The following is a 261,431-nucleotide window of genomic DNA, read 5'->3' on the forward strand; positions in this document are numbered from 1 at the left end:
TCTCGGAGGGGTAACAATGTAATTTCCGGAAAACGTAACTACCCTCCATCAAATGGTATCGAAAATTTCTCACATTGTTCTCGGCACAATGAATCATCTTTTGGAAATATTGGTGTCGCGTGCATTTCGACTTGTTCCGCCACTCGGTTTTCCCTGGGATGTAAAACTCATAAACGGATCGCTGGCAGAGCTTGCTGAAAAATTCGGCTTTATCGTATCCATTGACGTAGATCACCTCCACACTTTCGGTCAGCATTTTCAGGATTGTAGGAAGATGCTCGTAGGAAAGACGACCCTCGGTCCATTGCAGGCCGTGTCGGTTATTTGTAGTCTGGTTGACCACAGCTTGATTGCGGGACGATAAGTCATCGTAATGGACAGGAGGGAGAAAAATCATGGATCCGCATAAGGTTAAATCGCAAGTGATGTAGCCCAGTTCTTTCAAGATGAAACATATATCTCCCGTCTTTGGATCATAACAGTGAAAGTATTCCATGTCCAGAACAATGTAGGAATCTTTGAGAGGTTTGGCACTCAAAATGTCCATCTTCTTCAATTGAGGAAAAAAAGAAAACAAAATTCTCTCTCTCTCGCTGTGTGTCCTGAAGGAAAAAATGGATAACGTTCTCTCGCCTTCTCCTCTTTTATATATATAGAGAGAGAAGGTTGCACGTGACAGGTCGTATGAATTCTGGGAAAGGTCACATTCGTATATATATTTGTTTTTTGAATAATATCGTGCGTATCTCAATACACATCCATCATAATAATAATAAAGGTCACCTTGGAAAGAAAAAGAAATAAAAACATGGAACTCGTGCTCGACTTTGAAGGTTTCTACGATTCTCAAGGAGCCTTTATTGTGAAAGAATTGGCTTACGTCACATTGGACGGTACTTCTCGAGGGGTATTTGTTTTTAAACCCCCGTTTCCATGGCAAATGCTCACCGAGAAAGAAAAACGAACCGCTGTGTGGGCGAGTGATTATTATCACGGCTTGTCGTGGTACGAAGGAGAAATTCCGTACAGTTATTTTCCATGGATGTTAACGATGTTGACGGAACCTTTTTCCATGATTTGGGTGCGAGGAGAAATGAAACGGCGGTTTTTAGAGAAATGGTTGCAAAGATCCATTTATTGCATTTCGGGATCGACGCAAGAGATTCTCAAATACAATGGGATCGAACACATGAATTGTCCTAACCATACAAAAGGTTTTTCCATTGCGCTCTACAAAAAGCAGTTCGGTATCATTATTATTTAAAGACACAAAGAAGAAATTCGCAAGGTCGATCCTGCACAATTCAATCTTGACAGAACTCATTAAAAAAAAATACATATATCACGTTACTTCTTCAACAGCATAGATGGTTCTGAAGCGAAACTTGGAATTTTGCAATAATAGATCAGAGAGAAATCATTCTTAAAAAAAATGGTAAAGTCTCGAATCGGCTGGGAGAAAAAAAATTTCTCAGAGCTGAAAAAAAAAAAAAAATCTGAAAGGATTCAGATTTTAGATTACGTCCAAAGGGGCATTGTCCCCGAAGGACTTTGATTGTGATTAATGATATGATAATTGTTTTTCAATACAAATGATTTTTACAATAGTTTTTTTTTACTAAGGTCTATTACAATAGTTTCCTCTTACTGCGGTTGCTTGACTACCGTTTTATTGAGAATGATTACTATTCTATTGTTTCATACAACGGGAAATGGTAACTATATGGAAATGGAGGACAAGAGAGAGGAGAATGAGAGAGTGTGGATGAGTAGAGAGAGGAGGAGGATTAGAGATTGGAGGAGGATGGGAAAGCGAGGAGGATGGGAGAGCGAGGAGAATGAGAGAGTGGAGGAGGATGGGAGAGCGAGGAGGATAAGAGAGAGGAGGAGGATAAGAGAGCGAGGAGGAGGAGAGAGTGGATCAGGGTAAGTGCGTTATTTTGAAAGTGATACAGCCTTCTTACGGTTTCCGACGCAAAACGGCCAAACGAAACTAATAGTCCTTCGGGGACAATGCCCCCTTTGGCCTAAAAAAAAAAAAACTTTTGGTTAATTTTTATCATGTCTTTAGACATGATAAAAATTAATGACCCTCCCTTTTTGTCTGGGAAGGATGTCTCACCCTTTCTAAAAATAGATCATGACTCATCCTTTCTCTAATGGCAATCATTCCATGAATGAATCACGATTTGTTTTTCAAAAGAGTGAGACAACATTCCCAGACGAAAAGGGAAGGGGGGTCGTTAATTTTTATCATGTCTAAGACATGATTAAAATTAACAAAAATTTTTTTTTTGAGTTGTAGAATTTTTTTCAGCTCTGAAAATCTTTTTCCAGCCGACTCAAGACTTTACCATTTATATTTACGAATAGTCTTTGGATTATTTATTTATTTTCTTTTAAAAAGAAAAATTCTGAGCTAGACCTATCTATTGGCTTAACATTCTGGTCATAGGAACAGTCTAGAATCTCATTTTATTTTTCGAGGCTAATGCACGGGTTCTCCAATCAAAAGGGTTACTATAAAGGGATTGGTTTGAATGCATTTATCTGCAAATGTTGTAGGATTCTGTTGTTGAGAAGGGGGTATATTATTATTATTATTATTATTATGATTGTGGCAGATTCGTTTTCTACATGGAAGTCTAATCTCCTCCGAAGACCTTTTCTGGGGATCGTCGATAGATGGTTTTTCAATAGGAATCGTTTCCCTCGGATCCTCAAGAGATAGAGGGGGGTCCTGTCTTGAGACATGGAGCGGTCTCTCCTCCTCCTCCTCCTCGAGAAGTCTTGAGAAAGGGAGAGGATTTTCGGTTCCCTTATTCTTGAGGGGTCTTGACAAATTGAGAGGTCCCTCCTCTTCGAAAGAGAGAGAAGTTTTGGTTCCCTTATCCTTGAGGGGTTTTGACAAATCGAGAGGTCCCTCATTTTCGAGGGGTCTTGAGAAAGGGAGAGGTTTTTCATCTTCGAGGAGGTTTGACAATGGGAGAGATTTCTCCTTCTCGAGGGGTCTCTCTTCCTCAAGGGGTTTTGAGGAAGGGAGAGGTTTTTCATCCTCGACGGGTTTTGACAAACTGAGAGGAATCTGAACAGGCTTCTCCTCATCCCCATCATTACCGAGGAGTATGAGGATAGGCTTTTGGAAAGGTTTTTTCTTTTTCTTCTGAACAGGCTCCTCTTGATGCTCGGGGAGAGGGATGGGGTAGTTGTTCCACCATTCTATTTTTTCTTGCTCGAGGATTTTTTCAAAAGTCGTGGCCTCTCTATGATGAGACGAAGGAGGAGAGTCCTCGAGAAGAATATAATAGGTATTCTTCCCAGTCTTCTCGATCGAGAGAGGTTCGTGCAAACATTTATGCAACCATTCACTAAAATGAACGAGAATCCCTTTTGTCTTCTCAAGACGATCCATAATCCTATTCATTTGCGAGACGGTTAGAAAGTGGGACGTGTAAAAATATTTGGCTCGTTTCATTAACAAAATTTGTGCATCCAAAGGTGGAATGTCACGAGCCATCAACACGTTTTCGTCGGACAAAAATTCGTCCCGCATCTTTTGATAACTCCCCACGGTATAATAACCCGCACATTTTGAAAAATCGGAGGCTTTCAGGTAAACGACTCCTTGGATGATATAAAAGGAAAGATCAACATATTTATATTTGAAAGGAATACACGTAGTGAGCTGGAGATGCCTCCTCATGATCCACTTGGACAAAAATACGACTTTGGGGCTCTCCCCTTTTATTTATAGAGAGAAAGAGAGTGTGACCTTCCCTTCCCTCCTCCTCCTCTCTCCCTGCTTCCTCTATCTCTGGACGTCCTTGGATTGGAAAGGTTGACTTTGAAAAAAAAAGAAGGTCATGGTTGGATAATTTTTTGTTTATTAAATTATTACTTTCACTTTCTCATTCCCATACACATTCATCTTTTTAAGAAAAGAAAAAGAGGTCATGGAGATAAGATTTCTTAGAAAGAAGAGAGAGAGAAACAAAAAAAACAAATAAAACGGACGTCATAGAGCCTCTATGTGTGTCTGTGTGTGTCTATATAGATATATAAAAAGACGAGAGTACTGTGCGAGATCACTTCTTTTCCATTGGGAGCCATGTCGCTATTAGACGTTTTTCCGACTCAACGGATTTCGAACGGAGAGGATTTGAAGACGCTAAAGCAAATCTCCAACTTGAAAATTTTTTTGGCTTGTCATTGTGCGACATTTATTCCGCATTTACCACCTCATCAAGCGATCGTTTCTTTCAACCAAGATGTCGAATCCTCCAACCTGCTCGTTCAGAATATATACAGAAATTTATTCGAATCGCAACAAACGAAAGAGGAATCTCCCTTCTCTTGGAATCGGATGGATCGAGCTTTGAGACGGCCCATTCAAACAGAACGGCGATATACAGATCCGCGTACGAGTTTTCGGTGGAAGAATATTTTTCTCACGAAACGATATTTTACGTTTGGAGTGAGAACGACGGCTGAGGACGAAGTTCATATTGTTCAGACCACAGCCGCTCCTCTCGCCTATTACGAATCATCGTCCCCCAATCTGAAGGAAAGAAGTTTTAAAGTCAGCGACAGGATGAAATATAAGAAATATATTCTAAGACCTTTTCAAAACTATGTCGTTCCCCCGAAAACGCAATATCTCATAGCCACAACCCAGAAGAGTCTCTTTCTCGTCGATCGGTGCTCGTACTCGCTTTGGAAACAATTGAAAGAGGAGATTTCTTTCCAATCGCCGATGATGTTTCAAGAAAAAGAAGAAGAAAACCCTCCGCCACCTTTACCCATCCCTTCCTTAGATGATAAGAGGAGCTGGACCAAACCGTTATTTCCCGAAACAAAATCGACCCGGCAACGGAATGAAATTGAAGTCATCACAATTGAAGATGAGGAGGATGGAAAAAAATTACCTCTTAAAAAACGGTCGACTTACCGGAACCTACCTGGCGTGCAAGATCCGCTTCAGAATCCAGAAGCTTCTTCTTCTTCTTCCCCGACTTGTTCAAACAGGCAACCTCTTTCGGACTCCTCACAGACAGAACCTCTTCCAGTATCCTCTTCTTCTTCTTCTTCTCCTCCAACCTGTCCCGACATCGTAGAGGTAGAATGTCAGACGGGTCCACAAGCTTCAAAAAGTCCCGACATCGTAGAGGTAGAATGTCAGCCGGGTCCACAAGTTCCAACAGGTCCAGAAATCATGGAGGCAGAATCACAGCCGGGTTCACAAGTTCCAACGGGTCCAGAAATCATGGAGGTAGAATTTCAGCCGGGTAAACAAGTTCCAACGGGTCCAGAAATCATGGAGGTAGAATCGCAGCCGGGTCCAGACATCCTAGATCCCTCCACTCATCCCAAAGAGACTCCAAGTGTTTCAAGACAGCCTTGTGAGGATCCAGCCCTTCCCGTATGGAATGATTATATGGACTTACAAAATTTGGTGCAACAGGAAGAAGAAAATAATCATACGGATGGGTGGGTCAAAGACTGTTTAGATCATTTAACCTCGAATGAAATTGAACTGTTATGGAATTGCATTTCTGAAATCACATCGGAAATGGGATAAAAACCAAAACAAAAAAAAAACAATTTTTTTAATAACAAATGGGAGGAGGGTCATGATGTCAATTAAAAAAAAATATTATATAGAGTCCAATCTTGGTGGTTCACTTCAGTTTTCCAGCATGAGGTGATCCACGTTTCCCGAAATATGGATCCCATTCCAAGAGAGATTGTGTAGAGCCTTTACTTCAGTTCTTTTTTTTTCTACCAAGAGGAGAGGGTCCCCAAAGGGTTACCCATGTCCAAAGAGAGAAAGTGTAGAGCATTCATTTCAGTTTTTTTTCAAGTTTAGGGGAGGGAGGTCTCAAAATGAAACCCCCCCCACATTTTCAAAGAGAGATGGTGTAGAGCGTTCATTTCTGTTTTTTTCCAAAGTTAGGGAGTTTTCAAATGGCTACCCATTTCAGAGAGAGAGAGAGAGAAGGTGTAGAGCGTTCATTTCAGTTTTCCAACATTAGAAGGTCCGAAAATACCTTCTGAATTCAAAGAGAGATCGTGTAGAGCGTTCATTTCCAGTTCTCCAAGATCAGAAGAAGAGGGTCCGCTTTTCCCAAAAGGGCTTTCCGCATTCAGAGACAGCGAAATGCAGACTTCAGTTTTCTCCCTCCCCAAGAATAGAGGGTCCCAAAATGGCTTCCCATTTCAAAGAGAGAGGGAGAGGCGTTCATTTCCATTCCCCAAGATAGGGTCGTCTGCTTTTTCCCAAAATGGCTTCCCAATTCAAAAAGAGAGAGAGAGAGTGAAAAGGTGTGTAGAGCGGTCATGTTCATTCTCCAAGATAGGGTCGTCAGCGTTTTCTCAAAATGGCATCTCCCCATTCAAAAAGAGATCGTAACCAATTTTTTCCAGTTTTTTCCAAGATGGGGGGGGAGAAGAAAACCTAGGATGGAATAACACGACACACAGAGAGAAAGAGAAAAAAAACGCAATCTTGTCATTTTCTGATAGGGTACCGGTGTTCGAATACTTTTGTGACCGACTGTACATAAAACCGCGTTTATAACAAAATCGGGCACTTATGCATTTTTACGCATGCCCTTTGGGTTGTGAGGGTCCCCATCAACATTCCAGAGAGCTATGGACATTGTTCTAAAGCCTGTCCTAGGAAAATCGACTTTAATATATCTAGATGATATAATTATAACGAGTAGTACGTTGGAACAACATATTAAAGTCCTAGAAGAAGTTTTTAAATTATTAAAAGAGGCCGGTCTTACAATTAACGCCTCAAAATGCAAGTTCTCAAGTAAAGAACTTAAATATCTGGGTTATAAAATTTCGCAAAAGGGTATAGAAACTCAAGATTCAAAAATAAAAGCAATCAAGAATTTCCCACCTCCCAACACCGCCAAGAAACTTTCTTCTTTCCTTGGGTTATGTTCTTATTATCGGTCATTCATAAAAGATTTCGCTAATATTGTTGAACCACTTTTAGTAATTAAAAGAAAGAAAAGTAAATTCACGTGGACAGCGGAAGCAAATACCGCATTTGAAAGATTAAAAGAAGCGCTCATCAATGCCCCTGTTTTGAAATTCCGGGAGGGGGACGAAAACCTGGAAATCGCAGCAGATGCGTCGGACTATGCTGTGGGTGCGGTTCTTATGCAAAATAGCCATCCTTTGGCATTTTTTAGTAAAACGTTGAATCATACACAAAGGAATTATACAGCTACAGAGAGAGAAACATTAGCCGTATTAATGGCTGTACACAAATTTCGAGTTTATTTCGGCAAAGCGCCAGTAACAGTCTTTTCGGATCATGCGGCTGTTGGTAGACTTTACTCGGGGAAAAACCTAACGCCCAGGTTAATAAGATGGGCATTAAAACTCCAAGCATATAATTTAATAATAAAATATAAAGCGGGTAAGGAAAACAATGTAGCTGACACACTTTCTCGTATAAAACCGGACGATGAAGGTAATGAACTTAAATGCGCTGTGTTGACTTAAAAATTTTAGATTCTAGAGATACAATTTTTGCTGAACTGAAAGCTGATCCTGAACTTGGAAGTATCTATGCATATTTGAAATACCCCGAAAGCTTTGAACATACAGATATCGATGCGATAAGAAGTAGAGCAGAAAACTATGAAATAATAGATAATTTATTATTTTATTCGAAAACAACAAACGAAAATCTCGAATACAAACCAGTCATCCCAGCCTCGCTTCGATTAAGCATTTTGAAAGAATTACACGACGCGAAAACAGCGGGTCATTTAGGGGTCAGAAAGACTTTAAAAAGGGTACGCGAGGCGGTATATTTCCCGCAATTATACAAAATAGTAACTGCATATGTCAGGTCCTGCAATCAATGTCAGTTAATAAATGATATTAATTACAGCCCGCCCGGGTACTTAAATAGTATTCGCGCTACGTTTCCGAATGAAATTTTAGGCATAGATCTTCTTGGTTCTTTCCCCCATAGTGAGTTAGATAAAAATCGTTTTCTTTTAGTAATTGTAGATCATTTTTCAAAATGGACAGAAATTGTTCCACTTAAACGTGCGTCAGCCAAAACAGTCGCAGATGCATTCTTACACGATACATTTTAAAATACGGTGCACCGATAAAAGTCATTAGCGATAACGGTAAACAATTCATTAGTCAAATATTTGAAAACATATGCACTGGACTTGGCATACGCCATATCAAAATGATTCCGTATAGACCACAGGCAAACATAGCAGAAAGAGTTAATAAAAACATTGTAAAAATAATTAGAAGTTATGTTAGCACACATCACAAGCGTTGGGATGGCTACATAAATGAGTTAGCTTATGCTTTAAGAACGGCAAATCACGATACTACGGGAAAAACCCCAGCAGAATTATTTTTAGCCAGAAAGTTAATTACGCCTTTAGATAAATTATTCTTTGTGCAACAAAGAGAGCAAGAATTTAAACAGAAAGACGTGCAAACGCTTATTGACCAGCGATTAAAAGCTCGGATCTTACAAGGTATTTCTCCCAATTTCCTAGCATGCCTTCGTGGTGTAGTGGGTCAGCACACTGAGCCGGTATTTCAGCGGTTCGTTGTTCGATTCCCGTCAAAGACGATTACTAATTTTTCATCTTTCCTGCTTCCAAATAACCTAATGTCTCTACAGTGGCGCCCAAACTAAAAGGGTGTAGGATGATAATTCTCCTCACCCAGTATTTGGCGACTGCGTCCTCTAAAAACTCCAGTGGCCCTTTAAAAGGGGGAGTATATAAGGTATTTCTCCCACCTTCCAGCGTGCCTTAGAGGTGTGGTGTTCAGCACTCTGGGCCGGTATTCTAGAGGTCCTTGATTTGATTCCCGGCGAAGGCGGTTGCTAATTTTTCATCTTGCCTGCTTCCAAAAATACCTAATGTCTCTACACACTGACCATTAAAATTTGAAGGTAATGTGTAACATTTCGGTTTTCATCAACAGCGGTAATTTTATTTTAATTTTTCTGATATTCAACTAATTCTGGATATATAAGAGCCCAATGCTTTTAGAACAGATTACACATTAGACGCTTGCTTTGCAATGTCCCCCCCCCCGTGTTCTACTTTAAAATAAATATAACAAACACTTTTGTTCTTTGTAATTTCTTGTTTTTTGGAGCTACAAACAATCTTTACTTTAATGTCATTTCCCACAAAAGTTAAAAATTTTATGTTTGCCAAAGTTTAGAGTTTTTTTCGCCCGAAAATACATCATTTGCCATACGAATCAAATCTTCATTTTGATTTCTTCTGTCTCTTCGGTAAGCAGCTTAAAAAATTTTTAAATTTGATTTTGCAATTGAAAGTCGTTATCCTCCTTCATTTTTTTAAAAGTAACAATAAATGTTTTAACTTTTCACATAGGAGCCTTCTGGGTTACTAACCGAAGCGTGATTCTCTAGCCAAAACTTTAAGATCTCTTCGGAAATATACGATTCGACCAGAGGGAACAACATTGCGGCGTATTTATCGCTCGTCATTCCAAATGATTTTTATCCTCTTAAATAAAATTCCAATATAATATATAACGTTGTAATATTAATTTTTCTCTCATTCTCATTAGCATTTTTGATAACTAGGATTAACAACTCGCGAACATTGAATTCACTTAATAGTTCTTCCTTTCCAAACTAGGTTTGACCCATTCTATGATATTTTCATAATTTGCCAAGGTGGTGGAAAAACTCTCTATCTTCTTTTTCCATTGCTTTGACTCCAAATTTGAGCCAATCCTTTAACTCTCCTCAAAACTGTCTCAGTTCGATCTACGGCAGTCTATTTTTCCTTTTGTAAAGATTTGGCGACGGATAGCTCAAAACAGAAGCATTAATTTACGTAACTTGATTGTTAAAAACCATTTGTGCATCAAAACCGTTTTTCTTTCATACTTTCAATACCCACATATTCTTCATCTCCTTTAATTTCACGTAAAATCTCGTTATCTGTTTCTTTAAGCTTTGGAAACTGACCTTCAAATGTTGTCCATTTCGATTCTATGAATTGAACATTGGAGAGGGGGGCTCTTTGTTTATTCTTCAATTAATTCATTCATTGTTTTACAATTACTTAATTACTTTCATTTCAAATTACAAGAAAGACTATTCTACTTGTTTGACTCCAAACGATCACATCCAGTTCAACACAATCTTACAGCCATTACCAGAAACTGACTACCAGACAATTTCTGACAAAGTGTATTTGCAATCCACAATATAATAACTTGTGCAACATAACATCTTTATTCCAAATCAAATTTTATTTATCTAGGACTTACCTAACGCCATTTTTGAAATTTGGAATTTGTTTTATTATCTATTTCATATTTTGTAAAATTTTAACGAATTTTTTGTTAACAAACTCAACGACTTCAAAGCGACCATTGGCAAGGCTGTACACACACACACACACACACACAAAAAAAAATAAAATAAAAAAAATTTATCTCCAGTACATGAGACTACCAATGCCAATGAAGAAGATTTACGGAATCCCTGTGGTAACACCACGCACCTCCACATCACAAGAGTAAAATTTGTACAGAGTTGGGAAAAAATAGATAAATAATAGGAGATAAGAATAGGAGGAATTTGTGTGAGTAAAAGAAAAGCCTGCATTGCTGAAAAGCAGAGAGAAGAGAGGGGTGAGGAAATAAAAAGAATCATTGTTAGGAAAATTCAGAGTTAGTAAGAAAGGGGTAAAGAATCATTGGCAATGGCACATAAAAAAATTTTTATCTGTGAAGGGCTCGATGAGTGGGCGAGTTCTTGATTCGGACATCCAATCAAAATCTTCACGTTCAGAGAAGGATAACATAATTTTCATGGCTTGCAGTTTTAAGATTAATTTTTCAACCTGAGAATTAGAAGTTCGCATCTTTTGCACAATTGAAAGGATATTTTGTAAAAGACCGAAAATTATTTTGGTTCTTGAAAGCATCAAGAATAGGGTCAATTTTTTCTTCTTTTGTAATATTTTTCTTGAGAGTTTCACTGAATGAAGATTTTTTGGTGGTAAAGCTTAATGGTGGAATGTCCGCAGAAAATGCACTTGGGTTCTCGACTTTCTGTAAGTTTACAAGTAGATCCTCTGTGAGATCGTCCGCCTTTGCAACATCGTTCATCATTAAAACGTGCATGTTGAGTATATCCAAATGGCTGGCATTTATAGCACTGGGTTGGGCGGTTAGGTATAGGTTTGTAGAATTCAGTTTGTAGCGTTTTTATTCATATTGAAAATAGCATTTTCTTCTTTAGGCTTACCAAGTTCGATAAAATAGAGAGGCAGTCTTATCAGTCCCGTTTTCAGTTTTCCTAGTTAATTTTTTCACTTTGCGTACTAGAAATTTTCTCAGGGTCAAGATTTGAAAAACATGACTTTCTGCTATTGACGCTGGTAAGTTTCTGATGATTGCTTTAACAATTCGCTCATTTTCCATTTGGTGTGAATGAAATTTTAGGTTATTCGATTCCAGAAATTTAGCCAATTTACGACAATTTTCAACGGATTTTAGAAATATAAAGATTAATCCTCTGTGTAATTGAGCTTCAAACTCGTTTACACATAATTTTTGGAAAGAAGCTTCCAGAAAATTCCAGTTTATATGACTATCAGAAAGAACAATCGAGGAAATTTTCCTTGGCTGTGCAGTAGGATTAACATTACTTTTTTGAGACACTATTATCAGTTAGAGCAGCAAACTTGTTATTTTGCCAGATTTCATTGACTTCAGTTCATGTTTGGGCTTCTTAACCGGGTTTTTAGGTAATTTCCATTCTTTATCGTCGTCACTTCGTCTGCCAGAAATAGTTCTTGTGGATTTATTTTCTGTCCATCAATGAGATTTGGGAAAACCCTTTTGTAAATGTTCTGCCGTAATGTCTGAGAAATCGATTTCCTGACGTAGTTTCTGCATTTTCCTTTCAACTTTTTGGAATCAAGTCCTCAAAGGAGTCAAGTCCATGACTAAAAGAAGCCCTCAAAGGCGTCATGTCTTTTGTAATCAAGCAATTCAAGTCCGCTTGAGAGAAACTTGATCGATAAGATTGGTTGTCAGCTTCAGAGTTGGGCATAATCCAAGGGATGGAAGTCTTTTCTGATGCGTTACTAGCCATAAATAGCACATGAGACTGTGTATCAGAAAGGCTTATGCTCTTTTTAAATTATTATGAGAAATTTCTGTAAATTGAGTTTTATAGTTTAAGTGCAAAGACCGTAATATATAATAAATACAGGTAACACACAAAACGTTAAAAAAAAAAAAAAAATGCCACTTTTGGCGTAATTTAAAATCTGAAAACCTTCAGATTTTTTTAAAATTATTTTGTAGTAAAGTTAACGAAATTTTGAAAAATATACACTTCCTTAAGAATAAAATGAACTAGAATATGTAATTTGAAAATGTTGTTGATTATCTTAAGATGAAGAATAAAACTATCCTCAGTCTAGATTCTTAAGAAACATAACTACAACTTTTTACTACAAGACACCGGGCAGATGGTTACCAAGGTAGTTTGTACGCATAAGCAGCGCGTTGTGTAGCGTAAGAAAGAAAATAGGTGAAAAGATCGTGCTAACTTTGTATTATTAACAGGCACGATGAGTTGTTGTGCACATGTTGATAGATATAAGGAGGAGAAAGGAACTTACACGTTTCGACTTATACATGCTTTTTTTGTAGCTTGTATAGCGGAAGGTTCTTTAAAAAGAAAGGTATTTGTTATATGTGTTAATCTGCTGAAAAGTTATAAACCCATTTGGTGGTCATTACTACTTTAAAAAAAACTCATGACATTAAAAAAAAAAAAAATCTGCCTAGTTTTTTTTTTTTTTTTTTTAACATTTGAAGAATAATCTTTTTTAAATCATTATTATTATTATTATTATTATTAATTGTCAGTTTCACCCAAGTAAAAAAAAAAAAAAAAAAAAAAACAGACGAAACCACACATGTTGTATTCATAAGATTTAAATAAAAATGGGTTAAAAGCATTTAAATATGTAATCACATTTTCGAAAATCCCAAATCAAGTTATAGTATGATACACCATACGTTGTGATTGTTCATTTTGCGTGTACACAATCATGTTTAGAACCTTCGATTACAATCGTTCGTAAAAAATCTTTTCATCGTAAAGAGGAAAATACTTTGCATGTCATAAATAATAAGAATTTAATATAGCAATATATACAAAATTTTTTTAGCTTGCTGCATTTTATTTTCATGCATTTGTATTAACGTCCTCAGACGTGAAAAGAGACTTTATTGATTATTTTGTCATAATCTAATATTTAGATTTTATTTTTGAAATAAATTTACTCTTAGATTTAATTTCTTGAATATACATTCTTTATTTAACATGTGATATATAATTAAGTGAAGATTGAAAAACTCCATTAAATACAATTATCATGAAAGTGTTATCAAATTTAATTTATTTACATATATCAGTAACTTATGATAATGCAATTTTCAGGACTATGTGTATAACACTAAAATCTCATTTAAACTATATTTAGACAATATATAATTTTCACATTTAACTTTGTTGTTTTGACAGGTATTTATAAATTAGTCATTTTCTCATATATTAAATGGATTTTTATGTAGCTGAATCTTGACGTTTTTCTTAATTGTAATAATGTTGCTTAATTGTAATAATGTAAAAAAATAGTCACTAATATATTAAAAGATATGAGACCTGAGTATTCAAATTTTCTAATAATAAAATGTTTAACTGAAAGCTTTTTTTTTTTTTTTTTAATCTTAAATTGGTCTAAACATATAAATTATTTTTTTTAAATTATAGAATACATTACATTTAAAGTAAAATTAAGTTTGAAATTTTATAAGTTATATTTTACTAACTATAAATCAGCATTCTGAAGTAGAGTTAAAATTTCAACATGTAATGATTTATTATTAGTCCCTTGAGGCTATGGTAGGTCTTGAAAAATGTACATTTCAATTATGCTGCTAAATCTATTACTACTTATTAGTAGTTATTTTTTTTCATTTGAATGAAGAATGAGAGTTGTTTTCTGAGCAGCTTTGTTCTTATCAAACATATCTCAGTGTGTGAAAGTGTCATGAGAGTTGTTTTCTGAGCAGCTCTGTTCTTAAAATGTATGATTAAAACATATCTCAGTATGTGAAAGTGTCAGAAATTACACTTTTACTTCCAGTTAAAAGAATTAGAGAGGGAAGAATCTGTTAGATTCATAATCCACTCAGAATGTGGACATCTGCTGTGCAATACTCCATTGGAATTGAATTAAAAAAGTGTATTTGTATTGTATCCAGTAATCTAACTAATGAATTCCCATAAATTAAACAATCAAATGAAAATTTATTAATATAATGTTTTGTCTCTAATGTTTACCCTCCCAGGATATATTCAGAAAATGATCCTGCAGCTAACCCAACTGCAATATTTCCTAGAATTAGAAACAGTTTTAAGGATTGATTTCTAAATGCAGCATTTTATTCATAGGTCCAGAATGTTAGTAATGCAAAGGGTAAAGGATTCCTGGTTGAGATTCAAGTCAAGCTACTAGCTGAAGATGTTAAGCTAGTTATATAAGTAGAATTCTTAAAATATTGTGACTGTCCTTGAATTATTGAAATTTAAGGCTGAATATAATAGGTCTATTGCATTTCTTTTAATGTTTAATGTGACAGTGAGCCTTAAAAAGTCTTTAATCAAAGATATATCCTTAAGATCTTTTATAGGATAGTATCAACTTGTATCAAGAAACAAGAAAAAGCAAATAACCTTTTTGTATTTTTTATTTATTTATTTTTATCAAACAAATCCTAATAAACAATTTAGCTTTTCATGTAAAAATTTATATTTGGAAATAATTAGTTAAAGTCCAGCTTCATGAAATACTTTTATTGCATGATTATTTTATTGTGATCTTGATCTTTCACAAGTGTTGTGAAAAACTTTTACATACCTGATATGGCCAGATCCTAGACCCATAAATAAATTTACAATTTTTACTAACTTTTTTTTTAAATTGTATTTTAAAAGATATTTCAAGCATGTAATGAGTAATTCATAAGATTACTACTGCTTTTCTTTTAACATAAAATATGCTGCACATTATCTGCAATTAAAATATGATAGACAGCTGTTTAGGACCTATACCATGCCAATTAAAGTTTAAATGTCAGTATATTCTAATTATCTTTTCATTTTTAATATACTTGGGAACATTAAATCATTCTTTGAAAAATTCATTTTGTTAATCACAAAATTATTTTATTTTTTCTCTGAATCCACAAATAATCCCAAAGTTGAGTTTCTGTAAAATACATGCAATTTTATATCTAATTAGTGGAAAGAAAAGAATGATAACAGAATTCTTATAATCTCATAAAATAAGAGAGTGCTTTGGATGAGTTGAGATCAGAATTTTTTAACTACTTGTTTAATACTGTTAGGTGAAAAGTGTCTATCAATCACAGTTCCTTTTAAGTAGTTTAGCTCTTGACTGAGAGCCAATATGGAGGAGCAACTTGAAGTGCTCAGAAAAGATGAAGGAATAAAATGAAACTAACTTCTGTTTAGTCAAATGACATGCTCTAAATTGTGGTAGATGGCAAATAGATGAATGGTAAACAATAGTACTGAATTTGCATATGTTGCATGTGACCAAAATATTGAAGAGTGGGAGAGAATTGGATGCACCAAGTTCAAATGTGAACTAAATAACAGGATCAATAGAAATCATTATTCAATGAACTTATTTAAAACATCTTTATTACCTTTATTATTTAAAACATCTTTATTATCTTTATTACCATCTTATTTAAAACATCTTTATTACCATCAAACAAAATAATGGTGTTGTCAACGGAGTGAATCCATACAGGAAAGTTCAAAATTTCAAATAGTTATTATTCATTATGATGCATGTAGATATCAGCAAGGATAGGACTAAACCCATGACTAATCCCTCAGTCTAGTTATAATACTTCTTTTGAAAAATGGAAATATGTTTACTGCAGACAATATTAAGTAAGGAAAATAAACTCATCAATTTTGATTCATGAGGAATGAATTCTCGAAGTCTGATTTCTGGATATTTAAGCATGCCTTCCACTGGAACATTGCTGAACAATGACTACCTACCAAAAGAAATCATGTTGAAATTTCGAAGAGGAATATTTTTAAATTTATTTATAAATTTTCTATTGAATTTTTTATAGTGTTATCAGCTAACAAAGCTGAAAATCTAGAAACTAAATATTTAGCTACTAGATTTCAGATGGTGCTTAAATTTGATAAGGTTGGGTAGAATGGAATACCACTTTTATGAATTTTGAATAGAGCATATAATCTGGTACAATCATTATTTACTCATGTTCCAGTGGAAAGTGTGCTTATATGTCCAGAAACAAGATTTCAAGAATCTCATTTCTCGTGCATGGAAACTAATAAGTTAATTTTCTTTATTGAACTTTGACTGCAGCAAACACATTTCATTTTTCGGAAGAAGTATTACAACCAGACTGAGGGAAGACATGGGAAGCTTTCTTAGTCCTGTCCTTGTTGATATCTATAAGTATCATTATAAATCCAAATAATTTGAAATTTTAAACTTGTTGTTCCACTAAGTTTATTGTGATCTTGATCTTTCACAAGTGTTGTGAAAAACTTTAACTTACCTGATATAGCCAGATCCTACAGACCCATAAATAAATTTACAATTTTTACTAACTTTTTTTTTTTTTTAAATTGTAAATGCTCTTTTTTTTTTTTTTTTTTTTTTTTTTTTTTTTTTTTTTGTATAATGGTTATAAACATGATTTAAATTTAGAAGAAAGTTCTTTTCATAATGATTTCTGTTGTTCCAATTATTTAGTTCAATTTCGAATTTGAGAAATCCAATTCCCTTCCATTCTATGACATTTTGGTTGCATTCAACGTATTCAACTTGAGTATTACGTTTACCATAAACATTCATCTATTTGCCTTCCAGCACAGTTCAGATTATGTCCTTCATCTAAACAGAAGTTAGCTTCATTTTATTCTTTTGTTTTCTGAGGATTTCAAGTTTGCTTCTCCAAATCAGCTCTTGATCAACAACTTCGCTACTTAATTAATAGCAGTTGCTACTGACAGAGGCTTTTCACCGAACATTGTCATCCGAGCAATCGAAAATTTCTCATCTCAATCCATCAAAAAGCACTCTGTTGTTTTAGAAGATTGTAAGAATTCTGTTATCATACCCTTCCCTTCCCAACACTGATTAGCTATAAAATTGCACATATTTTACAGAAATTCAGCTGGTAGGTCTTGTTTACTTCTATCAATAAAATCTGCAGTTCCATTCTTAAAGACCCCATTCTCGATATAAACTGCTGGAGTATATATAGGATTTCTTGTCACTGTGGCCTGATTTATGCTGGTCAAACTAAGAGAGCCCTAAAATTTTTCGCTAAGGAACATGAGGCATATGTTGGGGAAAATGACACATAAATCCTCTGTTGCAAAACATTGTTGGTCAGAAAATCAGATTTTCAATCTTTCTGCAGCCAAAATTATTCAAAAAGCATCTTCTGTTGGCAAATTATCTTTTCTGGGAGTGTTTCACATTCATAAAAAATTTTCAGTTCCTGGTTAATGATCCCAATTCCAAGCTTCCTTTGCCCTGAGCTTTCAATAAAATTGTCTCTTAATTGTTTTCATTTTTCTTCAATAGATGCCATCAATAGCTTGCCTTCATACCTTTCACTGTTTTTGCCTGAGTATAGGTTTCTCTTTCATCAATTGACTTCTACGGTTGAAGAAGAAGGTTTTATATTTAAACCTTTGAAACTAGTTGTACAACTTTATGCATATTACACTGATTCTTGTTGCCTTAACTCCTCCAATAATAACTGTATTATACTGTACTATTGAGAAGGTATGTAAATAGCTCTCAAAAAGTTTGAAATATATAAGAGAAGAAATTTCAAGTGTCGCTTTAAATATAATAAATATTTGAAAAATATTTCTGAAATTAGGTAAAATGAAACTCTTCTTCAAATTTAATATCTGCCTATGAGTTTTGCCTAGCTTCAAGTTTAAAATTGGCTTGCTTCTCTTATATACAAGAATGAAGCTCACCTTTAGTACAACCTTTTATTTCCCTACAGGTATCACATTTATTTTGTGCCCACTTAATAAGATATTCATAACAACAAAACTTCAGAAACTTTAAAATTTAGGCAAAATATCTTAGATTAGCATTGTCTTTTGAGAAATATTTTCATAGATTTCTCAAACTTTTTATTTCACAATATGTAACTCTTTTATTGCAAACTAGAAATTTTCTTCAAATCTAATAGTTAAATTTCTGCAAAATAACCCTGACTTTGAATTTTACATATTCTGCAAAATATTTTATCATTTATAAGATTTTATTTCTTTATTTTTTTTCCTTTAAGTATGAACTAGCTCAACTAGAAGTGTTCTATGTGCCATATTTATTGAAAATAATTTGATACATTCCATAAATCTACGTTTATGGGATAATTCTTAGTCACTAAAGGTTAATTTCAAGCATTTTTGTTGACATTTTATCTGTTATAATCTTGTGTATTCATAAAATGTTTTTAAAGTATAACAATAAAATAACTTACTTAATTGCAATGGGCACTCCATGGTTGATCTTAAAATTCTGTATTCTATAGAGCAAAGACCATCTGGTAATTTAATTAATTAGAGCATATAATTTTCTAATTGTTGCATTGTCTCGTTGTTCAGTTTAATGCTTAATGTCTAAATATTGTGTTGTAATATTTAATAATAAACACAATTTTTCTATATCTATATCCTCATTGTTAAGTTCTTAATTTTTAACTTGGATTTATTTATTTTTTTCAGTTTGCTTTAGCACCTGGTATATGAATTTAAGATAAGAAATTAAGAAAACACTTTTGTTCACGCCAGTAAAATTTGGAAATGTCATGACGATGCAAAACTTTTATAACTTCAGTTCCCTTCCCCAGCCAAAATCCTGAATTTGCCATTGTCTAGTCCATTTTAACATATAGTTCAGTGAAGAATAAAATTATTGAAAAGTGAGTGCTTCATGATCTGACACCCTGATCAATTGCTAAATGTATGAATTTATGTAGAATCAATTTAAATGAATATTCTAAACATTAAAACTCGGGTATAAATTTTCACTCGTTGGAATATGGGTCTTACTATACATGAAGTCTTAACAACAGTTAGTCAAGAGTTGTTATATATCTTAATGAGCAACTGCTGTACGTTGAGCCTAAAATATTCAAGCTTCAAAAAAATGCTGAATATAAATATTGATTTTCATAAAATTGCTTTTTTTTTTAAGTTATTGCCATCAAGGATTATCATAAGATATCCTCTGTACCATTTTTCTACTGAAAGATAATTTTCAAACTTTTTCATTGTTAGGCAAATTAAACAACTTGGAATCTTGCCAGAACCTGATAATCATCAAAAAGTTAACGAATGTTTGACTGAATAAAAGATTTAATTAAAGTGACCACCTGATACTATATGTATATGTGTATATTTATAAATGCATATATCTGTATATGTTTTATTGTATAATTTTCATGACTTATGCTATTTGCAGGCACACTGTATTTGCTACGAATGCAAAATACTTACACGCAGAATTCATGCATGTTTATTTTGTGTCTATTTTGGATGCTACTACAGAAGTCATATTCATAAGCATGCAGAAGAAAAGCAACATCATCTCGGTATGTGTGCTCTTGAGTTTTTATTTTATATGCATTTTTGATTAACCATATCCAACCTACATTAAACTGGGGGGGGAATATTAGTGCATCCACTTATTGCTTGTAAATAAACTTATGTGTGCAATACTTGGTACAGCTTCATACTGTAAATTTCTTGCTATTTCTTGTTCTGTGGAAATGGATGTATGACAACAGTTCTGAAGCTTGGTAGTCCTGCTTTAGTGGTGTATATCTTTTTAATGTTTTGGCAGTATTGCTGCAGCAGTTTTATGAACATGGGTTAATTAAAATTTCTTTATCCACATTTTTTAACAAAAGAATAAAGGAAACTCTTCTGAAAGATGTTAAGAGAAGGAAGAAAGCTTGTATGATTGTATGCAAAGGCCTCTTGTCTTCAAGAGGAAGGTTTTAGACACCTTTTAGCCTGTCATAGTATAACATTTAAGAACCCTATGTCTAGGGCTCAAACAAACTCAGTTAAACTCAATTGTGAAGATCCATTAAAAGATCTCTGCATGAAACTGACCACCCATGATTTCATTTCTTTTGAGAACAAACAGTATCTCAAGAAAATGGGTTATGAATAGAGTGAAGTTTTGCAGGCTATGTAAGAATATGTGTTTACAAAAGAAGTACAATTGGATATTCTTGTTTTATCACTGAAATTGACTAAAGTTAAGAAATCAAATATATAATCATTGTAAAACTATGAATGTAAACTAGCTATATGGAGGCTTTGGTGTGTCTAGTCACCTCCTTCCCCCCAAGGCTGAGGAAAAAATGAAGAAAACTCATATCGATATTATTGAGAGATATACGAAGCAGGGTTTTATAATTCCCTCAGATTGCTATAAACCATGTAATTGTCTTCAAGATGAAGGTTTTTATGCACCACTCACTCAATCATATTATGAGATTTAATAACTTGGTTTCTTTACAGAGAGGCATGTGTAGGAATGTGTGTGTGCACAAAATTAATATGATTGGATGTTCTTGTGTGATTTATGAAAATGCAGCTTGGCTAGATGGATGTTATAAAAGGAGCTTGACTAGGTTTTTTTTTTTTTTTTTTTTTTTTTTTTTTTTTTTTTTTTTCTCCCAGCTTTTTTGCAAAAAGAATGAAGAAAGCTCTTCTCAAAACTCTGAAGAGAAATATATAATAGAGTTCAGTAATTGTCTTAATTGACAGGAGGGCATCTTCAAGATTAAGGATTTATGAACTTCTCAGTGAGTGCTAGTATGTCGTTTAAGTATATATGGCTCTTAATTTGCTTGGAAATCTACATGGAAAAATATCTACATGGAACTAATCACTTGTGATTTCATTTCTTTTGGGATGGAAGACTCGGAGGAATGCGTTATGAATGCAGTGAGGTTTTGCTGAGGGCTATATGTCAGAATTAGTGTACAATATTAGTATGATTTGATATGCTAGCATGATTGTTTAATTTCACGAAAGCAAAAGGAACCTTAATAAAAGAATGAATTGAACTTGGTTATTTATTGGCCCTAGAAGGAGTTTGACTGGTTTTTTTTTTTTTTTTTTTTTTTGTTTCCAAGCTTGTTGAGAAAATGAAGAAAATTCTTCTTGAAGTTATTAAGAGAAACATAAAGCAGGTTTCAGTGATTATCTCAGATGGCTGGAAAACATGTAATTGCCTTCAAGATGAAGGTCTTATGCACCTTTCATGTAGTCTTAGTGTGAAATTCAAGTATACTTGGTCCCTAGGTTTCATGGAGATTCCTTTAAAGATATCTGCTTGCAAGTAACCACCCATGATTTAATTTCTTTTGAGATTGATGTTTAAAAAAAAAAAAAAAATGTGCCATGGATGGGATGAAGTTTTGCAGAGAGGTCCATGTAGCAATGTGTGGGTTCGAAAGTAATAAGTCTATACGTTCTGATGTGATCATTGAAATTCATGAATGCAAGTTCAAAAAGAAAAATAATCCCATGGTTAAGAGAATGAATGAAACTTGGCTATATGGAGGCACTGAAAGGGACCTGATGTTTTCCTTGAAGCTTGTTGAATATGGTTAGAATGCATATAATTATCTTCAAGATGTAGAATTTGTAGGTTTTGTCAGTCAATAATACTATGACATTTAAGGATTTAGAGTCACCAAACTCAATCGAAGGCTTGTGTAGTTCCAGTAAAAGATTTGTTCAAGGATCTGACAATTTTTAGGTTAGTTTCTGAGATCGATTTTGGAGAAATACATCATGGATGGCATGAAGTTTTGTGGAGAGGAATGTAGGAATGTGTATGTACTAAATGCAATATAATTGGAAGTTCTGCTGTGATTATTTAAATTTATAAAAGTAAATTCGGAGAGTAAAAATATAAGTGTTGTAAAAGAGTTAAATGTAACCTTGCAAATACAAAGATTTAAAGGGGTGTGATTTTTTTTTTTTTTTTTTCTTTTGTTCCTACAAATTTGTTGAGGGAAAAAAACCTCTCCTCAAAATTATTTTGAGAAACACAAAGCATCATTCTATGTTTGTCTGAGATTGTTGGAAAGCATATTATAGTCTTCAAGATGAAGATGTTGTCCACTTTTGTTCACTCATAGTATAGCATTTAAGGTCTTTTTGTAGAAATAATCTTTCCTATGTGGAGGCATTGAAGGGATATAACATTTTTTTTTTTTTTTTTTTGCTGTACATCCTTAAGAAAAGAATAAAGGAAACACTTCTCAAACTTATTAAGAAAAACATAAAATGTGTTTCTATAACTGTCTCAGATGGTTGGAAGGCATGTAACTATCTTGAAGATGGAGGATTTAGATGCCTTTGTGTAAGTCATAAGTATGACATATAAGGACTTGGTTTCTACAGCTTTCAGAAACTTGATTAAAGGTTTCTGGAGCTCTATTAAAAGATCTCTGCAAGGAACTGACTACCCATGATTTCATTTCTATTGAATTCGATGTGTCTTGGATGGAGTATGTCATGAATGGGATGAGATTTTTTCAGAGAGGTATGTGTAGGAATGAGGGTGTTCTAAAGTAGTATGATTGGATGTCCTGGTATGATTGTTGTAACTGATGGAAGCTAGCTATATGGAGGCAATGAAATTTGTTTTGTTTTTCTTATCCAGCTTGCTGGGAAAAAATATAGAAAACTCTTTTCTGGGTTATTAAGAGAAGCAAAGATCTGTATTTGTTTTATATTGCTGGAAGGCATATAGTTATCTTCAAGGTGAAGGTTTTGCAGAGTTGCCAACTCTCCCGATTTAGGTGGGAGACTCCTGATTTTCGACCACTCTCCCGCCAACCCGATTTACAATATATTTCTCCCGACTTTTTCTTATTCTTAAAATTTCTCACAATTTTTATGGAACTTGGCTTAATACTTTGTTATATATATATATATATATATATATATATATATAAAGTGATTTTGGCAGTCTGAAAGCAATTGAATTTTCTCTTAGGTTATATCTAAAACAAAACCTTGCGAATTAGATAACTTCTGCTTTGTAAGTGAGAGCAGAGCATATACGTATCCAGAAACGTCGTTCTCCAGTTCTCCAATGGAGGCATTGTGCTCCACTACGTGTCATCTGGCATATATTAATTAGCCAATGAGGACAAAGCAAGCTGTTATTTGGATGTTCTTTAGTTATTTCGGTCATTTTGTCCTGAGTTGTTTGAGTATACGTGCCTTAGGGAAATAGTTTTAGAAATTATCATCTTTTGTTACGTCTGCCAGAAAGGTGAAATACTCGTGTACGTTTCAAAAATCGTACACAGTTGACTTTCTTTCCATTATTTCCTCAAGGAAATGTAATAAATTTGTGATGTGTACTGCCTGTCGTTGCGATTTTTCGATTTCGCATGGTGGAAGGGCGGATGTTCTCAAACATGTGCGTACACAAAAACACAAGGACAACATGAGTTGTGTTGAAAAAAACGAAAAATGAAATTTTTCTTCAGAAACAGAGGACCAAAAAGTTGCTAATGCAGAATGTCTGCTGATGGAATTTTAAAATATAGGGAGCTGTCTGGAATTATGTTGGCCATCTTGACAGTTCCCCATAATAATGCAGAGTGTGAGAAAATTTTCAGTATTGTTGCAAAAACGAGGACTAAATTTAGATCTAATATTAGTGATGACACATTAGAAAAGCTTTTATTAGCGAAAGCAGGCCTACGTGGCAATTACTACGAACAAAATTATGAAGTTTCTTTCTTAAAGAAAGCAAAATCTGCCACTGTTTATAACATTTGTACGAAAACTAATTAAAGTGGTTTTCTTTTTTCTTAATCGATGCAAGTAATAAAAATGTTTTTGGTTGAACTTTACAATATGGTAACTGGTAGTTTGGCGTCATTTTGGAGGCGATAAAGGTTATTACCTGGGACTTTGGTAATAATGTGAGTAGTACTCAGTTCCGATTACGCATTATTTTGCGTGAGTGAAATGAGAGATCATGGGATATGTCATGTGATATTAATGGAGGAATTATGGTTCTTTAATCGGAAAAGGGGGGAAATCGGGAAAAAATGTGGAAATTTTGTATTTAGCTTTATTCTGTATTGTGTGAAACAGTGTTGTTTAATTTTTGGATCCCATGGCCCTAACTAAAGTGAATTCAAAATGGGTATTTAGGCATTGTGATAAAGAGAAGTTTGCTTTTTATTTAGCGGAGGAAGTATGGAGGAAAAATTCACAGAAAAAATCTTTCAATAATTAAGACACAATAACACGCCGAATAAATACTAATTCAGAAGTCAAACAACAAAAATCAGCGTTATATTTACAAAATTTTCACAGGACTAGTTTCGATGGTTTTACCAAACCATCATCTTCAGCTGCAAAACCGCAAATGAACAAGATAGGAAATAATGATTAGATAAGATAAGAAAGCCTGGACAAGAATAAGCAAGTGGCGCCATCTGTTGGCGAAACCAGAACTAAAACATAATTTCTCTAAAAGCCGAAGGCAAATTTGGATTGGAATTAGGATCATTAACTAGAACAGAAAGATTTTTATGAATGTGAAATGCCTCTAGAAAATCCAGTTCTCCAATGGAAGATGTTTTTTGAATAATTTTGGCAGCAGAAAAATTGAAAGTGTGATTTTCGGACCAACAATGTTGAGCAACAGAAGACTTCTGTGTTTCCTTTTTTCTAACATATGCCTCATGTTCTTTGACGCGAAATTTTAAGGCTTTCTTAGTTTGGCCAATGTAAATTAAACCACACTGGCAAGGAATCCTATAAATACCCCAGGAATTCATATCCGGAATGGGGTCCTTGAGTATAGAAGTTGGAATTTTTTTGATGGGAGAATAAACAACCCGAAAGTTAAATTTCTGCAAAATATGTGCAACTTTATAGCTAATTGATGGAAAGAAGGGAATGACAACAGAATTTTTATAATCTCCTAAAATAAGAGTGTGGCTTTTAGTGTGTTGAGATGAAAATTTTTTAACTGCTTGATTAATAATGTTGGGTGAAAAGCCCCTGTCAATAGCTATTGCTTTTAAATAATTTAGTTCTTCATCAAGGGATAGTTTGGAGGAGCAAACTTGAAGAGCACGGAAAACATAGGAATAAAATGAAGCTAACTTTTGTTTAGTCGGATGACGTGATTTAAAGTGTGGTGGAAGGCAAACCGTGAAGGTTTACGGTAAACTGTAGTACTGAAGTTGGATGTGTTACGTGTGACCAGAATGTCGAGAAACGGAAGAGAATTGCAAGTCTCAAGTTCAAAAGTGAATTGAATAGCAGGATCAATAGAATTCATTGTTGAAAGAACTTTATTTAAATCATCTTTATTACCTTCAAACAGGGTAAAAGTATCGTCTACGTAGCGGAACCATGCCGGGAAGTTTAAAGTTTCAAACAATTTTGATTCATAATAATGCATGTAGATATCAGCCAGGATGGGACTGAGGGGGCTTCCCATGGCTAATCCCTCAGTTTGCTTGTAATATTTATTTTGGAAAACAAAATGTGTTTGTTTCAAACAGAGTTGAGTGAGAGAAATTAGCTCATCAATTTCGATGCAAGAGAAATGAAATTCGCAAAGTCTGGTTTCTAGACATCTTAATGCACCCTCCACTGGGACATTGGTGAATAATGATTTTACATCAAAAGAAACCATGAGTAAATTACTAGGAGAAATGTTTTTAACCTTTTTTACAAACTCTATTGAATTTTTTATGGTGTAAATGTTATTGTCTAATAGAGTGGAAAATCTAGAAACTAAATATTTAGCTAATGGATACGAGGCAGTACCTAAATTTGATACAATAGGGCGGAAAGGAATACCACTTTTATGAATTTTGGGAAGAGCATATAATCTGGCACAATTCGCAACAGATGGGATAAGCGAATGTTTTAAGTTGCTTGAAATGATTTGCGAAGATTTGATCGCAGTTTTTATTTTGGATAAGTCTGAAGGTGAAGGATCTTTAGGGATCGGATTATATGGCCCTTCGTTTAAGAGTTTAGTGACACCATCGATGTAAGTGTTCTTATCCATGACGACTATCTGGCCACCTTTGTCGGCCTTTGAAATGATAATATCCGGGTTAGAATGAATTTCACGCATTGTAGCTCTTTCTCTCGCAGTTAGATTTGGTTTCAAAGGTTTATTATTGAATTTCACATTATGAGCGATAAGATGCCTAATCATTTCTTTCTGTGAATCTGAAACTTTACTGAACTTGAAAGCTTTTTCGATAGGAGCCAAAATCTTTAGAATCGAGGGTTTACAGGTTTGTGAGAAGTTAAAATTATATTTTAGAATTCTCTCTTGTTCTTCTGAAAGACTAACATTAGAAATATTAACTATTGGCTTGATAGACTAGAAGAGAAACACGCTAATGTGACAATCAAAATCGTAAAAAACAACTTTATATTTAGCGTAGGTATAATGAAACACTCAATCGATTTCGAGAGCAGCTAAAGGTCCCTCCTCATCAGGAGAAAGAAGAAAATAGGAATCACAGAAACACGTGGTGCTTATCAGCACTGCACGTGGTTATAACTAGATTTTTAATCAGAGTTGCACTGGCCGCCTACTTTTACTGAGCCAGGCTGTCTGATCAAGCATAAAGAAATATTAGCGAAGTTAAAATAGGGAGCGAGGGGCAAATGCACATTACGCTCAAAATCTGAACTTCAAATAACGGAAAGCAACCACTGAACGGATTTTTATACCCTCTGGTAGTACCAAGTGCGAGGAGGTAACGCCATCTATCGGCAAAAATAATTGAATTAAGACAGTAGAATTTTAAAGGCATTAGGAAGGACTGGATTGGACTTCAAATCATTAACTAAACTTTCTAAATCTTTGTGAATGTGAAAAGCCTCAAGAAAATCCAATTCGCCTATGGAAGAAGCCTTTTGGATGATTTTTGCAGACCCAAAATCAAAATTATGGTTAAAAGTCCAGCTATGATACGCTATTGAAGACTTGTTAATTTCCCCTTTTTTGACATAAGATTCATGTTCCTTGATACGAAACTTCAACGCTCTTTTTGTTTGGCCAATATATCTTAAACCACACTGACATGATATACTATAAATTCCCCAAGAATTCAAGACAGAAACGCAATCTTTTAGAATCGAAGGGATGCTTGATCAGACAGCCTGGCTCAGTAAAAGTAGGCGGCCAGTGCAACTCTGATTAAAAATCTAGTTATAACCACGTGCAGTGCTGATAAGCACCACGTGTTTCTGTGATTCCTATTTTCTTCTTTCTATGTATTTCTTTCTCCTGATGAGGAGGGACCTTTAGCTGCCCTCGAAATCGATTGAGTGTTTCATTATACCTACGCTAAATATAAGGTTGTTTTTTACGATTTTGATTATTGGCTTGATGTTTACAATGGGAAGATTTTTTGAACTACTTGAACTGGAAGACTGTAAAAGAAGTTTTTCGAATTTAACTGCAAGGGTGTTTTTATGACGGTTAACTGCATTCTCCGTTCTAGACCAAGACTTTTGTTCAAGGGCAGTGAATTTTGGATATGATTTAGCGAGTTCCAGATGAAGCTTATAGAGTTCATGTTCAATTTTGGACAATTGTTGACGTGTATCCCTTATCACGGACCGAAGTAAGGCAAGCTTGCAATTTAACAGAATTCTTAAAACGCGACTCGAAGGTTTTTGATTAGGTTTGATTTGAATAAAATTGGGGATCAATTTTTTACATTTACATTTAAGTAAAAAGTCAAGATTATTCAGGAATTTTTGCCGTTTCAGGCGTAATTTAGTGAAACGATTAACGGATGAAGGCATGATAAACAATGCAGAAAATCAAATTAAATTAACTGAGCAATAATAAAGTACACACAAAACAACAGAAAAATCCCTCACTGAAATGAATAGAAAACAAAACGTTTGTAAGCAAAATGCATGAAATCAGACAAGCAAAGCACAATATCCAAATGTACAAAACATAAACATAACTTGAAAATTGCAAAAATGTACTCACTGAACTCCTACAATCACAAAATGGCGGCCACACCACATGCAAAAAAGAAAGCAAAATGTAAGTCTGTTTGGGGCTTCTATAATTAAGACACAATAACACGCCGAATAAATACTAATTCAGAAGTCAAACAACAAAAACTTATGAATTTCTGGGGTATTTATAGGATTCCTTGCCAGTGTGGTTTAATTTGCATTGGCCAAACTGACAGCCTTAAAATTTCGCGTCAAAGAACATGAGGCATATGTTAGAAAAAAGGAAACACAGAAGTCTTCTGTTGCTCAACATTGTTGGTCCGAAAATCACACTTTCAATTTTTCTGCTGCCAAAATTATTCAAAAAACATCTTCCATTGGAGAACTGGATTTTCTAGAGGCATTTCACATTCATAAAAATCTTTCTGTTCTAGTTAATGATCCTAATTCCAATCCAAATTTGCCTTCGGCTTTTAGAGAAATTATGTTTTAGTTCTGGTTTTGCCAACAGATGGCGCCACTTGCTTATTCTTGTCCAGGCTTTCTTATCTTATCTAATCATTATTTCCTATCTTGTTCATTTGTGGTTTTGCAGCTGAAGATGATGGTTCGGTAAAACCATCGAAACTAGTCCTGTGAAAATTTTGTAAATATAACGCTGATTTTTGTTGTTTGACTTCTGAATTAGAATCTTTCAATAATTTTATTGAATGAATTAGAAAAGTGTATCCGCCACGTAATCAAGATTCTGAAGAAGATTAGGTAAGTTAGTATTTTTAATTATTTGAGGATATTATTTTTATGCATTGTTCTAAATGTAAGGTGGAAAGGAATTTGGTATTATTGGGAAAATTGTTATTAGCAATGATTTAGTTTAAAGTAATTAGGATTGTAAGGTAATTTTTATTAATTTAATGTATGTGCTCATTTATATTTTAAGTAGTATTTTTGAATTTAATTATATTTTAATGAAATGATAGTTATTTTGTGAATTTTATGTTTGTAGGAATTTGGTATACGTTTTAGTTGAAGTAAACGTGTATGGAAATAATTTAAATATCTGACACTAAGTATTTGTAATGGTTGCGGTATGAATTCGTTGGTGATGTTTATAATATAATAGATGATTTAGAGGTAAAAGTTTTTGGATATTTTATTTATTTTATATGTGAAAATGTTCATATTTGTAAAGGGTAAATACTTTTTCGCGATCAGGTAATTTCATATATGTTCTTTTTACCAGGTTTAAAGATTGAGAAAATTGTCATGTATTTTCGTGAAATTTTTCTAATTTATGAGAAAAAAGCAGTGTACATGGATATAGTGAAGAGTGTGCACAATGCCATTTTTGTGCAATTCTGGGATTTTTTTTTAAGTAAAAATAAGTCGGCGTGTACATGGTTTATGTGTATGTGTTATTTTGAAAAACGCGTAAGGAGTATGGTATTGTGCACTTTTCCCCAATTTTGCAGTTAATATTTGTCATGATTAAGCAGTTTTGTTTAATAAAATTTCTAGCATAAGTGTAATTCGGCTAGTAGATTGTTGGAAGAAGTGTTCAGTAGATAAAAAGAAAAGAAACATGTCTTTACTTCGTGAAGACAAAATGGCAGTGGGGAAAAAAAAATAGAGGGTTGCTGTAGGAGAGTTGGTTGCCAAATTTTCGCCAAAAAATCGCCAAGTTACCATAATGTAAAGATCAACCATGTTTTTTTTTTTTTTATGTGTAAGGTATTTTTGTGTTGCTTGCATTTAAGAATTAGTTACTATTTAAAGTTAATTCATTATTAAAAAAGTCTTTTTAACATTGTGAAAAATCTCCCTATTTCTTAAAAAAAAATCTCCTGATTTTTGAGTGTCATAGGTTGGCAAGTATGGTTTTGGATATCCTTTCAGTCAATCATAGTATGAACTTTAAGGACTTCGTTTCTAGGTTCCATACTAACTCAGTTAAAGGTTTATGGAGCTTCAGTAAAAGATGTCTCCATGAAACTGACCTCCCATGATTTAATTCCTTTTGAATTTGATGTATCTTGGATGGAATGTGTCATGAACAGGATAAGGTTTTTCAGAGAGGTTTGTATGGTATGATTGGATGTTCTGTTGTGATTCTTGAAGTTGATGAAAGCACATTCAGTAAGCAAGAATGTGATCTGGCACTGTGGAGGCATTAATAGTAGTCTGACTCTTTTGTTTTTCCTAATGTTGTTTGAGGAAAAAGTGAAGAAAAGTCTTCTAAAAGTTTTATTTAGAGAAACATAATGCAGGGTTCAATAACTGCCTCAAATGGCTGGATGGCATGCAATTCTCATAAAGATGAAGATTTCATGTACCTGTCAGATGAAGATTACTTGACATTTAAGTACTTGTTTTCTAGGCTGCACTCAGATTCGAGTAAGAGTTTGTGGTGGTCCATTTAAAGATATCTGCATGGAACTGACCACCCACAGGTTTATTTCCTTTGAGATAAACTTTCTTTTAAGATGTGTTAGAGAAATTGGTCATGTATGGATTATGTTTTTGAGAAAAGTATGTGTGGGAATGTGTATAAGTACTATAACTGGATTTCTGGTGTGACCATTGAAACTGATAAATGTCAGTTCAGAAATAATACCATAGTAAGAAATGAATGGAATCTTGCTATAATGAGGAATTTTATGGTGTCTAATTTTCCCCTCCCCGAGCTTCTTGAGTAAAGTATAGAGAAAACTCTTCCCAAAGTTACTAAGGAAGACATAAAGCATTGTTCTGTAATATTATCAGATGGCTGGATTGTATGCAATTTTCATCAAAATGTAGGTTCTGTAGGTCCTCCCATTAGTTATACTATGGCATTTAAGGAATTACTCTCTAGGACTCACCAAACTCAAGGTTTATGGAGCTCCATTCAAAGATCTCTTGACGGAACTGAGAACCTGTAGTTTCATTTTTTTATAGACCAATGTCCCAAAGAAATATGTCATGGGTCAGATGAGCTTTTCCTGAGAGAAATGTGTGCAAGTAATATGATTGGAGGTTCTGATGTGATTATTGAATTTGATGAAAGCAAATTCAGAAAACAAGAGTGGATTCTGGCTATATAGAAGCATTAAAAGGGGTCTAACTTTGTTTTCAAAGCTTATTGGTCTCTTCTCAAAATTATTAAGGTAAATATGAAGTTTGCTTCTATAATTGTCTCACATTGTTGGATGGCACATAAGTGTTTGTAAGTGAAATTCTGATGCCACTCTTGGTCAGTCACAGTAGGACATTAAAGGATTTGCTTTCTAAGGCTCACACAAACCCGATTAAAAGATTCTGATGTTTCATTAAAAAATGGCTACAGGGAACTGTCAACCTATAATTTCATTCCGTTTCAGATGGCATATTGGAGAAATATGTCATGAAGGGGATGATCTTTTACGGAGAAGTATGTGTAGAAATGTTCATTAATGAAAGTAGTATGATTTGAGGTTCTGGGCTGACTGTTTAAATTGATAATATATTTGAAAGTCAAAATATATTCATAGTATAAGAGGGGATGGAAACTTACTATATGAATTCATTGAAAGATCTCTGACTCTTTTTCTTCCCCTAAGCTTGTTGAGTAAAATCGAAAGAAAGCACTTTTCAGAATTATCAAATAAAATGTAATGCAGAGTTCTATAATTAATTCAAATGGCTGCAAGCATGTAAATGTGTTCAAAGTGAAAAGTTCTGTGGTACTATGACAGTCTTTCAGTCTGTGGTACTATGACAATTAAGAACTGTGTTTCTAGAGTTGACATAAACTCTATTAAATGCTTTTATAGTTTTTTTAATGATCTTTGCATGGAACTCACCAGCCATGATTTTGTTTATTTTTAAATTGATATCTTAGAGAAATGTATCGGGAATAGGATGTTTTGTACAGAGATATATGCAGGAACATCAGGTATGAAAGTAGTATGACTGAAAGTTCTGCTGCCACTGTTCAAACTGATGAAAGCAAATTCAAAAGCCAGATTGGAATCTGTCTGTAGGAAGACTCTGAAAGAGTCTGATGCATTTCTTTTTCCAAATTTTTGAGGAAAGAATGAAGAAAACACTTCACAAAGTTATTAACCCTCTGACCGACAAGGCTGTATATATACAGCCTAAAATATTTTTAGTGATCTCTGTAAGAGCATATACATATGTGCATCTTCAAATATGTCCAAGAAATTAATGCAATATATTAAAAGCACATAAATCCAGGCGTTATGAACCAGGGTCATTTTGACCTTAAATCAAGAAAATAAGTCTTTATCATGGTGTTTTATGAAACTTTGTGCTTTCTCAAAACCCCAGCTGGTCAGAGAGTTAAGAGAATCATAAAGTTGTTTCTATAATTGTCTTAGATGGCTGGAAGTCATGTAATTGTCATAAAGATGAAGTGTGTAGATGCTTTTGAATTTGTCATTTTATGACATTAAAAGACTTAATTTCTATGGCTCACAGAAAGTCAGTTAAAGTTCAAGAGCTGTAATAAAAGGTCTTTGCATGAAGCTAACTACCTATGATTTCATTTCTTTTGAAACTGGTGGCTGAGGTAAATGTGGCATGGATGCGATGAAATTTTACTGAGAAGTATTTTATAGGAATGTATGTGTATGAAAGTAGTAAGGTTTGATGTTATGATGTGATTGTTGAAATTGATAAAAGTTAGCTCACGGGTAAAAAAATACATCTATAGTAAAAGAGTGAATGGAAGCATTAAAGGGGATCTGAGGGGGTCTTTTCTCCAAGTTTTTTAGGAAAGTCTTAAGGAAACTCCTGAAAATTATTAAGAGGAATATAAAATATTATTTTATAATTGTCTCAAATCCCTCAAAACCATGTAATTGTCTTCAAGATGAAAGTTTTATAGTCGTAATACAACTTTTATGAACCCTGTTTCTAAGGCTTGTACAAACTCAATGTTTGTGGAACTCCAGTAAAAGATATTTGCATGAAATTGAACCCACGTGATTTCATTTCTTTTGAGATTAATGTTTCAGAGAAATAACATCTTGGATAGGATTAAGACTTCCCCCCCCCCAAGCTTGTTGAAAAAAGCTCTTCTCGAAATTATTAAGTGAAACATAAAATAAGACTCTATAGTCATTTGGCTGGAATGCATGTAATTGTCTTTGATATGCAGGTGTTTTGTACTTTTCAGTCAATGACATTTATGAACCATATAGTATTTAGGGGTCACACAAACTCTATTGAAAGTTTCTGAAATTCTCATAAAGGTGTCTGCATAGAACTCAACCCACATGATTTCATTTCTTTTGGGATTTATGTCTTAGAGGAATATATTATAGATTGTATGAAGTTTTGCAGAGAAACATGTGTAGGACTGTGTGTGTATGAGAAAAAAGTTATTGAATGTTCAGGTGATTGTTGAAATTCATGAATGTAAATTTGAAAGAAAAGCACTATATATAAGTATAGTAAAGAATGAATGGAACTTGTCTGAATGAAGGCACTGAAATGTGTCTGAGTATTTTTTTTTTTTTTTCTTCCTAAAGTTGTTGAGGAAAAAGAGAATAAATCTTTTCTCATGGTTATTAAAAGAAATATAAGGAAGAGTTCAGTATTTATCTCAGACAGCTTGATAGCATGTAATTCTAAGATGAACATATTATGACCTTCTTGGTCAGTCAAACATTGGCATTTAAAGATACGACATTTAAGGACTTGCTTTCCAATGTTCACACAAACTCAATTAATAGTTTATGAAGCTCCATTAAAAAACATATATGCCCCTGGGACTGACCACCAATGATTTCATTTCTTTCTCAGAAAAACCTGACATGGATAGGATAAAATTTTGCTGAGAAATATGTGTAGGATTGTGTGTGCAGAATAGTGGTATTTAGAAGTTTAATAGAACAGATTTAAAAAATAATTTTTATGGTTATTCCTGTAATTTTCCCCATTTGTGTATTATAAATGTAAAATGTAATTGTTTTAAAACATTATACTTGTAATTTAATGACACACTTGCACACTTCTAGTAAGGTGGTTCCACAAGTGTGCTTGCTATCAAACGTTTTTATGCCAAATGTTGGATTGTATTTAATAATGATTAATAGATAATTGCTTTAATTTATTCAGTTTTGTTTACTGGTAGGTTTTTTTAATTTTTTCATTGATCGTTCTTAAAGGCCTTTTAATATTCTTAATATTTGTTTGGCATGTGTTTGATCCTTGTGTAACTAATCCGTTAAAAAGAAATTTGATATTTAGGCATGCTATCTCTGCTAACCATTCTCAACACTGTATATAAGAATTTAACTTAATGTATTATTTAAACAAGCAGAAATTTTGTGATTGGTATAAAAGAAGTTTCTAAAAAGGGTTTTTAACTTTAAAAAAAATGTTTATTAAGCTTTTTTTATAAACACATGAATAATAATCTTAATTTTAATGTTGTGAGCACTAGTGCAAACTTTATCTTTGTATTTCTAGCCATGGATACCAATATTGGTACTGTTTATTGCTTTGTATGTAAAGATTACATGTATGATTCAGATTTTGAAGCAATCTCAAAGAAACATATGCAGCAGGCTGCACGATGCATGAGTATGTATTGAATTTTTTATGTTCATTTTATCTATATAGGCTAATACTAAATAACCCTGTGATTTAAACGTCTGCGCAATATAAGTTAAATTATAAGTAATTGTAGTATCCACATTCTTTCTTACCATAAAGCTGTGAAAAAGTATGCAAGAGGCAACATACCATGTCATTAAAATGCATTTATATAGCAAACCAGGTATGTACACAGCGCAAAAAAAATGGGGGGGCTCAGGGCCGATTGATGAAATTCAACTTGAGTTTTTCATATTTCGAAAGCTCTACTTAGGATATGTATTAGATGGTAACCAGACGAAAGCGCACAAAAAAGACCCCACTGGGATAATTGCCTACGCGACTAATACCCACACCGATGAAAGCGCACCTTGATAAAAGCCCACATTGAAACAATCCCACACTGACAAAAACCCACACCTATATAATATATGCTACGTTAAAATGAATATTTTTCCCTTTTTTCTTCAGCTGCACAAAGTAGATTCATGAATAAAGATAAAACAAAAAATAAATTAAATTAATAACGAATAATTGAACAATAAATTTAAGTAGAGGTACACATTTCATTTTTGGCTCCGGCTGAATTAAGAGAGTCAATCAAAATAATGTAATTATAAACATATACATGTATGTGTAACTTTGTTATTATACTATTTACGCGACAAATAGAAGTGCCCTGCATATAAGTTCCACAAAGGGAGTTGAAAGGGAAGTATAAAATGTATGTAAATTTTCATCATATTCAGAGAATAATTTATGACTAATTTAACTCTGAGGAAAATTTTGCATATAATGAGGAGAATTAAAGTCGAACTTTTATTTCAACAAGAAAGATAAAAGTACCATATTTTGTTATGATTAAGAAAACATTTGTGTCAATAGATAATTTGTCGTCAATAGATATAATTCACTATTATTATTTTCTAATGGATAATGGAATTAATTTAGTCTATTATTTTGTCAATTAGAAAACGGCTATTTACAATAGAAAGATTTAAAAGCACTATAAGTGTAATAAAGAGCACTGTAATTTTTCTTTCACAGTCAGCTGGTTATGTAAGATTAGCTGCTTTCTGTGTATTTTTCATGTTTTTTAACTGATACATATCCATACGTCTTGAACAAACCTACAGTAAATGCAATACAAATTATTTAAAAAATTGCAATTTCAAACATTAATACTAGTTTTCTATTACTATACATAATACTATGAATGAAGGATGAATTTATATAATATGTGTACTTAGCATCTAAAAACAATGAACTTTGAATCTGATGACTGTATATATTTATGTAGTTACAGAATTTTATTGGATGTAATTATATACATAGTTCTTTGTATTCTTCACAAACTCTAATAAAATGCTACATATATATTACTATAGATTGAGATGATTGTACTACTTAAATTTGTAGATATGTTGACTTCTAAGAGTTTTCCACCCCCCCTAAAAATAAATAAATAAATAAATAAAATGAAAATTAAAAGCACTATTCCAAATTGCTGTAGTTGAAAGATTAAGAGGTTACATATGGAATTCATCTTCTGACAAGGTGTCAGTTGACAGTTTTAATTTATTCAGAAATCTGAAAGAAAATATTTCTAGAAAATCGCTGAATTATAATTGTTACATTCAAAAAAGCTTTCAATGAGAAATATGTTTAAACTTTGATAATAAACTCAGTCTAAAGAATAAAATATCTCTTAGCAAAGTTTTCATTGTGCTTAACTGTTTTAATATCACCAAACTAAAAAGAAATTAAAGGAAAAACTAAGAAGGAAGAAAATAAAATTCAGGTGTTTTTTAATTAAAAAGTTAATAATGAAACATAATTATATTTAATCTCAGCCATATTACCTTAAAAATAGCATGTGAGAAACTTCACAATGATATTTTTCGTTTTTACATATACATACCAAAGTTAAATAAGTAAATAAATAATAAAATGCAATTTCAGATTTATCATCGAAATGTTGTAGCTAATCAATCAGAGAGCAGAGAGTTTGATTTCAACCTAAAAAATTAAACAAATAAAGGAGTGATAAAATATACAAACAGACATATATTTGAGACATTAACATTCAAATCTGAATACTCCATTTATTATAATTAAAATTATAAATACATTTTATAGTAATAAAAACAATAAGTCCCTTTCAATTATGTGCACATTTATCAGTGTGTGCTTTTATCAGCGTGGACTTATATCTATGTGGGCTTTTATCAGTGTGGGCTTTTATCAGTGTGGGCTTTTATCAACGTGCGCTTTCATCGCTGTGGGCATTTGTCGCGTGGACAATTATCATAGTGGGCTTTTTTTTTTTTTTTTTTTTTTTTTTGTGGGCTTTTGTCGCGTGCGCTTTCATCCAGTGGGTTTTTGTCTGGGAACCATATTAGATTTATATATAGCATCGTTCTAATATAGGTATTTTGGCACAAAATCGGACTTTATCTGAAATAACATACCAAATTTTTCCATACTTCAATTCTATGACTCAAATTACGCCAAACTACCAAGTTTTCTAATAATCGTGCGAGTAGATTTTAAAAAATTAGCTCTCAAAATTTTAGCTCCTCAATGTTAATTGAGTTTGGTATATATTTATTAATCTTTTTTTTATTAAATGTATTTGATTCTTCCTTTCACATTTCGAGATTTAGGTTCATTCCAAAGAAAATTCACCCATTTTTTATGATTTATTTTTAAACTTTGTATTTTTAAATATTTTTTATAAATTTTTCAAAAAATTTTTGAATTATAATCTGTAAAAATTTTATCATCATCTTTATGTAGACATATTTTTGTGCATACGTGCAAAAAATTATGGTTTTTTATTCAAAATTTCCGAAGATATACGTGAATTTATATGTTGGCCCGCTCTGAAATTTGGCATATTTGTTGAAAGTGATAAAACACCAAATGTAGTGTAGACACTTTGCTAATATTATTTGGAAGCAGAAATAATGTGACTTTTTTTCCGTTCATGTACAATGTAAAAATATAGGAACGAGATGCCTTTTTTTCTGCTCCAGCATAATGGAAGGGAAAGGAAAATTGGTTGCCACATATTAAGAAGTTCGGCAAGTGAATTATTCTTGGCGCAAACTGTAAAAAATTTGCCAAGATAAATTTTTTAATTTCTCTCTAAATTTCGCATCAGATTTTACAAAATTTAATATCTAGGCATAATTTGAGTCATAGAATTGAAATATGGAAAAAAAATTGGTATGTTATTTGAGAAAAAATCCTATTTTGTGTCAAAATACCTATGTTAGAACAGTGCTATATAATGAATATTCTAAATAGCGCTTTGAGACATAAAAAACGCAATTTGAATTTTGTCAATTGGCCCAGTAGAATGGAAGATATAGAACTGTTCCCCCCCTTTTTTTTTGCGCAGTGTGCATACCATACCAGATGATAGCTTTCCTCTTCATTGAATAATTTCACCTATGTGACTGTGTATTATAATCCCTCTTATGGTGTATCTCCTATCCTCCTTCAACATTTCAGAATGGTGGACCGCATGTTGCAGTTTTCATCATCTTGAGTGAAATTTTAGTCTTTCTGCATGCATAGAGATTAAATGTGGCTGGTTTAAAGTCACTACGTTGCTCTTTTTTTCTTTTACATTTTGGGATTTTAATGCAAAATTTATGCATGCTGCCAAGTTTTTGCAATCCCCCTCTTTTTTTTAAACCCAAACCAGATTGTTTTGTACATAGGGAGAACAACTATGCAAAAAAATGAGAAGTGTGCATGTCTTGTATGGAGAAAGAAGAATGTAAAAAATAGGTGTTTACCATTAAAGAATGATGCAATCACCATAGCGTATTGCATAGTACTTCTTTAGTCAGTTGTACAACAGAGTTCAAGCAAGATGCTTTGTAAATTTGTCGCTAACAGGGAAAATTTTTGTTATATTTGTGGTGAGGTGTGTGTAGTAGAAACAAAACCTGCCTCCCATGGTCAAAAAAGCTTCCAATTTCTGTTTTGGCTTCAAAGAGGGAGATCAAGACAATTTCTGGGACCCATGCATCTGCTGCTATTTGTGAGCTTTTCTTCTGCGAAAATGGTTAAATCACAAAAAATATCGATTCCCTTTGCAGTTCCAATAGTGTGGAGATAACCTTCAGATTATGTGAGTGATTTCTATTTATGCATTGTGCTTCCTGTAGGACAGGAGCTGGGTATGTCAAAGAAAAAGAAGTCTGTTATAATGTATCCAAATATGCTATCTGATACAGTCAAAAGTCGTTAATTCGGACACCCATAATCCGGACCTAAAAGCTACAAACTTTCTGCGCATGCGTCGCGTTGATGCATGCGCGTAAGACCTTTACCGCTGCACAACAAATTTACCGCTTCACTCACAAATGGCAATCACATGCAGACAGACATTGCTTAATGATTCTGTTGTTTTTTACACTACTCAGTTGGTGATATGATTCCTGAAATGGCATACCTCACAATGCTCATATTCTATCATTTGCAATGAATTTCTGAAGCAAAGCTGAATTCTATTTACATTACAATATATTCATGCACACACACACAAAGAAAAAAAAAAAATCTAAATGAAATTTGGAAAACCCATAAATATTGAATGTTTACTTTTTCAGATATTTATTCTTAAATTTTATCATCTGAAACTAAAGGGAATGATTCGAAAATTAATCTGATAATTTCTAATCTTTTTCTAACATGTTCCTCACCAAACACTTCTAGTAAATGATGCATTGAAATGTTGAGAATCTTTGATTTTTGTAGGTTACTATTGATATTTATTGTATACTTAATAAATTCACATTCCCCCTTCTTCTTTGGATGGATATTTAAAATTAATTGAACAACATGTCTTGGGATCGAATTAAAATTCAGACTTTTAAGTAAGATGTCATTAAATCTATTTCAATGACTTTTTTTTAAGATTCTTTGTACCAATATGTATAGTTTTGATTGACAACATTAAATAGCATACACTGAACAGCTATTCATCATGATCACCTACTCAATAATGCATTGGGTGACCTTTGGCCACCAAAACAGCTGCAACTTGTCTTGGCATGGATTCCACAAGTTCTTGGCAGATGACTGGAGACAAGTTATACCAAATATCTAAGCAGCGGTCACGCAAAGTCAAGATATTCTTACATGGTGGTGTTTGAGCTCTCAGCTGCCACTCCATGACATCCAAAATGTATTCTATTGGGTTAAGATCTGGTGAGTTAGGTGTCCAGGATATTAACTGGAATTCATTCTTATGCTCCTCAAACCATTTGAGCACAATTTGAGCCTTGTGACATGGGGCACTGTCCTGCTGGAAGACTTCATTTCCAGCTGGGAAGGCAGATGCCATGTAAGAGTTCATCTGAACTGCAATTATGCTCAGATAGTCTCCAGCCTTCATAGTCTGTTCTACCACAACTAAGGGTCCCAGAGCCACCCATGAGAATATCTCCCAAAGCATAATACTACTACCACCAGCATGTGCATGACTTGTACGGGGGCAGGGGGACTATTCGCCTGGAAGACGTCATACCCTGATATGACCATTGATGTAATGAATGAGAAATCATGATTCATCTGACCAGGCAAGTGTCTTTCACTCATCCATGGTCCAATCTTGATGCTTCCTGGAATATTGTAAGCACAGTTGACAATGATACCTGATCAACAGAGACACATGAGTGGGACATCTGCTGCGCAGTTCATATCCAACAATGTTTGCTGAACTGTGTGTTCCAAAACACTTGGACCTACGTTGTATTGGGCTGTCAGCTGAGCCACTGTCTGGTGCTGATTTTGCTGTACCAAACGGAACAGTCTCCGTCATTTTTCTTTAATGATGCATGGACGTCCAACACCTTGGTATCTACTGCTGGTTTCACCATCATTTAATCACTTTGCATAAATATTAACAATGGTAGATAATGAACAACATACCAGTCATGCAGTTTTGGAGATAACACTGTTCGAGTCTTTGAGCCATTACAATCTGCTCTCTATCAAATTTGCTTATACAGTCAAAAGTCGTTAATTCGGACACCCATAATCCGGAATGATCTATAATCCGGACCTAAAAGCTACAAACTTTCTGCGCATGCGTCGCGTTGACGCATGAGCAGAAGACCTTTACCGCTGCGAATTTGCGTGTGCGCGTGCGCAAAATACGTTTACGAATGCGCGTTTAATGTATAACGGACGGGATAAGCTAACCTAAAATTATCTAATTATCGATTTCAGTTAATGTTGCAGATTGCGTTGTTCCTTAATCTTCGAATTGGATCCGGATTATTATTTTTTGCAGACTGTTAGAGCAATTTTATAAAAGTAAGCTTGAACTTTCGATTATGTCAAATAGAATTTCCGATATATATTTACTAATATGTAAAGGATATACAAAGCGAAAGTATCTTTCGGAGTCCATTAAACAAAAAGTGGAATTGCTGCAAAAAATGGATAAAGGCATATTCTTTGTTTATCTTTAACGCCGCAGCAGCATGCAATGAATTGGAAGTTGATCTGTCAGCACTATCCTTATCTTAAGGGCAGATGTTTTTATTTTATTTGGCTTATAATTGCTTACTCAATGTAGTATTTCATCTCGATGTACTCTGTCTTTGATATGATTTAAATCAAATGCCTCGTCATTATAATTTTCTTCCGATAGCGAAGAAAGTGACAGAGGTTACTGAAAACGAAAAAATTTCGATTGACAAATTAGTCGGTATTCTCGACACAGCAATTATAGGACAGCGGAACTTTGTAACTGAACAAGAAATTATGTCTATTTATAGAATTAAAGAGAATGTATTATCATATAAAAAACGAAGCAACTGAAACAACTTACATTGAAAGAAATGTTTAATAAAGTAAACAAATAAATATTAAGCTTTTTTTTTGTAAATTTTGATACCCTTTAGATCATAATTGTTCTTTATTTCGTAAATTACGGTTTCATATTTCTAATTTTATAATTTCTTCATGCCATTTTACCAGATTTAAACTGATGATCTATAATCCGGAATCGCCGAAGTCCCGACGAGTCCGGATTAACGACTTTGACTGTATACAATCAATACCATAGAAATCATTTGCCAATTTCTAAACCTATATCTCTGATTCAGAATCAGAAAAAAGTATACAAATTTGCCATGTTATAAACATGCCATCAGCATCTTTGGATCATGATTATGTACCCAGTGTTTAATCTAGACAGCCTTAACTGATAAGTGAAGCTGAATTAAATGATCTAGTGAGATACTTAGATTTGCCAAAGAACAAGGCAGAACTGTTAGGGTCAAGATTAAAGCAGTGAGATCTCTTAGAAAGGAAAGTGGTGTGGTAATAACTCATTTTCATACTCATCAGAAAGATTTGACACTGCTGAAGACTTAAATTTTTGCAAGGATGTAAATGGTGTATTCACCAAATGCTTGGCAATATTTATTATGGTCACTTAATAATTTTCCTGTTACAAGAAAAGCTCCAAGTAGGCCACATGCTATCATTGTTTTTCTATCATATTTTCCATTTTTTTCTAAAAGAAAGTTAGCAATTTTGGATATACCAAAATAAAGAAACTGCTAAGAACATTTGTTACATGTTTTGGTAATTTATTAATAATTTGGTACCATTGTAAATAATTGGGTCCATAATAATAAGAAAATATTTTTATTATATTTTTATATTTAATGTAAAGTTAATTCTGATATTAAAGATAGCTTATGCCATTTTAAAAAGACTCCATTTATATGTATTTTGTTATTATACGATATCTTATTTTGAGCCTGTAGTGTTTTTAACTGTAAAGAAAAATTTTCATGCTGTGTTTTATGCGTCAAATAAATACACTGGAGAGTATTTTACGCCGAATACACTGAAACACTGAAAATAACTAAAGAATTTAAATACACTGAAGAGTAAAATTTCTATCAAAATTGTTATTTTATATTTATTGACCATGGTCAAACAGTATGGTTGTGAAATTTCATATTAAAATTTCTTTACCCATAATATTTCTAACTTTGTATATGTATGTTATTACATGTATATACAAAGTTAAAAATAAAAAAATAAGGTCCTTATGATAAAAATGAAAAAAAAAAAAAAAAAATTTTTTCTTAGTCATCCATTTTCTGAATTTATATACAATTCTGTATTTTTCTACATCATTTCCTTGTCAGTTTAAACATTTATTGGAATGAACAATGATTTTTTGGATACTCGTTCTTAGGATTCTGCCACCAATGATGATATCCAGGTATTCAAGATTGTTTTCACTTCTCCACTAGCATTTTTCATTTCTTCATACTGTTTACTCAGATTTCCTGTTTGGATGAATTTGGGTCTCAATTGCCTGCACCAAATCATTGATGTTTATAGACAGCTGACCAGAGGGAGATTCTTCATTGACATTTTCATGATTTTTCGTGAGCCATCTCATCCATTTTTACACTTTTTTACTTTACTTACATCCATTTACACACTTTGTTATGGACTGTAGATATGAAATAACAAAACTAATTTTCCTTTAAATTCATCTTTTATTTTATTTGAAAATTAACCGTTCAATTAGTAGCCATTCAAAGATCCAAGCAACAAAATTTTCATCGAACAAGCTAATAAAAAGAATTACAAAAAACAAACGATATTGATGTATGCACATTACAAGATTCATTGCTAGGCAACGAGGGTAGAGGAGAATGTTTTCGTATAGCAGATTATCAGGCACTAACATCTCGCCCGGTGTTGAAATACTAATTTCAAAGTTAATAGAAATTATTTAAGAAATTCAAAGTTTGATACATATATCAATTAGAAACCATTAAATGCAATAATATGTCTATTAAACAAATGACTACATTTTACAATAAAATAGATATGCAATATTAATACAAGTAATTATAATATAAATTCACTACGTCAGTCATTCATAGATAGAATACATAGGTTCTATATTGAACGTTTTATCAGTCCTTGAGGCGTTTTGATAACAACAACACGGACTTTACCATCACTTACAGGAATGGTGTCATAGATACGGCCTACTATCCACATACATAGAGGTAGTTTATCCTCTTTAACTAATACAAGAGTACCTATTTTTATATTGTCCTTTTAGAAGAACCATTTATTTCTCGGTTGAAGATTGTTTAAATAATCTCTGGACTATTTCTTCCATATTATTTGGTTAAAATTTTCTGCCAGCGGGAAGTCTATTGTCGGGAATTTCTGTCATCCAGTGTTCAGGTAGAGCATTAAGAGGTGCTCCTATTAAAAAATGACCAGGGATCAAAGTTTCGAAGTCATTTGGATCTGAAGATAAAGGTACTAAAGGTCTACTAGTTAATATGCCTTCAATTTGATTTATAACAGTTAAAAATTCTTTGAGAGTCAATTTTGCATTTCCAGTAGTTCGTTTTAGATGATGTTTAAAAAATTTCACCCCGGCCTCATATATACCACCAAAGTTGGGAGAACGTGGTGGATTGAATTTCCAAACGATTGATTCAGAAGCTAAATAGGACGACAGACTAGGGGAACTTTTGACGAGGTTTAACAGCCTTTTCAAATCAGCGTTGGCTCCAACAAAGTTGGTAGCGTTATCCGAATAAATAGTTGAGATAAGGCCATGTCATGTGGAAAATCTTTTTAGTGTTGCAATTACAGCCTGTGATGTTAGATCTGTAACAAAATTAAGATGTATCACTTGAGTAATTAAACATACAAAAATAACAACATATATCTTACTTAAGGTACCTCTTCGTTGATTTTTATATTTTATATAAAAGGTTTCACATAAATCAATTCCAGTTACGGAAAAAGAGGGACTCACAGAAACTCTTTACTTCAGCAATGGTGCCATAAGTTGTTGTGCTATTTTAGGTTTATTTTTAAAACAGATAATGCAGTTATGTACTATTTTACAAGCAGTGTTTCTGCCGTTTAGTGGCCAAAATTCCTGTCGAACACCAATGCAGCAAGCAAAGTCTGAGCACCAACATGTAAAATTTTTAAATGGATGTGTTGCATAATTATAGTACTTAAGTTATGATCTCTAGGCAGCAGAATAGGATGCTTTTGGTCTTAGGATAAAGATGATTTATTTAATCTGCCACCTTCCCTAAGTATTCCATTTTCGTCGATGAAAGGATTTAAATTACTTAAGTGTCTATCTTTTATAATTTTACCATATCTAAGGCCTCGATTTTTTTTCTTTGAATACTATTCACTGTACTAGCCTTACCATGGCTAGCTTGGCATACTTAAATTCATCTCTAGTTATAGAACCTGATGATCTCTTACCTTGTCGACAGTTGGAAATAAACCTATAAATAAAACTAAGAATACGAATTAGTTTAACAAAACTATTACTTAAAGAAAGTTTTTAGTTAATGAAATCAGCATTAGAAATAATACTAAGAAAAATTTCTGGAGATTTTTTTCAATTCGCATTCGTAAAGTTCATAGTCCTTAACCTCCAGACTAGCCTTTTCTATAACATTCATATCAAGAAGGTCCATTGAACCATAATTCTGAAGATAAAAGTTCGCTAGTTTTGATTCCACAAGAAACCAAATCAACAGGATTCTCCTTAGAACGGATGTGTTTCCACTCGAAGTTTTCTGATAACGACTGGATTTTTACAGTACGATTTCTAACAAAGGTTTTGAGTTGATGTGGTGAAGCATTTATCCACGCTAATGCTATTGTCGAATCTGAATATAATGTTACCTTTTCGATGTCTATATTTAGCGAAGTCAGAACTTTTTTAACAAGCTTAGCAAGTAGAAGACAAGCTGAAAGTTCTAAGCATGGTAAAGATCGAGTCCTTAAAGGGGCTACTTGAGATCTGCTTGCCAGTAACTTTAAACAAGGGTTATCTTGAGGGGCATTTAGGTAGACCACTGCTCCATACATAGATGTTGAAGCATCGGAAAAACCTACGATCCCTTTTATCGGTTGTAGAATGCAGAGCTTATCTTCCTAACTTAAGATTTTCCAATTCCTTTAAAATGAAACGATTCCATTCACTGGCCAAAGGGTTCAGGTAATTCATCATCCCAGTTCAATTTTAAAAGACCATAGTTTTTGAAGGAATATTTTTGCTTTACAAGTGACTGGCCTGATAAAACCAATAGGATCATACAAATGACTGAAAGAACATCTCTTTTCGTAAAAGATTACTTGCATTGGAAAGTGACTTTAGAAGTAAAGATGTTGAATTCCAATTGCCAAATTATGCCAAGAGTTTTCGTAAATTCAGTTGAATTAAAGTGAAACTCTTCCTTAGATACTAAAATGTCTAATACACTCTTAGAGTTAGAGTGCCATTTGTGTAAAGACATTCTGCAGCTTTCGAATATCTTTATTAGTTGATTCTTTAATTAAGTAGCAGACTCAAAATCAGAGGCTCCTGTAACTTTGTCGTCCATATAGACATCAGGAAGAATCACATAAGAAGCTAAAGGGTATTTTTCCTGTTCATCCAAAGCTAACTGTTTTAGATTTCTTAGAAAAGGACCACATTTAGTCCCATATGTTACAGTGTTCAATAAAAAAATAATATGTAAATTGTCTTCATGCTCTTTCCATAAGATACGTGAAGATTATTGTGCGATGAATCAATTAAAATCTGGGTAAACATTTGTTTAATGTCTACGACCAGTGCTATTTTATGTTGACAAAATCGAACAATTAAATCAAAAATATCTTCTTTAACCTCTCCTGAGAGTAAAATGTTGTTCAGACTCAATACTGATGTAGAAGAAGCTGATGCATTAAACACAATACGCAATTTCGTAGATGATTTTTCAGATTTGTAAATTTCACGATGAGGAAGGTAGAAAGTAATGGGTGGAGGATTTTCTTCTTCAACCCTTTCTATGTGATTTAAGCTTTCATAATCATTGATAAAATCGGTATAAAGCCTTTTTATGTCTCGGTTTTTATTTAACCTTTTAATCATCTGATTAAGACGTTTATTAGCAGTGTTTCTTGAATCACCTAATTAATGAAGTGCTTCTCCTCGAATACGCATCTGTACTATGAAACGCCCACTCTCATTTCTCCTATGTGTCTTTCTGATGATGCAATTCGCAATACTCTTCTTCGCTTCTAAGGGGTTCGTTGGTTATTTCTTCGATTTGGCAAAATTTATGTATACATTCTTCTAAACTTTCCGACTGGGAGATTAGCCCACAATATTGATGTAAATTTTCAGTTTCAACAAATCCACTAACAATAAATCCGAAGATTGATTCTTGGAAAAGTAAAGTACTAAATAATCGAATCTTTTGCTCCTTCACTAATTCGAAAAAATGTTTGGCACCCAATATGAGGTCAATCCTTCCTGGTTTGTCAAAATTTGGATCTGCTAAGTATATATGCTCAGGTATTTTCAGATTTTCTACATTTATTCAGGTGCAAAGTCTGTTATTTTAGGTACAACAAGAAAGTCTATTACTGAATTGAAAGAAGAGTCATTATTACTAATGAGAATGTCATTTAATTTCCATTTAATATTCTTTATATTTCCACTAAAACCATTAACAGGAATATTTACCTTATGTTTGTGAAGACCAAGCAAAGAAGCAAACTGCAAGGTCATAAAATGCGATTAAGATGCACTGTCAAGTATCGCTCTGCTGCTAATATAACATAATCTCTCCGAATTGGTGACCGAACCTTAATCATGGCTGTAGAAGGCAAAACTGTTTTTGTTTGACATTTTATTTAAAGATGCAAAAGTCTTTACCACTTCAGTTAAGTTTGGATTTTTTATTACATCGGGTGAAGTAGGGAGCATCTGCAGTATCTGAAATGGGAAGATTTTCCGATTGCAAACTTGGTGAAATATCGTGTGAAAAAACTTCGGAGAAGTTTTTTCACACGAGGAAATTTAGTTTCAGACCAACATAATAGATAATTGTGCTTTCCTTGGCATAAACGAAAAGAATATTTGGATTTGCATGATGTAAGCTTATATTTATCACTTAAACAGTTTATACAAAGTGCATGTTTTTTAACAATATTAAATCTTTGCAATGGAGTCATTTTTAAAAATAAAGAAGAACTATATACCAAATGTGACATTTTACACAATATGCAGGAATTGCTGTTGGACTTTAACAGAAAATTTTCTGGTTTTATTTGTATAAGAAGTTTTAGTTTTTAGTGACGGTAATTGAACTCTATGTAAATTTTCTAACATTTGGGATCGTTTTTCTAAATATTCCATGAACCTTCTAAATTTGGGTAATTCAGCTGATGTTAAGCTCAGTTTATATTGTTTTCTTGTTTCTTTATCTAACTTTTGAATGACAATATTTATTAGGAATTGACGTGTTAGTTCATTAGCTTCTAATTTCATTAAGTTTAAAACCTCTTAGTTTTTTTGTTCAAAATATTAACTAGATTTCTAAGACTTATAAGATTCAACATGTATTTTCTCAAAATTTAAAATATTCATAATATGAGAATTAACAATCAACCGTTTATTTTCATATCTATCAATTAAAACCTCAAATAAAGATTGAAAACTGTCTTCTGGAGTTTCTACAGCTTTCGCATCTCCTTTTAACCTTTTGAGGCCTGGGCTTTGGTAGCAGTAAATGCTACCAAAGGACGGGGAATCTTGAACCAAATGCTTTCCCCCTTTAAGAAATCACCTCCTATTTGCAACCAAGATTCTTGTGTGTAGTTTAATGGATTCCCAGAGGGGTGCATCTATGTCACAAAAGGAAGACCTTTGAAAGAGATAAGTGGTTAAAACCCCAGGGACGTCTAATTTGACATTTCACCCCGTTTTTCAGCCTGGAAAATGGGGGGAAAAAGGCATGGCTACTAAGTGGACAACCCCGTTTTTCAAAGAGAGGACTCTATGGCCACTATAATGGCCATCCCGTCTTCAAAAGGTTAATGCAGAACGTAATTAGAACAATTTTTGAATATCATTTAAAGAAGAGTTATTTGTAATCAAATTATCAAATTGTTTTTAAAAATTACTCTTCTCAATACAACCGTCAAATTCTGGTAAGCTTAAATCAGGTAACTTAATAGAGATAGTATTAGGATCCTTAATAATTTTCGTTAAAGATTTATCAACTAAATCTGAATTTAATAATAATGTTTGTAAGCTTACCTTTATTTCTTCTAAACGGTCATTTCTTCAAATTCTAAATCCACATTCAATAAATTTTCATCATCAATGACATCATAATATTGCAGTTGCAACGATTCGATCTGAGATAATATGTCCAAAACCATATCCAATTTGATTTGAAGGCATGTCTTGTCAGCATTCAAATTTGAATCTTTCAAAAAAGTTTCTAATTTTGTAATCCTAGTTTTAAAGTTTCCACGACGTCGATTCAGCACTTTTAATTTTTCATCTAATAACAATACTGCAGAATTATCTCTACTGTTCAGTTCATCATCTGCGTTAGCCATTTTCTTTTTTAATACACTGTCAAACTAAAGTTTTTATTGCTTTTAACGTTCGAAACAACAATTTATTTAGCCAATTCCTCTCCGGCTCATCAGACCACCACTGTTATGAACTGTAGCTACGAAATAACGAAACTAATTTTCTTTTAAATCCATCTTTTATTTTAGTGAAAAATTAACCGCTTAATTAGCAGCCATTCAAAAATCCAAGCACCAAAATTTTCATCGAACAAGCTAATAAAAAGAATTACAAAAAACAGACGATATTGACACATGCGCATTACAAGATTCGTTGCTAGGCAAAGACGGTAGAGGAGAAAGTTTTTGTATAGCAGACGATCAGGCTCCAACACACTTCTCATCCATTTTTACACTTAGTCAATTATTGCATTCTAATCAAGCACTTCACATATCTGGCAATAAATGTCTGTAGTTTTCAATTAACATTTTAGCCTCACACTGTGAAGTATGTGGACTGATGCCATGAGTGCAAATAGCATTTAATTCTGTGCAAAGAAAGCCAAAAGCTTGTTCATGCATTCATTTTCAAGCAGGAATGAAATTTCAAATGGTATTTACAAAGACACCTTATGTAAAAAGTAATGCATGTGTACATAGATATATGCATGTGTGTGTATATTTACATTATCATGGATAAAAATATAGCACAAGCTATTTAACACTTTCGCTGCCAGTCATTAGAGATTATGTTGATGATTATTGTCCTGATATAGAAGTAGGTTATATCCATATGCTGACTGACTTATTATGAGAAATATGATTTAAAAAATATAATAGAAGATGATTATGACACTCATTGCTAAGCATTTAATCAAAGAATTATATGACTACACACAAGCATGTGACTGGCACTAGAGGTAAAATTATTTCCCCAATGCCATTTTACATGCTGGTATGTGGCTTTTAAAAATAAATCAAAATAAGAAAAATAAATAACAGTATGTACGTATTATTTTTGTATGAAACTGTATTACAAATATATATATTGCAAATGAATTTATTAGAAGGTAGTACAATGATATTATAACAAAATATATATTTAATAATGTTATTTGTGTGTAATCTTTGCATTTAACGAAACTCTGCTTTAATTTAACTTAGTATATTTACAACTAGTTTCTAACCTTTTTTCCATGGCAATACAAGTTTACATACTCAATGTAATGCTGATTGAACTGGAGAATAAACAATGAGGCACTGTACTTCCTGCACCAGTGCATGATTGACTCTTCAGTGATAACATCACATCACACATCATGGTGTGATCAGCAGCAAACATGTTAAAAAATTTTCCAAGGCACAGTTATTCACAGATACTGTAATCGTAACAATAATAATAAACTTGTAACTTATTGTTTTGATATTAAAATCCATTTATTTTTATTTTAAAATTGAATTTAAATAATTCACATAAAATTTTCTTTTTAATTAAATTAGTGTTTTAAAACCTAATTCTTTTATTAAAATTTAAACTAAGCTATTTTAGAAATGCTTTAATTTTTATTTAAATATGCAAAAACAGAACAAAATTATTAGCATTTTCTTCGAATTTTTTTTATATATTTTTCTGCAAATTTTTCATTAATTAATTTTATGAAAAAATACCTAATATTGACTGTTCCTGCCCTTTTTAATCAGCTGTAAATGACAACTGAAGTTGTCATAAATTCTTGCCTGGATTTAGATCCCACCGAATAGACTGGCTAATGGGACTTTTTATGGTTTTCTCCATGTGTAACATGAATACAAGTCCATTTCCTTAAAACATTTCTGTAGGAGGGTATCCACACCCCTTAGATAGATAATCTTCATGTGTGAGGGAAAATTTTCTTGACTTTCTACATAATGATAGAACATTTTCAATCTAATATGTACTGTTTTTTCTTAAATGGGAACAATTAGTTCATGGTTCTTTTATCAAATTTCCATTTTTTTTAATTTTTTAATTTTTTTTTTATTTTTTAGCTAAAATTTCTCACAGTATAATGTCATTATCCACATTTACAAGCTCATTGAAAGTTTAGTTGAAATCCATTTTATTGTGTTGTGTGCCCCTATCATTTTTGTTAATGCCAAGGTTTTATTCCTCAGTTATACTCCAAGAGAAAATCCTGCTTTATTTAAGCAGTTTGTCATAATTGATTCCCATATTATTTAGTCTCATCGTAAAATGCATAAACTTTAAAGCATTGAGCTTTCATACTTTTCCACGGATTCTTATTTTTGCAGGAGCCAATGTATCATCATGCATGAAAACACTGCATAAATATGTCAATAATTCTTTGGTCACTGGCAAGAAAACTCTTTTTTATATTTTCATAAAGGTTAACACTTTTAATGTGCTGTGCATTTATCCATAAAGAGTAAAATTTTCCGTATTTTTTTTTAAGAGTTAAATAGTCTTCACAAAATTTTCTAGTTATTCATGAGTTCTTGTAGCTATTATAATTTTATGCAATGTTTTAATGCGTTGAAACACTGAAGTTTCCTCAGAATTGGTTATTCTATTTTAAAATGGATTGAAAAGTTGACTGGCATTCTTCTTTTTCCCATTCTAAGTCTATGTTGCATATTATAAAAGTATCAAGAAAGAAAGCAGACAGAAAATGTAAGCAACTTTTTGCACCACCTTATATAGCTAAATTTTCCTAGGATCTTGCTAATCATTATGGTAACCACAATCAACATATAGTCAGTTGGTCAGTAAAGAGACACTGATAAGGAAAAAGGTTATCACTGCTAAAAACTAAACTGTTGATTTCCATTCTATTTCAGACTGGGGAAATAAGTGAAATCAGAATTATTTCTTTGAGAAAATAAAGAAAAATTCCTGTTTACAGACTGAAGGAAAAGTTTCTTAAAAGATTATAATCAACTTCTTAAGTAGGAAAATTTTTCAAGACAAAACATTTTATGTAAAAAAGGTAGTGTTATTGAAGTAAGAAAATTCAGGATTTGATGAAGGAAAATTCTTGAATGAGTTTTAGTGTATCTTTTTGTCCCCCCTCATTTAGGATTAGACTTATATTCTCCTTGGGAGCCAAGTTCTACAGAAATACAGATTTTAAAAGAATGTCAAGTTAGAAAATTTATTGGTAATTCATATTTAGGTAAGTCTTAGTTCTTTTCATTTTATGCATGTTACACAACCTTATAATGACATCCTTAACATTATTCTAGCAATTTGTTTCATAATAACTGAATAGTTAATTAAGACAGTCAGACTTTGGAAAGCCAAAAATGAAGAATATTCTGGAAAATCTCATCACAAATTAATCAATATTTTTGCCAAATACTGTCTAAGAATAGCCATGCGATGATATGTAAATATGCATATATAACTTACCAAGATATAAATTACTGCACATAATTTTTATATAATGTACCAATTTGATTGCCTGCATACACTGAGAATTTTGAGCCATACTTTTTTGAGTTATGGTTATATCTTTTCTAGTCTTTGCATTAAGTTTGGATTATACTTAGGACTGCTTAATGTATCACATTTGTCCATAGTATTAAATGATGAGGAAAAAATATCCTTCAAAGCAGCAATGGAATTTAACTAATTTAATATGAAACATTTAAATGGATAGTATTCTCACATCATTTTAATTAGGAAAATGTGAAAGTTTGTTTATGAAGTGTTCATAACGTTTCTAGAAATTATTACCCTTAATCTTAATGCCTGAAAGGCATCCCTCATTAAAAAAAAAAAAAAAAAAAAAAAAAAAAAAAAAACATGCCTGCGTCAAATTTTAAGTGAACTATTAAAAAAAAATTCCTTGGTTTGTCATAGTTGTGTTCAGTAACTTTTCATTTAAGGGGGGAGAAAAAACAGTCTGCAAAAACATTTATTCTGTTATAGTTTGATTATATTAACTGAACTGTTGATTATAATAAGCTATGTAATTTCCATGTTTTCATATAGGAATGAGTAGGATTTAAAAAAATCAATAACATTAACTGCTATCATGTTAAGCAGTGTCTACTGTATTAATACATAAGTAAATATTTAAAATGTATTCATACATTGCAGATTATTAAATAAAAAAGTACTTAAACTTTTTTTAAAAATATAATTAAATGCACTGTGAGTGTGAATGCTTTTTTCCACTGAATTACCTCAATCCCATCTTGAGATCATTTATTAACATTTCATTCAAGAAACTGATAAATAAAATAATTGTGATTATAAAAGCTCTTACAGAGGGATTCTCAAACTTTTTTTTATTCTTGGCCTTTCCTCAACTTTTTATGAGCCCCTTGCACCATTCCCTCCCCCAAAAAAAAGTCCTTATGTGATTTTTATATTTAGATCTAATATATTTATCTAAAAGATATATTAGATTTAGATCTAATATATCTTTTAGATGCATTGCACTAAAACTTTTATTGAGTTAGTAGAATTAATGGGCACTTTCATTGTGATAGGTGTGATCAATGGCTGTAGGCAAAATTGACAATGTTTGGTTTAATATTTGTGAAGTTCATGGAATTCTACATCTAACATTTTTCTGTGTTTTGTTAAGGGAAAATTAACATCACTAAAACCAGATTCAGTTATATATGATCTTGGAAATGCAAGTACAAATAGAAATACCACATTGTGAAAAGTTTCAGATATTTTTGTACATTTATGTTAGTTCAAAAGTAATTGAAAATGTTATTTTTAAAAAGTGGCTTAGCTTCAGTATCAACTAACAATTCAATAAATTTTGAATCATCAGTTATATTCAATGTTTATAATTTCTTTTGAAAACAGCACTATGATCTAAATGTCCAAAGTATAATTTAAAATTGCCACACAATTTCTGAAAATGTTTTATGTACATTTCCAGATTTTTATTTAGTTAACCAAAACTAAAAAGATTCATATGTACTTCTGTGTTAAAAATATTCATGGAAAAATTTTATAATAATTATAAAACTTGTGATACTTAAATTTAGATGTTAGTGAGGTTTGCATGGTCTTTGAAGGAAGTGAATATATAGAAAATATATAGGAATGGCATCATTTAGGATGTATTGAGTCATGAGCTAAGAGAGTTAAAGAACCTTTTGAAAATTCGTTGATATTTTTTATTTTTAGCAAAGAAGTTTGGATTCTGTCTGCTTTTTTGTCAGAATTATTAAATTAGTTCTACATGCAGAGTGTTTTCACATAATTCAAACTGTTCAAAACGGCATGACAACTATTCTAGGACAGGTAACAAAAGAGGCCATCTCCCAGTGCTGCTGGTTGTAGCGCAGTGCAGGAGCTTCTGTTTTATAGTACTGTTTTTCTTTTTTTAATTTGCACTGCTTTTTCTTTATTCCACTGTTTCCACAACTATGCATATTAGCTTTCAAAAATGGTTTCTAGCCAGTTTTTACTACAGTAGCACACTAAATTTCAAAAGTGTACTAAATTTCACTTTGGATTTCCTAGGAGATAATTTCTTTTATTTTCCCTATATTGAATTATATATATATGTGTGTGTGTGTGTGTGTGTATGATTCACTTTTTCGGTTTTATATGAATTTTAATGTAATGAAGTTTTTTTTTTTTTTTTTTTTTTTTCTGTCTCAAATAAACAAGGAGAGTAAAACATGTTTTTGAAGCATATTAATCGACTTTTATGAAGCTTTAATTTATTTTCCCTTGATGAGTTCTGAATTAGGTTTTCAGTAAAAGGAGATTAATTTTTATATTTTTATTATCTTGCATATTTTTTTTTCCCCTTTTCCATTTTTAGTTTTCAAGTTTGCACTACTATGATACTTTTTTTAATTCTGAATTGTTTAGATATTATGTTAAACCACTTTTACAAGGATGTAATTATTAATATTGTTGTGGAATTGCCTTGCTTTGGCTTCAGTTTCTTTTAATTTTAGAAGCTTTAGTTTATATGAGTGTGAAATTTACTTTTATTATAATATTTCAGGATTACGAGGTCTTGTAAATATGGGAAATACATGTTTTGTAAATTGCATTGTACAAGCTCTAATGCATACACCTGTTCTGCGAGATTATTTTCTTGCTGAAAAACACATTTGTCCTACTAATGATCCTTCTTCATGCCTGGGTTGTGAAATGGCTAGATTATTCCAAGAGGTAGTAAATTATTGAAAATATTTTAGCTTTCCTTTATCTTAATTTATAAAGTTTTCATCTACATTTTAAGTTTTAATTTATATTGAGTTTTAAATGTAGTTTTATGTGGTAATTTTTTTTCCTTTTAACAAATATACTTTTATTTTTAATAAATATATTTTGCTTTTAACAAATCTATGCTTTAAACAGAATATTGTAATTTACATTTTTAAAAGCATGATTGCATTCATTATAACCTTAATTTTAAAATTATGCTAAGTATTCTGTATCATAAATCATCACATAAAACTGTTGAATAGAAACTTTAAGTTCAGTTCATTAAAATTGACTGACATTTTAAATGTGCAAGAACATTTGCTTTTCTTCTTCAAAAGAAGGCACTTAATATTTGTTGCATTATCTTATTGAAATAAGTTAATGTGCCTGCACAAAATAATTTTTACTGTTGATGAAGTGTGATGCTTTCTTTAAAATATCTTCTTCCATATTTTCTTATTTGAAAAAAATGTCAAAAATAATATCAAATAAAAGTAAAATTTTGCCACTTTGAAAAGTTTTAGATTTCATTTTAGATTTTAAGTAATTTTTTTCCTCACAATTTGTAAGAAAAGACAGCAGGGAAGCCTGTCATAAGAAATCTATTTAATTCTAAGTTTATTTTTCAAAAAAATAATAAATAAATAAACTAAAAATAAAAATAATAAATAATAAAATTCTCAGTAACATAAGATTCACAATGATTTGGTCAAAGATTGCAGTACAGCTTCATTATGCTTTTTATTATTATTATGTACTTTATTAGGTTACGTCGTGGTCAGAGCGGACATGTGAAGGTAGCTGGGTGGGCAGAGCGGACATTCTTGCACCTATTGTGTTGTTTCCCTAATCCGTCACATGTCATCTGTTGTGTGGTTTCAAGTTTTGCACTTGCTGTAGAGATAAGCTGATACTTTTAAGAGAAAAGTTTTTTCTCAATTTTTATTTTTACCCAGTAGATGTTTGATCCTTATGAAGTGTGTATGTCGTTTTATAGCATTGAAAAACGTCTGTGGTGGAACCCATAGCCATTTCAACAAAATTACTCTCTACAAAAAAAAGGAAAAGAATGTTGAGTTGGGTATGTGTAAAAGAAAAGACACATCATTGTAAAGGAAATGTAAAGACAAATTTTCATTATGAATTACTGAAGAAAACTGAACATTCCTGCATGCCAACAAGACTGTTTTATGTAAGAAGAGGAGAAAAACTTTGGGAGCCACCCAAAATGCCAACGACAGTCAGTTTGCAAACGAAGCACTTATGCTTTTTAATGGAGAAAAAAACTTTCTTCATTTAGACTTTAAAAAGGACCAAGATAACAGAATTTTAATATTTGGAGGAGAAGAATCTTGGTACCTTTTGGAAAATGGAGACTTTTCTCTTAGGTGGAACATTTAAAAGTTGTCCGAAACAATTTGTTCAAATATATACAACACACGTCAACTTAAGGAGTTTAGCAACTACGACCAACATTTATCCAGCGCTTTTTGCATTTTTGTCTGATAAGAGACAAGCAACTTACATTGCAGTGTTTCAGGAAGTGAAACGTTGGTGTCCTAAGTGCAGGGTTCGTACAGTCCTTAAACGTCCTTAGATTCTTTTGGAATCGATTTTTGGTCCTTAAAAGTCCTTAATTTTGGCCAAAATCATCAGAAGGCCCTTAATTTTAATCATCTGAAATTTCTGTCTGTTTTTACGACTGTCATTTTGAGTGTGAATTAGCATTTTGAGGAGTATTTTTGGCGATTCACTACCGTATATATTGTTATCTTTTGAATGGGTTCATGAGTTATAATTTGTTTTTATTTTTAATATAAATGATGGGATATCCGAGTTTCTAAGCAAGAAGTGAAACATAAGCCTTTCGAAATTAATTTTTTCTAGTAAAGAGCTCTTAAACAACTTTTTGCTTTTGCCGATGTGAATTCTTTTATTAAACGGTTCTAAATTTGGCGACTTTCAATATTTTGGCGATTTTAAAATTAGTTTCTATGTAAACTTTTTAATTCGAGAATTTTTTGACGATTTTTTTTAAACATCATAACATTAATAAATTTCATCAAAATAATAGTAATGTATTGAAATTATATTTAAAAAATAACATTAAAATAAGACATTTTTATTTTTCACTGTAATATTATAAAGTTTCATTTTGGCAACTACTTATACAATATTTTAAATCTGAAAAATAAACAAGATATAATGCTATAAAGCACAATTTATGAAACAGCTCTTAGCAAAAGCAAAATTAGTGATGTAATTAATTTTAAAATGTCTTGTTTTTAATTTTTTCATAGTAAGAGTTTTTCCCATGTAATTGTCTCAGAATATTCAAAATTCTCAGAATGTGCATCAGTTTTCTCTATAAAATTAATTTTATATTTTTTTCCTCCTATTTTTTCCCAAAATATTTCTGGCTTTTTGCTGTTACAGAACTGGTGGGGATTTTTTCTTTAGGATTTTAAACATTGCAGCTTGGAAAGTTTCAAAGGATTTGAAGGCAAAATTTATAGACCCACGATTCTAGAAGATTCGAGAAATATATGACAAAATGAAAAATGTCTCCATGGTAGCAACACATAATGGATGTATTTTACAGAAAGTTTGCAATGAATTTCTTAAATTTTGGAGAACATCTGGAAGAACAATGAAAACATAATATTTAAATGTTTTACTTCTGATACTAGAATCTTAACATATTTATTTTCTCTACTTTTCACTAGACAGAAGCATGGAAAATATCAAAAATGCTTCTGATTTTATCACATGGGCAGGCATTATAGAAAGGAATTTTTTTATTAATAAAGAAATTGAAAACTTACAATTTAAAAGATTCATCTAATATTTCTTAATGCATCATACACAGAGCTGGCACTAGGCATTTTCCCTTCTGATGCAATCTCTGTGGATCCTGAATTCTGTTGCCTAGTGCCTTTCTAAATTCTGCTTCCAATGCCTGCTCTAAATTCTGAAAGTTTTGCCATTTCTAGACTTTTTTGTTCGGTGTGTCACTAAATTCTAGAAATTCTGCCACATCAGCTCTAAGCGGCCTTTACTATATATATTTCATATTACTTCTGAATGTTCATATTACTAAAGAAATAAAATTAGCCGCTTTTTTTCTGTACATTCTAAATGCATTTAGTGTTTTTTATAATAACATAAATCCTTAATTAAATCCAAAAATTATAAAATGAAAAGGAAACGTTGTTGAAGAAAGAAACTGAATACATAAAGAAATTTATTCTTCATAGGTATGTGCAGTTATTATTATGTAAATTACCCAATTGTTTATGATTTCAACCTTTACTATAATTCCCCATTTCTATTTCCTCATATGATAGAGTTATTGAGCCAGATTAAATTAAAATTAAATTGTATAATCTTTGAGCCTTTATGTTCTAAGCTCTTTTTAAATAAGACGCTTATTTAAACCTTTGTCTGATATTTTAGTTAATTTCAGACATAGTGATAATATGCTTCATGCCTGTCGGGAGTTTTGGACTATTTAACTTTTACCAGATCAATTAAACCCTCATAGGTACATTGTGGAGAGGTTGACAAGTTAGGAGATGCAGAAACTAGTGAGAGCATTGATTTGCATATTGAGACAAATCTCTAATTGTTAGAAAAGATGCTTAAAGAGAAGGAAATCGATATAAACTTGCCAAAATGTCTGGGAAGGCTTCAAATAAAATGACGGATAAATATTTTGTTGACTGTTGTTGTTACAAAACATAAATGTTCTGTAGCTTTTAATGCATAATTATCTTAATATCGTTTAAGAATCTGTGTCATAAATTACATATACTTTAAACTGTGAAATTTTATTAGATTTTGATTTTTAATAGGGCTTTTTTTAACAAATATTATTAAAATGTAAAATTTAATAGTGGTCATGTAAATCCATAATGACTAAGGTTATCAAACTACCTAATTTAATTATTTATAACTAACTGCTTACCCTTAAAAATTATCTCTACATATTAAAGCGAGTTATTGCCTTTCATTAATACTCACAGTGGTCACAAGATAAAATATAAAAATGTAAAAATTCAAGAAAAATATAATCTATGTATCTACTTAAAATAATGCAAAACAACTCATCACCTCTGGTGCTTTAATGACTTATTGGAACCTTAAAGTATATTAACTGGGTTACAACCCCTGGAACTGTACACGAAGCTACGACACTAACTGCATCAAACAGAACCTGACTAACTTTCAACATTTGCCTACATCAGGCCTTTCAGGTTTGTTCTAATCAGCAGGTCTCTCTCTAGACAAGCAGCAGTGGTGACAACATTCGGTCTTTTGGTTATGAATTATGCTGATTATGATCTTACTTCTCATTTTAACCTATGCAGTTTGATATAAAATCTGCCTGATTATTTACTAATCCTCTAGACTGACCAAGTATGTGACAAAATGAGACATAACAAAAATCAACCAAAAGCTGACTTTTAGTAAAACGTAAATGTCACTTATCTTCTTTCAAATATGACCAACAATTATAAGTGTAAAATATTTAATGCTACTTGATAAATTGCATAAAGTTTATTTTATTCTCAAACTTATTAACAATTATGTTAATTAATTAATGTTTAGCAATAATGCGTACTACTTAAGGATCTATTTTATTTTTAGGATGGTATTGCAAAAGGGAAATTCAGGCATAGATAATATCTTCAATTGAATTTATTCAGTTCCCATTTGCTCATAGGTCCTTAATTTTTTTCATTAATGGTCCTTAAAAGTCCTTAAAAGTACTTAATTTCCTTGTGCAGAAATGTGTACGAACCCTGTAAGTGGAAGCCGGACATTATAAAATTGGATTTTGAAGCCGCAGCCATCAATAGCTGTAAGTTAGAATTTCCCAGTATTTCCGGTTGTAACTTTCATTTGAATCAATGTTTGTGGCGTAAGATACAAGAAATGGGTCTAGTAAAGGAACATAAAGAGAACGAAGATATAAGAAATGTCTGCAGAATGATTTCTGCATTAGCTTACTTGCCAATAGAACAGATAGATGATGCTTAGAGTATTTTATGGAGAACATCTTTTAGCATTGACAAACGTACCATATCCATTGATAAATTTGTCAAGCAGGATGGACAATCCAAATATGCCCATTAAAGTATGGAATGCGTATGGACAGTATCATAGGACAAATAATTGTGCTGAAGGGTGGAATTCCAAATTAAAAGCAATTGCTGGCAAAAACCAGCCTAATGTGTACTTATTAGTTAAAATACTGAAAGAAGAAACACAAAAATTGTCTTTTAATTTGAAAGTCAAAAAATTAGGCAACCTGGAATAAAAGGAAAAAAGCATATGTAAAATTGGAGGAAAGAATTGCAATCATCCTAAAAGAATTCAAAACATCAAACAATTTAGAAAAATATGTAAAATCTTTAAGTTTTGTAACTAGGCTGGACTAAATCCAATTGTAAATGATATTTATGCCTTTATAATAACGGTTAGGTAATATTTATTTACTTGTATTTATTTTTCTTTTATTTACTTGTATCTGTTTTGTATATTTTACTTCTAATATTTATTTTTGTTTACATTAATGAAACTAATTAATTTTATGACAACTGCACCTGTTCTAATAGTATTTATTGGCTCTAAAATACAGTTTTCCACAAAATCCCTAAAATTTGTTCGTATCCTTCATTATACTGACTAAACTTTTTAATATTTCTCTAAAAGTTTTTATTTTTATTACATTTTGCTATGTTTAAAATGCATTTGCACTATAATATCATAACAATTTAAATATAAATAAATAAATTTGATTGGCAAAAATGAATTTATCCTTGTAATTCGATAATCGAGTGCAAAAACAGAAAACTTCAGTAAAAATAAAGTTGTTCCACTCGAAAGAAATTTGCCACTTAAAATACTGTTTTAAATTATACTTGTGATTTTTAAAAGTATTTATTTACTTATTTATCTGCACCTTTTATCTGTTCTAAAATGGGGAAAAGATGTGTCCAATCTAACCACGTGCGCTGTAGCCACATCACCACTTTATTATGATCATCATTTCCATTTTTAAAATCTTTTTTTTTTTTTCTTTTATAATGATTATTAGTTTTCTCAGCAGTCCTCTTCATATTGTAAATTATAGATTCTTATTACTAGCAAATGACTTTTAAATTTTTTAAATATTGATTTTATTTATTATTTTTATAATTTATATTGGCAGCTTATAGTTAAGATTATCATTTGTTAATTTACTGTCTGATAGCTAGTTAACATGGTAATAAATTTACTTTAGATCACATTATTAATGACTAGATGACATGAAGTATTATACAATTGTTGGGAAGTGAAACAGAATTGTTCACTCAACTGAGAAACATAAGATCAATAGTTTTGTACACGTTTAAGCTATGATTTTTATGAAACAAAAGGATTGATTTGTAAATATCCTATCTAATTTTGATTTTTAACTTAAGCTTTTATTTTCATTCAGACCATGTATTCTGTATTTCAGTCTTATTCAGATTAAGTATTCTGTATTTCAGTTTTATTCAGACTATGAATTCTGTATTTCAGTTTTATTCAGGGGGAAATACTCCTCTAATTCTGAATAAGTTAATAGACATGCTCTGGGATCATGCTACGTCTTTCGCTAGCTTTGAACAACAGGATGCACATGAATGTTTTATTGCTATTCTTGATCTTTTGCATCAGCATTGCAAAGGTATTTATTTACTTTATGCATTTTGCCCTAAATCCATATTCTGAATGTAAAAGCTTTTGTGAATCCAAATGTTCATTTATTAGCATTTATTAAGTATCATTTTATTTTAGGACCAAGTGAACTTCATATTAAAAATGATCAACATTGTAACTGCATTATTGATCAGATGTTTTCTGGTTTTTTGCAATCAGATATTACCTGTCTAAATTGCAAGTAAGTGTTTAAAGCAAATGTACAGTCTGTTCATTTGCTTATGTTATTGATTATTTTGTAGTCTTGATTTTTATCTGATTTTTCTAAGCTTTATATGTATATTTGTTTATATTGAGCTCAACTTATTTTTATAAATAACAGTTCACTGGAATTTATGCTAATATTATGTAGGGATTCTGGCTTCAGGTTTGTTTCTAAGTATTGTTGATTCCTTGACAGAAAATATCGAGAAAATAGATATTGAGCTGTGGGTGCCAGTAAAATCTAAACGATTAGATTGTGAATAAAGGATCTTTATGCTTTTGTATATGTCGCAGAGAGAGGTTGTATGTTTTCCCTTCCCTTAACCCTTTGACGCACGCAATACTATTTTTATAATTTTTGTAACTAAAAACTCTAGAAATTAAATATTATGATCCTAGAGACAAATAATATATGAATTAAAAAAATCTACTCTTGCCCATTTTTCTGTGGGCGGTGGTCACACTGTGAAACCACCGTGCATCTAGGACTTTGAAACTTACTGAGGTTGTAGGGGGAAAAACTTACCTTTCTCCGTGAGCGTTTCCAATAAATTAACGAAATTTACGAGTTAAAAAAATATATGTAAGAATTGCATTATATATAATTTTTCTACATTATTTTACGAAGTAAATCGTCAGAAAAATTAAAAAATAAACATTTATGCAATTTTTCTATGGCAGTGAAAATATAATTACCTACATAATAAGGACATTTGGCTAAATGGATTGAAAAAAACTGAGTAAAATGAGGAAAAGAAAAAGACTAAGTGTTTTTTCTTTTCATTTCAAAGAACACATTTTTTTGTGACGCTGTTCAAAGCATGCTTTGTCTTTTTGGTGCATGTGTCACACATGTATCTTCTAGGAGGTTTCTTCCTTGTGCTACAAAATGTATACTGCCTGGATCTAAATTTCACTGGTATATGTCCAGCGTTATTTAGTTTCTTTTGATTTGGCACATGAAATTTGTGGTTTTTTATGTTAATGGGAGGGGGCTTGGTTTGCTTTGGCTTTGGTATGGATCATTCGTTTCCCATTCATACTTATTTTATTCGTATTTCATTCCAAAATATTCAGAAAATATTTTTAATTAAAAAAAATTTTTATGCGATTTTTATTTTTAATTATAGCAAAGTATATTTACATTAAATTTAAACTGCAGGAAATAATTTATAAAATCACAATACTAGCTTGAGGAGCAAGTGTGTTGAGGTCAGATAAATGTCTCTGGAAAAGAAAGACCTTTTTACTGGGCAAGTGTATGTATTGTTTAGTAGTAAAATAACACTGTGGTTTCAAAACCTCTTATCTATGTCTGGGTAAAAATAAACATTCCTATTTGAGAAGCAAGCAAATGCCATTGTGAAGAGCAGTGGTTTCAAGGCACGACCACCAAGCCTCTAGAACATTGTAAGCATTGTGACACAATGCTCTAGTGGCGCAATGGTCGTGCCCTGAAACCACAAAGCAAATGCCATACATATAATTTTTTTTATATATATGCAGTGTTATTATTGCTATTTTTTATTGTTTATGATAGAAATCATGATGTGCGATGAATAACTTTTGAAAATTAAAGTTGTTTATATTAATAAAAGAAAGTTATTCTGTCTCATTGAAAATGAATTTTAAAAACGTCCAATTTGAAGCACTAAGACCTAAAACATGTATGAATCCGCAATCATTTTGTGTTACTTAGAGGTAAAAGCTCAGTAATCAAATTGATTTTCACTCAAAAATTTCGAAAAGAAGAGGAGAAAAAAATTCGAAAATTTTGGGTTTCAGGGCGTGACCATTGCATGTCAAAGGGTTAATGAGAAGCAAACTATGGATTACCCATCTAAGGATCGAATGTGAGCTTAAAATAAGACCTCTTTGTCTGAAAGCTTGGAAGAGAAGGTTTAAATTTATTTTATTGTAAGATACGGCAGCTTTGGAAAAAAGGCTTCACTTGGAGCAGGTCACCAATATTGCTTACTTGGTCCTAGGACTATAAAGGAAACAAGATTAGACAAATGTAATATTTTCTTGAGAGATATTTTGTGAGCATGAAATAATCTCGGAGAATTCTTATGGCGAATAAAATGAGAAAAATACCCTACTAGTCTTTTCTTCGGGTGATTTAGAAAATGTATGCCGCACCTAATTTTAATTGCTTAGTGGTTATAATTGGTTTGGAAAAGTTTGAGATTGACTGTGAATGACCAATTAATAGGGTTTGTACGGTTCTTAAGGCTGCGTTCAGACGGCGGCATAAAGGACATAGAGGCGTAGTCATAAGGTCATAAAATACAGGAGGTCTATTCACACCTACAAGACGGGTCTAAGCTGTGGCCAATGAAAGAAGGTAAAAAAAAGGAAAAGAACGAAATGGTGTAGAGATATTTTTTTGGAAAGACCAATACTTGGTTGGCACATATTTCTGTGCAAAGTAGTATGGAATATTTTTGCATTGCACTGTAGTACTTTCTATACTATAAACATGTGCATGCATATTTATATATAATCTCAAATTTTTATATGTAATTTCTCTTAGGAGAAATACGATATTCTAAATATGCCTAATTAAAAGAAAATCTGGAGGATAAGTGACAGATAGCTTGTATATATTTTTCCATTTTGAAGGTGTGAAAGCAGTTAAGCAGAAAACAGTACTTACCATGCATTTTTTTTTTTTTTTTTTTTTAATCAAAAGAAACATGTTTCTGTGCTTAGCACTCCTTATTCACTGTTACTGTCGATCACTACAGTAGTTGGCTGCACTACCGGTATCAGTTATCACTAGTACTAGTATCCCATAACTGGTCACCATAGTCAGCAACCACAACTGAACTTATGTAATGCTATGAAATGTTCACCCAACAATGTATTTTATGCTCAATCATTAAATACATTTTGCTGTGTTGCCAGCTGTTTATATGCATATATTTCTAATCATTTGCATGTATAAGCCACGCCCCTGAATTTCATATGCTTTTTCTGAAAAAAAGGGGGGGTTACACTCGAGAGAATACAGTACAAAATAATAATAACTTTCAGGAATTTTTGTGGATCATTCTGCAAACTTATATGTTTATGTCACACGAGTAATTCAAATTAAACTCTGCTCTGCTTTGAGATGACATAGATATAAGTTTCATCCACGTCTGTTGCTTTGAGATGACATAGATATAAGTTTCATCCACGTCTGTTGCTTTGAGATGACATAGATATAAGTTTCATCCACGTCTGTTGTCAGAAGTAATTACTTTTAATGATTTTTCATTTGCTGACAGATTATGACAATTTTTCACTCATTGGCAGGTTAGGTTAGGTTATTTAATTATGGCAAAGCCTTGAGGGCTATCTGCCTAAGGGGAGAAATGCCTTCGTGGAGGACTTTCTATCACTCATTGGCAGACATGCATATTAAAGCACCAAAAAGAATTTAATTTCAACATATGCTGTCATTTCTGTTTACGAACAATGTCTCAAAAGTAATTTCACATCGACAAATTTTAGGTACCCAAGTTTTCAAATACAACAAAATTATAAACATTCATCTTTATCTAGGAATTTCTACCAGAGAAATAGCATGAATTTAATGATCGTAATTCCATTAAAATGATATTAATAAAGAGTAGATAATAATAACAAATACTATTCATTAAATTATAATCCATGTTATGAATTATGTGTGCTATTCAGTTTCATTAAAAATAAATTCCTTTCATGGAGAACATAATTAAAAAACAGAAGAGAACATCGTCAGGATACAAAATTGTCTAGACTGTTGATTGTTGTTTTAAGGATATTTCACTACATTTTTTCCTTCTTCGACTTCATAAGAGCATTTTCTCAAAAGATTAATTTTTTATTACTCATACAAAGCTTTACACTATTGAATTGACTATTGTGGCTATTCTTAAATAAGTGAAAATAATGTTTTCTTTTTATTTAAGTAATATTTTTACTGTCCCCCCCCCCTAAAAACAGATTCTTGATCTTGATTTGATTTTTTACTAAAATTAATTTATGAAGTTTGTTTGGAAAGAAAATCAGCATTTGAAGCAAATAGCAATACAATATTTCCAGCTTTTCCAATAAATTTATTCTTAAATACAAAAATAATTAAACAGGAAGAAAATGATAATAATAATTTATACAAAATTAATAAACAGAAAGAGAGTAATAATAATTATTTGTACAGAAAAAAATAAAATTTTTGCAAGCATACATTTTTTAAGGAATTTTCATAATACAATTAAAAATAATCGATGGCATCAGTCATCTACAGGATCATACACAGCGTACATGATCCTGAGCTTAAATTTCGCTTTATGAGTTTCATCCATATTTTTCAATTTATTTTGCAAACTCATTAAAAAATGCATGTCATCATCATAGATTTCTTGTGAGATCAACTCATTATTTCATTCAGATACGATTACAACTCATTCGGATGTGCTCTTTGGATTTGGATGCAATCTTACACAAGGCTGGTGTTAGGCATTTTCCCACCTGATGCAATCTCTGTGGATCCTAAATTCTGCTTCCAATGCCTGTTCTAAATTATAAAAGTTTTGCCATTTCTAGATTTTGTTGCTTGGTGTGTCACTAAATTCAACAAAATTATGTCACACCAGCTCTGTAACCGGACCTTATGATATGTATTTCATATTTCTTCTGAATGTTCATATTACTAAAGAAATAAAATTAGTAGCTTTTCCTATACATTCTAAATACATTCAGCTTTTTTAAAATAATAGAAATCTTTAATTAAATGCAAAAATTTAAAATGAAAAGGAAACGGAGAAAGAAACAGAATGCATAAAGAGAAAGAAAATTTTTCTTCAAAGATATGTAAAATTATTGTTCATGCGATGCGTGCGTTGTTATACAACAATTTCAAATTAACTAGAAGTGGACTGTACTAAATATTTTATTCAACAACTTTAATCAAATGCGTGCCATCTTTCAAGCGATGACTTACTACTAATAACAACAGCAATAAAAAAAAACTGAGTAAGCGTTTACAGGGTTGCTGTAATGAACATCTGCGCCATGCAAGTCGCCAAGAAGAGAAAAAATGACGTAATCTTACAGTTAAATAGTCTTAATGACTTAACATACCCCCCGGCATTGAAGGGTTACTTCAATAATTTCGTTCGATAATACTCATAATAACCTACAAAATTGTACAATTACTACCTTATACAATAATGCAATACGAATAACATCTCTTAATTCAATATAATAATATTCAATTTTCAATACAAATTTTTGTGCACAATACAATTTACAATACAAGTTTTATAATAATAAGCTAACACTTAACTAACTTAGGAAGCTTCTTCTTGGGGTAAAATTGCAATTTTTGTAATTCCACGCTTAATGATGCCCTTTGCTGTCTGTATTTCTACTACTCTAACCTTACCGTCATCTCCAGGAAAAATTCTTGTAATGCGCCCTAACACCCATCTACAGACAGGAAGCTCATCCTCCTTAACTAGTACTAGCATACCTATTTTAATATTCGTTTGTTCTACCTTCCATTTTGAACGCTGTTGTAGTGTGTTTAAATAGTCCCTATGCCAACGATTCCATATCAACTGGACAAATCTGGTAGTTCGTTTCCATCTTGAGAGTCTGTTTTCAGGTATATCAATTAATTCGGGTTCTACTATAGCATTCAAGGGTCTTCCAATGAGAAAATGGCCTGGTGTTAATGCCTCTAAATCATTTACATCGGAAGATAAGGGAGTAATAGGGCGAGAATTTAAAACAGACTCTATCTGAGTTACTACAGTTAATAACTCCTCGAAAGTCAACCTTGCATTACCTACAATCCGCTTTAAGTGATATTTCACGGATTTTATTCCAGATTCCCATAGTCCACCAAAATTAGGTGTCCGTGGGGGAATAAACTTCCATACTATTCCTTCTTCACCTAAATAATCTGCTAATTTTTTGTCAGGATTTCTAATTAAATTGTTAATTCTTTGTAATTCAGCATTTGCGCCAACGAAGTTTTTTGCGTTGTCTGAGAAAATGATTGAGCATTTTCCGTGCCTAGCAATAAATCTCTTTAAGGTGGCAATAAATGCGTCAGTGGTGAGATCACTCACTAGTTCGAGATGCACTGCCTTTGTTATAAGGCAAATGAAAAGAGCTAAATATACCTTATGAAGAGTTCCTTTCCTCTGTCCCTTGTACCTAATAAAAAATGGACCACAAAAATCGGTGCCGACATGATTAAAGGGTGAGCTTGGATTTACGCGTTCTGCAGGTAATGACCCCATAATTTGTTCGATAGTGACTGGTTTATTTTTACTACAAATTATACATTCATGGGTAATCTTTCTAGTTAAATTCCTACCTTGTAATGGCCAAAATTTCTGTCTCATAAAACACAATAATGCTTGCGAACCTACGTGTAAATATTTCTGATGATAATGCTCAGCAATCAGCTTAGTTAGTTTGCCTTTAACAGGCAAAATTATTTGATGTTTTTGTGAAAACATTACATTGGCCCCTTGTAATCAGCCTCCTACTCTCATTACATTATTTTCATCTAAAAAAGGGTTCAAAGAAAGTAAATTACTTTTATTATTAATGGGTTTACCTTGTGCGAGGGAGTTATAATCTGGATAAAAATTACATTTTTGAACCTCTCTTACTGAAAAGGATTCTGCCTCATTTAACTCCTTTGAACTTACTCCTCCTGTTCTTCTCTGTGCTCCTTTCTGTTTTGCACACCTAGAGTTCCAAATGAACCTGAAAATATAACTAACAATACGTAATAATTTTAAATAATTGTTAGTGATATCTAGGACATTATCAATAAATTTTGAACGCAAAGTGCATAAACAAGCAATGTCAGTTCTTTTTCTCAGTTCATTAGAAAATGTCTCTGTTTTTTCTAATTGTTCAAAGTCAATGTTCTTGTTAGGTATGACACCTTCACTCAAGAATGGAGGACCTTTCCACCACAGATCAGCATCATGCAGCTTGTCAAAATTCAGTCCTCGGGAAATAAGGTCTGCCGGGTTCTCCTCTGAACGCACATAATTCCATTGGCATGTATGTGTTAGCTCTTGGATCTGCAACACTCGATTAACAACAAAAGTTTTTAGTACATGCGGAGGATTCTGAAGCCACGCTAACACTATGGTTGAGTCACACCACAGACATATTTTACTGATGTCCAATTTCAATAAAGGCACCACCTTTGCAACAAGCTGTGCTAGCAGTACAGCTGCGCAGAGTTCCAGTCGAGGTACTGTCAGCGGTTTTAGTGGAGCTACTCTGGACTTGCTGCAAAGCAAATGTGAAGATAAATTATTGTCACTTCTACAGCGTAAATAGATGGCTACTCCGTATGCGTGTTCTGATGCATCTGAAAATCCATGAATTTGTATATCAGAAAAACTATCCTGTAAAACATATCTACTGACTTTCAAATTGTTGATAGATTGCATTGAATCAATAAAAAGTTGCCAATCCTTAATTATCCTTTCGGGTAGCGGATCGTTCCAATCAAGCTTCAATAACCAAAGTCATTGGATGAAGATTTTTGCTTTTGTTATCCCTGGACCAAGCAGTCCTAATGGATCATAAATGCGAGCAATATCAGACAACACTGTTCTCTTTGTGTAAGTAGTTGGTTTCTTGATGGTTGATTTGTACGAAAAACAATCTATCTTTGGATTCCATAATAATCCTAAAGTTTTGATGCTCTGATCGTCATCGAAATTACTGAAAGAATATTCCTCTTGTCCATCCAGAAACTGCAAAAGATCAGGATGATTAGCACACCATCTGTGCAGACGCATTCCTCCACGTGATAATAGGTTAATCAATTGCGACTGTAATTCTTTAGCCTCTATTAGAGTATGGGCTCCTGTGAGTACGTCATCGACATAAAAATCCCTTTGTACTATTGGCGCTGCTAACGAAAAATTGTTTTTCTCGTCTTCTGCTAATTGATTAAGTGTGCGTGTTGCTAGATATGGTGCGTTGGAAGTACCGTAAGTTATAGTCTTCAGTCTATAGACCTTAACTGGTTCTTCTTCACTACTCTTCCATAAGATGCGTAATAAATCTCTTTGATGTTCTTTAATCAAAATCTGACGATATATTTTTACAATGTCTGCTGTGAAGGCAATTTTATGCGTTCGAAATCTGCAAATAATATCAAATAGTTCGTCTTGAGCTAACCCTCCATTCAGCAGAATATCGTTTAACAAAATTCCAGTAGTCGTAGGAGCAGTGGCATCGAACACTACCCTAAGTTTAGTGCTAGGTTTCTCGGGCCTGAAAACCCCATGGTGAGGAAGATAATATGAGAAACTAGAGCTATCCCCTTCATAAATTTCTTCGGAATGGCCTAATTCATTATATTCCTTAATGAAATCTTCGTATAAGTGTTTCATTGCGGGATTGCGAGTGAAGCGTTTAAGTAGATAATTCAGTCTTTTGCTAGCGTTTTCTCTCGATTCCCCTAAAAGGCTAAGTCCTTCCTCCTTAATTGGCATTTCCACTACATATCTGCCATCATCTTGCCTCTTGTGTGTACGAAGAAAATGCTGTTCACAAAATTCCTCTTCCTGACTTTTCACTTTTTTTGCTTCATTAATACCTTCAATCTCCCAAAACCTTCTCATGTTGTCAGATAAATTATCCCCATTTTCCACAAACCCACAAAAATTATCAACACTGCCTTGCTGCAGCATGCGTACTGACCCGCTAACGATGTATCCAAAAACTGACTGATGGAGAATCAGGTCTTGCATATTTATTCTACTTGTTCCCAGTAAATCAAAAAATATTTCGTTAGATAATAAAACATGTATTTGACCAGGTTTATAAAACTCTGGATCAGCTAAACCAATGAGTTGCAACTGCTTAACATCAGAAATGTTTATATATCTAGCAGGCGTTACCCGAGTTATTTTTGGAACAACAAAAAATTGTAAGGTACGAATAAAATCTCTAGTAGCGTTAGCGATGGTTGCTATAGCTTTTTCCTTAACACCCATAACTGTACCATTGATACCTGAAATAGAAGCATTTATTTTTCTTTTCTTCAAATTCAATAACTGAGCACCTTCTTTAGTAATGAAATTATTTTGAGAACCAGAATCCAGCAAGGCTCTCAACGAGATAAATTTTCCATCATTACCCTTAACGAAAATAATTGCAGTTGAAAGTAGAACTTGTTTATTAAAAGAACTGGAAATATTCAGCGCAGTACCGTTAATGGACTTTGTTTGGTTGGTTTCATTAGTGTCACTAACCTTTTGGCTGCTTGCCATTGGAGTAAATGTATCAGCATTTGGAGAAAGATTACTGCTAAATTTATTAGTCTTGTTTGTGATTTGATTCGATGTGCCGTTTGCTCTATCGAAATTTTCTTCATTTCGATCAAAATGTAAGAGCGAATTGTGAAATTTCTGACATTTTCTACATGTATTAGAACTTTTACAGTCCTTGATTGTGTGGACGGAAGATAAACAATTGAAACATAGTTTTTTTGTCTTTACAAATTCAAATCGTTTCTTGACTGTTAGATTTAAGAATTGCGCACATTTCAACAATAAATGATCAGCTTTACAATAAGGACAATTTTTTGAATTTTCCGAAAGTGATGTAAGAGCTTTGGTATTAAATGAACGTTTCGATTCCCCATGCGGAGGTTTGTAATGTGATAGGGTGCGAGCGTGTTCCTTCAAAAAACATGTCAGTTGTTTAACCGTTCCTATCTCGTCTTTTTTAAGTGACCTTTCCCACCAACACCGAGTATTTCTATCCAACTTTTCAACTAATAAATAAACAATTAACGTGTCTGAAAATTCTTCCACCTTTTGCTCCAATGCTTCCAAGGATCGTAAACATTCATGCACCTTATCGATAAATTTTAAAAGCGACGAAGTAGAATCACTCATTTGAGGTATAGAAATTAATTTCTTTATGATAGAATTGATCAAATCTTTTTTGTTGCTATAGCGCTCAACCAACAGATTCCATGCTATGTCATAATTCGAATCTGAAATTGGAATGGACTGAATAATATTTAAAGCGTCTGCCTTACACGAACTCTTTAAATATTGCAATTTTTGCGCATTAGTTAATTTGCTATTTTTATGCACAGCTGCGGAAAATAAATCCTCAAATTCAATCCATTCTTCGATTTTCCCACTAAATATTGGAAGAGACAATTTAGGCAATTTTATATCCGAAACAATTATGTCTTTACTCGAACCGTTTTCATTTGAGCAGCTATTCCTTTGAGAACGGATCTCAGAAATTTTTCTTTTAATTTTCAAATGAATTTCATCGAGATTATCTACTACATTTTCCTTTTCCTTAATGAATCCGTCAGTGTCCTTTTCTTCACAATGTGCAAATAAATAATCGAAAATGTTACTTAATTCCTTTTTAAATTCTAATATTTTTGATTCGTATAACTCCAATAAGGAAATATCTGCTTCATCCACTGTAGAATTTACCTTATTTTCAAACTTTCTGATACTGCATTTTAAACTTTTTTTGTTAGCTTTAATCGCTTTCAATTCACTCATCATGAACAAATAAATAATTTATCACTTACCGTGATTGCAGATTTCTCGACATCAACAACGGAAATGAACGATGACACAGTATTCAATCTTAATTGCGTAATCCACACGAAAACGAAAGCATTCCAAATACTCTATATGAAGTTATGCGTAATACAACCAAACGAAAGTATTCTAAATGTTCTAAAAAGTTAATTTTAGCAACAATGTCTTTTACCTGTGGCTCGACGGGCCATAAAGTGTTCATGCGATGCGTGCGTTGTTATACAACAATTTCAAATTAACTAGAAGTGGACTGTACTAAATATTTTATTCAACAACTTTAATCAAATGCGTGCCATCTTTCAAGCGATGACTTACTACTAATAACAACAGCAATAAAAAAAAACTGAGTAAGCGTTTACAGGGTTGCTGTAATGAACATCTGCGCCATGCAAGGCGCCAAGAAGAGAAAAAATGACGTAATCTTACAGTTAAATAGTCTTAATGACTTAACAATTATTATTATGTAAATTACCAAATTGTTTACAATTTCAGCCTTTACTATAATTTCCCATTTTTATTTCCTCACCAGAATGCAAATCACTTAGACAGTTTTTGGAGTGTCAGACAAGAGCGTGTTTCTGATTTCCACTTGCTCCCTGCATTAGTTCCTGCTAGCTCTGATAATTTGTAATTATTAGTCTTTTCATTACTTCTGCCGACATTTGAATATTTTATGATGATAGAGTTACTGAGCCAGATTAAATTGAAATTAAATTGTATAGTCCTTGACTACTAGTCCATATTTTCAGTTTAAATTTGACTCTTCTTGTTTAATTACATCACTGTGAGCTGTAATTGATTTTGTTAGTATAAGAACATGCCTTTATGTTCTAAATTCTTTTTAAGTAAGAAGCTTGTTTAAACCTTTCTCTGACTTTGTATTTACTAGAAAATCGATAAATATTAGCCGAAATGTCTGGGAAGGCTTTCAAATTAAAAGAACCCATAAATATTTTATTGAGTGTTGTTGTTAAGAAACATAAATGTTTTGTAGCTTTTAATGTGTAATTATCCTAATATCGTTTAAGAATTAATGTCATAAAAACTGTGAAATGTTATTAGATTGTGATTTTAATAGGGCTGTTTTAACAAATATTGTTAAAAAATAAATAAAATTTAATAATGTCCTTATAAATCCAAATCCATAATGACTAGGGTTATCTAATATCTAATTTAATTACTTATAACTGACTGCATACCCTTAAAAATTATGTTTGCATATTAAAGCGAGTTATTGCCTTTCATTAACTTTTACCATGGTCACAAGATAAAACACAAAAATGTAAACATTCATTTAAAACTTATTCTTCGCATCCAGTGAGACTTAATGCAAAACAACTTATCACCTCTGGTGCTTTAGTGGCTTATTAGATCCTTAAAATATATTAACTGAGTTACCACCCCTGGAACTCTACATGAAGCTATGGCACTAACTGCATCAGACAAAGTCCAGCTAACTTTCAAAACTTGCCATCCGTGCCTGAATCAGGCCTTTCAGGTTTGTTCTGATCAGCAGATCTTTCTCTTGGCAAGCAAGAGGGGTGACAACAACCAGTTTTTTGTTATGAAGGATGCTGATTATGATTTTACTTCTCATTTTAAACTATGCCATTTGGCATAAAATCTACTTACTACGTAGTAAACCTAGTGACAAAATGAGACATTAAAAAAATATCAACATAAAGCCAACTATTAGTAAAACGTAAATAAAATGTCACTTATCTTCTATTACAAAAGTGAAGTTCAGACATAGGTAATAATTTTAATTGAATCTATTCAGCTCATAGGTCCTTAATTTTTTTCATTAATTATCCTTAAAAGTACTTAATTTCCATGTGCAGAAATGTTTACGAACTCTTAATTAAATTCAAGTGAGGCATGGTAACATCAGAAATTGGCTTTTAATGAGTAATTAGGTTTGGAGTTAAACTGAAGGATTTTGTGGAGGAGGGAATAAGAGCCTTTTGGGTTTTCTTTGAATTTTCAGCTTCTGCCTTTAGTTGGATGAAAATTTAGCAATAAAAGAAGGAAAAATGAGGTGGAAGAAATATGCGGATGATAACTGGGGGAAGGGTGGAAAAATGAAGGAGGAATTATGCGATGATGATTCTCGAGCATTTTGAAGAAAAAGGGAAGTTACTGAAGATGTATTGGCATTATGGAAGGTGATCAGATGTACTGAAGGATATAGATAATGCCAAAAGATATGAACGAAAATCCCCTGAGAAGAAATGGGATGATCTGTATGTTCTTGTCACATGTGTGCAATGCCACATTTATGAGTCTAGATAGATGTAATGATTAAAGGAAGTGTGTATGGCTCAAATTCCTGATTTAGCGAATTAGAATATTGGCTTTTGGTACTGACTGATGATGCATGAAGATCCAAACTTTGTGTTGCTGTTTTTGAAGTATTTTTCAAAGAGCTTGTTTTGGACTGGTACTAGCTAGTGACCTAGAATATCGGCTTCTGGCTGATGATGTGTAAGGATCCATCTGAGAGTTCTTATCCGTGAAGTGTAATGTGAACTGATATTTAGCATGTTGGGGATGATGGCTGCCCTTTATGAACAATACCAAACAGTATTAAAAGCTGTTACCGACTGTGGTTGCATAAATTCATTTGCAGCCAGACCATTGGTGTGTTATCCTTCAGTATAGTGAAAGTTAGTTTTAGATTCTAGATCCCAAAATCTGCTGCTCATGTAAGTACCTTGCACCTCCTCTTAGTTTGTAGAGTTGATTATGTAAATCTGAATTTTTGAATGTAAACGTTTATTCAGGAGTTGAGGATTTTTATTTATCTAAGTCTTCATTTGTATGTAGATTGTGACTGTAATATGGTACATAAGGACTTGTATAAAAAAATGAATATTTTTGTAGCTAGAATTATGTGTTTATCTAGGATTATGTTTTCTGTTCATGACGGTATAATTAAAGACTTATAAATTGCATTATGTTAATTTAAACTGTGTTAAATTAACATAGGTTTAATTATCTGCTGTTGTGTTTGGTTATGCAAACGTTCATGTAAAAGAAAGATTAAAAATTTCGTGTGTTTATCAAATTTTTACACGATTATTGCACCACTAGAAATTTTCCTAAGTAACATAATTATTTTAATAAGAAAAGCAAGAAGTGAAATAGAATTAAGAAAAAAGAAAAAACTTTTACTGTGAATATTATTTATTATCATTTTTAACTGAATGTGAATAAATACAGATTAAAAGACATGAGTTTGAGTTTTCTTGACATAGTTTCCCAAAATATTGAATATAGATGGTTTGGTACTTATTAATACTTATATTTTATGAGAGAGAACTGTTTTAATTTTTCTTAATACATTCCATCAGTCAGGGATGATTGCAGTCCGGGTATAGCCAGAATTCTGACTTTTAAGATTCTGAAATCCAGAATTTCTGAATTTGTGTAATCTAGATTTATTATCTTTCTCCCATTTTCTTTTAGAAATAATATTCAGAGATTGTGCAAATTTAAAGCAATTTTAAAATGATTTATTGTGATTTAAAACTTTTAGATTATTGACAGAAGTTACGCAGGAGCTGAAGTGTCCAAGTTAAAAGAAGATAGAAAGTAGAAATACCACTCTTCATAAAACTGATTAGATATGTTTTAATTTGCTTCCATTTACCCATTGCTGAAAGTTCATTTAATTATATGAATATATAATGACAGAATGTAGAGCATCCTTGAATACTTATAGCTTAGATGTTCACAGATCATGAAACATTATTTATTCTCATTACACAAAAGTACATGGGGTGCTTTGGGCTAGGAAAATCTCTCTGAATATCCTATTGGTAAAGATTTTAGGAATAATTTAGTCATTAATAGGAGAGCTTTCCAAGTTAATGAACCATTCTCTTTCTTCTAATAATTTACATCTCCAGCACTTGTTACTATATATGCTTAAGTTCTAATCTGATATCTAAAGGGTTAAGTGAAAACGCAAAATGTCAGAATGCCTTACTGAACTTTCAGTTTTTAGCAAAGAAAAATATTAATGTAGCAGTTTCAAGAAATTAAACCTCCATCAAAAGCAAAGAAAGCTAAACATAGCTATTATTATTATTATTATTATTATTGTTGTTGTTGTTGTTGTTGTTGTTGTTGTTGTTGTTGTTAAATATTGAGAAACCAAAAAGGTAGGCAACTGCATGAAAGAATATTCTGAAACATAAATTGATTCATCATAAATTAAAATATTTGTATTGTTTCTCTGTTGTATGATGTGTTGTATATGTATGATATAATTGTATGATAATATGGTAGTGGTATAATTATTTTAAAAGATATCTGATTTTTACTATATGGTTAGTGTTCAAGATTTTTGGATTGGGGCAGCAGTCACTCCTGGTCAGTTTAAGCTGGTGCTTTACATTTTAACATTTACATTTTAAATGCTTTACATTTTAACATGATAAAATTGAATATTGCATGATTTTAATATTTTATTGTTATATTACAGGTACTCTTCGACAGTACCTTGTGATTTTGGTAAATATGTTTAGATAATCTGGATGAGTACTGCTATTAGAAAAGGGAGAAAAAATTAATTTTAACTGCCGACTTCAGATGCAAAAATTGCCTACTCTAAACTGGACCTGGTAACTGATAACTGGTAAAATTTAACCCTTTTGGGAGGCCATTAATTTTAGTAAAAAGGCTTCATCCATTTTGATAAAAATAATAAAATCTTCCATCTTCAGTGAACAAGTTTTCTAGACAAACATTAGTCAATTTCTATATAAGTAATGTAGCAGCATCTATTGAAGTTAGTGAATATTAGGTTAGTTTGCAAAGATGTTTAAACTTTAGAAATTGGAACTACTGGTTAGTAGGATAAATTTTGGAGAATTCAGGAAAAATCTATGGAAGAAATTATTTTGGCAAAAAAATGTTTGGGAGAAATATCCTTTGGTATTTCAGCTGGGGGGGGGGAGAATTGAAAGAATGGAAAATTGGAACATGCTGGATATTTCTGTCATTCTGGTTTATTCTGTGTTATTACATATGAATGCATTTTCTAAGTGTAAACATAAGTTTATTCCTCTAATTTTTAAAATCTTTAATATTCTAATATTGTTTTCTAGATTTGTATCCTCAACTTTTGATCCATTCATGGGTATATCTTTAGATTTAGGTAAGAACTTGTTCATATTTATAGGAAAATATATCCTTTATGATTACTGTATTATTATTCTCTTTATAATGTATAGACGCAGCTTTCATTCAACTTATTTCTATTAACATTACTATTGATAGGGAAATATGTTTCATCTGGCTTGCAATTTTCTTTTGTCAGGTCCATATTTATATCATATTCCATGTAACCAACCCTGTATAGGTGCCGATTATATAATGTGCATTTCCCGCTTTGGATTTTGCTTTGAAATTATAATTGTAAAAATTCTATGCAGTGACATTTCATTCTGTTAGCTGGTAGCTACAGAAGTCCAGTTAATTTTTCAGATGTAAATATCCAAGTAAAAATTGTCAAAGTTTGCTCTTAGCTTTGATATTTTAGTGTTGTATGTGGTTTACCTATCTGGTCAGAAAAGAGAACCTGGTTTTGAGTTCTTGACACAGTCGTGTTCTTCACATTACTGCTCATTTAATGTAAAATATTTTGAAATAAGGGAACCCATGACCCATGCACTGACATTGTTCTTGAGGAAGTTTTATAAAGTCACACAATCAGATCACATGCTTGCCTCAGTAATTGTTGAGGTCTAGAATTTCTTGTTGGTAATGGATGCATAAGGTAGAAACCAATTAGCTAATACTTTCTGTAGAAATATAGTTCAAGTTTTCATGATGCATGATTAAATACTACCTAATTGCCAAGAGAAGAAATCCTGAGTTTTGATAGCAGTAGATACCTATATTTTTTTACATATTGTTTTATAGTATTTTAAAAGTTTAAGAATAAATGATAAGAGCAAATTTGATACTGTATTTATTTAGCCACTGTGTTGTGAAAAAATTTTGATGTAAATATCTAGTACAATATGTAAGAAGTTCTGTGAAATATGTATAACTGACCTAATTTCTATAAAAATATCTGGCTAAAGATATATTGGCTTTTATCTATGGATTATGAATTTTACAATACTTCATCCCCCACTATGAAATCAAAAGTTTTGTGTCAGAGTTCAATTATGCAGGTGAAGCATATATTACTTGTATGTATTTGATGAATACTTTGAAGACTTTTGGCTTCATGCTTCCTTTTCCATGGGAATTACATCATGCTTGTTTTCATATAGCATATCATTTTGCTGTGCTGTACAAAATTAGTTATTGTATTACCTTTTGTATATGAGAATATGTATATCATAGACAAACAGATACATGTCATAATAATAGCAAAGGAAAATGTCGGAACACTGTAGATGCGTGCTTAGATCCATATTGAAGAAGAATTTTGATTGCGTAGTATTTAAAGAACTTGGCAGTCGAGGCAGTTTTAATTCCATTTTTATTTCCAATTGATATTTGTGGCCACAATCACTTGGCACTCTAGTCGTGCCTTTCCACAGAAGATTTACATTTTTGATATTGTTGGGATCGAAAGCAAGCCAGCGAAATTACATCTTAGCAGAGTAAAGAGCAAAGCTGAAGTGCGTAGTTATGAAGGATGGAAGCACGCGAAGAGAAAAGTTTTGGTTTACAATTCGGTGATTGGTTGTCAAGAGGCATCTGGTATTAACGGTTACGTAAGATCGCATGATTAATTTGAATGACGCAATGCAGATACGTTATTACGATTTTAGAATAGAGAGGAAGAATTAATGTTTATAGTTATATTATAATTCTGATTCATACATTTTTATCTTACATATTTTCCCCCCTTCAAAAAGAAAAAGGCGTAGCGACAGAGAAGCCTTTTTAAAGAGAAAAAGTTAAAGCACTAGCAAATGTTAAAAAAAAATAAAAGTAAATAAATCATAAAATTTTTGTCCTGTAAAGTATAATTTACAAATATCAATTTTTTTACAATAAATTTTTAATTTTTAGAGTCCTATTGTATTTTTCAGCATTTCAGTCCAAAAGTCTTTTTGTTTGAGAGTTCACATAATCATAATTCTTCAGGGAAGGTTCTTGTTATTACAGAATCATCACAAAATAAAACTTTTATATAATCATTACTTACACATTAGCTTACGACGCAATCAGATTACTTCCTCTTCAATATAGGATAACTACGCATCGACACTGCTCCGTTATGTCCTTTGCTTTTATTATGACATACATATGTTGAGCTTATTTATAATGAGCTATGACAATAAATTTGAAATGTTAAATAAAGTAAATAATTTTTTCTGAGTAATTATGACTTATGAACTTTTGATTATTATTTAAATGTATACTGAAAAATAAAGATTAGGGACAAAATGCAAATTTTAAGACTTGAAAATTGACAATAAATCGTTGAAACTTGCTGATCGTGTACTATAATATGAGGCAGATTTGACTGTTCAGTGATTTTTATGTAAATGTTTGGATTCACATAACTTGATAGTTATTGGTGGCGATGAAAATTAAATGAAAGTAAGCATATTTTGTTTTTTGTTTATTAAACTGTAGAATTTTTTATTCAGCTTATAGTGGCCATTGTGTGATATTCTGAAATAGATTTCTAAATAAATTGAATAGTCAACTCAAGGTGCAGAAAATAAACTGAATTTCCACAAAGCATACTTTCACAGCAGAAAGAAAAATTTTAAGTGGATTTTCTAGTAGAAGGTGCACTGCAGTCAGTTGTGCAAAATCTCAAGAGCGGAAGAATGAAATGCAAAACTAGAATGTCTTGATCCGGATTTAGATTGTTTAAACAGATGTTTAACTGTGACAATAGAAACCTATAGTTTTGAACAAATGGCCATCTTCTCTTGTCCATAATTCCTTGTGCTAAAAAATGATATCAATTGACTACCCTACATTAAATTTTCTTTGTTGTGTGTATTTCTTCTGGAAAAATTTAATAATTTGTCATTTATCAAAACACTTGAAGGGTTTGATGCTTAAAGTGAAACTGTTGTAAAATTGTCGTAAGCAGAAACCTTTCATGCACTTCCTTCTGTAAATGATCGTAACTAGATTGTTTTAATCATAACTTCAGCTAGCTTGAAGTTTATGCAGAAAAATAAAAAAATTGTTTGTATCATAAAGCTCCTATTCTTAATGAAAAATAGTAATCATGTTGAACCATGATTTCTGATCTTTCAGCTGAAAAACAGAAAACTTCCACAAGTGATATATTAATATGATTTAGAAATCATAATTCTTTTTAGTGTATCTTTTGAATAAGACTGGCATTTTGATGCAAATTTCTGCCACAGAAGATTCAGCATATGTATAGAATCAATTTTATCACTGTTAATTTTGATTGTAACGTTTGTTTTGAGCTGACTAAAGTATTCATTAAAAAAAAAGGGAACCTTTGTTTTTCTTCTTTCTGGAAATGTAAAAAATTTGCTTATTAATGCCATTTTTAGACAGAATCAAAATTGTTACCATCTATACAAATATATAAAATTTGAAAATAATATAGTGTCACAATGTTGTTTGTGTAAAGAGCATTTTTTATGATAAATCATTTCTCTTGATGTACTTTATGGTGTTTGAATGTGATGTATAATTTAATAATTGCAATTCTTGATGTATGTGGATATTTATATATTTTCAATTTTAGTAACTTTGGTTGGTATGCATTATATGGTTTTGTCTTTTATTATTATAGACACAAATGATGGAACACCAATTGCTTCGACTCTCTTTCAGTGTTTAGAAAGGTATTTCTAATTTTATTACTTTGAATATATTTTTCTTAACTCTAAGCCAGTATACTTAAGTACTACAATATTTTTTTAAGCTAACATATATTTCTGCATTCTTGAAAACATGTGGTGAATTTATTCAATTCATCTAACTGCTTTGCCTTAAACAATTAACAAACTAATCAGCATTTAATGTAACAAAATTTAAATTGACATAATATGTAGGATTTATCTTCAATCCTGTTGACTAGTAATAAGCATAATTTACAACCAAAAACCTGAATAATAATTTGCTAAATCACATTTGACAAGTGTTTAAAAAAGTATACAAAGTTCCCCCCCCCCCAAATTCTGAAAAGGTAGTTCTTTTTATGAAAACATGAAGTGGAATATGTAGTTCCAATCAGTTATGTTAAAAAATTTCAGCCATTTATACTGATGAGCCAAAATGTTATGATCATTCCCACATTTTTCATTAAATTCATCTGGATGATGTGAAAGATGTGTGATTAATGGGAACAGTATTTAACTGGTGCTGGAAAAGGTAAGGAATCATTCTTGCACTTACTTTTGCGAGTGGGGAAAGAATGCTGATACAGTCAAAAGTCGTTAATCCGGACTCGTCGGGACTTTGGCGATTCCGGATTATCGATTTTTCTGGATTATAGATCATCAGTTTAAATCTGGTAAAATGGCATGCAGAAATTATAAAATTAAAAATATGAAACCGTAATTTACGAAATAAAGAACAATTATGATCTAAAGGGTATCAAAATTTACAAAAAAATGCTTAATATTTATTTGTTTACTTTATTAAACATTTCTTTCAATGTAAGTTGTTTCAGTTGCTTCGTTTTTTATATGATAATACATTCTCTTTAATTCTATAAATAGACATAATTTCTTGTTCAGTTACAAAGTTCCACTGTTCAAGTCCTATAATTGCTGTGTCGAGAATGCCGACTAATTTGTCAATCAAAATTTTTTCGTTTTCAATAACCTCTGTCACTTTCTTCGCTATCGGAAGCGAATTATGATGACGAGGCATTTGATTTAAATCATATCAAAGACAGAGTACATCGAGATGAAATACTACATTGAATAAGCAATTATAAGCCAAATAAAATAAAAACATCTGCCCTTAAGATAAGGATAGTGCTGACAGATCAACTTCCAATTCATTGCACGCCGCAGCGTTAAAGATAAACAAAGTTTAGATAAACAAACATTAAAGTTTAGATAAACAAAGTATATGCCTGTATCCATTTTTTGCAGCAATTCCACTTTTTGTTTAATGGACTCCGAAAGATACTTTCGCTTTGTATATCCTTTACATATTAGTAAATATATATTGGAAACTCTATTTGACATAATCGAAAGTTCAAGCTTACTTTTATAAAATTGCTCTAACAGTCTGCAAAAAATAATAATCCAGATCCAATTCAAAGATTAAGGAACAACGCAACCTGCAACATTAATTGAAATCAATAATTAGATAATTTTAGCTTAGCTTATCCCGTCCGTTATACATTAAACGCGCATTCGTAAACGTATTTTGCGCACACGCACACGCAAATTCGCAGCGGTAAAGGTCTTCTGCTCATGCGTCAACGCGACGCATGCGCAGAAAGTTTGTAGCTTTTAGGTCCGGATTATAGATCATTCCGGATTATGGGTGTCTGAATTAACGACTTTTGACTGTATAAGCAAATTTGATAGAGAGCAGATTGTAATGGCTCAAAGACTCGAACAGTGTATCTCCAAAACTGCATGACTGGTAGGTTGTTCATTATCTACCATTGTTAATATTTATGCAAAGTGATTAAATGATGGTGAAACCAGCAGTAGATACCAAGGTGTTGGACGTCCATGCATCATTAAAGAAAAATGACGGAGACTGTTCCATTTGGTACAGCAAAATCACCACCAGACAGTGGCTCAGCTGACAGCCCAATGCAGTGTAGGTCCAAGTGTTTTGGAACACACAGTTCAGCAAACATTGTTGGATATGAACTGCACAGCAGATGTTCCACTCATGTGTCTCTGTTGACCAGGCATCATTGTCAACTGTGCTTACAATATTCCAGGAAGCATCAAGATTGGACCATGGATGAGTGAAAGACACTTGCCTGGTCAGATGAATCATGATTTCTCATTCATTACATCAATGGTCATATCAGGGTATGACATCTTCCAGGCGAATAGTCCCCCTGCCCCCGTACAACAGGTCATGCACATGCTGGTGGTAGTAGTATTATGCTTTGGGAGATATTCTCATGGGTGGTTCTGAGACCCTTAGTTGTTGTAGAACAGACTATGAAGGCTGCAGACTATCTGAGCATAATTACAGTTCAGATGAACTCTTACATGGCATCTGCCTTCCCAGCTGGAAATGAAATCTTCCAGCAGGACAGTGCCCCATGTCACAAGGCTCAAATTGTGCTCAAATGGTTTGAGGAGCATAAGAATAAATTCCAGTTAATATCCTGGACACCTAACTCACCAGATCTTAACCCAATAGAATACATTTGGGATGTCATGGAGTGGCAGCTGAGAGCTCAAACACCACCATGTAGGAATATCTCGACTTTGCGTGACCGCTGCTTAGATATTTGGTATAACTTGTCTCCAGTCATCTGCCAAGAACTTGTGGAATCCATGCCAAGACAAGTTGCTGCTGTTTTGGTGGCCAAAGGTCACCCAATGCGTTATTGAGTAGGTGATCATGATGAATAGCTGTTCAGTGTATGCTATTTAGTGTTGTCAATTAAAACTATACATATTAGTACAAAGAATCTTAAAAAAAAGTCATTGAAATAGATTTAATGACATCTTACTTAAAAGTCTGAATTTTAATTCGATCCCAAGACATGTTGTTCAATTAATTTTAAATATCCATCCAAAGAAGAAGGGGGAATGTGAATTTATTAAGTATACAATAAATATCAATAGTAACCTACAAAAATCAAAGATTCTCAACATTTCAATGCATCATTTACTAGAAGTGTTTGGTGAGGAACATGTTAGAAAAAGATTAGAAATTATCAGATTAATTTTTGAATCATTCCCTTTAGTTTCAGATGATAAAATTTAAGAATAAATATCTGAAAAAGTAAACATTCAATATTTATGGGTTTTCCAAATTTCATTTAGATTTTTTTTTCTTTGTGTGTGTGTGCATGAATGTATTGTAATGTAAACAGAATTCAGCTTTCCTTCAGAAATTCATTGCAAATGATAGAATATGAGCATTGTGAGGTATGCCATTTCAGGAATCATATCACCAACTGCGTAGTGTAAAGAACAACAGAATCATTAAGCAATGTCTGTCTGCATGTGATTGCCATTTGTGAGTGAAACTTGAATACAGTGCAGCAATGATCTCAAACTGGCAGCCTGCCTGCCGCATGCAAACCCCGAAACAATTATACGTGGACTAGCATTATTATGGCAAGAATATTGAGAGATTTTAATGATTCTGGTTCCAGTTTTACCTTATTTTCATTGCCATTAAAAACAAGAGTGAATGATAGAAAAAAAAACATCCACAAATAGAACTAATTAATTTACACTGCTATATAAATCTTATTCAAAGATTTGAAGGTATTGATTTAAACCTTTTTCATGCTTGTCAGAAGATAAATGTATTTAATCATGAATTTATGTAATAAGAATAACCACTTCATTTGAGAATATATTTATATGTGAGCAGCTTTTTTCTTGTATCTAAAAAAAGAACCATACTGATCAGTGAGCATCTACAATTCAAGATGTAGATAGTTTCTAGTAATTTTTATCCATTGTTACAAATTTTATTGAAATCAAAATGCTATGAAGTGTTATAGCTGAAAACTGTAGTAAAAAATAAAGAAGGTTATACTTATTTACATTCAGATATATGTATTTTTGTGTATGCTTCAACCAAAAATTTAATAAATGAAAGAAATATAATAAGTTATTATTATTTATTCAAGTTTTATTCCTTGGAAAGTTTTTTGTAATGTGTTTATTTTTAGTTTAACTTAAAAATAATTTATTTTATGTTAATTCAACATATTAGTGTTATTTGAAAAAAGTATCAGTCTTATAAGGTATTTCTCCCGCTTTCCTAGTGTGCCTTTGTGGTGTAGTGGTTCTGCACACTGGGCCGGTATTTTAGAGGTCCGTGGTTCGATTCCTGGCGAAGGCGATAGCTCACTTTTCATCTTGCCTGCTTCCAAAAAATACCTAATGTCTCTACAGTCTGAAAACTTAATATTTAGCTATCAGTGCTGTTCAATTACAAAGTATAACCAATGGAAATTTCTAAATGGATCCCAGGATTAGATCTCAGACAGATAATAAATATAAATTGTATTTAGCTATCAATGCTGTTCAATTACAAAGTATAACCAATGGAAATTTCCAAGTGGATCCCAGGATTAGATTTTAGACAGATAATAAATATAAATTGTAATTTTTTCCTTTGCATCATTATTAATGCTGTTTGTATATGTTTCGATAAGCACATTACAAATTCTGAGATCCAGACATGTCAGGACTTCAGCGATTCCAGATTTGGGATTCTTCCGGATATTGAATCATCAGTTTAAATCTAGTAAGATGACATGTGGAAATGATAAAATTAAAAATATGAAACAATAATAAAAGAATCAAAATTTATTAAAGAAAAGGAGAAGCTGAATATTTATTTGTTTGCCTTTTTAAACATTTCATTCAGTGTAAATTGTTTAATTTTGCTCTTTTTTATACTAATACTTTCTCTTTAATTTTATAGATACACATAGTTTCTTTTTCAGTTACAAAGTTCCTTTGTTCATTGTAATTGTGTGACAGGAATTCCCACTACATTGTCAATCGAAACATTTTCATTCTCAGCAACCTCTCTGTGAATTTCTTCATTGCTGGGAGTGAAAGTTTCTAGATTTATAACCATATTACAGGTTCCACAGTCCATTAATTGACTGATCATTGGGGAACTATCATCGCAATGAAAAACTTCTGTTATATCATCTTCATTTATTACCACTTCTCCATGTTTCTTCACAAATTCCATTTATTAGAAAATTTCTCTTTTTGTTTGCAATATCTGAAAACCTTTAAATTAATGGCTATCATCATAAAACTTAGCTAGTGTCCACTATATATTGTTGGCGATGCATTATGAGACTGTCGACTAAAGACATGTTTTTCCACTAAATTTTGTCTTGCTTCTCTCTCGAGCTGAGGAAGTTAAACCTGAATTTTATTGGTTATTTATTTTACTTTCAACTATTTCCTGCACAAGGTTAATGCTTATCTAGGGTTGGCGCTAGGTATTTTGCAGTCCGATAAGTCTCTGCAGGTCCTAAATTCTGCAGCAAACTGCTTCCCTAAGTTATAAAAAATTTGCCTTCCCTAAATTTTAAATATTTTACCTTTCCTTGATTTTTTTGTTCAGTGCTTCTGTAAATTTTAAAAATTTTGCATGCTCTAAATTCTGCCTCCTGGTGTAATCATACCTTACAAGGACCTGGCACAGGTCCTGGGCTTAACTGAACAACAAATCAGTTATTCTCAGTTTAAACAGCACTAAATGTAATCTTTTCTGCTATGTGTATCATTTACAAAACCTTTTTTTTTTTTTTTTTTGCATATTGGAAAAATATTTCTGTTAAATTTCTCCTCATGAACACACTTCATAGCAAAGTTAGGTTAACTGAAGTCTGTAATCATCGCAAAGTTTAATATCAATACAAAAGGTCACAATGTTCTTTTATTCAATTATAAATATTAAAAATAAAAAAAGTGTTTGTACATTGTTGCATATGTCATTTCTCAAGCTGCAGTGTTGTAATAGACATGCAGTGATGAAAGCAAAAATGTAATAAATAATGATCTGCTAGGCTGCAGTGAAATTAAGAAACAGAGCTCTCCTTATGTTTTATTATGAAAAAATATCAAAAGCATAAAAAACATTGTATAAAAATTTTTTCCTTTTGGTCTGGACATCCAGAATTTAGATCATTCCAAATATTCGGCGTCCGGTTTTCAGACTTTTTATTATATTTAGTAATTGTCTGTAAGTGGTTTTTAAATGTATGTTCGACCCACATTCAATTGGTGTTTCAGACCACTGCAGTATAGTGTTGTTTATCACAGTGAGATAGACATCATTATTAAACAAAGTAATGGTAAAGTGTAAAGTTTGTAAAATCATTAAAATTTGAAAGAAAAAGGCAGGAATCTTGAAAAATAAAACCATGCCTTCACCTGTAATCAAATCTTCCAACTGCTAGCTAAATTTCCTGATCACTGCACCACAAAGAAGGTAGGAGAAATCTCTTGAATTCCTTACTACTACTTTAGTAAAGGGGGGAACTGATCATTGCATTAGACCAGTGGTACTCAACCGTTTTTGGTGCTGGGGCACACAAGGCAGTTTCAGAAAGCGAAGCAGGCACCACATAACATTTTCTTCCCGGGTTATATTCAGGCCATCCCTTGGTGATATTATCACGTTACTAGTTAACGCTAGCCCGTAAGAAAAAAGCGTGCCCTCATAAAGAAGATCGAAAAAATGAAACAAAATAGGAACAAAATATACATTTCATGCACAAAGTTTTTATATTTACAATATAGTCATGTCTCTTCTGTTTATGGTGTTGCACTTTATGCGATTTTTGACACTGAATTTTGTCCAACAACATATGTATGTTAGGTTCATACGCTGAGGTTCCTGCACCCAAGCAATTGTCAAGATGCGAATCAGTGAGTCTGCTCTGATTCTTTGATTTGATAACGTTCATGGTTGAAAGTAGATATTTGCAGAGGTGGGTAGACCCAAAACAAGATTTGATTTTATATGCAACATTTCTTAATAATGGAAACCTGTTCTTTTCCACAAGTTTTCAGAAGTCTACATCTGTGGCATGTGCTTGCAGGATATCATTCTTCAGTTCAACTATATCCAATTCTAGGTTTTCCACATCTGTGCCAATAATTCTTGCTATTGCTATGCCTGGTGCAGTTGCTTCGTGGTGAATGGATTGATAAAAAAGCTCACCACTGGCTCCAGCAACTGAAATCGCTTTTCAAATTGGTCCAGAAGCATCTCAAGATGGCCAGAAAATTGCAAGAACTTAACATGTACGTCATTGGCAATCTTTTTTCATGTTTGAAAAATTAATCAGGGACTTTGATCTCACTTGAGACATCCATAACGTCAATTTGGCTTTGAAAGCTTTCACAGATCCCATCATTTGAGCCAGCTCCTTGTCTTTACCCTGAAGATTCAGATTTATAGTGTTGAGTTTCTCAGTGATATCAGTGAGGAAAGTCAGATCAACTAGCCACAAAGAATCACTTAGTTTTTCAATGTCTTTACTGAATTTTTCAGGGTTAGATTACATGAACTCTTTTACGAATATCTCGAATCTGCTTGATTAGAGATAAAAACCTTGTTAGAACTTTAGCCATCGGACTTTTGCATACAAGATGAGGTTGACTGTTTCATTTTCGGAGTCTTCCAGCAATGCTTTAAAAAGCCTGTGTTGCAAAGGAACCACACAAATAGAATTGATAATCAGCGTGACAGCATTCATGATGTGTTCAAATGGAAGTATCTTTGCGCACAATGCTTCTTTATGAATGATGCAGTGATAAGACATGAAGTTTGGAAAACAATCGTCTCTCTTGCACAAAACAGCCAAGACATTGGTTCATGGTAGGTGCTCTGTCATTTATAATTGCTGATAGTTTTTTAAGCAGCAAGCCAATTCCTGCTGCAGACATCATAAAAAGTTGTAAATGTCCTCTCTTCACGTTCTCATCTTCAAAGGCAGAATTTTTAATAATTGTTTTTAACAGAAAAGTCGTTAAATACCATTCTTATCGTAACAGCTAACTACGACGTGTCAGAAGTATCCATGGACTCATCAAATTGGAGATAAAACCATACATGTTTTTAAGTTTCTCTTCACTTGAGATTGCATGTCATCAGCAGTTGCTTCTGTTCTCCTTTAAACTGTGCTGTCTGATAAATGAAGGTCCTGAATCGCATTGATGATTTCACGCTCATTGGAGAATCCATCAAAGAGGCTTTCGACACCTGCAAGAAATGCTTCCTACAGCAACTCACCGTCTTGAAATGGTTTTTTCTTCTTCACCAGCAAGTCATCAATTTTAAATGAAGCTGTTGTTGAATTTTTGGACTTTGAAACTGGCCTAACAAATACATATTGCTGCACTGAAAGCTTCAATTTCACCTCACATACTTTCTTCTTCCTAATTTCTGAACTACCTGGGCAGTTCGTCGCAAATGTTCCATGATTCACCTGAAAGTGATCTTCCACATTATTTTTCTTGGTCAATGCTACAGAAGCACCACACAGCAAATATGCGCACTTCCTTTTCACATCAACAAAGCAATACGTTTCTTCCCAGCTGGAATTGTAATTGTATATCTTATGTCTTTTGCTGGGCTCGCTCATCATGCTGCAGCGGTTAAAAAAGAAATCGCTAAGCCCCGACACAGAATTAGGATGCGGAAGCAGACTGGGTGAACCACTAACATTGTCACTGCCAAAAGCTCAAAGAAGATTGGTGAAGAATGTGGGTCAAGAGTTGCCCTTTGTGCCTTGTTAAATACTAAATATACAAAGGTCGACTCTGACTTGCAGTCCCTCCGCTTTTGTCACTTTTTGGTGTGGTGAGCCTTGAAATATTGTGCCCCCAATCTTAAAACTTTATCGTCCTATTAACCTGCGAGAATGTGTATCGGGCTTGCCAGGCCTGGTTGTTACAAAAACATAATACAGAAATTACTCCTTTCGATGAAATTTTTCAACCTTCTCAGTAGCTCCTTTCAAGGTCCTGTACGTGTCATTCACAGGCATTTCCAAAATTTATCTCTCGATCTTTTTTTAAAAATTGGTTAGGCGGGCCTTCCAGGCTCGAGGCACATGTTTGCATTGTTATTTAGTTAGCATTGTCATTTTAACTGGACAGAGGCAATAAGAAGGATCAAATTAAGACACACCATCACCCTCAATGTTTCCAAAGCCCAAGACAAGGCCAACCAAGTTTCTGATCCCTCTATGTGCAATCCCAAGAAAGACTGTTGCAGAAAAAAAAAATTACCAAAGCTTGGCAGGCGCTATGCAAGATCACCTCGGCACCGGGTTGAGTACCCCGGCATTAGACAGATGACTATGAAAGAACTATTTCCAAGAACAAATTGAATTGCAATCATCATGTGTCAATCAGTGGATTAAATTTTCGCATAAATCATCATGTTGTTTGTATGATATCAGATTTAGTGCCTAGTGACTTGTTTTTCTAACTGCGTATGGCAGCAAATTTTCCATTTGAACTGGTGCTAATAAAATTGAGCATGTGAATGGAAACAACTATAATTTACCAATAAGTTGTTCTTCTGATTTTAGCAGAATGACAATCAAAGAACAATTTCAAAACATTGAATATTATATGCAGTGATAATCACATGATACTGAACATAATTGGTGGTAAAATTCACACATAATGGTGTGAAGTTGCATAGCATATAATCGAGATTACCTCTAATACATATTTGAGGCAATTTAATTACTTAATATTTCATTAATATGATTGTGTGTCCTGCAGTACTACTATATATATTCTGAGAGTATCTAGATTCATTTTCCAGAATAATGTATATTGTATCAAATTGACACAAAGCAAGGAGATGGTATATTTAATTTATTTAACATTCTAGGTTACATATACAGTCAAAAGTCGTTAATCCGGACTCGTCGGGACTTCGGCGATTCCGGATTATCGATTTTTCCGGGTTATAGATCATCAGTTTAAATCTGGTAAGATGGCATGCAGAAATTATAAAATTAAAAATATGAAACCGTAATTTATGAAATAAAGAACAATTATGATCTAAAGGGTATCAAAATTTACAAAAAAAAAAGCTTAATATTTATTTGTTTGCTTTATTGGTGCTACTTTGGTAGATGGTTGCACGGATTTTGGCGATTTTCCTTTGGCGAGTAATACAACTTATGGTAAACCCATTGCTGGATAAGTTATTTATGGTAACCGATACTTTGTTGTCATATTATTTAAAAAATAATGCGTTTTATTGTGCATAAATTCCGTGTTTAAAATATTATTTATGGCTTTTAAATATTAAAAATCAATTTAATTTTGCATTTTTATTTGAAATAAAAATTTTATTGTTTATCATATTTTATGAAATTTTATGTTGTGGATGATGTAATCAATGACGTCACCTTACTTTAAAAGTTATTCGTTTTAATATGTATAAATTTAATCTAATGTTTTAAACATTATTTATGGCTCTTAAATATTAAAATACAATTTAATTTTGCGTTTTTTTTAAATGATTTTATTATGTATGAATTTTTAAATAATTTTAATTCTAGCCATGATGTAATAAGCTCTCTGATTGGTTATAGAATATTTGTGCATTAACAAGCTGTAATCAGCTCCTTGTTTGGTTACTGACAATTTGTGCATTTCCGCGCCATTTTAAAATTCAATTTATATCTTCGAATTCCTTCAAAGATGTTATCTAAATTATGATTCTGATTTTTTTTTTTTTTGTGGTACTTATCAATAAACAACAGGTTAAACACTCAAAAAAATGTAAGTACATATTTTTCTTTATTTTATACTTCAATTTTTGTTAAAAAATTAATATTCTAATTCTTTTAAATGTTGGTATGATGGTTTTTAATTCGATATTCAATTTCAGTAATATTTTAATCTAATTAAACATTGGCCCAATGTTTTTATAGCGGTGTTTTTATTCTCTTCTTTGCTATATGAAAGTAATAATAACCTTACTTTAGTATTTTATACTCATAGTAAATGTATTTATTTACACTTGCCTGCCATCTTAAAAAACGACATTTTCAACAAAAAATTAATCCATTACTTTTAACGATATTTATTTATTTATTTATTTAAGTTTCGAATACTTTACTATGCGTAAAAACAGCGTTTTTCAAGATGGCTGACGTTTTTAAAAATCACGCCAACAATTGCGCCAACGTAAATCGCCAAAAATCCATACAACCGTTTACCAAAGTAGCACCACTTTATTAAACATTTCTTTCAATGTAAGTTGTTTAAGTTGCTTCGTTTCATGTGATAATACTTTTTCTTTAATTCTATTAAACAGACATAATCTTGTTTAGTTACAAAGTTCCGCTGTTCAAGTCCTATAATTGCTGTGTCGAGAATACCGACTAATTTGTCAATCGAAATTGTTTCGTTTTCAATAACCTCTGTGACACTTTCTTCACTATCGGAAGAGAATTATAATGACGAGGAACTTGATTTAAATCATATCAAAGACGGAGTACATCGAGATGAAGTACTACATTTAGTAAGGAATTATAAACCAAATAAAATAAAAACATCTGCCCTCAAGATAAGGATAGTGCTGATGGATCAACTTCCAATTCATTGCGCGCCACGTCGTTTCCCTCCCCCCGCAGAGCAGCGTGAAATTGATAAACAGATTTTGGAATGGTTAGAAAAACAAAGGATATGCCTTTATCCATTTTTTGCAGCAATTCCACTTTTTGTTTAATGGACTTTGAATCATACTTTCGCTTTGTAGATCCTTTACATATTAGTAAATATATATCGGAAATTCTATTTGACATAATCGAAAGTTCAAGCTTACTTTTATAAAATTGCTCTAACAGTCTGCAAAAAATAACAAGCCGAATCCAATTCGAAGATTAAGGAACAACGCAATCTGCAACATTAACTAAATTAGATCATTTTAGCTTAGCTTATACTGTCCGTTATGTTGACAGTGGTGATAAAGGCAAAGCATAATTTGCTTCCCTTAAATAAAGCTAAGACTAAACTAAATAAAATTCATGCTTTATTCCGTAAATAAAATAAAAGAGCTAACACTGTAGCCTTTACATTTAAAATCATTAAGTGAAAGAAAAACTAGCATAATGCTAACTGATAATCACACAAGAGAACAAGAACATTTGCCGATACCAGCGTACATATATATTATACTCGGCCAACCCGCCGATCTTGACGTGATCGGCCAATCAGCGGCAACCACGTTAGCTTACCACCGATCGACCTCCGATCAAAATTTGCATGTGGGAAACTAAAGCCAACACGTTATACATTAAACGCGCATGCATAAACATATTATGCGCATGCGCACACGCATATTCGCAGCCGTAAAGGTCTAATGTGCATGCGTCAACGTGACACATGCGCAGAAAGTTTGTAGCTTTGAGGTCCAGATTATAGATCATTCCGGATTATGGGTGTCCGAATTAACGACTTTTGACTGTACTATCAAATTAAGTAACGTTAATTTTAGCAAATATATTCATCCATTCAAGATATTAAACTTCACTTAACATACTGTGTTGCAAAAGATTATTTTACCTAGTTTTAACTTTTCATAGCAATGTATAATAGTTGCTATTATTTGATTTGCATTTGAGCCAAAATTTCTACTCATTACAATCTTTTGAACTGAAGTAACATTATCATGTTAACACAAATATAAAATCCTTAAAAGTATATAAATACATGGCAAAAATAGCTTCTTTGGGGTATTTAACCTAGATAATCCTCGCTTAAGGTAAAAATAAAAGTATACTAGCAACTTCATACACATGAATAATATAAACTTGAAGAAATAAGGTAAATTTTCACTTATTTTTATAGAAGTCAGACATCCTCTTTTCTGTGAATTGGCTTTAAGTTGGGTAGGTGATGGTCTTGTTTATCCTTATCCATCTTTGTGACCGATGGTTATTCTGGCCATTTAGTAGCCCCTTTTGCTTTGGTCCTTTATTTTCATGCTTTTTTTTTTTTTTTTTTTTTTTTTTGTCCTTCAGAATATTTAGGTGGAGCTGGTCACTTCGTTGAAGGCTTCTTCGCAGTATATGGTCTGCGCTATCTGATCTGCTGTCTATCTGTACTTTCTGCTTGTTAATTCTTTTGATTTTCCATCATATTGGTTCCTCTTTTGACAACTGTTTGTAGCATAGATTTTGCCTTGACTGACCAGTCATTTCCCTGTCAGTGCAAGTTCCTTGTTAATCTTGTTCACTGGGACCCTTTTTTTGCTTTGTATCGTCTTTCTTGCTGCCATTGTTTTTCATGCAAATAGTTATGATTTCGGAGATCCTTGAACTTTTTCTTGAACCATTGGTATATTCCTTGTCCTTTTCTTTCTCTTTGACCACCTTTCTTCCATATCTTTTTTTTTCTTTGATGAGTCTTATGAGCTACACCTTTTTTCTTCTTTTCCTCTGAGGGCCTTGTGCTTCCACCAGTGTGGAACTTTCCGATGCCCTTGCTCCATCCAAACCAGGTAATTCCTGTAATACCAATCTTATAAATTGCATATCAGCCCACTCATAATTCTTTTTTAACAAATGTCCATTCACTTTTAGAGATTCATCATTCTTTCCCTTTAAATGCAAAACAGGTTTCCCTGATTATCTCGATTAAAATGGTGCCTTCGAATTTATTGCAGAATTTCCCCATCTTTCCTTCTAATACAAAAGAAAGAGAATGCTTAATTTTTAAAACCTTATCTCCCAGCTTAAAACTGCACTCGCACCTTTTCTTATCAATTTTTTTTTTTTTTTTCATCAGCCATATCTTAATTAATCATTGCCTTATCCACTAGTTTTTAAATATCTGCCAACTTAAATTCTCCCAACTTTTCAATAACAAAAAAAAAAAGCATATGGACTTTTGGAGGAGGGGCATAATGAACTTCCTGCCTAGAAATAATTCAGCCAGCATTTCACCAGTAGTATTGGATTCGGCAGATCTTAGTGCATAGGCTAGTTCATTAACACATTTATCCCAGTGTTGATTGTAATTTCTTTCACAGCTGTGGACAGTAACTACATTTCTATTCAACTGTTCTGTGATAAATGACTGTGTTGATAAGGAGTCATTTTAAAATGTTTTATGTCAAGCCCCATATAATGTTCCTCAACAATTTGACTTACGAATTGCTTACCATTATCTCAGATTATTTTTATTGGTGCTCCTTATGTTAATGTAAATTTATTAAAAAATGATTCACAATTTTTGTGGACACATTCCAAGGGGAATTAATTTCACCCACTTTGAAAAATGATCAACAATCATGAGCGAGTACCTATTTTTATTTTTTGCTCTATGTGGATAAGAACTTAAGAGATCAATTCCTATGAATTCATTAGAGAATGTGGCATATATGCTATTTGACTACCTGGCTGAGCTATAATTAAAATCATTAATTAATTAGCAAATCCCTTGCCCTGCACTGTTTTTTTTTTATTTATTTTATTTTATTTTTTATTATTATTATTATTCTGAAATGGCCAATTAAAAGTAAATCATGCAGTTTATGTAAGATATTTAGTCTTAAACTTACTAGGATAATCAGTTGTAAAGAAAGAGAATGCTCATTCTTCATATTTGTTCTTTTTGAATAGAACAGAAAGTTATCATTGGTTTCATAGTATGGGGTCCTAATTCCTGTTATGTTGTGATGTTCAAAGTGATTGAGGTCTTTCAAATAAGCATAGATATTTTTTAAATCTTAATATGCTTGCTCTTCTGAGATAATTGTTTCTTGTGAATTTAAGTTTTTTTAAATCAGCATAGTACATTTTAATTCTTTTCTCTCATCATCTATCTTAATCCTTGATAGGGCATCCACTACAACATTTTCTTTTCCCAAGGTGTGTTTTATTTTTAAATTGAATTCTTGTAATTAAGAACCCATCTTATGAATGTGGGTGACAAATTCTTCCCAGAATACAGACATAGAATTGCCACATGGTTGATATGTATAGTAGCTGTTTTCTTGCCAAAATGAACTCAAAATTTTTGACTGGCCAAATGACAAAAACTGAGAGTTTGATTGGCCAAGTGAGAGAGAACTACTAACGTTTCTTTTTCGGTAGCAGTATATATATATATATTTAATTGGATTAAGTGTTTTGCTAAAATATGGTACTGACTCTCTTTCTTGCATAAGCATTACTCCTGCTGTGAAATCAAATGCATCTGCAGTGATTTCTAATTTACCATCTGCTGCAGTAAATTTCTTCAAGACTGGAGCTTGGATTAATGCTGCGTAAAGTTTTTTAAAGCTGTTGTTGCTTCTGCTGACCAAGTGAATCTAGTCTCTTTCTTTTTTTAATTTAATAAGTGCTTTGTGAGCAAAATTTTAATTTATGTTCTGTAATAAGAGCACAAACCCCAAAATAATGCCAAATTTTTCAATTGTGTTAGGTGGTGGATAATTTTGGATAGCTGTGATTTTTGAATTTTCAGTTTCTACACCCAGCTGAGATAGTATCTTATAGCCCAGGTACGAAAGTCTTTGGCTGCAAATTTGGATTTTGTCACATTAACTTTTAAATATGCTTCCTTTAGAAATGAAAAAAACTTCATGCGAATCCTGAATGTGCTCATTAATTGTGTTGCTTGTGACTATTATGCAATCTAACTATATGAATGTTGATTTACCAAGTAAAGACCTTATGACTATGTCCATTGCCTTTTGAAATGTAGCAGGAGCTCCACATAGGCCTAATGACATTCCAAGGAAGACATAAATCCTTGATTTTTGTAATAAATGCAGTTTTGAGTATGTCCTCCAGTTTCGCATATAACTGAAAATACTTAGATGTGAGATCAGATCTTGTCATATATTTTGTAGATTTAATTTTTCTAATTATTTCTTAATCCTTAATAAAGGATAAACAGAATTCTTTGTTATACTGTTTAATTTTCTGTAATCGATAGTGAATTGCAAGGCCTAAAATTCAATGGGAGAGAGATTACAGCTTTTTCTCTTTCAGTGCAAAGCACAGTTTATCGTTCATTGGGCTGTTCAGAAAAGATATACAAGTGCAAAAGATCTATAATCAAAATTTTACCTAGAATGTATGCATTCGTACAATTTCCACTGCTTTCCACAGTTTTATTATTGTGCCATTGCTTTACAAAATTTTATCATTGTGCCTTAGTTTAAAATATTATCCATATATCCGAATAAGTTCAAACTTTTCATTTTTTAAATCATAAGAATCAATTAGCAAGACATGAAAAATCAGCTAAATTTTCATGCAATATATATATATATATATATATATATATATATATATTTTCTTCTTATCGTGATACTTTGATGATGCCTTGAAATTTTCTCCTTACTGTTTATATTGCCTGAAGAAAACCTTAAACCTTAATAACTTAATCATTTACTTCAAGGATTTTTCAGATATACTTGCAATTATCCTCACTTTTTTATTCTCTATATACCATAATAACTTTAACAGTTTGTTTTTACGATATCCTTGCAAGTAGAGGTATTCCCTTTCGTTCCATAAGCATTTGGTCAGAGTAAAATAGTGGACTGATTTTGGCAATGATACTGAAAACGTCTTTAGGTGCTAGGCATTTGGTAGGCATGAGATGAAAGAAAAACCAGGTTTCATCAACACTGAATGTATACTCAGCTGTTATCTATATACTTCCTTTGATAAATTCTTGAATCTTCAACTAATTTGGCTGAGACACCTGTAGATTCTCAGCTTATCATATGATATGACATTCTGTAATGTAATTTAAATTTATACTGGCATTCAGTTGGAAAATGATTCACCTGCAGTGTTATTTCTTATGTCTTTTCCTTTAACATAGACCTGGAATATTTGGCACACTGCACCAAGTGGGAAACACGAGCAAAATATGGTTTAAACATCCAGATGCTTTTGCCTTGAACACACATCTTCTTTGCAGCATATTTTTCAAAACTGTTGTTCTTTCTTTCAATTTCTTTCTTCCAAAAGCATTTTTTTCTAGTGTTGACACAAGAATATTCAGCCTTTTTGATAGTCATATTTCCATAAATTTTGTAATCTTATCAAATTCTCTTAAACTTTAGTTGGATCTTTCAGGGAGATTGCTTTTCTTATTTTTTAGACATTTTAGTTGCAGATTAAACACAGAGGGACAAATAGTTGAATTAAAATGTGCTTGCCAAATGGTAGAAAAATAAAGCATCTCACAATTTTTCTGGTCAAGAAAATCCAGTGTTTATTGTGTTCCAACTAGCGATCTGATCTTAATATCAAGTGCAAATATTCTGAAAATTTTTGGAACCAGTTGCAGACGAAAAAAAGAGCATATTTTTCTAGAAATACATCTACTTTAAGATAACAGTAAATATTTTATAGGTTGTAATTAAAAAAATTTATAAAAATTATTTTTAAATATAAATTTGTAAAATGAATCAGAAAAAATATGTGACTTTTATCTGCATTAAGCCTAAATTTTAAATTATGCAAGAAACAATTTAGTACAATTAATTTTAAAAGTGATATTTTTAAATATATGTAAAATTCAATTAACATTGTACATTGCAGGGATAAAATTATTAGTGCTAATTTTTAAAATGCTGCTACTATGGTTTATACAAAACTTGGCTCTTTGGCATAATTTGAAGCATAGAATCAAATTAGGGTGAAAAGTCAGCATCTCATTCTGAAAAAGTATGTTTTTCTGTAAAATATGTATGTTAGAATAATGCTATATGTAAGTTTAATATATATCTTAAGTCATGTTATCAAGACATGAAAAACCCAAGTTGAATTTCATTGATCACCGACTAGAACAGGAGATATAGAACTATCCCCCCTTTTTTTGACTGATTATACTTGTGTGAAGTGCTCTTGTACTCAAGTTTAATGCAACTTCAGGTATGTGAAAACTGTTGGCAATTGAATTCAATTTATGCTGTAGTTTTTAAAAATGTGTATGAAAATTTTTTATGCATAGTACCTTAGTAGTATAAGACTAGAGCCTTTTCATTTTGTCTGTTAACAGTTGCATTTAAAGTGTCTAATTTATTTATGAGACTGATGGGGGATAAAGCATGATAATCTTTGACATGAAAAAATTTAAGCTATTTATCATATAAAGCATGATAATCTTTGACATGAAAAAATTTAGGCTATTTATCATTGAAAAAGAAAATTTTTTAAATGCAGAGCATCCTCCTTCCCCAGCTAATTTATAGCAATTCATTATAGAATAATATCTTTGAAGAGATTTATGTTTCTGGGGAAGCTAATATCAATACCATTGAATGTAAAAGTGCCAGTAGCTGAGCATATAAAGATAATTAAATATAGATAGATTTGAAAAAGACAGAAAAAGCAAAATGGCCATATACTATTATGAATAACTCATTAAAGATAAAAAGGATTCCAGATCAATAAAGTTGTGGATGGACTTCCAATCTCTTATTTTTAAGAGCATGTAGATAAACTCAGTACAGCCATATAGATACAAGACCGCAAGATACGGTAGTTTAGCCTGGTTAATTTCTCAGTAGAGTAGTTTTTCCTCATGCATATGAATACACCTGTGTTTCTATCAGAAATTTTCACTAAAGCATAAAAGTGATAACTGTTGAGTGTTCTGCTATAATAACTAAAAGTGTAGGTATCCTCATATCAGAAATCAATAGATATACACAGCCAGTTGCTGTCTGAACAGAAACATATATGGCTGTTTTTCAAAAACATAGCTATGGGGGGATAGTAATAATATGATTTCTTTAAAAGGAATATATGTGTGATTTTCACTAAATAACTTTTTATTAGATAGGTAGATAAAAACTATTTGGTACTTTTCTGTTTTGCCGGCGCAAGCGATAAAGTCGCCAATAATGGTACAACCGATGTCAAACAGAATACGCTGGTAACCTTTTACGCCTCATTTTCAAAACAAGTCGCAGCTTTTTCTTATCAGATTCATTGTTACTTTCAATACTGGCATATAATTACATAAATTTTTATCAGATAGTTCAGTTTTATGTCTAAGGCCATTTTCAGTAATTAAGTCAATTAGGATGCAATCACAGTGCTTACCTGAAGCCAAAAATATAGAAAAGGAAAGTCAAGGGTTAAATTCATCAATTCTAATGAGAATGCATTAGTGAAGTAAAGCACTGTAGTTTTACATAATTTCTGAGTAAGCTATTCGTACGCATTGAAATATTTCTTGCATTTAAACTTGTGTTCCAAATTAAGATTTAACTTGAAATTAATGTAGGTAATTACTGAGAGCATTAGATTTTTGTAGAGTAGTTTACGTGAGATGAGATCGCTTGGGGTCACGTGATATGAACCGGCGAATTAGGATGTTGAACCATGAAAGCATAGTAAATTCTTAAATTGAAAGCATAGTAAATTCTTAAATTAATGTCTTTTTACAAATTTATTGTCTTTTTATAAAGTTTTAAGCGATATTAAAATGTTTATGCCTTTAAAAAAAGAATTCTTAGAACTAAAATTTTTTAATATTTTTTATGTGTATACTGTATGTTGTCGCCAATAAAGTCTGCATGGCGAGATTTGCGCCGGCCAAATGGAAAAGTACCATTTATTTATATGAGGAGGGAATTTTTTTAATGAAATGAGTTGAAGCATTCACTAGGAATATTTTTGCTGCAATTACTAAATTATAGACAATTTTTAATTAATTAATTAATTTTGTTTATGTAAGAATTTTCCAAATAGCCATTTAGGCTGAATCATAAGTATCATTTACAATTATATAGGTCTTCCATTGTTTTCAAAATGGATAACTGTTAATGTCATGAAAATTTCATTTGTAGGACAAAATAATGACAATGCATTTCTGGAATAATCTGATAGCTTCAATTTATTCACATCACATTAGCAGGGGTGTTCGTGCTCCGGGGAAACCCCGGAATTCCGGTGATTTTGAACTTAATACCCGGAAATTCCGGGGATCGTCGTTCAAAAGGAAGTAGGAATAATAATTAATTATTTATTTTGATCTGGGTACTTTTGTTTGCTTTGAAAGCAGAAAACGCAAGGTCAGTGTGTGTGGTGAAAACTTTTCCTTTCTTTCTCCAAAGGCAGTGATAATGCGTGAAAAGGTGGAAAAAACTTCTTTTTTGTTCTTTCCTCATTGTGAGTTATGACTCATTCCCTCGGTTCTCGGACATTCTCTTCTGGATTCTTTTCGGCAAGTAGGCGCGGCAGAAGAAAAAGGGAGAGACTTTGTTCGACCAGATGTGCGATCACGCGACTCTGGGTTCAAAGGTCTTATCTCTCCTGGCGTGGCGCTAATAAGTAGAGAAGGGGGATTTTTCGCAGTATTAGCTATTTGTCATTGATCGCTTCTCAACTTTTTTTCCTCCGCTGTGTAAAATTTTCGTTTCATTTATTGATGCACGTGTAAATTTTTTGTTTCATTTATTGAAATATTTTTTTATTTATGTACGCGAGAATTTCACTATGAAATTTCTCGATATAAATAGTGATATTATACAATTAGAAGAAGGTGTCCGGAATGCATTTAGGTGGAATTGGATTGAACGGAGAGATGGTAATGGGGATACCATCGGCACATGGTGCAAGAAAAGAAATGTTGCTGGACAAGCATATTGTGTTTTTTGTAACTCACTGCTGAAGTATGTTGGGGAAGGATTCAAGGCTTTCACAAATCATTCTAAAACTGTGATGCACATAAAGTGCATTAGACATTCAATGACTTTAAGTAATTATTCTAATTCAAAAAATACTGATGACTTACTGGAGACTGATGCTCGGCCATTGGATATAGTGACAAGAAAAGCATGCCAAGAGGTATTAATAACTTCGTTCATCGCCGAGAATTCTCTTTCTTTCAATGTAGCTCCCAATTTAATTGAACTCTGCAAACAGTTGAGCCGCGATCAGACGGCACTAAACTCGTTGGAAATGTCCAGGACTGCTGCATGTTATAAGATGAAATATGAGCTCGCAAAAACTATTAAGGAAAATATCATTAAAACTTTAAAGGAGACTCCATTTTCTCTAAATTTGGATGAAAGTACTAGCAATGCTCAAGAAAGTATACTGATAATATTGGTGCAGTTTTATGACAACAATCAAAATGAAGTTGTAGTTCATCATTTTGCATCTCTAAAGATGGAATCTTGCAATTCAGAAGCTGTTTTTAAAGCAGTTGTTAATACTATTGAAGATAATAATATTCCATGGGCAAACTTAATTAGTGTATTAATGGACTCATGTAACACCATGCATGGAAAAAAAAGGGTGTTGAAACCAGACTACGATCAAACAAAGCACCTCACTTATTAGATATTGATGGTGACACATGTCACACAGCTAATAACTGTGCGAAAAAAATTGCTTCATGTTTTGATAAATACTTAGAAGATTTGTTTGATGACATCTATTTTGATATGAAAAGCTGCAGTAAAAGAGAAAATTTTTTCAAAATCTATGAATCCCTTGCCATTAAAAAACTTAAGCCCTTGAAGAGACCAGACCATATGTGGGTGTACGTTTTATGTGTTTTAGAAAGAATCAAAGATCTGTGGGATGCTCTTATTGCATTTTATTTTCACTACTTGGATAAAACTGATAAAGGGGATTATTTTTCTTATGTTGAAACTGTATACAATAAAAGAAATATTTCTGCAGCTCAGAAAAAAATTGTTGAAGGGGTGTATTCTTGCTTGCATTCCCAACAACTCACAAAGGATGTTTTAGCTCGGAAAAAAAGAATACTAAGTGGGTTATTTGTTATGCAAAACAAAAATTTATTGCATATGGCATTATATTCAGCAGTATTACCAGAGTTCATAACATATATTAAATTATTTGAAACAAAAAAACCAATGCTTCATTTAATACATTCCAGTATTTATAAATTGATGGCAAAATTTTCCTCTTTTTTTGTGAAGCCAGAAAATATAGAGTGCACATCTTATAATGATTTATTAAAGCTTGATGTCACAAATCCAGAATTCCATCTACCTAGCAAAGTAATATTTACTGGTGCAGAAGCTTCCACTCTCCTGAAGAAATTATCAAAAAATCATCCAATAGTAAAAGAATTCCAAATTTCTCTGATGAAAGCTTATACTAATACAGCACAGCATATGAAACAGAAATTACACTTTAAAAATTCATATCTAATTAGTTTTACAGCATTAGATCCAGAGCTAAGAGGTAAAACCAGTACAATATTACCTTTTGAAAAATTATCATCTTTTATGTTCCATATTTTTAGTGATAATGAAAAGTCAAAAGTAGAAGCTGAAATACGGTTATACCAGAGTGATATTGATATCACCAAAGAAATGCTCTACACATCTGATGAAAGTGGAAATCAAGTCAAGTGTACAATTGATAAATATTGGTCTAAAGTTTTTAAATTTAAAAGATGATTATAAGTATCCTACATTGGCTAAATTGGTCAAAGCCTGCCTTAGCTGCTTCCATGGCCCATTAGTGGAAAGTGCATTCAACTTAATGGATACACTTGTCAGTGACTATAGAACCTTTCTTAAGATTGATTCCCTAAATGCAGTGCAGACTATTAAATATGATTTAATGGCTTCTAAAGAAACCTCATGTGAAAAATATGGCTAAAAAAATCCAATGACTGATCCAATTCACAAAGATCTCTTACTGAATATGAACAGAAGTTGGAAAACATATCAAGAGGACTTAAAAACATGTATTTCAGATGAGTCACCTATAAAAGTCTGAAAAACCTTCTACATTAGCAGAAAAGCAAACTGCTTCTACCTCTGCATGTGCAGTTCCTGAGGAAATTTCTTCAATTGTAAATGAGGAAAATAAAAGTCAACCTTCCTGCAATTAGGAAGTTCACCACAAAAGAAAGACAAGCCCACAAACATCAGAAAATAAAAAAAAAGCAGCAGAAATTAGATAATTTTTTTAAAAGAATTAATTCAGGTAATTTAAAATATTTATATAAAATGTAGTAGTTTATATGTTTGAAAATTTATGGTTATTAATTTTGCAAAAAAAGTAATTTATTGAACTTTTATAATTAGGTCATTCAATACTTCATAATTGTAATTTTTCATTTCTCTCCCCCTCCCTTCTCGAAACTCCAAAATGTCGGTAGTAAGTCCGCAAAAGTTTCAGGGGATTTTTTGGGGTCCCACAAACACCCCTGCATTAGCTGTGACTAAATTATTTAAGTGTAAGTTGAATTGGCCAGAAATGTAAAGATTTATTTCTCCAAGAAAGCAGATGCATATTTTTATGTATATCACTCTTTCTTGGAGAATGATTACCTGTTATGGTTGTGCCATCATGAAAATATATTTAAATCACATGAGTGCTTTCTTTATTTGTTAATTTATTTATGAGAAATCAATTTTTGTGGAAGCACTGAACAATTATTTTGGATTATTAGTAAAATTTATATAAAATTTTTTGTTGTTAATGTGTTTCTCTGATCTTGTTGAATATGAAATTTTGATAAATATCTAATAGCAATGATTAAATTCAAAAAACTTTTTTTTTTAAGATATACTAAACCAGAGCATCTTGATAAGAAATTGACTTGTAAAAGATGTGGAGATGAACAAGAATGTACAAAGCAGATGACACTGAAAAAACTTCCAGTCGTTACTAACTTCCATTTAAAAGTAATTATTCGCTGTGTCTCATAAATATCCATAATTACTTTTATATTCCATAAGAAAAATTAATAATTTATTTGATTAAAGAAAATGTTTTATAATTAACATTCATTATATTAATGCATATCCAACACTATTAAGTTCTTATTAATATCTATAAAACTATGTATGAAACAGGAAAAGGATGCACAAAAGCAATTTTTATTTTAAAATTCTTTTTCAGTTTTAAAGCATTCATTTATATGTAGTGATACTGCTTTTCATTTTTTTCTCACAATTTACTGACTGGTAAATGTGACATGCTATTTTTTCATGGACTTTCTTTTTCATGTAATATTTTCAGAGCACTTCTATATATAAATTTTTTAGAATAAATATTTTCTATTATTTTTTTCCTTTTTTTTAAATGCTGTTTGAATAACGAAAAAAACCATACTTCTGAAAGTTTCTTTAAATAGTGATATGTAGGCAAACTAAACAAAAGTTATGTATCTCTTGGAAATTCTGCTTTTAATATTTCATGATGATATAGAGTTAAGTCAACAAAATTTAATGGTTAAAAATAAATGGGGCTGGTTCAAATTTATTTCAAAGAACTATGCAATTATAAATTATTTGTGTAGTACTTTAAAATTGTATCTGTTTTCCATGTGTAATAATTTATTTAAACTGATATATAATTTATATTTCGTAGTGTTTTACTGCTGTGTAAGTATTAATTTATCTTTGCCACTGTACGAGGCGTATTCAGAAACTAAGTACCGTTTTGAAAAAAAAAAAAAAAAATAGTAAAACAATTTTTTCGAATCCAATTTTATTTTTACATGAAAATACATGTCTTAAACTATTTTTCAACATAGTTTCCGCCAATGATCAAATACTTGTCATAGCGGGTGACCAGTTTTTGTATACCATCGTCAAAGAAACTTCCCGCCAGTTTCGATAACCACGACTCCACAGCATTTTTCGTGTCATCGTCAGATCCAAAGCGCGTGCCACCAAGCTCGTGCTTCATGTGCAGGAACAAATGATAGTCGGACGGCGCCAAGTCCGGGCTGTACGGCGGGTGATCGAACTGCTCCCAATGAAACTGTCGAATTAACGATTGAGTGACACCAGCAGTACGGGGCCGAGCATTGTCATGGAGCAACACAATTCCTTTACTGAGCATTCCTCTTCGTTTCTTTTGAATGGCACGCCTTAGTTTTGTTAAAGTCTCACAATATCGTGCCGCATTAATGGTTTCACCTCTGGGAAGAAATTCAGTAAGCAAAACGCCTTTCCTATCCCAGAAGACAGTGCACACGATTTTTTTGTGATGACATTGTCACTTTGAACTTTTGTTTTTTTGGAGAATGAGTGTGTCTCTACTCCATCGATTGTTGTTTCTATTCTGGTGTGAAATGACACACCCAAGTTTCTGGACATTAGTTCGACCTGCATTAAACATTCTTACCCACTTTCTCACCATTCCATCACTTATCGCGTATTCACCGTAAACTTCTGTCACTTGTTGATAAATTTCGGCCGGTTTAACATTCCTCGCGTTCAAAAATTTAATCACGGCACGAATCTCACAGTCAATGGGAGAACTAATTGTCTTAAACATTTTGAATGTGCACAGGAAACTGAAAACACAACATAGAGCAACCAAAATGGCGACAATTGAAAGTCAGTGAACAAGAAAGACTAGTGCGCATGCGCGGGACGCCTACCACAGCGCTGCGACACCGCTAGAATGAAACGGTACTTAGTTTTCGAATATGCTACATATTTTGGTTAACTCAGTTGTTTTTTTTTTTTTTTTTTTTTTTTTTTTTTTTAAATCCTTTATTCATAAAGTTTTCAACTTAGTTCCAAGACATCTTACGCAATTTCTCAGATTGTAGGTATTTGCAGGTTAAAACTAACTTGAAACACTAAAGTATTATTAATTAAGGTAATTGCCAGAAGAACAGCATACGTAACGGAAAGAAACATAACTGCATTTTAATAGCTATTATTAAGAATAAAAGGTATTTTCATATTAACTATTATTGATGTCTCCATTGATACCAACACATATCTGTTTCACCATAGTAATCATATGTAATTCAGCTGTCTTGAGTTAATGTGTATAGCCTTATTGATTGCTTCTTTCTTCGTACAATGCTTTCTTTCAATTTCTAATAAGTAATAAATTGAAAAATATATGCTTTTCAGGATTATGGTAATTGATTCCACAGTTATGGTATAAGTTTTTTTCAGGGATAGAATCAATAAGAAGCATTAATATGAGAGCATGAAGTATGAGCATAGAAAAGGTCGATTGCAGAAAAATGATTTATGTTTGCTGTTTTCTTTTGATCTTATTTTAATCATCTTAAATGAAATATTTCATTAGACATGTTACAATCTTTGGTACCTTTCCTGTCTAACCTCATGCCAAATCCTGTTCTATTTTCCATTATGTATTTTGTACTTTTTTAACAGATCTCTAAGATTTGCTAAATAGTGAAGCAGAATTTATACCTTTTCGCTTTAGAATCAGAGAATACTGCTGAATAGTGAGGAATATTCTGATTTCCATGTAATAAAATTGTACATCTTTAACCCTTTCAGGCACACTACCTTTTAAAGTTGGAGTTTTGATTTAAAAAAAAAAAAAGTTAGGCAGTCTAATTGGGCCTAGAGGAGAACACAAGTTTGATTTTAGGCAAGATTTCAAGGTAAAAATTTAAAACTAATATAGAATAAGGAGATTAGCATACAGCCAAAAAAATAGCATAGAAATTTCTTTTCAAACAATTCTTTTTATACCCTAAAAAAAATCTGGAAGATTTTTTTGAAAAATGAAACGTCTTAAAAAACTAAACATGGCTAAAATATATAGGATGGTTTGTGTTGAGCTGCCATCTACTATAAATAAAGAAGATTCATAGTAACCTATAAATCCTTTTTCACTCAATTTTTCTGTGCATACAGAAGGAAAATTTTAGATGTATCCAGACCAGATAAACTGTGTCGCAAAGAGTTAAAACTGTATTGTAGAGTGTAACATTGAAAAGTACAGACAGTAAGAAGTCAGTAAAAATGAGAATATGAAATTGGTTTGAAAGGAACTAGATCATATTTTCAATAGCCATTGGTTTATTTACTTAATGGTATAAAGAATCAATATCAGTCAAAGTTAACTGAAAAGAGCTGGATTTGAGAGGTAAAATCATCGTCATTTATTTTAAGAGTTTTTTTTGGGGGGGGCATATATTTTTGACATGTTTCTAAGGGTTGCTTATAGCACTGAGCTCATTCCAGTTATGACTTTTAAAGTGCAAAGTTCATCCAGAGAGAGTACTATTTAGGTTGTTAAAAAGATTAGCAATTTGTTTCATATGTATTTTATTACAGAAAAATCTACTCACTTTAAACTACTTTTAGACATATTCACCATGGGAATTAAATTATGTGTCTTATCTTGACACTAATTGCAACATACTTGGTTTTGTAGAATTTGGCTATTTGTGACCTGAACCAGTTTTGGGCATTTTACCTTATAATGTGTTGGAGATGAGAAACAAATGGAAATTGGATAGAGCTAGGTTCAGGCTATAAGAAGGGTGGTAGAATTGTTCCCATCAAAATGAATCAAGCAGTGTCCTCATTAATTGTGTGGTATGCAGTTGCACATTATCATGCACAAATACAATACTAGAAGTCAGTAGTCCATTCCTTTAGTTCTGTATTATGTGCACAATGTCTTCAGTGACTCACAATAAGTTCTAGAATTGGTTAGTGTGCCTTGTTCCACCAATCCATTAATGAAATTCTTTGACAATCCCAAAATATGGTGTACATAATTTTTCTTGAAGAAAATGGTGACTTTGTTTTCTTGGCTTTGGGGAAACCAATATGCCACCATTCCATTTACTGTCATTTCTTTCCAGGTGTCTTGTAACAAATCTGTTTCATTGCCTGTAACAATTCTTTTCAAAAAGTTGTTTCCTTCTGTTGCATAATGCTGCAAAAACCCCAAGGCTGCTTCCATGCATTTCCATTTTTAATGTCCTTTAATGTTTTCACTGCCCTTCGTGAATACAGTTTTTATAGCGCAAATTCATTGAGAATCGCATATTAAAAAAAACTTTTTTATTGATGCAGCACACCAGTTCTTCAGTGATCAACAATAGGCATCCACTGCACGCCTTGTCGTTGACATTTTTGCATCCTTCATTAAATATTCTAACTCACTTTGGCATCATATCTTCACTCATCACATTCTCTATGTAAGTTTCACTTATCTGACAATAAATTTCTCAAGGTCAAAGATTTCTCGCATTCAAAAACTTGATAATTGCTCTTATTTCACTGCTGGTGGGCCGATGGATTGTTTTAAACATCTATCATCCCACCAATAAACAGTTACTTCAAATATTAACATAAATAAACAAAGTGGTTACCCTAATTCATTCTCTACTTGAACAATGTAACTCTGATGTGCAACCTTAGTATTATCAGATCTTGGGAGATATGCACAAACAGTACTTACTTTCTGGATCAGCATAGCATATGTATTTTCAGGCAGACTGTTAAATATTTTTTGCAAGTGAATAATGGTGAATTTGGATGAGCTCATATTTGGCACTGCATATTCTTTCATTTTAACTGTAGTCATAACACAATTTTTGCAGTTTGTTTAGATGTCTGCAAATGCCTGTAATGGTTCAACTGTCCGAGTTGCATGCGGCCTCTGAAGCGATTTTAACATAGCACATGAATACATTTAAATTATGAATTTTTGTAAATACAGTATTGCAAGGATTTCAAGATTTTAGTTATTTGAAGTCCTCGTTTACATTACTTCCATCACCATTAGAAACAAACATAAACAATGCACCAGAAAAATCTATAAACTGAGCTAATCAATTTACAAAGTGATATAAAACTTAGTCAAAGATATGAAGATACAGCTTTTATTAACTTTTATTCATGAATATTAAAAACTAAGTATATACAAAAACTAAGTATGCTTATTGTGAATTTTTGCACTAAACATAATTGCTTAGTTTGAGTACTACATTTCATTTATATGTGAACATCTCTTTTTTAACTTCAAAAATTAATAAAAGAAAATGGTTGTCTGATGAATATCTTGATTATCTTGATTATCTTGAATTATCTTGATTATCTTGAATTATCTTGAATTATCTTGATTATCTTGAATATCTGATGATTGTTGTTTTGTTTCAAAAAAATATCAGTATATCTGATTAATGAATGAAATGCTAAAATCTGAGATTTATAATTAGTTTATAATAATAAAGGAGGCAATTATTTCATCATGTACATCATGTAAAAATTTTACATTATTAATTATCATGTGTTTTGTTGATTCTTATCAGTAAAACAGTGGTAATCAATAAAAATATGTGAAAACTGTTCATTTTCATTAACTGAAAAAAGTACTACATAAATTTGTAGTACTGGTAGTACAAATTTATAAGCTAACTTTTAATAATAATGTAACCAATATTTCCTCTAATTTTTCTGCATGCTATAGGAATTTATGCAGGAAATTTAATTACTTAGACCATCATGAATGCTTTCTGTGTTGGTATTCTGCAGTCTACTGTATGCATAGGAATTAAAATCACCTGCCAACTTCAATAAAATCAGTGAACAGCTGTGCACATATTTTCAGAGGGAATATTGAATGTAATCCCTGAAATTCTGTTAAAACGTTTTTTGTGTATTATTTGATGTTAATAATTTTCAAATATAATTTAAAATTCCATGCATTAAATATTATAAATTGCAAGACAATTATTTTTTTTTTATTTTATTTTATTTTTTTTTTTTTTTTTTTTTAAATTTTAGCGCTTATCTGATCAAAAATCTCACAAGAAGATCACAAATTTTATTTCCTTTCCCGAGTGCCTCGATTTGACACCATTTATGGCATCTTATGCATGTGATAAATCTTCCACTTGTAATGGAGAAACTGCATCTAGTGGTCTTGGTGATAGTGATAAAAAGTTAGTATATTTTATTTATTTCTCTATTCTGAAGATAATTTTTTATTTGTTTCTCCAAAAGTATAAATATTTGTATAATCACTGATTTTCATTAATGTAAAAATAATCATATAATTTATGATAGCACATCTAAATTTCATACACTTTCTACCAAGTGTGGTCATATAGCCAATAAAGGAATTTCATATAAGTACATCATATGAAAATTCGTCTAGGTAGCATCTTTTTTTTGGGGGGGGGGACTTAATAGTAGTGTAAAAAGAAGTATTTTGGTATACAGACATACCCTGAAGTTTTCTGATAAGTAGGACCAATGAAAAGCACATAAGTTGAGGGTATAACATGGCATTCAAATAAATGTGAATTTTAGTTAAAAGTGACCAAAGGTTAAAAAAAGACTTGTATAGAAAAAGTGTATTTAATAAAGAACGTAGTTTTCATACATATCAATATAAAGTAATGTTAAAAGGAATGCACCGTGTAAAAATGAGTTTTTTCATTGTGATGATTTCAGACAATTTTACAAAGTTGTCTGTCAATCTGATTTGTAATTATAAAGTGGAAATAAGAAAATAAAGAATATCAAACTCCGTTCCTCACTTTATCAATATTAAAAAATAAAACATTGACTTCACAATGTAGATAAATGTACAGCAACATACATTGCTGGCCATTAAAATTGCAACACCAGGAAGGAATGATCTGACAAACATCAAAATCACATGAAAGAAAGAAGAGGTTGGAATATGCAAATTATTAGTATTTTGGCACATTTAGACTATGCAGGAGGGAGAAACGACATCAGAAGCATGGCATAAAACAAAAGTTGTGTAGTGGATTTCTCATTTGGAAAGCACTTTCTAAGGTCAGAGTTTGCTCATAGTATCATGTTATGCCTCAAATAATAAGAAAAAATGCTTATCACCAAGTTTCATAATTCAGTAGAAGCAGGATCAAAAATGTGGATTATTGTTCCATGATATTGCCCATCACACTGGTCAACATCCAATCACTGGCATGCGAATATGGAATCAATGGGTTGCTGAGAGTCATACTGAATGGCATGCAGGATCTCAACACCCTCCCATGACTAACTGAGAGGACAGCTATATTGTGATGTCAGCCCTGCGAAACTGTACAACCACATCATGGACTGTTTAGTCAGGAAATGGGCATGTTTGCAGCACACCCTGTATCCGCTCATATGGCGCATCAACTTTTGCAGCAGCATGGACTATCAGCATGACGACCATTGCTTTGCTTCTCTTGACAATGCAGCATAGAGAGAGATGGTGACGATGGTGCACCAAATGACAAAGCTAGATACAAGAGTGGCATAATGCCATCTTTGCAGATGAGTCCTGGTTCTGTGTGCTGTATTCTGATCACCAATAGGAGGCTCCGAGGAGACTGCAGATCGCCTGCTTGCATTTGATATCCACATAAGGGCCCTGCACCTGGCGTCATGATTTGGGCAGCCATTGGGTAGACAGCACGCATATCTCTAGTGCAGTTTGATAGTAATTTAAACACAGATCGGACATTTATGACATCTGATGTCCAGCAATTGTGCCCTGTCTTTGAGGCCTACCAAACACCATCTTCTAACAAGGTAATGCAAAACCGCATGTTGCACATTATGGTCTGACCTTCCTCAATACACAGGGTATTTGATTTCTGCCCTGGCCTACACAATCTCCAGATCTGTCACCCATTGGAAACATCTGGTCATGGGTTGCTGAGAGAGTGGCCCGCCACCCCTCTCCAGCTGATATGGTTGATAAAGTGTGGCATAGATTTGAAGCAGCATGGAATGAGTTGCTTGTTTCTGTCATCCAAGTTCAGTTCAACTCCATCCATGCCTTACCGGGTAAGGGCCATTTTTGCTGCCAGGGGTGGCAGCTGTTTCTACTAATTTTGCACCCCTGTAAACTCCCAAACTGCTTACAAATTTAATCATTCTGTCTTCATGCCATACCGTTTACGTACAACAAATATCTTTTTTGTATTTGCTTTCCTTCATGGTGTTGCAATTTTAGTGGCCAGCAGTGTACATTATATTTTGTGTGAAACAGTTGTATTTTACATGGAATTTTTGAATAGTGTGTGGAATTTTAGAGCATTTACCAAAAATGTTCTGCTTTGATACATATTATTTCTCTAAAGCAAGTTTTAATATAGAGTAATATTTTGTTGATAAGCGTTTTTTGAATTAATCAAATTTTTCAAGCTGCTGATGCAGTAAGTGGTTCTTAATGCAAAAAAGTAATAAAAAATTATCACCACAGAATTTCAAAGAGATGCTTAAAAGTTAACTTATAATTTCAGACAGAACACAAAATTATATACAGGTTGTTCATAGTTCTCTGTAGTCTTTCAAAAGCTTTAATTAAAATAACTATAACAAATGCAGAAAAAATGTGCATAACGAGATGTAAATTGTTCGAAGTTTGCTCTCATAATAAACCCTGTCACAAAACTGTAAGATTTAGCTGTGAGGTGGCAGTGCAATGCAAGCATGCATTTTGTGGTGAACATAAAACTTACTACCTCTTACAGTTCTTAAATGTGAGTCAGTTTCAACCATATAATAAAAATTTTGTACAAAATGTGAAACAAAGGCTTCTTTAAACAAGCCGTGCTTGTCATGGTAAGTTCAGGGAAACTGGTTGCTTCTGCAGTGCAAAACAAAAACAATCTACTAGTTCAAACCAGAGTCTACCACATCCTGAGATATACACATATTGAGCATCTGTAAGTTACATGGAAAATTAGATAGATTCTTGATGTACAGGTATGCATCTTTTTGCTGCATTTGTTATAATTATAGCTTTATAAATTTCCAAAACTTCTCCTGGGCTTTTGAAAATGTATCACATATTAAGTGAAAATAAAAATACATACATACATATGTTAGGCAAAGACTTCAATATTGTTTTGTGTAACTTAATTAAATTCAACATATTTCAGTACCATCAGAAAAAATGTGTTAGATGGCTTTTAAAAACTGAAAGATGTCTGAAAAGTTCATAAGTTATGCTACAAAAAGTGTCACTACATTTTTAAGATTGAAATAAAACTGAAAGAATTCAGATAAATAGCATACACATTCATATACTTTAATAGCATTTTAAAAAATATGTGCCACTATATGTTATATTTTTATGCAGTTCCGCTGTATTTATTTATTTGGCTTTAAATTTGAAATGATGATTAAATTTAAGTGTTTTAATACTAAAATAATGCATATAGAAGTTTAATTTTTGTCATTATTTATTTATTGTAACTTTTAAATGCAAAAGACATTTATATTTTTTTTAAATTTGATTGTTCTTCGTATGCTATTCTATATAAGCTGGAATTTGCTGAACATCTTTAAAGGCCAGTTGATTAAAGACATGAAATACTGTCAATTTGCCTAGGTTGTACTACTGATGAATGAATAAGCGAGCTGCATAAGGTTTTCATTATCTTGATTTAATTTTTCTTAGAAAATTTGCAAAGGCATTTCTTCATATAGGCAGATAGTGCTAATGTATACTAAGACTCACTTTTTTTTTAATTGTAACCCTGCAAGAAATCATGCAAGAGAACTTGAAAATCAGAATACACACACAGTATTTTGTACTAAAAGCACAAAGAAAAACAAATAAGGCGTGTACAGTATGAAATCAAGCAGAAAAAGGTTTTTTTAGAAAGATAGCTTTCTCTCAGTATTACAAACTAATTTTTATTTGGTAGTGCAAATGACTGCTTGCCAGGGATATGACCTCCCTTAAAGGTGTCACACCATTCTCCAACCTTGACACCAGATTATCGAACAGTTCTTGGGTAAGATTGCCTATTCTTTGATCAGCATTTGTTTCAGTTGTTGAGTATTCGCCAGTTGATGTGGTTATGTGGAAAAGCAAATCATACATGTTCTATATGATTTAAATCAGGAAGCATACTAACTAATCCATCTGACATCCTTACTTTCTCGCAGCTCCTCCAAAGCGCTAGTCTTATGTGTTATGACATTATCACCTATAAAATTATTTCTTGTTTCATATCATCCATAAACACATTGAATTTAAAAAAAAAAAAAAAAAAAAAAAAAAAACTTAAATCTTTCATCTGAATTTAATTCTTGAAAAAGGAATCTACTTAATCTTTTTTCTGAATTTATTTTCAAAATTTACATTTATAATAAAGCTTCCAATTATGGTCATTTTTAAAATAATTGTTCAGTTTGTTAATGTTCATTTTATATACAAATGAAATTCTCAAAATGAAGAACCACACTACTATAATTATGTAGCTAGCTTTCTATATTTCATTCTATAAAGGCAACAAAATTTCTTTCTTTAGGTTATCAAAGCTTACATTAAATATACTAACATGGAAAACAAAGTTAAGGTGATGATGAATGTGAAAATAATTGATAGAAAATTTGTGTGATGATGAATCTGGAGAATGATAGTAATGTTACTGATTTTTTTTTGGGGGGGGGTGTTTTAAATCATGATAAAATGTATCAAATATGTTGTCAGACATCAGGCAAGCAATTGTGATTATCTGGCATTCAACTAAGTAGAAAGCTGAAATAACCAGAATATTGTATAATTTTAGAAACTACCCCTCTAAAAAAAATTAAACAAATGAAAGACATAAAGCTTTTAGAAAACACATATAGAAGACTATCCACAAGTAGTGGGATCTGTCATCAGTAATGGATAAGTGTGATGTCACAAGATAATCATAAGATCTTTGCCTTCTTTTTATACCTAATTATTCTTAATAGGCTGATTTACTTTTCGCAGAAAAGTATATAAGGTAATGGTGTTTGTCTGTTTTTTCCCTCACATTTTGAAAACATGATTAAAATTTACTAATTGACATCTGGAAAATAGCATGCATAGGAATATTTTCAAAGTTATGGGATCCAAATTTAATAATAATAATAATAATAAAGATGCATTAATGGACATAATGTGTGACTTTATTTGAAAAAGATAAATAATAGCAATTCTGTGTGAAGAAATATTAAAAGTAATTTAAGTTTTTTATATGCTATATTTATAATTAGTATGTGTTGATTATCTAATTAAATCAGGGTTGCCACGCTACCTGGAAAAAAGTCAGAGAATTCGGAAATTGACCAAAAAATTCAGGGAAAAGTCAGGGAATTTAAGTGTTTTAGTTAAAATCTGGAAAAGTCAGAAAATTTCATACAACGATCCCGCCAAAAATGGCGAGTTTTGCGCATACGTCGGAAGAGAGCACTTTTTTGGCGAATTGTGTATCACGTGAGTGTCATTCGGGCAGCTGGCATAGAGCCAATTTTCGCAGCTCCAGTCTGATTGTCTTTTAGAAAGGCAAAGCAAGTTTCCCGCAACTTTTGGTTTCCAGTAACCTCGAGAATTGCATGTGCAGTGCATGAACTAAAGAAAATACCTGTTCTCGTATAAAACAAAATGGGTTTAATCCTGGTATATGGTACCATGAAAGTTAGAATCAAAAAATATGTATTGTAAAGATGGAAAACCTCTCTGCAACAGACGTGGCTAAGTTCCATCATAGAGAGAAACAGCTGTGCATGCGCGATATATCTGTCTCCAAAGCTCAAAACTGGTGTCGAAGTTCGAAGGTCACGTTACCAAGAGTTTATAAAATGAATATCGTTTAAAATTTCTTTAAACTCTAAAGGAAAAGAAAATATTTTTTCGCGCAAGTAAATTAATTCATGGATTAGTTATTTTGAGGGAAAAAAAAAAAGAACTATGAAAATCCGTTTTTAAAATTATTGCGAAAAATCCAAGAAAAAACGTTCTTTGATAAAACGTTTCTTCTTGGATTTTTCTCAATAATCTAGAAACGGATTTTCGAAGTTTTCTTTTTTGTCAAAGAACGTTTCTTCTTAACACGTGTTTCTCAATTTCCTGTACACATCGCGGAGAGGGAAATTCTGGCCACCAGGTTCCGTCGCCAAATCCCTTGGCAAATTTTCTCTCCGCTTTCTAGCGGCGTAATAGCATTTGCGTGTATGGAACTTTTTCTTCTGTAAATAGACGTTCTTTGGTTAAAATAATCTCCATGTATGGTACAGCGGGATTTGGCAACATGGTGATGAGCAGTGAACGGGTCATTTTGTTCTTGGCGACAATTTTCAAAATCATGCAAAAGCCGTACCGTATACTAGGATTTTACTGCAAAATCTTTTTTTTGTTTCTTTTCTTTTTAATAAATACCTTGTCATTTTGCAGTAAAATAAAAAAATAGTAATCAGTCATCTAGGCTAACTATATTCGCTAAAATATCGTTGATTATTCTAATTCAATTTTTAAGTAATTATCTTTATTTTTATGTTATTCATATCATTTAATGTTGCTTCTTCCCTCTAAAATTATTTATCATTAGTAAATAATATTTCCAAATTTCAGGAAATTTTCTCTGGCATAATCCTGAAATTAATTCTAGCAGTATGATGACATCACGAAATTTAATGCACATATTTTTTCCTTATGTATGCTGCGAAATAAATATAAAATACCTCAATTTAGTGAAAACATATCTTTAAATAGATTTCTTTCTTTCATTTAGCTGCAGAATGTCTGCAAAGAAAGCCTTATTTTATTCCAGATTGGGCAGATTCTAATCTCAATCTTCAGTGGAGAAAACAACTCCTATTATAATTATATTTGTGTTTTCAAGTGTTAAGGTGCCTTTTAAAAAGACACCTCACACAAATTAAATTTACCTAAAATCTAACCTAACTTTTAGCATTGCGTTGTGATTTATAAGAACCGGATTAGCCTCATGTTGAACTGGTGATGATCATGAGTAATAATTAAATAAAACGTACAATTGTTATCCAATGTATATATCTTAAATTTTATTAAGTTTCTTAAGTGGAAAAGTAAACAAAATTATCAAACAAAGTGTACCAAGAATAATTAAGAATAAATGTCCTCTGGGATTTATTGAATAATTAAGTGAATTTGCTACACAGTGCAGGTAATACCATAATTAATTTACCTCTTAGCACAGCCAACGAACATTACGCGAATAGACTGGAATTTTCTCGAAACATACCTGGAAAACCTGCAAAAGTCAGGGAATTTCATTCTCCTGTTTGAGTGGCAACCCTGTTAAATGAAGAACAATTTGTTACTTAAAACTTCTGCCAAAATGATTGCTAAAGGTTTGGTCACATCTCTGCCAGTTTTTATGACTGATGGTACTTCATAATTATATAACTTGTTTTACTTTCATATGTTTAAGACCTACAATATGTTAAGGCCTATTTTGGATATAAAAGTTAACTAGGTTTTATGTCCGAAATACATTTTTTTCATGAAATCTAGCATAATTTTAAATATGGGCTTTATTCAATTCTACTAATAGAATGAATGTTGATAAAAATTAGTCAAACACAGTTAAAAAAATTTTTAATTACATGTGCAAAACTGTACTGATTTACTCTAGTTCTCTTAGAGTTACCATGAATGGACCATCCCTGTTAAATTAAATGTGATTTGTTTTTCACTTTTGTAATATCTTTTTGTTTCCATTCTCTTCAAGGTACTATAAATAACATCAAATAGATATATTAAAAAAAATTTGAAGGATCAATGTGCATGTAAATTGTTTTTAAATTTCTCAATTTGTAACACCAATGAGCATGTATTATTATAATTTAAAAGATAAGTTAACTATTTTCTCCTGCAAGTTTAGCAGCTAAAATCTAAATGTTCCATACCTACCTATAACTAAAGGTTCCATATAACATGACATTCAAAGTTTGTAGCAAAATGTTGAATAAAGATTTTCATGAAAAACAAAAGAGGCCATGTATAAATTTTATAAAAAATAATGATTTATGCTAGTTGAAATAATTAATTTCCAAAATGAACAGCCTATGCTTTGCAACTGCTTCCTAAATTTTTTTTAAAGGTCTTCTATTGTGGTCAATGAATAGCTTGACAAATGACACTATTCCTAATTTTTTCTGTGAATATTGTGCATATTGATATGAAACTTTGTGTTTTCAATTTTTGTTAACAGCTTTTACAATTTATTAGCTATGTTACTTGAATTCAATTTTTATTCTATATGGATCATATGTAAATTTCTACCCTCTAGACCTATTCTTACCTAAAGTACTAAGACTAAAATAAAATTTTGTGCCTTAAGAAACTCTGCAAGTGAAAGTATATAGTTATTAATATTTAATCCATCGAGTGACATGACCACATTTTATCCAATCATAAAATTTTTTCTCTCTCTTGATACATCTCAGTTCATCATTAAAAATGTTTTGCTTTCTTAATTTCCTTTATTATGTAAATATCATCTTAATGAACGAAAGTTTACGAAAATACAGATTAAAATAAGTAATCATAGAAATTTAACTCATAAATATTTGAATATGAGCAGATCCCAATTGGCATGTTACTCAGAGGATTAAAGAATTAAAACTTGTAGCCATTTTTCTTGAACACTGCACAAAAGTGATACTTATTTGGAATTGTTAGATTATTTGCTATGATTCAGTATGTCATTGACCCTTGCATAACACAGTTAGGAGTTCCAGTATGCTGCTCAGTAGCAAATCTATGCATGTATATAGTTTTTGCTTCTTCAAAAATTTAACTATTAATAGCTTGCCACTCACCAGAAACATTACTGATTATATGAACAATAGGTTTTGTATGTTATTTGCATATGCTATGTTTATATTCTAAGCTAGATCTTTATTTATAGATGCTATAAAATATGCACTAATAACAATGTAGTCAAAATATGATTACTTAACAATTTCCTGCTAGGTGATGTAATTGTTTGTGCTAGTATAGTTTATACATTAATGAATCAGCACAATAGTTTCAAAATTTTTATGTCATGTAGTGTTACATTCATATTCACAGTAGATTTCTGAAAATATTATTAAATATTGTACAGTATATGTCAATCCTCCCCTTTAAGCCATTTCTCTGCTTTTTGGAATCATTTCCAGCATTCACATGGAACTGATTCTGTTGTTTGAGGTCTTGAAAATTTTATTAATCAAGGAATTTGGATATCCTGTTTTACTCAGTGTTTAACTTATGGGATTAAGAAATTGCTGAAATGGAGATGAACAAAGCAAAATTTTTTAACCTGTTTTTCACAGTATAAGAACTCAGCACACTACTTGCAACTATATACTTATACTTATTTTAAGGTGATAAATTAGCAACTAAGACTAACATCTACTTTATTTTTTAGTGTTTGTTAACTATCTGGTTTTTATCTCCTAGTTAGTTCCAATTGCTGTAAATCTCTAAAATGCTTTTCTTTATTTACTTGAGGGGGAGGAAAAATTCTGTGTATAAGTAGGTTTGTGCAGTGAAATCCATGTATTGCAAGAGCCAGTGTATTAAGCATTCTAGGTTTGTTTTTATCAAGATAAAAGTCTATACTGTATCACAGTCTTTTATCTTCTTTTTTATCTTTTTATTTTTTTTTAATCTGTATGTTTGTTCCAATATATTAATACTCATTTTTTAACTATTTACAGATTCTATTTATTTGCTGTTGTGTGTCACAGTGGAAATAATGTGGGTGGACATTTTATTACATTTGTTAGGCAACATAAAAATAAATGGTTTAAATGTGATGATCATACGATAACAGAAAGTAGTATAGAAGAAGTCCTTCAAAGTGTTGGGTATGTATAAAATTATCTTTCTTTTCACATAAATAAAATCAAACTTGCACAAGGTGTTCATAAAATGTTTTCAACAAGATATTAGGGGTGATAGTATCCATCAAGATTTATAGCATTTATAATGGAATGTAAGACCACATTCCACTGAAAATGTCAGAAAAGCATCCACTCAAATGTTCAAATTGAGCATCAGTGGACTGGAGGAAGGAGTGAAGAAATTGCACATTCAGATTACAGAAAGACTTAAAAGTAGCAGTTTGTTGCATATTTCATACTGATAAATGAAAGACTGGTACATCCTCTCATAACCCCTGCTGTCATCTTGGCCATTGCAACATTCCTCCTATATTAATCGACAATGGCTTTCACAAAGTCACTTAGGATGATATCACTTATAGTAATAATTTGAAGCCTAGTGGATGTGATACATAAGGAACAACATTTGCTTTAACTGGTGTTCTATTGAACCTGCTGAATCCACTGCAATTTATAATGCTGCTGCTTTTCATTAGAAATCTGTATACTGTAAATGCTTTAAAGATATGCTGCTTGTCCAGCAGGACAGAAATGATATCAGAAGTTGTGCTTCTTGGAGTTATTATATTTGACATTCAGAATAATGAGATCTAGGTTTCCTTTATAAATGCTAATTCTCATGATGGGAACTGTCACCCTCCTTATTTTATGATAACTGTTATTTATTTTCCCTTAAATCAGTTTTAAAATATGCATTTGAGAAATATGACTGTAATGAAAGAAAGTGCAATAAAAGTTCTCCAGGAACACAGAAACCAAAAGAATATAGAATACAGAGAGCAAAATCGGTAAAGGAAATATTTGCTTTGAATCTTTTCTTAAAGCAATATCCCAAAATTTCCACCAAAGAACAAAAGAAACAAAATTCCATTTGTAAGTAGGTTTATAGTTTGATTTTTGAGATATATGCCTAATTAAAAATGAGAAATATGTATGTAATTAATAATTATTGCTATTATAAGGTATCATGAAGATGATATAACAGAAATTTTTCATTGTTATGATAATATCCCAATCATCAATCAACTTATCAGACAGTGAAATCTGTAGTATGATACTAAATCCAAAAACTATTCCTATCGGTAGTGAAGAAAATGAATGTTTAATAAAGCAAATAAACATTGAAATTTTTCTAAGTTTTGATTCCTTTCAGGTCATAACTGCTTTATTTCATATTTTTAATTTTATACTTTTTACATATCATCTTACTAGATTTAAACTGATGATCTAATATCCAGAAAAACCTATCGAAGTCCCGACAAATCCAGATCTCGATCTTTGTCCTGTATTATCATATTTCTTCTGTATAATATTTTAATTAAATTAATAATTTGTTTAAGATGTTACTATTTATGAAGTGATTATTTTTCAGTAAATTAATTATTCCAGAGTAATTAATGATTGTATGTTAATTCTTCAACTTTTGAAATATTTACAAATGGCATAATATAAATTTGTCTCATTGGAACATATATGCTTCTCTTGAATAATTTATGATTGCATATTAATTATTCAACTTCCAAAATATCTTCATAAAATAATATGGTTTGGTATAAAATTTATCTCGTTGGACTATACAGTATATGCTCAGCTTCATTTCAAAGCTGTGTCTGGATACTTTTTCACTTAGGCAAAATGGTGAATGTATACCCTTATATATAATCTAATTAATTATATTTATCAAAGGAGAAGAAAGATGCTGATGTAAAACTTGAAATAGATAAAACAGTAGGCTTATTTTGGCATAAATTTTAATTAAAACTATTGATTTCAAGGGCAATCAGACAGAGATTTTTCTTCAGGAGCAAAAAAAATTCTGCAGAGCTTTAATGTCTGAACTATAATTTTAAACTAATTAATGTTTCAGCATATAAATGCATTATTGCATACTAGTATGTGTTATTTACTGCAAATTTCAGAATTAAAATTATGTTTAAATCCATATCCACACATCCATAATCTGATCTGTCACATTATAGATCTATAGATATTAAATTATATGCAAAAGAGTGAGCTATTTATATTACATGGAAAAAGAGTTGTAATTGATTTAAATTGTGATTGGCTGCATCTGTAAATAAATGCAATCTTTAAACGGAAACATTATTAACTAGAGTTCAAAGATTGTATGTATCCTTTTTTTGTTATTTTAAGCATGCTTGTATGTTGAATTTTACGTGAACAATTTTCCTTTATTCTAACTCCCTAACATAATAACAGCTAACAAATCTAATCTAAGCTTAATTATTCAAATATTGTTATGTGGAACTTAATGTGTGTGAGCAAGACCTAAATATAAATGCAACTTATTATTTGTGGATTTGATTATGAAATATGATAGTTTTTTTAATTGTGTTATATTTTTCAGGTATATCTTATTTTACCACAAACAAATATTGGAATATGAAAAATGTGACAACTAATTTAATCCCACCAACTGTGTTCTATATTGTGATCTCTTTATATGAAATGAACTTTAGTATCGAATTTGGTACATGATCTAAGTTTGCTCAAGATGATATACAGAGCTTCTAAAATTTCTGACTTTTTATATAAGGGCTATGAGACTTAAATTATTCTTTTGATTTTGTGAAACTGTGGTAAATGAGTAAATGGTGTTCTTGTGTTGAGTAAAAGAAAATTCATGATATCACCTGGATGTGGCACTGGACCGTGATGAGGTTTATATTCCTATCTGAGTGATCATCTATCCTAAGCTTTAACTTTGTGTGTTTCTTGTGCGTACTGTATGTAAGTTTATTGTCTGCCAGTTTTTTTAATCCATGGCTAACAAATATGGAAAGTCCATCCTACTAGACGTATTTCAAATTTATTTGTCTGTTTTTGGTAAATGTGTATGCATTAAAATTCAATCTTTTTTGGACTGCATGCTCAAGCTAGAGGTTGCAGGAAAAGGTACGTTCAGGAAAAGTTCTAATGAGCACACACATATATATGAATGTATGTATGTATATATATTTTAAGATGAGGATTAATTTCTATTCAAAACCATCAATTCTTTTGACTAACTGAATTATGCTTTAACTATTTCAGTAAAACGTTCTGGTGTTAAGAGTGCTGTCTACATGTGCATCATTAATTTATTTGAATTGATTATGCAGATATTATTCTGTTATATACAAAAGAAAATATTTTCAATATGTTTTCTACAATTAGGATTATTTAATTTACACAAATTATTTGCCTTTTTTTATTTATTTGTTTGTTTGTAAATAGGTTTGAGTTAATCGTGCATTTAAGAACAGTTTATGTTAGTTCCTTGGGATCTTCCAGATCATGTAGATGTAATTTGTTTGTTTACATTAAATATTGTTTCATCAGAACTCATAATTTTTTTAAAACTGAATTGGCGTAACTTTCAATTTTTCATTCATATGAAAATAAAAAGTTCATTGCAAATGTCCATTAATCAGTCGACTATACTTTCACATGTTAAAACTGAATTCTATTTTATATAATTTTCATTATACGAATTACTTTAAGTGAATCAGTTCTCAAAATATAACTGATGTGCAGCAGTTTGATCCAGTATTTATGAATATTATAAACTACATATTAATGAACTATAAAAAATAAACACTCTATGAATTTAAGTTATTTTTTTAAGTAAACAGTACTAATTTCAAGAATTTTTGATATGACAGAAATTTTACATTGTAAGAAATGTAATGATTACTAGCACTGCAATTTTATCACAGGTGGATAAGGGGCCAAAATCTATGGGCAGTCTTGAGGTAAATAGCGAAATTTGCAAGTTTTGCAGCCTAGGATATATACTAGCAATTTCATGATCAAGGATGTATTTAAGCATTTCAGGGGCTGGGGGGAAATACCTACCAGGGAAAGAAGCAATAGCACAAATAGCGAATATAATGAAATAGGCATTATATTTTAAATTGAAGATTACATTCATAAATTAATCAATGTATTTAAACAGATATTTCATTGGACAAAATTTTATGCCTTGCATTGTCCATGTATAAGATTTTCTTCATTAAAATAAGTTCATTTAGCTTTAAAGTTTTTTTGATGGGACTGGCATGCAACAAAGGGTGTCTTTTTATAAGAAGTATGACATTTTCTTAAGGACTTGGATTTTTACGTCATTTAAACATTATTGTAACTGGAAGGGAAAGTCAACTAGTGTAGAAAAGGCTGGATAAGTACTTCAATGATCATGGCATTATAATACTGTATTCTTAGAGTTCCTGTATGGTATAATGAACAGTTAACAAAAGTGTTAACTTACTAAATTTCTCTATTCCTCTGTGAGAAAGTTTTTCTCAAAGAGGAAATTCCACAATCATTCTTCCAAAATATGCATTATAAATCATGAACTCAGTAATAGCATTCCAAAACACACACTGAAAATTAAACATTAATTGACAAAATTGTATGGTGAATATATTTGCTCAAATTTTATGGCAAAATACACCCATTTAGGAACAATTACTTAATATAGCACAATTTTGTCATTAAAACTGTGCATTATTACACTTTATTGATAAGTTGTAATCCAAAGCAAAAGTGATAAAGAGTTGGAATAGATATTCTTCAGTACATTTTATGTGAGCTAAAAAGTTACCAAGTATAAGAACTATTTTCATCATTTTATGCATAAAGTGTAAAATTAATAAATCAAAAAATTATTCTCGGTATTTTAGCTAGTTTATTCACTAGACTTTTAGAAAGTCAAAAAATAATGAATTTATTAAAGTTCAAAGCTATCTTTCTACATAAAAAAGATAGGAGACTTTTTATTATCATAAAATGAGACCACATAATAAAGGTTCCAACATTTTTATGCAGATGAGCTTCTAATATGATAAAAAAAATTTTATTAAGCAAGCATTTTTTACACCATGGTATTGCTCTGCAAATAGTTTCAATTTGCTACTATGATTAATAAAACAAAAATCCTACACACATGATGGTTTGGACATCCTTCTAAAGGTCACTTTCCAGTTAAAAACTGATTTTCATATATGTGAAGACACTTACGAGTGTCTTTTTAACACAAGTTGCCTTACCTAAAGCTGTAGGTATTTATTTACAATAAGGCACCAATAATGAAAGCATCTTCATAGAATTAAATGTCTTTTAGTAATTTATAATGATGATTTCACTACTTTAGCTGATTGTGTGCTTAGATAACAAAATTTGTGCTCCTCATTTTCATCAAAAGTTAAGATTAATGAAAGGCAGACATTATAGAACCATGCTTTATTTTACAGTCATTATACACGACAATGCAAGCTGTGATTAATTCAGACTTCATTCTTCAATAACTACATTTGTGTATATGATGAACTTCATTCCAACTCTTCCAAACTTGCCTCAAAATAACTGTAAAATAAATGCAAAGTAATTGTCTTCATTTATAAAAATTTAAAATATTCATCATGATCCTAAAAATTTGTTCGAATAACATCATTCTTCTTCTAAAACCACATTTTCTTCTTTTACAAGGAATTCAACTACTTCTTCTTCTAAATTTCCAGTTTCTGCATCAAGTTCATCTGTATCAATATCTTAAAAGAAAAAGCATTATTAATTAATGGAAGGAATTCTAACCATAAAATATACGTAATTTTATATCATTACTGAAAAAAAAAATCTCGTAAGAATGATTCATAATATTCACCATTTCGTAATTCCAAGCGCAATTTCTTTTTGCTGTTAAATTCATCTATCCTCTTTTGCCTAATACTTCTAAATTCGTCCATTAATTTTCTTCTTTTTTCAACAATTTCCTTGAGAAATAAACACAGAATTATAAGCACTTCTTCACTTTTAAAATTATTTAAAATAATAAACATAGAAAGAAAATACATTTTAAAGCTATCTCAACCACAGAGTGAGATCTTCTTTGCAAAAGATTCAATATACTTGAGAATACAAAAACTAATTCATTTATTGCTATTCCTCATACTGTACTTTATAATGTTATATATTAAAGTTTTTCTAATAATCCATAATATTGCATATTTTACCTTATGAAAATTAACTTCAGAAAACTATTTTTTTTTAATTATATCACAGCAGTTTAAAACTTGAAATTCAGTTTATATAGTCAATGAAATACTTTATAAAATCTGCTTATTCAATTATTTCAGAAAAAATACATTTTTTATACTATATGAACTTTTGAATAAAATTTTAAAGTTGTTATTATATACTCTGAGGATAAAATAATACACTGTTTGTCAAATTAAAGGATACAGACAGAAATAAAACTACTTATTGCAAATGATAAAAACATTTTGTACAAAATCATTATTTAACATAAGTCACATTTATGGAAATTTAAAAATCATATCCTCTGTTTTGAAACAAATTTGTAATATGGTAAAAAGTCACCTCTCACAGAAATGCAAACCTCACATTTTAATTTAATAGAATTTACCATACTGTTGCTTGGGTCTAGTGGAATTGCATATCATTCTTCAGAATATATAGTTTTCAGACTTGGAAGGCGTCTGGCAGCATAAGGCATCTCACAAATGCCCAGTCTGGTACGTAAGCTGGCTAATCCATTTGAATGAAATCCTGTTTCTTAGTATTACCCGATAATCAGAAATGCTTGATGCGCGCAAACACTGTCATCCACAAAAAAAAAAATCCTAGCCAACAGCACTCTTACATAGCCTTTCATGGGGTTCCAAGATTTTGTTCACAGATCTGTAACTGATTACAGAACTTCCATCAAAATATGCAATGCCACATTGAACATATTTACCAATAATTTTACCCACTATTATTAATTATCGATATTTATCAATAATTTCATCCCAAATCATGAAACCGTTTCCATGGAAATGGGATCTTTCGTGAAGTCAAATTACATAGAATGCTTTTACAAATTACATAGGCATACTGTTTTTTAATCTGGAGGGTTCTTCGCTTGCTCTATATGAAAAACACATATGCTCTATATGAGTCATAGTTCATGTTATATCTGGACTTGTGTCAATAAGAGTACATGGCTCATTTCTCCTTAAACAAGCCCCTTTGGAAGGTAGAATGAGTGGATTATTGGTTTTCTTACACACATTATATCCAACCTTTATGCAGCAGAATGGCTGATTTCAGATGCTATGACAGCCTGAAAACCTAATCTTCTGCAGATGCTTCATGATTTCTTCAGGACAGAGAAAATGCAGTTATTGCTCATGGCCAGGCTTTCTACTAACTCATTCAATGCTTTAAAAGCAATTCCAAATTCTTGATAGGCCACTTTGATCTATGTGTATGCCCTTCCCCATGTCAATCAATTAATACCCACTTTTGCTCTTCACTTAAATCATTTATTTCAATCACAGCTACTAAACTAGTGAGAAACCATATTAACTAAAGCTAGCTAGTTAAAAAACATATTTAATAAAAACAAAGCTGCACAGCAAAATTCCAAATATACCCATTTCAAAACAAGTTGTCATTCATCTTGTTTGCATACTTCAAGTGCATTAACCAATGCACAGAAGTAAAATTTTGCATTTTTTTTATTCTTTAATTTTGATGAGCATAGTATTAGCACATGTAAATGAAATCCTCAATAACAGGAGGGATTTTAATTCTTTTAGTTTCACAATATTAACCCAAACTGCTAATACTAATTATTATACAAGATGCTCATTATTATCCTATCTAAGGACATTTTCTCAGATTAGGAAATTTATGTGCAATCACATCTAACAGAAATAATTAGTTGAGCAACAATGTTACAATCTTTTGGAATTAATTAGAAATCTTTGTTATGAAAAGAGCATGAGCGTATAACTACAGGAGTTTACATTCCAGAACATAGCAGTTCAGACCTAGCATTTGTACACACACAATAGAAGAGAAACTAAAAATAATGTTAAACACTGAAGAGTAACAACAATAAAAATTTCAAAATTTTTTATAATTTATTAACTTCTTCATTGAAAAAATTCATTGATTTTATAGCAAATGGGCTTATGCTGGAGATACTAAAGCAACAAGAATCAAGCATGAAGTTACACTGCTTCTTCTTGTTTTAATATTCCCAGCATTTGCTCTTTGACATATTATTTTAGTTAGTACAGATGGGCATATGTAGAAAAAAAAAATTGTTATGCAATTCTGTATTTATTTAAATTTAGAAAATGTTTCTCAAATAAAATGGAAAATTACAATGTCTCTACATCTACAACACTGCACTAAGAAAAGAAACATTTAGTTAGCATGAAAGCAGGCACATATTACTTTATAATTTTTTGTTATTAAAAAGAAATACTTTAATTCAATAAAATAATCTGATTGTATAAAATTTTAATCAAATTCAGTGTTGCAGGAGGAAAAAATATTTTCTTATAACCAAAATAACTTTACAATTAACATTCATTTATCAACAGATTTTATGTAAATTTTAATCAGCAACTTATAAAGTAATGTTACTTTAGCAAGATAGCAAACTTTTCCCTCTTAAATTAAAAACCAATTCATACAAATGTAATTTTGTACACATTTCATTTTAAAACTCATACATGACAGAATTGGTCATATTTTAAATCAAATGTATAATTTTGATTTTTACAGAGCCTTCATTAGTTTTATATAAGAACTACAATTACGCACAATTAGAAATACTTAAAATTTATTCAACAGTAACTTTCCTTTTGCCTTTTTTTATATAAATTAAAATGTTTGGTTTATAAGTCAAACATGACAATGAACAGTTTTCTTTAAGGTGTCTGTTGTTTTCACACAAAAGTCATGATATGTCCTTAAATGTATTTAGGTTTCAATAGCAAACAAAAGTTAATTCAGAAGTCAAACAAAAAAAAATCAGCATTATATTTTCAAATTTTCACAGGACTAGTATCGATGGTTTTACCAAACCACCATCCTCAGCTGCAAAAGCGCAAATGAACGAGATAGGATATAATGATTAGATACGATAAGAAAGCCTGGACAGAAGATAAGCTAGTGGCACCATCTGCTGATGAAAACAGAACTAAAACATAATTTCCTTAAAGGCCAAAGGCAAAGATGGATCGGAATTAGGATTCTTAACTAGAACAGAAAGATTTTTTTGAATGTGATATGCCTCTAGAAAATCCACTTCTCCAATGGAAGATGTTTTTGAATAATTTTGGCAGCAAAAAAATTGAAAGTGTGATTTTCGGACCAACAATGTTGGGCAACAGAAGACTTCTGTGTTTCCTTTTTTCTAACATATGCCTGATGTTCCTTGAAGCGAAATTTTAAGGCTGTCAGTTTGGCCAATGCAAATTAAACCACACTGGCAAGGAATCCTATAAATACCCCAAGAATTCATATCCGGAATGGGGTCCTTGAGTATGGAAATCGGAATTTTATTGATAGGAGAATAAACGACCCGAAAGTTAAATTTCTGAAAAATATGTGCAACTTTATAGTTAACTGATGGAAAGAAGGGAATGAAAACAAAATTTTTATCATCTCCTAAAACAAAAGTGTGCCTTTTAGTCATCCAACTTTCATGTCATCCCACTAAATAAAAGTTAGCTTCATTTTATTCCTATGTTTTCCATACTCTTCAAGTTTGCTCCTCCAAACTATCCCTTGATGAAGAACTAAATTATTTAAAAGCAATAGCTATTGACAGGGGCTTTTCACATAACATTATTAATCAAGCAGCTAAAAAATTCTCATCTCAACACACTAAAAGGCACACTCTTGTATTAGGAGATTATAAAAATTCTGTTGTCATTTCCTTCTTTCCGTCAATTAGCTATAAAGTTGCACATATTTTGCAGAAATTTAACTTTCGGGTTATAAAAATTCTGTTGTCATTCCCTTCTTTCCATCAATTAGCTATAAAGTTGCACATATTTTGCAGAAATTTAACTTTTGGGTCATTTATTCTCCCATCAATAAATTTCCGAGTTCCATACTCAAGGACCACCATTCCGGATATGAATTCCTGGGGTATTTATAGGATTCATTGCCAGTGTGGTTTAATTTACATTGGCCAAACTAAGAGAGCCTTAAAATTTCGCGTCAAGGAACATTAATCATATGTTAGAAAAAAGGAAACACAGAAGTCTTCTGTTGCCCAACATTGTTGGTCCAAAAATCACACTTTCAATTTTTCTACTGCCAAAATTATTCAAAAAACATCTTCCATTGGAGAACTGGACTTTCTAGAGGCATTTCACATTCAAAAAATCTTTCTGTTTTAGTTTACGATCCTAATTCCAATCCATCTTTACCTTCGGCCTTTAAAGAAATTATGTTTTAGTTCTAGTTTCATCAACAGATGGTGCTACTAGCTCATCTTCTGTCCAGGCTTTCTTATCTTATATAATCATTATATCCTATCTCGTTCATTTGCGCTTTTGCAGCTGAGAATAGTGGTTCTGTAAAACCATCGAAACTAGTCCTGTGAAAATTTGAATATACAAAGCTGATTTTTGTTGTTTGATTTCTGAATTAGTATTTGTTCGGCATGTTATTGTGTCTTAATTAGCAAACAGAAGCTTTTCCTTTTAACAATATATAATGGCCTTGAAAAGAACCCTTTTCATGCATCAAAATTAGATTTAATCGATAAAAACAGCACAGTTTAGAAAAACTTTAAAAAATTTCTTGCCCAAAGTTCCATAACTATCTTAGAATTTGCAATTTATTCAGAAACATAAAAACTTCTGAACACAAATAAAAATAAACACAAAATTTGCAGTATAAATTTTTAGCAAGACTGTGAATTGTTAATAACTATCACATATGGATACAAACTACTACTTATTTTCAGCTCTTTGACATATTATACTTACTTTGGAAGCTTTAGATAATGTCATTCGATCTTTTATATCAAACTGAGCACTGTATTTTTTAAGATTCTTTTTGATTTCCTACAAAGAAGTTGAGGAAAATAGGTTAAAATTCAAGAGTTTTTGAATATAAAATATTTATAAATGAGTATTTAACTAACAAAATTCTTTTCAAGGAAAAAAAAAAAGTACCATACATTTGAATAGATTATTACTTAAGCATTCCATATGACAAAAATAATTCAATAAATCACCATTCTTTATAAGCTTTTAATATACATTAAGAATGTACATAAATATCTTGTTATAACAGAACATTTCTACCACCAACAAATTATCTTTACATTCATAAGTCTTCAAACCCTGAACTTCAACTAGTTCAGAAAAAATACTGCTGATTGTATGTATTAAAAAAGAACAGTATCAATTTTACCCATAAGAACATAGATTGGGGAAAAAAATTATTCCAATTGAAAAGAATTTTAAATAAACAAATAAATACTCTGTTCAATGCCTCTAGCTATCAGCATTCTTTTGCAAGGTTGTTAAAAAGTGATATAGATGAAAAACACTTCAGGATTACTTAATATAATACTTACCTTTCACTGGAGGTGGAGAATTGGGGATATAAGTAAATTTACCCCACATTTAATATTTTTCAGACTAAATATAACAGGACAAAGCACCATAACATTTATAAGAGAATTTAGTATATAGTGAAATATGTATTTATACAATCAAACCATTTTTTGTGTGGGCCTTTTTTGTGCAATTTTTTTTTACGAGTTATATAAATTTCAACGGTTATCTAGGGCATGATTGTAACTTTTAAGAAACATTATGTGAAATTAACTTTCAGCTACATTTTGAAAAAAACTAGAAAACAATGGAATAAGCCTGGCTGAAGTTTGAAAAAGTTTTCAATTTTAGACTGCATAAACCGCGCCACTGCAACAACATTTCAAATAAAACAACACACTTTAAATATGTGCCGCAAAGCAATCTAGACAGAATGTGTCATTAATAGAAATGTAACCAAAAATATGTCCACATTATCATCAGAAATTAGTGTGCTAGCACGTAACATCAGCAACAAAAATTTTGACACTTTCAACGAAAATGATCTTGCCGAAATGGATAAGGACGAAACAGTCAATGATAGTGACATTATTAATAACTTCACAGATTATGAAGACAGACAAAAGGAACCGGATTCTATGACAGCAGATATGCAGAGATCCAGCTTTGTAATAAATTGGAAAAGCATTTTCTTAAAATAGATAATAATTCTGAAAGGAGTTTGAAATTCAAAAAAGAACTTTGATCATGTATATCTGGCTATCATAATGTTTACAAGCATCCGATCAAGTGACCATCCTCGCAAAAACTTATTGCCAATTTTAAGGTAACAAAAAATAAATCAATTGTAATTATCTTCAAGTGATAAAAGGGATTTTGAGCCAGTTCATCACAAGAAGATGTGTGTTTTGGATTATGATGAGCAGTAGTGAATTATGCACATTTTCAAAATTAGAAATTATTTTTTATAACGTTTCCATGTGTAATTTAATTATTTATTTTGTTTGAAAGCTTTTTCTCAATATTTTGTAAATCTTTTGAGCGTGGATTTTTTTACTCAGTCCCTCTCCATCAAATAAAATGTTTCTATAATACGTTGCAAAAAATTATTTGTTACAAGTACTTATGAAATTTCTGAACATATACAGTCAAAAGTCTTTAATCCGGACGTCCATAATCCGGAATAATCTATAATACGGACCTCAAAGCTACAAACTTTCTGCACATGCGTTAACGCATGCGCATAATACGTTTACACATGCGCGTTTAATGTATAATGGACGGTATAAGCTAAGCTAAAATTATCTAATTATCTATTTCAGTTAATGTTGCAGATTGCATTGTTCCTTAATCCTCAGTCTTCTAGTTGAATCCGGCTTATTATTTTTTGCAGACTGTTAGAGCAATTTTATAAAAGTAAGCTTGAACCTTCGATTATGTAAAAAAGAATTTCCGATTCTGGAGCTACCAAAGGATCTACAAAGTGAAAGCATGTTTCGATGTCCATCAAACAAAAAGTGGAATTGCTGCAAAAAATGGATAAAGGCATATCCTGATTCTCTTACCATTCCGAAATATGTTTATCAATTTCACACTGCTCTGTGGGGAAGGGGCAATGAACTGGAAATTGATCTGTCCGCATTATTCTTATCTCAGGCCAGATGTTTTTATTTTATTCGGCTTATAATTCCTTATTAAATTAGTATTTCATCTCAATGTACTCCATATTTGATATGATTTAAATCAAATTCCTCGTCATTATAAATATCATGAATACACATCAAATAGTTTTCTGGTTGCAATTTTCTAATTTCGACTATGCGTAATGCATGCTTTACGCATGCACGCATTGATAGAAATGTTTAATAAAGCAAACAAATAAATATTAAGCTTTCCCCCCCCTTTTTTTTGCGTGTGTGTGTGTGTGAGAGAGTAAATTTTGATACCCTTTAGATCATAATTGCTCTTTATTTCATAAATTACGGTTTCATATTTTTAATTTTATAATTTCTGGTTGCCATGTTACCAGATTTAAACTGATGATCTATAATCCGGAAAAACCAATAATCCGGAATCGCCGAAGTCCCGACGAGTCCGGATTAAAGACTTTTGACTGTATATATATTTGTGTGTATGATTTCTTTTACCACACAAAAACAGCTTTAACTGTACTCGTGTATGCACAAAAGTTAATGTTCCAAAATCCATCCACATACAAATCACAGCAAAAATTAGGTAGCAATAAAATTGATACAACTGTACTAATTAATAAAAATTAATCATTTTCAATCTAAATCACAATATAGATCCAACAATACCTTTGAAAAAAATTTTTTCTTACTTGTTTGATAAACAAATCTTTGCATGAATTTTACAACATTAGCTGGAGTAAATATTAACCATTATTTATAACATTTTGAAAATGAACAAAATGGGGGGAATGAAACAGTTTTATATCTTCCATCGTACCGGGCCCATTGACGAAATTCAACTTTTTTCATGTCTCAAAAGCACAACTTAGGATATGTATTAAATTTATATATAGTGTACAAATACAGATATTTTGACACAAAATCGAACTTTCTCTGAAATGACATGCTATTTTTCCCCCCCCCATATTTTGACTCTACGACTCAAATTATGTCAAACTGCCAAGTTTTGTTAAAATTGCACAAGTACTTTTTTAAAAATTAGGTCTCAACATTTTAGCTCCTCAATGTTAATTGAATTTGATATATATTTATTAATATCCTTTTTTTTTATTAAAAAAACTTATTTGATTCTTCCTCTAAATTTAGGTTCATTCCAAATAAAATTCGTCCATTTTTATGATTTATTTTTAAAATTTGTATTTTTAAATAATTTTTATAAATTTTTTGAAAAACACGAAATTAAATTTATATTAAACGAATTATAACAAATATTATTTTTATAAATTATAATTTATAAAAGTTTTGCCACCATCTTAAAGTAGATGTATTTTTAAACATACCTGCAAAAAATTAAAGTTTTAATTCAAAATTTTTTAAGATATGTGTTAATTTACATTTTGACCCGTTTTGAAATTTGGCATATTTATTATAAGCGATATAACGAAAATCTGGTTTACGCACTTTAAAATTATTTAAAAGTATGAACGATGACTTTTTTTTTTGCTTGTGGACAATAAAGAAAAAGGAAAGGAAAATAGGTTGCTATAAATTAAGAAGTTTGCCAAGTGAATTATTATTGGCGCAAACTGAAAAAAATTTGCCAATATAAACTTTTAAATTTCTCACCAAAAATTACAAAATTTAATATCTAGGCATAATTTGAGTTATTGAATGGCAATATGGAAAAAAATTGGCATGTTATTTCAGAAGTGGAATTTTGTGTCTAAATACTATGTGAGAACAATGCTATATATATAAATCTAATATATATATCCTAAGTCACACTTTCAAGACAGGGAAAACGGAATTTAAATTTTGTCAATCGGCCCAGTAGAATGGGAGATACAGAACTGTTACCCTTTTTTTTTTCGCAGTGTTCTTTTATGCATGCTTAAGGTTTCTGTTATTTGCTAAATCCATACACATAATCCAGAAAAATTATTAAATATAAATTTTCATTGCCAAAAGTAAACTCTATAGCAAAATTTAATTACTTTTTGAAATTTTAGAAGACAAAAAACAACATTACAGCAATAAATATAGTAATATAAACTCTGAATCCTAATTTAGAGACAATTTAGTGACTAATTTCTTTAACAATTTTTTTGTTAAAGCAACAATTTTCTGTGTACTACTTTACTTCCAATAATTTCATCGCTTTATGAAAAACATTTCTTCAATGGCTAATAAGATTTGTGATCTATATTTTGAAGTAAAGTTATCAATTCACTTAAATTCATAATTGCTTTTAATTGTGCATATACATAAAAGCAAACTGTTATCACAATTAAATTTGCCTTAGAGAGGCAATTGTTAATTATTTAAAATTTTCAAATAGGTGCTTTTATGTAATGAGCAAATGCATATGCCATAAAATATATTGTTGTTCTGATTATTTTTTTCTCATTGTATAACATCTGTACCATATTTGTTTAATATCTATTCCATAGTTGCCAAATGTTAAAACCAGGAGATTTTTCACACAGAAATGCTGCATAGCAACACCATTTCAAAGGAACTCCAAACTGAACCTCATTCATTTTATAATGCCTGGTTCAGGTCACTGAATTATTTGTAATTCAATTCTGATATGAATTTATATTAACATTTAATTAGATATTTTAAATTTCAAGTTCTTTGTCTAATTGTTTTTAACTTTCTTAAACTTTTATATTGAAATAACCCCAAGTAGTGAAAGAAAGCGTTTATTTATCAAAGTACTTTTAAATACCAAGAAAATAAAATTAATAAACATTGTATTTGTGTGGATAAACTTCATAATCGACTATAACATTGCTTGAATCTTCTTCATGTAAAAGTCCAGAAATGTCTAGATTAAGACAACTAAGATCAAATCAAATTTGTAAGGAAAGTTCAATAACAATAAAATATAATAAGAAAAATTACAATTCAGACAAAATAAAATTTAATAATAGAAATTACTCTGAAAATCATTAAAAGTGGAGGAAAAGAATTATTAAATTTCAAGTTTCATTAATTCAATAAATTATATTTATTGCTTAAAAGCACTTTCCTCTTTGAAGGCTAAAAATTAAAAACTGGAAGTCATCCAGTAAAGCCAAGATTTGGCATCTATGCTATTCCTACTATAATTTTAGCAATTCATTTTATGTAAATTAATTTATAAACTAAACAAAGTTAATTAGCTTTATTATGTTAGTTCGTACTGATAAAGAAAATATATAATCTTACATAAGCCACTGTAATAATATGAGGAAACAATGACAGAAAACAAATAAGAACAACCATAATACACATTTATGAAATTATTGAATGCATACATATATTATTATGACTCCTTATCTATATATTATATACTATATATTGTATTTTTGCTTTGAGAACTGATCATCTCCTGGCTTTCAAATATTCACAGTTCAAACAAAACAGCACTTGAAACCTTGAAAAATCTTAATATAGTGCATTATTGCATATTAATATGTTTTACATTTTTTATTTACTTATTTGCAACGACCTAGCAATTTTTCTCTCTTACATACTCTCAGATAAACAAATTCACATAATGTTTTTAGAAATAGAAAACTCTTCTTGCAAGACAGAAGGCAATTATTGATGTGCACTTCATAATTTAATCAGTCTGGGACCATCTCTGAGATTGTTCTTTTATAAATCTTCTCTATTTGTTAACATACATTATCTCCCTTTTTTACAATATTTTAAACAGCACTCTCACAGACAGCAATTACATTTTGTACACCCAAAACTCATATGATTAGTAAAGGGCTGCATTGAAATTTCATATAAATTTGATGCTGATTTAAGTTATGATTAAAACACATTTCAGTTACCTTAACAGATATGGTTTGAATATCTCTTATGGTAATAAAACTCATACATAAATATAGTTCAGGTACAATTCAATATTATATTTACTATTATCCCTTTAACTTCATTACAATTCAATAATAAATTCACTATTATCCCTTTAACTTCATTACAATTCAATAATAAATTCACCATTATCCTTAACACATTGAGTGCCAAGCGTATTTCTTAGGCAATCCCGTTGAGGGCACGCGCGCCGCTTTAAAGCGCTGGCATTGTAGGGCCAGCGATTCTTATTGCAGTAGAAGATAGTTTACATTTAAAACGTGATTCCTATAGGCACACATTCAACACGTTACGCTCCAAGTCTGTTTTGTAAATAGTTACATTCTATGCAAAGATATTACGAAGCAGAAAATTAGCATTACTGAAGTCCAGAAAGAATTAGCGCTATCCCTTACAAGTTGTGAAAAAGAAGATATTCCATTGAACAGAAATGCAAGAATATCTAAAAAACGACAGCATAAACTCCAAACAAAACCGGAAAAAGCCTCTGAAGTACGGAAATATTGTAAATTATGCTATGATAAAAATGCAACTGAAGCTGGTAGACTAATGGCCAGAAAAAAGACTAAGACAGTTGTCACAATTTGTAATAGCTGTAATTGAGAACTGTTTTTATGCTTACCGTGTTTCAATGAAATCCATTAGTCCTGTAATGAATCAAAATTAAGTAAATTTTAAATAATTTTTCTGTAATTCCACAAAACAGAGTAAATTGTACAGTTATATATCATGTTACGCGCTGTCAGCCAGCAGCGGTCGACGCGGCCTAAACGGAAAGTCTAGTGTCAGCCACAGATGGCTGACATGACACTCAACATGTTAATTTCATTATCTCCACACTATATCACTTAAACATAATATTAAGTATGTCATGATTATTATACTTTCATTCAAAGTGTGGAAAGTATATAAATATTCAAGGAAATTATTCAAAATAACAGCAATTTTTTGTATTAATATAGAGTTTAATAGAAATATATATATGCATGTAAGTATAATCAAGCAAATGATCTATGTATCACTTCCATTGAGAAGCAGAAGAAAAACCATTCCATCATCTCATATTAACATCCAATTATCCTATAGGTAAACACGACTGCAAATTATTGCATTTGCATCAATTCACAGGATTTGTGGTTTTATAAACTTTTCATTTAAAAATAATGTATTTTTAACAACTATTCATTAGTTTCCAAAAGCTTATGACATTTATTATTATTTCTAAGAACTTTTCTAAGAACTCCACACCCCAGTTTTAAGATGCCTAGATCTTCATGAATTTGAAAATCTTAAATGTGCAAGATTTATTTTTAAGGAATAAGCAAACAAAAAAAAAAAATGCATGCATTACTTTTTTAGTTATACTAAAATATCCAAATTATTTTATATACCTTAATTTTCTCTTCTGATAATAAAGTTGGTGGTCGAGGTCGCCAGAGTAACTGACAAAATCTTTCCAAGTCATTTTTCCGAAGAAGTCTTCCTTGGAATGTCCACAACCAGAATGCATTATCAACCTTGTTTTTAAATAAAATAAAATTTATTCAACATTATTTAAATTGTTAATGTATATTACCATAACCTGTACCTTAAAAGGCACACACTTATTACCTTTAATAATGAAAATATGACGTAATTATAGACAAGAAGTTGCTGTATATACATTCTAACTGTAGCCATTATAGCTGGCTCTAATTTTATTAACTCATTAACAGTTTCCAAGATAAAATTTTCTTTTATGCTTTTTAAAAACTGAAGAATGCAGAAGTTGGAATAAATAATTTTTGGATTTACTACTTTGTTAATAATTTTATGATTACTATTTTAATGCAGAATGAAGTAAAAACACAAATTCTTATTCTCATTTATTAGTGTATTTTACCTATCATTTCACAATGACCTTCACATATAAACTGCAGTTATTTCCTCAATGAAATAATTGCATGACTATCTTATAATTCTTTACTGACAGTTTACAGCCTCTTAGAAGATCTGCCACATGAAGCATACCATAGTTCTAAAGCAATTTAGTTTTATCTGCCAATGCCACTTGTCCAGAGGTGAAAAAGGCAACACAAAAAAGGCTCAAGATCATGATGCTTATTGCTAAGCCAAGATAAAAAAATTAACTATTAATGCTGCAGTTACTAATGACTAATTAAGATTAAAATGTATATGCATTGTGGACTACAGAATATATTAATATAATTATAATATATACCAAATAAATATATATTAATATAATTTTATAATGTGAAATAGAAACATGATGTTGCTTAAGTCAGTAATCTCCTCTCCTAATACTTACTGTTAATAAAACTATTTCCAGTTCAAATCACAATGGAAACACGCTTAGAAACATTATTATACATAAAGCTAATAATCCAATGATTAAAAATGATGTAAATAAAGTAAATTAGAGACCAACCACTGCACGATTTCTACAATAATAATATCAACATATAATTATAACATGACGAAAATTTTTAAAATATAATTTAACTTTACAAATATTATTACTCTCCGCCATGTGTATTTCATGCCTTTGCAAAAAAATAATTCAAAATAATGATTTACAAACTACTTTTAATTTTTTACATTCACCAATGAATATTTAATCATGAATGAACACAAATGAAAAAAAAAATTAATCTCTTCTTCTCAATAACATTTTTTAATTATACACAGCAAAGGTGAGAAAACAATACATATTTTCAAGCAAATTAAACCAAGAAATAAATTAATCACACCCCTGAATTAAAACAGAAAAAAAAGGAATTGCATATTTAGAAAATACGAGATTTTTTTTAGTCATAAAATTTCATACATTGTTAATCATAAAACATTTTATTTTACAACTTAACAGCAAAAGATTTACTAAGAACTATTTTCATTTTGCTTACTATTTTTACAAGGAAATTCTTTTAAAATAAAATACATATTTATTATATGCACCTTATGCATCCACCAGCTAATTCCAGAGACAACATATCTACCAGTTGGATCCCATTCTATGTCAGTAGCCATAAAATGTTCACTTTGAGCCATTACAGTAAAATCTGATGTGTCTATAAATTCTAAACTGCCGCTCATCCTTGAAAATGAGAAAAAAAAAATACAATTTAAATATTATACAAAGAGGAAAAAAAGAAATTTTTATATAATATACAAGTCTTCAATTCTGATCCCTCTTGAAAGAGATCTCTTACAGGAATATTTAAACATACTCTTTCATCTTGCAAATTCAAAGATACACCCATAAATGGAGATTTCATGTCATAGTAATGCCAAAAGTAATTCAGAATGCAAAATTTATAACTTTCACAACATTAGCAGTTTTATAATACACACTGATGAAAGAAATATATACACTCTTAGAAATGCTATATTCATTCAATACTAAATGGCCATTACTTAACACTACAGCATTTAAATTTTCATTATCAGTGATGCCTATGTTATTCTAGAACTTGTAATAAATACTTTTTTTCATTTTCATTCTTTGTTATAATGTCATTGTACTTTTGCATATATGCCATACCCTTTTAACATTAATATTATTAAAAGTCTTTAAATACACTCAAATGCTGCAAAAAAAACATGTATGCACTCAGAAAGAACAGAGACCTATGAAACTCGACAATAGTACAGTATTTGAGTAGATAAACAAATTATCAAAAACTGGGGCAAAAAAGCATTTTATTTGTGAGTAGCAATACAAAAATGTGAAAATTGGTAGTAAAGCTACCCCTGGCTACTCAGTTGAGCTTGGAGTCTGTTAAGTTGAAATGCTCCTCTGTGATAAACTGTGTCACAAATGGAGCAACTGGTCAGAGAGTTGGGACATATTTATACATGGCTGAATTTGCCTGACTAACACATCCCAAACATGTTTGATAGGTGACAGATCTCAAGACTTGGCAGGTCAGTTGAAAACATTGTTGGTTAAAGTAGTGTTGTATGTGACTGAGCGTTGTCCTGCTGGAAAACAGAACGTGGATGACCTGCTAGCATAGGCACAATTAGCTGCAAATTGTCATCAATGTACCTGCAAGCAGTCATGACTAATGGTGAATGGCTGTCCCAGCTGATCACTCCTCATACTGTAAACCATGTGTTCTGGCTGTGTGCCATTTGGAAACAAACGGTACATTGGACCATTCACCTCTCCATCTCCAGACACACATACAGTGGCCTTCAGTATTGAGAGAAAAGCATGATTCATTGCTGAAGATCATATTTCTCCTATTGAACACTGTCCAGCTTGAGCGATAGCAACAGCATGCAAGATAACACTGCTTATGGTGGAGTGTCAATGGCAAGCGTCTTAATGGACATTGAGACCTGAGCCCAGGATCACTTAGTCTTCTGCAAATTGTCTCCAAGCAAGGTGGCAAATGATATTGAATCAATGACATCATAACTGTTGGTGTGGGCTGACAGCTCTTCTAAGTACGTGATAATTTTACGCACTGGAGTCCTGGGGACATCCCAACCCACTACGGCGGCTGACTATGCCTTCACCGAGCTACTGGTTCCAACAACAAACAACTACCATATTGCTTTGACCAATATGCCAGCTGATCTGCCTATTCGACCAACCAGCCTCTTTTAAACCTATAATATAACCCCTCTCAAAGTCTGACAACTGTTTGTAATGCCAACAACTACATCTTAAAGGCATCTTTTGTTACAATGTTGTGTATCCAAGCCATCAAAGGGGCTGTAAATGCTCGTCACTCACTGCACGTACCCTTTTATATTCTACACGGTTCATATACATTTCTGTACATTCAGTACTTTTAAGGACCATCAATGAAAACAATTAAGGAAATAGGAACCGAATAAACTAAAGCAATTATCTGTACTTGAACTTCACTTTTGTAATATTTAAGAGTAAAATAAATCTGTAAGATGCATTATTATTAACCCTCTAACCAACAAGAATATTTATTCTAGGTATTATTATTTTATTCTAGATATATACTTTATTTTTTGTGATATCTGTAAGAATGTATATATACATGCATATTAAAGTATGTCAAAGAAATTAAGGCAATATATTTAAAAGTACACAAATCCAGGTATAGAATACCAGAATTTTTACATTAAAATCAAGAAAATAATTCTTTCTCATAATAGTTTTGGGAAATTTGTGCTTTCCTAGTGAAAACACTGGCTGGTCAGAGGGTTAAACTTAATTTTAAAAAAATCAAGACTAAAATTAACTTCATAATTTTTTTCAAGTAATTAGTATTCAATTACAAAATTTCTTGAAACATTTAAATTTTACTAATAATTAGCTTCATATTGATTCTTTCTTTTATGCCTCATTTTGTCATATAGTCAGGTTTATGCAACTTTATGCAAAGTGGCATAGCCACAATAAAGATTAGGCGATAACTCACCTTAACATGCAGAGGGAACTTCCAAGACTGTTCAGTTAGTTACAAATAATTAAATTACTTAGTTAGATACCTTTAGTCATAACAGATTTACATTGTTAATTTTTTTTATTATTTTTTAAAAATATCCATTAAGAAATCACTAAAAACCTTTTACAGCAGTTATAATTTATTAAATTGATTTTAAAATGATGTTGGTATAATTATATATCAAAAGCTAGTAGTAATAACAAACAACAAAATGTTTATGCATATTTTTAATTTGAAAATTTTCCAGACATTTTAGCTAATTTAGATAAATTTTCTTCTCTTTGCCATCTTTTCTAGGTTTATTTTTTTCAATAAACAAATCAATGGTCCCACTAGTTTCTGCTTTATCTCCTAATTTATAACTGTTCAACAAGGTACCTTTGAAGAATAATTTTCTTTCTTTCCTTATAAAATCAATTTCTTCTTCAATGAATTTATTCTTAATTTTAAAATTTTCAGATTTAATAAAATATTTTTTCTTATTTTAAAGAATAGATTGTACGTAGAATGTGTAAAAGAAACTACTAATTTTATTTCCTTAATAATACAAGTAGTGAGAATAAATAGGAACTAAGATAAGTTTAAGGCCGGCATCAGAGTCAGTGTGGTAGAATTTTTCAAATTTAGTGCAGCAGCAAGCAACACAAATTAGGGCAAAATTTTAAGAATTTAGGGCAGATACTGAAGTAAGTATCATGCACTGACATATATGATGAATCTTTAACTAAATTGTCGGTTTTCAGTTTCTTTGCTTTATTTGATTGCTTCTATGCTTGCGTCTAGTGGAAAGATAAGAAAATAAACAAAAGATAAACATGTTCAAATTGCTTAAAAGATAAAAAATTCATCTCACATTTCCTATTAAGCTCATGCATTATGTTTTAATACCATGAAGCCACTTTTCATTTTCTCATATTTTTCTAGAATTTTTAAGTCTATAAATCTTGCCTTCAAATCCTTTTAAACATTCTGAGGTGCAAGGTCTGAATTCCAAAAGGAAAATTAATTTACCCAACTTTGCCAGCTCTGTTATTATTCTCTCTATTATATCACCCAACTCTGCCAATTATTTCACTCAACTCTGTAGGAGCAAAAGAGCCAGAAGATCTTTGGGGAAAAAAATCAGAAAAAGGGGAAAAAAATCTGAAGGGTTTCAGATTTTAAATTATGTCCAAAGAGGCTTTTTTTTAATGTTCTGTGTGTTACCTATATTTATTAAATATCATGTTCTATGTACTCAAATCATAAAATTCAGTTCAACAGCAATAGTGCAAAATAATTTTAAAGTGAACATACCTTTAGAATTTCTGATACAGAGTCTTGTGCACTGGAGGTAATTCCCCCCCGTACAGTGCTGCCATTGCTCGCTTTGAAATCATTTAGTTTGTTAATCATATATTCATTGAAGCATTACAAAATATGAAATCAAGAATAAAGCAAATTTCAAATTTAAATTAGAGCTTCCACATGCCCATATTCTATGGAAGCTTACGTTATTCAAATTTTGATGGCTCTAGGTACCATTGTTTTATCAAAATGTGAGAAACACATACATTCATGCAGATTTATTATTTAATTTCTTTAAATATAATATAATAATATTTGGTGGCAACAATTTGAAAAGCGAAATATTGCTTATTGTGAATTGACGCAAAATGCCAAAATGAAATCCTTCTGGGCAAGTTGCCCCTTTGGACTAAAAAGAAAAGTCTAAAGTGAATTTTAAACTTACATAAATTTAAATTTTCTGAAACAGTTACATGGGGAAAATACTCTTTATTATGAAAAAAAAAAAAAAAAAAAAAGACAAAGGAAATTAATTTTCAAATAATTACAACAGCATTTTTGTTTTCTCTAAGATGTGTTTTGGAAACTGCTTTATAGCATTTATTACCTTGTTTTTCTTTCAGAATCAAAATATTCTGAAAGATAAACAAGTCAATGAAATGGAAAGTAATGTCACTTTAAAATATGGCAAAAGACAATAAAAATGTTTTATTTTAATGATATTTCTTAAATATAATAATAATACTATATTATCATTATTTTTTCTGATCTTAATCAATGTTATGTTTGTAAAAGCAATTGTCATATGATCCTCAAATCTCTGAATAAAAATTTTGGTATACAAACTGATTTAGTGATTTATCAAAGTACCCAAAACTTTGATAAATCACTAAATTTAGCGTTGCATAGTTAAAAAAACTTGTATCCCAAAAAGCAAAAAAAAATTGTTTCTGATAAAATATTTTATGAACTCTTTATTCAGAGAAAAATTAAATTATTTTGAAATGCTTGTATTTCTATCGAGGCTGAACCTCATGGCTAAATCTCGAGCATCCACCTTTTATATTAAGAAACAGGAAAGAATTAAAACATTAACCATTAAATACATATTTGTCAATGTACTGCCAAAAAATATTCCTCCAAAATGTTAATTCACACACAAAATGGTAGTCGTATATTATTTTAAAAAAAAATATCAGATGAATAAAATTAAGAACCTTTTGCCAATTTTGTAAGAAATTAAGAACTAAAAAATTTTGGAAAAAAAAAAAAAAGTACTTTTAAGGATCTACCAACCCTGATTCTACCTAAATTCTACTTCAGATGCACGTTGTATTCCTCCACAATGATGGTTGGTGCTCCAAGTTTAATTATTTACACAACTCACCAAGCTACAGTTATTATTTTTAAATGTTTATGTTTCAATAGAGGCTGGACTTCATGCCTAAATCTCGAGTATCCACCATGTATATTAAGAAACAAGAAAGAATTAAAACATTAATGCATTAAATACATATTCATTAATGTGCTTGCCAAAAACTATTCCTTCAAAATATTAATTCACACTCAAAATGTTAGTCGTAAAAAACAGACAGAAATGTCAGATGAGTAAAACTCAAGACCTTTTGCCAATTTTGACTGAAATTAAGAAACAAAAAACCTAAGTACTTTTAAGGACCTACACACCCTGATTCTACTTCAGACATGCATTGTATCGCTCCACAATACCGATTAGTGCTGCAAGTTTAATCATTTATACAACTCGCCAAGCCACATTTGCATGCTGCATTTCGTAGTTGTGGCTCATTTTTTTTACTGGGTGCATATATTTTTTTCCAACAGAATGTATTTACCTATCATCTTAACTTGCTTGTTATATTTTATGATAAAAATCTATTTCATACTGCAAGAGATCTTGCCTCTTATCTTGATTTGGACACATTTTTATCAAAAAAGGCCAAACATGTAAGCTCCTGAACTAAATACTCAGCTGCATTTTGAGTTCCTTATCAGCAGCTTTAGATGAAACATTTAATTTTCATAAGCTCTACACTGCTGCAGTAAATTGAAGTCATTATGAGGTACTGAAGTAGAAAGATGAGCTACAAACCAAGTTTTAAAATATAATAGGCAGACAAAAAATGTTGCAAAGTCTGTTTCTTTCCAATTTCGTAGCTTTGAATTAACTATAAAAATATCCGCATTTTAAAAGAATACAATATCTTTACCATTCGTCTGTCTATAAGGATGAAGATCCCCTAATTATATAAAACATACATCAGAAGCATTCCTTTAATGGAGATAAATGCAATTATTAAGAATTATCTGGTATTATCTATAAATGGAATCCTCTTAAAGATGGTTTATAGAATTGAAAAGTCCTTCTTATTACGTAATGGTATTATGATTGCTGCATTAATGATTACACTTTTGTAGGATGATTGTATTGAATTGTACTACAGATTACGACATTTAAAAGTATCTATATCAGTGTTAGATGATGAAGACACAGCCTTACTGATCATACTTTCAAGTATGAGTTTAAATATGTGATAACATAGCTTAAAACAACGATTAATTTAGAAGTCAAACGACAAAAATCAGAACACAAATGAACATATAATGATAAGATAAGAATGGCTGGATAGAAGTTAAGTTACTGGTGCCATCAAGAAACAAGAACACTATAACATAATTTCCTTAAGGTTGAAGGTAAAGATGGATTAGAATTAGGGTTGTTAATTGGAACAGAAAGATTTTTTTGAAAGTGAAACACCTCCAGAAAATCTAATTCACCAATAGAAGATGTTTTTTGAATAATTTTGGCTGCAGAAAAGTGGAAAGCATCATTTTCAAACCAGCAGTGCTGGGAAAGAGTACTTCTGCATTTCCTTTTTCCTAACATATGCCTCATGTTCTTTAGCGCAAAATTTTAAGGCTCTCTTAGATTGAAAAACATCGTTTCTTTTTATATTAAATCATTATTCATCACTGTTCCAGTGAAGGGTGCTTTAAGATCTCTAAAAAATCAGACTTTGTGGATTTCATTTCTCCTGCATCAAAATTGATAAGCTAATTTCTCTTACTAAACTCTGAAACAAATTCATTTTATTTTCCAAAATAAGTACTCCAAGCTAACTGAGGGATTAGCCATGGGAAGCCCTCTTAGTTCCATTCTCGCTGATATCTATATGCATTATTATGAATCAAAATTATATGAAACTTTAAACTTTCTGGTATGGTTCCACTATGTAGATGATACTTTTACCCTGTTTGACAGTAATAAAGATGATTTAAATAAAGTTCTTTCAATAATGAATTCCACTGATTCTGCTATTCAGTTCACTTTTGAACTCGAGACATGCAATTCTCTTCCATCCCTCGACATTTTGGTCACACGTAACACATCCAACTTCAGAATTATTGTTTACCATAAACCTTCACTGGCTTGCCTTCCAAAACACTTCAGATCATTTCATCTGATTATGCACTTCCGAGTTCGCTCCTCCAAACTGGCTCTTGATGAAGAACTAAATTATTTAAAAATAGTTGCTATTAATAGGTGCTTTTTCCTCAACATTGTTAATAAAGCAGTTAAAAAATTCTCATCTCAACACCCCAAAAGGTTACAAAATTTTACAAAAATTTTATTTTCAGGTCATTTATTTCCCTATCAATAAAATTCCCAGTTCCATACTTAAGGATCCCATTCCGGATATACTTAAGGATCTCATTCGACATATTTACACATATTACTTTATCAATGTGGTTTAATTCACATTGGTCAAACTAACAGAGTCTTAAAATTTTGCATTAAAGGGCATGTGGCATATATTAGTAAAAAGGAAACATGCAAGTCCTCTGTTGTTCAGCACTGTTGATCCGAAAATCACAATTTCCATTTTTCTGAAGCCAAAATTATTCAAAAAAACATCTTCTATTGGTGAATTAGATTTTTTGGATGTGTTTCACATTCATAAAAATCTTTCTGTTCTAGTTAAGGACCCTAACTCCACAATCTTTACCTTCAGCCTTTAAGGAAATTATGTTTTAGTTTCTTGTTTCATCAATAGATGGTGCCAGTAACTTAATTTCTGTCCAACCATTCTTATCTTATCTCATTCATTTGCACTTTGACAGCTGAGGTGGGTGATTTGGTAAAACCATTGCAACTAGTCCTGGAAAATTTGCAAATATCACACAGAATTTTGTTGTCTGACTTCTAAATTAATCTTATAACATGCTATGCAAAAGCGGTTAACAAAAGTATACAAATGTGCATTCAAGTATTGTTCCACAGTATACAAGTGTGTATTTCTGGTGGCAATAGTGTCACAACATACTACCTTTATCCTTTAAATAATTTTTCACTCTTTAAAAAATACCAGTGCTAGAGCCTTGCATTTTAATGAAACTTGGAATGCCAAGCAACTAAATTCTGCCTAGCAACAAGTCACCAAGACCCACAGTCAATTTATTCAAGTTTCTCATTCTAGTAAAAATAAGGAAGCATAATAGGAATTTCTTTTTAATTTATTTCAAGATTTCACTTCATTTTCTTAACATCTGCGAACTGACAACCTTTCAATATTACTTTGTAGCTAAGACTATCAGCAGTTGCTGCCAAAAACTATACAGCTTTTCTATTACTCAAAAGCTATCAAAAGAAACATATCATGTGAAAACATTTACAAGTGCCCTTTTAGAACTGAAAGCAGCAGAAGTTGAAGGTACTGCCATAATATGATCAGTGCTTCTGTGTGTTTTCTACAGTTCCAAGATCATCATCACCATTACTTCCCATCTGAACCATTTATTACTCTCAATACTTTTTTCTCGGCCCAAATTCTTGATTTTCTTTTCTGGTACCCAACCCTTACATCTTATAAGCCCAAAAGCTATAAAGAGAGATTAAAAGGTATATTTAAAAAGCAATATAGGGGTAAATTCACGATAGAGTTGGAACAGTGGAAATTTCAATTAACTGACTTGAGCAACTCCTAAATGCAGTCAATATAGCATGAAATTTTTCCCAATTTTTTTTACATACAGTAGAACATATAAAAGTCAGAAAACAATATTTTAAAACTTAAAAAATAAGGAGTACCTTATTGCACAAGTAGCAATAGTACGTTTTTTATAAGACTAACAATATAGGATCTCTCTGAATGCCTTAGACATAAAAAGTTGCAGTTTGACAAGTTCATTAATAAATTCATTTTAATGAGTTAATATTTCAATTTGCAATTTATTTTTCATAATTTTGCTTAACAAACTAAGCGATTTAAAAGGAATAAGCAACTTTCTTGGTATTTTGCTGTACCATACTACGATGGAGAACAAGGCCTTGACAGTCACTATTGTCCTCCAGTTTAATTTAAAAAATAGGTTTAATTTCTTGTATTATTCCATATTGGTGATCAACAACATTGATGGTTTACTTTCATTATAATAACCTATCTGAGATAATTTTAAATACATTCAATTTGTAATATGTTCAAATGATGATTTTTATGACCCTCTGCAGCATTATTTTAATTAATAAAAGACATTTCTAATATCATATATTATATATTTGGTATAGAACTGTTTGTCTCCTCTGATCTTCCTTACCACAGATTTTAATGCCAAAAGATAAGCAGACCATACAAATAAAAAAAAAAAAAAAAAGATTTAGATAACAATATTCAAAGCGTAATTTTTAGCTACTACATGAAAACAAAGCAATGCGATTCATAAATTTGCTGTTTTATAAAATTTAAGAAATATCACACTAAAACAGGAAAATGCTGTATAATTTGAATTCTACAATAAATACTAATATAATAACTGTATGTTTCATTATTATTACAAGAATTTAATAATACAATTATTACACTTCGACTTCTGCAATGAACATAATTTATGTTAATTAAAAGAATGTAAATTTTCAAGTTTTACATTTTTTATCTTATAAATAATTTCTGAACAATGCAACTCACATTAAACAACTGATTAGAACAAAAATAAAAATTATCTACTTTCAGTAAGAGCTAAAAGAAATAATACAAAAAAAAAAAAAAAAAAAAGTGTGTACTACATGCACTGAGAAAAACAGAACTTACGTTCTCAATCCTGCAAGAACAATAAACTGTCCATTTGGAGACCAAAACAGACGATTACATTGCTTTCGTTCAAATTTTTCTAGCAATAAAGAAAATAACATTGAAGATACATAACAAAATAGTAAATGTATTATTATTTTCATCAAAATGAAAAGCGATACATACTCAACAAACTCACTGTGCCTCCTGGTTTTATCCCATAAAAACTCACACTGATGTGTGGTGTGTCTCCATGTATAACAGCAAATTTATTGCCCACTGGTTCCCATGCAAAGGCAGTTATGTTCTCTGTTTAATTATGCAATTCTCATTAATTTTAAAAAACAGACATATTCGGATTTCAACTATTTTAATCTTTTACATGAAAAAGATGCTCCCTACCTTTGATTTCTGCACTATCTACAGGAATTTGCTTTTCTCGCATGTGAAATATTTCAAAATTGTAATACATTCCCTAAAAAGTAAATGAAAAAATAACCAAAAATAAGCAGAAATTTGTATGAATTCAAAGTGACACTTAAAAAGGATAGTAAATTGCAAAAACTCGAACTTTTCCGTAAAGTAATGTTTACAAACATAAAAATGAATTTATTCTTAATCTTGAAATGCATTAAGCTTTAAATACTAAAATTAATGCCCTAAAAATTTTAATTTTGCCATTTATTAAAGATATGTACAGCATCATAATTATATTTAGCTATAAACAATACCATAATTTCTGGAAGAAAGGCCGCATCAGCGTAAACACCGCACTTGAGAAAAATGGCCGAAAAAAATTAAAATTACACAGAAATGCCGCATCAGCGTAAAAGCCACAATAGATTAAATTGCATGTGACATCGTCGTGGGCTGTATAGATGCAAAATCTCAACCTATGTCCTGATATATGATATATCAGTTAAGAAAAATGCATGAAATGAAACCATAGCTCAAAAATAAAGAAATGTTGAAAATATATTTACATTCACGAATATACTTATATTTACCCACTAAAGAAGTCCATATTTGTAATACTCAGACTATATTATAAAAAATGTTGCAACAACGAAATATTAAATTTGGATGACAAAAGGAAATTTTAAATTTTACTTACAAAAGGAATTACAGCAAACTATACATCATATGAAGCCACCAAATCTGATTCTTCACTATCTGAATTAAAAAGATTTAGTAAATCCTGATCCAAGTCTTCCAGATCATCGCATTCATCCTCTTGGTTTACAGTCTCTTTACCTAAGGATATAATTTCAGCTTCTTTGAAACCTGCTATTATTGACGATGTTTACTGATTTCCACGCACTTCCTACCTACTTTGCAACTTCTTCATAAGATGCTCTACGCATTTTACCACTTTTGGTATTTGCATGCAATCCTTCACTCATCGAACACTCCCACAGCTTTCGGACTTCAGCTTTGAAGGATTTATTACCTGACAAATCTAATGGTTGTAAGATTTTTGTCAAACCACCAGGAATTATTGCTACGGTCGTAGACAATTTTTGACATCTAGTTTTCACTGACTCAAGTAATGAGCACGCATGGAATCCATTATCAATAACCCTTTTGGTTGGAAAAAAGATCCCTTACGACATTGCCAAACTTTTTGTAGCCACTCATGCATGATTGTTTTGCACATCCAGCCATTCTCGTTTGCACAAATAATTACGTCATTAGGAAAATCTCCCTTTGGAATAGTTTTTTGTTTAAAAATGATCATCGGCTTTAGCTTGTCACCGTTTGCGGCACAAGCTAACACACATGTAAATGGCGTTCTTTCATGCCCAGTTGTAAGCACAGATACAGTTTTTGCACCAGTTTCATCAACAGTTCTGTTTGCAGAAGAGTCGAAAGCTAATGGCATTTCATCCATATTTATTATCTGTAACCAAAGAAGTTTTTTTTTTTTTTTTTTTGTCAATAATATCTGACACATATTTTAGAAAAGATGCCTTTTTATCCTGCCAGTCCATTGGTAATTGTTGCCCGACTGTTGTTCTAATACGCAAAATAATATTTTTTCTTTTCATAAATCTGCTACACCAGCAAGGCCCTCCTTTGAAATCATTTATGTTCATTTGTTTTGCTATAAATTTTGCTTGCAAGCGAATCTTTACAGTCAAAATTGCCATTCCCTTTCCTCGTTGCTCCTTTATCCAGTTTGCAAGGTTGTCCTCTAGATTCGGCTACCTTACAGTACCACTTCTTTTGGCTCGTTTTTGTTATGGCATATTTTTAAGTTCTTCTTTTTCAGTTCTCCAATGCTGAATACATCTCTCGTCCACTTCAAACTCTCGAGCTGCTGCTCTATTTCCAATTTGTTCAGCGCATGAAATTACATTAAGCTTAAAACCAGCAGTATAGCTTCTGTGCCGTTTAGGCGCCATTTTCAAAAATTTTCCACTCCCTTCTTACTTAAAAACTATCCAACAAGTACTTGTACCCAAACTGATGAGATCTGTATCGGGCAGAATGCCAAGAAAAATCGATTCAAGCTGAAGGGGAAATATGTCAGAGTTCGTTATTGCAAGGCAGGTGGAGTCATGTCTGCTTTTGAAAAAAATTACAGAATTACAGAAAAGGCAGGGGTGGGGAGAGGATGTGTCCTGGATGATTCATCGAATGACAGAGGAGAGAAACTATTCAAAATGATGAGATTGCTGATTTGAAAGGGAAAGAATGTTATTGTTCTGAGATCCGGTTTAGGGTGAATAAGGCATGTATGTATGTCCATTCAAGGGAAAGAATGTAAACAAAATAACGTTCGCAAAAAGCAACTGAGTGGTCTTTTGTGTGGGAACAGCACGTCTATGTACAATGACAAAGTTACTGAAACTATATATTGGGTTGTTTGGAAAGTAATTTCGTTTTTTGGGGGGGAACATGAAAGACAATTTTCGTATAATGAATAAATATTTTATTAAATTATATATTGGCCATTCTGGGCCAACACCCTTTGCCATCTTTCTGGCAGTAACATGATTCCCTGCTCATAAAAGTTTTGGTCCTTGCTGGCAAAAAACTGATTCAGGTGGTTTTTGACATCTTCATTTGAGGTAAAACCTTTACCATCCAAAAAATTTTGCAGGGACCGGAACAAATAATAATTGGAAGGCGCCAGATTTGGAGAATATGGTGGGTGTTGCAGTATGTCTCATTCAAGCTGTAAAAGCTTTTGGCGAGTGACCAAACTTGTATGAGGTCTCGCATTATCCTGGTGGAACACTACACCCTTCCTGTTGGTTAATTCTGGCCTCTTCTGTTTAAGTGCATCATTCAATTTTTCCAGCTGATGACAATAGACTTCCGAATTAATAGTTGTACTGTCTGGTAAAAGCTAAAAAAAAAACAATTCCTTTGAAATCCCACCAAACGGACAGCATCACCTTTTTTTGGTGAATGTTGGCTTTTGAAACGCTTTGAGCCGGTTCATCTTTTCTGCTCCATGACCTCTTGCATTTCACATTGCTGTATACGACCCATTTTTCGTCCCCAGTAATAATCCGCTTCAAAAATGGATAATTTTCCTGACGTTTGAGGAGTGAATCACACACGTCAACGCGACGACACAAATTTCGCTCCATAAGAACATGGGGCACCCACACATTGAGCTTCGAGGTTAAGCCCAGGCCTTTCAAGTGGCCATAAACAGTCGAATTCGACAAATTTAACCTCTCACTGATCTCTCGTGTGGTTATTCGACAATTTGCATCAACTAATGCCTTTATCGCATCTTTGTCAGCTTCGACCGGCCTTCCAGACCGTGGTGCATCTTCGACATCAAAATTGCCAGATCGAAACTTCGCAAACCAGTTCTGGCACTGGCGTACTGTTAACACGCCTTCTCCATACACATCCGTCAATTTTTTTCTCGCTTGGACAGCATTTTTACCTTTTCTGAAGTAAAAAAGTAAAATATGACAAAAATGCTGCTTATTGCTCTCCATATTTAAAAGGGCACCAACCAAAAACTACTGCGTAGAATTAATAGAACTTTTTCACACACAAGCCTTGTAATATCAGCTCTCAATACATATAATGGTTATGCGGCTTAAGTGTGAAGTTAGTTTCGAAAAAATGTAATTAAGTCCTCTGACGGGAAAAAACGAAATTACTTTCCGAACAACCCAATACAATGACCATCATAGGAAATATTTTATTTTTAGTGCACCTAAACGCCGCATGGGTAGAAACGCCACACCCGCTGAAAATTTAAGTTTTAAACACGTAAACGTCGTGGCGTTTCTTCCGAAAATTATGGTACTTATTAACAGTAAAAATTCAAGATAACCCAAAAATATTAATTAGGTTTATTATAATCATTTAAAGTTTTAAGTAAAAATAGTGCCTTTATAGGAGATAAAAACTGATGAATCAAAAAATTTAACTCTTAAAATAATACATGGAAAACAGAATAAACAGGTATGGCATATACTACTAAATATGAAAATGTCCAAAATTGTGATATCTTAGATGATGCTTTGCTCAATTCTGCCCTAACTAGAACAGGTATGGCATATACTACTAAATATGAAAATGTCCAAAATTGTGATATCTTAGATGATGCTTTGCTCAATTCTGCCCTAACTAGAACTTAGTAACTTTGACATCTAGTCATAACTGAACCAATTTACAAATGTAAATGTTCTCATAATATTGCTTTAAAAACTTCACAAGCCAGCATCACAACGGCCCAGACGCTGTTCAACCATTATTTATAAAAAAACAATGATTTAGAAATGTCTCATTAGATATAACTTTTTTTATTATTATTATTTCTAATGGCAGATTACAAGACACAACTGCAGAGAGAACAAACAAAGACGAAAGAGAACAGCAAAACTAAAAGAGTCCACAACAAAACCTATAAATTTATTTTGTGCCTCAGCTCCCAGTATCTCGCCTACAAAAACCTAACATTAAGTGCAGGGCTATGACTCAGAAGTGAGGCATTCACAGAATAACTTTAAAACAGTTGAATTAATTTTAAATAATTTTCCCCTTATAATTTACACCATGTGGCGTGGAGGACTGGATTTTGCTTGGTGTTCACAATGTTATATTTACTTTCAAATACAACCATGAACTTTACCTCTGGCATTCACAGCACAATTTTTACAAACTGCACAAAATCACTCTTTTAGCAGCAAATTTATGTCACAGAAGCAAAATGCCTAATACAATTTCCCATATTCCTTAAGGACAAAAGACAGAGAGAGAAGGGGGGGAGAAAAAGATAAAATGGGATAAAAATGAAACAGAATTTTAATTAACACTTACACTGTACTTCCATTCATTTTTCTCTTTCTTTGCTTTTGTATACCTATCAACCTTGACACATAAATAACCACCGGATTTCTGCCAATGCATCATACAATCTGCAACACTGAAAAGATTTTTTGCTCTAAGTTCTGTTCGACTGGGTATTTCAAGTAAAGTCACTCGGGCAGGGACATCTTTTTCTTCAGCAACCCAGTAAGCCACAATATTTTGTGTAGGTGACCAAGAAAAATTTCTGCAAAGAGGTAAAAATATTAACTGGTAGAATTATAAAAAGGCTGAAATACTACAACACATTTCGACAAATCAGACTGCTTGGCAAATTAGACAATTTTTTTAATGAATTAATATTTGCAGAACTTAATATGAACTATATGCTTTTTACTTTGATAACTTGTTCCCCATGCTCACAGTAACTTTACTTTTTACAAGTCAGTTTCACTTGATCATTCTAAAGAAAAATTCTAAATTTACTGGAAAGTAAGAGATTTACTGACATACTGTCTTTTGTTCCTGGCATTTATTTCATAACTGGTTGAAGATTCTTGACTGAAGTCCTGGCCATTCAGAAAGTACCCGATGCTTCGAAAAAGGATTTGCAACTCTTTAAGATATATAATATGATGCAAATTTTTTTTTTCAAAATCCTATACTGATCAGTCTCTAGTTATTTCACAGTTTAAATAATTCTTTTCTACAGTTGTAGTTATTATCTATCACAGACATCTGCTTAATTTATGTTTCCCTTCCCTACTGTTTCAGCAATTATTTATTCTGAATTAATTACAGAATGATGGGTATAAGAGGCCTGTTCAAGAGAATAAAAAACAATCCAGAGCATTTTCAAAGCATTTTAAAGTCAATGCAATTTTGTAGGAAACTTTCTCTAGACCACTTTCTTACATACTGCAAATGCCAACTTTGGGAATCTCATCAGTAAAAATGGCATTTTCCTAATCTTTTAATTTTTATGCTGAATAAATTTTTATCCAAATCAAATAATTTTTCTTATAATGGGTTGGCAAGAATTCTTTTTTCTGATACCAAACGACTTTTACAGCCAATTTTGTGAAGTCACTGCCAAATTGTTAATACGCACATAAAATCCAGAACAAGTCAGATTATTATTATTAAAGGACTGATAAAATTTAATAAACTCAACATTGACTTAAACATTGCCCTTGTTTTCTTTCAACTTCTTCATCAAGATATTACCAATCCCAACTGATTATTTTATATTTATACTACAATTTCTAATTCTTTTTTTGATTAATGGTAACAGTACTGTAAAACTTAAGAATACTGTTAACAGTGCCAACATTTACTTCACATATCTTGGATATGCTTCTTTAAATTATATAACTGTGTTGATTTACACTCTTACTCTTTTTTCTTGCAGTGATTTTACGGCAAAAAATAAAACATGCTACAGTAGTAAACAATGTTTTAAATGCTTGATATAATCAAAATATGTCAATTAGAAATTCGAAAAAAGCACAAAAACAATGCATTGAACTGAAATTACAATCATGATTGTAATTTCAGAACAATTACAATCACGAAATGGTACAAACAAGCAGAAAGGTAGGAATAAAACAGAACTCATTCACCAAAAATGAAATGTTTAAAAATAATACTTTCTTTATATTAATTTACAAATTAAAACATTAAAATTTTATATGCAATGATTTACTTAATAATTTTAACTTTTTATACATAAAACAAAATGAACATCTGTGCTACTGACTAATCAACACATGTAAAGGTTGTGGACCAGTTACATGTTTAACATCACACAAATTATATTTAAATAAAATGTAGCCATATATCAGAATCTTATAAGCATATGCAAAAATATTGCACATTAACTTGTTCACTGAAAATGTACTAGACCCAAAAAAACAAAAAATAGAATTTATATTGCCATTCATTTGACCCTTCTACAGCATTTTATATAATTACTTCATATACAGTTTATATACAGATATTTATATCTTATACGCACATGCAAAAATATTTCACATTAACTTGTTCACTGAAAATGTACTAGACCTTAAAAAAACAAAAAAATAGAATCCATATTGCCATTTATTTGACCCTTCTAGATCATTTTATATAATTTAATTACTTCATATACAGTTTATATACAGATATTTCATATATTTAATATGCTAATTGCATATATGTTAATGTATATGGAGCCACAAGTATTTCTTCATTATTTTAACAAATTTTGGTAAATTAAGTGTTAAGAAGTAAAATCAGATGCTCATGATTTTTTTTGGGGGGGAATCAAAATAACTTAGTCTGCAAGAGAGATTGCACTTGATTTCTTTTTCATTTTCATCAGTCTTTCATTGCAATTGACGAATGACCACAATACTGCTAACTAATTGTTAAAATGAAAAAAAAAAAAAAAAAAATTCCCAGTTCCCCCCCCCACACACACACACACACGTCTTCTTCGATCAAGACCTTCAAAGCTGTTATTGTCCTCAAAATTTAGAAAATTGAAAACTGATATTAAAAGCAGTCTTGTTTGCTTATTTCAGAATTCAGCACTGCTAACTTTAATGCAGCATTTTCAAAAATAATTCATTTGAAAAGTTACTTAAGAACTCAACATGGACGAAAAGTATTTCGCCTTTAAAGTAACAATTTATTTTTCTGGCACTTCACTCTCATCAAAACTCATTCCAGTAATTTCCATTCTTAACCCTAGAAATAATTTTCTATAACTAAAACATAATTATTGTCAGCTAGATTTACCTTTTCTATTGCTGGTACTTGTTTAAAATTTGATAAAATATTACACAGTACCGTTTTCACCTTATTTCCCAATAATGAAATTAGAAGGCAAAAGCAATATTCAACACAAAAGAGTAATTTTAATTTAGATTTACTACTTGTAGTAGAGCAAATGATAAGAAGAGAAATGTGCAAAGAAATTCTATAGTGATGTTATAAAAATTTTGACTTGCTAAATATAATCCTCTACTTCTCTCAAATTGAGGTAGAAATTCATAGGTCTAATACTCCCATGTGATTTTTATTGCCATTGCTCAGAAGTAACAGATCTATGTTAAACATACTACAACACTAAAAATTTTGAAAAAGTAATAAAAGAAAAAAAATTACTAACAGAGTCACCTTGGCACCATTTTACATCAACTGACTTTTAGGAAACTTAAAACAGCCAAAAAGGTATTAAAATGGCCAAAATTTAAAAGGCAGAGTTTAGTCATTTTTCACACAATGCAAGTTGTTTATTTGCTTAATTAAGTAATATTACCTTCACACTGCTGAAAGGTAATATTACTTAATTGGTAATATTACCTTTCAACAATGCAAGTTCCTTGTATAAGTTGTTTAATCAAGAACTTATAATCACTTTCATACTATGAAAGTTGCCTATATATGTTACACACATATAGTCCAAATATATGATTCAAATATATAACAATACAAGTTATCTAAATATACAATTTATACAATTTGTCTGTATAAGTTATTATGTTAGGGGTTTTGTTAAGTCTTAATACAGTGAAAAGTCATTAATTCGGACACCCATAATCCGGAATGATCTATAATCCGGACCTAAAAGCTACAAACTTTCTGCACATGCGTTGCATGCGCGTAAGACCTTTACCGCTGCGAATTTGCATGTGCACGTGCGCAAAATAGGTTTACAAATGCGCGTTTAATGTATAACGGACGGGATAAGCTAAGCTAAAATTATCAAATTATCGATTTCAGTTAATGTTGCAGATTGCGTTGTTCCTTAATCTTTGAATTGGATCCGGATTATTATTTTTTGCAGACTGTTAGAGCAATTTTATAAAAGTAAGCTTGAACTTTCGATTATGTCAAATAGAATTTCCGATATATATTTACTAATATGTAAAAGATATACAAAGCAAAAGTATCTTTCGGAGTCCATTAAACAAAAAGTGGAATTGCTGCAAAAAATGGATAAAGGCATATTCTTTGTTTATCTAAACTTTAACGTTTGTTTATCTAAACTTTGTTTATCTTTAACCCCGCAGCAACGTGCAATAAATTGGAAGTTGATCTGTCAGCACTATCCTTATCTTAAGGGCAGATGTTTTTATTTTATTTGGCTTATAATTGCTTACTCAATGTAGTATTTCATCTCGATGTACTCTGTCTTTGATATGATTTAAATCAAATGCCTCGTCATTATAATTCGCTTCCGATAGCGAAGAAAGTGACAGAGGTTATTGAAAACGAAAAAATTTCGATTGACAAATTAGTCGGTATTTTCGACACGGCAATTATAGGACTTGAACAGCGGAACTTTGTAACTGAACAAGAAATTATGTCTATTTATAGAATTAAAGAGAATGTATTATCATATAAAAAATGAAGCAACTGAAACAACTTACATTGAAAGAAATGTTTAATAAAGTAAACAAATAAATATTAAGCTCTTTTTTTTGTAAATTTTGATACACTTTAGATCATATTTGTTCCTTTATTTCGTGAATTACGGTTTCATATTTTTAATTTTATAATTTCTGCATGCCATTTTACCAGATTTAAATTGATGATCTATAATCCGGAATCGCCAAAGTCCCGACGAGTCCGGATTAACGACTTTTGACTGTACTACACTAGCAATTTCATGTCTTGCATCTGTATTTTAGAAATGACTCCTAATTATTTCCTAAAGAGTTCCTGAATTCAGCTACTTATTCCAACAAGACTGTCCCTTTAGTAACACAATACATAACTAAATCATGACACTATTACAAATAATATGAAAAAAATCAATAAAAATCTTACTTAATTCCAGGTATTTTGATACTTTTCTTTCCCAGTAAGCCAAAGGACTACAGGAAGAATTAAAAATGGATTATTATAAAATGCAAACTAGCAATGATTATTATTTAAAAAATTGATTACCAAATTTAAAATACCATATTAAGTTGAATTTAAGCCATACTTCTTATTCAGATTTTTATAGAATATTAGGGTATAGCTTAAATTTAAGCAAAATATTTAACAATTTATTTCTGCACCTTTCAACAATTATCTATTTTAATAAATAAAAATGTTTCTTATTTTCAATATCTATAACAAAATCACTTTTAAAATCCAACTAAAGCTTAAACTTGAAATAATATGGTATATTACATATAAAACTTACTGGAGTTTCATATATACTGAGTATATCTTTACCAATTTTAGCAAAATATTTGTCATCATGGCTCCATCTAAAAGAAATTCAGAATATAATGCATTAAAAGCTTTGATTTCTTAAAGACTCTGATCATGAAAGTGCATAATTTAATAATGCAATATGCTAAATTTTTAAATTCTCTATTTTATTTCTGAAAGAAATTTATGATTTCATAATGGTATGGATCAAATTAAGAGAACTGTATGTAAAACAAAAAATACTTGAACATAGGCCATGTTGAATGCGGATGTGTGTCTGCATGGAAACTTCTTTTCTTTATTCCAGTTCTGATTTCCCAAATCATTACACAATGAGGATCTTCTCTTGATTCAGGGATGTTACTAAATGTTACTAAATACCTAAAGTACAAAAATATGATTATAAAGGAGTAATTACATTTAAAAAATTACTTTTCTGTAAATAACTGTTTTACTTTTTTTTAAGGCAATGTAGAAATTATTCTGCATATAAAAATACGTAGAACTGTAGTCTGACAATCATATAAAAGTACATCCAAAGTTGCCTATCTTAAAATGTTTGAAAAAAAAACTATGACATTTTTGGACTAAAAAAACAAGAGCTTTTAGGAAGCTTTCACATGCTGTGTAGCAGCACAATTTCAAAAGTATTCCTAAACGATTTAAATTCACTTTATAACACATAAATCAGATTATTCAACTATTTATAATATGATTCTGACAAATTATTTATATTTAGTTAGATGTGCTAAATTTACTTATTTGGCTGATTTTATTTTGTATAATTTTCACACTTTTAAACAGTAAATATCCCAAGTACAAAAGGAAATCTTCAATTTATTAAAATACTTTCAAACATAATGAAAATAAATTAAATAATTAAAGTAAATACTATCATGTGGATTATTATTATATATATATATATATTATGTAGCTAAACTTAGTTATGTATATACATTGGTGTAAAATAAAATTAAGTACTAATATTTACATTTGTTAAATCTTTACATAAAGTTCTGCAAATGTCCACAACAAACTTTTTTTTTTAATTTTCTTTAATTTTAACAATTAGGTAAATTCAGATCAAATAAATTGTAATAGGAAAAATTAAACCCAAATATGAATTATGCTGGGTGGGAAAAGAAATTTGCACAATTTCAGTTTCACTAATTCAAAAAATTCCATTTATTGCTGAAAAAATAATTAACTTACTAAAGGATTAAAAAAAAACTTAAGATTTGGTGATCTAGTGAGAAATGAAAGGAAAATAGAGATCTCCCAGTAAAAGCAAGAGAGTTGGCAACTATGGCCATTAAATTAACTCATTTCACAGTTTCACTGCAATGTATCTGAAAACCTTATTAGTATACCTTCCTTAGACTGGCGAAAATGATGTTTTCTGCAACAGTCCATGAGCGTTAAACATAAATAGTAGCAAGATAAGTACTACAGATATTTTATTGGAAATGAGGAGCAAAATTTCATTATATCCTTTGAATGTAAACATCAGCAATGTCTTAATTTAGATACACCATACATTCCATTGTAAAACAGACAACACTGAATTTTAATGCTGCCCCCTTTCCCGAGTTTCTAACGGCCTTTTTTGCTGTGCCCCCTTTTATTGATGCCCTAAAAGCATTAGTTTGCTTATTTTGCTTAATGGGTAACCTGGCTGTGGCAAAGCAGTTTCTTTTGATGCAGTGATGAAGGGCCCTACTGCACTTAATACTGATGGAATATGAATGTAATCAGGACGTGCCATATATTTTGATGACTGAAAGTTAATTCTCAGGTACATGGACAATGCAAAGGAGATCCCTCCTTATCAGGAATTAACTCCACCTCCTTATCAGGAATATCCAAACCCAATGCACTATCTGAAATTGAACATAATACACTGTCCCATTTTGCAACTACACAAATACAATGTAACACGTCATTGCCAAGTCTATAAATAAAATCTGATGATATAAGTATGCATTTTCTTCAAGCACCATCTAGAATTTTACCTATGATCACTCGAAGTTTCATAAATTTGCTTTAAGATGATATACATTATGCTCCTCACTTTACAGTACTTTAACAGTACATTCTAACAAAACTTCTTGCTGTATTGACTGCTTTCAGTTTTCCACATATGAAACTTGCTCTATTTAACATTGTCCGTTAACTACTAGCCCAGGGGTTTTCGAGAAAGGGGAAATTCTCCTTTGTGGGGATTTCACAGATTCAGAAGGAATATGATCACCTTTATATACAGCAGGTAAGTATTTATTAGCATTTTCTATACTTTTCGTTGTTTAATTTAAAAAATGTTAAAAATTAGTCTAAATAAATGTAAATGCATTAAGTTTTAGAAAGGAAGATGGGAGGGATGATCTTCTAGCAATGGTGAAAGGTGTGCATAAGAGCAAGTTGAGAACAACTGTGCTACCACAATTGTAAGTTCACTGCCTAATAGTGTTATCACAACTTTGGTTATGTTAATTAGTGAAACTGAGTTTCCTGCATTGATGCATTTTACTATTCTGACTTATGTAAAATGCATTTAAAATTTAAAAAATTAAAAAGAAAGAAAAATTTATGCCTAAAAAATGAAATACTGTTTCACAACTAAACTTTTAATGCAGAATGCATAGTCACACAATAAATATAGTACTCATTCATTGCTTATTTGATGTTACATTAAAAGGATGTGATTTTAAAACTATAAAACAGTGATTAATCTGCAAACTAATCAGTAAAAACTGATTTTAATATTTCAATTAAAACTAATGCACTTCACTCTTTGGGATAAAGTCTCCAATGATCTACAACCATAAACATTAACTAATGTTGACATTAACTACACTTTCGGTTTGAAAGCTTGCTTTCTCTTTATACTTCCCAGATCAAATCCAAACAACAATAGATTCAGCAGCTGAAGTAGCTAATTACAGCATGCATAACAGATGACATCGTGGTCATTGTACTTATATATTGCGATAGCCACAGATCTTACAGTGCATAGACTGACATCCTATTTCGACAGACTACTATTTTCTTTATTTAGTGAAAATAATAATACTTGCTTTGAGGTGTTAATAAACAGTTTACTCAATTTAATCTTAAAATACTTACAAATATAAAATACTTACAAATAAAATATATCCTTATATAAAGGAAATACTTACAAATAAACAAAGTAACAAATTAACAAATAAAATAACAAAATTAATTTTAATGATAGAAAATTTTCTAATTAGCAGAAAATAGCTTTTAAATTTACAGTGAAATGAAAAAAGCTCAAGATAGGTAATGGACATTAAAGTAACCTTAGTTTTACATATATACATAATAAAGTATATGTGCTTTCTGATTATACATATCCCCGTGAAAAGTCCCTATCTCATTCATGACTTTTTCTCATAAAATTCATTTTATTGCTTACATTTTTATAGCCGATGGCTACAGTTTAAGGAAATAATCACTAAATATGAGGCATTTAAATCCACATGTACTCAAATACACATGTAGTACACATATACATGGGTTATTTACCATCACATGCATACTCGAAACATCCCAAAAACTGTCACTTATGTCAAAAGTTGCAACGGGGGTTGCAGATAAGCAGAAAGTAACATGCATATAACTAATAATATTTCTAAAACTCACTTTTCACAAGGAGAAAAGCTAATACATTGGACGTTGTTATGGCTGAATTTCATAAACTGAGTAAATTTTTCTCCTACCCACAAGGCTACTCCCCGAGGATGGAAAGTTGCTAAGTATGTGCCAAGAGGCGACCATTGTACATATGTTTCAGTCCACGACTACAGATAAGATAAATTATGCATAAAAATAATGACCTGATACAAATTTTAAGTCTAAAACTGAAATATATATAAACTTTATGCATACCTCTCTTTCTTGTAGAAGAGTAGGCTCTGGGTTAGTATTTAAGTAAATAGCAGTCTTTGCTCCACCATCATACATAACACTGTATTGATCACAAGCATCTGGCTCTTGTAACCAATACCTGAGATTTCCCTGCAAATAAAAAGCAGTTTGATTAGAAAAATCAGTCTTAAAAAAAAAAAAAAAAAACTTTCTTTCAATATTTTTAACTCGGTAATGTAGCTAAATCTTATAATTATGATCAGCAATATTTATTTATGCAATTAACTTTAAGTATACAAATACATATCTTGAAATGTATTCAAACCCTAAGGTATTATACTGAAAATGGTATAGGTTGAAATTGGTAGAACCGTTTTCAAGTTATAATTTAAAAAATGCATATATCATTTGGCTTTTCCTAGAAACTCAGAATTTGGGAAGCAAAACCCTCATTTATTTTAGTTAACTAAATGCTAATTATACCAAATATTTCAAAATTTACTAATATTAAATTTTATTATACTGCTTTAATTTTATGATAGCCATGATGAATTTTGTGGACTTGTTCTGATGTTATTGTCAGACAAGTGAGATAAGTCACAACACTAAATAAATTACATCTTGCATTTTAAATTATTACCACATACATCTTATAAAAAATACAAATAATTTTTAATGACTGATCTAAATTAGACCTACACTGTAGAAAAAGAAATAATTCAGAAATTTTTCGATAAAAAAATATGTAATCCAAATTTAATTCATCAGTAGTTTATGAAAATCATACAAAATTATACTGCACATAAGATAAAAAGGTTTTACTAATTGATCCGAACATGTAAATGGTCAAAAATGGTAAGAAGAAGATAAAATTTAAGCTCAAAGAAATAAATAATTACTCAAGCATATCAGGATTTCAATCCAAAATGCATTCTATATTGTAAATTTAACTTTAAAAATTATAACTGTTATATGGTTTGAAGCACTTATTTATCCCTTCTGCATACTTCAAGAATTACGAACTATATTGTAATGCATTCATATATTTTTAAGTAGACTTTTTTTAATAATTGTAATTTTAATAATGCTACATGAAAATGAATGTCATAGCATACCTTATTAACAAATATTGTTCAAATTAACTACAGATTCATATCCAAATTACTTCAGCTCCAGTAAGGGAATTGATCTAATTATAATATGAATTTTATAATATAAATAAAGGAAATATTTTTATAAAATTTTAATTAGCGATAATTATAATTTAATTTAAATAAAGGAAAACTAAAAGAAAATAATTTTAGTCAAGTTTCGAGCACTTGGAAGCAGCATCAATGTTTACATAAACAGTTCAAATTTTAGTTTATAAAATATGAATTTTAGTTTTATTATACTCATTTACAGAATTAGTATAGAAATTTTTACTGTACTTGCATATCATCTCATAAACTATGAATTTATGAAAGCTGGCTACCTCCAAATGATGAAAGCTGGCGAAATCCTACCAAAGCCGCATTAATCATTCCTGTGGAATTCTGAAGGTACTCATGCCTCTTTTACTTCATAAACAATCATTACTACACCTGTTCTGTTTTTCAGGGTTCGTACACATTTCTGCACATGGAAATTAAGTACTTTTAAGGACTTTTAAGGATCATTAATGAAAAAAATTAAGGACCTATCAGACAATAGTAGCTAAAAAATTCAATTCAATCAGCTTATATCTGAATTTCACTTTTGTAATAACATTCTAAGAATAAAATAGATCCGTAAGTAGGATGCATTCTTATTAAACATAACTTTAAAACAAATTTGAGAATGAAATCCATATTATAAAATTTATCAAACAGCATTAAATATTTTACGCATATAATAGTTGGACATATTTGAAAGAAGTTTGGGGACATTTCATTTACATTTTATTAGCAGCTTTATGCTGATTTTTCTTTTATGTCTCATTTTGCCATGTACTTACTCAGTCTAGAAGTTTAGTAAATAGCAGGTAAATTTTATGTCAAATGGTACAGGTTAAAATGAGAAATAAAATCATAATCAGCATGATTTGTAACAGAAGATTAGCTGTTCCTAATGCTGCTGCTTGCCAAGAGAGAGACCTGTTGATCAGAAAAAAAACTGAAAGCCTGTTGTAGGTAAGGTATTTCTCCCGCATTTCTTGGCATGTCTTCGTGGTGTGGTAATCTGCACACTCGGCTCATATTTGAGAGGTGTATTTTTCACAGTTTAAAATACATGTAATTTTACTGACACTGATTCTTAAATAGTATTCGGATAATTACACATTAAAAGTTACAAAACAAAATATTTATGCGTCTTTTTAATTTGAAGTGTTCCTAGACATTTTGGCTAATTTATATCAATTTCTTCTCTTTAAACATCTTTTCTAACAATTAGAAATCTAGTTTCCGTGTGCTTTAACTAGTAACTTGTATTCTCTCAACAGTACCTAACGAGGTATTATGTGATCTGGTAAAAGTTAAATAATCCAAAACCTCTGATAGACATGAAGCAAATTACCTTTATGTCTGAAGGTAACTACAGCGTCACATAAAGATTTAAATATACCTCTTATTTGACTTTGGAACATACAGGCACATTCTTATGTTATGTTGACAAAATAAACTAAGTTCTTATGTTATTATGAATAAACTAACAGCTTTTGGTGACGCAAGTAAACAGGAACAGCCAAATTCAAACTATAAATGTGGACTAGTATTCAAAGACTACGCAATTTAAATTTAATCTAAGGTGGCTCAGAAACTTTATTGTAGTAACAAATTCAAATATTAGCAATGATAATGCAAAGATGAATAATTACAAATTATCAGATGTAGCAGGAACTAAGGCAACATCCAAGTGGAGGGCAAAAACTTTCTGTCTTATAATCCAAAAGTCTCAGTTTACAAACTATCTGATTTGCATTATGGTGAGGAAGCGAAAAGGGAAAAAGGGAAAGCTATAGTAAACGCTAAAATACTAAACAACTGATTAATTTGCATATGTATTCAGTTTCTTTCAATATGTTTCCTCTTCACTTCAGAATTTTTGCAATTAAAAGATTTCTGTTATTATAAAAAAACAAATGCATTTAGAATATAGAGGAAAAGCTGCTAATTTTATTTCTTTAGTAATATGAACATTCAGAATAAATATGAAATGATATGTGGTAAGGGCTGGTTTGAGCCAATGAGGCAGAATTTTTAGATTTTAGTGGCACATCAAGCAACAAAATCTAGAAATGGCAAAACTTTAAGAATTTAGGACAGTGACTGGGAGCAGAATTTAGGAGAGCATTAAGCAGCACAATTTAGGAAGGCACTAGGTGGCAAAATTTAGAAACAACAGAGATTTTATCAGGTAGGAAAAAGCCCAGCGCCAGCCTTGTGTATGATCCATTGAGACGTATAAGGTGAATCTTTTAAATTGTCAGTTTTCAATTTCTTTATTAATAAAAAAATTCTCTTTTTATAAATGACTGTCCAGGTGAAAAGATTAAAAACATTTTTGGTATTCTTGATGCTTGTGTCTAGTGAAAAGTTGAGAAAATAAAGAGAAGATAAACAGGTTAAGAAAAAGACTTCTAGCATCAGAAGTACAACATTCAAACATTATATATTCAGTGTCCTTCCAAAAATTCTTCACAATGTATGAAATTCATCATAAAATTTCTGTAAAATGCATCCATTATGTGTCAATACAATGAAGATATTTTTATTTTGTCACATTTTAATGGAGCCTTCTAGAATTGTGGGTCTGTAAATCTTGCCTTCAAATCCTTCTAAACTTTCCAAGTTGCAATGTCTAAAATCCTGAAGAAAAATTAGCCCTACCAATTCTGTAATAGAAAAAAGGCCAGAAATAGTTTGAAAAAAAAAAAATCAGTGGAAAAAAAATGTGAAATTAATTTTATAGAAAAAACTGATGCATATTCTAATAATTCTGAATATTCTGAAATAATTACAGGGGAAACCTTTTTACCATGAAAAAATTGAAAGAAAGAAATTTTTAATTAATTACATAGCTATTTTTCTTTTGCTATGAATTATTTTGTAAACCGTGCTTTATAACATTTATTATCTTGTTTATTTTTTATATTCAAAACATTGTATAATAAAGTCACCAAAACGGAAAGTAATGTTTCTTCATAATATGACAGCAAAAAATATAAATGTTTGATTTTAATGTTATTTCCTAAATATAATTTCAATATATTTATTTTAATTTAGTTAAATTTATCAATGTTATAATGTTTTAAAAAAATCGATGAAAAATTCCAAGATCTTCGAATTAAAAGTTTTCTATAGAAAGTGATATTAAAATCGCCGAAATGCTGATAAGTCACAAAATTTCGAGCTGTTTTATAAAAGAATTCACATCCACAAAAGCAGAAAGAAGTTTAAGAACTCTTCATTAGAAAAAAATTGAAATAATTTTGAAATGCTTATGTTTCATTTCTTGCTCAGAAACTCCAAGTACCCCACCCTTTATATTAGAAATTATAACCCATGAACTAATTCAAAAGATAATCAAATCATATTTGTCAGTGAATCGCCAAAAATATTCCTCCAAAATGATAAGTCACACTCAAAATAGCAGTTGTAAAAACAAGACCGAAATTTCAGATGATTAAAATTAAGGACCTTCTGACGATTTTGGCCGAAATTAAGGACTTTTAAGGACCAAAAATCGATTCAAAAAAATGTAAGGACTTTTAAGGACTCTTAAGGACCGTATGAACCCTGGTTTTTGCACTTAATAAAAAGGCTTTCAATGACAAACTATTTTGTTGGGCCCTTCAATTTTACCAAAGCTCTGTTTAGAACACTATAGGCCCTTTCACAAAAACAGATTCAATTGATAACGAAAACTAGTTTTTCCAACGGTGTCCCATTCACACGGCAAACAAGAATTAATTGTTTCTCCGAATTGGAGGTAGAATTTGGAAGAATGTTCTTACCTCTCCAGAGCAGGGCAAATGGGGAGATTTCCCATGCTGCGCTGAGCTATTGCACGATTCACTTAATTTTTAAAAAACAACATGGCTAACATGCAATTGACTGCTTCCTGGACTTTCAGAGAAACAATCGCGTTGGTAGATATTTGGGGATGCAATATCATCCCAAAAAATTACATAGAACCATAGGAAATACGGAAATTTGTAAACAAGTACAGACAAGGTTATCTGATGCTAGGTATTCCAAGAAATACCATTCTAATTAAAACTAGACTCGCATATCGGCTTCAACGCGACTCGGCACCTTTTGAATTATTTTTTTATTTAAGAACTTTTATTTTATGTGCATTGTAATATCTCACATTTTTCTAAATTTGAAAGTACACGTAGTGTGGAATTTTCATTTCTATATGTATAATTTTAGACGATTTCTAATTAGAATATTAAAGATGGACGAATATTCTTTTTACATGATCTATTTTGATTTAACACAATTCTAACAGAATCTTTTTTTTAAATCTTATGAAAAGAAATACTTATGAGATATCCAAAATTGTCACATTACCTAAACGATCGCTTTGAATTCCGAATACGACAATTAAAAATATCTTACTAATAAACATATTATTGCATTTTTCATCACTTTTGTATTCTTATTAAATGGTTTTGTAAGAAAAAATTATTTTAAGCTGAAAAAAAATTTTTTTGCCAGTAGTTTTTTTTTAATTAAAGTTTTTGTAAGAAACGTTTAAAAATTCAAATAGCTTTCTTCTCTTACAATTTTTAATGTTTTCCCCCAAGTTTTCTGATTGTATTTATTAAAGTGTTCTTAATAACTTTAAGGAACAATTTTGCGATTAATGAATTAATAGTTTCTGAGAGAAAAAAATAAAAACGCATTCTTATGCAAAAACTTTGAAACAAATATAATCTCAGTTGCATTTTCACTTCAAATAATTTTTCTTATCAGTATTTTGCAAAACCTATCCTTGTTTCTATAAAGTATATAATTTTAACTAATCTGTAAAAATATTAAACAATTTTGTCCATATCTGTATAAGTTTTAGGACTTTAAGTAAAAGGATTTATCGAAAAAATGTAAAGAGTAAAATGTACAGAAATGTACAGAGAAAATGCAGTTTAAAGAATGTAAACTACCTAAATGGTCATTAAATTATTTCAAATTTCTTAAAAATTGTATTGCTTAATTTTAATACATATATATATAGTACAAAGTCTATAATCCGGACATCCATGATCCAGAATGATCTATAATCTGGACCTTAAAGCTACAAACTTTCTACTTTTCTGCGCTTACGCATGCGCATAATACCTTTATGCATGAGCGTTTAATGTATAACGGACGGTATAAGCTAGGCTAAAATTATCAAATTATCAATTTCAGTTAATGTTGCAGATTGCGTTGTTCCTTAATCTTCTAATTGGATCCGGCTTATTACTTTTTTGCAGACTGTTAAAGCAATTTTATAAAGAGTAAGCTTGAATTTTCGATTATGTCAAAAAGAGTTTCCAATTCTGAAGCTGCCAAAGGATCTACAAAGCGAAAGCATGTTTCGATGTCCATCAAACAAAAAGTGGAATTGCTGCAAAAAATGGATAAAGGCATGAAGAAAGTGACAGAGAGGTTAGTGAAAACGAAAAAATTTCGATTGACAAGTTAGTCGGTATTCTCGGCACAGCAATTACGAGACTTGAACATCGTAACTTTGTAACTGAAAAAGAAATTATGTCTGTTTATAGAATTAAAGAGAAAGTATTAGCACATAAAAGGAAGCAACTTAAACAACTTGCATTGAAAGAAATGTTTAATAAAGTAAACAAATAAATATTTAGCTTTTTATTCCCCCCCCCCTTTTTTTTTTTTTTTTTTTTTTTTTTTTTGTAAATTTTGATACCCTTTAGATCGCAATTGCTCTTTATTTCCTAAATTACGGTTTCATATTTTTAATTTTATAATTTCTGCATGCAATCTTACCAGATTTAAATTGATGATCTATAATCCAGAAATCGCCGAAGTCCCGACGAGCCCGGATTAAAGACTTTGTAGTGTATAACAAAACCTAGTGCTATTCAATTGGTTAATATAAACATTAATTACAAGCTTTTACTTAAAGTCTTTGTAAAACATGTTCAAAAAATTTTAATACATGAGTTAACTATATAATATATTTTTTAAAACATTTATAATTAATATTAATAATATTAATTTGTCATTTTATTTATTTTTCAAAAAGCAAAGTTTGAAATTTTAACAGCCACAAAACATTGTATTTAAACGCGTTCAGTAGCATACATGATTTCTTTGCTTCTTTTAACCATTTGGTCTTGTATATAAATTGCATTTAAAATTAATTTATGTGTATTTTAATTAATTAAAGAGTAAACTCTGATGGTGTTCTATTGTAGCAATAGTAAACAATGTCAAAACAGATATAAGCAAACACTAGAAATTCGCCAATCCGATTCGTTTTTGTGACATAATTGCTCATAGAGGCTTATGGTTTAAGGGATGGAAGACGATGTGCATCTGAACTGGTCCTGAAGGAGAAACTGCTTCATATCCTCGCTTCTTCCTAATACAAACGGTGGCTGTGAGAAAGAGCATTGCATGTGAGCGGGGCTTATGAGTACAAACTTCCTGCAGGTTGTTCCAAACTATTACTATTTTGTTGGCCATATTTACTAACCATATGTATTAGCTGTATGGCCATATATTATTTTTTTGTTACTTAATGACTTTCTTTACTTCATGACATTTCAATTCTGATGTTTGCAGCTTCGGAGAAAAATTACAATAAATTCTCATTACAGACTATAGTCCTTGTTCAATCTGGTCCTTTTCTCATTAATTTTTTACTGTGAAAAATAGCTATTCACATACAAATGTATGCCTAAAAAAGCAATTTTTCTTAGTCTAAGAAATTCGTAACTGAGGGTATATTTATCTTTTGACAAGCACAAATAAAAATTAATCAAATCTGCATCTTCAAATGTTTGAATAAGATTTATTTTACACTAAATTAATTAGTTCTGTTTATGGATTTTTTGGTTAGTATTCACGTTCGTTTTTAATAGTAATTAAAGTAATGTAAATTTGTACTTCAAATAACTAAATTCTTGAACTTTTTGCCGCACCGTACTTGCAACAAATTCATAACTGAAATGTATTCATGGACAATATAAAATCACTCTGAAGGCCACATGCAGGCCAACAGCTTGAGATCAGTGTTTTAAGAGAAAAGCTTTTTCAGGGAATAGAGAGGCATTAAAGAGATCCAAACTATAATATCTGCTCTTATAGTCACTCCAAAACAAACCTCTATTTACAGGGTTCGTACGCATTTTTGCACACAGATATTAAGTACTTTTAAGGACCATTAGTGAAAAAAATTAAGATCCTATCAGCAAATGGAAACTGAATAAATTCAACTGAAAATATTATCTACGCCTGAATTTTACTTTTGTAATACCATCCTAAAAATAAAATAGATCCCTAAGTAGTATGCATGATTACTAAACATAAATTAACATAATTGTTAATAAGTTTGAAAATAAAATAAACTTTATGCAATTTATTAAGCAGCATTATATATTTTACACTTATAATACTTGGTCATATTTGAAAGAAGATAAGTGATATTTACGTTACAGTCAGCTTTATGTTAATCTTTTTTATGTCTCATTTTGTCACACACTTGGTCAGTCTAGAGTAAATAGCACGTAGATTTTATGTCAAACGGCATGCATTAAAATGAGAAATAAGATCATAATCAGCATGATTCATAACAAAAGACTGAATGTTGTCACTGCTGCTACTTGTCTAGAGAGATACCTGCTGATTAGAACAAACCTGAAAGGCCTGATTCAGGCACTGCTGCCAAGTGTTGAAAGTTAGTCAGGCTCTGTTTGATGCAGTTAGTGTCATAGCTTCGTGTACAGTTCCAGGGGTTGTAACCCAGTTAATATACTTTAAGGTTCCAATAAGCAATTAAAACACCAGAGGTGATAAGTTATTTTGTTTTAAGTCTCAGTAGATGCAAAGAATAGGTTTTACTTGAATTTTTACATTTTTATATTTTATCTTGTGACCACTGTGAGTATTAATGAAAGGCAATAACTCGCTTTAATATGTAGAGATAATTTTTAAGGGTAAGCAGTTAGTTATAAATAATTAAATTAGGTAGTTTGATAACCTTAGTCATTATGGATTTACATGACCACTATTAAATTTTACATTTTAATAATATTTGTTAAAAAAGCCCTATTAAAAATCAAAATCTAATAAAATTTCACAGTTTAAAATACACGTAATTTATGACACAGATTCTTAAATGATATTATAATTACACATTAAAATCTACAAAACATTTACGTTTTGTAACAACAACACTCAACAAAATATTTATCCATCATTTTAACCCTTTGCATTCGAGCAGTGCCTCTCAAGCATCACGGCATGTGATGCGATAACTCGAGTGGTGCCTGAGAGACACCATTCAAATCGATGTGTTTAATTGTGTTTGACCTAAGGAATATAAATACTTGCGACCATGGGTACGACCCTGTCTTCGACATCAGTTCAAACTCAACCTTCTTGCCGATCGCAGTATTTCTTTCAAAGTTACTGAGCCCAATAAGTATGAAACACGACGAAGAAGTTACTTCTAGCAAAGATGAGTTTAATTTTCCGGCAATAACAAATGAAATTACATCACTACATAGACAGTTTGCCCATGAGAACGAAAACGGAAGTGATAAAGATAGTGATGACGTTAGAGGAGCAAGAAGACGAAAAATCCAAATAATCGATAGTGAATCTGGAAGCCAAAGTGATTGTACAGAAGAGACTGAACCTTCAGAATGGACAGTGTGCACAGAATCCGAAGAAATCCCCAGAATAATACCGTTTGTATTCGGTGAAAGACAAGTAGGACCGCACGTATTTGCACACATAAAAGAACCAATAGATTTTTTCAAATTATTTTTCACCGAGGAATTAGTTACTGACATAGTGCAGGAAACTAACAATAACGCTGCAAGGAAGGTGGAAGGGAAAACCTTATCATCCCGTTCTATATGGCGATCATGGTATGATGTAACAGTTACCGAATTCTGGACGTTTATTGGGGCAAGCATAAATATGGGAAAAATGTCACTGGCAAACATACAAGAACACTGGTCGAAAAATGATACTAGTTATATTCCGTTTTACTCAGACACGTTTACGAGAGACCGATTTTGTCAAATATTTTGGAGACTTCCCCTCAAGACAATACCCTCAGAAAACACAAACCCTAGAACCCATTTGCAGTTAGTATCTGGTTTTCTCGAGTATATAAATGAAAGGTTCTTGAATTATTTTGTACCCGGAGAGCAGATTTGTGTGGATGAGTCGACTCAAAGGCCGCATATCATTCATTACGTACAATCCAATGAAATGTTATTGTAAATTACATCAAATTTATGAGCGGTGTTGATCGAGCTGACCAACTGGCTTCGACATATTGTTTTTTTAAGAAAATCTGTAAAATGGTGGCAAAAACTATTTTTTGGGGGGTTTGGAGATCTGCTCCATCAATTCATACATTCTTTATAAATCAGTAAAGAAGCAGAGAAACGAACGGCCGCTTAGTCACCTACAATATTTGAAAACTTTAGTGGATCAACTGAGAGGAGACTTTCGACAAAAACAACCCAGCACAGCTTCTACTTCACACAGCATTTCTGAAGCGATCTGACTAAATGGGAAGCTGCATATTATTTTGATGGGGCAAAAAAAAGATTGCAAGGTTTGCTCCCAAAGAACATCCCAAAGGCGACCCAACTGTATACTACCGTGACACATGCCCCGACAAGCCAAGGATGCATATTGGAGATTGTTTTGTAAAATATCATACGAAGCAAAATTTTAGAACATAATGTTTAATACATATGTTTCATTAAGTTAAAAAAATATGTATAATGTTAAAATATATGAAATTAAAGTGTTTTATTGTGCCTAAAATTATTTTAAGTTAACAATAAGGAACTCATGATATAAGCGGGAGTGGCTGATTACTCTCGAGTTGCCGGTTCACCCAACAGAAAAGCGCCTCGAGCACAAAGTTAATTTGAAGCCTTCCCAGACATTTTGGCTAGTTTATATTGATTTCCTTCTCTTTAATCATCTTTTCTAACAATTTGAGATTTGTGCGTAAAACCCCTGACAGATGTGAAGCATATTATTGCTATGTCTGAAATTAACTACACTATCAGACAAAGGTTTAAATAAGTCTCTTATTTAAAAAGAAATTAGAACATAACATAAAGGCATGCTCTGATGCTAACAAAATCAATTACAGCTCACGGTGACTTCATTAAACAAGAACAGTCAAGTCAACAAGAGTATTTATTCGGCGTGTTATTGTGTCTTAACAGTCATATTCAAACTAATAATGTGGACTATATTATACAAAGATTATACAACTTAATTTAAATTTAATCTGGCTCAATAAATCTATCATATGAGGAAATAGAAATGGGAAATTATAGTAAAGGCTGAAATCATAAACAATTGGGTAATTTACATAATATAATAAGTGCACATATCTTTGAAGAATAATTTTCTTTATGTATTCACTTTCTTTCTTCAACAAGTTTCCTTTTCATTTTAGAACTTTTGGATTTAATTAAGGGTTTCTGTTATTCTAAAAAACACTAAATGCATTTAGAATGTACAGAAAAAGCATCTAATTTCTTTAGTAATACGAACATTCAGAAGAAATATAAAATATATATAGTAATGGCCGGTTACAGAGCTAATGTGGTGACACACCAAACAACAAAATCAAGAAATGGCAAAACTTTTAGAATTTAGAGGAGGCACTGGATGCAGAATTTAGAAAGGCACTGGGCAGCAGAATTTACGATCCACAGACATTGTATCAGGTGGGGAAATGCCTAGTGCCAGCTATGTGTATGATGCATTAAGAAATATTAGATGAATCTTTTAAATTGTAAGTTTTCAATTTCTTTATTAATAAAAAAATCCCCTTCTTATCTTATCACATGCCTGCCCATGTGATAAGATTAGAAGCGTTCTTGATCTTTTCCATGCTTGTATCTAGTGAAAAGCAGAGAAAATAGAGAAGATTTAAGATTCTAGTATCAGAAGTAAAACATTCAAATATTATGTTTTCATTGTTCTTCCAGACGTTCTCCAAAAAGTAGGAAATTCATTGCAAACTTTCTGTAAAATACATCCATTACGACTTGATACCATGCAGACATTTTTCATTTTGTCATATTTCTCAAATCTTCTAGAATCGTGGGTCTAAAAATCTTGCCTTCAAATCCTTCTAAACTTTCCAAGCTGCAATGTCTAAAATCCTAAAGAAAAATTATCCCAACCATTTCTGTAACAGCAAAAAGTCAGAAATATTTTGGACAAAAAAAAGGGGGGAGAGAGAAAAAGTATAAAATTAATTTTATAGAGAAAACTGATGCACATTCTGAGAATTTTGAATATTCTGAAACAATTACATGGGAAAAACTGTTACTATGAAAAAATTAAAAACAAGACATTTTTAATTAATTACATAGCTAATTTTGCTTCTGCTAAGAGCTGTTTCGTAAATTGTGCTTTATAGCATTATCCCTTGTTTATTTTTCAGATAAAGTGAATATTGTAAAAAAATATTGTATAATTAGTTGCCAAAATGAAACTTTAAAATATGACAAAGAAAAATAAAAATGTTTTATTTTAATGTTATCTTTGAAATATAATTTCAATATATTACCATTATTTTAATGAAATTTATCAATGTTACGATGTTTTTAAAAAAAAATGGTCGAAACATTCTCAGATTTTGGAATTAAAAAGTTTTTATAGAAACTAATCTTAAAAATGCCAAAACATTGAAAATTCTCCAAATTTAGAACTGTTTAATAAAAGAATTCACATCTTTAAAAGCTCTTTATTAGAAAAAATGAATTTCGAAATGCTTATGTTTCACTTCTTGCTTAGAAACTCGGGTATCCCATCATTTATATTAGAAATAGAAACAAATTATAACTCATGAACCCATAAAAGATAACCATATATACGGCAGTGAATCGCCAAAAATATTCCTCTAAAATGCTAATTCACACTCAAAATGGCAGTCGTAAAAACAGACAGAAATTTCAGATAACTAAAATTAAGGACCTTCTGCTGATTTGGGCCAAAATTAAGGACTTTTAAGGACCAAAAATCGATTCCAGAAAATCTAAGGACTTAAGGACTAATCTAAGAACTCTTAAGGACCGTATGAGCCCTGTATTACATTTTCATTATTAAAATACCACATGGTATAAGTTAAAAGGATATGCTTATGATAGGAAAAAAATAAAACACTTTTTTTTTTTTTTTTTTTTTTTTTTTGCAAAAAAATTTACAAATTATATAAAGCAAAAATACTTTTAAAGAATTAGAAGCTATTTGATTTTAGATCTGTTTCACAGTTATTAAATTAATTAAAGTTATTAAATTAATCACAATTATTAAATTAATCAAAAACAACAAAATAATTATTGCTTGATAAACCAATTTCCACTATTAATAAAATGTTTGTCTTACATGATCTACATACGGTTGTGGGGTTGGTGGCGTCCATTCATCTGGAATATTTTCATACCTTGAATAAAATTAATAACTAATTAATTCAAAGATTATCATTTTACATTATGTTTATAACAGAATCAAGTGAGAAAAATTAATGAATATTCTAAAATCAATTTCACAAAAAAGTATTTAAACCTTTCCATATTGAATTTTAATATCTATAAAGCTTAGTTACACCTCAGCAAAAGATAACATATGTATATAAACATTTTTGCAAAACTGCTTTATGAATCAATGAAAAAAATTAAAGCTATACACATCTTTCCAAGATATATTTTATATAAGCTAGACTTATATAAAATATTATACTTATGAAAAACAGATACTTTCAGAGTTATTTTAGCATATAACACCAAACAGCAGCCTATACATATATAGAGTATAAACAAGTCGTTTTCACTAGTTTCTATGTGTTGAACATAAACAGAGTAGCATATATTCTACTATTTTGAATTCTGAAGAATCATGGGTATATTATTATTAAATAAAATATATGATCACAGAATGTGAACAATTTATCCCTATTACACATATCAGTTTTATAATAACTGTGTATAAGTTTTATAATATATATACGTTTTATAATAACTGTATGCTTTTAAAATAACATATAATATACAAGTTTAATAATATATAATAACATATAAGTTTTATAATAACTGTGTGCTTTTGAAAACGATGTAAATATGTCAATCTCATTTCCTCTTATTTGCTGTCTACTTTATGAGACACAGCTTTTGCAGTAAATCAGAATATTAATTAGACACAGTGATACTTAAATTAACTTTTTTGCTCAACTGACCTGATAAACAAATAATGATACCCAAATTTAGTTCCAAAACTTTAGGTAAACTTCAATTTGGCCAATTTTAAGGACTTAATTTTTAACTTTAGAAATGTAATAATTATCTTTGAATTTCATAGCCACTTTCATCTCTCACACCACAAATTCCATAATGAAATTTATTTTTAAGTTACAGAATAAGTAAAAATGAATTGTTTACAGTGACACTCATCATAAAATTTATCAAAATACCATACATCTCATACATATTGGCTTAAAGTCAACCAGTTGATTACACTACATGCATGAATCAAAACACGATCAATTCATTACAAGTTTCTTTGATAAGAAAATACAGGCAATAACACTATTGACATAATTTTCTTCCCTAATACTGTAAACAAGTACCAAACTTCAGCTTGGTAAAATCAGATAATATATGTCTGCCAAAAGGTTGTTTTTCACATATATGAAGTAAAAGAAAAATGAAATTGGACAAATAAAAGATTTATTTCTGAAAATGAAGACATCTGTTCAAATGAAAGCAAAAACAAATATACAGATGTAAAGCCCTGTAACTCTTCAAGTACATATTTATCTCGATCTTAGGAACTATTTCTTTATAATAAAAATTTATTGCTGTTTATTAAGTTACTTCTAAACTAATATTGCAATGGTGGTGCCATGCTACTGAAACTAATTAAGAAGTGCAGATTTTCCACTGCCTCATATTGAATTGCCTTTGCTTATACTGAATACCTTTCAATTAACAGGCATGTATCAAGACTTGATTAAACGCATGTTCTAAGTCAGTGATGGCAAACCTATCACATGCGTGTCATAAATGACATGGGAAATCTATTTTGGGTGATACACTCACACTTCTAGAGCCATCAGCAGAGACAAGAAATTGCACAATATAAAAATATTTATCTCTTGTAACGGTCTTGTCAGTGTCAATATATGTTGCGCTTACCTTAAGTGTGTTTTAATGCGTTCTTGCCATATGGATGATTTTATATTCGACACAGCACTAGAGTTAAGCTAGGTTTCTTTTTTAATTTTGAAACCCCAAGCTTACAAGTTTTGCTGTCACTGTTCTAAGTCCATAAACTAAATCTTTTCTACAAACAAACAGTACAATACACAATCCTGCATAAGTGCACAGCACATTATTTAAAAGTGCAGCTGTGTTGCAAATTAACTGTGTTCTACTAAGTGACAAATTTGTTAATTCTGAAAATTACATGTAAAGGGCAAGTCACATTACATTGTATATTTTAAGCTCCAATATGGTGAGGGATGTTCATGCAAACTCTGACGCACTAAGGGACATTAAAGTGAATGTCACTGAATTAAAAAACTATTAGCAATAGTACAACGGTACTGTGACATTTTTGTTTCAAGATAAGAAATATAATAGGACAAATTGATCAAACAACATATGCATCCCCAACAACATAATTAAGTTCTGAGACATTACCATAATGGAGACACCTCTATTAGTGTTAGCAACAAATAGCACCTTTGCTTTACTTAGTCTCAAACTGCAAAACTTTTGAATATTTCAGTGTATTCATGGCAGAAAGTATGTTCCAAGTCTAGATATTAAATGAAGGATATACTTTGAGTAAATGAGCAAGATCTCTAGAAGTAAAAGGAGAAAAATCATTAAGCTTTCACCTACCACAAATGAACATGAGACATATACGAAAATACAGAAAACAATATATCAACTGGGGAGCTTATATTTTTAATAGGTACTATGGATGCTTCTCATGCATTTTCAGGCAAGTTCACATTCACTACTACCAGAAGACACCAGCATGAAAGCACAGCTTTAATTTATGTTGAATCCTTTGCATTCATTCCCTGTTTCAATTTAAAAGTTATTGATCAAATTAAGATCCAGCAACTATGAAAAAAAAGGGGGAGTTACCCCAGCATCAATTTAAAAACAAATATGTTTACTACCATTGGGGCACTTAACCAGAAAGAAAAAAATATTTTATATTTAATATTACCATGGATTATCTGATTTACAACACAAATACAAGGCAACTCCTCTTTTTTAAAGAAACAAAAAAGGAGGGGGGGAGATATAAATAATATGAAAAAATTCAGATCATAAGAACAGTAATTGTTCTATAGTTTGAAAAGTATAATAAAAATCTGAAACTCTGTTGATATCATACAAATGTTTTGTTTGCGGTACTAAAGATTTTATAGTTTTCTCATTCTCAATAACCTTACACTGTTGATTGAACTATATCTCCTGTTTGTGACATCTCGGTAAGAAGACTTACTAACAATAGAAAGAAAGATGCCTGTTAGTTTTAGCCAGTACACTGTCAGCTGAAGGGTTAGTCTATATTTTAGGGTGCCCCTTGGATTATCGCCAAGTTGTTGTTTCATTTATCGCCAAGTTGTTGTTTCATTTATAGCCAAATTGTTGTTTCATTTATGTTAACATGAGTAGTTAAATGTTACGGAAACCCTATTAAGATGCGATTGGTTGCGTGATCGCAGTGAATTTGACTCGTGGGAAAATATTTGTTAGGGCTTATTTCTACACTGGACGTCAGTTAGGAAGTACATAGCTTATTTTGTGCTGTACACCAAAAAATGGCTATATGTGATGAGATTAATTTGGCTATATGTGATGAGATTAATCTGAAGTTTCTGTACAATTTAGAGTGAAAGGGAAAAAAAGCATTGATTGAGTGTAAATGAAGATTTACTTAGTAGCCATTATAAATGTCCTGTTTGTACAACCCAAACACGTATGGTTGAACGTAAATATCGTTCAGATGGCTTTGAATAGGTTCGTCGCAAGAAAGGTTCATACAAGAAATGCCATCGACAATCCGGCACTACGGAGGATATTTTTTATTCTTATTTTTGTGAATTTATGTAGTGACAGCAGTATGCATATTCTAAATATGCATAAAGTTTTTGGATGCTGTTAAGGAATTTTGTGTGCCACAGACTAAAGACGCAGAAATTTCTAAAATATGGTAAATCAATAGTTCCTTTTTGTAGTGCATATATGTGATAACATGTATTTCCTTTTTTATGTTACTTCATTGTGAGATTTTAAATGCATTTCACTAAGCTTCGATTGGCTACCCATTTTGTGGCTTAGTTGTATATCCTTAAAAGACATGACTGTTTCATTAAACATAACTTTTATTCACACTCACCATAATTTTAAACACAACTATCATAACATAACGAAATAACATAACAAAAAACTACTAAACTAAAATTTGTACATCCTATGCTTGAGCTAAGGGCGAGTTCACTGCAGCGTTAGCAGTTTTTACAAACACAACATGACGTGGTCTAGTAGCGCATGCAGCTGAACATCCGACTGCCACAGAGTATCACCCCAGTGACACAGTCACAACACAAAAGGGGTAAAATTCCAATTTAAGATATGCACATTTGAACAACAGTTGCACTTTAAAATGCCCGTAGAAAAAAGAAGAAATATGAAATATATAAATAGTAATAATACACTTAAATTCTGATTGAAATCTTTACCCATACAATGCATACTTAGTTAAACAGAAATCATGAAAAGTTAACAAGATTTTTTTTTTTTTAACTCAATACGTATGTAAAAAAATTAATCAAATATTTATACCCTATGACTTTTGCAGCAAACCACAGTGGAAAACTACAATCATAATACAGTGATTAGTTTTTCAGGAAAATGAACACTACATCCACTGCGGGTAACTACTTTTTGAACAATTTTTAAGTCTTCACAGACTTCCTGTGGAAACTGAGGAATTACAGGTGATTCTATACGTTCTGGCAACATATGTGTTGGTTTTACATGATCAATTGAAACTGTAATCTTTTTTTATTTACCTCAATAATAAAATTTTTGCTCATTTGTTCAACCATGCATAAAGACCAGTGTAAGGTGGATTTAAAGGCGGTTTAACAGAATCGATATGCAGAAATACATGAAAACAGGTTTGAAGTGCTGGGTGTACATCAATTGATGGTTGAACATGCCTAGAGGTTGCAGTAGGTCTAACTAAATGCATGACTGGTCAAAGCTGTGATACATAAGTTTCAGAAGGAGATACGAAATTACTAGCATTCAGCATATCTGAGGGTAATCTAAGTGTGGTACCATAAACAAGTTTGGTACAAGTAGTATTTATATCTTTCTTAATGACAAATCTGATACTCAACAGAACTATAGGCAGAATTTCAGTCCATTTGGGGTTCTTATGAGCCATTATTGAACTTTTAAGTTGCCTATGAAATCTCTCAATCAGCCCAATAGACTGAGGGTGATAAGCACTAGTTCTAATGTGATATGTACCCAAAATCTTCATTAAATCCTTAAATGAGCGAGATTCAAAATTTCGGCCTTGCTCGGTTGTTATAGATACCAGGCAGCCAAATCTAGCTATCCAGTTATGCACTAACACTTTGCAAGTTGTCTGAGCTGACATGTCGGCAGTAGATATAACTTCCAGCCATCTGGTAAACCTGTCAATAATTGTCATGCAATAATGGTTACCTTCAGACAGTGGAAGAGGACCCATGAAATCAATATGGATATGTGCAAATGTTGCATCAGGCAAAGAAAAGGTACCCAACGGTGATTTGATTTCGTATCTCCGTGAATTTTGGAACGTTGGCACTGCAGACAAGACTGAACTGCAGTTTTAATAAATTTCTTCATATTAGGCCAAAAATAGCACTTAGTAATTAGTTTTGTTGAAGTTGAAATACCAGCATGAGAAAGACAGTGAATCTGCTGAAAAATTTGAGAGTGAAAAGATTCAGGTATGAATGGGCGAGCTATACCTGTGTCCATATTACAGTAAGGAGTAACATCTTCTAAAGGAAAATAATGTTTCTCTAATTTAAAAACTGGTGAAGATTGAGATAAAGAATTTTGAATTTCAGAGTCCTGAATTTGCACTTTGGATAACTTTTTATAATCAATGTGCTGATTATCAGATACTGCATCTATTTCTACCCTAGATAAGGCATCAGCAACTATATTGTCACGACCTTTGATATATCATATGTTAGTGGAAAATTGGCCTATAAAATCAAGATGACAAAGTTGTTGTGGAAAACACTTTTCGGGCTTCTGCTTAAAAGCATATACAGGGGGTTATACATTAAATAGTGGCAACTTAACCTTGAAACTCGCAGAAGGGCGGTCATGCACAAATAGGATATGGGAGTGGTAAGGTGGCGCTGTTGTCGATGTGTAGAGTGCAAAAAAACAGTCGATCTGCTTAGAAGGGTAGTTGTTGTGTGGCGTTAAAGTGAGGAGTTTCGTTTCCATCGCTCTAAAGCATGCTTTCAAAAGGTGATCAGCAGTCGTGGCTTAAAATCGAGGTTGCCCGTGGCAAAAATGCAACAGAATGCTATCGATTAGTGGAAGCCTGTGGCACAGATGCTTTACCATATAGGACAGTAACACGATGAGTTCGAGCATTTCGTTTGGGTCGGAATTAGACTGCGGATTTGCAATGCACAGGTCGGCCCTCCATTCCTCAAGAGCAGTTTGACATCCTGATCGGTCTCCTTACTGTAGACCGCGGATGGACTGATGGATAATAATTCTTAAAGGTTAGTCTGAGTCATCACGGTGTGGCGCATAATGAAGAAATCTCTCAACATGAGAAAAATTGCTTCCTGCTGGGTTCTACATCGACTAACCGAAATAGCATCGGTATGCACTGGCTGGCACCCACTTGGAGAGATACCGCAATGAAGGAGACGCATTTCTGCAGCATATTGTCGCCATATACGAGACATGGGCACGAGCCTAAGAGCCTGAATTAAAGCGTCAATGAAGTGAATGGCATCACCAAAGTTCGCCACATCCACAGAAATTTTGACAGGAACCCAGTCGGATGAAGGTTATGCTGATTATGGCATATGACTGGGACGGCGTAATTCTTACACATGCTGTACCCTGAAGGACAAACTGTCAATGCAGATTACTATTGCCGATTTCTACAGCACCATCTGCATATGGCTATGTGGCGCAAACGTCCATGTTTATTGCACAACAATCTCCCTATTGTATTGTATGACAATGCTCGTGGCCATGTCGCAAACAATGTCACTCTCCTTTTGCGATGGTGGCAGTGGGAAATCCTAGAACACCCTCCCTACTCACCTGTCATGAGTCCTTGTGACTTCGATCTGTTTCCGAAGTTGAAGGAACCCCTCAGAGGTCGCCGATTTCATGACGTTTCATCTGTACTCTACACAGTAAGGCGCTTGGTCGTTCACATCAACAATCAAGACCTTGCCACTGGTCTACAACTTCTTCCCGACATTTGGCAAAAGGTTATAAGCTTTGCTGGTGATTACATAGAAGGAATTTAATGCAACTGTACTTGTAAGTTTAATAAAAACTGATTTATACCTATGTTGCCATTACTTAATTTACAGCCCTCGTATTAAGGGCTTTTGGTCAGTGTGGATTGTAAAGGCCCTGTCTTCAAGCATGTGCCGAAACTTCCTTACAGACAAACAAATATCCCTTATAGACCCTTATAATCCCTTATATAATCCCTTATAGACAACAATAGTTCTCGATCATAAGTTAACTGTTTCCTTTGACTTTTGCTCAGTTTAACGGATAGAAACGCAATGGGTTCCCGATCTGAATTACGCAATTTCAAAGAGATACCAACCACAACATCCAATGCATTAGTACAAAGTTTCAAAGTCACACCAGGAATCGGGTGTCTGAGAAGGGTTGCCTCAGCAATTGCCCTTTTTGCATTTTCAAATACCTTCTCGGCTTTGTCGTCCCATTCGAGAGGATATTCTTTTGTTTTGCTTGGTTGTGAAGGTTTCCTTTTATTAATGCAGGCTTCCAATAACCTATTCAAAGGAGCTAAAACATGTGAAGCTCTTGGGACAAAACGTCTGTAAAAATTAAATACGCCAAGAAATTTCCTTAATTGAGTTAAAGTGTTTGGTTTAGAAAATTTTTGAATGGCTTCTACCCTGTCAGGTAAAGATTTTAAGCCCTGTTCAGATACATGAAAACCCAAAAATTCCAAAGAAGTTAAAGCAAAACTGCATTTAGATACATTAATTCTTAACCCATAATTACCTAATCTTTCAAAAAGCTCTTAAATGTATCAAATGCTCAGTTTCGTCTTTTGACGCAATCAATATATTGTCAACAAAAGCAAATACTCTCGACAGCTCACAAGTTACTTCATCAATAAAATGTTGAAAGGTTGCAGCTGCGTTACATAACCCAAACTGCATTCTTGTGCTCTAAAAAAGTCCAAAAGAAGCGGCAGTAGCCACTTTATAGATATCGGAGGGATTGATTGGAATTTGGTGATAGGCTTTTACCAAGTCTAATTTCGTTTGTGCCTTTCCTTGACACCATGTGAAGAGGAAAGGAAAAATTACTTTTGGAGGGTCACATGTGACCTAAATTGATCATTTTTTGAATTTCATGCTTAGCAATTTTTAATCTATCTCGAGCTAGTCTCCTTGGCTTACATGAAACAGGAGGACCAATAGTTTCAATGAAATGTATAGTATTATGCTTAACAGTTCTATTAGGACCCGTTCAGACGAGGGCGTAAGGGGCATAAGTGGTTAAAGCCGAGCTCCGTTGCCAAGGCAACCAGTCTCTGCTACGTCACAGAATCTCGTTTAGGGCTCGTGGCATAGGGTTCAAAGTGTTTAACTTTACACCGAGTTTGGGATAAGCGTCAACCAATCAGAGCGAAGCTAAAACGAAGCGGCTTTCTTTAGATGATTTCGCTGTCACATCGAAGGCAACGTTTTTTTCAATATGGAACACATCATATCCAAATGAGTTGTAATCGTATCCGAACAAAATAATGAGTTGATCTAGCAAGAAATCTACGATGATGACATGCATTTTTAATGAGTTTTTAATGCATTTTTAATGAGTTTTTCAATTTATATTGAAAAATATGGATGAAACTCGTAAAGCGAAAGTTAAGCTCAGGATTATGCACGCTGTGTATGATCCTGTAGATGATTGATCCCATCCAATATTTTTCATTTTATTGAGAAAATTCTTTAAAAAATGCATGATCGCAAAAATTTTATTTTTTCTGAGTAAATTATTATTATTACTTTCTGTCTATAATTTTTGTATTTAAGAATAAATTTATTGAAAAAGCTGGAAATATTGTATTGCTATTTGCTTCAAATGCTGATTTTCTTTCCAAACAAACTTCATGAATTAATTTTACTAAAACATCAAATCAATATCAAGAATCTGCTATTTTTTTTAACAGTAAAAATATTACTTTAAAGAAAAAATTATTTTCACTTATTTAAGAATAGTCACAATAGTCAATTCAATGGTGTAAGCTTTGTATAATTAATAAAAGATTAATATTTTGAGAAAATGCTCTTATGAATTCCAAGAAGGAAAAAATGTGGTGAAATATCCTTAAAACTATGAAGAGTCTAGACAGTTTTGTCTCCTGTTGAAGTTCTGTTCTGTTTTTTAATTACGTTCTCCATGAAAGGAATTTACTTTTAATGAAACTGAATAGCACACATAATTCGTAACATGGACTACAATTTAATGAATAGTATTTATTATTATTATCCATTCTTTATTACTATCATTTGAATGGAATTTTGATCATTAAATTCATGCTATTTCTCTGGTAGAAATTCCTGGATAAGGTATGAATGTTTATGATTTTGATGTATTTGAAGACTTGGGTACCTAAAATTTGTCAATGTGAAATTACTTTTAAGATTTGGTCATAAATAGAAATGACAGCATATGTTGAAATTAAATTCAGGGGTACGGCTTATACATGCAAATTATTAGAAATAGGTGTATACAAACAGCTGGCAACACAGCAAAATGTATTTAATGATTGAGCATAAAATATATTGTTGGGTGAACGTTTCCTAGTATTGTACTAGTTGTGGTTGCTGGTCATTGTGACCAGTTGTGGGATACTAGTACTAGTGATAATTGATACTGGTAGTGCAGCAAACTACTATAGTGATCGACAGGGACAGTGAATAAGGAGTGCTAAGCACACATGTTTCACTGTCATAAAAACATGTTGATTTTGATTGAAAATTTAAAAAAATAATAATAATAATGTATGGTAAGTACTGTTTTTAGCTTAACTGCTTTCACACCTGCAAAATGGAAAAATATTATATACAGGCTATCTGTTAGTTATCCTCAAGATTTTTTTTAATTAGGCATATTTAGAATATCGTATTTCTCCTAAGAGAAATTATATATAAAAATTGTAGAAGATTATATATATATATATAAATATGCATGTGCATGAAAAATTTAGAGTACTACAGTACAATGAAGAAATATTCCATACTGCTTTGCGCAGAAATATATGTGCCAACCAAGTATTGGTCTTTCAAAAAATATCTCTCGACCATTTCGTTCTTTCGTTTGTTTTTTACCATCTTCCGTTGCCTCTTGGCTAATGAGAAGGGCAGATAAAAGATCATTCTGTTGAGCCAGTAAAACTTTGTGGCGAGCTGAAAAAGCCATGACACAACGAAAAAAACAAGCAGAGCGAACGCGGGAAATCAATCGAGCGGGAGAACAGCGTGGGAAAGTTGTAGACATTCCACGCATGTGCAAATTTAGCTTCTCTCATTGGCCACGTCTTACACCTCGTTCTCGCAGGTGTGAACAGGTCTCCCGGATTTTATGCCCTTATGACTATGCCTCTATGCGCTTTACGCCCACGTCTGAAAGCACCTTTAAGATTAGGAAGGTTCGACAGTGAAGAACAGTTAGACAGTAATTTATCATAAACACAATTTGTAATAATTGCTTTAATAGAATACAAATGCATGATAATTACACTGCAATTAATTTTTAAATGAGTTTTTAAACCAACAAGCTTTTTGTTCCTTAAATCAGGTAATAAATCAAAATAATGCAAGAAATCAGATCCAATAATATTTGTTGACACTACTTTACACACATAAAAAATAAAATTAAAATTGCGACTTAATCCAAGGTCGAAACACTGCGTGATCTTTATAGAAACAAAACTTCACCATGCAATTTGCAGACCTCATTCAGCAGGAAATCCAATTTAGATTTCTCAGATACATTGAGAGATACAGGTGAAGAAACTAAGCTTACATGAGAGGATGTAACTTCCAATATTCTATCCACAATGCTGGCAGGTTTCAACGAATCAAGCGGCTCAATCGACACTAGGATAGACTGGATATTTGGCGTCATCTGCTGCATAAATAACTCCAATAACAAAGAGTCAGGCACATTGTATTTTTCAGCCCGCCTAGTCATTACACGAAGCAGTTCTGAGGGCTTCCTGTCTCCAAGTTGCTCACCGGCGAGTAATTTCCGGATTTCACTGGTACTGCTTTCGTCACACCATTCCGTAATGGCAGCTTTGAAATCTTCGTAAGAAGAATCTGTGCATTCCCAAAGTATGATATTTTGAACCAATGCAGCAATTTCCAGCAGCAAATGAGCGATGCAGTAGTTGAATTCTGTCTTCGGCTCTGTAACAGGCTTAGGCATTGCTAAAGCAAACGTTGATTTGCACATAGGATACTACAATGCTGGGTCAATAGGATTGCAAATTGGTATCTTGACGGCAGCAGACTTCTCCATGACAGTAGCTGAAGGGAAACATGAAAGTCCAGGAACCAAGCTTTTGAATGAACAACCAGAACGCAGCTTTATGCAAGTAGCCGGGTCACCATTTTATGGTGAATGGTGGTTATGGCTTGGTGTATACACTTTAAAGACATGACTCTGTTTCATTAAACATAACTTTTATTTATACTTACTATAATTTTAAACACAACTATAACGAAATAACATAACAGAAAACTACTAAACTAAAATTTGTGCATCCTACGCTCGAGCTAAAAGCAAAGTGGGAAAATTTACTGCCGTGCTAGCACTTTTTACAAACACAACATGATGTGGTCTAGTGGCACATGTAGTCGAACATCAGACTGCCACAACATCATCATTCTCTATTTTTTTTTTTTTTTTTTTCAAGTGAAAATTGATTGATTCATACATGGACAAAGTCAAAGGAGTGTGCAATGTTGAGTTTGTGCAATTCTCTGATTTTTTAAGACAAAATTGATCGATGTGTACATAAACACCAAGTATGTGCAATTTTTTTACTTGTTATTTTGGTTTTGTGTAGCAGCCATCTAAAAATTATGCCTTACTGGCTAATCGCCAAAAATTGCCAATTTTCGCCACGAGGCACCCTGAAATATATTTTTACCAGCTAAAGTTTACTTTGCTCTCTTTATATATATACATATGTAATATATTCAAACTCAGAAGCAATGACCAGGAGGCGAAGGCAGATTAAATCTTCAGTTTTATTTTCAGCAACATGTTGCAACTACACACAAGTCGGTAAATTAAATGTGAGTGTTCCATAAGGCTTACATTTTTTATAACTTTGTAGCAAAGAAAGCAGAAGCAGACAGATAGCAGTGCAGCTTGGCCAAGTCAGATTGAGTTAGTTTAGGTTTTCAAAGCATTTTGATTGGATAGTTAATACAGTCAAAAATCATTAATTCGGATGTCCATAATCCGGAATGATCATAATCCGGACCTCAAAGCTACAAACTTTCTGCGCATGCGTAAACGCATTTAATGTATAACGGACGCTATAAGCTAAGCTAAAATTATCCAATTATCTATTTCAGTTAATGTTGCAGATTGCGTTGTTCCTTAATCTTCTAATTGGATCCGGCTTATTATTTTTTGCAGACTGTTAGAGCAATTTTATAAAAGTAAGCTTGAACTTTCGATTATGTCAGAAAGAATTTCCGATTCTGGAGCTGCCAAAGGATCTACAAAGCGAAAGCATTTTTCGATGTCCATCAAACAAAAAGTAGAACTGCTGCAAAAAAACGGATAAAGGCATATCCTTTGTTTCTCTAACCATTTCAAAATCTGTTTATCCATTTCACGCTGCTCTGCGGGGGGTCATATTTTTAATTTTATAATTTCTGCATGCCATCTTACCAGATTTAAACTGATGATCTATAATCCGGAAAAACCAATAATCCGGAATCGCCGAAGTCCCAACGAGTACGGATTAAATGTATTGTAAAATTATTATTGGCTGGTTAAGTTCCATTTACATCATCATAATTATGTAAGAATCATATAACATAGAATAATCTCGAAATGATGCAGTGCAGAGAGGGGTTACTATTTTTAGAATAGAGAAGGGAAATTTACTTTGCTAATTTAAAAATTTGCATTGCTAATTTAATCTTTAACATATTCTTTATTTTTCTTATATATATATAGGTCTTTTTTCATTTGTTCTTACTACTTAACTTTTAATTATATATAGTTTGCTTTTTTTTTTTTTTTTTTTTTTTTTTTTTTTTTGTTAGAAATACCTGTCTTTTCCATAAGCAAATGTTACATTACACTACCAAGACATCCATACAGTCTGGCAGACAGTTCTGAGATTCTAGGATACTGCTATTCTAAGCAATTTACATTTCAAATTAAAGGAGTACATTGTTTAATAAAATAGGACATTTAAAAGTGATAAATAATTTCAAAGTAAAGAAAATTTCAAGATGTAAATTAAATGCGAATTTCGTTCCAAAAAAATATAAAGGTCAACCCATTTTAATCTCTGTGAAATTGGTAACAAAGACCGAGTTATGTGTTTTGAAGTGTACATATATATATATATTGCTGCATTCTAAAGGTTCGTGAGGTTGGAGTAATTGATGATAACATTTTATGAAAAATCAAAACACAATTTATTCGCAGTATTACACAGGACAGTTCCAAAGATATGTTAACAGTCGTCGGAAAACTACGACAAACCCAGTGAAACAATCAGCAACACAACGTTTAGGCTATCGGACTATAACGCTGAAAACAGCTTTACGGCAAAGCACTAAAGTACAGCTCCTGACTCGATCGATCACTCTCAAGCTAGGCTAATCTCTCTACTCAAAACACTAATACTGAACTCAAAGTACTGCTCAAGATACTCTTCACTCTCCGCATACAGGCAGGTTATATATAGCTTTAACCTACCTTCAAGAACATTCTTGAGGAAAACTGTTAAGAATGCGTTTTAAAATATTCACGTTCCCTCTATGGCATATCCCCAATTTGTCATCAAATGGGCAATTTCATGCCAAATCTGGCAACCCTAAACCCACTTTGCAAGGAAGCTATCTTACTACAGCTGGGCATTTTGCAATATATATATATATTCCTTATTTTACATTGATTTCAAAAACTTTCGTAACCAAGATTTTCCAGTTTTCCGAATATTACTTTAGGCAACTAAAATATTACAAACTACTTGCGTTAGCAGATCTGACATGGCAAGACACACAAGATTTTTCCCTTTATAATTTACATAATTTTTATTATATCTTTTTTCAGTTTTAAAAGTATCTTGAATAGTTTTAATATATGAAACTGTTAAGTACGGTAAAAAAAACATATTCGCCATGCACAACTCTCATACCTCCTTGAAACTACATCTGCAGGATAAAAAGGGAGAAGAAGGATTAAAATGTTTATATTTTTTCTGCTTACACAAATTGGAATATTTTAACAGGTGAATTTTCTAATTGGATCAATTATATTATTATTTATTATGGATCAATTATTTGGTTTTTTTTATCACCATAATGCATTAGATTATTTTACAACAGTAAAGCACAACACAGCTCACTGCTTAAGGGCAGGGATAGTTTTCAGGAAAATATCAAGATAATTGCTCTATATTACAGTGCACACATTTGTTTCATTAAAATAAAACACGTGACAATAATCTCTCACTAACCTATAGGGAGAGATATCTTTATGGAGAGCTGCCTGACCAAAAATGGCCCACATTTAAAATGTATATGACAAAAGGCTAGGAAACTTCAATGCTGGAAATACAGAAAAGTTAAATACTTAGGTTTTTCAGCTTTATTCATTCAAATATCGATCAGTTTTTATAGTCAAAATTTCTGCAAATGTATTAGATTAAGCAGTAGAAGCTTTTTGTTACAAATATTGTATATTGACCTTGAAAGGTACTTTTTCTCATATACAAGAGTGAAATTAAAATTTTGTCGTAATTTTTCTCATGTTAAGTTAGATAGCAAAAGCTTTAATTTAGAAGTCAAACAACAAAAATCAGCATTATATTTTCAAATTTTTACAGGACTAGTTTTGATGGTTTTACGGAACCTCAGCTGCAAAAGCACAAATGAACGAGATAAGATATAATAATTAGATTAGAAAGTCTGGACACTCCTGTCCTATCTTCTAAATTAATATTTGTTCTGCGTGTTATTGTATCTTAATTATAGAAGCCCCAAACAGGCTTATTTTGTGCTTTCTTTTTTTCCATGTGGTTTTCGTCATTTTGCGATTGTATGTGTTTCAGAGCAGGAAACGGCTTATTTTTCGCTTCCTTTTTTGCATGTGGTGTAACCGCCATTTTGTGATTGCATGAGTTTCTGTAAGTACTTTTTTGCTATTTTTAAATTCTATTTCTGTTTCACATATCTTTCTGTTCTAGTTAACGACCCTAATTCCAATCCATCTTTGTCTTCAGCCTTTAAAGAAATTACGTTTTAGTTCTGGTTTCATCAACAGATGGAGCCAGTGGCTTATCTCCTGTCCAGGCTTTCTTATCTAATCATTATATCTTATCTCGTTCATTTGCACTTTTGCAGCTGAGGATGATGGTTTGGTAAAACCATCGAAACTAGTCATGTGAAAATTTGAAAATATAACGCTGATTTTTGTTGCTTGACTTTCGAAATTAATATTTGTTCGGCGTTTCTTAATTAATCTTAATTAGCAAAAGCTCATTACAGTATTTTAATTTTATGCTGATTTTGACTTCCTCTCTTACCAGAAGGATCCAAACTGATCCTTTTGATCTTTCATTTAATTCATTTTCCACATTTTAATGACCTAATGTAATTTTTACTCATTCGTGCATTTCTAATTAAGAAATCAAATTGTATAAAAATTAAACGCAGTAAAGCCCTAATACTTAGAGCTATATTAAAATAAATAAAAACTCAAAGCAAACAATTACTATTTTTTTATCAAAAATTACAGCTATAGTAAAATTTATATGGCATCACTTTTAATTACATAAATAATAAATGCATGAAAGCCCTAAAAAACTCAGAGCAAACAGTTACTAATTTCTAATTAAAAATTACAGTCACAATAAAATTTATAAGGCATCACACTTTTAAGGCTCCTTTCAAAATTTAATGCACTAAATGTTAAAGGAAAATATATTTATACAGTACAAAGCGCAAAATCCAGAGATGTTGGGATTTGGGAATTCCACATTTTAGAAATATGTGAATTTTAAATTATCAGTTTAAATCTGGTAAGATGGCATATAAACATAGCAACAATGGGATTTCACTTATTGTTTAGGTCAGGTCAGAAAAATGCTAACTCTCCAACAAAGCTGGCACCAGAGCCAGTGTGACCATAATGGATGTCTAAATTTTAGAGAAACACTAAGCAGTAAAGATCAGATATGACAAAATTTTTAGAATTTAAGGAGGTACAAAGACAGTAGAATTTAGGACCTGCAGAGATTGCATCAGATGGCAATGAGTAGTGTCTGCCCTGCCTCCTCCTACAACTCAAGAACTGAAAATCAGGACTGTGGAGTCAGAAGGGAAAATGACCGACTACAATTCCGAATCAGACTCCTAGAATTTTAAAGACTCCGACTCCCTCCTATATATATATATATGTGTGTGTGTGTGTAAACAAACACACATGTAACAGGTTATTGTTTGCATACATAAAAGAAGTAATAGATCCTACAGAAAAAAAAAAAAAAAAATGATGGCATAGCAGATTTATATTAATTAGCATTTATTGTGAAATGGAAAAACTGGCATTAGTAATTTCTAAGAAACACTAGAGCTTTGGCAAGAACTTCTTTGACAGAGGACCATAGATCTGATTTGATGAACTTCAGAGCTGAGAATAGTCTTCCCACACTAACTTTAGTAGAAGGAAGAGCTGTTACTGTTACAGCTACTTGTTTTAACTTTTTAGGATAGATTTGTATAAGTTCGCGATCACATTCCTTCATTTCTTCAAGGGCTGAGTAGAAATCTTGTTTGTATTTTTGCATTTTTATATATAAAGGCTCTTGGTTCTTTATTTTCATTTGCTTTGTCTTAGTCTTTTCAGGATTATACAAATATTTCTAAAAATCTAATTCACCATCGGAAGATGATGATAGAGACTCAATCGCAGGATCTGCAATTTGACTGTCTTGATTTGAGTACTCCAGTTGTTCTGAGAATAATTTCATTCTTAGTGAAAGTTTATAAATAGCTTACTTTGTCTTTTTTCATTTCTTTGTCATCCAACAGAAATTTGTTGTTTTGGATCTACATATATTAATCTCGGCAAGATCTCGCTGTCTAGCAAACTAGTTTCTCTTTTTTTTCATTGAGGAAATGATTCCTTCTGCAATAAGCCCTCCCAGTTTAGGAAGAACAACGATCACATTCTTCTAGTCCCGTAGAAACAAATCTCCTATTAAGCCTTCAGATTGCAGCATTTTTGTGGCTACATACGGTGTAGAAAGAGTTTCTAATTCTTTCAAGATCATCTCAGTCTTTCTGTTAGTGAAACATTAGGGTTATCTATATCTCCTAGAAAAGTTCCTAATTCTAGCAAAATCTTTATTATCAGATATGTACTTTTCCATTGCATTGATTGATAAAAAATTTCTCCTTTTCCTCCTTGTCTCCCAAGAATGGGATCAATTTTGGAAGTTCTTGCTGCTATTGCTGCTTGCCTAAATTTACCAATGAGATTTGTATCATAAGGTTCTGCAACCGATTTCAAGGTATGGACTGCACAACACATTTGTTTGATTGGGTAGAGTTTTGATGCCTCTTCAACAACATCATCTAAAGCTTCATATGGATATTCTTGAGAAACTTCAGTATCTAAAGCAGTTCTTTTTTTATCTATTGTAACAATTTATTCATGTTCTGTTTTAACCATATTAGATATTTTTGAGTGTCGGTGACCCAAAAATATCTAATATGGTTAAAACAGAACATGAAGAATTTGGTGACCCAACATGCATTTTGCAGCCATGGGCTCCTTTTTCTTGTGAATTATACTGCAATAATGCATCTATGAGAAGAGGTAACTAAATGTATCAGTTCAATGAATAGTGGCAAATATTACATCTATTGTCCTCCCTTATATTTATTTATTAATATGTCAATAAAATAGAAAATAACTATATATTTATTAATGTGTATAGTCCATAAATAAAAATAATAACTCAGTTCGCCTTTTTTTTCTTCCAATTCACTTTAATTTCCTTTCAAATTCAAACTATCCAACAAAATCCAAAGTCGGAGTTGATTCGTTTTTAGTGACTCCAACTCCTTTTACCCAAAAATCTGCCTAACTCCGATTCCGACTCCACAGCCCTGCTGAAAATGTCATCCTGGCCAAAATCAACTACTACATTAGTTATTAACTACAGTGCAACATCCTAGCCAGCAGATTTTGAAAGTGACATCCAGATTTTAGACTTTGCACCATATTTACTTTTATACATTTAAATAAAAATGGTTTGTCTCATATTGAAACAAATATAAATGGTAAAGGCTGACAAAAACAAATCCCTTGCAGAATACTTAAAATTTTAAACATTAGTTAAGAGTTTTATTCTTTTACAGCAGTTTTTTTTTTTTTTTTTTTTTTTTTTTTTGCTTTTTTCCTATAGTATCCTACCTCAGCAATAAAATATCAACAAGTGCAGTAGTTTCTGCCGTTGAACAGGTATAAGTGTCATTTAAACCATCTGCATAAGAAACCTAGAGTGGATTTTAAATGCCTTCAGTATGCAAGTTACAGAAATCGTTCTATTGTGAGTTATAAGAAAAAGAGTACATTACATATACAGTTTTGATTCAGGTAATACAAAATATTAACTGCACTGGGCTAACTGAGATTCTACTACATTATAAAACATAAAATTACTTACTTTGCAAAATCTGTGAAAAGATTAACATCAAATATGTGGTGCTTATCAAGTTTGTACCCATTTGTTGATTTCACTGCTTCAATAGCATTTTCTGGAGATGCAAATTCAAAGAATACATATCTGTAAAAGTATTAAATTTTTATTAATACTTATAATTTAAAAGTTGCATTTTTGTAATAACCAGGATGCCCAAATGCTCAATTAAAAAAAGCAAAAAAAAAAAGCAAATTTAGATTGGCAGAGATTTTTAATTAAAGTATCACTTTCCAGGGTAATCAAACACAGGTTCTCCTGTTTAGGAGCAAACAAAAAAAAAAAATCTCTGGCTCCTAAACAATTATTACAATCATGATTTCATTAACTGGTAACAGAATTAATATTATACAAAACGAAATAAACATATTCAAAGTTTTAACAACATTCAATGTATACAAATTTTAAACATGCTATGCAAAAATAACAATGCGAAATGCAACAACAGCCATAACGCAAAATGAGATAAAGTTTTTGAATCCAAAACTGGACTGTAATTGCTCTAATTTTTTATGACACTCTTTGCATTTCACTTTCTTACAAATAAAAGGGGAAGGAACTTTCAGAATCCAATACCACAGTTGCCTTTATCTTTTAAGGCATTCAGTATCATTTACTCTTTTATGCAAAGATCAAACCTTCAAGCTCTCTGTTTTGCTCTATATTTACTGGCAGTCTAATACCACTTTACTGATTTGGCTTCCTCAATGACATCCAGCTCTATTTTCTCCTTCAGTCCATCTCCTACAAATCACAGTTTCCTCTTCATTTTTCCTCACTACCAAACTCAGCAGTCACTCTAGAATGCTCTGTAGATGACACACTTAATACTGAGAGCTGCAGTAGTAGTTAGATCATGTTTGAAGAGATATGACTACAAAATAAGATGAATGGTCACAAGCCCCACATATAAAGAAAAGATTAATATGGGATATCAGCGAATTTCAGACACATGTACACGACAACACCTACTTCACTTAGTTAAGGTGATTCATTCCACTCTGGAGCAATAAATGCAATGTATACTTTATTAAATTATCAACAATTAAAGAAAAACGAAAAAGCTGATATCATGAAAATTGGGACTACATGAACTGCTGCTAAACAAAATTTCCAATATAATAGGAAAATATGCATAACAAAACAAATGACGACAGTGGAACCTCTAGATACGAGTACCTCTATATATGAAAAATTCGCGATACAAGGAAAATATGAGTGAAAAATTTGTCTCTTAATACGAGCAATGAGCCAGGTTGTTGGTATGCATGGTACCATTTACCGATCCGGTTCGAATCAGGGAATTCCCTCGTCAGATCATTCAGTGTTCTTTGATCTATGTGTTTATGTGCTTGTGCGTCAATTGTTTATTATATTTAACATGAAATGCCTCCCAAGTTGCCCCCAGGGGTGGTTCGACCAACTACTAATTTCAACACTCAATGGGTAATTGTGAGCCATGAATAGGTATTATGATTTTTTAATCATTTTATTATCTGTGTATGAGCTACACACATATTCAATTTCATCAAAAACAACCACCTCCTTCATGGTGCATCAATTTTTTTTTTTTTTTCAAAAGAGTGTATATGCCCAAAGAAAAAAAAATTATAGATACTAATAATTTTTTTATATACTCTAGCACTTGTATTTCAAATACATATCATTAAGAAAATCATTTATTTGTTTTATTTCAGTTTTCTTTAACTTGTAACACCAGATAATGTGTTGCATTTCAATGACTAGAAAAAAAGCATTTGTTGCCAATGCACAATTTTCTGATAATGACACAGTAGATACTTGTAATAATGATAATTTCTTATAATTAGTGGAGTAAAAAATCCCCAGTTAATGAGAGCACGTTGAATCAATTTTCCCTCCGCATTTTTATTTAGGACATGAAGGGTCTCCATAATAATAAGTATTAACTGCGTTTCTCTCATTAACTCACTTTTTTGTTACTTGTCGCAATTTCTCCACCCAAAAGTATTTTGTAAATGTCGTTCAAATCCATAAAACAACCTTTATTTCACTCAAACTTTTTTATTGCTTATATTTCCAACAACTCTTGAGACAGAGCCACATTTTAACAACTCTTGAGACAGAGGTTAGGTCATTTGAATATGACAAAGCACACAAGGACTATCTGCCTACGGGAAAGTCGCCTTCATGGAAGACTTTCTAATGAAAACTGGTTCATAATCACATTATACATGGGAAAGGAATGAAAAATAACCATGCAGTCAGCCCATTCGCCTTGTCTGGAATCTTGTCAAGGTATCTGCATTCGACCGCTGAACAGACAGAAACTTGTAGAAAGCACAAAAGAAAAAAAATCATATGAAACTGAAGCATATGTACAACAGATTCTAGATGCTGCACAATACAAAACTTGGAGTTCATTGCTGAATTCTGAAGGGGGGGAAGTAGCTGCTATCTTAGTGGGTATTTCTAATTTTAAATCCAGCAAATGTTTTCACTACTTAAAAAGCCTCTCAGGCATAAAGTTTAGAATGCATGACACGTAAAGAACTCCTGCCTGTGATTAGCATCATCTCTTTTCGCAGGAATGCCTTCTCTCACTACACTATCACATGATGGAGGAATGAATGACATGCACAACTTTATAGAGTATTTCTCCTACCTTCTTAGCATGCCTTCGAGGTGCAATGCACAACTTTATAGAGTATTTCTCCCACCTTCTTAGCATGCCTTCTTGGTGCAACGGTCAGCATGCTCGGCATATATTTGAGAGGTCTGAGGTTTGAGTCCCGGCAAGGGCACTGTTTATTTTCCATGTCTCCTGTCTTGAAATAAGCTAATGTACCAACAGGGGTGCAAAAACTAAAAAAGGTGGTGGATGATGATTCTCCGCCACCAGGATTTGGCGATTGGGCCCCCTAATCCCCAGTCACCCTTTAAAAGGGAGAGTTTATTCCCTTTTACAGTATTTTTCCCATCCTTTTAGCATGCCTTCGGGGTGTAATGGTCAGCATATATTCAAGAGGTCCGAGGTTCGAGTCGCAGCGAGGGCACTGCTCATTTTTCATGTCTCCTGCTTCGAAATAACCTAATGTCCCTACGACTTTATATATCATATATGATCTGTCACACTGGAATGCTTTACGTCTCACAAATATACACTGGTGTGCAAAAATTAAGGACGAGACGGTTTTTTCAATATAACTTTGTACAAAAGCTTTCCAAATCAACACATTTAATACCGTAAGATCCCCAATACGTAAGGACATGAGTAATGTAAGCAACACTTACTAAAAGAGAAATCAGAGGGATAAAAAGAAGCTTTATTGAAAAAGTAGCATGGAGCGCAATGCGACTGAAGGCTGAAACATCCCTGTGATGGGTGTCCAGCAAGAAACATCTGGTCTTTAATAGGGGATATGATCTCCCCTGACTGCTAGGCAGGTTTCACAGCATCTGCCCATGCTGAGAATGAGGGTGTCAATGAGTTGTTGAGGCATTGCTGCCCATTCGTCTTGCAGCTCCAATCGAAGCTCCGGAATCGTTACTGGTGGTAAGGTACAAACTGCCAAGCGTCTGCCTAGAAAATCCCATACATGCTCGATGGGATTGAGATCCGGAGATTGTGCCAGCCGATCCATACGTTCAACATCCTCACTCTCTAAGAGCTGTTCGGCAGCTACTGTGCGATGATATGGTGCATTGTTATCCATGAAAAGGAACTGCGGACCCATAGCGCCTCTAAAAAGATGCACAATTGGAAGAAGAATCTCGTTACAATAACGGGTCCCGTTGACTGAACCTGCGTCGAAGATGTGAAGGTCTGTACGACTACCAAGCATGATGCCTCCCCAAACGAGAACACCGCCACCTCCATACCTGTCCCTTTCAATGATGTTAGAGGGATGATTGCAGCTTCCCCACTCTCTCCAGATGAGTATGCAATGAGAATCGCTACTCACACTGAATCTGCTCTCATCTGTAAAGAGTACTCGTCCCCATTCATTGTCTCTCCAATTCCGGTGTTCCCGGCACCACAGAGAACGCCTTCTCCGATGGGCAGGCGTTAGAGGTACACACCGTACAGGGTGTCGTGCAAACAGACCACTACCGTGCAGTCTTCTGGCCACGGTAAAACGCGATATTGGTCATCCAGTCGCTTGTGTCGAGTGTCTAGCGATTTCTCCCGCTGTCTGCCGCCTGTTTCTTCTGGCCTGTAAGACAATATACCAGTCATCTGCGGGTGTGGTTCCTTGTGGACGACCACTACTAAACCCCCGGATAGCTGTTCCTGTAGTTTGAAATTGTCTCCAAAGTCGTGAAACGATGTTGTGAGCAATTCCGAACTCTGCAGCCACACTTGTCACACTGCGGCCTTCCTCCAACTTCCCAATGATTCGACCTCTGGTAAAAGCATCCAGATGTCGTCTAACAGATTGATTTATTCGCCATTTCTCGCTGAGGCAGCAACTCGGTGTGATTTTAACTGCTATACGGCGTGCAATCTCTTTGCCAGAAATACTAATCTTACACAGACAACATGCTTTATACTACTCAGACACTCCCCCATTACGTCTACCTGCATATCTGAACATGTGCTGCCGTACATCGCCTTAATCTCCTGATTGGTCTTTCTGTCCGCTCTGCCTCTTCATTCAGCTGATATGCTAATTTTTCGACTTTGTCCTTAATTTTTGCACACCAATGTATATTTGCCCTATGGCTAAAAATACGAGCATATGCCCCATTTCATACACCATGTACTGAAAGCTACAGGTTATTACATAAAGTTCCATATCACCGCACTTATCTTTCTGTTCACTTATTCATCTATCCCTGAAAGCTTTGCATTAATTGTCATAATAGGGTCTAAGGACTTTGTTTCTATCTAAATGTGATTCTTCTTCCTTCTCTTTATGTTCAATTAAAAACTGCAAGACAAAAATAACTGCTGTAGTTTTTCTATAAATCAAACATACTACACATAATTTTTAGTATTTTAGTTATCTTATATTTAAGCTTTGTTTCATACATCACTCAAAAATCTTTAGTTAATAGGTTAAAAGTTAATAGAAACATTTTGCAACATTCTCTGTTTCTGAATAATATGATTCTGGAAAAGGCCCCATTTAGGCAGTTTTGGGAACTTATATTTCAAACAATGAATAATTCATGTGCAAGTTTACCAAGAAAAGCTTTTATCATTTCATGCATTCAAAGGAGAATTAATTATGACAAGTATTTCTCAAGAACCACATCTGCATAGGAAGTGCCAAATGAGCTTTGATATTTTATTACATAGTTTTCATTAAAATTAGGTATTGCATATTAACACAATTTCGATGGGAATTTTGCAATTTTGTTCAGAAAAAAAGAATGATAACATAAGTCATCATTCAATTCAGTAAGAGTTACTTATCAGTTGCAATTTGGTTAAAATCCAGGATTGCTAGACTATCAATAGTTATCATAAAATGGCAAAAATGACTAATATATCAACTTAGATACACTTTAGAGCAACTTAAAAGACAAATTTTAATCATTAAGTAAGGTTCTGCTGTGTACATGGATTCTTCCCCCCCCCCATATACAGCGATACTTTTTGTTAAAAAAAAGCACTAAACACCGAAGTGCACAAATGAATACAAAAATGTCGATACAGCTTGCCTGAAGAATTGTTAACACATGGTTGCCAAAGATTGGCACATTCTGAAAATTTGACAGCTTTTATTATGGTGATTGTGCTAATTATACCAGCACTCAAAATTAAAGTTAATTGATTTCTGCAAGGCACTTTCTGCTTACGAAGAAAAAGCTTCAAGGATGATGTAAAGATGGAAATGTTCCTACCTAAGCCATATAAACATAGCGGAGAAAATCTATATGGATTGTTCTGTTACCAAAATGCAATGTTCTAGAGCTTTAATATCCAATCAACAGAAAGTTTCATTCAGCTCTAAAGAAATGTTTTGTTATTATATAAAAAAAAAAACTATCATTACAACTGTTACAAAAAAAAATGCACTATCAGGACTAACAGCTAAACAAACAAGCTCAATTAATGAGACAATAGATTTCAAACTAATAGCAGTCAAATGATAAAAAGCATAATTTAAACTCAAGTTACTACCCTCCATAAATATGAATGATTAAAAAATTCATTTAATCCAGAATAATAATAATACAACACAATTCAATAACTGTACAACTAACTGATAAATATTAATTATTTAAATATTTGAAACATACCCTTTTGTTACACCATTTTCATCCATGGGATAGTCAACTGTCACAATTTTACCAAAGTTTGAATAAAGTTTATAAAGCACATTTTTCAGCTTTTCAACTCTTTCTGGACCAACTTTAGGGATACCATCAACAATAATAACAGATTCCACTCCATCAGTTTCACGGGGCTTGTTTTTCAATAAATCACCAAGGAGTTCTAAATAATGATTTTGCATAAAGGATATAAAAATTAATATGAAACACAATTACACTGATTTTTTAATTACTGTAACACAAAACTAGCTAGAAATTTTACAATTTCATAAAACGAAACATATGCTAAAAAATTTACTACTAAAGTTGTTGTATGGAGCTTATACATTTATCAGGATCTACAAAGAAATTGAAGAAAAAATCACTATCCTTAATACTGTACAAATCAGGATCAAGAGAATTAACTCCTACACACATACACTCTTATAACCATGTGTAATATATGTACATCTGTGTAACAACAACCCTAAAAAAAATCAGTTAAAAAAAGAGCAGTTAAAAAGTTTTATTTGTAAACATTTATAATAAATACTAAATACACTTTTTTTCCAAAAACTTCTGTTATATAGAGAGTTTCGAGACCATGGTTAAATAGCTTTACTTCAAGGTACCATGTTATATCTGAAATTCCTATATGTTAAATGTTAAATATGAAACTACTTGCCGTGAAAGGTAGTGATCGTATAGTGAAACGTGTACAGCATTTTTGCGTTGTGAAAAAAATGCATCCCGGGACCGCGCCGTGAGAGGATCGAAAACATAAGAAAAACATACACAAGAAATATAGCAAAAAACATATTAAATATATAAAGAAAACATACTGTAAGAGGTTCCAGATTAAATATCAGTTCATTCAATTACATCACAATAAGAAAAATCTTAACCTCATCTGAGAGTCTTTCATTTAAATTCATAAAAAAAACTTAAGGTTTGTCTAGTAAATTAAAAGAAAGGAAAGGGAAACAATTTAAGGCCTGAGAGTTAAATTTTAGATTCGACGTTGTTTTTACTGCTACGGACGTTTTTGAAAAACTTGCCTAAAGTTCAAACACACCAAAAAAAAATATAACTTATCTTGAGGGGACATCTTGAAGTGGAGGACTCGTATCTTAATAAGAGTTGACGTCGACCGGGCTCATCGTTACACTGGTATGTTATTTTTCCACTGTAGAACAGGAACAGGAGCACTGCTGCCCAGGACGGCTATCCGCTTGGTCCTGAAAGTCCTATGTCAACACGCAGGTAACTCGTTCAAATTTCGCCTCTTTACCAGCACGCGGCAAGGAAGAGGGTTTTCAGCTTCAGGTCAGAAACGCATTTTCTAGGCAATTACGGCTCGCCTGTTCTTACTCATCCCAAGAGCAAGCTTCACGAGTAACGTCCCAAGTAAGTTCCACCCGCCAGTCAGTAAGAGAGAGAATCCAACTCGAATTTCCTTCAAGCCAGTTTTCAAGAGCAACGTCCACAAGTCCAGCAAGCCCGAAAATCAGCGAGTCAGTCAGAGAGTCAGCCAAAAAGTAATCCAACTCGAATTTCCTTCGTCTCCTTCACAAAACGGGCTCCCACTATGGCTTCACTTATCGCCCCCTTAATTTTGGCAAAATTTGCGCTTTCAACTCCAGAATGCGGAAATAAGGGTGATCGCGCATGCGCGCCTTTCTTCACTTAGCCAACAACCGGACCCTCAATCGCCAAAAACCTGAATGACTTACATTGAAAGACAAGTAGCAACCTTTGACCTTTCTGTCACGTACTTTCCTCTCTTAATGTCAACTAACAATGAAAATTCTTTCTCGAACATTCTAAAGGACAAAGCGCGCGAAATCATGACTTGGCAAAAATTGCCTCCCTTTCCCTGCTTCTTTCACAATGAATAAAAGTTTGTACAAGATTTGCAAATAGAGGAAAATAAATAATACTCATTTAAACTAAATAATATTTCCAGAAGCATCTGTTTTTCCCCAAAATTAAAGCCTTAAAATAAATAATTCATAATCAAATAAAAATTAAGATTTCCATAAATCACAAAATCATTCACATAGTTTTTACAACGCTATCAGATAATTTCTCTACATAACATTCCTTTCCCCTAAGGAATTAAATTTTGGTTTACCAAAATTTAGAAGACAGACACTTCTTGAAATACCATGACTCATACTGTGCAATAAGGCTAAAGGATAACATAATGTAACAATATTTCACACGACTCCTTGGTAACAGTGACGTTACTGACACATTAAATTTCAAGTCCAAAATGTGCAAGTAAAACAACAAAATTAATCAAAGCAATTACTAATTAAAATACTCAAGGAAGATCATCAAACATAATTAATCAAAAACATCAATTAAATCACTTAATTAATTAAACCTAGAAATACTCAGAACACATACAAAAATAAAAATTAAAAATAAGGCGTTAATCACAAACAAAATATGTCTAAGATCAAGCATTCAATAATTTTATGACAAAAAGAATTTCTCCTTTTTTTTTTTTTTTTCCAGTTCGTTACATCACACTAGTGTTGCAGTCTCTGTGTGGCCACATTTCTGAACGTTTATTTAACTATTCATTCTTTCCTTTCAGTCCATTAATGTAAACAATTTCACCTGAGATCGAACACATTCTACTACTGTTGACAATTTCCACTGAGCACAATCATGGAGTACATTAAATGAGTACGGAGTTATCAATGCGAGCGAGGGAAAACCCTGTAGTTAGAAATCATTGTGTTAGCAACTCCCCCCTGCAGCCTTCAACGCGAGCAACTGAAAGCAACAATCCCGTAATGTGAACTCAGCACAACAATAGCTTTAGTAGAGAAACTTGACCTTAAAAGAAACCAGATTTCACCCTCCTACATCTCACCTTCGACCAAGGAAGAACAATCACTCTTTCAAAGTTGAAGAAGACTTTATCTGTCAATTTTTTCCTTTACGATAGATAAGCCACTGAATGTGTTCGGATACTCACACCCAAAGAAAGAAATAATCTAATCCAATTGTTCACACCAAAAAATTAAAATAAATAAAAATAAGATAATTAACGCGCCGCAGATACATAAAATACATTCCTGAGAAAATAAACACACTAATAATTCAAACAATTCCAAATAAAATATGTCACAAGAACGTATTCAAACAAAGAGTAAAGACCCCCCTAAGTACTACGAAATTGAATAACTTCCAGGAATGAATCCCAAACAATCACGTCTAAGAACAGAAGCGGCCTGATCAGGGCCAAGCATTAGAAAAGAAAAGAACGTTACAACACAAGGAACCTCGGAACCAGCCGAAAATACCCCACACAAAAAAACCAGAAAGAAAGAAAACGTGATTGTCCAAAAATTCAGTTCAACCAAAATCAATTCCGAAAATAGCATAACGAATACGCTGTGCAAATACCAATTAGAATTTTATCCAATACACCCACAAAAAATAATAATAATAATACAACCTAATGCATATACAAAATAACGTTTGGCCAAACTGAAAAAGTCAAACTATATAAATATATATATATATATCTATATGTATATATTTCGCTAAATTCTGATTTACTGAGTCCAAAAATAAATGTTTGCAAAGCCCTACATTAGTAAGCAACAAAACCCTGCGAATCCCTACGTCTCAGGTTATAAGGAATATCAGCACATTGATTATGAATTCTCTCTGGAGCATCAGAGTTGCACGCCTGCAATGAAGGAAAGTTTATACATTCAGGTACCTTTGTCAATCTATCCACATGTACTACCTGCGACTGCTGTGGGCTCGTAACTGACTCAATTTTAAAATTCACTTTGGTGACCTGTTCGACCACTCTAAATGGACCCTTATTAAACTTCGCAAATTTCTTAGTCAATCCAGGCCGCAACACAGGAGTATAAAGATACACCATATCCCCTATTTTAATATTTTTTGAAAAAACAACCTTGTCTCTAATCTTTTCCTGTCTTTCAGCCGCTTCCGTTAAGTTTTTATTTACTAAAGAGAAAACCCTGCGGAGTCTTAAAATTAAATCCCTTGAATAAGTGTCTGTGTCACGATAAGTCTTAAAGTCTGTTTGTGTCAACAAATCAATAGGTAAATTTAAATCTCTTCCATAAAGAAAAAATGCTGGGCAGTCCAGTAATGCGCTATGCCGTCCAGTTCTGTGCGCTAAAAGTGCGAAAGGCAAATGTCTGTCCCAATCTTCCTGCGTCTCACTCACAAGGTGGCTGAGAGAATTTATTAGAGTAGCATTTAAGCGTTCAACGACTCCGTCAGACTGCGGGTGGTAATTGGTGGTGGTGTGCTTAGTGATGCCTAATTTCTGATATACTTCTTTTATTGCATGTGAAATAAAATTCGAGCCCCTGTCAGTAACTACGTGTAAAGGCACACCGTGAGCCGAAATAAAAAGTTCCAGTTTTTCTATGATAGATTCAGAAGTAAAGTCTTTCAAAGGATAAGCCTCGAGCCACCTCGTAAAATAATCAGTGATAACTAAGATGTATTTATTTCCCTATAAAGTAATGGGTAAGGGACCAACAATGTCCATGGCTATTCTTTCTATCGGACGGGAAGCCACAGGCACTCTCAGAAGAGGAGCCTTGTGAGAAGGCCGGTGACCCCTCCTTCCGATACAGGAATGACAAGATTTTACATAATTATGAATGTCCCTATACATGCCTTTCCAATAAAAGGATTTTTGAATACATTGCAGTGTGCGATGGAACCCGGAATGCGCCGCCACCGGCGAATCGTGGTGCTCTTGCAGAATACGTGAAACTAAAGATCGTGGAACAACCAACCTGTGCAGTTTTTGCCAACGGGTACGTTGCTTAGCATATTCACAATATAAAATGCCATTACGCATAAAAAATTTCAAAAAACGAGGACTAGGAGTCAAATTTTTTTTTATATCTGAAATAATCTGCTTACAATGCATATCTGAACCCTGCTCTTCTTTGAACGTCTGTAATAAGTCTGGACTGACAGAATTTTGAACAAGGTGCGTTACATTTACTGCTCTAGACAAGAAATCAGCTGTTACGTTCAATTTCCCTGGTTTATGTATTATTGTATAGTCAAATTGGGACAAGCCCGTAATCCACCTAGCTATCCGAGAAGTGGGATCCTTCAATTTTAGTACGTGGGACAGCGACGCCTGATCTGAATAAATTGTGAACCTTTTCCCTAAAAGGTACTGGCGAAAGAAGGCAGTAGCCCAAACTACTGCTAAAACTTCCCTTTCAACTGTACTGTATCTGGTCTCCGGATCTTTTAACTTCCGGCTTGCGTAACAAATTGGATGCAAGAACCCAGTATCATCCTCCTGACAAAGAACAGCTCCTAAGGCTAAATTGGAAGCGTCCGTACAAAGCGAAAACGGTTTGGAAAAATTGGGTAGAGTTAAAATAGGTTCCTTTAAAAGTTCATTTTTAAGAGTGTCAAAGGAATTTTGAGCTTCATTGGTCCATTTAAATACAACTTTGTCTTTTGTTAGCTGTGTAAGAAGAAGAGCCTTCTGTGCGAAATTAGGTATAAATCTTCTATAAAACCCTACAAGCCCGAGAAACCTTCTAACTTCTTTTCTATTCGGAGGAGGAACAAATGCTTGTACAACATTTAAATTTCTGTCATCTGGTTGTAAGATACCTTTTGATACCTTAAATCCTAGATAAGTTATTTGGCTTTTGAGAAAATGACACTTGGACGGTTTCAACTTAAGATTATGATTTCTGAGTCTGTCAAAAACTATTTTAAGCTTTTCAAGGTGTTCGTCAAAAGTACTCGAAGCTATCACAATGTCATCTATGTATATGCCTATTTTTAACGGGGGCAGATTGGCTAAGACAACAGACATGAGCCTTTGAAAGGAACTGGGTGCATTGCGCATTCCGAAAGGTGTCCGAAGCCATTCGTAATGCCCGGAAGGGGTCGAAAAACCACTTTTAAATGTGTCATCCGGGTGGATCTTCATTTGGAAAAATCCCGAAGTTAAGTCCAACGTTGAAAACAAATTCGCATCACCCAATTGTTCCACAAGCTCGAGCATATTAGGAAGAGGAAATGAATCTTCAACAGTTTTTTCATTAAGTTTCCGAAAATCCGTCACTAATCTATACGTATTATCAGCTTTCTTTACAAAAAGAACCGGCGCACTATATGGACTATCGCTTTCTTGAATAATATTGGAATCCAATAATTCTGTTATTTGCCTATCTAATTCCTCGCGAAGATGAAAAGGCACTTTGTATGGCTTTTGTCGAACCGGAATACTATCCTTAAGGTTAATATTGTGTAGAATTGTATCGCACCCCGTTAGCTGAGTTACAGAAGAAGCGAAAATGTCATTGTAATGGCTTAAAAGCTTAGTCAGGTGCTGCTGCTGATCCGGTGACAAGTGAGAAAGGTCAAATTCTCCCCCCCCCCCGACTCAAAATCCTCTCCTTTCTCCATGGTCGTCGTGTTATTCACGCAAGCAGTTTCTATTGAAGACACAGTAACAGGAAGAATAGATGCTAACTTAGTTCTTTTGTTAATATGAATAGTCTGTGGAGTAAAATTTGCTATCTTAACGTTAAAAGTCTTAGAATCATTATTTAAATTAACTGATCTTGCCACAGAGAATTTACTATGAGAGTTTTTATCAATCGGCTCTAATAGGACTGTGTCATGCGAATCATTAAACGTAGGAGCAATTACCTTTACTATATTCTCAGAAAACGGCAAAAGTTTATGTTTACGAACTGCATAGCAATAATCCAAGGAATCTATCGGTCTCGGAAAGAGACAATTTGAACTGTCACACCAACGTAAAGCAAAATTTTGCCCAAATAATTGTTTAGTGCTAAAATCCAGCATGAGTGCATTATCAAGTAAAAACTGTGTTCCTAAAATGGCACCATAGTGCAAAGAAAAATCCTTGTCCTTAATGAGAAAATCAACAGGAAAAATCCTGCCTTGCAATACTACGGGAAGTGAAACTTTTCGTGTGATTAGAACATTCTGATTAGAAATTCCTTTTAAATAAAGTTTACAAGGAGAAAATGAAACTTTATCCCCTAACCCTGCAATAAATCTTTCCTCTATAATATTAACCGTTGCCCCCGAATCTATCAAAAATTTAATTTCTGTCTGTAATATAGAACCCTCTACTATTGGTAATGAAGATTCTCCTGTAGTGACTACAAAGACGGATGGCACCTCCAAAAGGGCATTCGAGGAAGAAATGGAAGCGTGTTTCTCCCCACCCTTTTCTAGTTTAAATTAAATGACTGAGCTTGGTGATTCAATTTGCTACCAGTTGCACCTCGATCCTGAGATGCTACCGTCAAATGTTCGGGTGCCATATGAGAATTAAGTGTATTCGCCGTTCCTGCCTCTCTTTGTCGAAATCTGTGATCTGATCTACCCTGCTCGTTATTAGACCTGCCATTTACATAACAATTTCTGCTTATGTGTCCTACCCGGTTACAACGGAAACATCTAGGCTGTAAGGATCTCGACCGAGGATTATGCACCATCAAAGATTGCATTTGGCTCTGCAAAGTATTCATCATCTGTGTCAACTGGGTTAAGTTCTGTTGTTGCAATCGAATAGCCTCTACAAGCTCTACATTATCACCCGAAACACAAAGAGTGTCCTTGGAATTTACCGTACCCGTAGTATGGACCGCCTTAACTTCCTCTGACTGAAAATCTGCCTCAGCATGGTTTTTTATCCACATCTCTTCCTCCAAAACTGCGTGGTTTTTCGCTGCTACAAATGATTTATGATTATGGGGCAAAAGCAGACGTCTAAGGTGCAAATGCAATCCTTCTAGAAAAACAGATAATAGCAATTCCTGTCTCTGAGTCTCTGCTGCCGGATCGCCCATCCTTTCTACTGGCACTGTTTTATAAGATAAAGCCTCGATACACGCAGCGAATTGTCTGACTGACTCCCGCGGCTTTTGAAATGCCTATATAAGGGAGCGAATATGGGAATGTAGACTTTGAACTGTTGTAAACCTGTCCTTCAAGGCACCTACCAGGTAGGAAAAACCAGCTTCGCTCCTCAAATGCGGCTTCCCTCCCCCCCAAGTTTAACCCGAATTACCGTAACTTTATCTGACTCCGTCCATCCTACATGTGATGCTATCAGTTCGAGTCTATCTAAAAAATCAGCTAGGCTAATGCTATTTTCTCCTCCCGTAAAAATAGGAACTGACTCCAGTGGGTCCAAGCCAAAAACTGAAGTACCCTTTACGCCTGGGGCTGTCTCTTCCAACATCTCTACTGATGGGTCAGGCTGTCTAGTAGAACGGCGCGTTTTCTTCGACATATCGCCCTCTAATAGTTTTGAATCATTCAAAAAGTTTCCAAATTGTCAAGCTAATTTAATCAGCTGCCAGTTACGCGCAAAACTTAAAAAAACCTCCACTCATTGACAACTCCGGTACTTTTACAGAAAACATAAGTATCGATCATTACATCTAAAACATACTGAGTATTTCGAAAGCCTCAAAATTTGAAATTCACAAACCTTCTTAAAACCTAATACTTTTGTACTAGTAAACAACCTAACATGCACAGTATGAAATCATTGAATCACACGTACTAAAACACTATCTTTTTGGTTAATATTATACCAAAACAGTTTAACTAATCTCAAATTCAATTCTTAAATTAAATTTAGAGAATTAATATCCTGCAGTAACCAGTAAGCAAACATAATTCAAATCAAAACCTTAATTAGTCCTCACACATAAAATTTAACACTTTCTGAAAACAGTAAGTTATACAAAATAAATAAATTCAAAAAAAAAAATCAGTTACTGATTCGATCCTTCACTAAGCAGAGGTCACGGCACCAATGTTATATAGAGAGTTTCGAGACCATGGTTAAATAGCTTTACTTCAAGGTACCATGTTATATCTGAAATTCCTATATGTTAAATGTTAAATATGAAACTACTTGCCGTGAAAGGTAGTGATCGTATAGTGAAACGTGTACAGCATTTTTGCGTTGTGAAAAAAATGCATCCTGGGACCGTGCCGTGAGAGGATCGAAAACATAAGAAAAACATATACAAGAAATATAGCAAAAAACATATTAAATATATAAAGAAAACATACTGTAAGAGGTTCCAGATTAAATATCAGTTTATTCAATTACATCACAATAAGAAAAATCTTAACCTCATCTGAGAGTCTTTCATTTAAATTCATAAAAAAAACTTAAGGTTTGTCTAGTAAATTAAAAGAAAGGAAAGGGAAACAATTTAAGGCCTGAGAGTTAAATTTTAGATTCGACGTTGTTTTTACTGCTACGGACGTTTTTGAAAAACTTGCCTAAAGTTCAAACACACCAAAAAAAAATAAAACTTATCTTGAGGGGACATCTTGAAGTGGAGGACTCGTATCTTAATAAGAGTTGACGTCGACCGGGCTCATCATTACACTGGTATGTTATTTTTCCACTGTAGAACAGGAACAGGAGCACTGCTGCCCAGGACGGCTATCCGATTGGTCCTGAAAGTCCTATGTCAACACGCAGGTAATTCGTTCAAATTTCGCCTCTTTACCAGCACGCTGCAAGGAAGAGGGTTTTCAGCTTCAGGTCAGAAACGCATTTTCTAGGCAATTACGGCTCGCCTGTTCTTACTCATCCCAAGAGCAAGCTTCACGAGTAACGTCCCAAGTAAGTTCCACCCGCCAGTCAGTAAGAGAGAGAATCCAACTCGAATTTCCTTCAAGCCAGTTTTCAAGAGCAACGTCCACAAGTCCAGCAAGCCCGAAAATCAGCGAGTCAGTCAGAGAGTCAGCCAAAAAGTAATCCAACTCGAATTTCCTTCGTCTCCTTCACAAAACGGGCTCCCACTATGGCTTCACTTATCGCCCCCTTAATTTTGGCAAAATTTGCGCTTTCAACTCCAGAATGCGGAAATAAGGGTGATTGCGCATGCGCGCCTTTCTTCACTTAGCCAACAACCGGACCCTCAATCGCCAAAAACCTGAATGACTTACATTGAAAGACAAGTAGCAACCTTTGACCTTTCTGTCACGTACTTTCCTCTCTTAAGGTCAACTAACAATGAAAATTCTTTCTCGAACATTCTAAAGGACAAAGCGCGCGAAATCATGACTTGGCAAAAATTGCCTCCCTTTCCCTGCTTCTTTCACAATGAATAAAAGTTTGTACAAGATTTGCAAATAGAGGAAAATAAATAATACTCATTTAAACTAAATAATATTTCCAGAAGCATCTGTTTTTCCCCAAAATTAAAGCCTTAAAATAAATAATTCATAATCAAATAAACATTAAGATTTCCATAAATCACAAAATCATTCACATAGTTTTTACAACGCTATCAGATAATTTCTCTACATAACACTTCCATGGGCAGGGAAGGCATTAGGAAATAAAGTGAGTGAGTGAGAGTTTATTGGCGCAAAACCAAACATGATTAAAACGCGCCAAACACAGGATGGGATGATTACAAATGATGAAATTAAGATTCAATAAATAAAAACATGTGGACAAATGTTCCAAATCCAGAGGATGAAGTCATATATAAGCAAGGTAAAAGCACGCATTAAAATTCAAGACACAATCTTCAAAAACAAATTACATTAGGTAGTAAAAGCCAGTCTCTTTTAAATAATAAAATTAATTACAATTAGCCTCTCTTCTAGTTAAACGGTCGAGAGGTAAGTCACAGCTATTAAAATGTTTCTGACGAAGACTATTAAAATATGGACACTCAATTAACATATGACGGACAGATAAACAAACATTACAATTTGAACAAACAGGCTCATTCTCAGCTTTCAAAAGGTAGTTATGTGTCACTCTAGTATGACCAATTCTGAGGCGAGTCAAAAGAACTTTCTCCTTACGATTTCCAGCAAAATCCCAATGCTCGATTCTAGGCTTTACATTTCTCAACTTGTTATTAAGCTGAACGTCCCAAATTTGCTGCCATTTTTTCCAGATCTTTCCCTTGATGACACAGCAGATGTCTCTAAAAGGGATAAGGCGATTGGACAGTTCAACAGCAGATTTTGCCGCGATGTCTGCAAGCTCGTTTCCCTTTATTCCCGTATGCCCGGGAACCCAGCAGTACAGGATTTCATATCCACGACTTGTCAAGTTTATATGTATTTTTAGGACATCCACTATTACAGAATTTTGAGTATCGGAAAAAGCTTCTAATGATTTAAGAGCACTATACAAGTCTGTATACAATATGAATTTCTTGTGGCACAGCTTTGAGATGTATAAAAGACCATAATAGATTGCAGTTAGTTCACACGTTAAAACTGAGAAACCATTGTGCAAACGTTTGCCCTCTGTGTGATCTTGAAATACAAACACCATACCAACATGATTATTTGACTTGGACCCATCTGTATATATCGGATAATAACTGCTATATTTTTGCCTGTGCTCAGCGAAGAGTCGTCTATAAATGATCTCGTTGTTGCTTGCCTTCATGTGATGTTTGAAAACATCAAGAAGCTGAATCCGTGAATTTCCCCAAGGTGGGATTTCAAAATTCCGTACTGCTTGGGGGTGCATATCAAAGAGAGAAAGTTCCTCAATGACAGGGTGAACTCTTAAAAGAAAAGTAGGAACACAAGATGGACATGTTTCAAATAATGTGTTATACATCAGGAAAGCACAGCTTATTAGGATGTTCAGGTTGAGATAAAATATTAAAATATTGTAAAAGGGACAATTGCTCATGCCTCAGATAAAGTAATGGTTCATTAGAGTCAACATACAGGCTCTGGACAGGAGAAGTCCTGAAAGCTCCTGTACAAATCCGCTGAGCTTGATGGTGAACAGGATCTAGTTTTAACAAAACTGATAACTGAGTGGATCTATAAACAACTGAGCCATAGTCCAGTCTAGAGCAAACAAGCGCTCTGAAAATGCGAAGCATAGAGCAACGCTCTGCACCACAGGAGGTGTTCGCCAACACTTTTAAAATATTTAGTGTTTTTAAACACTTCCTTCTCAGGTTTAAAACATGAGAAAGGAAAATCAATTTTCGGTCGAACGTCACTCCTAAAAATTTTACTTCGGGCGCAATTGGACAATTGTACCATTCAGATATAACTCAGGCTCAGGATGGAGACCTCGCTTCCTACAAAAGTGCACACACACAGTTTTCTGCTTGGAAAAAGTAAATCCCTGTTTGACCATTCATGGATCTTATTCAGAGCCTTCTGCAATTGCCTCTCTATGTATCTCATGTCTGCCCCTCAACAGCTAATCTGTAAATCATCAACATATAGAGATCCCAAGATGGTGGGAGGAAGTTCTTTTAGTACAGAGTTTATTTTTAAACTAAACAGGGTTACACTAAGCACACAGCCTTGAGGCACACCCTCTTCCTGTTCAAAAACATCCGACAAAACAGAGCCAATCCTTACTCGAAAAGTTCTAGTGTTCAAGAAATTCTGAATGAAAATTGGTAGGTTGCCGCACAAGCCACTCTCATGAAGATCACGAAGTATACCATATCTCCATGCCTTATCATAAGCTTTCTCAATGTTGAAGAATATCGAGACAAGGTGGCTTCTTCTTACAAATGCTTTTCGAATAGATGTCTCTAAGAGGAGCATGTTATCTACAGTTGTTCTTCCCTTTCGAAAACCGCTTTGATAAGGTGATATAATATTACTGTTTTCCAAGAAGTAGACTAGGCGGCTGTTTACCATCTTTTCAAACAGTTTGCAAACACAACTGGTAAGGGCCAAGGGCCGATAGTTGGAGGGATTCCTCGGGTCTTTCCCTGGCTTAACAATAGGAATTGCAACAGCTCTCCTCCATGCACTGGGGAACGTACGCTCCTTCCACACCCTATTGTAAAGAGTGAGAAGGGCAGTCAGTGACTTATAGGACAGATGCTTCAGCATTTCATAATATACGCCATCCAGACCTGGACAAGACCTATGAGTCTGTAACAAAGCTCTCTTTAACTCTATCACAGTAAAGTCTCTATTATAAGGCTCAAAGTTGGACGAGTTGAAAGCAATGGGATTTTTCTCAGAGCGTTGCTTGATAGAAAGAAATGCAGGTGAGTAATTTCTGCTGGAAGAAACAGCAGCAAATGTCTCACCAATAGTATTTGCAATTTCTTCTATGGAGCTAATCACTCGGCCATCTTTTTCCAAAAAGGAAAGTGAGTGGCCTTTATATATTCCGCATGCTTTTTTAACTCTTTCCCAAACCCGTTTACTAGGCGTAGAGGATGTTATTGATGACACATATGAAATCCAGGAATCCCTCTGGCTCTGCCTTCTTACTTTCCGTGCATCCGCTTTGGCTTTTTTAAATGCTATGAGGTTTCGCAGAGTAGGATATCTACGAAAAATTCCCCATGCTTTTTTCTTTGCTTCATGACAGTCACGATTCCACCATGGTTTCGTATATTTTAGTATTTTTCCTGATGTTCTAGGAATAGAAAGTACAGCTGCCGCAATAATAGTATTAGTAACAGCTTCAACAGCATCATCGATATGCGCATCTTCTACCATTTCATCTGTCAGCTCTGCAACAGAAGAGAAAAGTTCCCAGTCTGCCCTGTCCAGTATAAACCAAGGGAGTCTCGACATGGGGTTTGCTCCTCTTCGTGCAAAAGACACAAAAATGGGATAATGATCGCTGTTGTAAAGATCATTTCCGACACTAAAAGTGCAAAATGGCAACAGAGATGGTGAACAGATGGCAAGGTCGAGAGCGTGGAATGTCCTTGAAGGCTCATGGAAGTAAGTATCCTGCCCATTATTCAGGAGACAAAGGCTATGATCTTCGATCATCTGCTCTATTTGTCTTCCTCGGGAATTTGTATCTTTACTACCCCAGAGCAGACTATGGCCATTAAAATCTCCTATTATGATAAAGGGTTCAGGCAGCTGCTCTATAAGATCATTTAAATCTTGCTGATCAATGTGCTCATTTGGAGACAAATACAGAGAAACAAATGAAACAACAATATCAAAATTTGTTTGAGTAGCGACAACTTGGAGGGATGTCATCAAAGAAAGTACATTTGAGGGATAATCCAGTGAGGTGAGGAGACCTACACCTCCGGTACGGTATCTCTTGCAGGTGCCACGCTTACCTGCAAGGTTATCCTTCCTGACGAAAGAAAACCTCCGAAGTTTTGCATGTTGTTCTGGTTTCAGATTTGTTTCCTGTATTGCTAAGCACACAGGATGATAGTCATTTATTATAGATTTGATGTCAGGCAAATTTCGGTGGAAATCACGACAGTTCCATAAGACGAGGGTGGCCATTATGAATGGTTTTTATTCTTTCTGTGCTGTTCTTTTGTTTTTCGTGGAAGTAGATGCCTGGAAACTTCTAGACCCTCTTCTACTTCCATACTGTCTGAATCCACAGATTCAGAAATTAATTCATCAAAAGAGCTATTGCTGGAACTTCTATTTTTTTTTTTTTTTTTTTAATATTTTTTTAGTGGCAGTTTTGGGTTTACTTTGAATAACTGTTTCTTTTTTTTTTTTTTTTTTTTTTTGTATTAAATGAGTTGAATTTTCTGTTTTCTTGTTGGATGTAGTCAGTTGGGTTTTTTTTTGGTACAGTCTGTGTGCCTATTGATGTTTGGGTGGCAATGCTACGTGTTGTTTTAACTACACTGGCATATGATTTGTTTGATTGGAGCTGTGTGCTTTGAACTAGTTTTCTGGCTTCAGCAAAAGTTCCTGGTAACTTTTGCAGTCTGCACTTCTTTTACGGATTTCCATTTTGGGCACAGGCGTGAAAATGCTGGGTTCTGACCCTTGCAATTTATACACAAAGGCGCAGTGGTACAATTTTCAGAATCGTGGCCAATCTGTGAGCATCGAGCGCATGTGATGCTGCCACGACAAGACATCTTAGAATGGCCGAAACGCTGGCATTGGAAGCATCGCATAGGGAATATAAGGTCTTACAGGACAATTTAAGTATCCGGCCTTAATATTCTTAGGCAGAACAGGCGTGTTGAAGGTAAGGATCAGGTGTTTCGTATCAATCAACTTACCTTCCTTTCGCATCTTGATCCGCTTAGCACCACAGACATTTTGGTCAGCTAACTCGGAGACGAACTCTTCTTCCGATACACACAGAAGGTCGATCTCCGAGATCACACCTCTACAAGAAATAAGTGTTTTGTGTCCTAACACAGTTATAGATATTTCTCTAAGTTTGGTTTGTCGAGAAAGAGAAGCAGACTGGGTGGCCGATACGGTATCAATAAGCAGGTCTCCAGAACGGAGACGCTTTATGTTCTTTGGCTCACCTATGCATGAGTGAATGTATTTGCTTACGAGAAAAGGAGGCATCTTTTGCAGTTCACCAGAAGGACTAGAGACAACAAGGAAGCGAGGATTTTCAGAAATTTCCTTGGCATTTGCATTAGTATGGATCTTCTTGCTAATCGTTTTGTCAACAATTTCAATATCTTTGGTATTTGCATCTGTACAGATCTTCTTGTTGATGGATTTGTCAACAATTTCGATATCTTGATTGGTTTCACTCGACTCGGGTTTTTTAAGGATAAAGAGAGAAGCCATGATTGAAAGAGAAAAAATTCGGGTCCGATGGCCCCGCCCACCATGGAGCCCAACAAGGGAGCACAGATTCCTGTGTTACGGCTAGCTGGACCTATACGCAAACTGAAGCCCCACAATCAGCTTTCCCGAAAGCAGGTACTCCCGAGAGCTTGACCCCAAGCCACTGACACAAGGACTAGTGACCAGCCGATTGACACCCGTGAGGACGACTAAGGTGCCTCCCGTTTAGCTGAAGCAGAGGCCAAAGTAGTGTGTTGGGGACAGTACCTTGCCCCTCAACTACCAGGACCCTCCTTTCCAGCAACACGGGTCTCCACGCACGGCAAACACGTGGGCAGTTTTCTCGCCACTCGAAAACTAGAGACAAGGGCAGCTCCAGTCTCTCGTGACGAGCCCCAAACTCCGTAGAGAGAAACCACGAGGGAGAAGGGAAGGGAAAACATTCCAGCCAAGAGGAGAGGAGACGGAAAAGAGGATAGATCACTGGGGCTCCAGGATCGTGACACCCGTCTCACCAAGATGATCCCCTGAAGGCTAGGGTACCTCGGGATTGCCACACCCGTACTCACAAAAGTGAGCCCCCTGAGGGGCATTAGGAAATAAAAATCATTTAAAAATAATAACAAACAACATAGCAAAATGTTTCAAGAATGAACACAAGTGTTCTGTGCTGCATGGCATGAATGGTTTACACATCAATGTGTGGATTCCAACTGAACCTGGATTTTAATATTAATTATACGTAATACCCACCAATGGCCGAATGGTCAAGTAGCAGAACAGTGGTAGTTTGGTCTGGGGTTTAAATTCCAGAGAACATTAATACTGTTTAGATACAGAAGTTGTAGGATATGCAGTAAAAATTTTAGAAGGTATGCCATAAGAACTCATAAGTCCATAAGAGCTGGAAACAGACATTAAGCTAGCAATACTTCCATTTAATTTCTGATAAAACCGATACACATTTATCAATCTATTTTACCTGAAAATCAAACAACTGATTATTCGATTATAGTAAAGTATATGGTACTATCTTCCTAAAGAAAGAGATGCTTCTACAAAGGCCTTTCAAAAAAAAACTGGCTTGTATTGATTCACACTTCACAAAATATTTTTAAAAAATAAACATCGAGACCATCTTGTTCACCAAGATTCAAGCCTAGGTTGAACTAGAAGTGTTCTGCAGTCCTGTCTACAACTGAGCCACAAATGATTGACTGCCAAGTCAAAACATCCACATTAAGTAGTACCATTTACAACATAAAGCCATAAATAAATGTTATCTTTATAACAGACAGAAAAAGCAGTAGCTGGCTTTTGCAAGTTATAATCAAATAATTATTATCTTCCATAGCTCATTTATGTGAAACTGGTTTTACATCTTTAACTGTTTAAAAAATATATATAAGAAAAAAGTCCCATATTACCACACCTGTTATTTGGATACTCATGAAAATTAGAAATTCTACCTTAGCAACCTAATACTACCATTGCTAAACTGTGTATGCATAAGTAAATGTAATTATTTTGCTAATTAAGTTAGGAAAATTTTTATAAGCTTTCCTAAACCATTAATATTATTTATGTGGCAATTGATCTGCTAAATTGTTTGTATTATTTATGAATTCAAAACATGTTTTTATACACGTATTTTATTTCACTACTACTAATATTACAGTTTTGCATTCTGTATAAGGGGTATGTATGCCATATAGATATATAATTCCAAGAGCTACATGAAACACAAAAGGTCAAGAACACTATCATAAAAAAATTAGCCACTAACTAAATATAATTTAACATATTAAACAAACAGATGAAATTATAAAATGTATGTCTACATGATTACAAAAGAATATCAGATATCTATATTCATTGGAAGTAAGCCTTGCTAAATGATTACTTTGACACAATTCTCATCTATAGCTTGAGAAACTTAAGTACAACTGTACATAAGGAAATGCATATTTTAAAACAATCTCTGATAGTACTACATATTAAAAATTTTCATAGTTGAATAATCATTGATAACTGAAAACAGCAGCAGTGGACCAGAATTTATTAAGATTCTGCAAGACGTTCAATTAAATCAGTAGCTTCTTGTACAGTCAAAAGTCGTTAATCCGGACTCATCGGGACTTTGGCAATTCCGGATTATCGATTTTTCCGGATTATAGATCATCAGTTTAAATCTTGTAAAATGGCATGCAGAAATTCTAAAATTAGAAATATGAAACCATAATTTATGAAATAAAGAACAATTATGATCTAAAGGGTATCAAAATTTACAAAAAAAAAAAAAAAAGCTTAATATTTATTTGTTTACTTTAAACATTTCTTTCAACGTAAGTTGTTTAAGTTGCTTCGTTTTATGTGATAATACTTTCTCTTTAATTCTATAATCAGACATAATTTCTTCTTCAGTTACAAAGTTCCGCTGTTCAAGTCCCGTAATTGCTGTGCCGAGAATACCGACTAACTTGTCAATCGAAATTTTTTCGTTTTCACTAACCTCTCTGTACCTTCTTCATGTCTTTATCCATTTTTTGCAGCAATTCCACTTTTTGTTTGATGGACATCGAAACATACTTTCGTTTTGTAGATCCTTTGGGAGCTCCAGCATCGGAAATTCTATTTGACATAATTGAAAGTTCAAGTTTACTTTTATAAAATTGCTCTTACAGTCTGCAAAAAATAATAAGCCAGATCCAACTCGAAGATTAAGAAACAACGCAATCATCAAAATTAACTGAAATAGTTAATTAGATAATTTTAGCTTATACCATCCGTTATACATAAAACGTGCATGCGAAAACCTATTCTGCGCTTGCGCACACGCATATGCGCAGTCGTAAAGGTCTTCCGCGCACGCGTACACGCCTATGCGCATGTGTCAACGCTCCGCATGTGCAGAAAGTTTTTAGCTTTGAGGTCCGAATTAACGACTTTTGAGAGTATTTATCTAAAGCTACATAAGAATACTAGATATCTAGCTTTTAAGAGATTTTTAATTTTTCAGTTTACCCCGATTTTGCTAGATTTTCTATAAGAAAGTGTTCTCAAATTTTCCCTTTTTTCTTGTCCTTTTCCTATTAGTAACTAACATATCTCAACTAGTATTTGAACTAAATTCAAATGAAAAAACTCAATGGCTTAATGAAACAAATGCAGCAGTCTCACTTCTGGTGTAATTCCAGCACCATCTATTACTACTGCAAAGTATAATTTATACATCTAACCCAGGTTTGAGATAATTATTTTCTGTTCTCATTTCTTATAATGCATTATTGCCTAAGTATGACTGCAATGAAATTTATTATTTGGTGATATATTAATGTAGACTTGTATTCTGACAAAATTTTGTGGTAATACCTTCTACAAAATACATCTAAGAAACTACTTGAAAGGACAACATGTTTAATTACATTTAAAGTATTTACATTTTTAACAAATAATTTAGTATAAACTGAATTAACTTCTTCAATACATTTTAGTTACGTCTTTATCGTTGTCATTCTTTTAATTTGTTTGAAACTTGAGTTTTTACTCATCTAGTTGCCAACTGACTAAACAAAAAATAAAACATTAAAAGAGTTTTATGATAAGCAATCTGTATGCCCTCTGGTATTCAACATTGGCCCTACATTAATTATAATAATTATTTATATTATAGATGCTTTGGTGTTACTTTGGTAGACGGTTGCACGGATTTTTGGTGATTTACGTTGGCGCGATTTTTACAATCGTCAGCCATCTTGAAAAACGCTGTTTTTACGCATAGTAAAGCATACGAAACTAAAAAAAAAAATAAATATTGTTAAAAGTAATGGATTAATTTTTTGTTGAAAATGTCGTTTTTAAGATGGCAGGCAAGTATAAATAAATACATTTACTACGAGTATAAAATACTAAAGTAAGGCTATTATTACTTTCATATACAAAAAAGAAAATAAAAACACCGCTATAAAAACATTGTGCCAACGTTTAATTAGATTAAAATATTACTGAAATTGAATATCGCATTAAAAACCATCCTACCAATATTTAAAAGAATTAGAATATTATTAAATTCAAATACTTTTTAAGGTTAATTATATTTTATAATTAATTAATTATATTTAAGGTTAATTATATTTTATATAAAATACGTTATATAAAATATAATTAACCTTAAAACATATGTGACAATAATTATCTCAGCAATTTTTGAAAATAGTGTATTAATTTTTTTAACAAAAATTGAAGCATACAATTATAAAATAAAAGAAAAATATGTACTTACATTTTTTTGAGTAATTTAACCTCTTGTTTATTGATAAGTACCACAAAAAAAATCAAAATCATAATTGAATCCACTCTTTTAACCATCTTCATCTGTTATCCACATATCTCGCACTTCATTGAAAAAGCAATTAGCGAGGTTTCCTCCAAAAATTCAAAATAAATTTCCTCTGACGCTATTAACAATTTATGAATAAATCTTTGATTAGGAAAGACAGGTTGGCCAAAATAAGGTTTAAAAGGGCAATTTTTTTATTCCAATACCAATAATTCTTGGTAATTACCAATAACAACATTCATCTTCGAAACAGAGATATCCATTCCATTTGAAATCTGACGAATTCGAAGAGATGAATAATAAAATTTTAAAATGGCACGGTAATGCACAAATATTCAGTAACCAATCAGGGAGCTGATTACATCACGCATAGAATTAAAATTATTTAAATAATCATTCATAATAAAATCATTTTTAAAACAAATGTAAAATTAAATTGTATTTTAATATTTAACAGCCATAAATAATGTTTAAAACATTAGATTAAATTTACAGATATTAATAAAACCAATTACTTTTTAAGTAAGGTGACGTCATTGATTACATCATCATCATCATAAAATTATATAAAATTTTATAAACAACAAAATTTTTATTTCAAATAAAAATGTAAAATTAAATTGATTTTTAATATTTAGAAGCATAAATAATATTTAAAACACGGAAGTTATGCATAATAAAACGCATTATTTTTTAATAAAATGACAACTAAGTATCGGTTACCATAAATAACTTATCCAGCAATGGGTTTACCATAAGTTGTATTACTCAACAAAAGAAAAATCACCAAAATCCGTGCAACCGTCTACCAAAGTAGCACCGATGCTTTAAATGCTTAAATGATATTATAGATGGAAATGTTCCATCTATATCATTTAAGCATGATATAGATGGAACATTTCCATCTATAATATCATTTAAGCATGTATGAGCATATGAAAAATTAAATTTTCTATTATATAAAATAGGAATGGTTAAACTTCTTGTCCGTTGATACCGCATGACAGCATTCAGGAATATATATTTTTATCACATTTTTAAAATATAAAATAGTTTTTGAATAGTAAAAAAGAAATTGAAATAAACTAAATTTTGAATTATTATAGTTATTAGTATAAATGAAATATTCTTACTGATACTGACCACTATTCAAAAATGTATGTTCCTATACAACATAAAAATTAGTAGTAAAAATGAAAACAAAAGAACACACAGTGACTTTGACATTAAATCTAAGAGGATTTTATTTTGAGTGAAGAAAAATAATTTGGAAAATAAAACTAGATACATTTTTTTCCATTTTTATAAAATACATAAATACCTCTGGAAAAAATAAGTCATAAAATTAACCATGGTATAGCAAAAACATATAATTCCAACTTTCCCTGCAATATAACATAGATTAAATGTAGGCTTATATAATTTAATTCCACAATCTGTTTAATGAAAATGGAACATTAAATCAGTCTTGTATCTTTCAATAAAAGCTCAAATTATTCAGATTCATTGTGCTTTCTCATCAATCTTGAGTTGCATCATCAGTACAGCATGTTACCAATGTAAATTGTTTCTAATGCCTGCAAAGCTTTCATTTCTTAAACCAGCATTATTATGATAGAAGTCACAAAATGGAATTACTTCTTTTTATTTCCTTACTGTGATGATTTGTACACAGTGGTCAGTTTGAATTTGTTTAAAATTAAAATGCAATAATATGATTTTAAAAGAAATATTGTTTAGTGAAAAGCACAATTTCTGTTTCAAATTACACTTAAAAATTAAAACTACAGTTAGTTACAACATGAGCTGTATTTGAAAGGCAAAAGAACCAAAATTTCTCACTGTCTTATACATAAGCTTCAAATATTCCTTGGAGCACATTTAAAATGCATCTCTACAATAAATTTAACAGCTTTCTATATACTTATAAACTAGAGACAATCATTCAAATTACTGCAACAAGGATAGCATCATGTTTAACACAATTTCAGTTTCACATTTCAAACGTAATTAATTACACATGCATAGCTGAACATTTTGTTTTTACTAAATAAAAATATTTCATCTTTATATAAATGCAATTAATACTATTTAATAGAATTAACCATAGGAAGTTTCGATTTTTCCTAGAATTCATGAATAAATAAAAATATTTCATCTTTATATAAATGCAATTAATACAATTTAATAGAATTAACCATAGGATGTTTAAATTTTTCCTAAAATTCATGAATAACTGTTCATGGTAGTAAATCAACGACTCACTGCCATGATCAGTTATTCACTGCAATTTTGCGATTCACTGTCACAATTCATTTTTCACGCAGAACTGGCTGAGTGATTTAAGAGTGCCGAATAGTCGGAGTTTAACGAACAGGCTGGTTGTATGGTTGGTTTTTTATGATTTTCCTTATGTGTAACATAAATAAATGACAGTTTTTCCTTAGAAAGTCCTCTATCTATTCCCTTACACAAATTGCACTTTGTGCTTTGTTTTTTAGTTACTTAAATAACCTAACGCTTTATATTCTTCTCTACTAGACTTTAATGCACTCCCATTTTTCCTCACTACGCTAACTGAAATAAGGAAAACAAGTATAGAATCATCCACTTATTTGTTTGACGCTTTTTACAAGAGTAAGTAGAATTGGATTTTTGTCAATTTTCTTTGACTTTTTAAGTGAAAATAAGTCAATGTGTACATAGATAAAGGGAGGGGAGTGAACAATGCCATTTTTGTGTAATTCTGGGATTTTTTTTTTTTTTTTTTTTTTTTTTTTTTAATGAAAATAGGTCGATGCGTACATGGATACCTAGTATGTGCAACTCTTAAAAATGGTCCAAGCAGTGGGCGATTCTGTATTTTCCCCAACATAAAAATCAAGACAATAAAGTATTGGAGACAAAAAAAAAATTATGATCATTCTCCTATTTTGTAAATTTCAAGGCACTGATTATTAAATTCTTTAAACATATTATATGCTCTCAAGCTTCAAAAAGACTTCTAACTCAATTTCAATGAATTTTGATAATAGGGTCCATTACTTTGTTACGAATATCATAAATAAGCAGACACCCATTTATAGAGAACTTATTTCTTTCAAAATTAATCAACTGATATAAACAACTACAATCAACCTTGGCATAAAAAAATCATATTTTTTCAATAACCAAAAAAAAAAAATCATCACAGCTTAAAATGCATAAAATTTGAGTCTATCACCATTGGTTTGGTTTATGTGATCATGGAAAAGCCTTGAAGGCTATCTGCTGAAGGGAAGGGAGCCTTCATGGATGTTTTTCTAAGAGAAACTGGCTCATATACACATTGAGTCCATCAAAAAATATCCATATAATATGAAAATGCACACAATTTATACATAATGGTTAAATAAATCTCAGCTTAATTAAGACACAATAACACACCGAATAAATACTAATTCAGAAGTCAAACAACAAAAATCAGCGTTATACATACAAAATTTTCACAGGACTAGTTTCGATGGTTTTACCGAACCATCATCTTCAGCTGCAAAACCGCAAATGAACAAGATAGGAAATAATGATTAGATAAGATAAGAAAGCCTGGACAAGAATATGCAAGTGGCGCCATCTGTTGGCGAAACCAGAACTAAAACATAATTTCTCTAAAAGCCGAAGGCAAATTTGGATTAACATTAGGATCGTTAACTAGAACAGAAAGATTTTTATGAATGTGAAATGCCTCTAGAAAATCCAGTTCTCCAATGGAAGATGTTTTTTGAATAATTTTGGCAGCAGAAAAATTGAAAGTGCGATTTTCGGACCAACAATGTTGAGCAACAGAAGACTTCTGTTTCCTTTTTTCTAACATATGCCTCATGTTCTTTGATGCGAAATTTTAAGGCTCTCTTAGTTTGGCCAATGTAAATTAAACCACACTGGCAAGGAATCCTATAAATACCCCAGGAATTCATATCCGGAATGGGGTCCTTGAGTATAGAAGTTGGAATTTTATTGATGGGAGAATAAACAACCCGAAAGTTAAATTTCTGCAAAATATGTGAAACTTTATAGCTAATTGATGGAAAGAAGGGAATGACAACAGAATTTTTATAACCCGAAAGTTAAATTTCTGCAAAATATGTGCAACTTTATAGCTAATTGATGGAAAGAAGGGAATGACAACAGAATTTTTATAATCTCCTAAAATAAGAGTGTGGCTTTTAGTGTGTTGAGATGAGAATTTTTTAACTGCTTGATTAATAATGTTGGGTGAAAAGCCCATGTCAATAGCTATTGCTTTTAAATAATTTAGTTCTTCATAAAGGGCTAGTTTGGAGGAGCAAACTTGAAGAGCACGGAAAACATAGGAATAAAATGAAGCTAACTTTTGTTTAGTCGGATGACATGATTTAAAGTGTGGTGGAAGGCAAACCGATGAAGGTTTACGGTAAACCGTAGTACTGAAGTTGGATGTGTTACGTGTGACCAGAATGTCGAGAAACGGAAGAGAATTGCAAGTCTCAAGTTCAAAAGTGAACTGAATAGCAGGATCAATAGAATTCATTGTTGAAAGAACTTTATTTAAATCATCTTTATTACCTTCAAACAGGGTAAAAGTATCGTCTACGTAGCGGAACCATGCCGGGAAGTTTAAAGTTTCAAACAATTTTGATTCATAATAATGCATGTAGATATCAGCCAGGATGGGACTGAGGGGGCTTCCCATGGCTAATCCCTCAGTTTGCTTGTAATATTTATTTTGGAAAACAAAATGTGTTTGTTTCAAACAGAGTTGAGTGAGAGAAATTAGCTCATCAATTTCGATGCAAGAGAAATAAAATTCGCAAAGTCTGGTTTCTAGACATCTTAATGCACCCTGGACATTGGTGACTGGGACATTGGTGAATAATGATTTTACATCAAAAGAAACCATGAGTAAATTACTAGGAGAAATGTTTTTAACCTTTTTTACAAACTCTATTGAATTTTTTATGGTGTAAATGTTATTGTCTAATAGAGTGGAAAATCTAGAAACTAAATATTTAGCTAAAGGATACGAGGCAGTACCTAAATTTGATACAATAGGGCGGAAAGGAATACCACTTTTATGAATTTTGGGAAGAGCATATAATCTGGCACAATTCGCAACAGATGGGATAAGCGAATGTTTTAAGTTGCTTGAAATGATTTGCGAAGATTTGATCGCAGTTTTTATTTTGGATAAGTCCGAAAGTGAAGGATCTTTAGGGATTGGATTATATGGTCCTTCGTTTAAGAGTTTAGCAGCTTGTGATAATCATGGCAAAATCTCAGCTTGTGATAATCTTTTTTAATTCAGATCAATAACAATAAAATGCAAAAATCTTCGGTCACATTAATAACAATCAATGTTTTTCAAATTGTTATTTTTAACTTGTTTCTCATTAATCAAATATTTTGCAGAAATTCCCATATAACCAATTTTTCAGAATTAACAAATTATTTAATTGAAGAAGTATAGGCAATGATCTAACCTGCTGTTCAGTGCTAAAGATGTATGAGAAAATACACAGAACAGATGCTAACTGAAACGTTTCAAAAATCATACAAATCAACCTTCGTTAATGAAAAAATTTAATAAAGATCTCAATTTATCAATTCCTATTTGTAATATCTGTATTAATATAAAAAAGCGTAAGATGATTATTTACCCGAAAGGAGCACTCGAAACATTTTGAATTATTTAAAATGACTTTCAAGAAACAACAATAAGTATCAAAATATGAATATTAATTCATGGTTATGTAAAAATACAGGAAATGAACCTTACAAAAAATTTTGTTACACACACACATATATATATAAGAAATAAATGAATTAAAAAGAAAATAATTTAACACATTTCTTCACAAGATATCTTGACTACAACTGCTTGTGGTGAAATAATTAACAGTCGCATCTCTTTTTCCTGACAAGGCAAAGCTAATACGGTAAACATATTCTTGTAAATGGCCATAAATTTCTAAATAGTTTAAGACTTTTTATTTCTTATCTGTAAACATATGGTGTTCACTTTACGTAGCACTTTTTTTATTTTAACATACATTAACCATATTTTTATAATATAATTTTAACGTTACCTTCATCAGTAATATCATCCACAAAATCCTCAGGATCACTAAAATCGGGCTCGTCTTCCATTCCATTTTCAGGATTCATAGTGCTCATGGTGTCAGAATTCTTATTGCTTTCAGACGGATTTAAATCTCTATCCTCGGCCATCTTGGTCATGCTCACATCGCGAACACGTTGAAAGCCGCCATATAGATAATTGTAGAGCTACGTTGATAATTATTGAGCAACTTCAAGTTGCAAATAGCTATCTGTCAAATATGCCTATTCTTACAGTACTGTGGCGCTGAGTGCTGATTTCACTAAAACCGACATCCATTCATTAGTTTTTATAACCTCATCCCTTAATTACTAGTTTTAAATAGTTAGTTGATACCAAGGAGGTCGCTGCGGTTTAAATAGTTAACGGTTAAACCAAAGAGGTTAGAATAGAAGGAGGGAAGGTTCAACTCAAACGGTGAAGCTTGGCGGCCATGTTCCTGTTATCACTCTGACTTGTGCAAGGAAGTCTGTAATTGCAATATTTTTTTCTGTTCTTTTTGAAGCATGTCAGCTTGTGTTGTATATGGATGCACAAACAGATTTTCGAAAAAGATTCCTGGGATTACTTTTCACGCGTAAGTATTGATTTTCTTTTTTTTATGTAATTTGATAACTATGGTAAAAAATATCACAATGTCATGTTGTTTTCTTTCCAGATGTGAAAAAAAGGACTTAATAAGAATCAAAATATATTAAATACATGTTAATGTTTCTGTTTGTAGCTGGCATCTTTGTTCCTAAACATACAATGATGCATGCTAGGATTTAAACTGCATAATTTGAACGTTTAAGGGGCGAATTCAAGTGCAACGCTTGTCATGGTAATCGCACTTGCATTGCAAAATCGGATTCAAGTGCAACGCTTTTCGGACACGCCTACTGAAAATACGTCACTACCATAGAGGAATTTTGCGGCTACTCCTGACCTGCCGCAAACTCTTAACAGCGACTGTAAACAAGATGGCTGAAGTGATTTTGCTCAGACGTTTAAGATATCGGAGAAATGCTGATCAAATTCCTTGGCATTTAAGAGACAGTCGTAATGCTTTTGAAATGTCGGAGCGTGAATTCATCAGTTGATTCAGATTAAATGGGTTTGCTTCAATGAATTGAAACCTTTTCTGAAGGCAACTGCCAATGGATATTCTCTGCAAAAGCAGGTTTGTTTTTACTTTAGATTATGAAAACTGAAATACTTCTGGAAATGTTTCCGAATCAAAGACTATGCTTAAATGACCTATTTGAGAATATTATATATTTTTATACGTAAACACACAAATTTTTAATGTTATTGTATTAGGATTCTTTCTTTTTCATCCCGTTTTTTTTCGTAGTAATGATCGAAATCGTTAATTACTGCGAATTTTGGAATGCAGTAATAATATCACCATTAATTTATCGTTTTAATTACTCTAAAACGTAATCTCGGAGAAACTGTTTCTCTAACAGAAATTATGCATATGCCTGTCTTTGAGATATATATATATATATGTATATGTTAGGGATTAGTTTTTTGGAATATTATATATTTTTTCATGGTTTTAGATACGTGCATTTAATTTACATATGCTCTCAGAATTTCAATGATATAGTAAATTAATTCGCAGCAATAATTAATCTTTGATATGTATGCAATTAAAATTTCATAATTTAAATTTATATGAAGAGAGAATATTTGTTAAATTCAAATTTAATTCTTTGCAGCAATGGCACATGAGAATTATTTAAATTTAACTTTACTTTTTATTCTTATGAAACAATATATATATATATATTCTGTAACTGTAGGGTAAAAAGCATGAATTTTTCTCAGCTGTTTAAATAGTTCCCATGTGTAAAATAGTATTTCATCCCCCAAAATATTAGTTAATTTTCTCCTAATGTATAATGTCTTGCCTGTTCATACAGTGTGATTAATGTCATGGTAATTTTGGATACTTTCTATAGATCTTGCATAATAACTACACATGTAAGTTATATACACATTCGTAAATCTCTTATGATATGAAAAGTTATTGCAGACTTTCACATAAATATTAATAACTTGATATTCTCGCAACAGGTGACTTACCTTACTTCCGTAGACCATGAGCAGAATTAAATAAACTTATAAGGTTATCATATAAATTACACGAAAAGCAGCATGACATAAATAAATGCAAAGAAATTAAATGTATTTACTGTACTAATAGATTATTATATTACATGACATTGGTTTTGCCCATGTATAATGGGAATGAAAGCCAGTTTTCCATAGAAAGTCCTCTACAGAGGCATCTGTTTTCTTAAGCATATTGTTTTTACCACATTTCAGTGACCTTGATTTAAGTATGAAACTGGATGATATTTTCTTTCTGCATGAAATGTGTTAACTGAGTTTTAGAAATATAAGCCATCTTGCAGTTACTGTGATAATACTAATTTTTAGTACCTCCATATTATACCATCAACCATGAAAGTTGTGCCAATTGCTGCTGTGGAATTCTGAGGCAGACATTTGTATACAGCAGTTACAACAAACCATACATCAGGTCTCTCTGCAGAATACATAAAATAGCCCTGCTGTGAAAGTATTGGACCCACTTTGTGAAAAAACATTCGTTCATTACTACTGTTTTATTTGCGGTCAAATTTTACCAAAAGCTCATTTTAGAATGCTATGAATACAAGTTGTCCACAGGTAATTGTTCCAATTTCTTACTGTTTTGTTCGCTATTTCCACATACAGTAGATGTTAATTCTCTCGACCAGCTGTAAAAGAACTGGAGTGCAATCACAAATGTGATTCTACCTAGCTTACCAAGAATTACTTTGGGTTACATGCAAATGAAACCGCAGATGTTGCGAGTGTGGTGATATTAATTTTTGTTTTGTCTTCATTAACTGGAAAAATAAATTTTCAATTAATGGTGAAAAGGTAAGAAATATATGATAATAAGTATAATATTATAGTCATTTGAAATTATTGCAAGAATGTTTCATTATTATTCAAATAATAATAACAAAAAGCTATCTATACTATAATTATAGTGAAGTATAGATATTAAATAATACAAAATATTAAATAAATTTTATAATCACCTATTTACTATAATTACTACAATTTAATGAAAAAAGGGTAGCTGTAATTCATTTTTTTTTTTTTTTTTTTTTTTTTTTTTTTTTTTTTTTTTGTGTGTGTGTGTGTGTGTGTGTGTTTTAACGTTTTATTGCATATTTTTGAATAATGAAAAAACAGTGACGTATTTTTGTTAAAAATGGAAAGTAAACTCCTTAAAAAGACTGATTTATTAATATATCAACTATACTTAATGTTAAAAAATCTGTGTATTAAAATTTCAGATGAAACTTTCTTTTGACTTAGGATTTATGTTTTTCTAGGTATGGGATGCTGGTCTGAGGGTTCTCTATGCTATAGGACAATGGTCAGGCAATACTCATGATGCATTTATATGGAGTGGACTCAAACAAAATCTAGATAGTATTTTGTCGCATCATGCATATCTTTGGGAGATAGTGGATTATATTCCCATTTTATCACGGGAATATCTCTATAATGAGAAGCACAGAAAAGTTCATGTAGCTATAGAGATCAAATCAAGATCTAGGGTATGGTACGATACTGGTGGAACACTATTGTATTCACAAAGCAAAATATGTAAAATGGTCATATCTGGTGGCCATTTTACATAATATATGCTTAAGGTATTGTGTTGAAAATCCTGAGATTGATGTGTTTGAAGATGATGAGTTGGTACCTTCAGAAAGTTTTCAGTCAGTGCATGTTGAAATTGAATTGCACAATGAATTATCTTTAAATTTTGAAACTCGATAATAAAAACCCAAAGTGGGCAACAATGAACCTCTGGCAAAGGTGAAACCCCCTTCATGGATAATAAAGAATATATTATGAAAAAAATTACTTTCATAATATATTCTTGGGGACCCACAAGCCATGGTTTATATTTAAACCTGTAACTAAATTCACAACTCTAAATGATTTTAATTGATAATAATAATCCTAAATAATTTTATTTGTCCTGGTTTCAAATGCATACTGACAACCTTTATCATTATTGTTCTTCCCTCTGAATTTCTTGTTTCCATCATTTATGTTTAAAAACTCTTGGCTACCAGAAATAACTTAATAGGCTAGATATATATATATTTTAGTGTTGGTATGCCAGTCATGATTTACAATAGTAAGTCACTATAAATTAGCATTGCACTTAATTTATCTTAAACTTAAGATTTACTGCACTGAAATTCAGTTTCTTCCAAAAAGTCAAATGTTTCCCTTTCGTGGGACAAGATAGAAAATTTCCATGTGACAATACACATTTAATAGCATAAGAACTTCATGCTTATTTATTATAGTACAAATTAAAACTGACATATTCTGTCAAAGATATTTAAATGTATTTCCTAAAAACAATTATTTCACTCTATACTGTTTATGTCTTCTTGGGGGTGGGCAAAACAAATATTGGACAGTTCAATTTTCCTCCACCATTCCTGTGAGCGTATTCATCGATTAAGCAGGGTTTTGCTCCAATTCCTGATTAGCATAATATGTAAAGAATAAACAGCCTATGATTTATGCCTCCATATCCTCTTGTATTATTTAAAGAACATACATTTTCCCTTTAATTCTAGATTTTAGAACATTAAAGTAAGGGAAAGATTGTTTGCTGAATTTAGATTTATATCATCATTACGCATTCACTATAATAACTTACTGCATACTTACCTCAGTGGGTTTGCCATTAAAAGAAATACATTTAAGTAAAATCATGAGTGTATAATAAATTGTTTTTCAGCCAAAAAAAGAGAAGGGGGGAAATAAATACAGTTTGATTCACTTAATTTTGTAGTAGGGGACTCAACATTGTTATTGTAAACTAGACAAAATATGTAAAATGGTCATATCTGGTGGATAATAGTTGTCATCTCTGTATTTTTAGAACTTCGAAATTAAAATGCCAATTTTATCTGCCATTATTATGGAGCTGTAGGATATCGAATGTTATTTCTCCAGTGATAAAAAGAAATGAAATTTTTAATACCACATCTCATTCATATAAATTATTAACATAATTGAAGAACAATTTAATTCATTTCGTGTTACATCTGAAAATTAAAATTTGTAATACTTTGACTAAAGATTCTTACAGGTCTTATTCCCATTTCCTCCAGGAAAACGATAATTGCTGTGTAAAATGCATAAATATTTTCACGAGACTTATGATAGTGGTATTAGAATTATTATAATGTTAATGTCATATAATGGATCTGTGAATTTCTTTTAAATATTTTTTATAATTACAAAATTTTATAAAATTAAGAAAGTAGTAAATTTTACAATTAAAATATGAATCCCACACTACAGAAATATATACAAGAATGAAAACACTGTAATATTTGAAATGCATGATTTATTTTTTAATAAATTAATAATTATATTTTGATTTTCTATGAAAGCAGTCTGATTTGCAACTGATTGCTTATACAAGTCACATATTTCACACAGTACATTAATATATTCTGCATTTCAATTATTTCCTTTTCTGCAGCTGTAATATCATCTCTCTTCCTTTTTTCTCTTCGGTCTCCTGCTTCGAATAGTTGAGCTTCTATCTGAGGGAAAATTTTAAAATATTCATTCAAATTCAAATATTCTTAATTTTTATATTTCATAATGTAAAACACTTTTTATAATTAATTAAACAATGAAACTTCTCTAAAAAGGAACAATTCATAATATTGAGTTCTTAAACTTTCAATTTTTTTCCCTTTATAATTTTTAAGACTGTTTATAGATCAAGAGGATTTAATGATTATTATTTTAAATTCTTAAAATCTTCTTGTTAATAAAAGACATACTCTGTATATAATGTTCGCAATAAAGAATTGAAATAACTCTTTTGTATGAGAAATATTAATTCACATCTGTTATAATTAATTTATACCAGCGGTTCTCAGCAAGTGGTACGCAAAGAAAAAAAGTATTTTGAACTATTAAATTCAAAAATCACATGAAGAAAAGAATAGTTAATAGAAATTTCCTTTGATCGAAATTGACTCGAAGGTTTGGAAAATGACACACTTGTTAACTTTTGGCTGAACCGAAAAAAAGAATTTAAAGGCATTTCAAATAAACCTATCAAATTTGTATTGTCTTTTCGCACAACCTGTTTGTGTGAAAAATGATTTTTTCCATGTTAAATTTGAAATATAAATACTCACCAAAATAAAAAGTGGATCCTAATTTCCCATTAAATGAAATAAGAGCAGACATAAAGAAATTAAATATTAAAGTATTATAACTGAAATTTTGATAATCAAGTGAATAATTAATTTAATTTAATTTTGATAATTAAGTAATCATCAGTTTTAATCTAATAGTTTTTTATGTGTACATATTTAATACAAATGCATATATTTAATACATATACTTAAGAGTGTGCAAATGGCAATATATATATATATATGTTTTTAATATTTCTATTGAGGAATTGAAAAATAATCATTGTAAAATTAGCGGTAGTATTAATGTTTTTCAGTTTTTGCTTAGATGGTACACTATAGTCAAAAGGTTGAAAACTGCTGATTTATACCATTAAAGTTTTTCTGTTGGGAGGAAAAGGAAAAGAAGAATCCAGAAAACATTAGATTTTATGTAATAGATATAAACTTGTCATTCCTAAATGCCATTGCAGATTTCCTCGTGATAAAGGTGCGGAATTTTCTAATGTTAAAAAGAAAAAAGCATAAAATAAGCACAATTTACTCAACAATCTTGACTGAAATATACATGCTTTCAGAGATAGCATAAAGTAAGAAAAGTTTACTCAACAATCTTGATTGAAATATACATGCTTTCAGAAATAATATACAAAGCATACTGCATAATAAAAGTTATGAGTTTATATACTATGAGATACTATACATGTTTATAATATACCACGTTCCTGTACACCTAACACCTCGTCCACAATTTTCTATACAATTCATTAAAGATAGTTCCTGAAACATAACTGACTTAAGAGAAATATGCATACTTCTAATTTATGCACAATAATTTGACAAACATTGATTTCAGGTAAAGAGCTACATGTATTATATCAAAAAAAGAATGAATAAGTGTAATTTGCCTTTATCCTACAAATACTTAAAAACATTTACATTAAAAAAATGAATTATACATAATGGTAGCAAATTTTTAATGAAAAACAAAACAAGAGTTGAAAACTTAATGCAGTTTTTGTCAATATTTTACTCTCTTAAAATTTATATAAATGTATAGAAACTTGAAATATATATCGCATTTGGCTGAAAAACTTGTGGTATTGTGCTGCACTTTAGGGAAAGGGAAAAAGTATACAATGAAGCAATCATAAGAATAAAAGATATTTGCATATTATTGAAACCACCTTAATAAAAGTTACCAAATTTTCAAAAATGTGCCAAACTCTGGCAACGATTATGTATCAAAATTTTTCAGGTAACATGCTCATGACAATTTTTCATTCAAGCAATGTCACCATTTTCATATGTGTTCCTTATGTTGTATTTCAAGTTCCAATGGATTTTAGATACGAATAGTTGTTTTAGATTAATTTCAGATTTAAAATACTGCTTGTGGAGCTTACCATCAAAAGATGAAGCTGTGTTAAAAGTTCTGCAGGAATAGAATATTTTAGTACAAAAATTTCTAATGGAAACAACTTGAGATGAATTTGGTACATAGACAAGGCATGCAGTATCAAGTTTATGTAATTCTCTGATTTTTTTTTTTGTAAGTGAAAACAGATCACTTGGCACAAGTGCTAAAAAATTAGACAAAAAATTTGTGGAAAATGTATTTTTTTAAACTATTACATAATTTTTATTTAATAATTCAAATTAGTATTTTAAAATTTGTTAAATGTTTTTTCCTTTGATATGTTGATAACATTTTGCCAACTTAGATAAATATTGTTTATAGTTTGGTTATGCTAAAAGCAAGCTGCAAAAACAACGTACTTCTCCTGATAAGTATTTTTCTCTTTTCATTTATAAAGACCACCAAACTGATCCAGGTGTTTGTGTTAATACGTAAGTACCAAAAAATATTGAAGAATGCACAATGAAAGATGGCAACCAGTATGGTAAAAGATATAATTAATATATGCAATGAAAGAAATCTTATTAAAAGACGACTTTCATTATCAGCAAAGAAGCATGACACAGTTACAGTAAAGAAATTAAGCTTTTTCTGCACTTGTAGCTTTTAATAGCCAAAAATTGTTTTTTGAAATTTTATGAAATAAATAAATCTGAACATAACTGATATCAAACGAGAATGGGTCCAAACTTTCACTTAAGAAGCAGAAGTGTACTGTAAATGCACAATATAATGAGCAGAACACAAAGCATAATTTATACATTAAACCTTTACTCTGGATGCATATATTACATTAATATCACATTAGAATTAGCACTTACTACAATTCAGGGTTTCATATAATTTTTTATTTATTGTATTACATTGAAATACATTTAATTTCATTTTTATATTTTCCCAACGATGTACAATATAAATCAAAAAATTTCTCTTAACTGTTTCATCACATAATAAATGTCTAAGGGAAGGAATGCCTGCATGGAAGACTAAGGAAAACTTAGTATTCATGTTATACATTGAAAGAAATGAAGAAAACACTGATGCAGCTAGCTTTTTCACCTGGATTTAAAGAGAGACTGGGATACCGGTGTTCAGCAGGCTTATCTGCTTGTACATAGATGGGCTTATTAATTACTATATAATTCAAGAACTAGCTAATTTTCACATGGTAAACATGCCTACTGTCACTGAAGAATCATGCATCTGCATTGAACAATAAAAATATAACACAAATTTGAATTTTAAAAACAAAAATTTGAATTTTAAATTAAACTTACTATTAGAAGAATTAAAACCAAATGCTGTAATTTGAAAATGGGAAAAATGTGGTTTATATTTGAAAAAGCAAGGATTTTTGTCTGAAAAGTAAAATATATTTTACACGCACCTGTTGCTCTAGATTACTTTGGAGGGAATTTTCTATAGGATAAAGTAAATAAAGTTGTACATATTAAAAGAAATATACATGTCTGTATATTTCTTTCGTTTTCAGGGCTGGAACACTTCGTTACACCACACTACAACGCAGTAAACACTTGACCATAAGCTCAGAGAAATCATGAGAACTGATGTTTTTTGTTTACATCGACACGCAGTCTCATTGGATATTGATGTAGTTCATCGGACAAGCTCTCCTGGCACGAGAGCTAACCAGCTCCCCATTGCAATTTTGACGTCATCAGTTAGCAGAGCGGTAAAGCGTTGCACTTGATTTCGACTTTAGCAGACGATAGCAGGAACGCCTCTTGCGAGCTAACATTTGCAATTTATCAGAGCGTTGCACTTGAATTCGCCCCTTAGGTAATTCGTTTGATAATTTTTATGAAAAGTAAGACACCAATTGTTATTATTTTTATGAATTGTAAAGGTGTTAAATAAAGTAATGCGTTTCTTTATGTATTAATTATTATTAATTTTTAAGTTTTTTGAACTGTTAAGAATATAATTTGTGCATTTGAACAAGAGAAACTAATTTTTCTGTTGTTAAAATTTTTTGCATAAATTTACAAATTTGTGGGCAGTATAGCGATAAAAGTAAGTAAAATATTTACACAACTGAAACTGTGGAAAGATGTATCCAAAAATATAGGTATAGGTATATTTCTGTAATTCAAGGCAATTTCTTTGAGATTTATAAATATGAAACGCGCATAAACTGAAATCACTGAATTCACATAAATCTGTTTTATTTTATTAGTATTTATTTTCTTGTTATAAGGTTGTTGGTTGTGAAAAGAATCTATTTAAAACTTTCATTTAAAAAAATGCAACCTGTGACTATTTTTTGAGGGTTAAATATATTTTAAATGATTCTTTAATAAAGTACAATATTGTGAATAAATCAGAAATATCACTTCTTAAAGGAAAAACTGTAAAGTACACCCAACAGGTTGCTAATAAAACCTAAACAAATTCTTGAAATATGCAGAAACATTATTTTTAAAGGCTTTAATGTTATGCACATGCTTTTAAATTTCGAACTATTTATTAATGATTTTCTGTACGTAGTAAATTACGGATATCATCTTTATAACTTTAACACAAAAAACTAACAATAGCGAAGTATTTCATTATGAATTTTACATATTTTTAGTGGAAAACACATGCACCGAATAGCTTAAAAAACACATACGTTTCGCTGCCGTAATGCAATGTTTTGAAGTTACAAACATGGACGCCGCTTGTTCGGTGGAGTTTCATTCCCTGATAGTGGAGGAAACTGCGAACCCTCCCTCCTTCTATTCTAACCTCCTTGGGTTAAACAGTAACGCTACCGTTTAAGTCGTCTGCAAGACTTACTTTTGTAAATGAAATATTTTCGATTTCAATTCAGGAAATGCACATTTGAGATATGGACTCTTGATCTCTTGCAAATGACATTCACGATTTGAAACAATGACCCAAAATAATTTTCGAGACATAACAGGATATTTTAATTAGAAAGAAGATAATAAAAATTCGTCTAAAACATCCTTATACTTCTGATATATGATCACAGAGTGTGAACAATAATTTATGACTAACTACTTATCAAGCATATTTACCACTGATATTAAAAATGAGAACAAAAGTAATATTTTTATATAATCATAGGATTTACCAGGTGAAATTAAAAAAACTAACTTGCTTAAAATGAGATGTATGGTTAGCCTAATGATAGAGAACGCTGAAAGAATGCAATGCCTGCAGATTCAGACTATTGTAATCAGGCCCTATTCAAGACGTAAACTAAGTTTACGTTTAAACTAAATTACGCTCTAAGTTGCTATGCCTAAAAACCAAGTTCATTTCTATGCATACGAATCTTAATTTATATCTTGATTTCATTACTCAGACAGGACGTACAGTTTTAACCACAGCCAAAACTCAAACATTACATACACTTTCAACACGTTCATTACTCAAATAGGACAAACCTTCAGCATTACAATACAAAAGTTCTATACTGTATCAAACTGTTAAAAACAGTAAATCTTTGAGTTTGGATCATATAATTAACAGAATGAAATGTGTGCAGAATATTCACATTTCAGCTAGTTAAAATGAGTAGCCTATATGAAAAATATCTAAATTAATTATCTTATTTTTTTCTTTGAGTAAAGTGAAAAATTTCCTCATTCTTAAGAGCATTAATGAATTTAATCACAGAAAAGATATCGTTCAGAAGTTTGTATTTGAAATTCGCTAGTTTCATAAGTCATTCGATGAAATATCTGAAGGACTATAACTGAAAAATTTAAAGGAGCATCATTTCTTGTTAAAGAATTTATGGTATTTTATTGAAGGAACATAACCACAAACTTTTAATCTTGGGCAACCCTGATTAGGTTATAAAATTCATCCAATCTTATCTTATCAAGAAAACTTCTGCCATTCATTTCGAGAAAACATACTGTACTAGCCATGTTATTTTGTCTATCGGTGCTCAAAATTCCTCTCGGGTCCAAAGCTTTTCCCTATATAAGTAACCAAATCTAGCAGGCTCTACATTGTATTCTAGCACAATATGCTGGTGGCACTGCGATCCTTTCTTAACGCAAGAATCTCAGAGCAATTGTCATGGCACTATAAAATTATATTCACTTTTTTCTAAGGGATAAATTGCAGAAAATAGTAGTATAATTAGATAGGTAGTATATCTTAATAAACCAAATTTCTGGGCTACTAGCCCAGTTTATACAGATTTGACAACATAAATTTGACATTTGATAAATTTGACAACGTTAACAAATTTACAATATTCATGTTTAATAAGAAAATGGTTTATGTGAAAGAAAATATTGAGGTGTATAAATGGATTCCTAGGCCATTGCTTAATAAATTGTTAGGTAGTATTATTATAAGTACTAAGCTTCCGTTTGCCTCATTTTACACAATTTATTATCCGGAATTATTTGTTACTAAATGCACTAATGGCATTGTTTGTTACTAAATTCGGAGTTTATTAATAAATACACTTATTTTTCTAGTAATACTGATTTTTTTGTTAATAATAAATCGTTCACTCTGGCAAACCAATATTGAATTATTAGATCATAACAAAGCTTTACAATATTCAACGGCTTTGAGCTGTACTACAAAGGTCTGTAAGGCGTTCGTCAGTAATTATAAATAAGCCCAACAATGCATGGGCATTTGGATGAAAAAGTAAGTGTCTGAACAATGTGATAAGAAGTAAGCAAGTATAAATACGAATTTATATTAAGTACACTGAATGTGATTAGCCTGTACTTATAATATTATTAGAAGGCTAGTTTAGGTTAAGTTAACTGGGTAAGGCAAAGCAACTAGAGGTCTTCTCTGTTTATGAGGAGAGCAGGAAAAACTACGAAAACTTCCATGCAAGCAGCCTTTTTGTTGGAATTCAAGCCAGGCAGAAATATCAGTGTTCAGTAACTTTACCGCGCTGCCACTGGTCGTCTAGTATTATGAAAAGATTTATAAAAGAAAATTAAATCACTAAACTCCTTCCCACTGCAAATAAATTCTTATACTTTCAGATGCGTTACTCAGTTTATATATCTCGGTTCTATCATCTCTAATGATAACAATATTAAACTTATAATTTACAATAGATTATTTAGAACTAATAGATGTGATCATGGTTTAAAGAATTCACTGATGTCTAAATTATTAAACATTAAGACAAGCATGACTCTTTGTGCAACTCTTATTAGAGATTTCAAAAACAGATGGAAAAAAATTCTAATCTTTGAAAGAAAGCTACTTCGAAAACTGTATGGAACAGTTAAAGAAAATAATAGATGGAGAATTGTATTTAATAATGAAATCTATAAATTAAACCCCGTTAAAAATGTGACCTTTGCTAGTTTAGAGAATCTAGAAAAAGAGGAAGACCTCACAAAAGATGGATAGATTGTGTGGAGGCAGATCTCAAGACTCTAAAATCAGTCGTTGCTGAATCGTAGCTACTGATCGGGTCCGTTGGAGAAGCTTCTTCGGAAGGCCTTGGCCTCTAATAGGCTGAAGTACGACTGAAGAAGAAATCACTATTACGAAGTTCGTTGTAAGTTAAAGCGTAATGCATAATACCGGGGCAAAAATGGAAGTAGTCTTGAATCACAATAAATACTTGGACGCATAGGAAAAATTAGAAATTAATAATCAAGATTAAATTTATATAAAAATATGCAAGCTACTTATACAATTATATACAGAGAAATACCGATTTCTGATATTACCGACTCTATTCACCCATTTTTGTTCTTGCTTCTTGTTGCAGTTAGTGAGGCGAATCGTCCCCACTATCCTTAACTTTGCGTTTGTAACCAAAACTTAATCCCTGCACTACAGATTTCTTCTTCGATAGATACGGCAATTTCTCTAATTTTAATTTCTATTTATATTACTTAATGAGGTATTAAGAGTTATTTTATCTTGTTATTTAGTATGTAGAAACATTAGGTATTTTTTGGAAGCATGAGATCTGAAAAATCGGCAACGCCTTTGCCGGAAATCGAACCGCGGACCTGTCGAATACGCGCCCAGCGGGCAGACCCCCACACCACGAAGGCATGCCAAGAAGGCGGGAGAAATACCTTATATACTCCTCCTTTTAAAGGGCCACTGGGGTTTTTAGGGGACCCAATCGCCAAATCATGGGTGTGGAGAAGCATCATCCACCCCCTTTTAGTTCGGGCGCCACTTGTAGAGACATTAAGTATTTTGGAGCAGGAAAGATGAAAATATGTAACGCCTTCGCCGGGAATTGAACCACGGACCTCTAAAATAGGCACACAGCGTGCAGACCACCACACGACGAAGGCATGCCATGAAGGCGGGAGAAATACCTTATAAGTATGCTTTTTGTTTTAGTCAGCCAGTGAGCAAACGATAGCGTTCTTGTTTCCGTATGAAGCTTTTTCAAACTACACGTTATGTATTCCTAGTTGCAAGTTTTAGAAAATCGTTTACTTATCTTTTAAACTCATCAATACGTTTTTGGTTGTTTTTGAATACGCTAGATATCTCTTAAATGAACTTATCCGTTATATAGGTTACAGCGTCCTTGTCCGTCTTATTTTCTGTATTCGCATTCCAAGGTTGAAAGGAAACGCGCATATTTCATATACGTGTGTTTAATGAGACATATGCTCTGACTAATGCCACAGCGCTAATATCTGCTATATTCCAGTAGCTCAGGGTTTGACATATATGATTCAATTATTTATTATGCTGTGTATGAATAAAAAACATGGAAAGCAGGGTAGCGTTTTCATTTCTGTACTTGGGCTTCGGTTGATGCGTTTGACAGGAATATTTTTCTCCCGTAACTCATATTCCATGTCATCGATTTCGATCTTTTGGGTAGTTTTTTTCTTTTTTTTTTTTTTTATAATTGCCTTAATTAATTTTGAGATTGCATTCGGATCAAGTGGAATGGGACACCTAGGAATTACGATGTGTATTTTTTAATGGCATTGAATACCTTTTTATGAAACCATTATCCTACTAATGCTTAGTATTTAAAAGCGCTGAATACTGGTAGCTCACCTGGGTTGGAAGACAGGCAAATGGAATGGGTGCATGGTTAGTTTTCATGGTTTCTCTCAAATGTAACAGGAATACGAGCTTGTTTCCCGCGGAAAGTCATCTGCGAAGGCACCCGTTCCTCTACGAAGATGATAGTTGACTTGTGTTTTGCCACATTCAAACAACCTGTGAAATAATTATCATTACTATTATTTTGACAGCTTCGAGATTTCCAGATAAATCTTGTTCTTTTCATCGTTGTTGCGGAGAGGCAAATTTGTTATTTTGCTCTGTTTCTTTATTAGAAAATTAGCTCATTATTCTTTTAAGGATTTGTTGGCTTTTGGCATCTATTATTATCATTTTTATAACAGTTTTAGCTATTTGTTACTTATCATCGGTTATAGTAACATTATTAATTGCTGTCTTAAGTTTACAAGAGCATTTACTCATAATTTCTTTCCCTTTTTTGTGAAAATTTTGGGAAATTTCTAAGAAGCGATAGTTTATCTTTATAGTAGATCAGGTTAATATGTTTAGTCATAACTCCCTCTTGTAAACTTTGACGTTGTGGCCTTAGCCATCGCTTCAGATTATTAATTGTATGGTTCAATAATTAGTTGGACTTCCGCATAGCTCTTATTCCCTAATTCTATCTATTCAACACCTAGATCGTCGACAGGATCCTTTCTTTCCATCAGTCAATCTTGGTAATAAAGTTCAGAAGATGGGAAAGTAATTAATGTTCCACTAACGGTCGTATTTGAAAGTCTTCTTTTTTGTGGAAACGCTAGTGGTAACTTTCTAGGTCTTTGACAATTACCTGAAGTAAAAGCTTGCAGGTAGTTAATAAGTTATAACAAACTGGAAATATTTCGAAGATACCAAGGCTAATGTCAGTGATACTAGAAATCTGAAAGTAAGGGGAAAATTAATCTTCACGCTCAGCGTCTCAATGGAGAATGCGAAAGTGAGAAAAGCTACATAGCTACGACATCTTAAATTGAAATAAATTAGAAAAGCAAATGTGGAAATCAATATAAACATTACCTGTTGAGGGAAACTGTATTGTGAAACGTATCATGACTTTAAAAACGCTAGGAACAGCCTTCTTTTTATATATTTTATTTCAGATATTTAAATCCTTTGAATGGAGAAAAAGCAATAAAGAAAAATAACTGCTTCTGAGAGTAGAAAAATTCTTTTAATCAACATTATAACGAAGAACTTGTGATATCAGCATTTTTTTAAGGACTCTAGATCTTTTCGATGGCGATCACATTTAATTCATTTAAAATTTTCTATTTGATTTGGGTATACCAGTTTACGGGTACTTAAAATATTGGCGTTCTAAAAAATGAAGGATTAAATCCTTTGGTTTAGAAACATATCACTGTTAAGAAATCTACCATATTTAAAAGCAAATAAAATAATTAACAAAAATCGCCAAACTTTAATAATTACTTTAAGAAATTCTGAAATGTTTTCATTTGGAAGATTATTTTTGGTTTATCAGATGACTGTGATATTCAGTTACTTGTCAAACGAGACGAAAAGTCGTCTGGCAGTCTTTTGTATTTATTCAGGAATGAATTGGCACTTTAAAGTTAACAGCGTAATCGTATAAAAACATTATATGAATTAACTAGTTATCTTGATTTTAGCCTTCGTATGACTTCTATTTTCCGTACTTCTCAACAGAATGCAAATTAGCAGTGAGTATTTAAACTGTCATTGATTGGTATTTAAACTCATACTGGTATTTGAGATACAGAATGTTTCTGGCATTTAGTGGCTAGTTCTTATCACCCCTAACAGTTGTAATATTTCGGCTTTGTAATCTCTGTAATATTTCGGCTTTGTAATCTCTTACTGCAGGCATTTTAATTCTAACACTTTGGTAGAAGTATTGAACCAATTTCTAGCACAGCATTTAATTGTGTAGTCCTTGACTACTGTTCAACGATACATTTAAAATGGATTGTTCTGTTTGTTTATTTGCATCGCTATGAGTTGTGGTTATTTGTAGCACAGGTTAGTGCTCTTATATTTTAAATTCTGCTTAAATAAAAAGGTTATATTCACTATCTCAAGACTTTCTCATTGTTCTCAGATATCGCGATAACTCTCTTTACGTCTGTTAGGTTTATGGAACTTAAGTAGCTCCAACAGATCACGTGTACCCCTATAACCGTATAAATTGAGTGTAATCTTTCTTATATATGTTCTTCTTCTTTCAAATCCTTCTCACACGAAGAACTTTACCACCCGGCTTCCTCATACTTCAGGCCCTATATGAGATTCACCGAGGCTCTGGCAAGAGCTAGAAAAATTTTACTGAAAGCCAAAACAAGCACAAAGTATCTTATTTTATATAAGATACTTTGTGCTTATATAAATCATTTCTATAGTATCTCTATTTTTCTAAGAAATTCTGTTGATGTTGTAATAGATATCTTGTATGAGCGTTCAAAGATTTTATTTTTAGTCACATATGACCAAGAATATGTTATTGCCGTTGATCCAAATAACCAAAGAATAGCAACTACTCATCTGTCATTTAACTGTCTCTTCCCTCTCTGTCTGGAGAGGATAAAATTACGGCCGCGAGAAAGGAAAAGCTCCATCTTAATTTTGATGAAATGCGCGTATGGGGGAGATCTGAGGGTCTCTCATCCCTCTTTTATTACCACCAAAACTTTCGAGAGGACTTTCCGCTTGTTGATAATTCAAATGTTTCCCCGCCGCGCAGACACTCCATATTTGTTGTTGCTGTTACGAGTTTCACGTGTCTGACAAAGCTCAGCGCAAGTCCACGACATTCACCGTGGCAAGGAGTCAAACACGCCTCTCTTTGGCAAGACTCTTGAGCATCATATAGGTGACAGTGGGACTTTACCTCAGTTCCGCCCTCAGTTTTGAGAGACAGCACCCCGTGAGAACGGGTCCATGAGTCTCTCATCGTTCTTCTCCAATCATCAACCTCACAAAAGGACTTTCGAATTGTCGAAAATTTAGGGTATCCCCCTGCCGCGCAGACTCTATACATTTATAAACATATATACCTTCTTCTGGCACCGAAACCCGAGACCTTCGTTGCAGCAGTCAGCGTCCCTAACGCTCCACATTTAAAATTATCCAAGCCAAGGTTTCGAACGCGGGCCCAACGAATCAGTGGCCAGGATGTCTAACTACTACACGGATCAGATGACTGAACAAGAATATTAAGATGGCTAAAAAGACTATTTTTTACTGTTATACCATTTACACTCATGTCCATAAATTAAGGATAATGCAAAATCAGGAAAGGAAGAGTTAGAAGCAAACAAATTTGACTTATTTGTAAAGCTTATTTATTAAACAAAAGGTAAAGAGCAAACAAAGATGCTATATGTTTGTTATTATTGAAAAAATTAGCGATTTTTTCTCCCTGGAGCATATTACAAAAAAAAAAAAAAAAAAAAAAAAAAAAAAAAAAAAAAACTTATTTACAAAAAACCAATATTACATGGTTGGTATGATTGTTAATACATTGTATGTTTCCCAGACGATGCAATACAGTCCGTACAACGCCTAGGCATGCTGAGTATCAAATTATCGATCTGATCTTGGGGGATATTACACCACTCAAAAAGCAATGCTCTCTGAAGTTCCGGTAGACATGTAGGAGGAAGTTGACGGGCTGCAATTCGTCGACCAAGCATGTCCCACACGTGCTCTACTGGATTCAAGTCGGGTGAGAATGCTGGCCAGTCCATACGGGTGATATCCTCCGATTGAAGCCATTCGCTTACGATGTTTGCACGGTGAGGACGGGCGTTGTCATCAATAAACACAAACTGTGCGCCCATGACGCCCTGAAACAAACGTACACTGCTCAAAAAAAAAAAAAAAAAAAAAAAAAAACATGGGACAGTGCTATATCTCCCGTTCTACTGCGGCGATTCACTAAATTCAAATTGCGTTCTTCATGTCTCGAAAGCGCGACTTAGGATATATATTAGATTTATATATAGCACTATTCTAACATAGGTATTTTGACACAAAATCGGACTTTTTCTGAAATAACATACCAATTTTTTTACAAATTTCGATTCTACGACTCAAATTATGCGAAAATACCAAGTTTTGTGAAAATCGTACGAGTAGTTTTTGAAATATTAGCTCTCAAAATTTTAGCTCCTCAATGTTAATTGAATTTGGCAAACATTTATTTATATCTCTTTTTTTATTAAACTTTTTTGATTTTTTCTCTCACATTCCGAAATTTAGGTTCATTCCAAATAAAATTTACCCATTTTTTGTGTTTTATTTTTTAAATTTTTATTTTTAAATAATTTTTATAAATTTTTCGAAAAAAAATTTGAATTATAACCTATAAAATTTTTACCATCATCTTAAAGTAGGTATATTTTTAAGCATATCTGCAAAAAATTAGACTTTTTTATTCAAAATTTTCTAAGAAATACACAAATTTACATATTTTCGCGTTTTGAAATTTGGCACCTTTTCTTTGAGCGATAGTAACGCCAAATGTGGTCTATGGATTTTTGTTACACTGTATTGCCACAGCTATTTTTAACCTTAAATTTCAAGAAAAATTTTACGGAGAATTAATTAAATGACATTTTTTCCCTCAATGATGCGTAATAAATATTTATTAATACTATATGAAAAGCTATTTTTATAAATAAATGTTTTAATATTTTTTTTAATTTCTCTCTATCTTTTTTTTTTTTTTTTTTTAAATAAGAGTAAATTTTTGTATGAGTAAATTTTTACCTTCGGCGTTTTATCGTCTGCTACTTTACTTCAATTAAATCGAATTGTCTAAAACTGAGAATTTTCGTTTGATGTTTATTTGAATTTTATGACATTAACTGCACAATTTATTTCTAAACAAACTGATGCTTTTGAAGTGGCTGAAAGAGCGGCTGGTACTATCATCCATATTTTTAAAGCACAGTATATTTTTATAGAAACATAAGATTTAGAATAATCATTTTTATAAAAGTCAAATTATGATATAAATATACAACCCTCTAGAAACTGAATTAATGGAAGTTCAATGGTTATGTAGAAATGATCTGCAGCTACTTAATCACTGGATAAGTCAGCAGATTCCGTGGACAAGTAAGAATAATTATATAAACGACACCCAACATTCTGAATTCAATTAACAACGAGGATACGATGTTTATTAAATGAATTCAAAAAGTTTTAAAACATAAAAAATCAACTCTAATAATTCTTAAAATTCTAATTTAGAATGTAATTGTCAAGAACTGATTCCTAATCATCAGTAATATAATAAGTAATTATTACGGTTATTAATAAATCCTTCTTATAAAGTAATTGCAAATATTTCAAAAAACTTTCTGTCTGAATGCAAATATTTTTAATTTTATATTAATCAAGATTGCACACGATATTATTTATTTGCACTTCAATTCTTAACGTCAGTTCTAGTAGAAGGTTACAAATCAATTATATTTAATTAAGGATTGGATTGGATTATTTAATTATGGCAAAGCACACGAGGGCTATCTGCCTAAAGGGAGGGATGCCTTCGTGGAGGACTTTCTAAGGGAAACTGGCTCGTATACACGTTACACATCGGGAAAACCACGAAAACACCCATGCAAATAGCCCGTTCGTGGGATTCGAACCTCGGACCGAACTACCAGTGATCAGCGTCTTTACCGCTCGGCCGTTTGTGGGCCTTTATGAAATGGAAGGCGATAACTTTATTTAAAATGATTGTCAGAAATACCAAAATGTTTCGAAAAGTTGGATACTTTTTAATATACTTTCAGAATGCTTAAAGAAAAAGAGAAGAAAAATAAATTTTTCGTAAAATTTAGTATTTGCATTTTTTTAATTTAAAACTTTTCAATCTTATGTTATTTGATTCTTGCGATTTCAAAAATAAAATATTTGACTAAAATATGAATAACATTTTAAGAAACCAAATGTAGGATAAAATTGTGTAAAGCAATGGGCACAATGATAAAACTGTTTAAAGCAGTGTATGCAAGTCATCCTAAGTTAAAATGTCGGTTATACATCTCTCTTATTTATATATATCTTTTCTGAACGGAACACTGAAAGGCGTGTAAAACTGTGCTTTACTGTATTTTGTCTTTTAATATAGTATGCAGTTTTCAAACTCATCGTAGTCTGGGTTACAAAGTATTCTTCCGAAAGAAACGCAGTTCAAATAAATAAAATCAAATTCTGGAAAATTCATATTAATAAATATATTTTAAATGCTCAGTTCGAAGGAATAAATAGAAAATTTTAAAACAATTATCTGAAGAGACAATGCAACACCAACAATTAAAATAAAAGTATAAAAATTTAAAAATTACCTAAAATAATGACTATGACGAAAAATATATATGAAGAAAACTATTTGAAAAAAAATAAACGCTGCACCTTTATTTACGCAGTTCGAATAGGTAAATAGAAATTTTTAAAACAGTTATTCGAAAAAAAAAAAAAAAAAAAAAACGTGCAACTTAAACAATTAAAATGAAATTCGAAAAAGAAAAAATTACTTAAAATAATAAGTTATAATTAAAAATATAATATAAAGAATATTATTTGGAAAAAAGGAACGATGGTGACTTTTTTTCCTCTCATGGGAAAGGAAACTAGGTTGCCATATATTAAGAAGTTCGCCAAGTGAGGTATTCTTGGCGAAAACTGACAAAAAAGTGCCAACATAAATTTGTGAATTTCTCCGTAAATTTCGCTCCAAATTTTACAAAATTTCATATTTAGGCGTAATTTGAGTCTAGAATCGAAATATGTAAAAAAATTGGTATGTTATTTCAGAAAAAGTCCGATTTTGTGTCAAAATACCTATGTTAGAATAGTGTTATATATAAATCTAATATATATCCTAAGTCGCGCTTTCGAGACATGAAGAACGCAATTTGAATTTTGTCAATCGGCCCAGTAGATCGGGAGATATAGGACTGTCCCAGTTTTTTTTTTTTTTTTTTTTTTTTTTTTGAGCAGTGTACATCTTGTTCCAGAATGACGTCCCGATATATTTGGCTTGTCATGGTTCCACTTTGAACATGCAGGTTAGTTCTGGAACCCAGAATAATTCCACCCCAAACGAGCACTCCTGAACCACCGCAACGGTGTCGTTCAATGATGTTTTCTTGGTGGTAACGGGTACCTGGAGCTCTCCATATGAACGTCCGGCGAGAATCAGACTGCAAGCTAAACTTGGACTCGTCGGAAAACATCACACAAGCCCACTGTTGCGGTGTCCACAATGCATGCTCTCTACTCCAGGCTAACCGCAAGCGACAGTGAGTTGCTGTAAGTGGAACGCATCTGACAGGTCTACGAGCATATAGACCAATCTGCCCTAAGAGTCTGTACACGGTCTGCCTTGAAATTGCTGTACCAGTGGCTGAAGAGAGCTGAGGAGACAGGTTTAAGGCTGTGCTCCGCCAGTTTCTTTTGGCAGTAACTGTAAAATACCGGGCCTCATTCGGCGTTGTAACTCTGGGGCGACCTGAGCTGTAACGTCTACTCACATTACCATCATCTTGGAATCGTTGCCAAAGCCTGGATATGACACTCTGGGCAATTCCAAGTTCGTCTGATACTTCCAGTTGGGTACGCCCACATTCCAGACGGCCGATAATTCTACAACGTAAAAAATCATCCAAATGCGTCCTTTGTGTCATAACTATTCGGTTATTGCATTGAAATGCTTATAAAGCGCCTGCGAACAATTTTACTTCTTTGCCTGTATTCCTTATATATCACTCTCTTACACTCTCGTTATTGTGACGTACCATCGGTGCCATCTGGTTACTTCCTGAAATTTGCATATGATTCTTGAAGATGTGTGTAGTGATTTTACAGGCGATATATTTATTTTAGAGTTCGATTTCCGTGTGACTCCAAATTATCCTTAATTTATGGACATGAGTGTATATGAAACTGTGTAAATAAAAATATTTTTATATTCACTTTTTAGTTTATTAAAAGGGAAAAATAATAATATAGAAAATCCTTCTCTCTGAACGTATGAAATTGATTCCTTTTACTTAGCTTAATAACGAAATTTACGACATCATTTTTCTTTCAACGTATTCCGATCTATGACTTATCTATTGGTGTAAATTAATATTAAATTTTAATTTCTGTTTTATTTTAAATATTCAATTTCATCATCACTTAAAATCACGGGTCTGATAACGATGACGAACTAAAATATATCTCTGTTAGCAATCGCACGTTTGCTTAAAATTAGGATGTTTTTAGAAAACCGTCAAACTTCAGTTAATCACCTCAGAAATTTAGAAAAACTTTCATTTGGAAAGATTATTTTTCAATCTACCTGATGTTGTAAAAACCAAAATTTTGTGAATATTAGTTTGAGCGCTGAACATGGCTGCGTCCGAAAAATTCAATATGCAATAAAAAAACTAAAACAATCTATCTCAAATTAAAAAATCCAGTAACCTATTATAATTTTACCATAAATATATATGTGTAACTAGAATATTTGAAAAACTTCCAGAAAATTGGGTTGGTAGAAGTTTCTCAATAATTAATATTAAGATTTAATTCAATTGAAGAAATAGAAAGACTAGTTAAATAAAACCGTACAAAGGATCAGATAGCACTTTTCCTTCACCCCTTTCTTTCAGTGTTCAGGGAGAGAAGTTCAGACACAGAAGTAATATTTCTATTTTACTAAAAAATAAATTATCGTATTTAATTAAGTTTCAAAAATTAGTTTAATGTAGTGGTCTCAAACTCAAATTGCGCAGTCTAAAAGTAACTAACAAGACTCAGTTAAACAATTTAAAAAAAAATTTTTTTTTTTTGCTGTCGTTATTAACTAAACGAAATCTAACTAAATAAAAAAGTTTTGTATTATATATTTATCAAAATATAGTACAAAATTACGTACAAAACATACGTACAAAAGTTCTTTTTCTTTTTTTGCCTGAAATCTTTAGATTTCAGACCAAAAAATAAAGATAAATTTTATGTAATGTGTAAGGATAAATTAAATGTGATAAGGATAAATTTAATGTAATGAGTAAGTAATGTGAGAAATTTTTGTAACAAATTTCTGTTAGTCACAATTTACAGTTCAGATGAATTGATAGCTAAGCATTAAAATTTTCAGACTGGCATTTATTCGAATAATTGAATACACCGGCGGGATACTATTACAGTTACATAGAGTGATCAATTAAAGCAGAAAATACAGTTAGACAGTGACCGGAATAAAATGTGGCCAAATGGTCGCCACGTTTGACGTTGTCTGGCGATTTAGCGAGACAGCCATTTACCTCAAATTTAAATAGATGTGTCACTGTAATCTTATGTTTCTCGCAAAGCTTAGTTTTCTTGAGGCCAGTCATGTTGCATTGTAAAACATTTTGTAACATTGACCGTTTTCCAAGGACTGCACGCCCGGGGTAACATAGCCTGTGGACAGGAAGCCATACCTAACACTGAAGTAATTCAAAGCAGCATTAAAATAATAGTTTCAACAAATAACATACGAAAAAAATCAAATACTAAATAAATGCATGAAATAAAAAATTATGCGCAAATAAGACCATGGTCCTAGTATACTATTTACATTATATACACTAAGGGAACTACGAACTATGGCCATAGTAAAGGGTCATCTTCTCGTAATGAACGACTTTATGGTTAGAATTTGACCGACGTATCAGAACTACGAAGTTGTTCAGCCTGTTTAGGACTGTATCAGAACGTACTAAGATACAGAAAGTACTTTCCATGGAATCGGATTATATAACCACACGTTGTCACCTTCATTGAATAGACGCCCTGAAGCTCTCATCTCGTATCTTCTACTTCGCCAAGTTGACTTGCTCAAGTCCAAAATCGTGCATCCCTTCAAAGCATGCTTGGAGATTTTGAATGTACTCTTCAAGAGATGAAGGTGCATCCGGAGGGTGAGCAAACAACACATCTCAAGTTAGAAGAAAGCGCCGACCGAAGAGTATCTGGTATGGGGAATAGCCAGTAGTCTCATGGACAGCACTGCTATAGGTCAGTAGGAACAGAGGTAAATTCTAGTCCCGGTTCTGTTCGTTTCTGAAAATCATCAGCGAGAAGTTATTACGGATAGTTCGATTAAACCTCTCTACCATACCATCTGATTGTGGATGTAAAGGTTGTTGTTCGGATTTTGTCTGTGGCGAGTAGATTGCAGAGTTCTTTTACAGCCGAGATAAAATTCCTTCCTTGATCGGAATATAACTGAAGTGGCACTCCAAGCCTGGAAATTCAAAGCTATATCATTACTTCTGGTACCGTGGCAGCCTCTTAATAAATGGTAGGATTCGTTTGAGTCAATTTTATAAAGTAATCAGTTGCAACAAGAATGTATCGGTCCCGCCCAGACGGTATAGTCGTTAGGAAAGCCTGACTGCGATACCGAAGGGTCCGGGTTCGAATCCCGGAGAAGGCATGGATGTAAAGTTGTCTCTCCCTTCATAGGAGGTAATGATGGCCACCTATTAGGTTTCTTCCCCATAAAATGGCCACTACTTCTGGCCTTAGGAATGGCCAATAACGCTATAGGCTAATGCCCACCATTGTGGAGAAAGAGAATGCATTGATTGTCATTAGCAAGTTGCGGCAGAGTTCCCAGAATATAAATGGCAATGCGTTCAAAAGGTGCTCCTAAATTGTAACTTCATAACTTTCATCGCCTGCGTTTGTTTGGTCCTTTCCGCCCGCACAGGCATCGCAACACTGGCAAGACTTTTGCGCATCAGCCCTTGATTTAATTCAGTGGAAGCGCTCTCTAATTGTATGAAAAGTCCACCTTATTCCGAAGTGGCCTTCTGTCGGTCGGTTTGCTGTGTATTTCTTCAAGGACGTCTAGGACCCGGGATTTTGGAAACATCAGCTGCCATTGGAATGCCTTTCCATCATCCGATTAGAACTTCTGGTACAAAAACTCGTTTCGAATGTGGATTGAATCCTAGAAAGCTAAATATTGTTTTGTCGTTGGATTATAGATCGAAATGTCCTGCCAGGTAAGTTTTATATTTGAAGATTATGTTAAGTCAGATAAGGGTTTAATATCGTCGTATTCACATATTAACCAGCTCGTATTTCGCTTCGATCCTGGAACAATATCTGAAATTTTCCGTGTGACTATCCTTTCTTAAAATTGATAGTTATGCAATATTCTGGAAGTTTCTGTATCCATCTGGCTATTTGGCTCTCGAGATTCTTGAAATTTAATAGCTAGGTCAACTATGCATCATGTGTGCGAAGTAGGAAGTTTCTGCCGTAGAAGTAATGGTGCAAATGTTCTACGGATTTAACTATGGGAAGCATCCTTTTTCTGGTGGTGGTTTCCTCTCCTGTTTAGATGCGCATTTCTTTCAGTACGCTGTAACACGTTCTTGACCGTTTTTTTCTTGGGACAAAACAGCACCGGCGCTCTTATTGCTCGCATCCGTGTCAAGAATAAGTGGCTTGTCAAGCAGAGGATACGTCAGGGTTGTCGCAGATCTTAAAGCCTTCTTCATTTGCTAAATATATCCTCATATTCTTCTGTCGACGAATTTGCTGGCTCTCTGCCAGTATATGAAGGAGTCTTGCAGTAAAAAAAAAAGTCAACAGATTTCCTATGACAGGTGCTAAGCCCCACGATACTTCTCAGCTAATGGATATTTTCGGGACGTCTGCAGTCTTTAATTGCAGACAATTTTTTTTTTTTTTTTTTTTTTTTTTTGGTTTTCTACATACATTTTCGGTAAAGATGACATATCCGATGTAAGTCATTTCTTGTCTGAACACTTTACGTTTGATACGATTTCGCTTTCGATTGGCTGCCTTCAATTTCTGAACAACTTCGTGATGTCATTAAAGCGGCTGTACTCAACACAAAATCTTGTTGAAAATTTCACTTCTGACATCAAAAATTGCTACGTGCGGGCGGGTTCTTAATGGATTGCATGCACACAGAATCGATGATAGCTTGATAAAATTTATTTTCATAAAAGAAGCGCTTTACACTTTGGAACTTTTACAATGTATTCACCATCCAATGGTTTAATAGAGGCATTCAAACTGAGTTCTTCCTGGTTGAAGATGGTTATAGTGCTATTCATGCCTGTTTGATTACCTAAGTTATCAGGTTTTGGAAAATCAAAATTCTTTTCTGCTTCTTGATGAAGGTAACTAAATTGATTTTCATCACTGAAAAGGTACACGTCAGTGGGATTATTATCGAAATCTTTGGCAAGTGGTCAGTGTCACTATCAATATGCAAACTAAGATGGTTATTATCAAAAGCTACGTTAGAAACTTTGAGGAAATCGGTGTCATTGTCTATATCCACATCAAAGGAAACGTCATTAAATTCATTAATATTAGCATATGAATCAAGGAAATCTATATTATGTACATTCTTTCCGGCATTAAAGTTGTGTTCATTACGGTTAATGGTGTTTTCATCATTACTTTTCCGAGTTTTCTCTCCTCCTCGAGGAAACAAAACGAAGGCACTCGCAAAACAAATAAGTATGCCCAATAGGCTGTCGATAAACGGTGTTGGTATAGAAATGTAACACAGTACTGTCAATAAAAAGAAGCCCATTTTTAAAAATGGTCCCAATTCGATTTCAATAATTAATAATTGGATTTCAATAAAATAATAAATTTAAGCAAAATAATAAAATTAAGTACACGTAAGATTTTAGCACCAATAGATTTGATATCTTTAATGATTACGGTTTATAAGCATTGTTAAAAAAGAATTCATTAACTTTGTTGTAATTCAACAAAAGCCCAAAAACAATTATTGGTAACTTGATTGTTACAAATCTTATTAAAAGGATTCTTTGAATATGTAGCAATGAAAGATCTTCTGATATATAACTCTACTCATAATAAAAAGGAAGTTTCTGTGTGTGTGTCTTTCGTTCATGCTGAGTGTAAGCTAATAGATAAGCTAATAGACCCAGGGCTACGAATTGGGTACATAGGTGCATCTAGGCAAGAGTCAGTGTACCTCGAAGCCAGTTTTTCAAAATTTGGAATGAGTTATTTTATCTTATGTTTTTTGATGAAATCGCATCAAATCGATAATTCTGTCTCATTATATCAGCAATAATGCTGTTGTATCACTGTTGCCATTGTTGATTGTATCAGAACCATTGCCACTCGGAAAGATTAAAGCGAAAATTAGCGTTTTAAGAGATTTGAATTAATATCTCTGATTTTCGCTATTTTTTGGGATAAAAGTGGAAGCGGAAAAGTGGACAAAAGAACAAACGCTAAACTACCGCTGCCATAAATATTCAAATAAATAGTTTTTTCGGTTTCTTGTGATACAAAATATAAACGCAATCTTCATATATATATATATATATATAAAACCAAAGATTATTATTATTAAAACGAAAATTATGGGAAACATATTTTTCATTTCAAAAAATACTTTCAAAACTTGATGTTTTCCTGGTTTTATCAGTGCAAAGCACAGAAAATCATGTTTACCGTACACTCTCATGGAAAGCGTTTCTTCTACCTTTGGCTGGGTGAAAAGGAAGTTAAATATAAACACAATACAAAATATATAAAAATGTTTTTAATTCTTTAATAGGCACCTCTTTAAGATAAAATCAAATGGTTAGCGTAAAATTAACTTACGTCATATTATTAGTGGAAATGTATTTATGCCTAGGAAGGCCTTTAAATGATAAGCTCATTAATATGCTTGCATACAAAACCATCACAGACGACTTTCTGACATCATACCAGGCAACGATATTTCATACGTCCATCATAATAGACATTCTGAAAACTGAGTGAACAGAACATAACGTTTCAATTCTCTACATTAATCAATAATAAGATATAATAATTTGAGTCAACATGGAGTGTTCAGAACGCCTACCTTACTAAGGGATTCAGAGAATGGAATTAAGTTAGCTCGTGCGATGGTCACTTTCTCGTCCAACAGATTATGACTAGAGAGTGGAAAGGAGAGAGCGACTTATATTTCATCTTCGGTGCACCAACAGAGCTAAATTATGCGCCTGCTTAATGCTGTTATCTGAATATCATTCTAACACTTATACACATATCTGAAAATATTCATGAGACTTAGAATGGAAATCTTTATTATCTTCAATGCTTATTGGGTCACAACCACAGAGTTAAGGGACGTGGGAGTTTAATTAAACTTTTCTTTTGTCTTTCCTCTAAAATCAGTGCATTGTTTTGAGAATAATATATTGGACATAAAAAGTCTCACATCGCTTTTCCTCCTACTCAAACCCTTTGATTCCTATTAATATATATAACAATAAACACTTTCCGTCACTACTTACCTAACATGAACGTATATGTAATTTAGGCACACGCACCCAACAAAATATCTGATGTCGCCACCACACGACTTCCCTGTAAGAACTATTAAATTATAGACATTTCTGCTTCACTTGATTTGCCCCTGCGTCCTCGAATTTTAATTAGATATGTATTTATATTTCAATTTATTCAGTTCTCACTTCGCGGCGGAGCAAAAATCCACAAAGATTCAAAACGCCTTCATTGGAAACTGTAAAATATATAAAGATCTAAGACATTAAATGCAGTTAAAACCAATTTTTAAAATTAAAATTAGAGTATCTGCGTCCAAACAAGCAAATCAACGAGCAGGCAGACAGACCCAAATTTTGGTATACGATATTGAAAGTTAATGTTTAGTTTCCCTTTTGCAAAAATACATGGAAGTTGGCTCACCAAATGATTTAATTCACAGTTCTACTAACAGTGTCTGGCCTCGTTACGCCTACCATCACTTTTACATTGCTCATAATTCGATAGCTATCGCATGCACTAAAGGTGTAAAACCCTTAACCGAAACACAAGAACAACATAATTCGACCTTTTAAAGGGTTAAAAGGCAAAAATGCAAAATTTACTAATGTATAAGAACAAAAATACAGAGCTGAACGAGCCGGTGTGACAAGACAGGAATATATATATATATATATATACATGTTAAAGTGACCGATTGCAAGGAAAACGCGAGGAGTACAAGTAGATGTTATAGCACTGCTATATACTAAAACATTCTACGGCTACTCATTCTCGAGTTATTCGAGATACGTATCTAACGAAACGAAAATACCGAAAAATCTCTTTTCTGAATCCCTTTTACAATCCGTTATTGGAAAAATAAGCCACATATATTTTGTGTCTAGATACTATGCCAAAAAAAGTCATTCTCTAATTGATTTAAATTAGCGTCTTGAAAAGTGGTGAAGGTAAAACGTTTATCTTTGGAGAAAAAGAGGCAAAAATCGAGTTTTGAAGGACGGTGATGTGCAACACGCAAATACAGCATACGCATTCACAATAGATTCGTAGCGATAGATGGATCGAGTCATTTGAAACTGGTTGAAATAGAACAAGGTGCTGCATACACGTCTGGGTCACTGTCGCGCTGACGTTCCGGAATATTCGAGACAAAATGCAAATTCTGAAATAAGTTCGGCGCAGCTTCTGAAATAAGACTGGGAAAAATTAAGTAATGATTAATGTTTATCATATTTTACCTATGTAGAGTAAGCAACTGCAATAAATGAAATAATTTTAGATTTTAAAGTAAAAATTTTAATAATACTAAGGCATTTTTACGTAAACCTGAAGGAAATTCTTACATTGGGGGGGGGGAAGACGCCATTTAAAATTTTGAAGAGAAAACTGATTCAAATATATCTTCTCCAGGTAAAAGTTCAAAAGTCGCAAAACTAATCGACAAAAAGAAGAAATCTAAAAAGTAGAATGCAAGGAAACTACAACTTTGAATCAGATGTATATGATATTGTAACGAATTTCGTAAATATGGTTTTAGTGAAATTGTATGTGAAATAGTAGTATTCTTTGTATAATATAGTATGAAAAGTTTGAAGAGACGAAATTTACTGGAAAAATAAGATTAAAGTTACTAAACTATTTAACATTGAGGTAAATGTCTCTCTCGCTAAACTGGTGAAATACTGCAAAGCTGGAGATTGCAGTCCTTGGGAAGGCGACAATGTTACGAAATTTCTATATATGTAGATAGTTTTAGTGAAATTTTACGTGAAATTGTAGCATCTTTTACTTAATGTAATATGGAAAGACTGAAGAGGCGAAGCTCTTCAGTGGAAAAATGAGACTACAGGAACAAGTCTACTTAACTTTGAGGTAAATTATTCTCTTTCCTAATTGGCGATAGTTTTATCAACTAATTTTTGAGGCCAAATCCTCAGAATTCGCCAAACTTTGTACCATTTGGAGGCAGTTTGGTCCGGTCCCTGTATAACTGTAACTAGTACTTTTATTGAATAACTATAATTGATCCCTATATATAACTGTAAAAGAATCCAGCCCTCATGTGCTTTCTAATAATTTCGAGAAATAGAAGGTACTAGAGATTTTTCGGCTACCGGGGGGGGGAATTATATAAAAGGGCTGAGAGAGCAGCAGTTCTCAGTTGTTAGCTCAGAGCTGACTTTGAAGTATTGAGATATCCGTGAAACCTTCGCCTTTTAGATGCGCTGTGTTTAACGTTCTTGGTGGTTGTAATGTAATTACAGATTGTGCCCTGTGATACTGATAAGTGTTGTATGAGTGCTTCTGTGGAAAGTTCTAGGACTGTAAAATGTTTCTTTTAGTAAAAAAAAAAAAAATTATCAAGTTGTCATCAGTTCTGTGTGCATTCAATACATTACGAACCCGTACGCACGCAACAGTTTTTGATATCAGGAGTGGGGTTGAATGCCGGTGAGAATAGCGATGGAGA

The 261,431-nt window shown here is 32.2% G+C and overlaps 2 protein-coding genes and 1 long non-coding RNA gene across 6 annotated transcripts; 1 reads left to right on the forward strand and 2 right to left on the reverse strand.

The window, feature by feature from the left end:
* Positions 1–12,534: 12,534 nt before the first annotated feature.
* LOC118179655 (ubiquitin carboxyl-terminal hydrolase 22-like) lies at positions 12,535–124,457 on the forward strand. Of its 4 annotated transcripts, none has more exons than XM_035348821.2 (13): positions 12,535–12,758; positions 19,665–19,794; positions 34,679–34,792; positions 52,300–52,395; positions 55,213–55,382; positions 61,989–62,136; positions 62,247–62,349; positions 78,091–78,140; positions 81,744–81,795; positions 105,181–105,301; positions 111,149–111,306; positions 120,848–120,997; positions 123,402–124,457. In XM_035348821.2, exons 1-13 carry the CDS (start codon positions 12,645–12,647, stop codon positions 123,454–123,456), a joined length of 1,461 nt encoding a protein of 486 aa, XP_035204712.1. In that variant the 5' UTR covers positions 12,535–12,644; the 3' UTR covers positions 123,457–124,457. The 4 variants fall into 4 exon arrangements, with proteins under 4 accessions (XP_035204712.1, XP_035204719.1, XP_085678015.1 ...); XM_085821890.1 differs by lacking the exon at positions 12,535–12,758 and adding an exon at positions 18,969–19,122; XM_035348828.2 differs by lacking the exon at positions 52,300–52,395.
* Positions 124,458–126,262: 1,805 nt separating this feature from the next.
* On the reverse strand, positions 126,263–230,223 carry eIF3b (eukaryotic translation initiation factor 3 subunit b). Its single transcript, XM_085821887.1, has 18 exons — positions 229,893–230,223; positions 203,862–204,057; positions 197,598–197,717; positions 178,698–178,755; positions 165,130–165,258; positions 164,884–165,041; positions 161,467–161,604; positions 161,213–161,279; positions 160,849–160,895; positions 156,043–156,277; positions 151,147–151,219; positions 150,931–151,053; positions 150,766–150,844; positions 140,895–141,033; positions 139,331–139,456; positions 131,839–131,916; positions 126,699–126,807; positions 126,263–126,585 (listed from the first exon to the last, which is right to left on the reverse strand). The coding sequence occupies exons 1-18, from the start codon at positions 230,041–230,043 to the stop codon at positions 126,485–126,487; spliced, it is 2,127 nt and encodes a 708-aa protein (XP_085678013.1). The 5' UTR covers positions 230,044–230,223; the 3' UTR covers positions 126,263–126,484.
* A 5,118-nt stretch (positions 230,224–235,341) lies between these two features.
* On the reverse strand, positions 235,342–239,171 carry LOC146995856 (uncharacterized). The gene is made up of 2 exons (XR_015042584.1): positions 238,980–239,171; positions 235,342–235,563 (listed from the first exon to the last, which is right to left on the reverse strand). It is a non-coding gene; the product is annotated as an uncharacterized LOC146995856 (long non-coding RNA).
* Positions 239,172–261,431: the final 22,260 nt, after the last annotated feature.

Source organism: Stegodyphus dumicola, chromosome 8 (genome assembly GCF_044657685.1).
Source record: "Stegodyphus dumicola isolate Sdum_Otavi_A_Nest chromosome 8, ASM4465768v1".
Lineage (NCBI taxonomy): Eukaryota > Metazoa > Arthropoda > Arachnida > Araneae > Eresidae > Stegodyphus > Stegodyphus dumicola.

Bases quoted from the DNA above. Each gene is read 5' to 3' on its own strand.
- LOC118179655 (XM_035348821.2), top strand. From the start codon at position 12,645: ATGAGTTGTTGTGCACATGTTGATAGATATAAGGAGGAGAAAGGAACT. The intron at 19,795-34,678 runs GTATGTGTGCTC...TTGTATTTCTAG, and splicing joins AGAAAAGCAACATCATCTCG to CCATGGATACCAATATTGGT. The intron at 62,137-62,246 runs GTATTTATTTAC...ATTTTATTTTAG, and splicing joins TTTGCATCAGCATTGCAAAG to GACCAAGTGAACTTCATATT.
- eIF3b (XM_085821887.1), bottom strand. From the start codon at position 230,043: ATGACCAAGATGGCCGAGGATAGAGATTTAAATCCGTCTGAAAGCAAT. The intron at 197,718-203,861 runs GTATGTTTCAAA...ATACTTTTACAG, and splicing joins GAAAATGGTGTAACAAAAGG to ATATGTATTCTTTGAATTTG. The intron at 151,220-156,042 runs GTAAGTGTTAAT...TTTACTTTTTAG, and splicing joins AAAATGAATGGAAGTACAGT to GGAATGTATTACAATTTTGA.